The sequence below is a fragment of the Amblyomma maculatum genome, chromosome 3, assembly GCF_055883805.1.
Source record: "Amblyomma maculatum isolate TAMU_Amacu chromosome 3, ASM5588380v1, whole genome shotgun sequence".
Lineage (NCBI taxonomy): Eukaryota > Metazoa > Arthropoda > Arachnida > Ixodida > Ixodidae > Amblyomma > Amblyomma maculatum.
The window spans coordinates 193,727,549-194,015,906 of record NC_139346.1 but is presented as its reverse complement, the minus strand read 5'-3'; the positions used below and the strand labels follow the sequence as shown (position 1 = coordinate 194,015,906).

Sequence of the window (288,358 nt, the reverse complement as noted above, 5' to 3'; positions counted from 1 at the left end):
AATAAAAACGAACGTTTGGCGTTCTTTGAGATGCGCATTGAAATCGCAGCATATAAGGATTTTCACAATGCGCCTCCATCGGCCTAAAATGCCAAGCTTCAATTCCGTGACCTATAAGGTTCAGAAGGAAGAAGTCGTTGAAGGCTGACAACTGCAACGGGCTTGAAGCTCAATGACTTGTAGGACTGTGGCTTCGAATGTAATACAGTGCAGTGCCAACTTGAAAGATCTGAACTTCGCTTTTATTTTGATGTGAGACGTCAGTGCTTGTGAATAAGGAGCACGAAATACCACGAGATGCGACTTGACGGTGCGTAAAAGAAGCATATAAATGAGCTGTTATTCTTAACTAAACTTAGCTTTAAGGTACACCATATTTTTAACCACTTAGGAAGACACAAGTTATGCGCGAGGTAGTTTAGATACCGAGGCGGTAAGCTATAGTCACGTATATCAGTACAGGTAATTTTTCAATAACGAAAAAATAAGCGCAGGGTCAAATCGTTGAAAAATTGCTTGCTTTGGCAGTATGATGGTGAGCTCCTCTAACAACCGTCGTTTTCCCCAATGTATTTATATGCTGTAAAATAAATCAGAAACAATTAAAAAAAAAAAACATTTTTCTTAGTTTAGCATACTAACTGAGCTGTAAACGAGCGGTAGTGCCCTTGTCTCTCGAGGTGCAGCCGACCTGTGTGTCTCACCTGTTGTGATAAAGGGCCCCCGTTGATGCAAGATTCAGTTGAGTATGAGCTGTATCCAGACTGTGTAACTGAGTTCGACGGTGCCAGTGACTGGTGCGACCGATGCCATGCTGATGCATCTGCAGAAACAAGGTAGGTGATGAAAATTCAGAGACATCAGATTAGACGGAAATTTTTAAACATGAAGAAAGGTGACATTAACGGCACTGACGAATTAAGGGCCTAAAATACTTTGCAGGACCGACGCAACGGTATTGCCCTTGTTCGTGACCATCCTGAAAACAACATAGGGCTGCGGGAACAGAAACAACGACTTCCGTTCTTGTTTTTTTTTTTTTTTTTCGCATCACCAAGTGGAATATACGCGAAACCTTGAAGGGAATGACAGAAAGTGTAATTGAAAATGAGCTTTTTTGTAAGAATGCGAGGTTTTCTCCACAAGCGCGAACACTTGTGAGCTGGCTGAGTCCTCTCCTCGGTGCTCTACAAGAGAGCTTTGAGTAACTGTCAACAAGCGATTCTCAGAATTCCCTAAGCAATATGCGTCAGATAACACGTTGAAATACATTGAAAAAAAAAAAAAGAAGAAGAAGAAAATATTCCATATGCAAAGTTGGCTGAGGTAGACCTAACTACACACACTGTCATAGCTTCTAGCCATCTTGGTAACCCTTCGTAAATTTCTAAGGAATAAATAATAATAATTGTTTCACATGGAGGGAAAGGCGCAGTTTCTGTCACACTTGTTTCTGTGGACACCTGAACCGCGCCGTAATAGAAGGAAGGAAGGAGGGAGTGAAAGTAGATACAGAGAAAGAAGAGCCGTAGTGGAGGGCTAGGAGTAATTTCGACCACCTGGGGATATTTAACGTGCACTAACATCGCACAGCACAAATTGCTAAGGACGTTTTCGTTTTCTGCATTTGCCTGTAAATGTGGTTTCACTGCATATACAACAGTGCTGCTAGGAAGCCAAATCAGAAAAAAAAAAAAGCTTTTTTTTTTTTTCTTCTTTTCTTCAGTTGAAGTTTGCAGCAACCTATTTGGAGAATATCTGTGAAGTTCGCTGAACCTCTAATGCGGTATTCGGTTGCACCTGTCCCCAGTCATGGCGATTACCAAATTGGTGCAACCGCGGACCACGACGGAGGCTCGGTGGCTGCTCTATCGTTGCCGGCGGCACCCGCCGCAGCAGAGCGCTCGTTTCCTCCCCGTCTTGCCTTTCTACCATAGGCGTCTTTCCATCGCGCAGCTTTGTGCAGTGTTCACAGTGTTGAATGTCATTTCTGCGGCCAGTGGACGTTTTTTTATGCCTTCTTGTTTCGCTACGTGCGCGTCATTCCCTCTGCTCATGTGCATACCGCCTATTGTGAGGAAGCAGGTGCATGGTGCCTGACCAGTGCGCGAAGAGGCGCCAATGGGTGGGTTGAGCTTTGGGTGCTAGCGCTTGATCCCTCAGCGACAGCTTTTTTCCCCATTTTTTTTTTTTTTTTATAAGGAACCTTAGCAACTGTTCCCGCTCCATTTGTTCCGTATGCACGTGTGCGGAAGAGGAAACAGAGAGGAAGGCAGAGGTTCGGATTGCAATAACTTCAGTGCTGTTTGTATGTTTGCTTGGGACCTCTTCTTTCCAAAGTATTCGATTAGCCGATATCATTTCCGCAATCTTTGGTTAGCTGACTCAAACTTTATTTTCCTTTCCCTAACCATCGATAGATGGGAAGTGTCGCCTAATTTCTTATTGGTTGCCATCCCCGCCAAGAGCGGAGACAGAGGGCTTAAATCTAAGCGCTCTGGGTTAAATCGGGGCTGATTTCGTCTAATCGACGCTTCAGTCATGTAAATAGTTTTCTCCTTGCTTGTTTTTTCTTGTTTTATTTATGTGTAAATATATAGTTAGCCATATGAGCAATGCACCAACTAGCCCAGCAATTAGCCTTACTTAAATAGTCAACCTTTGTTTCTTGCCACATCAAATAATGTGAATGTTTGCTAGTCCGAACCATCAGTCAAGTGTTTTCCCAACATTAGCAAGAGCATTGATATCCTCATCAACAAGTGTTTTCCCAACATTAGCAAGAACATTGATATCCTCATCAACAAGTGTTTTCCCAACATTAGCAAGAACATTGATATCCTCATCAACAAGTGTTTTCTCAACATTAGCAAGAACATGATATCCTCATCAACAAGTGTTTTCCCAACATTAGCAAGAACATTGATATCCTCATCAACAAGTGTTTTCCCAACATTAGCAAGAACATTGATATCCTCATCAACAAGTGTTTTCCCAACATTAGCAAGAACATTGATATCCTCATCAACAAATGTTTTCCCAACATTAGCAAGAACATTGATATCCTCATCAACAAGTGTTTTCCCAACATTAGCAAGAACATTGATATCCTCATCAACAAGTGTTTTCCCAACATTAGCAAGAACATTGATATCCTCATCAACAAGTGTTTTCCCAACATTAGCAAGAACATTGATATCCTCATCAACAAGTGTTTTCCCAACATTAGCAAGAACATTGATATCCTCATCAACAAGTGTTTTCCCAACATTAGCAAAAACATTGATATCCTCATCAACAAGTGTTTTCCCAACATTAGCAAGAACATTGATATCCTCATCAACAAGTGTTTTCCCAACATCGCCACATAAATGGGAAACTCAACTATACATCTCTGAATTTTTCTTGCCGTATCATGTTGGTATAAGATAGCCGCAGCCGGCAGATATGAGTCGTAAACACAGTCAGTGCGCAAAAAGATGTATTTAAGAGAACTTGCGATATTTGCTTCATTAATTCAGAGCGTGTTGTGACGAGCTAATTTTCTTTATTCAAGCTCATTATGCTGAAAAGGCTGCTGCATGAAAGCTAGGTAAGTGAACTAATTCCTGAACTGGAGCTAGGACCAGAAAACGCGCTCAGTGCGAAATTTATATAAAATAAAGTTGTGCAATCAACCTATTGCACGTTATCGACAACGATTCAGTTCTGTTCAGTATAGAAACCGCTGCTTAACTCAAAGAACAACCTTTGGTTACCAACTGCACAAGTTTGATGGTTTCAAACTGTCTTTTTCGTATTATAAGCTTCAATTTTCTCTACGTGACGCTCTAAAACCATTCGCCAGTTGAAGCAATTACCAAATTGTCTTTTGAGCATAAACGCAGGTGTATTTAAAAGCTGGTTCACTGCGAGAAATTTGCATCCCCTAAGTTCAATGAACCTGGAGACAGAAGCATGACGTAATGCCCAATGTGCCAAGCCACACAGACATTGCGAATTTTTCGATGGTGTACGAACCGTGGTGCTGTAGTCCCGTGGAGCCCATTGCGGTGTCCAGGTGGTGGTGGTGATGTGTCTGGGCGGCGCTGACTACGGCGGGAGCCGAGGCTGCGGCAGCCTGTGCGTAGCCCAGCAGTTGACTGCTGTACGCAGGTCCGACAGGCTGGCTGCCCAGCTGCTTGCGCCAGCGGGCCCGCCGGTTGCTGAACCACACCTGCGGACGCGCGCACGGGGGGCTATGAAATGGGGACTATAATGGGCATGCCACTATAAACATTAGTCAGTCAAGCCTTCAACCAAATATGATTAATTAAATGATAGATCCACATTGAAAGCATCACCGTATATTCATAATGAATTCGTACATTAATCAGTCAGCCAGCCGGTCAAGCTTCAACCAAATATGATTAATTAAATTATAGATTCACAGTGAAAGCATCACCGTATATTCATAGTGAATTCGTTATTAATTCACTGAAATTTCATGGTTAACTCGTCAGCCCATCATCATTATGAACTAATTCAGTCAGTAGTCAGCAGCGTGGTCAGTAACTAAACAACAAACATGCAAAAAGACGGAAAAGCGTAAAAACACTCGGGCTGTAGAAAGTACCTCCGTGATGTATAGATTGCAAGTCAGAGGTTTTCTGCTAGCTGTTAGCTGTATTTTTGTAGCTAAAGGAATTCTGAACGCTGTCTGTTGTAAGTAAAACATATGGTAAACGATGTTTTCGACGATAAAATTTTCCTCCTGTTTTTACAGCGCGATTCAAGGGCATTAGAAAACGTAGAAGAGAGAGAGCGGAGCCCTTGCCTGCACCCTGGCCTCGGTGAGCCTGGTCCTTTGGGCGAGCTCCTCACGCGTGTACACGTCTGGGTACTGAGTGCGTTCGAAGGCCCGCTCCAGCGCTTCAAGTTGGTCGGCCGAGAAGGTGGTGCGCGAGCGACGCGTCTTGCGCTTCAGCAGCAGGCCGGGCTCCGAGTCGCAGTCCGAATCCTCGTCCAGACCACTCAGGCGACCTGCAAGTCGGTGTATACGGTTGCGACTCAGCTTGCACTTTCCGCTATCACCGTGGAGGAGTAAGGAAACAATTCAGGGAACAGAAGGGGGATGGGGGGGGGGGGGGGGGGGAATGTGACGAAAGATGAGTAAACAAGGCGAAATGAGAGGCTAAATAAAAGAAGAGAGAAAAAAAGATAAATAAGGAAACAAAGGGTAAGAAAGAGGGAGAGAACGAGCAGATAATATATGCAGTTTGTTCCACGGCTGCAGGTAAGCAAGCTTGGAATACATGTGCAGACAGCAGCCTTCTATGCAAGAGGCGTTAACGGGCCGGTGCAATTCAGGTCAAGGCGCAATCGGCCTGCATTTAAACTTCGGAGTGACCGCTTCATGCATGATGCTATAGAGTATGCTACAGAGTATAGAGTATGCTATAATATGCTATGGAGTACGAACGGAGAAGCGGTCTTCGTCCTCTAATGAAAAACGCATGCGCCGCCATAGGTAAGACCGATCGGTCAAAACGTGCGGTTCACACGTTTAACTGCCGCGGAGCACACTCCCCTTCCTGTCTTCGCAGTACTCTCCCTCTAATGAACTCGACTTCCTCGCCCCACGCCGCCGCCGCTGAGCTTTGTCTAAACGGAGTGGAAGTGCCTTTTCCTTTTCACCACCAACAAGGAGCCCCCGCCGAGCAGTTCGCAGTGGGAGCGGCTTATGCAGTGCGCAAGCTGGGATGGGGGAACCGCGCCTGCAGGGAGTCACGGCAGGGTTCACAGCGTGAGGTTCCCCGCGACAGTGCGGTGTCCCTCCAAGTCCGCCATCGTTCACTTTGTAGTCCAGATGTGGAGGCTTTCAGCACGTCAGTCTTTTTGTGACCAGACGGAGTGGACACGTACAGCACGCGTGCTAAGCGTGTTTAATCCGCTGATGAAAAGCACACATCTATAGACTCCTGTCGATCTTCGCGGAACCCTTCGAAAGTTCACCGCCGGCCGAACCGAGCGCAGACGCTCGTGAATATACGTACTTATGGGTACACAGCGGAAACCTGCAGTGTCGAATGAAGTTTGTGGAACCTGATCAAACTGAGGAAATGGTTTTTCCTGCTGAAGAGCAGGACTTAGCCTCTTATGAACAGCAAAACGCAGAGGAAGGGCTAAATTGAAATATTGCACCGGAAACGGAGCTGGGTGAAGCTTTCTGGTAACCATGCGTTCCAGCTTCCTGCCCGAGGAACCTTGCTTTTATATGCGTTTTTTTACGTCCATGGACCTTCCTCGCCGAGAAGACTGCAAACGGCTTGCTTCGACTCAGGAGGCACGAAATATGGGAAAAAAAGGCTTTAAAAAGATTATGGCTCTCTAAGCCACTGATCCTTGGCCGATATGTGAATGCTGATCTCACCGTATCAACGTTGCGGCATGGACTGTGGAAATCAGCGAAGAAAAAAAAAATTGAAAAGCGTGGTCTTCGAACGTTGACGAAGAAAGACGGGGAATAAACGCGAAAAGGGCAGCGAGTCGTCCATCACCGCTGCTATTGAATAGAACGTCATCATTCAACCTGTCCAGCAGCGCATAATGCGCGCACATTGGCGGTCACGTTGTGAGAAGGAAAGGCACAAATCACGGGGGGGAGGACAGCATGGAATACATGCGACGGTGTACCCACCGTAGGGAGAGAACACAATGCGGAAACCAGGGCGTAAACAGGAAGCACGCTCATTGGCCGGTCGTCCGGAACGCCCCGCCGAGTTCGGACTCGGGCTCGCCTCACTCCCCCTTTCCCTTTGTGGGACGTCCCATATCGCGACATTATACGGCACGCGTGTTGTGTGTGCGCGCGTGTGTGGTCGGGCTGACCGGGATCAAGCTTGCGAGAGCACAATGTACTTATAAACAAGAGCACGGCAGTTTGTTAATCTCGTTTTGCAAAAAATGTAGATTGTATGGTTTAACGTTTCGAAGAGGCGCATGGGGGGAAACGGACGCCATAATGGAGGACTCCGGATTAATATACACTGGCTGGGGTTCTTATAACGTACGCTGACGTCGCACAGTAGACGGGTGGGTTTTTGATGTTTTTTTTTTTTTCGCTTCGCCTCCTGCGAAAAATGCGTGGCTGAATTATGCGTGGATAAAATAACTTAAAAAGTAAAAATTGCTCAAAGTTGTAAGTTCTGTTCATATTTTGAAATCTCCAAAACTATATAGTTCTGCGCGGCTTTCTCCAGTTCCCTTGGTCGTTAAAAATCTCACTTCTGATCTGAATACACCATGATGGGTCGGCAGAAAAACGTCTGAAATATCGATTTGAGTTCAGCCCCCAAAACACAAACATCATTAGGGATTTTTTTTTTTTTTCAGCAGCAGCATCCTGGTGCCTGTCATCCAAAAAAGTATAAGGGAGAGTAGGCAAGAACGATCATTTCACGTATTGGTGGCGGCAATCAGTCCAGCAAGCAACTATACGCACTGAAAAGCGAAATAATAGCTTCGCCTGCGATGTAGAGCGATAGAGAGAAAAAAAAAAAAAATCATGGGCCACGGTACGTCACCAAATACAAATATAGTGTGTCAACCTTTCCAAGGTTAACCAGAAAAGTGACGCGCTTTTCACCGCCATCGGGATTGAAAGGACAGATCTGCCGACAGAGTTTTAAACATGACTCATTGTAATGAGGATAATAAGCTGCGTTTTCGCTAACGGCCCAAGCGGCGCAGAATCGCTCGCACGTGACCAAATTTAACCCGTCCTACTTGGCGACTCATGAATGACAAGGACGTGCGCGAGCGGGTATAAGCATATCTTCGTACGTGGCTGCAGCTCTTTCCGCTCTATAGCGGAAAGAGAAGTTAAGAGATGAAGCGGTGGGGCTATCTGCATAATATTTAACTGTTTTTGTTCTGCTACTTTCTTTCTTTCTTTCTTTCTTTCTTTCTTTCTTTCTTTCTTTCTTTCTTTCTTTCTTTCTTTCTTTCTTTATTTCTTTCTTTCTTTCTTTCTTTCTTTCTTTCTTTCTTTCTTTCTTTCTTTCTTTCTTTCTTTCTTTCTTTCTTTCTTTCTTTCTTTCTTTCTTTCTTGCTTGCTTGCTTGCTTGCTTGCTTGCTTGCTTGCTTGCTTTCTTTCTTTCTTTCTTTCTTTCTTTCTTTCTTTCTTGTTGTGCTATGTTATGTTAGGTCCAGGGCCAAAAGTTACGCCACCAGACCTATAAAATGACAAACTATATACGTTCCGATGCATCTTTATTGTATCCGTGTCGCCACCTCATCCTTCGGGGAGGCATATCTAACTGCCAAATAGATGACCCGAAGAGATAGATGTCTGGCTGTGTGCAGACAGTGGCCTCAGATACAATGAAGAAATATTGACCCGAATATAAGGACATCACGATAATCTGGGTCTGGGGCAGCGGTGTAGCTACGACGGGTTCAGGCGCGGCGACGGGTGCGGGCCCGGCGACGGGTGCGTGCACGGTGACGGGTGCGGGAACACCCAGCGCCTGTTGTACTTCCTCACGGATGATATCGGAAACTGTGGCAACCTGTGGCTGTGGAGGAATCCGCAGGTATTTGGCCACCTCTTCCCGGACTATCGCCCGGATCGTATCACGCAGCGATTCTGACGAAAACTGTCCGGCTTCACCTGCACTCGCGGCGTTCATAGACACTGTAGTGCGCTGGTATTGCCGGGCGCGCATGTCAAGTGCCTTCTCGATGGTAGACGCCTCACTTATGAATTCGGCGACAGTTGGTGGACTTCGCACCAGGCCTGCAAATAACTGCTCTTTAACACCTTGCATCAAAAAGCGCACTTTTTTCTCTTCCGACATGGTTGGGTCCGCGCGTCGAAAGAGTCGCTTCATCTCTTCGGCGTAGGCCGTAACAGTTTCATTCGGATGTTGTATACGGCTATTTAAAAGCAATTGCGCTTTTTCCTTGCGAAGCGTGTTGGTAAACATACGCAAGAATTCTGCCTTGAATGTATCCCACGTTCGGAGTCCGGCTTCTTGATTTTCGAACCATGTCCGCGCAGAATCCTCCAGTGCGAAGTAGACATGGCGAAGCTTCGAGTCAGCGTTCCAGGCGTTGAAGGCAGCCACCCGGTCGAACTGCTCCAGCCAGTCTTCAGCATCCTCATGTGGCAGGCCGTGGAAATGTGGTGGATCCCGCTGGTGGTTGAGCAGGACAGGAGTTGTCAATACCGGGGGATTCATCGCGCTGAGAGAAACGCTCCTTGTTGGTCTGTGGTCAGGGAGAGGACCACACTCGGGAGGCAGACCTTGCAGTCGGCGGCTGCTCTGGTGTACTGGGGTCTCCACCTTAGGGGTGCGTCCTGGGCTTGTAGGGGGCGTCCGGCTCATGAAAATCGTACCCGGCACCTCCACCAGATGTCGCGTAAACGGCGACCTTTACAGTTGCGTCCGAGGTCCAAAGCGTGGCAAAGGTTCTACGAACAGCGTCAGAGTTCAGGCTCGAGGTTAGCACACTTCTTCCTCTCACACTTCTGCGCTTCTTTGTCGTCAACGCATGCTACAATATATAGCTTCTAATGCTATCGGATTTCCAACGCATAAAGTAATTAGGTGTCCCTGTGAATTTTTTTTATGTGGCTATCAGAAAGAATGCCTCCGCTCCCTTTTGTAACGTGTCGCGCCTAAGACCGAGCCGTCTGCCAACAAACACCTTGAGTAATAATCCAGAAATTGACGAAGGTAACCAAAGATAAGGCAAAGTGATATAGCAGCAATCAGCAAGGCATGCAGTTTCAGAAAGAGCATGAAACTTCCCACAAAAATTCAGACAGACAATTACAGTACGTGCTGGCAATGCGATATATAGTATTACAAACTATTATCTTGATGCCATTATAGCGAGTTTCGGTTTATTCTGCCCACAACCAGCCTTTATATGAATTTATTAAATGACGAGACCGCTTAATTATCATGGATGGCATGTCAATGTGCCTTCGCCTTCTTGAAGAGTTAAGGTTACTGACTCAGCGGATCAGCGCACCAGGAGGAGGAGGAATAACTTTATTTGATGCCCGGCAGGGTTTAGCGCGACCGGGCCTAGGTTTCCCGCGTGGGAACGTCGAGATCTTGTCTCTTCGCCACCATGAGGGCCTGCTGGACGGCCCAGAGTTGGTCGTTGAGGCTGGAGCTGCGCAGAGCGGCTGACCACCTGGACGGGGATTAACGCCTTTCAACTGTGCTTTGCACTCCCAGAGTATGTGCTTAAGTGTTGCTATGTTTGTCTTGCAGACCTTGCATGTGTTGGTGTCATATTTCGGGGTAAATGCTGTTGTACTGCAGCGGGTTCGGGTTTTATTGGCCCTCCACCTTTCACAGTGGCCACCCATGCACCCTCGTGATTGGTACCCATGCTATGTCTGGTGTGGGCAACCACGTGACCACCGATCACTGGTAACATTGACATTTGAACTTGACATCATTAATGCCGTCACATGTGACGTCACTACCTCAGGTCCTGTGAGGAGCTCGCTGCGCGCTCGCGCTCACACCGCTCGTATAGCCGTGGATGAGGATAGTGTGGAGCATATACAGAGAGACGAAAGCATCAGACTATGTCTGATCATCCAGTTGACATAGCCCCTCGACATAGCGTTGCCCCGACTAAGAGAACGTAACCGGGCAAAACTTAAGCGCTTTCGCTCGTTAACTATAGGTTCAAGACATGCTTATAAACATCCATCTTTTTTTTTAATATGTAAAGGCGTTTGCCTCTATGGTTAGGGTTAACACCATGGAGGGGCATACAATAATTAATTAAACCGCTTTTGTTATCGGATGTTTACATTATCGCTTTGAATAATCAGAATACGATATAAGAACGCAAACAAAATAGGTGATAGGGTGTCCGCTCGTCCGCCTTCTTTGTAATCGACAACTTTTTTACACTTTCACAGGCAGGCAGTCGTTCCAGTAAAGCGTTTCCTCTGAAAAATTCTTATTGAGTAAACAACACCCACGAATTGAGCAACACTTTAAGTGAATTACACGTAAGTACGTTACGCTATGCGAAAGCATCCCTTAGGTAAGCGTCCTTGTGTCCAAACTGGCTCAAGGATCTAAACTGGGCGAGAAAAAATGCATTGTAAACCGTCTAAACTTCGCTTCGCCAAACGGCGGAACAGCCCGAATGCACTTGCGAATGGCTCGGCTGTTGGTTAAAGAAAGGAATCCATGCAAAGTCGACTGCGGTCAGCGGTGACCATTTTTCACGGATACCAACAACAGCACCGTCAGAGAGCCTAGCAGCGCATGGACCTCACCAGGCGTCGAAAAACGAGCGGAACCCGCGAAGAAAGGGCAAACGGAACACGGTGATTAGCGGTCCCATTACTGGCCCGGGCTCTTCTTTCTTTGGGACGGGGCAGCAGGTACATACGCCCCCTTTGTGGCCTGCCGCCGAACACAGCTCGCACACACACACACACACACAGAGACCGGCGCGGCTCCCCCGCAAACTTTTCCTTGCAGCGCGTCACCACCGCGGCAACGCATGTCCTCTGCACAGGTGAGAGTTGCATCAACTCAGGGAGCAACAGTCACATCATTTTCACATTTTATTTCACATTCCGAGCCCTTGTCTTGTCGTCTCTTCTTGTTCCTCGTCCCCTGTCGCAGCGCCGGTAAAATATCGAAGATGAACCAACTAGCTCAAATCTCTGTGTTACCACATTTGAGGATGCGCACACGGGCCAAGAATTTTGTTGCTTTGTAAGTTACACTAGAGAAACGATTTAACTGCGAATGGCTAAGGTTGAATACACGCTCTTGATGTTTTAGACCGTTGTGCCATACTGGTCTTCAGGTTCTAATGTCTTTGTTCTGATGATGGACGTTGTGTATGCCACGAATTACAGAAAATCGGGGCATAGCCAAGCGTTCAGACGTTGTTCGCTCGTCAGGGTTAAGCAGTTCTTGATTCCGTTAATGGTTTATACCAGATTTAACTCGGCCATAATAGCCTCCTCCACTATGAGGTCTGTTTATGGTTAGAAGCACTTACACAGATAAGTTTCTTGCTCATTTCTGAAAAATTTCCAATGCGTTCATATTCCAGGGAGAGTCCCAAACAGCTCATTAAGCAAAGGAGTCAGCAGTTGCCGTTGCCCAAAACTTTCACCTGTATTTTACGCCACGTGGAAAGCCGCTAGTGCATGCCCTTTGATGGAGAGGCCTGCCAGAACATATTCTGTAGAGAATTACAGGAAGGTTACTTGCACGCGGTGCAGGAAGTGGTTCTCATCGGTGTTTGCATGGCATGCGACACTATGGAATTAGTGTTAGGTTACATTATAGAGCGTGCAGTTGGTCACAAGCTTTGGCACACGTCATACTCATGGAAGCATAGTTTGCCATGTTAGCTTACAATGTACAGGCATATATAGGTATATAGCCACCTCGCTCGTATTTTCACTCAGAAACTCTAGAGTTAGGTCATCTCTATACCTAAACCGACGGGCTCCCGCGCCGATGCACCATTGCAGCCCATCTTCGAGTCCCGATACGAGCAACGGTGTGGTGGTGAGTTAAGCACAACCTCGGCGCATGTTTGTTGTGCGCGGCGGCCGATTCGGAGACACGAACGCGCCAAGAGAAAAGGGCGATCGGATTTTTAGCGTGCCTCTGGCGTGTGTGCGCGCGCGCGCTCATGTGTCGGGCATTGTCGCGGCCGGCACTTCAAAGGGCGCCGCTGCAAACAGGAGCCTCGGGCCACCCGGACACCCGAGAGGACCTCCCAAAGAGGCCGACGCGACGCCCCCTCCTCCGCCCCCCTCCTGTCCTCTCTAGATGCCCGCCGAAGCCGAGAAGGCGACATTGTGCGCGTCCACACCGGGCGGCGCTGACCGCACCACCGCCGCCACGCTTTGAGAGCGCCGGCGGCGAACATCAGAGGCGAGCCCGTGACAATGGGTGCCACGAGTGCGCGCTGAAGGGAGCCCGTTTTGTTGCCACCGCTGAGCAGAAGAGGAGCCATCCTCTTCCACCGTTTTGACTTCTTCCTACCTTCGCGCCTCCGTCGACGCCGCTAGAGTATTTCCTTTTCTGCAGTGTGCGTGCGTTGGTTGTTCGCTCCTGGCTGAACAGGGGCGCGTTGATCATGTTTCTTTTTGTTCGCAATCCCCTTCTCCTTTTCATCCTCTCCTCTTTTCCCCCAACAGTTTTATTTTCTGGATTTTTTCTTCATTCTTTCCTTCTCTGCTCCGTTCGCACCTCTTTTGTAAGTTAACCGAGGGCGTATTTCGCACTTTCTCAAAGGCAGCAAAACGATTGCCGCAGACCATGCAGCCCGCCAGGTAAAAAAAGTGTGTGTGTGTGTGGGGGGGGGGGGGGGGTCGAATAAAAGAGGGGGTGACTTCTTCTAATGACTCCATGCACGTGGCCGCAAGGCCGCCTTTTCCCTTGATCTTTCTCAACCTCGTTTTCCTGACGCAAGCTTGGCATACCGGCAGCGCTGCATGAGAGCAGCTACGAAATGGTTTCGGTGCTTTTAAACGCGTTTGAGCGAAAAAGATTATACGAGCCGTTAAACAAAACTGCCGAGTCGTTATAACTGCGGTATGTGTACTCGCTGGTTTCGCGCATCACTCCAAGACGTGAATGCGCCGCAATGCAAGTTTGTTGACTGTTCTGGAAATCTATGCGCGCCTTCCCGGAGCCTCGTAAAAGAGTCTCCCACGTGTGGGTGCCCGTCGGTGTATCTGGGTGCCGCGATCGTAAAACTGACTGGGTGCTGTGCGGGCGCTGACAGAACGTTTCGGCTCTCCCTCCCGCCTACCGAGCGCCTTCGGATGCAAGCGGATTGCGAGGTCTGTGACGAAGGGAGGACGGCCGGAGGGCAGTAAAAACTGATCTGTTCTCGTTCTCCGTTCATAGTGTGGCTCGGGCACAGTGGGAAGAGGACACCTTGTCAGATGTTATGGCGTTGCGGCTTTTCATCGAATGTTTTTACTGCGTGTAACACGCCTGTTAACGGGTCGTTTTATCGGCCTACGCTCGCCGTGACGAGCGAGCGTCACGGTATGGGCAGTCAGGCGGGCAGTTTTTTTTTTTTTTTTCTTTTTCGCGGCCATTTGTGCAGAAGGGAGAAGTGCAGTTTTGTATTGCTCTTGATTTAGGCCAGTGTTGCCAGGTGAGGGCTAAAAACTTTATAAGGCTGTTTGGCTTATTTGCAAAATAAAGAACGCACGCCTGTGGAATTATGTGCTTCATTGCTGCTTCAGAGGAGTTAATTAATGGTCCACAGTAAAATGCATGCCAAGTGAAAATCGCTTCGGGCGCTTATCTTTTTTTTTACCTGCATTTTTTCAACCGAGTTAAAGTTTAAGAAGAGAGCCTCTCAAACGGAGCGAGACTAGGATTACATGGTTGTACATCTCCTTTTTTTCCTCACCATGTCCCGACGCATACACAACGGCGCGTGAGGATAAAGAGCGGAAACTCAGAGCCGCGAAACCGCGTACGCATGGCTCTCTGAACGACCTTAACCACGACGCGACAGAGCAGGTTGTGAGCACGTATAGATCTCGTAGAAAAATACGTGCCGAGTCCTGACATTTACGCGTTGCCCTGATCCCGTCGAACGATTTCGCAAACGATTTTCTCGGATTACGCGCTGCACCACCGGTCGTTTCTCCTTTGCGTGCATCGTGAAAACCGCGTGTACACAAAGATACCGCGTTCGTGTCTCGGCGACAAACAGTGCGCGCCGGGAGAGCCGAGCGGACCGTAAAAAAGTGACGAAATCCGCATGGACGACTTCCAGGTGCGACCGCGGGTGTGTGGGCGTATACGTGGCCGAGAGAAAGGACATGTGCTCGCTTTGCCTTATGCCGTTGAGACGCGCGGTTGCCCGCAAACAGTGTCAGAGATCCAGTGTGAAAGCCTCCGAGACGAAGCCGTGGCGGCGTTCCGATGGTCGCTCAAGCATAGTGGGAAACTGCTCGTGAATGGCGGAATATACAGCTGACGGCATCATAACGACGGATTAGTTCGCCCTGCAAAGGATGGAAAAAGTAACACTCGGCGCTACGTCGTGCCAGCGAACATATTTGTAATCTCTGGGCACAAGAGAAACCAGGGCGCCGTAAAGCATGGCGTTACGCAGCCGTAGGTCTAAGGTGTCTTAAAAACGTCTTGACAAGTCCCTTTTTTTTTATTTTTTCTTAAATATGTTCGCGCATTTAAAAATAAAAACTGCAAGTAATAGCTGCTCACAGACGGCCTCGCGTAAGTTACACACAGTTAACAAAAGCTGACTGAACTGGAGAACAGCGAAATAGTCGCTCGCCACTTGTTTCCGGATGTATACACATGCAACCGAAGAGTTCCACAAGGTTTGCACGGCCTCATGTATATACACGTATCTTGTCACGTCTGTATGGGTATAAAACTATAGTGCAGCTGGCATGCCGTATATAGTGAACCACTGGCAACCGAAGAATACAGGTGTGCACGAAACCAAGCTGCTATCACTTGGCTTGAGTAAACGGTAAACTTCTAAAAGAAAATAATTAAAATGTTGCGCACGGTCCGCGGCCGTGCAGGGTGGTACGACTGATTGTTGTCGTTCTTTCTCGTAACGGAGCAACAGAACTGGCGCGCATTGCACTGATGATGTTATTCGTAGTCATCTGAGCCTGAAATTCTGAACACATCAGTTCACCGCAGTGTCGAAGATGCCCATTAATAAACTCCTTGTATGAAATGAAGCACCTAGTTTGGCCCTGATGCGACTTGAAGTCCACATGCATGGTTCTCTCTGCTTTAGCTGAAAATTCCCTCAGAGCCAAAATTCCCAACTTTTGATCTCTTTTCCCTGCACAAGCTTAAAACCTCGAACAGTTACGGTTAAAACGGCTAAAATTTTTGCTACCGCGTTAAATTTTCCTCATCAAATTTTGCTCCTCAGAGTTTCTTAAGAAAGAAATTTTCGGGAAAATGGAGAATTCCCCGACTGTAACGTCGCCGCTGGAGCCATCGGGCCCGAAAATCGATTCTATTCAATTATTTGTCAGCTTTTGGCTTCCGCTGACGATATAAAGCACCTGCAAATAGAAGTTTTTGTTGTTGTCGTTAAACTTTCATACATACGTAGGAGAGCTAGCTGCTTGATGGTGCTAGATATACATGCTTCTTTGTTTTTTGTCTCTTTTTACAGTACATGAACGCGTCACCCTATCTCCACATTTAAAACTATATTTTGGGGCCATTTACTAAATTCATCCTAGCCTAACACTGATAGCGCATATACTGATGGCGGCAGAGATCGAGACTAAGCTAGCTCTGTTTCGTGTTCACAACTAACTCGAATCATGGTGCGAAGGCACGTCGTGGCTTCTCATGACTCAGCTGGTATATGATGACGGCACTTTTTGTGCTTGAATGTAATATTCCATAGTCTGTAAGGTATCTGAACTTTCTAGTCCCGACTTCTTCGCTCCTAAACGCTCATTCACTTTGCTCCATCCATTGCAGTGCAGAATTTTTTCATCTGCGTTTTCTGTACGCGATTTCTCTAACATGCAGTCATAAAAACGTGTTTAGCAAAACTGAAGATGAAGCGAAGACTTGGTCATCATAATGTTTCGAAGAAACTTGGGGCTGGCATCGAAGATGTTTCATAATTTTGTCTGCACGCTTGATCACATACTATTTTAATCGAGGAGGTTGGAAATTTGAAGTTATAATGAGAAATTATTAAGCAAAAATTTTAGAGAAACCACAGTTTTTCGAGAAAAAAAAACTACCATACCTTCCAAGGGGGATCCATGAATCCGCCCGTATACATATTATGTGTGAAAGCAGCAAACGGGCAGTCACAGCCCATGCCACGGTTGAAACCATATCTATAAGTCACCGTGCTCGCTAACCTCATCGCCACGGTTACCGCTACAGCTGCTCAGCGCTGCAACTCCCTAACGAGATGGAGGATGAATGTGTAATCTGCATGCTTCAAAATAACCAGCAGTCATCTCGCCGCGCGTGGTCATAGCGTGCATAGATGAGTACATTACGACCCGAGAGGTTCCGCAAACGAGCCAGCAACACTGTATGTACCCCCCATGGGATTCCTTTCATATATCCACTCACCCTGGCGCGTATAGCGTGTGTCAGCGGTGATGCGGCCTCAGGCTATACGCAACAGCTTCCCGCATAACTGCACGGAGACCGACGGAGGCGCCATAATCCCATATCGCGCGGCTCGCTGGCGGAGTATATTTACGAGCTGCAACAGTGCGCGACGACTTCACCTGGTGGCGCGTCTCTCGGCGAATCCCTTTGAAGCCGATGCGCCTAACTTACGACCCATTACCGGCACGGGGGCACGCGAGGATGTATATATGTTGCGCCCAGCGTGAATCCCATGTGGCTCGCGCCGTAAATAACGGAGGAGATACCACAGCAATGCGCACGTGTATCAGTAGCGGCGATCTGCGTTCGCCTCTGTTCTTTCTGGACGCGTTAACTGCTTTCGCCGAGTGTTTTACAACATGGGACTCCTTGTCGAAGCTTTGTAGCGCCATTGATGTTGGGGAAGGTCGCAAATTATTTTGTTTTGAGCGTCGCTGAATGCGCTGTGACACGAACTGCAGGCACCGTTGACCGGCAAAACAAAGTAGAAATGGAAGTCAGTTTCAGTATAGCGTATTGCATGAGGCGATGTTAAGCCGATGTGACAAACTAAATGGGCTGGAATTTCGCATTAACTTTGAGAACATTCAACAAAGAATCGAGAAATAACGGAGAAACCGTCAACCGGGGGATTGGAAACGACGAACAAAAAGAAAACAGACAGCTGTCGAACACCCTCTCCCTGCCTTTCTAGAACGTGGCTCAATCAGCTCGCGTGCCAAATCGCTTCTTCCTCCCTGTTACGCGAGAGTAGCTCGTTCCCCAAACGTGATCCAGAAAAGGAAACAAAGCCGTGCCGTGGATAACCGGTCGCTGTGTGTCGTCTAGCCGTACCCACACCGTTGGTGTGCGGCCAAGCGATCTTACCCACGCCAAGCGACCGTGCCCACTATACGCGCTCAATGACCCTCACACGGATGACGATGCCTGCCGGCTTCGCCAGAGCACGTCCACGGTCTTGTGCCAGACACGGGGGAGTTTGCCACCGTCGCCGTACCCGCCACTTTTGCTACGGAAAGTGAAGCTTTTTCTCCTTTCTCTCTCGGACCAGACGTGGCAAGAAAATTCGGGACTGATTTCTCGTGAAACGTGTCGTCGACAAAGATGGCTGGCGGACAGATCGCGGAGGTGTGGCGTCGATGTTGACTGCTATTCAGCCGCCGCTCGAGCAGACGACATGGCGCAGCTCAACGTTTCAAACAGTGGGCCGCGACCTCCCGTGCGTTAAAGCGTTTATTTTGGGGGGTGGCTCCTTTCATGTAAGCGTCCAGAGCCGATACACAGCACTGCGCCCCGTTCGTTCATATAATCAGGCGGAACGGCCCTCCCTGGTAGCTCCTCTTATTTCGCGCATGCTCTCTTTCCTTCATCTCTTCCCCGTCCTGCCCTCACTTCTTCCCCACGGCGGGACTAGCCACGATTCTTTCCTTCCCTCTTCCTTTCTTCTTCACTCTTTCTCTCCTCTCCCGGCCAACGAACGGACCGGCGCCGCGTTCGTCGTATTCACGCGTTCGCTAGGGAACGCGATTCGCTATAGCCGATTGCGCTCCCGGCCGCCTCTGAATTCAGCGGAGATGGTGTGTGCCGAATCTCGCAGATGTGCCCGGCGCGGCTACATACGTCGCGTCGCCCCCTGTCTCTCCTGTGTCTACCCCCACCACTGCCAGCCGCGTATTCCCAAGCCTGTCTGGCTTCCTCCATGACTTGACTTCATGCCGCTCGGGCCACACCGCCACTCACCAATGACGCTTTCTTTTCTCTTCGTTTCTTTCCTGCCTTTTTATCTCCCCTTTCCCACTACGCTCATCGTTAACGTTCCCTTCTTTTCCCCACGCTTCATTTTTAGTCGTTATACGCGAAGCCGTTCCGTATATGCTACCGTGCCATCCCCACAGGCGTATATAGGGTGTGCGTGCAGCATCTGTTCGCTCCACGACGACCCGGTCCGTACGTTGTTAGAGTCTGATATGAGACGTTCAAGCGCTTCCTGCCTGCACGTCTCCACCTCTCGTTCTTTCATTTTACTTGTTAAATCACGCTGGCTTCGCCACGCGGCCTTTCTGCTATTCAGCGAAGCACATAGAGGTTCCGTGCCTTTCCCTTCAGTAGCGCGACGTTTAAGCGCGTCCAATCTTCTATTTACGGTCGATCCCATCCGAAGCATTTTTCTGTACATGTGCTATGAGCCCCCCACGCGTTCCCTTGCCAGAGCCGGCAAGCTGAGCAGAAACCGTGGCAGAGGCGATGCTTCCTTACTTTTTTTTTTCTTTTTGAGCTGCCACATCGTTTCCAGCGTATTGTCTCCTGGTCTCACCAAGCATCGCCGCTCATAAAAATCTAGCAGCGTATGACCCGCTGGTTGACTCTGAAGTTTCGTCTCGCGTTTTCGTATATTTTATTTTTCTTTTTAGCTTCGCCCTCTAAGCTCGGATCCACGCCGGTTTAGAAGCTCTTTTTATGCTGCGTGCACGCATTAGGCATCGATTTCTCCTTTCCCTCATCTCCCCTGTGAACGATGCTGCTGCGAATCTGGAAGATGCGGCGAAACTTACGGTAAATCTATTTGGAGACGCTTCAAGCGTGATTCGGACACGCGGGGTTTGCGACTATGCCCAACTGGATTTCTTCGCCTCGGAGTTCCGCGCGGTGTTCGTTATGCGCGCGCGCGCGGTTTCAGAGTTGTTCGGCGCGCATCTTTCTCTGCGGTGCGGACGCGCGTTCTACTATAGGACTCTTTCTCTCCGCATGATTTGGAGCTTCCTGCTGCGTGTCGTCACCACGTATTGGTTATGGCTTCTTTCGCGCCCTTCCCAGCTAGCGGCCCTCGATTACACGGAGGGGGTTCTTAGTCGGCGTCAAGACGATGGGTTTTCGATCCCGCCTCCTTTATCTTCTTATCCTTTGTGCGTGAGCCGTTACCCCAAGTGATTAGCTACGTTGAACGCTTCCTCGTTTAGGCATCTTGTACTGCAGGAAACGAAAAGGAGACGCTCTTTCTCAATCGCGCACGATTTTTGAGGCGGATAAAGAACAGATTACGCGGGAACAAAGAACGTATGCCGTCTCCCTCTCGTATTAGCAGATGCTAACAAGCAGCAAATTAATGTGTTTTTGTATTGTACGTGCGTTAGTCAGTAAGTGAGACTTCTTACATGCCTTCAAAGTGAATTTCACTGAACGCGCTCCTTAAATTTGTTTACAATATGCCTGCACTCAGACGTAAACGTAATCCAAGCATTTGGGCGTGGACTGTAAATAGTGTATGTAGCTCGCGAATTTTGCAAATCATAACTTGGGTTATGAATGGTTAGTGGTCAATGAATAGATGGTATCAAGTTTTTCAGCTATCTGCCTTTCGCCGTTATCGTTGCATTTGGCGGATGTTCAGTTAGAATATGTTTTAGGATGTGCTGCAAGATGCAGGATGACTGCGGATGCCACGTGCGCTGCGGATCCAAGCACTGACTATGGCGAGCCACTGAGGACACATTGATGTTTATCCGTATCAATAGACTATAAAGCATTGTAATGACATTAAGACCACTCTAAATCGAAAAAAAAAAGCAGCTGTTATAAGCTTGAAAAGATCTCGAAATTTGGGTGCCATCACTGGGCGGTGTTTCGAGTCAACTGCATGAGTCGACACTCGACAACGAATATTTGTACGGATCAGTCTACAGACCGATTAACTACAAAGCGGCGGCACATGCTCCTTTTCAGTGTGAACGTCAGAAGTTTGAATCAGTGGGCGCTAGTTTGAACAAGGTCACAACGTATACGTAGGAATGGTAAATGAAATATTACTTCGATCGCCAGATTTTCTTTCACAGGCTAAATAGACCTCATTTCTCAGATCAATGATTCACGGGGGACTATCACACATGGTGCGAGAGCGCTGCTACATTTTCGTAACCACGAAGTCTCTCGACAAGCAACTATGTTCTGCAGACACATGTCTTCCGTGACTTCTACAACGGCGTGCACAATTAGCGTCTCAACAGTTGTATACAGACGCCAGTGAGTCCCTTACCTCCGAGTATTCCGTCGATGCTGTGGTCGGCCTTCTTGGCGCACTCTCCGTCGCTGCCTCCTCGCTGCGATGAGTCGTCGGAGCTTCCGCCACACCGGCTTCCCCGCAGCACTCGGCTGATGGAGCTCACGCTAGGCGCCGAGCTCTTGTCGCACACTCCGTCCTGCGGGGTAGCGGGGGGATGGAGCTGGGGCCACGCGCGGACGCGAGATGCAGTGGGAAGCCAGCTGAGTTATTCTCAGCGATTACCATGCTCATGGTGCCTCAATAATGTCATAAATTTTTAATAAATTGTGACAGGTGCAGATGCCCAGACAAAAAATTGTATTTTGTATCCGGGCGACTGAAGGTCTTATCGACCGACTGGCCAACATAGTGAGCGATTTATCGACTGATGGCCTGATCTATATCGGCTGATCTGGTCGATCGACTGATAATAGAATTGTTTGTGACTAATTCGACTCATTCGATCATCGACTGAGAGTCAAACTGTCAAATTTATCGTCTGATTTCTCAAGTGATTTCAAATTAAGACAAGCGGTTACAAAAATTTAGTGCCCACACCGTTACATTTTCTTTATCTATCGATCTATAGCAGTGCATACAGCGATTTTAAACATCTCGCTTCTATAGAACATAAATGGAAATGGCATGAAATAAACAACAGACTCGTAGCATTTGACTGCCACATCGAGACACAACGCTTATGTTTTATTGGCGCTGCGTGCCTTTATTGAAGCTGCAGCAAATGCAGTCCCGCATGACACGAAAAGTACTGTTAGCCTGCATCGTCAAATTTCTTCTGTGCTAAGTTGAACCCGAGGAAGGGCGTACGCAGCACCATTTTGTCAGCGTGAAATAGGTAAATTTAAATAGTTAGTAGTGACTAGTTAAAGGGGCGTTGAGGCGAACTTAATTTCTTTTTTTCAGTAAAAGTTCTCTCTCTCTCTCTCTCTCTCTCTCTCTCTCTCTCTCTCTCTCTCTCTCTCTCTCTCCCTCTCTACTACTCCGATGTCTGTCAGGGAGATAATCATGTAGCCACTGTCGAGAAATTTTCATTTAATATTTTTCTTCCCGCTGCTCGATTCGAACTCATGACAAGAACGAAAAGGACTCCATGATAGCCGTCTTGCATGCCGCATGCGGCAGGCATGCATGTATGCGCGCGTACCTTGATAAGCCTGTCCCGAATCTCCCACGAGAAGATGCTCGGGTTGATCCTCTTGTACTCCTCGATCTTCTGTTCAACGTCAGGGGTCGCCACCCGAGGCTTGCTGCCGCCTATGACGCCCGGTCGGATACTACCAGTCTCCTGTGGACACGGAATTCACAGTCCTCGGTACTTCTTACGAAGACACAGAACATAGAGAAAAACTGGGCTGGTTGCTCGCTGCAGATTTGCTTCAATTTTTTCTCCCAGTTCACGCGAATTAAGAGGAAAGTTGTCTTGTACACACACAATCTAGGGTTTGTAGAACTTGATATTATTGAAAAACAAATATCATTACTGACATTTGCACTCAGTCTGAAACATATGTATAGCTTAATGCTGAGTGCACCACCAAATTTTCAGCCATGCATTCTGGTAGTAAAAAAATTAATTTTTTCCTCGAAGTCGCGTTGACGGCAAGTGCACGTACGCTTACTTTTGTCTTGTTTTCCTGCGGTAGAAAATAATGACCCATGCTGAAGGAGGACCGCCGCGTATCTTTGTGACGCTTAGGCGACAATGTACAGAAGCTGGAAAGTGGGACTAGTTGGTTTTATTGCATCACTAAAGAAAAAAAAAAAAGATTAGCGCTGCAGGTGCTTACAAAGTAAAAAAAGAAACGAAGCAAGATATGTGCGCACTTCATATTTTATTCTTTATTTTCCCTTGTTTATAACGCTATTTTTTATGAGGCAACGCATACGATTACATGTATATAACGTAGTAGCATAATAGCCTCACCCCACACACACACACATACAAAAGAACGGGCGTAGTTAGTTATAAAATTCGCTTACTGGTCGAAACCCCACGTTAATGAAAAAAAAAACGGTTGAGACTGGCCTTGATAGGCACAAAATTCACTGATTGGTCGAGGCACGGTGTTGTTATGCCGCGGCTCCTGCAGAGGTCGACGACCTACAGCCGAGCGGTAGTCGGCGAGCGCCTGATGCCCCTTTACAAGCCCCGGTGCTGTGCTGCATTGCTTTAGTGCACTGAGGAGAAGCCTTAGTGCTGGACACGTCTGGGCATGTTGACCAGAATCGTGACAGTGTCGTCAAAAGATAGTGCGACGTAACTATATCTACAAAATGTTGGGCACATAAGCTCCGCCTTGAGGATATGACATGATAGGGAGCCTGTGCTCCTCTCTAATTGCGCACATACACATGAGTGTGTTGTAATATGCAATCTTTGTCAAAAGTTTAGAGCCCGGAGTCTTATTTTTTGTTTCTATAGACGGTGACAGCGCTCCCTTTGTATTGATCACAGTCGTTCAACTTGGTGATGGCAGGACAAAAAAAAAAAAACACCAAATCTTCAGGATATTTCGAGCACTATATATGAATGCATTACGAGCCACACGATGTGGCTCGGAAGTAAACCCATAGGGCTCTAAAACCATTTGCAAAGACAGTACCTCTTTACGTGAAAGACCAAACGAAATACACGTAAGCTTCTGTTTGTTCCCGACCTGTATATACAAGCGTGCCTTGCGTAGCCTAGTTGGTAATCCGTGCATATGTGGCTGTCACTAAGTTCTTGATGGTACACATGTGGTTTCCGAAAGAAAACTCTTGGGTTTGAATTCCGCCAAAGCATACATTTTTTGCTTAAGCGAAATCAATTACTCTATAAAATTAGATGATTCTACACATGTGGCAACCTTTAATTCGCATTTCATGTGAATTTTTAATCGCTTTGATTTCACGCATGACGTCACATGAGCATGGTGTTCGAAATTTCGCTGCGAGATCATGGGGCTGTGACATCATAAATCCTTTCACCCAGTCATTATTTATCGCTGGCCAACTCGGCGGCGTCGACGATGGTATACACCGGCTTTTCTGGGGCACGGTACCTTTGTAACGCTACAAAATAAACGTACAGCCCTTGTCAGAAATAAACAGCCTGCTTCTAAGTCATAACGGGGCTCGTTGTGCATCTCCAACGTTCACAATCACGTAGGTGACGAAAAGTCTAGTTCTTATCCTTCACGAGCCTATAGATCTTCTGAGAACGAGCCCAGTTCAAGCGAACCATTGGGCTGTACATTTTTTTTTAAAAAAGATTATACTTTATAGCAGCTAGCGGGATTCGAACCCGCGGCAGGGCGATGAGATTAGCTTCTCTGTCCGCAGAATTTGATCAAGCTATATATGCCATGGCCTCAGTCGAGGACATCCGTGCGTTACATTTCTGTTCTCTCGCGCTGCGCGTTGGATTCCGTCGTTTTCATTGACTTTTATCCGTGAGCAAGTCTCCCCACGATCCCGGCTTACCTATAACATCGGATCATTAAATGCGGTATGAAAAGCGCGTCTTACGAAAGCTGGAGCGTCTTACGGAAGCCCGTCTTACGGAAACTCGTCTTACGGAAACTCGTCTCACTGAAGCTGAGGGAAGCATGGTTTTGGGGAAGCTTGCACGATGGAAGCTACGGTCTCAAGAAAGTCGCTATCTGGGGAGTAATTCTTTGAAAAGCATGTTTCAGGAAAACGTGTCTGACGAAAGGGTATTTCAGTGGAGAATGTTTCAATAAATCATAATTCGGGGAAACATGCTTCGGTGAAGCATGCTTTAGGAAAGGCCAATGTCAAAAAGATGGCAGCTGCCAATTAACGCACCTGGTAGCGGTTAAGTATCTTGGAGACACAGCCGTGGGACACTCGGAGCTGCCGGGATATGACGCAGGGCCTCACTCCCGCTGCGGCCATCTCAACAATCTTCAGCCGGATGTGGTTTGGCAGCGGCCGACCATTGATGAACACGCCGCCCAGTTGATTGACGCGACCCTGACCTGCAATGGCGCGGGTGTGAATTGCGCACAGTCATCAAAGAAACAAAGTTGTGAAGCAGCCGAAATTGCTCTAAACTACGTTGCGTTAGTGGGCCAATGAAACAACGAAAACAGTTTCAACTTAAAGTAAACAAAATATTGTTTTCAGACACTGAAGAGTGCCTTAGTTTGATTCAAGAGACATGTCATGCTCATGCGCAATATCAACGTTAGTGCATTCGGTCGTTGTTGCACAACACGCAATGCTGAACGCCTTGTTTTACAAGCCCTTTTTTCTCTATAGCGTTCTGTCATACGCAGTCTCATTTTAAATACTATTGGGAATAATCGAAGTACGTCATTTCGTGTTCATTCGAGACAGCAACATTGGTGCACTCACTCGTTGTTTCACGACACACAATGGTGAATTCGTAAAACAATTAAGCAACGCCTCGTTTTACAAGCTCTTGCCCATATGGCGTTCTCTCGAACATAGCTCCTTTTGCACACTGGTACAAAATAATCAAAGCACGCTAAGTGATCTCACAGCATCTTGCATCGGTACGCATTAATAGAAAAGGGAGCAAACTAAATGAACATGGCGGAGTGAACCGAACGCCTGTCGCAATGCAAACGTCACTCTGACGATGTTAGACCGCAATCTGATGTACCGCCATTGTTGTAAATGATTAATTTTATTATATATGAGGTAGTATTGTCAAGGGTTCTCGTTACGCAGAGCAGTAATGAAGGAGTAATTACTCGTTGACATCCACCCAAGTGCAGCCATACGAAAGAAAAGGTGTAAAGCTTTCTCAGAAACTTACTTACAGAAGAATTTGTCCTTTCCTCGAATCAAACCCTGCAGGACCACAGCCTTTCTGGGACAGTCGCGTCACCAACTGAGCTAACCAGGACGGTCAGCAGATCAAATGTTAGGGCGAGAGCGAATTGACCGATAACTCTAACTGGGAACGCGGTTGGTCGAATATCTATAGGGTAATCCCCCAAAGTGGAGTAGATTTGTAATAAGGATCGAATTACTCCCTTATTACAAATCTAGTCCACCTTGAAAGATTCCCATAGATATTCGGCCAACACTGTTCTCATTTCGATTATTGATCAATTTGCTCTCGCCACCTGATCTGCTGACCGTCCTGGTCAGTTGGTGGAGCGACTGCCCCGTCAATGCGGCGTTCCCGGGCTCGATCCCTGGACCGGGAAGAATTTTTCTTCAACTACGAACTTCTGAAGAAGTTGTATAGTGTTCCTTTGTAGCCGTATGACTACGCTTTGGTGCATGGCAATGAGTAATTACTCTCTACTCCACATCATGGGGGAGTCGCCTATATTATTAGACCTATGCGCCTATGCAGATCAGTGTTTATTGCGAAGCAGTGTACAAGTTTGAATATAATAAAATAAATAATTGTTCCTTTTTGTTTTTCCTCGTTGCTGAAAAGTAATGCTCATATAGCTCAATATTCCAAGGCCTATATATCAACTCCGAAGCCAAATACAATATGTCTTTTTTATTTGATCACCCGGTGCGACTGACTGGGGGAGCACTGGGGACAGAGAAGGACCTGAAGGGTGGTGTTTCGTGTGGCCCTTCGTTTCGACGCACAGCCGGCTCACACATAATGGCGCTCCGGAAAGAGCGACCACGCGCTCGTGTATTCCCCCCAAGAGTAGATTACCGTGTACATGGCCCAATATAGGCATCCGACGCGTTGTACATCAAGTCGCAGACATTCAAGCAGCTTCATTTCGCTTTGACATACGTGCATGTCATTGTCCGGGCAACTGTATACTAGTTCTGTACCACAAACAGACACGCGGCGGACCAGACGTACGGCCGATGCTCCGTATTCGTACGTGGACAGGTGAGATATGATTTTGCAACTTTCGCATCTTTTCATAAACTATTTTACTCCCCCACCCCCCTCCCTTGGACTGGCTCGATTCGGTGAAGCCCTATGATTGCACGTCTCATCCGCTACTGTTTTGGCTTCATTTTACTGCAGACTTCATAGCTGTGAGCTGGCACGAAATGAATTTAGCACAAATAACTGATAGGCTGACAAGAGAAATATCACAGGGAAATATCACCAGTTCTCTGCTTATGTCATATGTAAATTACAGCGTTCTTGTTTTGGCGCACTACCACATTAAGTAACAAGATAAAACTGCCTCGGCTCCAAAATAAAGCTGTCCGCATTATAACCCTCTATGATCCCCCGGTAGTACACTTGCTCAATAGCCTGAAATTACTAAGTGTTAATGATACATACTGGTACCAGCTATGTAGAAATTTGATTCGCGGAAAGCAGCGATAGAATCATTTTCTTATTAACCATGGTGATCTCCAAATCAAAGAACCTACAGGTTATAATACACTGAACCCTTTGTAACGGAAAATACAGTATTATCGCACCAATTATGCAACAAAAAAGTACCGCATACCAACTCTCCTCAACGGTTTCCTTGATCAAAATATTGATATACGTTAGACATCTAAAACGAATACATAACGAACAATTTTTAATGTCCTATTTAAGTTCATGTTCTTATTAACGTATCTGTTCCTATTTTGCCGGTCCTTGTCATTACTTTAGATTCTCAGAGAATAAGATTTTGAACAGTTTGCTTTGAATGGCGTGTTTTTCATTTTGATGTATCTTTAATTGCTGCCGATTGTGTTAACGATGCTTTTTCATTCTCCTTATTGTATCTCGCATCTGTAAAAAGTCGTCCCGGTTGTACTTTTGTTCCTTTTATCCTTCTTTATCGATGAAGCATTTTTCTTTACATGCTTGAATGATGTATACTTGAAAATTTTATTTATTTATTTATTTATTTATTTATTTATTTATTTATTTATTTATTTATTTATTTATTTATTTATTTATTTATTTATTTATTTATTTATTTATTTATTTGTTGTTATTTTTTACTCCTCGTCATTCTTTGTTACTTCTAGTCGGTGTGCTCTGTTACTGCTGTTTGCCATTGAGGGGGTAAGGCCCCAGTCAAAATGTGTCCACAGCTTTTTTTGCCTTACCTCCTTCATCATGTTTGGTGGAAATCACCAGTAAAAAAAAAAAAAACGGTTATATCTTACTTTTGCGCTTGCCTGTTCGTTCTGGACGCACCCAAGATGGCAACATATTCCTATAGATCTATATCCTAGATATGTGTGCTAACTGAGGGCGGAAAACTGGCTGACTTGTGTTTTCTACCCTGCCTGACCGTGTTAATCGCGCTGTTAAACCACGTTTTAGAGGTATTTGTACTAACTGAAATTGCACACTTTAATATGCGGTTCTTGCGCATGCGCGATGGCGCTTGCAAAACTAGCGGGCGCGCACCAACACAAACCCAACAGGCCACGAATCCAAGCAATATCATCGCAGCCGCGAGCGGTCACTGAACCAGTCTCTGGGTCGCGCGCCTTGCGCGCTCCTGCGCTGACACCGCGGCGGTATTTATCAAGCAGCCGCGTTCGCTTTCTCGAGATCATCAATCTGCCGCGGCTTCCACACGGCGCTCTTGCCTTTCGCCTGCCCATATAGATTCGACCGCGACAGTGACACTAACCGACAGTGACAATAACCGGCGACAATAACCGGACTGAGAAACAAAACAGTGACAAAGGCGGGTGTAACTGGCATCAACATCTTCAATGGTTCACGAACACCCTTCCTCTCGGTCGTGTTCCCCGGTGGGGCTCGGCACGTGATTCTGCTTTGCAAAAAAATGTTAGTGCTAGTTCTCTGCAGTGTTCCCCAGGCAGCTGTTTTATATAGAAGAGCGTCGCAGTTTTTTTCTCTCTTTGCCGGGCTGCCATTGAGCTCCCCCGTGGGGTATACGCATTTATCTCGGCGCCGCTCTTTCGTGTACCATCAGCAGCTTTATTTATGGCCACCTCGAAGCTGGCGCGGATCCTTTTAAATTTCCATTTCCGAGGTCCGTCATAAATACGAAATGCTTTCTGGCAGTGTCAGCTTCCTGGTTTGCCTCATCAGCAGAGTGATCGGGTTGCGTTGCATAGTACTTGCTGTCGTTCCCAATCAGGGAAGAACTGATTCCGGGCGCGGACGCGTCTCTTTCTTTTTAACGTTAGTTTCCTCTGTGCCGATGATTAAGTACATACGCAAGTTCTAATTATAATAATTATAGGCTGGAGAACAATAGAAAGTGGCCTCAAGAAGAATTCGCAATCGCGTTTGTGATTGGGTAATTGCGTTCAAAATGACTCCTACATACGTCACAAGAGTTTAAAAAAAAAAAAAAGGAACCTACAGCGGAACTGCCACCGCTACTCGCGTCGTGGAACAAGCTCGCGGCCGTCGCTGTTCTTGCCGGAGGCGCTCTTCCGGCGAGCAGGGGGTTCATCGCTCGGCGGAGGGCCGTGAAATATGGCGGCGCGCGCGCGCGAGCTAGAGGTGGCATCTCAAAGCGCGTGTGCCGCAGCTGCCGCAAGGCCGCGCGTGCGTGTGCTGGCCGGGAGCCTGAAGGGGTCAACCGGACTGCGTCGATTCTCGCACCAGCCGCCCTGTCGGCGGGCTGCCCTCACCCTCCCCTTCGCATCGCACACACACGCTGGCAGCGCGCAGAGACCGCGCACAATGAACCTCCCGCGCACTCGCATCTTCGAGACAGGCCTCGGCAGCAGCACCGAAGAATCCATTCTTTTCGCCGGGACCCCCTGAGGTGGCTGTTCGCTGTTTCTCTTTTCCCTGGGTCTGCGCCGGCGGGACTGTTCATATACCCCCTTTCGACGTTATTCACATTGTTTCAGCCGAAGTTGGCCTCGTGGCGACTCGGTGCAAGGACGTACCGTGTGCTTTACGTGTGAGCCGCCACTTCAGCTCTATGAACGTCGTTCCGTGGAGCAACTTTATCTTCGACAAAATCAACACAAATGGGACGGCGCAGCTTACCTCTTAAAAAAACAAAAGCACTCTTGGCTTGATAGGGTTTCAGAAGCGGTGCAGTTAGCTTTCAGAATTAAACAGTACGACAAACGTCTTCTACTTCGTTATCAGCCTATAACTTTGTCCACAGTAGAACAAAAAAACTCCCTCTCCTGCGCCGGTTGTGGCCACTTATATCCGCAAACTTCCTGATATCATCCGCCCACCTATCTGCCGCCACCCGCTACGTTTTGCCCCCTCTTGGAATCCACTGCATGCCTTGCCATACCCATTTATTGATCTTTACTTCTACTAGGATATCTTCACCAAGCCCATTCCCCCCCCCCCCTCCACACACACGCACACAAACACACACTTTTTTTTTTCTTAACGTTATACCTATCGTTCTCCTCTCCTTAGTTCGCTACGTTGTCCTTGGGTTGAGTTAAACTCTTTTTGTCAGCCTCCAGCTTATTGTCCCATAAACGAGTGCCAGTAAGACAACTTGTGTTACTTCTTCAAATTTGTTCTCGTTAACCGCCAAGTTTCTGCCTCGTAAGTGAAAGCTGACAAGGGGCAGGTACTTTACAGACACGTATCTAAGGACGAGCCCAAATGTACCTGGAATCTGCTCATTACATAACGATAACGTTAAGCAGAACTTCTGCCAGGGAAAACAGCGTCCTTACTACTGCCGCAGTACATCTTTATTATAGAACCTAGCTATTTCCTGCTCCCTTAATTGGCTCAGGCAGGGTGTGTTCTGCAACTGTATAGCTACTGGTCCCAAACGCACTTCGTCTCGCAATATATCTGCAGCACTTAGGAAGGCAGAGGAGCCTTTGGCCCCTGCGCAATATAATAGAGAATTGTGCTCCTACTGTCACCCCCGCCAATTTGGGTGGTGAGAGGCGCGTAAGAGCACAATTGCCTATTGTAGTGCGTGTGATCCTGATTGGACCGGGGTGCCTCTGCCTTTCGCAGTGCTGCAAACATTTTGTGAGACGAAGTACAAGCCGTTGAGAACCCCGCTACAGTCCAATGGTCAGGTAATCGGCTTATTCTGAAGCTAATTAAAGCACCCTATACTAGTTATTTAACGCACTCTTTAAGTGTCTGCCTGTTGTTCACATCAAACGAAGGTGAAAAGACTGGGAGGTTCTTACATGACAACCTGTACAGTCGAGTTCTTGTTCAACGCATTCGCAATTTAAGAGCCCTGTGCCACAGAAAAGCCGATGTCGGCGTTGTGGTTGTAACGTGAAATTCAGAAGAAAGTAAAGAAACCAAAATTTTGTGGAAACCCGCAGAGTCGAACAGAGTTCCTTCGAACTGCGAGGCGAGCACGCAACCACTCCGCCACATAATCGCATCGCTTCAAATAAAGGTGGGCCTAATGTACGCATTGCCTTATGCCTTTTAGCTAATGTTCAGGTGCGTCGTTAGAAAGAAGCTACGGAAGTAATAGTTCAGCGAATAGCAAGGAACATTTCCGATTTGCTTATCTGTAATGCGGCGCTCACTGGAAAATTCTTTCGATCGGCGACATGCCGCAACAAATGGCGCGAGCCGCCGCTCGATTTACATCGTAAAGCTAAGAAAAAAACAGGCTACAGACTTTAGGCGTGTAGAAATAACTATAGTGTGGGCAAATAAAGCAGTGTTGTGTCATGAGAAGCTAGTATGTCGTTGTGATGCTGAAGAGCATGAGAAGACGATGCAAACGGGGCCCGATAACGAAGCGGATCTGCTGACTTGTATTCCCGTGGACTGCTCGTTTCACGACGCACTTTACTGCGGAAGCGGGCGTGGCTCTTATGCGGAAACGAGCATACACTAATCGGAACATGCACCCTCGCAACCTTGGCACCTATATGAGCAGCCGTGACCTCCAAAGCACCGCGTCTTACAAACAGCAGCTGAGTGTTTGGTTCAAAGAAAAATCTCGCTCTTCCTCGCCCTCCTCGTTCGAAAGGAGAACTCCACTTACGATCGGGGGCGGGAAATGCATGGTTACCGGAAAGGGCCCGAAAAAAATAATAACGCTCGCGCCCCCCTTTTTCCGGCTTTGCAGCAGGGGCCAGCGGTTGTCAATTTGTTGGGCGCCGTTGGGATCGAAAGGAAGTGACATCCCGAATTAGGACGCCGCAGGGGAGCGGCGCCGTCTCGCAACAAGTATGTCACACCCGGGACCTGTTAGCACTTAGAGGGCTGCAATTGCGGTTTCCGCGGTTTCGCATCCTTTTCAACCCCCTTTCGCCACGGCAGTAAAAGATAGGCGCCCGTGAAGCGCCTTTTGCGTATGCTAACCTTGACTGTTGCTGAGTGTATTGAAATTGAGAGCTTATTTGTACAGCGTTCGAGCATAAATTCAATTCAATTCTCCCTAAAAATATTCCCGAATAATATTTTGCGTGCGTTGCAAAGAATCGTTGCGTCAGTGCACTGACGTACACGAAATGCGACCACCTGCAGCTATGCGGGCCCGAATCTATATGATTCGTTTCCGTGGCCTGTAGCCCTCGTATAGGAGCTCCCCTATACCATAAACTCGTTAAATTCTTAGTGGAGTGTGCAGGAGCTGCGCAGCCGAACGCTCGTTGCCACTATGTCATCCGACATCACCCAACGAGCCGCTTCTTCACCGTCCGCCGATACCTCGATCCTGCCATCTGGACGACCACGATGTGAATGAATGAGTGTCCTCTTACTAATATGCAATGCTAATAAAAAGCGGAGTGGAAACGAAACTGCAGTGACAGTTCGAGTCGTATTATATCTCACGACCGTTCAAGGATGGCGGCACAATGCGCGAGTCTTCGTCACATCCTGTAGTGAAAAGAGCCCAATTTCTGTTGCTCTATAGTTGGCTTACACCGGAGGGTGAACTCCTAGGTATAGTATAGCGCACAGAGTGGCCACATATATAGTGTTGGTGCTTGTAGAAAGGCCTTAGAATGCCTGCGCTATGAAACGTAAATCAGACGTAACTTACGGAATATTACACCTCGATATGTATATATAGTGCTAGCGCCCGTGCAAGACGCTTGTGTGCTGGGCTTTGGCACGGGTCACTGCGAATTAAGATGATCGAAATTATTCGGAACCTTTGACTACGGCGTAATTCTCATAGATTCGCTTTGGATCGTTAAACAATTCAAACCATACCAAATCGAAATTATACATGTGAAATTTCATCAAGCAATATAATTGTTTCGTGACGCCGTTGTCTATCGATATCATACGTAACTTAGTCAATTAGTTGGATTTTATGGCGTAAAAGCAACAGTGGCTATGATGCACCAAACACAACATACGTAACGTTAAGGAATCTTAGAACCCATATTCCCTCCCCCCAATTGTATGCTGCTTCACGCAAGGCTTTTTCCGTCTGCATTTTCCTGTCAAGTATAATTGTCTTTACGCCATCTATGAACAAAAAAAAAAAAAAAGAAAAAGAAAAAGAAAACTTCAGCATCCTTCAAGAGACATTAACTGCGGGCTCCGAGCTTCTTTGTCGTCGGTGTCAGCTCGCGGACAGCCCGCAGGTGTAATAAATGTGTCGGGGGTGAATTCAATGTCGTTCGTAGCAGTGACGTGCAGCGAGCAAATAGATCGTGCAGCCCACTATGTCTGAAGAGTGCGAAGTCGAACTGCTCCGTTGTGTCCATGCTATAGTGCACGCTCGGAAGCCGAGTCATCTGAATTTCTTTCCACTCCTCCAGAACATTCATCAGAAGTTGTTGCATGGGGCACTCTATATATGCGTGACGCGCTAGTGGCGGCAAGGGTGCAGTGCAGGAGCAGGTGAAAACGTGAATTTCTGGTTCTCAACATTGCCGACTTTAGTACAAAATTAATGTGCGCTGGATCTCAAAATCTAAACTGCGTGCACGCCATAGGTCTCAGGAAAGCATGTGACGCATTCATGGTTATTTTTCAAGGAAATTCAATAGCGTCTGAGGTCTTTGCATGAGCTAAGAAAAGTTTAAGCGACGTATCCGGATATAACAGAATGTCAAGCAATGAGACCGGACTTACATGAGACGTATTATGCAACTTGTGCCTTGAACACTTGAAATTTGAGACCACATTCTTACATTCTTGTATCATGTTAGTTAGGGCACTCGACTATCTTTCCACCCAAAGATGTCCTGCTATTATGATGTCGCTCTTGGTGCACTTAAACATAGTTAATCCGCCATCTGCTGAAAGTCCCCGTCTTGTCACGCGAAAGTTTGCGAGGGGGCTGCACAACTTCTTGACAGTTGATCGATGCCATTGACTGGAGAGCATCCTTCGGAGGACATTCACCGCATTTTTCTTGAGTTGTATCCGAGAAATCACACGAGGCTGCATCCATCCTTAAAGAGATAGAATCATCCTGCTACAAACTGCCACAAAAAAAGGAAAAAAAAAAATGAAGAAAAAACCCGATTAGGTTAGGTAGCACATTGATGGCGATTTCCACTGGTCGCTACGGAGCACGTTTTCTTGCTCCGGGACGACGATTTCGATTTCCACTGGTCGATCAAGATAGGTTGCGCGTATTCCGCTGGTCGTTTGGGGCAGCTCGGGACGCTCCAGCTCGATCCGCCGACCGAAGTCGGATCTCGCCGGAAGTCCTAGTCGCTGACGCGGTCACTTCCGGATGCTGCTGGATTCTTTTGGCTGTTTTTGACCGTTTCAGCGACATCGGCAGTGGACGCTGGATGTCACCGTTTTTTGCGCGAATATGTCGAAGTGCGTATATCGAAAAACGTCTGCAGCGTTAAAAAAATGAGAAAGCAAGTTGTTGAGGACCGCACTCCTGCCTATTTATCTACCGCAAACATTTTGGCGCTGGGATGCGGCTACAACTTTCGAAACCGGCTCAGCTTTACTTCCGCCGCGCGCTCTACACGTTCCGCTGGTCGACCAAGGCTGATTCGCTCTGTAGCGCTCTAGGTCGGCTCGGGCGCCCTGCTCCGATCGACCAGTGGAAATCGCCATGAGTTTCATTTCGATTTGCGGTTTGAGGCTTGATTTTGAAAGTGCACGCAATCATCAGGCAACAATGAAATCTTAGGGCTGCTTAATTCCCTTTAAGAGGGCAATGCGACAGCGGTGCGTTCTGGACCCGTTGCACACGGATGGCTGATAAAGATGACCACTCACACAGCACCGTGTGCAAGAAAATTGCGGTTAAACAAGCGGGACTTTCCGCTGCGACGATACTTAAGCTGGTCTGTTCGCACCACGGCGGGGTCGAAACCCATGCACTCGCACACACAAAAGTGTTTTATTTTATTTTCTTTCGAGGTCACGGAGGACTGCGCGCACACACAACGCAAAACTGGCGGAGTGAGGTCCCCGCTCTTGCGCACTGAACAAAAAGTTGGAGCTAAATCGAGACTCACGAAAATTTAAAATGACAGCTTTAAGATGACATGCACCTACGCAAGTGAACGAATTTGGTCAGCAACCTATTCTTCGCGTACGTAAGACTGTTTAAAAAAAAATATCAAACTGTTGAATTGGACAAAAATAGATAAAAAGCCAGACAGTAAAACATGCATGTTCGCCTCTGATATGTATTTATCTGAAACGGTGTAAAATTAGCGTTAGCATTAGAGTGGCGCCTCCTCCAAAATTACACGCGATTTACCTTCATAATCACTTTGAAGAGGACATTGCATTAGTATACTCGACCACCCTCGGACCGCGCAGACAGTGGTTCGGTGGCTGGCCTACAGTGGCTGATCACCCACCTCGTAAGCGGGAAGCGCGGTTTCGAGCACTGGCACAGTCGCCAATAAATCGGTATTCAAATAGGTGCAAGGATTGGACGTTCGGCCTACTCAGGTTGAAACGCTTGGCTTCCGAACCAGACTCCAGATAGGACATTTATATCGGTGAAGTACGAGCTTCATGATGATCATGTCCTCGTACTATTGGGGGGATAAAAGCTAACGAGCTCACTTCGAAAATGGATACGAGGGAATGGCCCCAAAATACTTACTTCGGCCATCTCTGCGCCCAGATCCTCAGCGAAATACAAATAAGGTCCCCGCCGCCACTACAGATGCATGCATTATCATCTTTTATCACCCGAAATCAGTTATCAGTAAGCGCAACCAAACCTTGGAACTCTTCAGGTGATGTCGAGGACACCATTTTATATAGAGCATATAGCTTTTGCAGTGCACTAGAGCATGACATAAATAAGGAAGTTATATGCCTGCAACCTTTCGTTGTGTTACCTGCATGCACCACAAAACAGCGGCAACTGGGACTTAAGTGCGTACTTCTTGTCAAATGGTTTGGTTTGGATTAGTTTGGTTAGGGTTTAACATCCCAAAGCGACTCAGGCTATGAGAGACGCCGTTGTGGAGGGCTCTGGAAATTCCGACCACCTGGGGTTTTTTGACGTGCACTAACATCGCACAGCACACGAACGCCACCAGAGGGTGTCGCATAGTATATGCTACTTCAGTGTGTCTTGGTAAAGCGTGTACTTGTCATGCTGATCTGATTGTGATGCTGCCGAGCCATCGATGCATGCGTTGCTGTTGCGAAGCGCTGCACTGCATCCATGTATGATACTTGATCTGTTACATCTGTTACTTCTTTCAGATCTCAAAATGGCCGCACTGCTGACACGCCGTTGAAAGGATATAGACATATAGATTTTTGCTTGCGTGTTTTCTTTCTTTAAACAAAATTACATTGAATCACTTAATTACGTTCATTCACGACAGTTACATATAACCGAAGGTATCTGTGACGCGTAGGAAGTGTTCAGTTGCCACAACAGCTACAGGCCTCACCGGTTTCACATATGCCGCGCGCCATTGAAATCTTTATTTGTTGTTTTTCAACAGCCGCCGACACGCGGCCTTGTCACCGTGATTGCGACGCACGAACCGATTTTTGTGCTCTTTGTTTGCTCATGCTCGGTATCATGGAACGTGCCTTTCTCGCTTTCTTTGTATCGCGAGATGCGGCGAGATTAGGCTGGAAGGTTCGCACGGTGTTTCCGTAATGTTCTGGAGTTTTCCAGTATCTCTTGTTTGGTTGATCAGTGGTTTTTCGGGGCTTTAAATTGAGCACTGCCGATTGCAGCGGGCATTCCTAGTCCCACGATCGCCGAGCACGATCGCTGCTGTCGACTCCGACGTGTTTATTAGCTCCTTTGCGGGCGCAAGTTAGCCCAATAAAGAGTTTCCGTCCTACAACTGTCTGTCGTGTAAGGCGCTGTCACCACCATGCATATGATATGTATATATATAGTATAGACATTTGGGACCACGTGACCACCCTGCCCATGTTTCTCAAAAAATCATTTTCATCACATACCGACAAAGTGGAAAGAGGAAAAATTCGTTCCGTAAAAGTCACGAGGACATGAAAGCCTTGTTCTCGTCTTATTATCGGCCCATTTCAGTGAGTTACAGAAATGAATGGAATATGCAAAGGCCTCTCATATCAAGCAACTCTTTTTATCCGTTAATTTTTCTAAGACACGTCAACATGGCTATGTGGCTAAAATTCGGCTTGCAGCTAGCCTTATTTAATAACCGCTTAATTTACAGCAGTAAAATTGGCAATCAAGCTTGTCTGTAGACCTCGAGAAGGCATTTTATAAAGTTGACCGCAAGCAAGTGTTCCTGAAATTTTCACGCTTAAATTTCATTTTTTCTGGCTTTTATTGTGTATAGGAAGAATAGCGAACAAGTTTTCACCTTTCAGGTTCCCCTTTTATTCATTTTTTAATGTATAAATCAAATCACTGTCCTGCGGGTCTTGCCTTCTTAGCAATTAACACAGGTTCTAACATGAGTTTTATTGCATTATTTATCACAGCCTCCTCCATGTTGTGAAATTAACGGCTGATGTATTGAAGCGTTAAAAAATGTCTGAACGTACTGTTCACTCATTCCGCCGAAGTAATTAGCAGGAATATTCAGAGTATATATGCTGCTCCCGTTTCTGATATATCTTCCTCAATAGCGCACAATGTGCCTAGTCAGACGCTATTCAATTGAACGAAGCGGCTTACCCTGCAAAGAAGACCCTCCGGGGTGTCGACTGATTGTCACGACACCGGAGTTAATCCCTCTCACCCTCTATAGCATTGAAAGAAGCTGCCAGATGCGAGGAAATTAAGCAACAAATTAAGTGGATTAACCGCGACGTCACTATAATAAGGTGACTCCCATTGGCTGGCACCTTTGAGGTGGATCTACACCTCGGTTCTTTAGTTGTATCTGACTGCGGGTATTCACCTAAACCACAATATAATCATGTCTCTTCACATAATACAGATTGCTAACTAAGCTAGCCGTGTTCTCGACTGTTTACGTATTCGCTATCTCGGTTTCAGCTGGCTGAGTCCCATGGCTCCACGCGAAAAGAAACTCACTGGCTCGTTGTCACAAGTCTTTCTAACTGGTTCACTGATTAGTGAGAAAACGACGCTCTCAGATAATCAGGATGACTCCATGCAATTTTTATTAGGTAGTAAAAATTAGTTATATTTGATCTCTGATGACTTGTTGCTGCTTGTTTGTCAACAAACATTTAAAATGTAATTATTGCTTCGAAAATTTGGTTTAAAAATAGAAAGGATTCTTTTCTTTCTTTGCTTTTTTGATCGCCACTCGATTCAAGGCTATATGACGTCAAGGACGAAAAAAGGACTCGGTGATCATCGTTCGAAAGTGATAGCCATTTAGCTTGGTCGGAGCATCATCTGCCTAGCATGCAATAGGTGCACGCTTTCCCCGGGAACTCAGCTTCCTTGGGGTGAAATGCTTCAGTAATGGGCCGACCCCGCCTTCTGTAGAGTGCAGACGTATTTTTTTCACGGCGATCGTTGGCCAAAGCTGCGCTTACGCGGTTGAAATTAATCGTCATCCGCGTGACATTTTATGAAGGTTTCATCTCATCGCTGTTTGCTTGTGAAAGCGGCTGGTGCCAGTGATACTAACATTATATTTTGGTTCCTTGTGGGATTCTAAAAGCTCAAAGCGCAAGTAGTTTAGTCATTTAAACGTAACGCAAATGCCAACTTGAAATTTATCTTCAGTGACATAATGCTAGGCCCTTATCCGCCTTCTGGAGGACAGGACAGTACGTGATGCATATATTTGCATTTCATGTAAGTCAGCATACAGCTAAAGCGGCCGAGATTTGGTTCCACAAACTAGATCTCAGCTACTGATTTTCAAAACCACTGAGCCGCCACAGCGAGGTCAATAAAGCATTCTAATTTTCAGCACTGAAGGCGCTGGTTAAATAACACGCCGAGGGGCGTATCATACGCGTTAACACGCGATGTGGTGCTGGGCTAATTAAGTCCCGGGAAACATGGAAGCATTCCGATTTTTCAAGTAGAAAAACTGTCTCCCAGTGGCATGCCAGGCTTCTTGGGAGAGAGGCGACATTTGAGCCTTGATCAAACCTTCAGAGGAATCTGCGGTTCCGGTGAAGCGCATGGCACGCGGTTATAATCGCCCCTCGTACTGAGCAAGAGCGAGCAGTCGAACTCACCTTGAAAAGGGTAACCGGCGAATAGCGGCCTCATATTCAACGTTCCGGCCATTGCTGCATTCATCGTCAACGTCTCCTCCTCCGTGGCAGAGGCGTCTTGCACAGAGCACGGTGCTCACAGTCCTCTCGCGCTGGTCCACGTCCAGCTCGGAGTCTTCGCCTCGAGTGACCGCAGGTCACCACGCGGAAGCAGCCACGCACGCACTCACGCACAAACACGCACACACCTCCTCCAGTCTCCTCGAGGGCAGGCAAAGAGCGCACGACCGTACCACGCGCTTGGGGCTTCATTCAATGAACCGCGTGCTTCTCTAAAACGGTTACCAGGAGGGGGTGGTGTGGTTGCGGAGGGGGGCCGAAAAACTGACTGGCCCCCCACGTCCCCCTTCCTCCCCGCCGTTGTGGGGACGGGGCGGTGGACCCGTTTCCGTGGGGGGGTGCAGCCGGTTCCCCCTCTCTGGCAGCTCGGTCGCGATTCGTCCCGGAACCGGCAACGGGACGTCCCCGGACCGGACCCGTAGGAGGAGCTACCACACATGGCCTATAATGTGGAACCCCCCCTCTATCAGCCGACGCTGCCGCTCACCTCAGCGCGAAGCGTGCGTGCGTGCGTGCGCAATCGCCACCGGCAACGGTTCTTACCGGGACAAATGAACGGTCCTTACCCGAACTCCTGGAATCTACGTCTCGCTGTAGGGTGCCACAGTTTCGCCGCATTACTTGTAGCAGATAAAGTAAGAGAAAAGGAAAGTATGTGATCAAAGGCAGCGTGTGTGCTTCGGCTGAGCGGTGAGGCAGATGCATCTCGCACGGGTTCGCAATGCTTGGACTGCACGCTCGTCAACGAAGCTTTGTAAGAAAGCAGCGCGCTTTTTACAAGGTTCGCGCTGCAGCGTCTCTCACCTGATAAGCTCGCATGCCAACATATGACCCACAACTTCCTTTTTCTCTTTTTCTTTTTTTTCACAGAAACGCAAGAGCAAATGTTTTTTTCTTTTATTTTAGTTTTGTAGTTTTGCAGCATTACCTTCGAGGTATGGTGTTCAAGGAAGCCAGCCACTAAATTAAAAAAAAAAAAGAGAGAGAGCTTTTCCCGAAATGAAAGCGGCTTCTGCGGCACAATTGTACCAGCATTGTCGGACATCAGAGAACAACGGAGTAGTGTGATCTGGTAAGCTCGTTAACCCGCTTGTAATTAACTAGTTAACTCTTACTGCTAAGCGACTAATTCCAGTTAGATACTGGTGGCGGGCCATTAGTAATAGCCACGTCAGTGTTTTAGAATCTTGAAAACGCCATTACCCTCGCAGAAACAAATTTTGTCTATCTCGCGGCAAAAGCGTGATTTCTTCAGCGGCATCAGTCAATGGCGCTACATGCCACGTCAACTTCAAGGTGACATAGTAAGCGACAAATAGCTCTTGCGCCATAGATTGACTGTGCTGAGGGGAACGGTTAGAGCGCGGCCGGGTTTTTCGAAAGCGCGCATCTTTTGTCGCAAGATACTGGCATATAATTCGATCTAGAGCGACTCTCACTGAAGTTCGTCATTAAACAAACTGTATGGGCAATGAGGGACTCGTTGTGAGACAGAAATGAATGAAGTCAACAGCCAGGAAACCTTGGTTGCCAGCTCTGTCTGTCTGTCTCTCTCTCTCTCTCTCTCTCTCTCTCTCTCTCTCTCTCTCTCTCTCTCTCTCTCTCTCTCTCTCTCTCTCTGTGTGTGTGTGTGTGTGTGTGTGTGTGTGTGTGTGTGTGTGTGTGTGTGTGTGTGTGTGTGTGTGTGTGTGTGTGTGTGTGTGTGTGTGTGTGTGTGTGTGTGTGTGTGTGTGTGTGTGTGTGTGTGTGTGTGTGTGTGTGTGTGTGTGTGTGTGTGTGTGTGTGTGTGTGTGTGTGTGTGTGTGTGTGTGTGTGTGTGTGTGTGTGTGTGTGTGTGTGTGTGTGTGTGTGTGTGTGTGTGCGCGCGCGCGCGCGCGTGTGTGTGTGTTCATAAATGTGAAATAATGTAATTGTGTAGATAATTTATTGAAAATTTCAAGAAAAAAATTACCACATGCCGCCTGTGGTCGCCGAACCCACGTTGTTTCGGATCTCATTGCTTTTTCTTCTTTCTATAAATTACCTCGAAGATTACATCTTCATTTACATCGAAAAACGCCCAGAAAAGCTACGCTTTCCGTGGTGTCAGTGAGTGTTGGCTTTCTTTGTATGAAATTCATCATGTGACATTGTGCATGCAAATACGCCAGGAGAGGATTTATGGGTAGCTCATGAAGAGCAGTCTTATATGCAGAATACATCTCTTACACTTTCTTCATCTAAAATTAAAGAATTCATTCCTCATGCTCGCCCCTTCCTTTTCACATTCGGCCTTTTTACTAAAATTGAATGCCATGCATAATCTCAAAATCGCACTAAATTTTCTGTGCGCATGGCAGGAGTTCTGAGAGAGAATTGCCTGTGTTTCGCAGGAAACAATCTTGATTAATAAAGTATATATCTTTGACATGTATCACAGAGCAACGCGAAACCGCCATAGGAACATATCACGAGTTTCAAAACAAAAATAAATCTTAGAGCGGCGCTTATATATTCAGTGATCCTGACGCTTCAAAACTGCAGTCGAAGAAGCTGTACTCATCAGATGCATGTATGTATACCATTACCCTGTCACCATTTGTGGACGCGTGTATACAAACCCATCCCTCATGCCAAGTCCCATATCGGGACCCTTGGGGTATCAATAAATAATAAATAAATAAAATATTAAAGGCCATCTCCAAGAGAGCTATACATTTGCTATGGACGCAGATAAGTGATAAAATATGGCGGCAGTGACAAGATGCTCACTAGATTTCACGATATGTCTATAGAGGAAAAGAGTGGAGCAGAAGATGACGGTGGCCGTTGAGCACTATACGCTTTCCTAGAAAATTCATTTCCCGTGAATAAGTCAGTGCTGACTGCTGAAGCATTCACCAATCAGCTTTCAGGTGGCTCATCGGCAATGATCTCTTGCAATCCGTTGGGGGCTGACGCTCGGCTCTGACTCTGACAAGGCTGGTTGGTCTCAGATTCCTCAAGGGGCATCTGTGCGTTTTTGTCCATGCGCCGTCGAGAGCGCCTAACCATGCAGACATCCCCACCCGTCAGCTGCTTCCACCGACCGGAAGCACACAGCTGTTGCAATCTTCGATTCGTGCGTATATACCCTCCACGCTCACAGCACGCATATGCTGTGCCGAGAGAAGAACGGCCAGAGCCCCTCCACGTATACTCCCGCGCCGTTCGCGTGCCCCTGCTGCGGCCATATACGCACCCGGTTATACCCTCTGTGGCAGCCAGGAAGAGACCACACACCGGCGGGGTCAAAATTCCGCGGGATAGCACAGCCTGTCGGGGACTGGCAAGAGCTGTGCGTGCGTGCGTCAGTTCGCACGTATGCACACGTATACCACGCGAGCACATGCAGACGCACACAAACACACGCCAAGCGCGTCATTTTTCAGCAGCGCCGCGGCAGAAGCGATCGCGGAGCGGCGGCAAAAGATGTGCCGCGCGCTTTCTCCGTTTCTTTCTGGCGCGCGAAGAACTGCGGTATGGTGTCTGGCTGTCGTTATTAATGGTTCTCCCACAACGCCATCGCCGCGGCTGCAGCCGCTGCGTCCTGTGCAGGGCATGTAGTTCTCCAGAGAGCGTGTGTATATGTACTCGCAGATGGACACGGGCACCCCCAGAACAAGAGCCCGAAAGGTGTGGAAACGGCGCATGAAAAGCGGATAAGCCGCGGTCGGATTAACGCACATAGCTTAGGCGCTATCGGCTTCTGGTTGCCGCCGTCGGAGCATCTGAAGAGTTATTGGAAAAGTGCCGCTCCAATCGAGAGCCGTTTGCAAATTAACCACGGAGCTCTCTATATTTCTGGGACTGTGTATATGTCTAAACACTAATAAAGAGTACCTCAGGGATATATTCTTGGGCTCGTGCTATTTTTTACTCTGCATCAACGTTTAAGGGTGTAAAAGTAAAATTGTGGTCCAGTATGTAAATGACACTTTTTTTCTTCCTTGGAGACAACATACATGAATATTTACCGATGTGAATATATATATATATATATATATATATATATATATATATATATATATATATATATATGTGTGTGTGTGTGTGTGTGTGTGTGTGTGTGTGTGTGTGTGTGTGTGTGTGTGTGTGTGTGTGTGTGTGTGTGTGTGTGTGTGTGTGTGTGTGTGTGTGTGTGTGTGTGTGTGTGTGTGTGTGTGTGTGTGTGTGTGTGTGTGTGTGTGTGTGTGTGTGTGTGTGTGTGTGTGTGTGTGTGTGTGTGTGTGTGTGTGTGTGTGTGTGTGTGTGTGTGTGTGTGTGTGTGTGTGTGTGTGTGTGTGTGTGTGTGTGTGTGTGTGTGTGTGTGTGTGTGTGTGTGTGTGTGTGTGTGTGTGTGTGTGTGTGTGTGTGTGTGTGTGTGTGTGTGTGTGTGTGTGTGTGTGTGTGTGTGTGTGTGTGTGTGTGTGTGTGTGTGTGTGTGTGTGTGTGTGTGTGTGTGTGTGTGTGTGTGTGTGTGTGTGTGTGTGTGTGTGTGTGTGTGTGTGTGTGTGTGTGTGTGTGTGTGTGTGTGTGTGTGTGTGTGTGTGTGTGTGTGTGTGTGTGTGTGTGTGTGTGTGTGTGTGTGTGTAGGGTAAAAGAAAGCTTCACACCCGGTTAAAGTCAAATAAGTAACCGAATACAGAAAATACAGATTACTTGTTCAAAGCCAAAGGAACTATATATGTACAAAAATACGAACCGTATAACTTAGCAATTTCAGGAATCATCTCTCCAATAATTAAATTCAATGCGTTTTTCAAGAGTCATGTTTCAAAGAAGCTTTCGTAGCCACATCATGTCGACGCACTTAAAACAGGTGACTGTTGTAATGCCAAATAACTAAAGTGCCTGTTCCCTTCAAAAGCTAAGCGACAAATTTATTCACGTTTCACATGGTGTGGTCAACAACAACCGAGACAAGCCTATATCCACTGACCTGTACGAAAGGGACCACATAGGCAAGAGTTAACGTCCCTTTCACCGAAAACAATTTTTTTTTTTATAATTCGCCAGCTGTAACGTATACTGCAGGTAAAGCAATTATTTCAACAAACACAGTTGTCAATTGAAACCTCAAGAACGTATTCCGAGATTGTCTTCTTGTCAAAACTAGACACTGTAACCTAAATGTTCATTGATTGTTGCACCTATATTCGTTTTAATAAACTGTATTGTGTCTGAATGATGTGAAACGGCATGTCAGTGATTGCGTTTGCTGCAAATGCTATCAGGATGGCATATAACCATGTCAGCCTCTTTTCGAGCCTTTGGTTATGCCTCATGCTGCAATTTGTGCGCATTTGTCTCGAATAGACGATAAAGCAGTGTTTTAATGTTATTTTTTTACAGAAAAGTCTCGCCGGAAAAGAAGGGAGGGGGCCATCCCATTCGACCCCCCTCCCCTCACTTCCCCTCTCCCGGGCCCTTCTGTCTCCGCCTTCTTCAATTCATCACTGGCAGAAGCTTGTAGAGAAAGATAGAAAGGCAAGGAGGTTAACTAGGCGCTGCCCAGATGCCCCTATAGGCTACCTATAGACGTCGGGAGAGCAGCAAAGACAGAAAAAGGAACGAAAGAGCGGCAGTGAAACGATCGAGTTTTTTAAACACCGCAAACTAACACAGAACTGAAAAACATTTCATGCCATTTCCCTTCTGCTCTGCTTCGGGTCGCGTCTCTTCGATAAGGACGACTCCCTTTATTGGTAGTTACTATTTCCTTCCTTTGGGTTGGAAGGGGTGAGAGGGAGGGGAACATTTTGATATTGATGAGGGTGATGGTGGTGTTTTTATAGCGCAATGATAGTTTTGGGTAGCTTCACAAATGATAAGCTCTAATTATACACTCGTGTGCCGTTCCTTGTGCCGCTATACTCACCGAACTGATTAGTGCGAACTCCATGGACGAAATCTTGCTCGCTGAAATTTCTGCTACACACATGAGAATGGCAACTCGTTTCTTTCCCGATTCAAATCTTGAATAAGGAAGATTCATGAGCTCATTTTCGGGTAGATATGGGAGCTTGCGCCGGGTTCCATCGCGTACATCTGGATGCAGAGCAGTAACTGACCTTGGCAACAGCTTAAATAAACTTCAGCAACGATGCAAGATCAAAAAGTTGAATGCTGGCACTCATCATCAAGCAAAACCTACTGAAAAACACGCGACTATTAGCTTTTAAACTGCAAAAATTGCATGGAGCGTCTGCTCCAGTAGCAGTGAGAGGAGTCACGTGATCCCATTTGCTCCCCAAGGTCGACGCTAGCGCCGTTAATCGCTCCAGTGGTGGCCCTCGCGGTCTCCAAAGTCGACCGCTTATGACGTTCATTTTCTAGTTGCGACGAAAAACCATGAGAATCCAATCAATCAGTCTCGACAGTGGCGATTTGACGAATGATGTTTGCCTATCCTCTGCACTGCACCTATACTAAGACGCGCATCTGCGCATAGGCGTATGCGTATGCAGCCTCAGGTTCTGTTGCACATCGCGCTCGCGCACGCTTTTTGGACGGTGCGGAAACAGGCAACAACCATTTACACCTGATGTGACGCGGTTCCTTTGGAGCTAACGCCCCGCCACGCCCACCCACATGCGCGAGCGCTTCACTTTGAAGACGCCCACGGCCTCTCGTAATGGTATAAAAGCGTATTTGCGCGGCCGCGTGTGCCCGCCTGCATGCTTGCTGAGTGTACGTGGCCGCGTTTTGTACGTGTGCCACGGTCATTTTTCAATCAAGTCTCGACTGCGTTTACTCTGTGTCGGTACACTGGATTCCTTGCCCGCCTGAGCGGGTAAAAAAAAAAAGAAAAAAAGAAAAAAAAGAAAAAAAAGGAGTTGGACTGTTCTTTTCCGTCTCTTTCTATAGCCCTTAAGCGCTCCGCCAATAACGGGTCACAGCGGGAATTCCCGTCTCGAAAGCGCCGAAATGAGTGATGATCGACCGAAGTCCCTGATGAAGGGCTACCAGTGTGTTTCTCTGTGGTATTTGTTAGGAACTTGTTTTTGCGCTATGTGGAGCACGAATTTTCGAAGACCTTGTGAAGGAATAACGCAACCACTTAATTAATTAAATTTGTCCGAGAACGCTGATATTAACACCGTCACTTCGCAGATGCGCACACCTCTAAACCCGGCCGTGAACAGAATTCAGTTACAATAAAATTTCGGTGCAACGAGGTCCCTTGTATACTGCTCATTATAGACATCCAGTTTATCTCTAAAAGCATGCTTATTCATCAACACTTCTCTCGCTCATCAGAAATTTCTTTCTAAGCTATGGACGCTAAAGATTTTATAAACGTGCTTCAGTACACAAGCAGCAATTCAGAGCTAAGGCCTCACACTCAAGTTATTTTTTATAGGAGCCTCGCTATATACAAAGAAGCTAACAGCTTAGGATGGCCATGACGTTACCGCGGGCCAAGGACATCTCCCATCGTTCTCACACGTGCTCTGCACTGGGCAAGCTGTGGTCAGGCCGTGCCCCAGCAAATTTGTACACGGTCGAACGCCTTGATAACAAAGTGCTCAGGGACTCCAAAATCCTTCGTCATACGGATTATATCGTTGTAGTTTGTGCACCATACAGCACACATTAAAGCAGCCTCAGCAGTCAGCACGTTGAGCAAAAGAACACCTTTATTTAACACGGATTGAAGAGGCACTTAACGAAAGATTAACTTCCATGGACACTTATTGCGGTGGAATCTGCAAATACAGCTGACCTTCACACCGATGCTCACCTCATGCTGCACATGGAGGGAGTCACAGCTCCGGAGCGTCGATTGCCGGTATTGCCTCGCACAGCCCATAGCACCCGCCGCGGTGGCTCAGTGGTCAAGACGCTCTATCAAATATAGTCTATACTGTCTTGACCGCTGAGTACTGAACTGATATATACTGAACCGCGCTTTCCGTGTTCGAACCCATCACGGCGGCCGCGTTTCGATGGAGGCGAAACGCAAAGGTGTGCGGTGTCGGTCGAAATTATTCCGCAGCCCTCCACTATATGGCACCTCTCTCTCTCACTTATTTCACTTCCACCTTCCTCCCTTCCATTACAGCGCGGTTAATCCAGGCGTCCACGGAGAAGTGTAACAGATACTGCGTCTTCCGTTTCCTATATAAACCGATTGACAACACACAATAATACCTAATGCATGGGAGAAGGGAAGTGCCCCCAAGCGCTCGCTCATTTCGTCAGCTCCCGATTGGATTAGTGCAAAAAGCGCCTGCACCGGGTATGTGTGTATATCTATGCTGCGGAGGGTGTCGCCTGGCGATCTCATTGGCAGATGCGGATGGCAATGGCGGCGCCGCTATATACTTGCATTCGTTGCATAAAACAACTCAGATAGCAGATTAAGGGTCTAAACTCCTTCGTTGTACAGACAGATTCGTTGTAGTAGAGGCGTTCGCAATGCATATGAAAAATGTGAATTTGGCGGAGATACACGAAACCTTTCGTTATAAAGACGATTTCATTGTAGAACTGTAGAGGCGACTGTATTCCAAATTTCAACTTTCTGCCACCCCTCGCTATTGTCAGGCAAAGGGAGCAAGACCTCTACGCCATTATTCCTTGTATACTAAATGTGGTATCCAGATGGTTGGTTACAAGGAAATGGGACTGGAACGGGGCTGGAAGAAACCATGCATGAAAAGACGATGAGGCTTTTTCTCAAACGGCGAAGTTGACATGGTCTAAAGCTCCTCCCCTTTGCAGTAATTAAGTATGCACGTATAATGACATGATTACTAAGACATTCCTAAAAGAATATCTTGCTCATAGAGCAGCGTGGGAAATTGCGTTTGCTTTTTAAAGTAGTAGTATCATTAAGTGTTTTTTTATTCAAATAAACATAAAAACACAAAAAGATGTTTGCCAGCCTCGGTATACTATTATCTAATCATCATAATCATCCGAACTAGGGCGGCGGAAGTAAAGGGATAGTAATTAAGATGAGGGAGAGGAAATCGTAGAGGTGAGTGACAGGAAGAAAGGAGAAGGTATGTTTAAATAAAAAAGGTAAAGTATGTGCACTATGTTAAAGTGCTTTTTAAAGGCGATACTGGTTTTTGGAGACCTAAATGCAATGCTCAACTTACAAAATGGCTTATTAATGAAGAGGGGGGTCGGTCGAGCATCCCAAGAGGAAAAGTTTCCGTGCGAAAACAATGCGACAGTCTATTTTCTTCGAAGTTGAGTGACTCAAAAACGCATTGCGAAAATAGAACCGTTCCTCTCAGCTACTCCCTCCAAGAAGCATCCATAAATTCGCTCCTGAACTCATACTTTATAACAGTGATGTTTAGCGAAAACGAAATAAGGAGTCGATGTGGAGGATACCATGCTAAACAGCGTTCCAATTGAGACGCTTGCCAGGGCAAGGCGTTGATGTAACGTTGATGTAAAATAGTGACACCTGGACATACATATTTCTTCGCGGAGGTACGCTAACGAACTTAATCTCATGTATGCGATATATGACAGAACTGATTTTTTGCGAAATATTTGAAACAGAATGGGAGAGTTATTGGAATTTTGTAACGGCAAATAATAATAAAGGAATGCGTCAATAAGTCAAGCGGTACCTGGATCACATAGTTGCCCTGGTAACCCCTATAGTATCACTTATTCCTCCGACGTTTATCTAAATACGTTCTGAGAAACCCTGACTTCACTGCCCACTTCCCACCATTATACCACTAGCGCGCGCTTCCTGATTGTGTATTACAATCACCTCGTGCATTCGAAAAGCATTTGAAAAGACGCTCGTGTTCTGTGCGATGTCAGTGCACGTTAAAACCTATAGGCGGTCGAAATTTCCTGGGCCCTCCACTACGGCGTCTCTTATAGCCTGAGTCGCTTTGGGACGTTAAACCCTAAACCAAACCAAACTACTAAAGCTAATACATTACTCTTCCGCATCGACAGCATTCAGTCTGTACTTTTATGACTATATATACAAGCCGGCGTAGTCACCCTGTGACGTCATGAAACCTCGTTGCATGGTAGAGCACTGATTGGTCGGCACAGCGTGTGACATCGTGAGACCATGTCCATGTCACATGACTTAGTTGGTAGGTGCGCTGACCGTGCGACATGGCCGAGCACTCTGGTGGCTTGACGTCGGTTGGCACTGCGCTTGGTGGTGTGCAGACGTGTAGAATCAACGCCGCCTGTATCCACCAGTGTAGGTGGTGGTGATGGTGAACTCTTTTATTACGCCCAAGACCAGGGTACCAGTCCAAGGACCGGTTGCACTGGCTGAGAGGAGGTCGGCGGGGATCCATTGGGATGTCGCGGCCTCCACCGCGCGCTGGATAAGCAGGCGTTGGAAATCCCCGCAAGCGAAGGGGACGATGCATGGAAGTATGTCGCTGAAGATGCATGGGGTATCGCGGATGCACTGAGATCCAGAGAAAAAGTAGGCCTAGCGATTCAATACTTACTGCCTTCTCAAAACGTACTGTAATTAAGCGTCCCCTAAATTATTTTCGGGAGGGGCCCTGGGCACCTTTTTAGGGGCACCGCATGTATACTGGATGGAGCTACCCAACGAGAACAGGGTCAAAATAACTGCGAGGGCGGGGACTTCATTTCTGATTTCATTCGCACCTCTCTATAGATGCGTGCCTGAGTTCGTTTTGGTTACTTGGTGGTATTATACTTGGACATGCATTATAAAACGGCATAGTCGTTATAATGGGATGTACTAATTTAACAGTGCCGCAGACTGTAAATGAAACTTACCTTCTCACTGGAAGCCGAATTCTTTGCTTTACTGTTCTTGTTGCCCGGTGCTGAAATGGCACGTATCTAAAAAGGCAGATTGGCCAAGGTCGGTTATGAATTCCCAAGAGACGAAATACTATAGGCCACAAATATGTGGAATGATAATGCGGGAAACGGCAAGAAAGAATTTGGGAAGAATGCTTATGTAAGTCTAAAAGAAAGGGGAAATAATCGAGTTACTTTTAAAAGAAAGCTGACCGCATTTTAAATAAATTACAACTAGGGAATCTGCTGGTGTCAGTGATTAGCTGACAATACATCGCACACTGCAGTGTGAGATTTTTACGCTGACGATGTTGGCGCCGGAAGAGAGAAATGTGTTGTTCCTTATTTCGCACTGCTGGTGATAAGGAATACCTGCCGCAATGACAGGGAAAAAAAAGAAGAAAGAACTCGAAGGGACACTTACCGCTGTGCAATACGTAATTCAACGACAGCCGATTAGGTATTAGGATTTCGCGACATGTTAAGGTAACGTTTTGAAGACTATACGTATGCATGAATGCACAGTTATATACCACTCTTTTTTTTTTTATTTTTCAGACGTATTGTTCAAGTATAGCGCCTCTATGCCAGTCCTTGATGCATATAGCCATGAATTAACGAAGCCTTGTGACATGAGAAGTAGCGCGTCTTCGAGGTGTACCTTATTCTGCAAGATAAGTGTATGCATATATGTTTTGGTTGATCATCATAGCAGTGGAAGGAGTTACTATAAGGAATAGAGCGTCACGCATGACGTCATTCGGTTCGAACCGCTCATCTCGGTTGTCATAGTGCGTTCTAATACAAAGTAACGGGGCTCTTTCCGCAGTAACCGGCCGTTAACACCCTCCCGTTATGCCGACTGCTCTACCACACAACATGCTAGTGCACTGCCCTTTAACCGTTAGTATATGAAATACCTACAGCAATAGGACTCGTTTCCCGAGGTTGTCTGCGCGGCTGCATGCACAACCTTCCCCTTTACCTTTTTCTCCCTCTCTTTTTTACGTAATAGTGGCGACCTCCATTGCGACTGCTGCTTTGAAGGCACACTCACTACCCCCCCCCCCCCCTCCCATTATTCTTTCTCCTCTAATGTTCGAAACATGGCTAACCTTAGACCAGCTCACAGATACGGAGGCAGCCTCGACGGAAGTGCGCAGGGCATCCTGCTGCGTAAGAATAAAGTTTTCGCCGTGTCTCCCTTTTCCTCTGTTTTGCATACACCATTTAGCTCTTTGAAGCCTCAAATATTTTGCTATATGAGACATATTTGCTGGTTGCCTCGTGTTATAAATCAAACCTCACAAAAACAAGGCTCATGCCAAGTATAGTACGTTCATGCCATTATCATACATACGCGTTTCGAAATGAGCCAGGAATTCCTCACCTGCACACAGCCTGTCGGTCCACTCAGGCTCGTCTCGCTCAAGCACTTCGCACTTCATCCATCATGAGTCGCACAGCGCGCTGCATGATTTCTTAATGATTTCTGCCTGCGGCGCCCTCTCGCGGTGGTGGTCGCACATAGTGGAGCGTTCGCGTCAAGCCTGGCGGACAGACAGAAGCTAAGTCAGGTCGAGCCGACAGCAATTGCGCTCGGGTCGACCACACCTGAGCATAAGCGCAGCCCACTGGGGTGGGCCCCTGTCCACCGTCGCCGCTCGGCAGCCGGCTGTCTTCGTGCACGGGGCACGGAACGCCGAGGCCATTAATCATGCGCTTAACACCTATGGAGAAGCGCGCTTCGCAGCTATAGTTTGATGCAGCGCGGCAGAAGTCCACCAGAACGGGGAAGAGGAGTTAGAAACTATGCACTGGTGGAGTGTGGGCTAGACAACTTTAGTGCAAGCATCAGGATCAATTGCGACGATCTGCAAATCTTCTAAGGGCGCTAACGTCGCGCAGTTCACGGATAGTTTTTACATTCAGCGTAGTTCTAAATGCGGCCACCGTGACGACGCTTTTCCATCATGCTATCTTAGACTAGAAGTGGAATTCTGTTATCCCTGTGAAGTAAATAATTAAATTATAAAACCGGACGCCTACTATATTTGAAGCGAAAGAAAGAGCGGGTATAGAAGCAATATTTTTACCTTGGTTGAACTGTTCCTCATATCCACAGTCCATGGTACAGTTGGACACAATATAGCGCGTCGCCGGTGGAGAACTACTTCATGCTACACAATGGGAAGGGGGGGGGGGGGGGCTTATTTTATTCACTTTCGTAATGTAGATGTATTCTTTAAAAATCACTTCTGCAGAACCGCCGCAAAGCTACAGATCCCCTGCGCTTGCTTGTGCTCGAAGGCCGCAGGACTTTTTTCTTGCTTCCCTTGCAGCCTTATTTCCTTATGCCACGTTTGGAGAAATTTTGGAGAAGCATAGTGAAATTTATTTAGTTTGAACTCGCTTAACTCAGACATACCGGTTTATTCGAAACGTCGCGTCAGTCCCGTCAGCATCAGCTGTATAAATGGGTTAATACGTATTCGCCATAAATGGTAAACATTTTTATACGTTTTGAGTTCTCAGATATTGCCGCGGAAATTGCGTAACGGGCGACAGTCCGCTGCTGCAGTCGTGAGACTGCTCTGATGCACGCAACTATGCGGGACTGACTCTGAAAGGAACCACTTCTCTGCTTTCCTTTTCCAGACCTGGAGTCAGCACAGACGACGGTTGCAGTTTCCCAACGCGCCATGTTCTCCGAGCGCAAACAGTGGGTGAGAGCGGAAACGCGCTGTTCAGGAATCGCTGTGTGATGCGCCCGACACGTGTTTCCGAACGGCTTCCGAAACAGGGGCGGGTTCCTCGGGTTCGCATAGCGCGTCTGTCAGGCCACGTTGTTTGTTGTACGTGACCATGGGCCGTAAAATTGGCTTCAGACTTGCTCGTGGGCTTTCGCGCCGGCCTTTCGCTCCGTTTTGAGGTATACCTTCTGGGTATACGCACCAGACCACCGGCACCAGTGGTCATAATAGTGTACAAGTGTGGGAGTGTGAGAAGAATCCCCGTCTGTTTATTTATTCGTTGTTTCTTGTCGAGACTGTAACCAATGCTGTCCCGGTGAGATGTAGATCACTAGCGCGATACGACGAGAATTCGCCCGTTAGCTTTCAAAGGTGATCCACGCACACATATAAGTATCAGCATGAGTGGGGAGAAATAAGTGCGCTTATGAATCAGACCTGCGAACATGCTTTACTGCGAGTTTGTCACTTTAAACTTCATATCTGTTGTTCGGTGCATGATACCAAGGGCATGGAAACCTCTGGCGCGAGTGTTTCTCCTGTGGAATTAATCTACCATATCAACCTGTTATCTTGCCCTTAAATCACATTTTTACATGATACCACTCTCAGAATACTGAAGAGTGCGTCTCGCAAAGGTCCTGGAAAATGACAGAAACTTCCCTGGGAATGGTTGATAGGTTAGCGACCACGCAATTCTCAACGAGTTTCGTGATCGTTTCTGTGACTGTGGGTTCATGCATGTTAAGTGTTAAATGACGAGGGTGCGTATTATTGTGTGTGTTGACCCCGCGTTTATAGCCTCTGTGCCTTTTCCGTTTCTTGCAACGCGAGTACGCATGCCTTCCTTGTGGTCATGAGTGTATATCACGACACTCGATCGCTATTATGCAGCACTAGCCGCCTCAACTCCAGATAGATGCACATGTCCTGTGATATGTTTTGCGCTGGATTGGTTTCGAGTCTCGAGAGTGATGTCCCTTGACGCGACGTGAATGGCGAATCGTCATAGTATTTCGTGCACGACGCAGAAGTTGAAGTCGCCAAAGTAGGCGATCGGCGAAGTGCGGTCGGAATTGACAAGGTAGTATGACGAACTTCGGGGTGATTTTCTCTTATTCATTTGTAAGCGTTTGACGGCGTTTTGCTGCAAACGCGGGCCCCATGCGAGGACGGCGAATGATATAAAACGAGGCGCGAAGCACAGGCTGCATGCACGAGGCTGTCACATGATAGCGTACAAATCTGTGAAGGTGACACTGCCGACACCGACGTCCATGCTACTAAGGGCTGCTGCACAAGGCACCAAATGCGCACTACACGATGTTCAGCTTCCTACACAAACTACACAGCCCACACTCTACCCTAACATATGCCCGAATTGCATTGAGTACGCTTAATTATACCACATCACCTGGACGTAAGGTAGAACGAGAGAAAGAAGATGTAAAAGTGCACTGAACAAGGGTAAAGGCGCGCCCTCAGTTCGCAAGTCGAGCCAACGTTTCGACAAGTGGGCAAATAATGGACTGACGTTGCCTTGAAGGTGCATACTTCTTATTGAACGAAAAAAAAAAAACGGGGAACTTAAGCTCTGCCATTTAGGTTATGACGCAACATCATTATAATGGCTCCCGTCTGCGCGCCGGCTCCTCTTTGCGGACCCTTGTTCGCTCCAACGCACTTTCATCATCATCAGCCGGACTATACCCACTGCAAGGTGAAGGCCTCTCCCATCTACATCCAATTAATCCGGTCCTGTGATAGCTGCATCCACTTGACCCCTGCGAACTTCTTAACCTTATCCGCCCACCTGGCTTTCTGCCTCCTCCTGCTAAGCTTTCCTTCCCTTGGTATCCAATTTGTTACCCTTTTCGACAATCGGTTTTCCTCTCTTCGAACTACATGCCCTGCCCACGCCCATTTCTTCTTCTTGATTTCCGCTAGAATGTAATTAACTCGAGTTATTTCTCTGACCCACTCTGCACGCTTCATATCTTAATCACAAACCCCTTAATTTGTGCCTCTATTATCTTATATGTAGTGATTAGAATACAGTAGTACGATATACCACACTACGTAATTACACCACCACTCAACACGCATATAAAGTCCCGTTTAACCATGCCGTATACGAAAGTGCCTGCATGAAGAAAGACCGCGTGCCTGATTTGGGATCCAAGGGTTCCCGATGGGGTCGATTCCCACGCATGTAACCCTTCTATCTCAAAGTAGTCAACTCTGCCATGTTAGGTGGTTTTGTGAGGTCACACAGCCAGCCGATCAATCAGTGCCCGCGGATGTAAATTCCTGATTTTATTGCGATAGCAATACTGCACCAGGTTTCGAACCGTCGCGTATCCCCGGCGGACGCCATGCTTGACCTTGAACAGCCGAGAAGGAAGAGGAGGAGCAGAAGAAGAAGAAGAAGGCTGGTAACTTACGATCTCGCATCATACTCTTAAAGGATGAGCTTAAGTGTCCCCAATAATGTAGCACCTTACACTAACAGGGCGTGATAGGGGAATAATGTAGCAGGCAAAAGAAACTTCCGCCGTTGCTATCACAATTCAACTATATGGTTAACCAGAGTTAAACCACAACTAATTTTTTCACTTACAACACCGACCACGTCGGACTTTCTGCGCTATCGCATTCATAACTGCTTTTCACCATCATGACACAACGCGAGACAAGTTTGATGCGTGCTGCTCTACCTATACACCCCGCCCATAACAAAAGCAGAAACGTTTGTATCTGTAAAGAAGAAGACGGGCTTACGCTAGAGCCGCATGTTCATCGCTTGGTGCTCGCGCCTAGCCGGTCTCGCAGATGGTGCACCTATACTTGAGTTCTCAAGCTTTTAGAAATAAATCTCCACCTTACATACGATCGATCCTCTCGCCCTGAAACTGCGCAGCCGCACGTTATACCACCTCTTGCGATGCCAGAAGACGTCAAACATCAAGCCATACAAGTGGGCTCCACCGTCATTCGTGCCAGCATTCTCCGTCAGCGAGACCCCGCCATCTTCAGCGGCACTGATGATCATGACGTTGAGCGGGTGAGCGCGTATAACAAAGGGGATGCAGAAACGAAGCTCAACAATCTGTGGTACCGGACCATGAAGCGTATATTCCATCATGCACGGTCCGTGTTCAAAGCCAGCTTTTTCGAAGTTTTCGGCCATCCGGCGATCAGAAAACTCCGCGCTGAACAGCGCTTGCGTGCGCGGTCTCAGCAGGTCGCGAGAAATTTACTCGTTACACTGAGGATGTCGACTTTTGCAAGCGCATCAACACACAGATGCCAGAGACCGATAAGATCAAACACGTTCGTAAAGGAATAGATGACGACGCATTTCATATGTTGCTATAGCGCGAGATCTGCGCACTGTGGCTGAAGTCGTCACACTCTGTCAGTTTTCACGAACTGCGCAAGCAGAGGGCTCTGACTAGCGAGCACGTGCACCATGCACAAACGGCTAGCCTGACAGGTGAGCATTCTTTGATCCTGTCGCAGATAAATAGCTTCATAAGAAGTTGCTCGACAGCTCTCCCTTTTTCCCCGTCATCAAGGGCCTTCACCACACGTGGCCTCCAATCTGCGCCAGATTATTCAAGAACAGGTGGCTGAAGCTCTTCCTGAAGCCCCTCAGCCCATCTCGCGGTTGAAATATTCGGCCGTTGCCACCCGACCACTATGCACCTGCATATACACCGCTATAGACCACCTGCCCATATTCAGCCTCCTGGTCCCGTTCGAGAACCTGATAATTTTATTCGACCGCCTGCTCAACTGGCAAACGCATGGCGCACAAGTGATAATCGTCCCATCTGCTACTTTTGCGGTTTGCCTGGTCATATGCTGCGGAATTGCCGTCGACAAATCGGCGTCTCTCGACCGCCTTCCGAAGACTCCGGCTACTGGAACCAGCGTCAGCACTCCCTTCCTGCTGAAACATCTCAAGGCCATCCACTGTCTCCTGAACGCATCGCTTCTGGTCGCCGTTCACCTTTCCCGCGTCGGCGCTCCATTTCTGCGATGCGACGTCGTCCCTCGGCCACTCAAAAGGAAAACTAGCGCTGTCGTCGAAATTTCGAAGGCATCGTTTGTCTGCAGCTAATCGTGAGTGATGATCCTGTGACGGCGCTTGTCGACACCGGTGCTGCAGTCTCTGATGGAGGCAGCTAGAGCTTTGCGACTCTTTGAGGAAAGTGAAAATGCCTCTTTATGACATATACGTCGTTACGGGCTTCCAGCGCGCATCTCATTCAGCTGTCGGCAGCGTTTACCGCTCGAGTCCTCATCCAAGACATTTTATATACGATCGAGTTCATCGTTTTACCGTCATGTTTACATGCGATCATCTAGGGCTGGGATTTCTTATCGCTCCACGATTGTGCTCGGGCTGAAATAGCGCTATCTGTGCTGCCCAGTCCCGTGCAGTACTCAGAACTTATCGACTCATCTGTTTCTGCCAAAGCTCTTGTTGGTTTGTGGAGTGTAACGTCCCAAAGCGACACAGGCTATGAGAGACGCCGTAGTGGAGGACTCCGGAAATTTCGACCACCTGGGGTTCTTTAACGTGCACTGACATCGCACAGCACACGGACGCCACTCCGTTTCGCCGCCATCGAAACGCAGCCGCCGAGGCCAGGATTCGATTCCGCTTCCTTGGACACGGTAGTCGAGCGCCGTAACCACTGCGCCACCCCGGCGGGGCGCCAAAGCTCTTGTCGCCAACAGTACCGATATTCCTGCGTGTTCATCTGTGATTGTTTCTCTCTCCTGTGACTCTGTTCGTGATGCAAGTGTCGCGTTCATGCCATCGCATGTTTTTCTTCGCCGCCACTGTCTGCATCTACCTTATGCCCTGCTCGCCATATCCGCCGGCCTCATCTCATTATGGGTCTCGAATCCGTTTTCAAGCCCCTTCACTTTGCGCTGCGGCGAATGCATCGGTGCCGTACAGCTCTTCGATGCTGTTTTAAACCCCGGAGGATCATCACCGCTCAACATGGATGCGCTCGCAGCCCACCTACTTCTGCGTCTGTCCCGCTGTCGACAGATCTCTTCCTTTGCAGTATTAATGCATCTCTTCCTCCACCTTAGCGAGCTATGCATCTTGCGCTCCTCAAGGAGTTTCGTTCCTTCTTCGATTGTCATCAACCTGTTTTGGGGCGCACATTGACTGTTGAGAAATGAGCACCATATTGACACCGGCGCCCATACCCCTCTGCGTCAGCGTCCATATTGTGTTTCCTCCGCCGAACACCAAGTTATTGAAAAATAGGCGGACCAAATGCTTCAAAGTGTAGTTATTCAGCCCCCCAACAGCCCAAGGGCCTCATCGGTAGTCCTCGTGAAGAAGGATAACTCCGCTAGATTTTGCGTTGATTACCACCGCATTAGTAAGATCACGAGAAAAGACGCGTCTACCATCTGCCCCGTATTGATGACGCACTGGACTGCCTCCAAGGCGCGGAGTCTTTTCATCGCTCGGCTTGCGATCTGGTTATTGTCAGGTCCCAATGGCAGCTGAATATCGTGAAAAAAAAAAAAAAAAACGCATTTGTGACCCGTGATGACATCTACGAGTTCATCGTCATGCCTTTCGGTTTATGCAACGCTCCGGCAACTTTCGAGCGAATGGTGGACACAGTTTTGCGTGGCCTAAAGTGAAAGACGTGCCTGTGCTATTTGGACGATATCGTTACCAATTTCAAGACGCATCCATGTCACCTGAAGTACATTTTGACACACCTTACCAACGCCGGCCTGCAGCTAAACTTACAAAAAAATGCACTATTGCTGCTCATGAACTCACCATTTTAGGTCACGTTTCGAAAGATGCTGTGCGCCCTGATCCCGCTAAACTTCATGCCGTGACAGCGTTTCCCGAGCCGTCATCCACTAAGGAACTACGAAGTTTCCTCGGGCTTTGCTGTTATTTTTTGGGCGGTTAATTCGCAACTTCGCATCAATTGCTGCCCCTTTGAATCAGCTGCTCGGCAGCGATACCGCTTTTTCGGCTTGGTCACCTGCGTGCGACGACGCATATACAACACCCTGCGTCATCTCCTCACGGCCCCTCCTATTTTGCGCAATTCCGATCCGGCGGCTCCGACTGAAGTTCACACGGACGCCAGCATGGTATTGGTCTAGGTGCAGTACTTATCCGGCTCAAACCTAGCTTCGACGAATATGTAGTTGCGTATGTAAGCCGCGCACTTATCAAAGTTGAGCACAACTACTCTGTAACCGAAAAAGAGTCCCTCGCCATTGTGTAGGCCATAGGCAGATTTCGTCCCTACATGTACGGATCGTCCTTTCGAGGTCTTACGGACTATCATGCACTTCGTTATCTTTCTTCGTTAAATGATCCTTCCGACCACCTAGCCCGGTGGGCGCTGCGTCTCAAAAAATATGACATTCACGTCGTCTACCGGTTGGGCCGCAAGCATCAGGACGCCGATGCCTTGTCTCGCTCACCGTTCGCGGCCGACATTTCCAGCCTCTGCGAAATCGAGGCTCCTGCACCGTCTCCCGCCATCAGTGGCATACCTTCTGAACAGCGTAAGGATCTTTGGATCCTCTTTCTTTGACCCATCGGCGGTTACACCATCGCACGCCCTGCGTCGTCTAGCTTCACATTTTGAAATACGCGACAACCTGCTCTGCCGCCGGAATTACCATCCTTATGGACGAATATGGTTCCCCATCATTTCTCGACACCTACGGGCCTATACATCTGCTCGTTTTCACACTGACTTGCAATGTGGTCATGCGGGCCTTTTCAAGACGCCTGTGCCTTCAGTACTACTGTGTGGCATATACAACTTTGTTTTGAAGTACGTGCGCTTGTGCCTCGACCGCCAACGTCGCAAGACGTCCACTCACCGTACTTCTGGAGAGTTGCAGCCACCTTCTGTGTTTTTCATCTGTTGCTCATGCTCTTTATTTCTTCGTCCTTGTGACCAGCATACTTACTGGTTAGTTTCCTAGTTCTTTTCCTCCATTGTGAGTCAACGCTTTTTAGGTATAGGTACTTAAATACTTTAGCTTTTAAATACTTCAGGACATGTTAAAGACCTCCTGGTGGTTTAAATAACTATCCATTGGTTCATAAAAATCTACCCATAATTATCTGGCAGCATGTTGTCATTCCAAACTGCCGCCGAAAAATCAAGCCCACCCCCCATGGTCCACCCTCCAACTGGATGGTGGCGCCCTCTGTGTAAAGTGAGCTCAAGCCGCGCATGAGCGCACGCGTTTTTAAAGCGAAAGTTTTATTTCTTAACGGCCTTTTTATGAGTATACAGGGACTTGAATATTTGGGGGCTGGGATTTAAAACATTCCTATGCAAAATCTACTACCCCCTTCGAGCTGAAATAACGTTCACAAAGTAGCAAAATATAGTCTACGTTATCTGATAAGTGATTCAACATTGGTACTTGCCTAGATTTCCGAAATCGAGGAAAAACTGCTCTCGGCGGCGTGCACAATTTTCGCAGGAGAGAGTCAAAAAGCTTTTTGACATGATGCGTCATCTGTCGAGCAGTGAGACAAGCTCCATCCCGGCCGTTGGCGCGCTTGCCTCGCTGCCCGACAGATGACGCATCATGCCTCGCTGCCCGACAGATGACGCATCATGTCAAAAAGCTTTTTGACTCTCTCCTGCGAAAATTATGCACGCCGCCGAGAGCAGTTTTTTCTCGATTTCGGAAAATCTAGGCAAGTACCAATGTTGAATCACTTATCAGATAACGTAGACGATATTTTGCTACTTTGTGAACGTTATTTCAGCTCGAATGGGGCAGTAGATTTTGCATAGGAATTTAAATCCCAGCCCCCAAATATTCAAGACACTGTACAATAATTGGTTCACAGGAAAAAAAAAAAAAAGGCGCAGTATGTCACACTTGTTCTGTGGACACCTGAACCGCGACGTAAGAGGAGCAAGGTGGGAGCGAAAGCGGAAAGAAAGGGGTGCCGTAGTGGAGGGCTCTGGAGTAATTTCGACCATCTGGGGATCTTTAACGTGCACTGGCATCACACAGTACACGGACGCCACTTCGTTTTGCCTCCATCGCAATCACGGTGCTCGCAACCATAGAGGAAGGAGAAAATTCCTTCCTCCATGCTCGCAACGCAGCCGCCGGAGGTCGGGATCGAGCCCGCGGGTACTCTGGCACAGTAGTCGGGCGTCTTACCACTGCACCACCCCGGCGGGCCATTCTAGAATCACTTTTATTGCGAATGCAATACTACTATAGGTTTCGAGCCTTCAGCGTAGCGCGGCGGTAGCCACGTCTTACCCACGTGACGCTGTGACGTCACACCCCACGTGACACAAAAGCGAGAGATGGGCTCCCAACTCAAGCGGTCGGCGTGGCGCGGTCGGAGCCGCGGCTCAGTTGGCAGCAGCTGCCAACTTGGGTCTCTCGTTTCACATGGGACGGTTATGTCAGAATCAGCCTGCTAGGACCCCGGCATTCACATTACCCCTATAGGCCACTAAGGCACGTTCATACTGCTTGGTTAAAGCGGGGCTTTATATGCGGGCTGAGGAAGAAGAAAAAGAGAAGAGCGCTTGGTCACCCGCACAGCTAATGCTTTCTCTCAATATTTGGTTCAGCAGCGTTGACTCGTAATTTTTTTTATTGGAGGAGACAACTCGGTCGGTGTGCCAGGCCTTACGGTTGCACAGCAGGGACGCAAAGGAGGAAAAGGATTGATTGATTGATTGAATGTCCTTTATTGAATAGGAAGGCTCATGGTCATGGATTGGAGGGGGGGGGGGGAAGAATCTTCATTGTTTGTACATGTCGTCACTTAAATCATATTGCTCTGACCAGGCCACTAAGGGAGCCATACTTATATCATATATTTGTGTGTTAGCATCAGTTTCTAGAAGGGAACAGTAGTTCAGGCGGTAGGGTTCGATCTCGGAGCGTCTATTAGAAAAAGCGGGGCAATCCCACAGTAGATGAGATATGCCGCCGCGCGTTAGAGAAGAGAAAGCAGTCAGAAATGCATTTGAGGCAACAGCCTGTAGCAAAACACACACAAGAGAAAGATGAGAGCAATGAAGGCAACAGTGCAGAGGAGGAGAAATACAGGGCCACCACCGCACAGCAGTTGGATAGAGTAGAATGAAAGGTTCTCATAGGAACACCGACAGGGCCAGATGACATACCTATGAGGTTGACTAACATAATAAATTTGGAAGCGCTCGGACAGACAAGAACAAGAGAAGTGGACAGGACAAATGCTACTTGTGACTGCGTTTATTCAGAACCTTTGTCTGGTGACTAGACTTCCTGTGCAGGCGCATACGGCAATGACTAGTGCAACGCAATTGCCAAAGATTAAACAATCAGTATCTTATGAAGACGCAGATGCCATGGGAGCGCACTATTAAATGTAAAATGAGGAGCGTGGCCAAACCAACAACTTTCTTTGCACATAAAGAGCAACTTTTTCTGTAGCAATGTCACTCATGTACTGCTGACGCACTTTTCATGCAAGCTGTGAATGAGCGAGGCTTTTAATACTTCCGCCTCCCACAATAGAAGTTTTGTTTGTTTGCTGATGACATTGCGGATGACATTGTACTGGTAGCAGAAAAGTGGAGTGAGTTCAAGGGAACAGTTAGGATCAGTTGAGGGGAAGGCAAAAAGGTGGGGCTGCAATTCAGTAGAAGGAAGTCAAAAATAGTGATATATAATGAAGAGAGGGGAGATCCACCAGAAATATGAGACGCTAAGCCTGACCATGTAGAGAAATAAGATTATCTGAGCATATGGCCATCGGAGTACGCAGAGAGAGAGGGGGGGGGCACCTCATCTTCTAATCCTCTAAGGGGGTGCCAAGTCCGCCTCATACCTTCACACTGTTGGACCTGTGCCGTCATTTCTAAAAGTGCGTGGTTATGGTCATGCACATTTTTCATTATAATGGCGGCCGAGGACCGTGCTGTTGTCTTCCATGCCACCCTGTCCTCGGGAAAGCCGGGGACTCAAAGAACCGCTGTGAGAAGCGCGCCATCGAGTAATTTTCCATTCTGCATCCGCGGCGAAGCTTGTTTTGTTCTTTAAGTACGAATATTTTGTATGTGTTGCTATTCCATCACATCACAATGAATGCTTTATAACCATTCCTCATCTTCACGCTGTGCTTTGACTGTAGGAACCATGGGGGGGGGGGGGGGGGAGGGGGGGCACAGCGGTGAAACTTGGCTCCCCCTAATGAAGAAGCCTGCGCACATCTATGCATATGGCTAAATGAAGGGAAAACTGAGGAACATGAATTGCAATGGACACAGGAAAAATGAATTCAGATATCATGAAGCACGGGGCACTATGGAACTATATATTAAGTATGAGGCAGTTAAAGGTGCATGGAAAGGAATTAAGATAGCAGGCCTCACATTTGAGAATGCAGTCCTGTGCATGAAATAGGAAGTGCAATCAAGTCCGGAAACCAGACAGAGAAGTGTAGGCAGGTTAGCTTTGGGTGCATATGGGAGCACTCCGAATGAGAGACCAGAGGGACAGGGCTGAGCGTTGTTTGAGGTCCCAGAGGCAATAGGCAAATTAAGATATGACCGAAGAATAGACAAAATAGGGGAAACAAGGTGAGCAAGGAAAATATATAAGTACCTGTAAGTGAATAAAAAATAGACAAACAGAACCTCAAAGCTAAGGTTTAAATGCATGTGAAGGATGGAACTCGGCAAAATACTAGCATGATTAAATAGACAGAAAAAAAAGTGGGAAGAATGGAAGGAAAATCAATGGGTACATATGGAACGCTAAAGCAGGACATAAAGAAAAGGTATTGCATAATTACATAGGATGTCTATCAGTGTTCTTTTTTTTCTTCTGGAGAAGTGAAACTATGAAAACGATTGACAAATAAGACATTTGAAAAAAAAAGGAGGAGGGGAATTACAGGCTAGAAGGCGCAAGCGGCCACCCAGTACCCAGGGCATCAATATCATCTGTCCATTCATCCACAGCAGGCATCGCGGGACAATTGGAAACCTGCAGATTAGGGTTTCACTAATATACGAGTATATAGAGAAGGGAAGCACACGAGTAAGATGCCTTCCAGATTTATTCTAGCAGACGATACTGTCATTTTGGAAAATACCGTACAAAAACTTTTGCAGGTCTCACAAATTTGCTGCGAAGATGAGCGTGGGAGGCTTCCTCCCTTGGGCTGGAATTTAATACTGAGAAGATGAATGGATGGCAATGAAGGAAGCTCCGGAGACAAGGAACCACTGCTATAGTTACAGGGCAAAGACCTACAGTGGACTACCATAGCAAACCTGATATCCTAGGTAACCGAAACTGCCTCCGTGGGCTCATGAGGATTGGTAGCACATGAAGGCAGTGAAAAGTGGGCAGAATGCTCTGCACGTTCAACTGTTTGAAGGTAATGAGAGCACTCTGGAAACTGATAGTAGTGCCCAATCTGACCTTTGGCAATGTTGCGATGTAGGTCTCATTGGGCACGAAACAAGCTCACGAGACTTGTCAATGAGAGGTAGGGGGACTGGCTCTGGTAGTCCATGGGGGAGTGCCAAATGAAGTAGTCCAGTGCAACATGAGATGGTTGTCTTTTGAGGCACGAGAGATCATTGCGAAACGCCGAGTGAGTGCAGTACTCAACGGAAAATGGGCCGGCAAAGTGTACAAGTGCACTATTTTGCACTATGCAAACACGATGTGGACACTAGAAACATATGGACACTAGAAAGCCCAATTCAAAAAATTCTGGAACCCATGTGGGACAAGAAGCTGAGGGAGCAAGTAGTAAAGTGGAACAAAACAGGTGCAGTAGCGCAGCATTGAAAAAAACCATAAATGAAGCTGTAGTGCACTGTGAAGATGGATATCAACAAGGAAACTATATACTAGACTAAATGCCCTATGCCCTGGATGCAGTGCGGCAGAAGGGACAATCTAACATCTTGCCATCAACTGCCTCAACATTTAGACAATGCTGTCTAATTAGACGCTGTCCTCACAGGCACCCACCTGCCCACAGCTCCGTGCATGACGCCGACGAAGAGGTTTGCACTGGGACAACTGGGAGGCATGACCAAAGCATATGCACTGGAAACAACAAAGCACCGCCCTGGCAGACTGGACTGCAAGTACAACAGTGGACTGAAACCTCGCGAACCTTTTTCTTTATTTCTTATTTCTTTTGGAAAACATTAATTTAATATTATGTTATACATAGAAACACTTAAACACAAAGAATTTTCATCCTTTTAATTATAATTGCCTGATCAAGTACACTGTAACCTCCCCATTGCGAAGGTTGGTTTGGTTTATAGGGTTTAAACATCCCGAAGCGACCGAGGCTATGAGAGATGCCATAGTGGAAGGCTCTGGAAATTTCAACCATCTGGAGTTCTTTAACGTGCACATACATCGCAACACCTTGCTTTTTGCCTTCATTGAAAAACCGCCACTGTGCCACCACACTGGGCTAATGCAAAGGGGAATGGCGGCGACAGCATAGATATCAGCATCAGTAAACTATCACTGCTCTGCTTCTATTAACCACTGTTCGCACACAAGCAGGATGTGCTCTCAGTACCTATCCAGTGCACATCGACCGACTGTCAGGTCTCTACATTTAACCGCTTAGGATTTATGCTCAGACCATGTAATCATCAGCATCTAAGTTGCAACACCTAACAGGTATAAAATAGCGTGTTCTCGTGCCTTCACTGTATGGTTGCATAAGCCTTTGGGTATACTGATGTACCTGAAAACACTTCTAAATAACTTCTAAAACACTTTCAGTGTTTGTACTGCAAAATTGTGGCTCGTTCAGTTCTGATGTAATATTCGAGCCCACTTATAAAGGCCAAATTTGTAGCGCAGACTTCCTTATTAAAAAACAGAAAATATGCTCTCGTCAGATGTTTTTCACAGAGGTGGCTCAGTGGCCAGCTCAGATAAACTGAAAAGCCCTGATTGCACTTCTTGGTTAATGAGAAGGCTCACCCCTGTCATCACAAAACTGACGCTTTCACATGCGCCTGAAGAGTGTGTCCTAGCCTCATGACACCCTATACCTAAGAAATGTGACAAAAAAAAAGACAATAAAAAGGTGGCATCAAAACAGTAGACAACTGCTGGACAAGCATTTGTCAGAGGTCAACAAAGTCAATCAGTTTGTGACAGCTGGGCAAAGTGTGTAAAGTGGAAGCACGATTTCTGGTTTGGTTTATGCAGTTTAACCTCCCACAGTGACTCCAGCTTTGAAGGATGATGTAGTAAACATCCAGGTGATTTTGATCAACAAGGATTCTTGAACGTGTACGGACATCACACGCTACATAGGCGCCTCGTGTTTCGCCTCCCTCAAAATGCGGCTGCCACAGCTGGGATAGAACACGGGTCTCCTACTTTGACAACCTAACCACTTCACCACCATGACAGGGCAAGAATTCCTGACAGAGCGTCATTGACACAGTTGGCCAAGCCTTACGTCACCTGTACGAGTCCTCCATGGTGGGCTCAGCGTTTAGGGCACTTGGTCGCTGAGCCCAATGACGCGGGCTCAATCTCAGCAGCAGTGGCCACCTTTCAATTATGGCGAAACCAGACACCCGCAGGCTGCTGCAATATGTCACTGCGCATTAAATAACCACACACGGTAGAAATTATTGAGAAGCCCTCTACAGCTATCCTTCTTTCATGCCCTCCTTCATCCCTTCCCTCATAAAGTAGTTGAGATGTTCACTGAGAAGTATAATTTCTGCACGCACAATTTTATTATTCACTTCGCCCGGGATATGATTCCAAAGTTTGCACACTTCTCTACTGTCAGGAATCTAATGGCAATTTCCAGGAGACTGACTTTTCACCAACTGCTGTGAATGCATCAAGTGCAATTACTTTTACGCATTGAAAAACGAGTTTGGCGGCAGCAAGAGTCTTAGCACATAGCAATGACCATGCTGAGGAGCTCGAAAAGTGCCGATAGTGTCTCCAGATGTGCGTAATGGACATCTTACGGAAGTTAAAATCTCTAAAGAAATACACATGCTACGACAGTGACCGCTGCATTTTACATTTCCAATTGTGAAAAGGAATAGCATGCAGATCTCGCAGGAATTATATTCACTGAATTGTCAATGCCTCAAATTATTGACATTTTTTGCAAAAAGGCAATTTTTGCATGAGCATGCAATTGGCAAAAACAAAAATGAAAAATTTGTTTTCTACTAATACTTAGTCTATTATGACAGCATATGCTGGCACACTAAACAATATCTCCCTGCATGTCAAAAGAAAAAAAAAGAAAAGAAACGAATTTGCTGACAACAGACGTTCTAGACATTTTTACGGGGAGACAGCCAAGAGCCAAAACTTGAAACTTCTGAGTCCATGTTTTATATTGCCCTCGCATTAACCAAGTCAACTTCCAGCCGGCTGTTAGCATGAGACAAGCACATGGAATGAATCAAAATACCATCTTTTGCATTCAAGACTGCAACAACTGTCACACGCTCATCGTAGTTTTGATGAATGACAGTTATTCCTCCTTTTGATGGCTTTAACATCCAAAATTTGTAATGAAGTCTTCATCCATTTTCTTTCATTTGTTCGGACACAACAACTCAAAAACCCAAGCGCATTTATTTGGACAAACTATGAAATCGAACTAGCCAAGACCAAGAATTCCAGTGGTAACAAAACTAAAGGGAATAAGTGATAAGCAGTCGTCAGCCGACTTGAGGCAGCCACAGAAGTCACACCTTAACCAGCATGGGTGGAACCAGCTTGTCTGCCGCTGCTTTGTTCTCCAGCTTTTCCACGATGGCCAAGGCAAACTCAAACGTCGTGCCTGGGCCCCGGCTCGTAATCAAGTGGCCGTCAACCACCACTCTATCTTCGCTGTACTTGTAGCCACCTGCAACGCGAGAAAGAGTGAAATATTTCCAGTAGGCATCAGGCACACAAAAGAAGAATTCTGCAAGAGAAACAGCACTGCGTTCAAATAATATACATGCATAGTCTTCACTACCTACCACTAGAAATTTCATCTTTTTTGCTCGGGTGTGATGTGACTTGCTTTCCATGTCCAATGCCATGGCTCTTCAGAGCAATGGGGGCTGCATGAAAACACATGTAAACAAAACGATTGGCTCAATTTACAATCAAGGAAAAATGACAAAAAATGCTTTACTCTCATTTCAGCAATGCAGCAATCAAAAATGGATTCCGAAAAAGGGACAATGTATCACGAGACAGCCAGCAATCAGGTTAAGAGATGAGATTAGGAAGTTTACAATAGGTAGGCCATGGCTGATTTGGGGCGAGGATAACTGGGGAGCATTAGCAGAGGCCTTTGACCTATAGTGGACATGGTGATGTTGGCCATACCTTATATGGTATACCGCTGGTCCTACCACATGGCCAGGCCAGAAGAATTAAGGCTGAGCTACAAGTACGCAAAAACTGGCATGCTGTCGCAAAATACTTAAATTCTTGCAACTGCTATTGGCGAATTCGAGTGGGAGAGCAGGCGCACTTGAGAGCACTTCGAAAGTGCTCTCAGACAAGCGGGCGCCCTCCAGTGGGACAGCAGGAGTAGAATCACTGGCTTCTTATGGTCGAGGAGGAGGGCTTTTTTCCTCCGCTGAGAGCACCCAAGTGCGCTCCCCGCTGCTCCCTCGTCTAAAGCGAGTGTAGAGGAAGTCACATGGCATAAAGCGTCATATCCACGCCTTCTTTTTTTCTTTTTTCTCTCTTGAGTCGGGAACGGTCAAAATGGTGGCTGCAATGCGTCGCCGCTCGGCGAGCGGAAAGCATTGCTCAGGTGCTGTATGCATGTTTGAGAGTCGCTGCTGGCGTCGAAAGGGCCAAAGGAGGCAGATCACCGCGCTGGAAGAACAAAGGCATACAAAAACAAGCGGTTCCACACGGAGCATTGGCCTCTCCTCGGGTTGCAACTGCTATCACTGCAGCAGGCAGAGAATGCCGAGGAGAGAAGTGCGGTCACATGGCCGTGGCGCTCTGCTCTCGAAACACAGAGTGTTCCCGTGGGAGGATAGTTACACCCTCGCTCGGCGTGCTCCTGTACTGCTCTGTACTGCTCGGCGCCTCTGCTCTCGTCCCCCCAAACGAATGCACCATATGACTCTTGTTGCATTTCCAAATAGTTTAGTAGTGTACTATGCCAGCAACACACAGCATTGTCGCCATTTCACGTTGCCGTCGGTTAGCGCTGTCATGAGTATGTATCTTCCCCAGCAGGCGATGGAGCGAATTATGATTGCTTTCGATGCATTGCCTTGTCGCATTGCTCTCTTTTTTTGCTTAACATGCACCTCAGTCTTTAAAATAAGAGAAATACAATGGTGAATGTCTCAAGCCTGTGCTTCTAATACAACCACAATGCCCCAAAGCACAACCAGTATTCCAAATGGCACTTTGTCGCTTCTAGCGTCTTGCAGCTTTCTTGTCTCTGCTCAAGGCCAAGCATATGCGACAAGGGGTCAGTAATGGCATCAAGAAGGATCTCTACAGAACCCAAAGTGAAAAAGGTTGCTACAGTCAATTGTACAAATCTGCATAGTCTATTTTTGTGCATGGTGCGTGACAGATTTAATCGCTTATGAGCTATAAAACCCAACGCAACACAACGCACAGTCTATACCTTACCCCACTTGCATCCACACCCTACAGAAAAAAGAAAAAAAAAAATGCGGTCTTATCAGACAATTCTAAAAGTTGGCATTGCACAACTAACAAAAAAAAAAAAAAAAACTCCTCGAATGGGCTAGTGACAGCACTGTTGGGAAGCTAAACAGAGCATTCAAAACTGAAGCGGGAAGACACATGATAGAGGGATTAGGGATCTGATATGGATCCATTAGATGGCATCCTCGAGGCGCTGCAGATGAAGTTATGTGATGTTAGGAAGATAGTGAGAGACCGGAAAGCGTGGCGTGATATGGTCCATAGGGTCACGAAGAGTCGGACATGACTGAACGACTGAACTGAACTGATGGATCCATACATACCCATTATGCTGAATCCCACTCATAAACCACAAAACTTGAGGGTGGACCCAAACCCCTAAGAACATGCCCTCAGAGAACCACAAAGACAGAAGAAAAGCAAGGACAAGAGCTCCACACAAACACTACTCAAATCTGGCCACGGGCCACTCCTCAGAAATGCAGAGGAGGCTGAAGAGGGTGCACAACTTCAGCTATCAGTGAAAGCATTGCAAAGATCAAATTCAGTGATTCCAAATCTGCAGTTACAAACTTTTTCAGCAGAAAAATTCACAGATGTGCTCTTCAAATTAAACAAATATTCACCATCTGATCACAAGGATCAAATTATCTGGGTCCCAGCCCACTCCTCGCACTCAGGGAGGCTGCCACAACTATGCCCAAGGCTTGGTTAGCCACATGGTGGGTGAGCTTTACCGGGGCTCAGTGAGGGATTGCACGGTAACATTTCATAAAATTACGATAGAATACTATGAGATTAGGCAAAAATAACCCCCCATACAAGTCACCTAATAAATTGCAGCCAGCTAACTGAAGGCAGTTACAAACTCGCTCTTTTTCCAATCTCCGTAAACTTTCACTTATGTTATGCAAAAATGCAAAAACTGCAATACTCCAAAAGCAGGCCTTATGCACATACCAAGTGATTGCCCTGATTAAAGCCTAGAGTGGAAGGCACAACTCTAGCTAAACAACAATTTGGACTGGGAGGCTGCGGTGCACAGCTCGGACCCCGTGGTACAACCACAGACCTGGCTTTAGAGGTTGCCTAGAGCCAAGCGCTCCTATCCACCTCCAAACAGAACAAACCCTGTAATTCCAAAGACTTTTATTTAATGGGCCGAAATAAAGGTTTTCTTTCTCTTTTTTTTTACACTTTAAACAAAAAGCAAGCAAAATGGGAAAACATAAATAAAACTTCTCAAGTGAATGTAATCATATTAAACGAACAGTAAGGCTGGCTGGCTTCACAGGTGACAAGTACAGTGTCCCAATTTTTTTTAGTAATATTTCACGAGCATTGACAATTTACTCAGTCTGCACCTTAATACAGCACGAACCGATGATAGTTAATGTGTGAACAATAAAAGTCAATTTCAACCAGACGTTACAGAGGAAAAATGTTCTGACCACCACTGAGAGCAAAAATGGTTGCCGACTACGCCATCATGCAGTCCCTACAATCGAGCGCAGGCAGTCTCAGATTCCTTTTAAATACTGCAGCAGGGTCTCGGGCACCTGCTGCAAGAATTTTCACGTTCTTTATTAATTTTCTTTTTCAAATTAAATGCATGCATTATTTGTAAAGTGCAGTTGATATACGATATACATACATAAAAATCCCTCGTACAACCCCATGAATGCTTAGCCACTGTCACCACATGACCAAAGAACATAGAGGGTGCTTCACACTGTGGCTTGCAACATTTTACCTCTGTGTACTGTGTCCCCCATACGTAATACTGGGCGAGATAAATAAAACAGCATGATTTCATTTCATTTCTGAAGTGCCTATAGTTTCTGTCTAGGGACCTAGGCATAAGGGAAGCTATGGAGAGAACAGGAACGTGTGTTAGTCGATTCCTCTCGTGGCCCTGATGACTGCCTTGTCTCTATGTTCTTACTCTGACTTGAAAGTGATGATCATGTAAATATTTTGTATAAAGTTTCCTCGCTACCTCACAGCAAGCCAATTTCCAGCTTCCTCATCCCTCGTCTGGTCCGACCACACTCCCAGAGTCTCAAGAGAGCAGACTGACCGAACACGACTACGGTGAAGGGACAGAGCAGGCAGCGCAGATGTGCACTTTTGGACACACACCAAACTTCTACCACTTGACAGCAGTGACATCCCTCTCGTACTCCACTATCAGAGTGAAAGTGGGAGAGAAGAGGGGGGGGACAGTGAAGCCCTAACACTCCCAAAAGCCTCCCCCATTTAAGGGGTGTGCAGGAGAATCACTGCTCTCATTTCTGGCGATGCCACAAACATCCTCGGGTATATTCAAGCTACGGTGAGACGATTCTGTGAGACAATAAAATCCCAGACTAAGTGAGGCATCTAATTAACCGAGGCAATGCCAATTGCTTTGAAATGCCTCCGTGGGTGCTCTGTAGCAAAGATATTTTAATGTGAAAAGCTTTCTCACACAACTAGGTCAGAGAAGAATGTGAATTTCATAATTAGAAAAATGAGTTCATTGGGACCTAAATAAAGATCTTCGATAAGTCTATATCGTCACCCCACGGTGATGTGAACGCACCCACGAGTGCCACACCCACCTAGTAACATCACTGTAACCTTTCTTGCACTGACGCAGTACTCCCCTAAATTGTTCTCAAATATGTGATGCTCATCTAACTGTTTTTTGATACTCACACCAAGGAGGGCAGATTCTCCTTGCACAATGCAAAATCAAACCAAATAATGACTGCTCAAGTAGCTGGTGAAACATACTCCCTTCCATAAGAAAACGGCTCTAACAACATAGGTAACAACTTTTCAAATGAATAAAAAAACTTTGCCACAAGTGTGTAGACATGCCACATGGTGGTTACAAGACACACAAGATGACCGGCCCACTACTAGACAGCTGGCTGTGGGAAAAAATGCCAAATAGCACAGATTTACTCAATAAATATGCAATACTTGTTACCTGCACAAATTGCAGCGACCAGCCGTCCACTCTGCTCCTGCTCCTTCAGTAGCTTTCCAACTGCTGGACTCTATAAAGAAGGAGTTGAAAATTATGCATGCGCCTCCACTGCAAGGGTACAATAAATTTACTGTGATGTTCAACAAAGTCAGCACAATAAGTGCCTTCCAATTCCCTTTCCTGAAGAAACCGACTGTCCAATTAACATACTGTATCCTAAAGCCACATGATCGGTAGTTACAAAAAGCAAGGACATCTCACCGAAATCTGCCAACCCAGACAATACTAACTTGTTTTGCTTAATGTTTCGGGTAATTCGAAAATGCATGTGACGTGTGCATTCTTGTCTGTTGCGCATGTTCGTGTCTTTGCCTGCTACACGTCGTTTAAGCACAGTTCGTGCATGAAAGTACAGAAATGTCACCACTGTAGCAAGACCACTGCCTAGCCATATTTCAGTCTCCATGCCTTTTAATATGTGTCATCTAGAGTCTGTTTACGAATAATGGGCCCGGCTTGAGGACAGCAATATGAGGGGCGGTCATAAAGTTCGTATTATTAGCAAGAAAAAACACAGATAAAACAATGAAACTCTGGGAGGAGCTTATCTACATATTCTTTGTCCAAGACCACGCACTTCTGCCATTGATGGACGAGCTGGCACAGACCATCGTTCTAGACCGCTTCATTATTTGTGTTCTGGCAGAGCATTCACTTAAAAAATCACTTCCTCGTCATCCTGAAGTGTTCTCTCATTGTGTGTTCTTCGTGGGAAGGAAGAGGAAGAAGTTTAGTGCACGGTAAGGTGAATATGGAGGTTTATGCAAAATTTTATAGCCTAAGACGGTTGCACGTGTTATTATCACCTGTGCTAAGTGAAGCGGTGCATTTCATAGAGCAGGCAAAAGGTTTTTGCAAGCGCACAGGAACCTTCGTCATGGGCAGGTTACTGTAAAAAATGGTGGGTACTGAGTGCGCACTCATAGTAACATGTTCCACTATCCCTGCTCTCGTGGCAATTTCTGGTACACCAGCCAGAGACGGCCGGCAACTCCATTCTTTGTCGTCCAGGCTTGTTTAAGTGACCTAAAATCTTCTGCATCATTTAACGACATTATTACTATGCACCGCCATTAACTTGGCAGGAATTTTCTTTGAAAGGTGGCCTTTCAAAAACAAAGAGGACTACTGGGAGTGGTCCTGACTTCCTAAAGGATACTGCTGTATTTAGTTTGATACCCTAGCAGTAGCCTGTGGTGCTATATAGAACAGTTTCAATATTACGCTAAAAGTCGATCATACTGCTGATAATAAGAAACTTTATGAATGCCCCTCGTAGAGTGCCCGTTCTGCCCAACTCTGCGACAGGCAACCAGTTGCTTGCATCGCTTGCTACTGATCTTTTGAAATGCCTGCAACTACAGAAATAGTTTCTTAGGAAGTAACAAATACCATTACGATTAGTTTTATGTCACACCAATCATGTTAGGAGGCATCACAGACTAAGTGAAATTTTACTGCTGGTGGTCTTTAAAGGAAGACTCGTGGCAGGAGAAGCAATCAGGTGGCGAGCAAAATTCTTGCAGCTTTATTGATCAAAAAAAAAAAAAAAAGGCAGCACATGTGTCAGAGAGAGCTCTGTAGCCCTTTGAAGGAATAAAAGGTCTTTTCTTTAATCTTATTTACAAACAACTAATCTTGTCAAAAAAGAACATTTGTCTGATGGTGTCAAGCCTGCAGGACTGCAAAATGGATGTTTTTGTTGTGTTCTTATTGTTCCTATAGAATTATTTTTTTCTGTTATGTTTTTGGACTGCTTTTGCTCCAATGGCATTGCTTTTGGTAATATCACCTGATTAACAATGAAAGCAGCGCATTATATGGACAGGTGAAATGAACAGAGCTGCTTTTTTTCTTTTATTTGTTTAACTCTATATATATATATATATATATATTTAATTTTAACGGTATCTTTTTGCGGGCTTGGTTCAAAGCGACAACGTGGTGCGGTGCGTCATAGCGCGTGTTAAATAACCAGTTGGTAGCGTGCGCATCTGTCGTTCTGTTTATTGTGTCGTGGATTGTTGCGCATTAATGTTAGATAGCTGCCTTCGCGGCAACTGATCTTGCACTTTCAGTAAGGTTAGTCGCAACTATGGCAGAGCTTGTATACGTGTTCCTTCTTCTGTTCCGTTTATTTAAGTTGTATTATTTCAAAATGATATTTCCTAGAAGGACGTCACTCGATCTCGCAGAACAAGTGATAAAAGTTACCGTGGGAAAAAAAGTCCTCACCATAATAACATAGTACACACACAAGTCGAGCCGCAGTTTACGACCGGTTAGGGGCGGCAGCTTACCGCCGCTAGGCTTTCAGCACCCTTGAGCCCACCGGGCAAAACGACGACATCGTAAGGTCCTTGCGACGTAGCCTCCTCCAAGCTCTTGTCAGGCAAAACGACAACATTTCGGCTACATTTCACAGGACTGGTGCCGCGAAGGCCAGCGATTGTTACGTCAATCTGAAGGGAAGAGAAAGACGACGCCACAGTCAAGCGCACGTAAACACGAGCGTAAACCGGGCAGCAAGATTTCAGGAAAGCTGAACTCACACCAGCTCTTCGCAACACGTCAGCTGATATTACTGCTTCCATCTCTTCAGCACCTTCGGTGAGGATCAAGAGAGCTTTCTTGGCCATATTTAAACTCGAAGAAGTGCGATACCGCCGGCCCAACGCACACACCAACCGTGCGTTCATGCACTTTACTCATTAACTTTCGTTTTTTGTAGTGATGATGATATGACTGAGGACGAGCGCGATGCCTTGGCCGGCCAAGCCAAGCCACACACAAAAAACAAAATGTAGCGAAATCAAAATAACAGATGAAAGGGAGCTCAACTAGGGGAGAGATCGAGGTGGTGAAGGGTGGCAGTTCCTGGCCCTACGGGGCTGGGACGGTAGGTCAACGCCGCTTGCGGCGGGGGCTAGCCAGCCACCGAATTTTATTTGTTGTAGGCCGTCACTGTACCCGCCACTGTTACTGTGGTGGACGACGGCTGTTGTTGCGGCGCGCGTCCTTCTCACCCTTCTTCTCTTCTTTTTCCTGTCTTCTCTATTTTCGCTTGTGCCCGCACGAGACAGCGGAGGTGGCCCAGGTACAGAGCCAGTAGCAGGCCCATGCATATTCATTATCCTTCTTCCTACAGCCAAAACAACAGCTATATATATATATTTTTTGCACCGTTTTTGTTTCTGGCATTACGGATCGCAGACTACTGTTGCAACAGGCTACCTTGTTCTTAATGACTAAGTTTCGAATATGATGCACAAAGAACCAGCTCCTCCTTATATTTTGCATTTCCTATAATTTTGCTTTTGCCTCACTTGGTATGTCCCCATAGATCTATTGAATCTAATCTGTAACGTCCCACTGGACAGTGGGCGCGGCCATTAAATACATTTTTAATACAACCTTCCATATGCTACGAAAGCATGCAATTAAAGGGCAATTTATCTTCCAGTTGCTTAGTTGCTTACATACATATGGCATACCAAGTGCAATGTGAGCAGACAGGTCTTAAAAATCACACGCACAGCTTAAAATGTGTTCAACTCGGGAAGCATATGTACGCACAAATCATGCAACTTCTTGAAAGAGCATCAACTGCCTTTTGAGGGCATTCTGCACGCTGAGAAAAATATATCATTAATGTAAAATGGAATCAAATTATATCACTATTATGCAAGTTCAGTGCATCTATGTACTCTAATTATGAATATCGGCTTGAAACTTTGGCGGCTGCATTTTGGTAGCAGTAAAATACGAAAGGTGCCTGTGCACTGCGCGCTAGCTGTCGGAGAAAGAACCCCATGTGCTTTGCTTTTGCATCCAAAACCCTCGCATTCGATGCTCATGGCACATTTGAATGTTCATCTTTATTGGGATTGTTTGTTTCAGAAATCCCAGGCTTTGTGCCGCTAAAATGTCCATCAGTCAGCAATTGGTTTTTGCCTTGGGCTGCATTCAGCTGCTCCAGGTGACCGGCAGTCCAAGTCTGTCAGCGACCTCTTGCGCTCTTGCCGAGGCCCGGGACTGGACGTCATTTTCCTCTTGACACTGTTGACACTAATACTGACACTAGAGCATGAGTGAGGCAGTCATATGTGTACCTTATGTTTTCATCTTCACACTCCTCCTGCTATACTCTATCTTCAAGTACAGCTACTCCAAATTTAGTACTACTGAGAACAGCGGCCATCGGCAGCAGCTGTTACACATTACAGAATACATATTTCACTGAGCAATTTGTATAAAATTTCTATTTGTTCAAGGTACACTACAGCACTTGATGGTATTGGAAGACTGTTAAAGGTTCTTTTTGTGACAAGATCGCTTTTAAGGTGAAGGATCAATTGTGTAAAGAAAATAGGTGAGGCCACCAGTTGTGCACAGAACTGAAGTGCACTCCATAAGAAGTCCAGTGGGCAAAAGATTAAACTAGCAGAAATAAGGATGCCGATATGCTTGAGTGGACCGAGAAGGACAGAGTCTGAAATTAATGAGCACATATATGAGGGAATGACTGGACAGTCAGTGTCTGAGATGATTTGAGAGGCTGCGCATCAGAAACAGAGCATGACGCCATATAAAAAGTGACAGAAATGTAAAGAGACACTCTAACGAGGCTGTTTGTTTCAAGTCCAGTGATGCTAGCAATTGCACATGACCAACCCCAGCCTAAAAGACACTGTGATTTATGGCTCACAATGACTAAGGCCAGTGTATATGTGCCAAACACAAGGTAAATTTCTTTAAAGAACTATTTTGAAGATACCACAATTTGTTTAGAATCCCCGATTCTTTTAGAGAAATAGAAGCAGATGAAGTTTCAAAAAGTAAATTGTCTCCTAGAGGCAAACTGGGCTGGGAAGGGGTTAATTCACTATGGAATCAAGCAAAATATTTTTTCCTTACCTTACGCATGGAAACGAATTGTGGTGGTATGTATGTGAGTTTATCTCCACATTACTCACAGAGGTTTTTTCTGTTGTGTAAGTAAAAAGTTGTCTGTCACATATAATATGTATTCAATATGAAGACAAAATAAAATTGCTTCATTGAAACACTCTTTGTGCATGCGTGACTTCCACCCTCCTACGATGGGTTTTACCAGGGGAATCTTTTTATTTCCTTCATTATATTCCATTTAGTCTATTCCATTATATTCCAGTTTACAATGTTCCACTTTAATGCAGCCTTTGTAGGGGACACATATTTTATTTAATTTCTTCTTTTGAGCTTGTGCGACATGTCAGCTCTTTTGTATATCTACTTCAACATGGCTTGGAACCCGGCACAAAAAATTAGGAGAATGTAAGCTTCATCTCAACAGTAGAAGCGATATCATGGCTTGAGTGTCCGCCATTTTTTAAAGGAAACTGTATGTGAGCAAACGCGAGTAACCCAGGGGTGGAAGCAGGCTCGAGCATTTTGGAGTAGCTTTGGGAGCGCAGTAATAAAGCCATTTCGGAGCAGCTTTGGAGCAACGAAATTAGTGTTTTAGAGCACACTTCTAGGTTCAAATGCCTGTGATAATTGCAGTTTTCTCTTTTCAAAATAAATATGTCCAATCTGATTCCTTTTTATGCAAGTTCAATGCCTTTTCAACTTCACACTCATCTCTGACAAGCCAAGCAACTAAAGCATGTTAAGATGCTGATTTACACACTCACCTTAGCAACAGCTTAAAACAGACTAGCAGCGAACGGAACATTTGGTGCACTTCATAGCTGAGCACTTAGTCTTACCTAAAGATTTTGCCTATTTTGACTTGATAGATTCAATTGTCGACTCTACCACTTCAATGCGCTCAAGCAGCGCCGCTAATTTGGAGTTCACATTGATGGGCACATTTCCGCCCTCTATCTTGTGCAATCCATTTTGATTCTATGCTTGTGCTGATAAATTCCCGAGTACTGGCCAACAATGTCTTCAGAAAAGATAAATGGCACTGAAGGGCAGCCTTTTCATCCTTCAGCTTTTTTACTTCACTGCCTCCTTGCTAACAGTTCATCATTCTTTACTTGAGCAATGCTGGGGCTCAGTTTTAACATCTTTGCGATAGGTCCCGTATGGCTTTCTAACACTCTTGAGAAGCTTCCTAGTGATTGACACCTTTGGCGTACCACCCTAGAACGCTTCAAGTATGGTTTTTTCTGCCGTAGGCCTGACAAGCATGCCATCGACAAAGAGACTCCTGCTTGTTTTCATTGCAGAACCATTAAAATAATTTGAGCAGTTCTTGCAGTCGTACAAGTTTCCTAAAGGCTCACAGTAGATTGCGCTATATCCTTCGCTTGCTGCTCTCGCTTCTCTCTCCACCAATGATTCAAAAGACTGGGAGGAGGTGCTATGTCACACACCCAGTGCATCTTTTTCGCAATTAATTCTCTCCAATCACCCGTGGCGCATACTAATTTACTTGAGAACAAATACTTATTATGCTTCACCCTTCCTTTCCTTAAAAAGATTGTATTTGCATTAGGCCGAGTGCAAGATGCGTTAACTCTTTGCTCCTGCTGTTATGACGTTATTCCCGTGTTTTGCTAAATTTGATGGCAGAACATTGAGGCACCCAGTTTGGAGCAGTTCTGGAGCAATATTGCATTTTGGAGCAGGATGGAGCAGGGAAAGCAGTTTAGAGCAGCACTTCCACCACTGGACTAACCACAAGGGGAGCTGGCGAACAGGAGTCATTAATGCTGTCCCATTTGCACATAAAAGAGAACCTTAAGTGCCCACCCTATTTTTTCAAACCACTGTCTACGCAGAACGAGCTGTATATGCTATCTTGTAATACTTTCGTATGCCCTGGTTTTGTGGCTTTGTTGATGTTGTGCAAGAGTGATTTAGATGGCTGTACACAGGTTTTATCTTCCTAAGAGACGTGTTAGCTGTGCAAGAGCGATTTAGATGGCTATACACAGGCTTTGTCTTCCCAAGAGACGTGTTAGCTGTGCAAGAGTGATTTAGATGGCTGTACACAGGTTTTGTCTTCCCAAGAGACGTGTTAGCTGTGCAAGAGTGATTTAGATGGCTATACACAGGTTTGGTCTTCTAAGAGATGTGTTAGCATAAAAGAGATGACACACAAAGAATACATCATAGGGTAAGCAGTGGCCAGTTTATCACTCGAAGGCATGCGAAACGTGGTACTAGCACGCATAGCTAGCCCAAGTCATCACCCAAAAAGGTATCAAATATTATGTCTACTTCTTACCAGAATATACAGCACTGAGACTGGCTAAACTTATGCAAAAAAAGCAATGGAAATTGCAAAAGCTAGTGCAGTTAAGCCGGAACCGCATGGAGCGTTTTTCGCGAGCGAAAAACGTGACGCGCGGCATACAGCCGCGTTGCCGTCGACGCGCGAGCACCCGCACGAGAAAAATTGAGAGGCGGTGATGGCGATGGCGATATGGTCGTACCCTTTTGAACGGGCGATCACCCAGTGGGATCTGACCAGAAAAAAAAAAAGACACACACACACACACACGCGCCGCGTTTTCCGGGTTGCCAGACCACATAACTCCCAACGAGATGAGTTATCTCTGTTACTGCATATATAATATACCCTTTAAATTACAGGACACTACAATAAAAACAATCATGTAATTATACAGCGACATTTCCTCCAAAGTGTATTTATCAAACTTGCCGTTGTCAGATGGGGAGGGGGATTGACACCCGGAGGTGCCGTGCCCCAGAGTCACACATAACTCATCAGCCCATCATCATCCATTCAACACCTCCGGCAAAGTCCCCCCCAGGGCCAAGTGGGGTCTGGGAGAGTTTTTTAGTAATTTCGAACAGCAACATTGCGTGCGAAACACTACGCGCGAACGAACACGATAGACCTTGCACGATACGTGAAGCACGTGGCTCCTTGGACGCGCGCACCAGCTTTACCGATGCACGGCCGGTCTCGAGGGAGAGAGTGCGCGAGAAGAAAAGCGCTCTCTCCCTCGAGACCGGCTGTGACCGAGGAGTTCCGCCGAAAAGGTTCCGCCGAGATGCGCGGAGAGCAGAGCCATCTGTTGGCGAACCAAAAAACCAAAATGACACGTGACTGCACGCTGATTGGTGGACGGCGGCCGTGACGTCAGTGGACGCGCCACGCGAGGCGTTTTTTTCTACGAAGCGTAGAACCACGCGGCGGCGCGATTTCATAGTGGCAAATAGTGGGAACGCGTCAGAATGACGCGCGCGTCCCACCATCCGCGCGGCAATCGCGCCCGAAATCGCGCCATGCGGGTCCGGCTTTATGGCAAAGCACACCCAATTGAAGCAATCATAAGAGTTACAATGAGAAAAATTACATGAAAAGGAGGATTGCAAGTAAAGCAATACATGTGCTGTGAAAAAAAAAAAAAAAAAAAAACGCAGTATGACAGAAACAACAATATGGGCCCCTCGACATGACGCCATCTGAGACAATAGCAGCACACATTCTGCCGCTTGATGGGCAGGCCAGCAGCTGTGAGAGGAAAAATCAAATGAAAGCTAGGGGCTCATAATAAACCATGGTATATAACAGTATTACGTGTCAGTACAAAGGAAGCATCTACAACCAGATAAGATGTTGGTGAGAGAAAAGGAAGTCACAATCAATTGCTTGCAGACAAATCCTTACTCGCAACTTATTCCAGTACGCAGCTTAGTGCAGCTCCGCTTTGGATAATCAGATTCAGTAAAGCAGATAATATTGCGTTATATATAGTTGATATGCCATTGACTATGAGGCATACCAACTGCCTGAGACGTCAACAATATGCTTTACCTTGAAGTCCAAATTCCACTGTTATTAACTAGACTTCAATCTCTAACTGTGCAGGTAAGAAATGACCCTCTGCCAACATGCATGGTACAACCTCCCTGCTGTATGAGACTTCTAACACACAAAAAACAAACACAACATGAGCACACACTGCAAGAGTTTTCCACGCTCCAGTAAGAATATGATCCCTACACCGAATTTTACATAGATGCCTCGAAAAGAAACACAGGTAGGAATTGCAGTAATTCAAGACGAAAGTAAAAAAAAAAGGTACGCCTGCCACAGTGCGCCTCAATTTTCACGGCCGAGTGTTATCCTGTGTGTGTTCCTGCAGAGCAGATAATCAGAGAAAATAAAGTACAGCGTTATCTACACTGATTCTTTGAGCATGCTCACAGCACTACAAACAAAAAATTCTCAAGAGCCTTTTTTAGATAACATCATTCATAACGTAGTGAAAATCACATCTCGGAAACATCGCAATCAGTTCTGCTGGGTCCCTAGCCATGTTGGCATTATGGCAATGCAACAGCTGATGCATATGCTGCGCAAGCCCTGTTCGGTCAAATGAAAGAAGTGAGCGTGCCGCAGAGTTCGTGTAAAATGATTACATAAAAAATTGAGACATATGTCAGGCTGCATGCAAAGAGCAAGCAAACAATAAATTGCATACCGTAAAACCCTTTTTTAGCAGAATGTAAGTCCAGTAGGCATCAATTGAGAATGTTTTAAGAAGGTGGTTGTAAGTCCTTACGGTGAGAACGCAGCTCTGCGAAAGGTGCGGCGGTACTCACAGCTCACATCTTCCCAGCCTGTAGAGGACTTAGATTGAAGAAAAAAAAAAAATACTTTACATTATAAAACACATCCAATTACATTCCATGCTCCTTTTAGGTAAACAACCATTGGCGATTCTGTTCATTTTTAAATTCCTCAATGACGCCAGCATTCTAAATACACTATCAAGCCATCCATTATCAACCTCTATCAGTTTTTTTACCTTGTTTGGCGCAGCTGGTCACTTTAGCACCATAAATCCGAATAACATACCTTAGGAAATCGCTCTTGCACAGCTCCACTTTTTGCTGTCCACTTCGTTTCATGCCCCACATGTAATGTTTAATGCACTTTTCGGAAAAGGCAGGTAAGGAGAAAAAAAAAAAATTGTATGCCAGTATTGCACTATCAGAATTTGCCAGTGGTTCTAGCTGTACGAAAGTTTGAGCACTCTTTCAAGCTTGTGAAAAACGCGATGATACATTTACTGAGATGTGAAATGAGATTTGAGGAATGGGAGAGTGTGGTAGTGATGGTGGCCCACCCTTATCGGGTCGCCGGTTCGACTTATGGCCAAGTAACGAAAATCTCAATTCACCGCGCCCGCATCACAAATGTTGCTCCTTGCTGCTCGCCACCTAAACTCCAATCGCAGCGTTATGTATAGCTGCCTAGTTTTTATATTCTGAGTATTTTCAGCTATTGACCTTCACATGTGAACCTTCAAGCAGCGCCACGAAATTTGCAGTACGCAGTCAATACAGGTTATCCTTATCCTTGCATTCCTTGGATAGTCATTTTGATCGAACAATCATTTCTGCTTAATGCCAGCGCAAATTTGAAAACTCTTACATCTATACTTCGTGCAAACACTATTCTTACCAGCTTGATCTGTAAAGTTTACGATATCGCATTTATTCACACCGCTTCACGGTACAACCATCCTTGCACAGCAACAACACCCTTTAACAGGGTCGTGCAGTATTGCAAGAACATATTCACAACAGTACTCGTACAGAACTTTTAACATATTTATTCTGCAAAATCGTGAGCAGCAGCCGGCAGGATACCCAGAGGCCACACCACCTGCAAGAATAATCCCTCCCACAAAAAAAAGGGCACCCACCCCCTGAACTCTGCCCGTGTTTGTGAGGTGTGCGTGTCCATGGACAATTTAATTTGGATGGAAAACTTCACCAGTCACCGAATTCCAAGCGAAAGCTTGGTACCAAAATTTCAACAATGACAGGTGAAGCTGACCAATACGGGTGAACCTAACACTAAATACACAATACAACTATTAATATAGTGTAATGTATCGGGGCGAGCAATCAAATGTTTTTGTTCGGGATCCCAGCATTCACACCCCCTCCCCCACCCAAACACACGCACTTGCCCGCCCCGTGTCAAACTCTACACACAAGTACACCACACGCCCCACCAATCCCAATTTATTGCTGTTTGTACAAAGCAGGTACAACACAATACAACACTGCAGTACACCAGTTAAACCCTGAGGCCCTCACGCTAACTTTAAAGAAAAAAAAAAAATACACGGAAGATTTAAGGTAACTGAGTGAAACTCACCGTCGAAGGGGTCTTCTGCGATGGTTGAACCATTGAATGGGGATGAACGCACGCGACGCGAATAAACGCAACCGAGGAAGCGCGTGATGACCGCAGGCTCGAAGTCATCCTCGACGTGGCCTGGACCGACCGCGCGACGAGAACTCCATCTTCTCCAAGGTCCACGGAGCGAACGCGTATCGCGATAAAGCGCCGATGACTGAACGACACAGGACACCGGACAAATGACTGGGCGTCTTCTGAGAAGCCTCCATAACGGAAGCAGTAGACTAAGAATTTACTGCCGACAAAGTGTACAGAGTATGGCGATACAGAAAAGGCAACACACCTAACAACCCTAACCAAGTAAAGAACGCCGGTCTTGGGACAGAGAACAATCGTCTCAGGCAGTTTTGACGCCCTAATGAAGGCAGTTTTAAACCAAGACTGACGTTTCAAGTAAGGCCCGATACAACCGTAGCACCCGCACAGCGCTCGACATTGCAGCCGAAACTGAACCCCGAAGCACTCTCGGGGCTAGGATCGTCGTGGGGCAAAGATGAATGAAAGTAGGAAAGGTGGGGGACAGGGTGGTGGTCAGAGGTCATACGTACCATGAGATGGTGTTGACTGCTGGTAGTTGGACGGGCCGGCGATGGCTGGAACGCCAGACGCGTCCATGACCATAGACGTGGACGCGCCATCCCCGGATAGCGTGGCGGCAGGAGAGGCGGCGACAACAGGCGATATCGTCTGGTCGTCGTAAGGTATTAAACTAGAAGGCGACGGCTTGATGTCTACTGCAATGAAAAAGGCCAGAGTCAACTCCCGACAGCGAAAGAATGCAGACAAGCTGATTACCTTGACTTGTGATGGAAATGTCTGAAGGCAATGAAGGATGAACAGGAACAAGTGCCGAGCTGTCTGATGTGGACCCTGTGTGATGTGACTGCTGTGACTCCTCCCCTAGTACTTGTGATGATGAGGCGACGTCCGGGAACACTGGAACCTAAAAAAAAAAAAAAATATCCTGAACAATGCTGACTACTTTAACGCTGTAAAACTCGAGTCCACCGCACAGACTCTTAAAGGGAAAGCACAGCAGTAAAAAACCTACGTTCTCGGTCGTCATAGATTGTTCCATAACGTTCAAAGGCTCCACATCAAAGTCCGCATCGTCGCCCTCCCCCATGTCATCACCAATAGAGTCCTGAGTATGTTGAGAGGGCGTTGCCTGAACGCTTGAACTAAGCCGAGCGCCTGAAGGCACGAGAGTAGACGTCGTCGCCACAATGGAAGTCCGACTCGGAGACTCGGCGGGAAGATTCGCCACACGATCACTAGACAAACTACCGTCCTCAATAATTTCGGGGCTCTCAGGCCCCTTAATACGCGTCGCCGGTGGTGCGTCTTCAGAATCGCTCTTGTTTGAGTCGCTGGGCGAGCGTCGCCGAGGCCTACCTCTTTTTCGTTTGCTGAGCGGAGGAGATTCGGCACGCGGCGTACCCACAGGCTTAGCGTCCGCAGCACCGTCCACACTTGTTACGAGTCCACCATGTTTGTTCTCATTGGTGACTTCAGCAAGACCTTTCACCTTCAACGTCTCTGCGGTCTTGAGGAGCGCAGTGAGATGATCTTGAGACACGTTCACCTCGCCACGGTACATAAATTCAACTATCGCTTTAAGGTCCATGTATCGCATGTCCTTTAGGATCACAATAGGGTGCTTGCAGGGATTCTCGACGAACAACGCTTGGAAAAACGGGCTGCAGGCGGAGAGGACCATCTTGTGCGCCTTCAGCGAGAGACCTTCGCACGCCAGCGTAACGTCCACCAGCGCTTCGTTGGAGAGCAGCTGCTCGAACACGGCCAGCATGTTCGACTGGTGGTTGTTCCACTTCAGGCAGAATTGTTGGGACCCCATCTTGGCACAGTTGTTGCCGCGGCTGCAAAGAGCAGTAGATGCATGTATCGAATTAGCACATTTAGTAGAAGCATGTAACGAAAACAATTTTAAGAAACATGCAACCCCCCCCCCCCCCCCTGCTGATTAGTTTTCAACGTACTCTAGCATCCGATAATTCTAAATTTCCAAATGTGGTCGGGGCAGATCAATAACGCCGAGGCAAAACCTAACCGGTAACCAAACTTCCGTGGTACACCAAAAAAGCATTTTATAAAATTCGAATTACTTTCCTGAACATCGATTCGAATTTCGAAATTGAGAGGAATAAAGATGAGACTGCAACATCCTCAGAGGAAAATTTAAAAATGCTAGGGGCAAGATTCAAAATGGCGACCGCTGCGTCAAGGCACGCCTTCGCTAACCGCCATTTTGTCGGCTCCCTCCTGCCACCCAAGCCTATCTATCTTCGCGGATAATTTCCTTCCAACACGGACTACTTCCCTCACCTCCGAAAAATGCATTCAGATAAGGAACGATATCGCTATAATATAGCGGTAAGAAAGGAAATTGCTGTGCAATATAACATTTACGATTGCGACCACTGCGAATTTTCACTAACCGCCATTGTACAAGCTCCTGCCCACGCTACAGCGTACTAGTGTAGAACTACAGCCACTCATATCGTATAACTAGTAAAAATCTTTCCGTGGCATAACAGACAATCAAAATCCGGGTTAACTGAATTAGAAATTCGTAGATGGAAATGGACGCCGCCTACACCTAACTACGAACGCGGCGGCCAACAGCTTGCTGTCATATCGAAGGCTCTCTCCGACCAGTTTTCAGCGGCCGGCAATTTTCAATTAAAAAACTGTGCGCAAAAACCTGAGCGCGCCACTAGTACCTTAATTTGCTAAAAAAACGCTCCGTTGTCAAAAATAAAGACGCGCCATTCTTTGCACCGAACGGCGCAAATGTGATAAAACTGCTGAATCGGGAATTACTAGAATCCGCTAAAACCGCATTGCCAGAGCGCACATGAGAACGCCGATCAAATATGGCGGATCCTCCTTCCCAGAACAAAGGAGCAGTAGGCCAAAATGGCGAACACTGCTGCGACAAGGCCTAACCGGGCAGGCTCTCACGAGCGTGTCCTACAAATCTAATAAATTTAGAACTGGCGACACGCTAGCCAAGCGAAAAAACGTTAGCAGTATTATGTTCCTCACCTACAGGGAATATCTCGAAACACTAGCGCAAAAGTCGTCGCCCAGTTGGATTTTAAACGCATACGACGTGAACAAAAAAATCTTAAGAGCCGCGGAAATCTGCCGGACAAAATGTTACCTAGAAACAGCTCGCTCTAAAAATACTAATACGGAGCTCCAGCTTTAAACGAGGAGAAAAAAAGGCCTCCGTAACGATCGAGAACAAAGAACGCTAGGATCGATAAAATGAAAAATCGCTGAAAAGATTTAAAATCTTCTCTAAAACGCGAAGAGCTTGCTAGAGCACTTGTGCCAAGTCTACGGGGGTAATAATCGCTACAAATTAACTACGCCGATTCCTGAAGAAAAATTTACCCCTAGGCCTAACATACTCACCTATACAAGACTAGTCATGCGGCTCACCGCAAGAGCGGCCTCGCGGCTCGGCGTCTTCGAGTGTTCTGACGTCGCAACGGTCGGTCGGCGGCGGGAAGTAAACGCTAGTGGCGCTAGTGGCGCTAGCAAAGCGCCTCGGCCAATCAGTGGCCTGGCTTTGACCTGCGTGGCCCCCTAGTTGCGAAAGCTCGATCAACGCAATAAAAAAAAAAAAAAAAAAAAACTGCATTAAACACATTAAATGTTTTGAAAATAAGTGTATTGCTATTTGGGAGTGATGTTCTACCCTTTGACTTAATTTAGAAATGCGGTTTTATATAGTCATTTTTTGCAGAGAAATCGAGAAATACTGGAATTACCACCTTCATGGTGTAATGTGGATTTTTTTCTTTTTGTGTGTGTATTCACGGATTTGTTTTAGTCAGCGAAATAGTGAAATAAAATGGTGGAAAGGAAGCGCAGAATAACGCAAGGAACAGAGAACTTTTCATGCTTTTCACACCTTTTCATTCCCGGAGCACTCATTGTGAAAACGTTTGACCAATGCTTTGAATTATGATATGATAATCAAATGAAGGTTTCCTAAAATAGCTCAAAACAAAGCAATTATGATGATTATAATGCTGCAACGTACTTACTGCGTGACTGTGCTGAAGCTAGATGCAAATTAGAACAGCTGTTACATGTTTGTGGTTCGCTTCAATGTTGCGCGGTGAAGCTGCACCTGTCTATGCGTAGGTTTTCGCTGCGGTACCGAGAGCTAATCTGGAATTTGCCGCTGAAATAAAGCATAGGAAACGTTCGTGTATAATGATGGTCTTCACTTAAGTTCGGCAGGGACAGGTTACTGCTGTATTATGTCAAGGATAAAAATTGGAGGCAGTGTTCGAGCTTTACAGTACCGGGAAATTGGCATAGGCCAGTCGCCGTATAGGTTCAATCTGAAGGTACTGCGGCAGATGATATGTGATGTGAGTACTCTGTGCTAATCATCTAATTGTTATTTACGACTTCATCTAATGCGAGGTAAATATTGGACGCGTTAAACTTTATCCTTGTATTTATTTTTGTCAGCTGCGACGCTATGCGCATTGCGTTGGCCCAGCTTGATTATAAAACAGCGCAGTGTGGTGGAAAATCGCACGCTAGATGCTGATTTGGGTTGCACTTCTTTTTCTTTTTTTTTTTTTTTCTGAAAGAGAACTAATCATTATTTGCGTTGCTGGACGTCCTCCACTACGCAGAAACGTTCGACGTTCACGAAGATCTGGGAAACGCACTCAAGGTCCCCTATCGCATTCGAAGAGTAAGTTAAATAACTAGTTTTGTTCATTCTGTATGATTTCCACTATTTAACTCCTGTTTCTATTCATGCAGTGGCCACATCTATCTCGACAACTATAGGACTTGCTTGGCTTTGTAAGTTCGATTCTTTTCTTCCTTGGTGGTTTGTATTATAGTGCATAAATCTCTTTAGTTTTTAATTTTACCTACTCTGTCCTTTCTCCCTGTCGCTCACCTCTTTCCTCTACCGCTTCCTCACTATTCCTTTATTTCTGCCGCTCCTGTTCAGGTGCTTCAGATATAAGATAACAGATACCGTGGTTGGCAAACATCTTTTCCTTCCTTTTTGATATATAATAATAAATGACCACAGGCTACTACTACCTTCTTCCTTGGTTATGAGCATTAAGTTTCTGAACTCATTTACCTTCATTTCTGTTCTATGAAATAAGAACCTAACCTAACCTTGTACAATGTGCAGTGAACACTCGCATGCTTTCTTTTATTTTTAATAGGTGTGGAATCAATGCTCTCCCAAGTCCTCTTTACAAGCTTCCGCAGGAGCCAAAAAACAAAAAGATTGAAGATGCTTTGGTATACACAGGGCCACTGGTTAGTACACTAATCTGTGTGTTTGAGCCCGTCATCCTGAAATAATTTGTTTTGTTGCTGTCTGGGCCTAGCAGAGGGCAATTGGGAGAATTCTTCAGTACTATATAAATACAAATTTTCAAAATATCTGTGAACGTTAGGCGTTACTTTGTAGCATTATGCAACTATAGATATAGGCTGTAGAGCAAGGTGCCCATGTGCTGTGCGATGTCAGTGCATGTAAAGAATGCCAGGTGGTCAAAATTTCCAGAGAGCTCCACTATGATGCTTCTCATAGCCTAAGTCACTTTGAGACCTAAAAACCCCATAAAACCAGCCTTAGAATCTGTAATTGAGCATTATTAGTCTTACTAAATTATAACTGTGACTTGATTGCTATTGCAGACATCCTACATTTTTGCGCATAATTTTGGTCATTGTACATTCCTAGATACATACCCTCTTTTATGGTTCATTCAGTGGCTGTTGCATTCAGCACTTGCATAGCTATGGCACTTGCTATGAGATTGCTTGTCCGGTACTTCACCTTGTTAGCTGAATTGAAATGAAAGAACAATGGCCCTATATACATGTACTTGGCAGATTCGAGTCGAGTTTGCTTGTTGGATTGATATATACGCAGTTGGGCCGGCTAAAGTAAGTGGCTGAGTGAGTAGAATTAACTTGCTTGGTGGGGGTGGGCTAACTCACTTAACCCACCTTACGCTCAATAATGGAGTTCACATAGACACATGAAGTGTCGAGTCAGGATGGCCCTGCTTTCCCCAACGCTTAGTCGATCCGCTTCCTTCGGGGTCCTTGCAAATAGTGCTATAGGGACCATTTAGAAGACCACTGAGTGAAGTCTACAGAATAATGCAGTTGGGGATGAATGCCACATAATCATATGTAAGGAAATTTTTATTCAGTCTGAAGATGGGCTCATAAGTGTATTGAGATATCACTGTGCTATCATACCCATTGTGTAGGGTACGGCATCTGTGTCAAGACCAATGTTTTTCCTTTTTTGGGTGCATGACTCAAAGCTCAGATTGGATGCCCTGCAGACTGCGCGACTCAGCTGTAGGACACAGTTAGGCTGTGGCGCCAGTGTTCCTCAGTGTTCCACATTTGAAAATGCATTGCTGCTTGCGCGTATGCAGCACCGGTTGCCGAAATTGGCGAAGGACTGCCGGGCACTGTTCCTGTCACTGACGGCTGACAATTGGGTGTACTGTCATGACAAGATGAATGGCCAAGTTCACCAGGAGATCTACCTTGGTTCTCCCAACCACTACAAATTTAAGCACATTGACTGGGAGACCCATGGCGAAACCATCATATTGCAGTCTCTTCACCACAACCAGTCCCACCTCGCACTGGCGGTAAGAACAGCCTTTTGGCTTTTACTGCATGAGGTCAAGGAACATGACTCCCATGTTTCCAGAAGTGTGGGGTTTATAAAACTGAGACACACTCCTTAGCAAACCTTAAAGAGTATACGAATCAAAAAATTAATTGTGCAACTTTTTTTCTTTGTAATTATTTCTAACGGGCATCAAAATATAGCTGTGTTATTAAAGAACCTGTATGAAACCTTTATGAAAGAATGTTGGACAACCAGACCTTGGTGTTTGTTATTTGCTAAAATAGAGTCTTTCATTAGACTGTTAATCTCGGCAAAAATCAGAAAAAAAATGACGATTTCAAGAAACTGCCCCTAATCTATGCTACAGAGTATAGATGGCTGTACCAAGGTCTTTAATAATCATTTTAGGCTCCAGAACTATGAGGTGTCTCTGTGAGAGCTCTCTTTAGAGAAAATTGACTGGGGATCGTCACCTCCTCTCTCAAATGAGGAATTTTGCATAGAAAAACCAGGCAGAACCTAACTTTCTCCAAGATAATCCAAGAAATATGCACTTCACATTTGACCAACCGCATTTTTAAAGAGTGACTCAAATACACTCCTGCAGTAACATTATGTGAAGACCACCGTGACGCACAATTTTCCATTGCGATGCTTCATTTTGATTCCAAATTTTCAGAAAAGATCAAAGTTGGTTTTTCTTATCTAGCATATTCCACTTGCAGTTTGCCTTTACTGTGAAAGCATATTCTGTCATGTGTGAAGCATAGGCTTAAGGCAAAAGTGTCAAACTAATCACTGGGGGTATCATATTTATTTTAATCTAGGCTAATAGATTTTTTTTAACACAAGTTATGGAACTCCTAGGTCGGCTTAGATTTGAGGATTTCGTTGTTGCACGATAAAACACGACAACTCAGCAGCAGGCAAGAGTCCTGTCATCCAAACATTCCCTCCTCGTCCTGGATCGTTAACGTGGACACCTGACTGACGGAGTAAAAACTGTGCTAATGAAAGCTGGTAATGACATAGCGGTAATACCTTGTGGCATGATGTGCCAGCTACTACCTCTTGACAGCTGCCTATGCAAGCCATTGAAGGATTGGCTATGCAAGTTCTGCGTTGACAGGCTGATGTTTTTCGTCTGGCTTGCATTGGAGGAAAGTTACGTATTCTTCTTGTTTTTTCTGGGCCTTTTACTTTCGGATGCTAGCTTAGAATCGTGGTCAGCCGAGAATCAAGTAAATACGGTAGTTTAACAGCTTGGGGATGATATTCACATCAGATGTCTGATCGTCCTGTAACCTTCTTTTTTATTTTTTTTTTTTACGAGCTCACCCATTTACTGTAAGTGTGGCTTTATTAGCGTGATAGCATTAAAGGCTCCATACTCCAGAAAATGTTTCGTAGGCATTGATGGCGTTGTGAGCGAAAAATCACAAGCACGCCTTTGGAAGGTATTAATTAGCAGTTGACACACCCAGGTACTGACTTGTGGATGGGCTGCTCAACGTCACGAGAGTTGCTGCCAGCCCATGCTGCTCCTTTGAGATGGGAGGGAGAGATGGGAATTGAACCTCCTGTGACCCTTGGATCTCGAGTCGGACACTCTAGCTCTAAGCCACACAGGCACATGCGTAGGGCTTGCATAATGCGGGGCTTCATATCTATACCGGGTGGTTTCGCACATAATGTGATGACTTACGACTGCGGGCTAATTATTATGTGTGAGATAATAGAGGCACAAAATTAGGAGGTTTATGTTTTAACAAGTAATAAAGCACATGTACGCACACAAGGATCCACTACCTAATGCTGTTGCATCATGGAGTTTCGTTTAAAATTGATGCTCATTGTGACTTCCTAATACTGGTAGCAATAGAGTTCTTTTTTCTCGTGGTGACTGAATTCTTGCTGTCCCTGTTTGTTTTTTATCTTTTGGTATATTGCCCTATGATGCCATAAGACATTCTTGTGACTTTTTGGCTTATTGATTCACTTTTTTTTTTAGCTATGCTCTGGTTCTCCTCTTGTCGTGGTTATAACAGATGGATATTTTACTCTTTTTGGAATACTTTTTCTTCCCCCTTTTTTTATGTTCTTTTTGGTATGTGTGTAATTTTTTATGCACATTGTGGCATCCAGGCGTTCTGTTTGTGCACATATTGATGTTTTGATTTTCCATTGCTCTACCTAGGCGGCAAGAAGCAAGCCAAGGGTTCTGATCACAATAGCAATCTTCACCATGTTTCCTCTTCAGTTCAAGGCCATGTTGGAAATTGACAGGGCTGTAAGTTGGACGTCTTTGGTGTTCGTGTTTCTTCCTTCATTGATCGCTTTTGTTAGTTTCAGTCAAATTTTTCACTCCTCTCATTGTGCAGATTTTTGGGAAGGAGTGCAGCCATGCCAATGTTTCAGAGGGCCTTCTTATTATTGGCACGGGCAGCACTCTAACTGGAGCCGTCAGACTGTACAACTTCAGGAACATCCTCGAAGAAGTGAGTTGCTTCTCAATGATGAGAAGACATGACAAAAAAAAAAAAAAAAAGAAAAAAAAAAAAGAAAGAAAACCTTCATTAGTTTAGCTCATATTGGTGATAAAACAGTGGTATTCTGAGAAGGAGTGATGCTGTGCATACTGTGTGAGTAGCAGCAATTTTTAAACATGCTTCCTTGCTGTCTCTCAACCCTAGCTTCATAAGGGCTATATGTGGCTGTATTGTGATGCAATTACAGCGCCCTTTTGCTAAGCCAAAAATCTGCGCTATTCTGATCAAACCTGTGAAAAATGGGCCAACCTGCTCTAAACTCGCTGCTTTCATTCATATTAGGCTGCAACCATGCACTAGCTATTCAGGAATATGTAACCTTTCTTGTCATTACCGTTTCAAAATGCTAACATCCATTGAAGCCCCTCTCCTGGCAAGCTCAGTCCAGCAAAAGTTCAGCGCATTTTTTCAAGCTGCTGCCCTTTTCTTTCTCTGGCTTAAAAGGATGAGTTAAGAGCCAATAACATTAACGAATAACATTAGTGAATCTGCTGGACAGGGCACTAAGGAAGTTGAGCTTTTTTTTTTTTTTTTTTTTTTTTTTTTTCAAATGCTTGTCATCTGTTTAGGCTGCTTAGGCAAGTTATGGGAAGGTGCTATGCAGCTTGCATAGTATCTTTCCTCAAGATCCTTCATTCTTGCAGTACTTAATGATAAATGTTTAGACATTTTGTTTTTGTGTGACGTGGCCTACCAAATTTGTTTGTTCCTATTGTGGGCAGATTAGTATTTTGGACATATTGTTTAAGTCCGGCTTGCTAGCGTGCTGAATGCTTTCAGTACTATACAGAAAACAGCAAGAACCCCCTCTCCAATATTTTCATAGCTAATTCTTAGCTGCATGTGCGTTTCACTCGTCAGGCGTGCATGTTTTCGGCTAGACTCTACGAGCCTTGCCCAGCACTGGATGGCGCCAAAGTGGGGACCTACCCGGCCGGACTCCCTTTAAACTGTAGGCTGAAGGGTGCGTACTATTCTCTGTTAATCTTTTACTAGTGCCTCGTATAATACTACCTTGCTGCACTACGGCAAAATGTGAAGGGATAGCCTCGCCATGGGTTACGATGGTACCAGAGGTTGTGTTTTAGCTTACTAATGGTAGGTCAAAAGTAGACTAAGGATAGTGCCGTGCTAGCTTTTTTTTTTTTTTTTTTTTCCTTAGTAAAAGGTTGATTGTTTGACCCTGTTTGTGTGGTGGCGGTGATGCTGCGTAGCAACGGAAGAAGCATACAACTTTATTTTTCTTCACTCTAATCACTCAGCTGTAACTCTTGATTTTAGAGTCGGAAAGGAGTCTGTGATCACTGCTTGGAAGTGAATGGAACTGTGTCCCAGCCCCGGAGATATGTGTATGAGAAGGGTGTATTGACGTCATCTCTGTCTACTTGCAGATGTGGCTGACAGTAGCTGTACCTGTATCTCATTTCTTGGTCCAATTTTAGAGATCAAATATAAAGTGGGTCAGTAATACAAATAAGGGATTGATTACTCAAGTAATGAGTGAGGGAATGCTGATAAGTAATTACTCCCTGAATTCATTTCTTTTTTTTTTTTTGCTGTATCCTAGCATATAAAAGGCACATTTCAGTAATGGTAACCTCCTTGCCATCAGAGTTCAGTAATGGTGTTGAGGCAGGCGAACTCCAGCTTGCCCTTGGCATCCTTGCAGTAAGTAATAAATGAAAAGTTTGTTCTGGTGCCAGCTGAACTTATATGCTATATAAAACGACAGCTGCTGCTTTTTTTCTTTTTTATTTTTTTTATTGCACTCGTTTCGTGGGCACGCTAACAGAATGCAACCATTTTTCTTTGTTTGCGCCCTTCCTTTTGCAGAGCCACCCCCTGTTCTCTTTGAAGTTAGGTGCTCAGAGTTTATGCTCCACTTTGGTTGCTACCCGTGGCATTACATCTCTAGCCCGCCGTCGAAAGAGGGCATCTTTCAGGTAAGTCCAGTTACTGTTGTGTCATGACTAAAGTGACCATCCATGCCAATTTAGGCAGAACATGTCCCTCTTTTGTAGCTGTGGTCCCGCTGTCCCGCCAGCATGCTGGTGGGACGGCATTTTGTCCCGTCTTCGCTACACTGGCCACATTCGCTCTGCCTGTCGAGTGGCATCTTTTCTCAGTCTATCTAGATCAGATAGCCATAGAAACTTGTGCTGGCGAGCTAGTGAGCCTAAGTTAAGGCCAGGCCCAAAACTCGCTTTCCCACACGCGTTTGCCCACTCTGTTTACTCATGGTTTTAATGTTTCTTCATCATGTCAACGACAATACCTAAATGGAAGTGTGAATTCAGTGGAGAACTATGTAAGGAGATCCCGTTCCTGAAGAAACTGAATTCGGCATGTGATGTTCTCTGCAAATATATGGAGCAGACCTTTCCTCCCACAGGGGACGTACTGACATTTTAAACCCCATATAGGCACCTAGAAGCACAAACGGTATACTTCAGCTACGTACTGCGTTTTCCAGTGCCTGAGTCTTTCAGGGGAGAACGTGCTGATGACAAGGAGTTAAAACTAGCTGCTTCCAGAGGTTTCCTTGCATATCATACGATCACCCACAACCGATGGACTTTCAGTCGATAGACTGCAGCTCAAAACCTCGGAAAATTTTCACCTTCTGGCTTTGAAGCCATTCTTCTTGTTGGCAGAAAAATGCCTCTCTTTGATTAAGTCGTTTTGAAATTTTAGTTGGGGAGCTTTGGCTACTTTTTACAGGGTCAAGCTGGCATGCTTCAAGCGACTAAAAGAGGCTCAAGGACTGCCATGGAAGTTCACAAAGCTCTGAACCAGCTGCAGTCCAAACTTTAAGACAGGCTTCATCAGGCATTTTTGCCGTCACGTGCGCGTTCAGAAGATTGGCAGCAGAAGTTGCGAGAAAGTTCTACCAGACGTCTGCGTTCTACCTCAAGTGATGGTGCAACCAGTTTGATGAGATCAGCAATGTCTTGTCGGCCTCTCCCAAGTCAGCGCTGGCCCTTTTGAGATGTGCAAGTAAAAACTTCAGAGCTCAGTTGCATCCGTCGAATGCTTTATCTGACAAAGCCTATAACGTTTTACGTTATGTCACGACTGAAAAAGGATGAAGGGGAGAGCTAGAAGAAGTCGGTCGAGGAATAGTGGGTGGATATGTGCTTCAGCACTTTGAGATGAATGATATGATTTGTGACAACATGAAGGCAATTATTGAGCATTCTAGGTGCTTGCCAGGAACAAATGCAAGAGTTTTTCTTTGACGAACAAGCTTGAGCCTCCACAGAAGATACTGCTTCAATTGACGACACTTAAAAGCAAGGCTGGTACTCGGAGTGAATGTGCACATGACGTGTTAACAGTACCACGCACACATCTACAAAAATAAAGGGCTGCTGAAGAATATTCATTGAATCCAGAAGTATTAGATGTAGTTTGTGCCAGGTAGGCAAAAGCTGGAGGAAAAGAATGATGCATGATGTACAGTCGCCCAAATCTTTAACTGGCGTGTGTGATGGCCGCATTTTTTGTGATTCTGGGTGTTGCAGAGGAGCTAACCTGCGAAAAGTCCAAGTATAAGCAAGGACTTAGCAAGTCCTCAATTAATTTTGATCTTCCGGCAAGTTTTATCTGCCTCAAGGCGCAGGAGCAGAGAAAAAGCGACCATTGCGTATGCCAGTTGACTGTACATATGAAAGCAAAAAGAGCATGTCTAAACTGCATGTCGTGTAATGCAAATGCCCCTCTCCCCAGGCCCCCCCTCCTTCTCCTCTTTCCACGTCCCGCTTTTAGGTCTGAGGAATATGATCACTTTAGTCGTGAGGGCCATTCTGGTAGTGTTATTATTTCAACTCAGTGCAGCAGTGTTAAATGCCCCATCCTCCTTGAGCATCTGCGTTGTGAGCTAAAAATCACGGACATGCTTCCGTTGGGCGCAGATAACATGGCCGGCAGCTGATTGATTGCTGGTTTGTGTGACATCATGAGACCACATTACATGGCCAAGTTGGAAGAAGCTGCCAACTCGTCGGGCAGAACGACGGGAGGGTTATGTAAGAATTGAACCCACCGGGACCCATGGATCCACAGTCTGACACGCTACTCCTAGTCCACACAAACACGTCCATATGGCTTGTCTGAAATCGGGCTTTATATATACTCGGGGACACTTTTTCTTGGCAATGGAGCCAAAGCTACGGAGACAAAACGCACCATCTTCCTATGCAGCTGAATATAGTCCCTAGTTACATGAGTAGTTTCTGCAAAAACAAATTGAAATCATAGCGCTAGTTATTTACAATATATTTTTTATAACAGAACCGATTTTCTGAAATGAAGCTGTTATGCCTAAAACACTTGTCTTGGTTCCACCAGGTTTTCTTCTGTGATGTCTGTCGCGGGTTTTAGAGACGCCCCGACTTTGCAGACAAGATGGCGACTGCCGCCTGTTCGGGTCGTTTCAGTTCTGTTTCGTTCACTCCGTAACGACTTCAAGCGTTTTCGCCAGACAAGACTCAAGTTCAAGAGACGCTGGCTGTCGAAGCAAATGAAAGAAACAATCTGCAACGTCTATGCAGGCCGAAAGCCGCGCGGTCGAACTACATGGCGGAGCGACACGTTTAAAGGCCCCGCCTCCCTACCTTTGCGCCCATTGCCAAGAAAAAGTGTCCCCGAGTATAGTATCTGTGTAGGGTGGTCTTTTACATGATGCGGTAGCTCATGATCATTTGACCTCTCTGGTGCAGATAAAATCAGTGGAGTCTGACGAGCTGGCTGAAAATGGCCTTCTGGACTTCCCAAACCCAAGCACAGAACCAGACTCCATTGCGTTTCATCCCGATGACTCGGGGAGGATTGTCTACAACTCCTCACACTTTATCAAGTAAGCAATTTTGGCAAATTTACTGAATTTGTGTGATTTCAGAATTTATATTGCTTTGGTCATTAACAGGGCTAATATGGTGTAGCAACTATAAGTTATGTTATGGGACACTGTCACCTGCCCGTAGAACATCATCCTGCATGTACTTGAATTACCATATCCCGCATGATATAGAATGACATAATACAAAGTATGCACTCATGTCATGGTTACTACTTCCCATTCCTTTTCCCTCCTGAAATATGTATGTGGTGTCTAGCACCTATTTATGGCTGTAGCAAAGAGTTAATGTGTCAGAGCGAGATCAGGAGAAACGAAATTGGAAAGGAAAGTCGAATGAACATTTTTCCAGTAGTGCAACCCGCTATTGGCTGCCACGCCAAGCATGTTTGATGAGTTGAGCCTAATTAGGCCTTCATAACTTTCTAACGTTTTTACCGTTAAAATTCCTTACTTAGATGGGGTGGACTTATTTTGTGAGCAGCGCTGGTTTTTCATTTTATCCGGAGCATCCAGGTGGGAGTCATATGTGGACACACTTTTGCTGCATCGTAAGCTCACGCCCAGTGTGCGCTCCGATGTATGAACTGCACGAGTGAAGTGTTGGCATCAGAAGAACATTTATTGCATTTTAAGCGGAGCTTTTAAAGCCAAGAAAAGCTAGGTAAGGGGTAGCGGGGGTTGGGGGGGAAATGCACATTAATGGCACTTAACTGGCTCCTACGCGCCACTACGCGTGACTATAAGCCACTATAGGGCGGCTGTCGGCGACTACAACATTTTTCTTTCCTTATTATTGCAAATGCTGCGGAGGTCTGCGCTGACGCTTCAATCGATGCAGCAGAACTTCGGAGATATTCCTAAGTGTGGTTTCTTGCAGCGGCGTTTGAGCTTCTATCCGCACTGGTGACGAGGTCTGCTGTGATGGCGGCGTGGTCACTCCATGGGGCCCTGGAACCGATTCATCCTGCAGCAGGCTTGACCACCTTGAGCACATCTGATGAATGTGGCGCCGTATGGGTCCACTAGGCGTGTCAGTCGTGACCATTCGAGTGCCGGACACTGACGTTGTTCTTCCTGGCGCTCGTTTCTCTCCCGTACCAAAATTACGGACGGGAACGGTAATTCCAGCGGGCAGAGGGCACTCATTCATTTGCATGGATCCTGCATGAATGGAAGGAAATAATGCATCCGAGCGGGATCAGATATGGTTGCCAAAAAAAAGTTCAGAAGGACATTTTCTAGAACTGTGGGGAGCTCTTCTGTAGTTGGAAAGGAGGTGATCCAGATTGTCCTCTAGTCTGCCACTTCCCGTTTTCTTCAGGCCGTCCTTAATTGTACATATTGCCCGTTCCACTGGCCCATTTGATTGCGAGCAGTATACAGGTGTACGCACATGGGCTGTATTATTCCTCTTCACATGTGTCATCAATACATCGCTGATAAACTGTGTACCATCACCTGTTACCATGGTTCGGGGAATGCCAAATCGGCAAAGTACATTCTGCTAGCAGCTGATCGTCACTGTATTTGCTTTCGTCATGTATTTGCTCGCTTCAATGGTACAACCTCAATACACTTACTGCGAGCGTCGATGGCCATGAGGATCATTCTATCCGAGACTGGCCCTGCAAAGTTGGCGTGCACTCTTTCCCAGCTCTCCTCCATTTTTGGCCAGTTGCGGCATGGTGCAGTTGCAGGCATAGGCAGGTTCTGTATGCAATTTTCACGGGAAGCCGACAGCCATTCAATGTTGCTATCGAGACGCGGCCACCAGAACGAAGACCTGGCGACTGCCTTCATGGCAGATGAACCGTGTGTTTATGCAGGTGGTCCAACAGTCGCACACGCAGTTTTTCTGGAATCGTAGCTCTCCAACCCCAGTACAACAAATTGTGTGCTACAGACAGCTCCAATCGCCAGTTGAAAAATGGCTTCATATCAGAGTACAGTTCACTGTTATTTGCTGGCCAGCCGAACAGCGCGTCTTACAACTTTTGATATGAAAGGGTCCATTGCTGTTTATAGTTTTAACTCCATCGATGAAATAGTCCTGACTGTGCAGTTTCCAGTGCCAAGAGATAATCGGAAGGCTCACGTTCACTCTCCAATTCTGTTTTCTCTTGGGGCAATCAGCCCAGTGTGCATCAGAATTAATGAGCAGTTTGTTGGGGGAGTACTGTAGCCTGTAGCGAACTCCACCCAGATACAAAGCCCAACGATGGATGCGACAGCAGCCAGCGGTGGTGTAGGCCGGCCCTACTTCAGGAGGCCCAGGAGCAGTCGGTTGTCCGTGACTAAGGTGAACTCGTGACCTACAAGGTAGTCCCGAAATTTAGTCAGTCCAAATACCAGAGCAAGGGCCTCTCTATTAAGTCAGGAACATGACACCGCTCCAATGCCATGCGGTCATGCATCGCATTCTAGTTTCAGAGGTTTTGCAGGGTCAAAATGTATGAGCACGTCTGCCTCCAGCAGATGACACTTTGCAGTCACGAATGCCGTCTGGTGCATGGACCCCCACTTCCATCGCAAATGTTTCTCGAGCAACTGGTACAGTGGAGCCAGCAGGGATGACATGCTGGGCACAGGTGTACCTAAAAACGAGCACAATTGGCCCACACTGTGCGGCTTTGCAGCCTTCAAGATTGCTTCCAAATTTTCTCCTGTTGGATGCAGGCCTTCTAGATCAATTTGGTGTCCTAAATATGTGAGTGTTGACGGAACTTGCACTTGTCAAGTCGTAACTTTACGCCGCATTCTCTGAATGAAGCAGCAAACAGCGCAGGGGCCTTGTCGAGCACCTGGACATGTGCAGCAGCAGCGTGCTTTGCATGTTGTGAAGTTAGGCCTAATCAGCCTAGCTCCATTCCCTCTTCGCAACCACGGTGCGAAATGTGTGCAAAATTCAGATTCGCGCGCTCTTCTTTGCCTTAAAGTAGAGATAAGTGCACCATGAAAGCTGCATAGCTGCATCCTTTTATCTGCAACACTGCTTTCTTGAAAAAATTACCAACGTAGATCAGTTATCTCAGTCACTAAAATTAGCCTTTTCTTTGAAAAGTGGTAAATTTTGTCCAAATCGTCCTAGATGCTCATTTATACTTTTCTACAGTCCTTTGTGACTGTAGACCATTTAAAGATAGAAATCCTCTCTCCTAAACAAAAGGCCCACTTTGCTTGGTATATTTAAAACTGCCTGCTGTAAATGAAAAAGGTCTGCAACTTTAAAATTGGCACATGAAAAAGCACAAACAGTGAAAATATAGTATAGGTCTGCCGATAGATAGAAGAAATGGGACTCAGAGAGGTATCTCCCTTTAAAAAAGCCCTCGTGATATGGATGTACAGTCTTTGTCAAAAGTATACGGCCAAGGGGTTTTCCTTCTAAGCCCCGTAACGGGGCTCATATCGCAACTCTGGCGTTCAAAATCTTATAGATGACAAAACTCGTCCTCATTCTGCTCTAGCTTACATTCATATTCCAGTATTGCTACCAGGAGCCGCGTTACAGGGCTTAGAAGCGAAACCTTTGGGCCGTATATTTCTGACAAAGGCTGTACATCTGATATGAAACATTCGTGCTGATCTTATCTTGTTCTTGTCATTAAATATTTGTGCCCGCTACTAAGAGCTGCTCGACAAGAGAAAAAAAAAGAAGGGAAAGAAGCGGAAGTAGGCATGAAGTAAAGATAGATGCTTGCTATAAGGATCAAAGCACCGTGCATGCCCTAGTGTAACGTTTTTCTTAGGCATTAATGAAATGAAGTAAGCATTCACGCGTGCTAACCTATTAATCAAAAGTAATTATTCCTTATGCTTGGTTCATCCAAAGTATCTAAACTATTTGATGCTTCCTTTTTGTCCCAACACACATATAGCTCTCAACAACAGCATGCTGTGGTACCAACAGAGGAAAATATGAGCATGACTATAATGTGTTAAGCAGAAATGTCACGTATCTCTGTAGCTTCTCTTTTTGAAAAAGTGCAATGTGGACTACAGTCGAACCCGGATATATCGAACTGGCAGCACGCCAAGATGCTGCACAGCGATAACGTCATGACGTGTTTATCTTTTAACTATACTTTTCATAGATCCTATGGTGGCAGGGAACGAACCTGGCAGAGTGCCCGCGTGATGGCTTGATTGCACAAGCCTGGTTCGATTTATCATGCCGCGCTTGGGGTGAGGCGGGCCTAGGCCTCTGCTACAAAATCATTGGCAAGCGTGATAGCTGTAAATGCCGTTTGGAGCGAACAATGCTAAAAGCCGGTGGCATGATAGCAGCCGACCGCATGCTTTCGTTGATTCATAGATGCAAGAATGAATGACTCTCGCAAAAAAAAACAACAAAACTGCCGCTTCTTAACGTCCGCAGCCGCCATAGCTTACACGGCACCGCATGTTCAGCCCGACAAGAACAACTCTCGCAAAAGAAAAAAAAATTGCCGCTTCTTAACCTCCGTAGCCACCATAGCATACGTTCAGCACGACGACAATAAACGACTCTTACAAAAAAAAAAAAAAAAACTGACGTTTAGCGTTCGCGGCTGCCGTAGCTTACGCGCGTTCAGCACGACGACACGAGACGCTCATCGCATGCCAGCCGCCCGCGCAGAGCGTTCACAACACACACTGAAGAAGCAACTGCCACGGGCTGAGCTGGCTTGTCCGCGCATGCGTTGTGCATGCTGCTGTGAACGAAGACCGGGAAAGAGAGAGGAAGGGGAGAGATTAAGCTGAGCAGAAGAGTGGGCACACCCTTGCGCTTCGCTCTATCGCGTTTTTCCCCTCTTCCGAACGCCACGGCTTCATTGGTGCCCTCTCGTTCTTTCACCCACATGGCTTGTAAACGTCACGTGCTAGCGCGGCAGCGATCACCGCAGATGCGCGCACCTTTGAGGGAAGTGCGCGGCGCTGCCCTAGACCAGCCGTCGCCGAGCTGTGCCCTCTCATTCATTCCGCACATGGCTTGAAAACGTCACGCGGCAAACGGCCCAGGTGATGCGATCATCTTTGGGGGAGGCGCACCGTCCAATGCGTGGTGCGGAGTTCGATATATCGAACGACCGGTGAAATTGAGTTCGATATACGACGCAGCTTTCCTATACTTTTACATGGGATTTTCAAGGCGATATTTTGTGAGTTTGATATAACCAAATTGGAAATATCCGGGTTCGATATATCCGGGTTCGACTAGTTTGGGTTATTAAATAGAGGAAAAAGAATAGCATGGATGTCTCGTTACTGCTTGACAGCATAGTGTCATCAGAATAAAAAAAATATTTTACACTCACTGACTCTCGAGATTTGTCCACATTATATTTACTTTAATGGTTTTCTTTAGGATTATTTATTTGATTGGATATATTGGATAACAGATAATGGTCACGGCTCAGCGTTTGGAAGCCACACAAAAGTCGGTATAAATAGTGATTTATCTGTTCAGTGTGGAAAAAATATGATGTTTGGAAGCTCGTAATAATTGTTCACTGTAAACACATCAAAAGGACATGATGCTGGGTTAGGTAGCCTGTTCAAAGAGCTCACATATTCATCTTCATTTTCATGTAATGTTGTCGATCGCTTGCTATTCCAGTCTGGTAGTACATCAACATGCATACAGCATGGCTCCGAGATAATTGTCGATGTATGCCGTTTGGCATGTATTTTGACATGAAAAAAAAAAAGTTTTGGGTGTAGCATGGTATTGCTTATAGCACGGGTTGCTTATAACACAGGGTGTTATACACGGTGTGTACTGTGTTTATCACACATTTTGATCCTCTTGAGTCCTTGTTCAGGTTACATCGGACAACCTCTATGGGCAGTCACAGTAGAGGCCAGAAAATCATTTGAGGACTGGTAGAGGGTATGAATGCTTAGTACTCTTTACTCTGCACAATTCATGTATTCCATATCTACCTTTAAAACCATTGAGGTGACTATTTAACCATCTCCTCAGAGTGGTGTCATTAAAGGACTGTAGACACATACGTTTAGTTGCATGTTTTCTCCTTTCAAATGATGCGTTAGATATTAGAAATCTTACTAGATTGCTGCCTGGTATTCGTCTGGGACTACTTAATAATTCATTGTTGCTCTCGACTCTCTTTTTCAGATCAAGTTAATAGACCTTTCCACAAATTGCAGCGCCGTGCCATCCCCTGGCGGATCCGCGCAAAGCATGATGGGAGACCGGAGCGATCAACCCGCGTCGGCTGCTGGCAAACGTGTTAGCGTGCTGTGCCGCTGCTTTCTGCTGTCGTGCGTCTTCTCGTGCGCTTTGTTGGTGCTGTGCTTCCTTGCAAAATGCAGCAAGCCCCGGATTGCTTTGATGGTTAACTGCTAGTCTTTATTCAGTTTTTTCGTGACTTTTGCTTCACTACGCTATGTAAAGCCAAGGCCGCCTTGCATGGCACACGCGCTACAGCGGACCCATCGTAACCATGGCAACGAGCTGCTCCCGTCACCGCTGGGGTGCCCATGGGGTGCCGCTGGGCTCCAGATGCATGCGTTGGCGTGGAGATAGCGGAGAGGAGAAGGGTTGTTTCCGCACTGCGCATGCTCACGCCACCACGGGGAGCTGCAGTGGGCGAATGGCGGACTTTTTTATGTCGGCTGATGACCCGTAGATTTAGAACGCAACCCCTAACTGTACAACATGATGCAAAGGAATGGTGGGCACAGTGTAATTAAAAGAAAACAGTGGGAAGCAGCAGCGCAGCAAGGACGCCGAGATTGCAGAGAAAAGTTCGCCTGAGAACCGGCAGAGTCAGAGAGACGTAAGCGCGGCGGTGCTCCGCTTTTCCAGGGGCTTTGCGCGGCCACTTGGTGGCACGACGGGATATCTGGAAAGGTCTATTATGTGTGGATCACTGAGCCGATAGGTCTCAGTGATCCTGAATCCTGAATTGAATCTGAATGACGTGGAGCAATACATATTCACTGCTGATGTTGATGTTCATATGATGATTCATACAAGAAGGCACCACATATTTTGATGGTTAAGCTTTTGAAGTATAATATATACATAAATGGTCCACTGTTTAGGGGACTCCCACAAGGTGGAGTAGATTGGTATTAAAGGAGTTATCATCCACACAGGTACAGTCACGGCGTTAGTCCCAGTAGACGAACACCATTCTCACTTCAAGTTGTTGATCAGTTTATGCTTGCCCTGCCGTCTGATTGGCTGGTCGACCTGACTTGCTCAGTTCACAGAGTGACTGCTCCAGACAGACGGGGATACTGGGTTCAAACCCCAGACAGGGACAAATTTTTCTTCAACCACGAGGTTGAATCCATCCAAGCACAGCCTTTTGGCTGCACTTTGATGGACGCTTATGAGTAATAGCCTGCATATTATAAAATGTAGATGCTTGATATTTATTCTCAGTGCAGTAATATAATTCCTTGGTAGACTATTCAATGCAGGCTGCATCATTGTGTTAGCTACCGTGCAACACCTTGGTTACAGGATATAACAGGATATATATATATACCCGCAGTAAGTCCAAAAATTTTAATATGTAATATATATATATATATATATATACTATTTTTTTCTTTCTTTTCAGGGTGTTCCGGCTGGTTACTAATAAGAAAGACAAGGCATCACTGAAGGAATGCTTTGAGATCACCTTCCGGGAAAAACCCACTCGGACTCAACAGGAGCACAATAACAACAAGCCTTTACGGCGCAAATGCCAAACAATCTTTGACATGCACAACACTCAGTGTGTGCAGGTAAGGAAGGCTTGGTTTGGTTTGGCGGAGTTTAACGTCCGAAAGCGGCTCAGGCTATGAGAGACGCCATAGTGGAGGACTCCGGAAATTTTGACCACCTGGGGTTCTTTAACATGCGCCGACATCGCACAGTGCACGAGCAGCTTTTCGCCTCCATCGAAAAGTGGCCGTCGCGGCCAGGATTCGATGCCGCATACTTGGGCACAGTTAGCTACAGGTGAGGAAGGAAGTTGTGTTAGTGCACGGTGCAGTCATCAACGATTTCTTTATACATTGTCAAGCGCAGAAAGTCGATAGCTGGCATATTCTCTGGTTCCTCATAAAAGTGGCAGTAAAATAACCGAATCACAATTGTCCTCAGAATATAGAAATGACTCTTCTGTAGTAAAAATGTACCTTTTATGATCTCTTTAGTTGTTTCGTTTCGTTGCTCCTTGCCATGGCCTTATTTAGGCAAGAATAATAAAAAAAGAACTATAAACAGAGGCATTTGTTTATTACCTCTAAAGACTAATATTCCTGAGCATAAAACCTCATCTTAGCACGTTGGCCATGGGTTTTGTCCGTTTGGTACAGTAATTATGCCGTGAATCTTGTGGTTTTTTAACAAGAAATGCCGATCAACATATGGTTTCAAAATAAAGATAAGATATCTAGAATCAGTTAAAGCAATAAAATGCCAGTTTCTGGGCATATAACGAGGCTAGCTGACAGATATTTCTACCTGTTTAGCTATAAAAATAGAGAAACACAGAGGAAGCACTTGAAAACAATTGTATGGCTCTCACTTCCATGTCCTTGTCCTTGCTGATAAATCATAAACCGATGTCATTGAAGGTTGCCGCTGGGCTTCATTTTCTTCTGAAAGAGTATACAGTGAACATGGCTGAAAGCCTATGGCCGCATGGTTACTTTAAATTAGTGGATGAGCTCTTGCATTCTCATTTCAACTATCCAGCCTTGTGTGAAAATGAAGCACATACCACCAACAAATCTACACACCCGGCGTGCTAGACAAATGAAGTCTGAAAGCTTCAGACAGGGGTTAAAACTTACCCCTAGTGCAGGTCAGTTCTGTCTAACCATGAATAGTTTATGAAGCTACATGTGACTTCATCATAGTATTCCCATTGTCCTTAGACTGAATGTTTTCAGTGTCATTTCTAGTGTCGAACAAGGGTTATCAAAGTTGTTGCACATTGTGACCACATGACCACGAATGAGAGAACCACGTGGGGAGATTGGCTGCAGCCATATAAGTGGTACGAAACAGTCACTCAGCTGCAGCAGGAGCCACCTAAGTCTAAGTAGCGACTTTTATGTCAGTAATAGGAGCCGAAGCTAAGAATATACTATAGGACATTGTCATAACTGAGCAAGAAAAGAAGGATGCGAGCGTCATCAAAGCATGTTTGCTGTGCACTTCATGCCGCGCATCAACCATGCACGTGAGAACTGCAAATTAAACCGAGTTGTTCAAAAGGAAGGAGAAACATTAACTGAGTATGTGACAGTTGCATCAGGTTCAACTTTGGAACCCTGACAGAAGAGCTGCTCTGAGACTGCATCATAGTCAGTGTAAAGTGCGACTACTTCAGAGATGGCTCAGAGACTCCACCACGAGCATTGACAAGGCCATACATCTGTGCAAGGCAAACAAACAAGCATCACAACAAATAAAGGACACATCGCAAAGCACCAAAGCTGTTTACGTGGCAGAAGCCAGTTCGCTTCATCAAGGGAGAAAGACAAGTATCAGAAAGGAAGCCGTTCAGCGTACACAAAACAATGCTGCAACTATGGTCGAACTGGGCATTTTGCAACAGTGTGCAGGACAACCTAAAGAAAACAGTGGAGCATGAGGACGATAGTGTCCTGTACGATGGCTTGGGATGCATCAAAGGATTCACCTATGACGTTGATCTCAAACATGATGTGCATAACAGTGAAAACAGATCGCCAAGGAAGATACCATTTGCAATCTGGGGTAACATCAAAAAAGTGCTTGATAGTATGGAGTGGAGTGGGGTCATCAAGAAAATTGACGAGTCAGTCCTATTCTGAAGACAGGTGGTCTTCGTCAAGCATAAAGGAAGGCTCATAATATGCCTGGAGCCTACAAACTTGAACAAGATCCTTTTCAGGAAACTTTCCACCCATAACACTGGAAGAAATCATAGATCAAGCCAACAGTTCCAAATTTTTCGCACTTCTTGGTTTGAAAAAGGGCTTTTAGCTACTAGCAGGGCCCAAGAAGACGGAAGTACCTTTCATTTAACACACCATGGGGCAGGTATACATTTCTGCATGTTGCGTTTAGCATAGCCTTTTAACAACTTACAGTAAAACCTTGTTATAAGAGACACTCAAGGGACCCGAAAAAGGTGTCTGTTGTAGCCAAGGTCTCTTGTAACCACAAATTCTTACCAACTCATATGTGCGGCAGTTTAGATTTCTTTATCTAAATTCTGTTCAGTATCAAAGTCCTGTTTTGTTGCAATATGTCAGGAACCAAGAAGGAGTTTCTCCTTTTGACTCCCCAGTCAAGAGGAGGCATTCCTTCTCGGTTCTTGACGTACAGAAACAAAAAGGACACCTACATGGAACAGAATTTAGGTAAGAGAATCTAAACTGCTGCACATACGAGTTGGTAAGATTCAGCTGCTTTGCACTAACATACCCAGGTTGTGTCTCTTCTAAATATTGAAGAAGTTACTTTAGGGAACTGAAAAAGTTGTCCTTAGTAACAGAGTGTCGCTTGTAACCATGTCTCTTGTATGCAATGTTGTTAACATGGTACACATAGGAAAGCCAACCGAACCATTTTCAAGTGTCTCTTATAACCATGTCTCTTGTAATGAGATTTTACTGTATCACTGAGATCCTAAAAGGCTTCCCCAAAGTAGCATACTCCATGGATGCTATTTTGATCTACACGAAGACGCCAGGAAAACTAAATAAACATACGGAAACAATCTGACAGAGGCTATGAGAGGCTGGTGCCGAGCTGAACCAACAGAAGTATGCTTACAAAAGAATGAGAGTGAAGGTCCTCCTTGGCCATGTCCTAACAGACGAAGGCATAGAAGTAGATGAGGTCAAGGCCCAAGTAATTGAGAAAATCGAAGAATCAGAAAGCAAAGTTAAACGTCAATGTTTTCTTGGTATGCTACAGTATCTGCACAAGTTCATCCCCAGCCTTGCACAAACGGCAATTCCCCTGCACAATCAACTGAAGAAAAACTCAGAATGACTTTAGAAGAATTAGCAGAGTGCTGCACTGCAGGCAATCGAGACAGATCTCAACAAAGTGCCAACACTCAAGTACTATTCCCACATTTATGGCCGACCACTAAACTTTGAGACTAATCATCTCCCCACGGATACCATCAGCAAGAAACCCTTAGGACAAGCGCCACCAAGACATCAGAGGATTTCCTTTGACATACAACACTAGGCTCCAACCATTATGTATAAAATAAGGAAAGACCTGCACATAGCTCACTTACTAAGCCGTGATTGTGCATCAACTAAGCTAAAATCTTATGTAGCACCATATTGCGCCCTTTGATGCAAAGTGCATCAACTGGGAGCACATAAGACACACTCATCGAAAACACGGAAGTTATCGCAGTTTTACTGCGTTGTTTAGAGCTTGTCAGAGAGATGAAACAAGACAAAACACTGCCTAGCATTGTACGGACAGTACAAGATAGCTGGCCAAAACCAGCAAGAATGACAAAAGGACCAAACATTTTTCCCTTCATACATGACGAACTGTCAAGATACGAAGACTTTCTAGGTGACCACATATTCATACCTGACACATTGAAGGCCACTGCGTTAGGCAGACATCCAGCTCTGAGCTCCTACGTACTGCAAACAAGTCAAGGTTTATTAAGAAGAGGCACTTATATGGTTAAGCTGACAAGAGCACGACTAGTCACTGACATGCATCAAGCAGGAACAATTCCAATTCCAGCTGAAGACCTCTCACAAGATTCTGTGGCGTAACGGCATGCCTCCACAACCGAACAGCTTACAGTCACAGCAGAACATGCCGACATCTGTGCTTGCTTCTACCACCGTCACTCGTGTTGGCCACATAGTTAGGCTCAGGGTGTATCAGAAAAGGGGGGAGGATGGAGTGACAGTAGCAAAATTGGACAATGCCATCCAGCCCTGTCAAAAGAGGCATCAGTACGTCGTCGGAAAAACCACGGATCGCCATATCACATGTGACTATGTACGAGCCATCACTAAACTGCTTTGATAAGTCACGTGTGAACATATTACACATATTGTCGACACAAACGAGTGCGCAGGCACAGTTATTGCGACAAACAGTGAGTAGTGTATGTATCGATTAGTTTAACGAAATTGATACTGCATGCTTCAGTTGCCTCATTTGCAAGCTTTGATCATTTTTTCACCGGTAATTGCCGCTTTTCATGTTTCATCGTCCAAAGAAAATTATATATTGAGAAACATCTGCTAGATTTAAAAAATTCACATTGAAAAATGTGCAGTTTAGTAATAATTGCTTGAGTGGCATTGGAGTGGCTTAGTTGGGTGCACAGTCTAACAAAGGGGAACATAAGTTAAAGTAAATTAATGCCCTTTACGCATTTCCTGGTATTTAGCCTTGGTTTGCTTAATGTTAATGGCATTTTTTTGTTTTTTCAAGGCATGGGTTCCCTTTAGTACGGTATGCAATATATGAACCAGAGATAACAGAAGAAAACTGCTACATGCCATGACATTACAACTGAAGCAGCATACTTGGCAAATGCCTGAAGTAAGTAGGGCTGCCAGTTGCATCGTAATAACTTAACCTGTGAATGGTAATATTCATTTGCATTTGAATGGCTGGAAATATTGTAGCTGCTCTATCTAAGGTACAGCTGATTTTAAAACATGGAAGAACAAGTTTTCAGATACTAAAGGGGCAAGAAATGCAGGGGGGTAGTTTGGCGTTACGTATGCAGTTTCTGATTTGCATCGTGTTATTAAGCACATGCCGTTTTGGCAGCTAAGATATCATGGAGTAAGATGCGTTCTGTATTCGGGAAAGCAGAGACCAAACGCAGCTCCATTTTCATGAAGTAAGGAGCTCACTAGAAACGGGGAAAAATGGAGGCGGAACGCAGGGCATCTGTCTACGCACTGTAAAGCACAGTAGGGCTAAGCTAGTTGGTTTTGTAGCCAGTCATAAAGCATTTTGTTTTGGTAACCTGAACCAATCATGTCCCAATAGAAGTAATTGATTGATTGACCTCTGTTTACGAGTTTGGTTAACTGAATGCGCAAGTGTATCACTCATGTGTGCAACCTTATAAACCTGACCATTTAAATTTTACCCCACCGGGGTGGCGCAGTGGTTACGGCATTCGACCACTGTGCCCAAGGATGCGGGAATAAATCCCGGCCTCGATGGATGCTTTTCGATGGAGGCGAAAAGCAAAGCACACGTGTGCTGTGCAATGTAGTGCACGTTAAAAAACCCCAGGTGGTCGAAATTTCCGGACTCTCCACTACGGCGTCTCTCATAGCCTCAGTCGCTTTGAGACATAAAAACCCATAAACGAAACGAAACATTTAAATTTAGGTTTTATATGCATTAACAAATACACCTTTGAACATTTAAAGTTAGAAAAGCAGAAATAAGACATAAGCACGTAAAAAGCAATAACTCGCCCTACCCCCCTTAAAAGAAATTGTTGTAGTGTTGAAATTACCCGGAGCCCTCCACTACAGTGCCCCTTGTTGTCTGAGTTGCTTTTGAAGGTAAATGCCATAAACCAAACCAGAATAACTACTACTGCTTATTTTTGCCCCCTTACAGCAACCAGGGAGCTTTCATTGCAGTGTTGCAGTTAAATGTCAGGTTCTTTTCGTCTTGTTTTCTTGAGATTTCCATTCCTCTCCCGATTAACCTGGACCGGAGTTCACAGAATTTATTTACAGTTATATACTATTGCAGCACAACTTTTTCTTCTGTCAGGGTGCGGCCTCTCATCACGGCACCCGAAACGAGTCTCCTCTTTGCCCCGCAGTGCTCGGACTCCTCGGAGTTTCTCCCGCTCTCTGGATTCTCCTCTTCCCCCATCTTCCGGCGTCACCGTAGCAGCAGTCGCAAGCTCCCGGCGAATTCCTAGAAAACCACTCACTGGCACGGCTGTGGTGGTTGAGGGAGGATCGGGTGTCCTCGGGAGCAACGCTTTTCTACAGCCGACATTGCTGGCCGTCCGTGCGGCGCCAGCACGCAGACCTCCTCCCACGTTCGGACAGTTCAAAGGGAGGCGTCAGCCACGGCCGCTTCGTTTGCACGCACGCACATACAAACAAATGGAAATTCAAAGGAATACACATACACACACACACGTCACAGTCTTTCCAATCGTTTGTTTGTTCTGCCCGCAATCAGGGTGCTTCAAAAGCGCGCTTAACACCTCCACCGTCACTGTGATGCATGACTTCTCAGAACGCGTCACATTTCACACAACACCAGTGCACGGTTGATGTCCTTGATCCCCCTCTGGCGCACCATGACAACAAAAACAAACACAAAAATGGAAACAAAAGGGTCCTTGCTCCCCCTGAGCAATGGAGCTGGTGCACAAGCGTCGGCTGCGCGTCAGACCAGGCACGGGATGCCTCCGACCCCCTGCGGCGGAGGGTGGTCAGTTGGTTTCGTGTCGCCCATACGAATGATCTCCAAGGTTGCGTCGCTTCTGGTAATTTGGTGTTTTCGCGTCTTGCTCTTTGTCCACGCACCGGACTTCGTCCGTTGCTTGCAAAAGCTTTGATCGAAGTGCTTTTTGCCCGCATTTTTTTCTGTCGAGTGGGATATGCGCTTCTTCCCTTGACGAGAATCCCTGTCACCCTTGTGACCAGTCCGCACGTAATCATCCGAGGTCCGCCCCATTTTTGCTCGGTGCGACTGCCGTGGTGTGCGCGACTCACTCTTCTGATCTGCGATTTCATCTCCCTGGTCAAGCAAAATTTCTGCTGCCGCCTCATTGGGAATGCACATGCTCGCATGGTCCTCCATCTCCTTCGACATACTGCTGCCGGATAGCTCATGCATGTGCTCCTTGCAATGAGCAACCCTTTCATGCTGGCAGTTTTCCCTTTCAGCGCTGTCGCTGCCATCCTTCTCTGCGGTGATGACCGTTACAACTGCGCTTGCCTCAGCACACCTCTCACAGTTGTCACAATCCTCATTCCGGGCCATCATCCCTACGCGCACTACGGGTGTTGCTTCTACCCACTCCGGATTTGTGACATCCTCAACAATTGCATCTCCCTCGGATGCCAGCGTGCTCATCGGAGCACCGAGAAGCGCAGTGTGAACCGTGTCTGCGTCTGTTCCTTTTGTTTCGTCAGAGCGCACCTCAACAACTGCCTCCTCCTTCTCAACCTCGGCCTCATTGCCGCCTTCCGAATCTGCCAGTCTGCGATAAAATTTCCGCCCTCTGACCTTCTTCGAAACTCTCCGCGGTGCCCGTCCCTTTGCCTGGACTCACCGCTTCTTTCTTGCTGGCCGCAGCTGCCCTGACAGCTTCCTCATACTAAATTCGCTGCTGCCAATTCCATTTCTGCAATTTTTAGTTTCAATTTCAACCATGCCATCTCGTCGGCATATAACAACCCCGAGCCTCCGCTGACGACCCCAACCTTTACTCTCGCCACCAGCTCCTTCTGCCGATCTCCTGCACCCCGGCCCCATCCTTCCCCGCTGCGACCCCGTACACTATGCCCCACCGTTGTCATAGTGCGCCGCGGTAGAAGGACCTACAAGACGCCAACCCGCGCCGTGCTCCGGAGATGGCTTGGCCCGATGGTCAGCGCCCGAGGTTCACGGCTCAGCTCTGGCTCCTTTGTTGTTCCACCTCCTTCGAATCCGATGGCCATCAAATCGAGAGATCCTGTCGGCTGCGCCAGTTAAATATCAGGTTCTTCTTTTCTTCTTGTTTCCTTCTAATTTCACTTCCTCTCCCGATTACATGGACCAATCAATCTAATTGCAGAATACAGAATTTATTTACAACTATATACACATTGCAGCACTTTTCAGTCAGGGTGCGGCCTCTCATCACGGCACTCGAAACGAGTCTCCTCTTTGCCCCGCCTCTCTTGGACTCCTCGGAGCTTCTTCCCCTCTCCGGATTCTCCTTTTCCCCCGTCTTCCGATGTCACCGTAGCAGCAGTCGCAAGCTCTCAAAAAATTCCTGGAAAACCACTCACTGGCACGGCTGGCGGTGGTTGAGGGAGGATCGGGTGTCCTCAAGAGCAACGCTTTTCTACGGCCGACATCGCTGGCCATCTGTGCAGCGCCAGCCTGCAGATCTCCTCCCACATTCGGACAGTTCAAAGAGAGGTGTCAGCCATGGCCGCTTCGTTTGTACACACGCACACACAAACAAACGAAACGCAAAGGAATACACACTTTCCAATCGTTCCTTTGTACTTACTGCCCGCGATCAGGGCGCTTCAAACACGCACTTAACAGTTGCCATTATGAGATTTCTTTTGACAACCTATAATTTTCTTGATTGGGTCAGCAATTAGTATAACAAATTTAAATTATAAAAAAGCAAAAATACTTCTTTGTTCATTATGTAGCTGCCATCAATACTACTTCATGTTTAGCCTTAGAACTTGTTACATTGAACACTGTACAGGAAGCAGAATAAAAATTAGAGTGCTGTTCTAGTGTCATAGCTCTGTGAAGTGGTTCAAAAACATCACCTGAGGCAATATTTACCGAATTACAGTGTAATGGAATCGATGTGCTGATTGCATTCTTTTAAACCACAGTAACCTTTAAAAATTTTTGTTTAACAACCCATTTCATATTCTGATTACAGAGCTTGCTCTGTGTCCAAAAAGTACAGCTAGCATGATGTCATGTGGAAGGGCCAGCTGTAAGGACTTTTCAACCTCTTTCAGAAGAGCCTCCTGTCGGATGACTATGAGAATGAGCTGGAGCTGTACAGTGTGCTGGGCTTCAACCCAATAGATGAAAGCTGCATGGGAAAAGTGGCCATCTATGACAACGAGTCAGGCCGAGAGATCAAATCCTTCGAGTTGGGCATGAGCCTTGATGAGGTGAGACTGCTTCAGATGGTTCCTTGAACCTGACTCTTAACTATCTGAAAATATAGCGCACAGTGAGCCAGACTTGGAGCCCTCTTGAAAAGCAAGAATCATTTTTATAAAGGCTTACATGAGTGCCACCTGTTGGTGACAGTGTCAAAACTCGCCTCGTCAGCCTAGGCAGTTCCACTCGTTTTGCTGATGGTGAAAACAACACGTTGCTGATGCATTTGTCAGCCCTTGCAGAATTACTCTTTGAGGGGAATAAGATGGTGGTTCTGTCAAAGATTGCTAGCAGGTATGAAGTAGAAGCGGTTTCTAGGCCTCAGAAAAGCTATCCGGTTCGTGTGCAGCAGTGAATGGTCGCAGTGTGGTCTCCAAAGCCCATTCCTGCACCATCAAGTATTAGACTTAACTTGTGGAATTTCCAGTGTCCTTCAGGTAGAAGTTTGTGGGACAAACTGGCCACTGTGTAAACAAAACATTAAACAGATGCATCAGTAGCGGGTCGTTATCGGCAAAAAATAGAAGTGGAATTGCTTAAGTTGATGAGATGAGCTTATTCTGTTGTGTAGATCTACTTGAGTGATTTTACATTTCAGTTTCTTACCTGTTTTCTTTGCCCTTTTAACCTTTCTATATTGTCATCAAATAGGTGGCACTCATGTACACCTTTTTAAATATGATTTCTACATCAGTAACAGGTTGTTATCAGCAAGAAATACAAGTGGATTCGCTTAAATTGACGAAATGAGCTTGTTCTGTTGTGTAGATCTACTTGAGGGATTTTGCATTTCAGTTTCTTACCTGTTTTCTTTGCCCTTTTAACCTTTCCGTATTGTCATCAAATAGGTGGCACTCATGTACACCTTTATAAATATGATTTCTACATCAGTAACAGGTCGTTATCAGCAAGAAATACAAGTGGATTTGCTTAAATTGACGAGATGAGCTTGTTCTGTTGTGTAGATCTACTTGAGTGATTTTACATTTCAGTTTCTTACCTGTTTTCTTTGCCCTTTTAGCCTTTCCATATTGTCATCAAATAGGTGGCACTCATGTACACCTTTATAAATATGATTTCTACATCAGTAACAGGTCATTATCAGCAAGAAATACAAGTGGATTCGCTTAAATTGACGAGATGAGCTTGTTCCGTTGTGTAGATCTACTTGAGTTATTTTACATTTCAGTTTCTTACCTGTTTTCTTTGCCCTTTTAGCCTTTCCATATTGTCATCAAATAGGTGGCACTCATGTATACCTTTATAAATATGATTTCTACATCAGTAACAGGTCATTATCAGCAAGAAATACAAGTGGATTCGCTTAAATTGACGAGATGAGCTTGTTCTGTTGTGTAGATCTACTTGAGTAGTAGTTTTCCATTTCGGTCTCTTAGCTGTTTTCTTTGCCCTTTTAACTTTCCATATTGTCATCAAATAGGCGGCACTCATGTACACCTTTATAAAAATGATTTCTACATCAGTAACAGGTTGTTATCAGCAAGAAACACAAGTGGATTCGCTTAAATTGACGAGATGAGCTTGTTCCGTTGTGTAGATCTACTTGAGTAGTTTTCCATTTCAGTCTCTTACCTGTTTTCTTTGCCCTTTTATCTTTCCATATTGTTATCAAATAGGTGGCACTCATGTACGCCTTTATAAATATGATTTCTACATCAGTAACAGGTCATTATCAGCAAGAAATACAAGTGCCAATTCTTAAGAGCATCTCGGCCTGTGAAGAGGATGTCTGTCCAATTCTACTAAAGGAAGGAGGGAAGAAGGCCTTTGTGGCGACATTGCCACAAGGATGTGGAAGGTAGTGGGGACGGTATGCGTTCCCTCCACTGCACACTTCTCGGAACAGCACACGCATAATATCGCATGATAATTACATGCGGTCATAACAGTGAGACAGGGAATTCTTGTGAACCCCAACACTGTATACCTTAGTGTGCTCATTCATGCCTTCTCCTCCTGGTGGGGCAAATTACTGGTGAAAATGTTCAGTTTGCCCCCCTTTGCTGTATCTCAGGAAAACAGAAATGCTAGTGGTGTCCGTAGGGCCATTTTTTTAGCCTACACCAGCTACACTAGTTTAGCAAAAACCATTGGAGGTATAGGAGATTTTTTGCACTAGTGTAGGTGGTGTAGGTTAAAAAAATGGCCTTTGTGGGAATTTCAGTGTCTTCCATATTTGCAAGGCAGTATGAGTGGCAAACTCGCCCATTTATAGAAGCTAATGTCATGATTTGTACGGCGTTTTTAACCTAGCAAGTTGTCTATTCCTGTCCACATGTATTTTCACGCAGCTTCATGCATTTGGCAGTACTTGAAGTGTGTCATGAATGTTTTTATCAATATACTTTGTCAACCATGTATGTTGAAGGCGATCTTATTTTGTGTGCAAAAAATCATTTAAAAAAAAAAAAAAAAAACTCTTGTATGGTTAACTCTGAGGTGGGACGCAGTGAAAGGCAGTGTTTCAGGCTTACAGTAGTTGGTATTCAAAGGGTGGTAACCTAAAATAAGCCTTCGTTGTGCTGTACTTTACAGGCCGGTACTTACATTTTCGCTTGTTGAATGCATCATGTTGTGTAGAGGCAGGCACAACAAGGTGCAAAAGCAGCACAGTGGTTGTTTGTCACTCAGTGTGAAATCCACTCATTTCTGTGTTCGTCTTCATTGCAGCTCTGTGACTACACTCTCACGCTTGACTTGGACACGATAGTAGTCCTCGTGAGGGATGAACGGCGCAACTTCTCCTGTTACCTATATCGACTGCACTACCCAGGGAACATGGACTCGCCTTGCTCGAAGCGGCACAGATCGAGGTACCACGGAGACACCATCCTGCGAAGATCTCAGCGGAGCAGTACCGTCAGGAATAGCAGCAATAACGGTGTTAGTCATGAAGACAGCATGGCTGCTCCTTCCTCATCTGCGTGCAGCAGAGTGTTGCGATCAAGAAGACACTGAATGCCTGCTTTTAATGGTTTTTGGAGTTGAGTGAGACTGCTGTGAGTGCATCTTCTCGTTGGGTGCATGTGTGTGTGTTGATCTTGTACAGAGAATTAATACGTATTCCCTTGTGCCCTCTGCATTTCTCGTTTTTCCCAATGGGCTCAGGTACTGTTGAATTTGTTGATTGGGCTTTTCACGCAATATTGTGATTGGAGTGGTGTGTTGGCACGTCATGCACACAGCTTGTTTATTGGTGTGATAGTTTTGAAATCATATTTTGGTATGTTTGACCTGCCATTCAGTGCACTGTAGTGTATAGTTGCTTCAAAAAAAAAAAATGCAAGGAAGCAAATGAGTAATGTTAGGTTTGTAAGCATATGTTGTTGAGATGCCGAAGGTTTGTTCTAATTGTTGAAGGTCTCAGTGCCGGTGATGAAGCTTTATAAAGATTATTCGCATTTTCGTATTTCTTTTTGCTGTGCTGATAAGAATTATGTGGCTGTAACTGTAGCAATGAGTAATGTAGCAAACAGAAAGCATTTTTGTCTTGATTTTTATGCGAGCAATTAAAGCATAGTGTTCATTATTTGTATACTGCTAGATTTTATTTTCATAGGGTTGCTGGATTGCTACAGCTAGTAAGGAGCCCGCAAATCTGAAACTAATTTTGCGCTTTTGTTGTGTGTTGCGTACTCTGTCCTTATGATACTAAGTGTCCAGGACGATTCAGCTTTCATTTTTTTTGCTGTCATTGGTAAACGATGCTTTTGTGCTCCACATTTTATTTTCTACATGCTTCTGCTTACTGTATATACACATTTGTTAAGATCATTGCAAATAAATTTGTTTTCAGACTCTGTCCACTGTTGATACCGTTCAATGTTTTCATGTTATAAATTTGTCATTTGGCTTCACTTGTAAGGGAGGAGACAAAGTTAGATTGGCAGAAAAAAAGCAAATGTGAGCTTGCCGTAGTTCATTAGAATACACAGTGAAACACATTTTTTTTATCCGCTCTTACCGTAGTCACTCATTGTACTGTGTCCTCCAAGAGAAAGAGAACTTCTGGCAGCTTATGTATTAAGCTGCAGTAGAGTTTAAGACTGGGTCACTAAGCACCAAGTAGTTGTGTGTGTGACAGTGGTGAATTTAACATATCTCCTTCTGTTATAAATTTCTCAATGGGTGGAAAATTATCTGCTGCTTGCAAGGAGCATGCCAATATTACACGGAAAATGTTACCCCTCTTTCAGGTCACTATATGGAGTTTCTATTGTTTTCTAATGTACACTGTCCCGCAACAGCGACTTAGTGGTTACGGCGCTAGACTGGTGAACCCATGCCCAACCCAGAACCAAATTCCAGTCGCGGTGACCCCTTTTCGATGGAGGCAAAAACCAAATCGCCCACGTACTGTATGATGCCACAGCACATTAAAAAAAACCCAGCTGGTCGAAATTTCCGGAGCCCCCTACTACGCCATCCCTCATAGCCTGAGTTACTTTTCATGTTAAACCCTATACACTATACCAAACCAAACCTCTTGTACTCACATCCTGAAAATTTACATTTGCAGCTAGATTATGGAAGCAGAAACCTTACCCTTTCAAGGGGAAACAATTCAGTTCTAGCTGAATGTGTTCTGATTCCGGCTAGAAAATGCAATTTCCCGCCGGATTATGGAATCGAATGTTTTTCAGCTGAACTGTTTCTTGCTTCCAGCTAGCTACAGCTGGAATTACTTCCAGTTAATTTATCCTGAGCTGGATAGATGCTTTTTCAGCTGGAATAATATATGCGTCTCCATGTTCCCTGAAAGAAATAGACATGTGCGTTGTTGCGTTTGTTATATCCAGATAGTATTTGCTGTAACGACTAGGCATAACAGGTAGGACTTAAATAGACTAAACGAGAGTTTCATGCTGTGTTTTTGCGTAGTGTGCTGGAGTCTCTATCGTGCCGGCCGAGTTTTACAATTGGATTACGCATTCTCACGCACTTCTTATTTCTACCTCCATTAGAAGTAGAAATGCGACCATCACGCACATTGCGATCAACAAGTCAATTGTGTTGTCACCCTAATGCAAACGTATAGCTAACCGTATATTTACAATGCAGAGCTGGACAACACAGGTTCAGTCCCGGCCACAGCAACCACGTTTCAGTTTATGAAGGTGCAGCTAGGGTGCGCCTTCATAAACGCCTTCACACATTTCCTGAAAGGCATCCCCTCTGCAAAAATCTTTAACGGTTTATACCCTTTAACCACCCCAGAATGACTCAGCATACATTAGAGATGCATAGTGAAAGGCCCCAGATAATTTCAATCAGCTACCTGGAGATGCACTGACATTGAAGTCAAGATTGTACAGCCTTTGTCAAAAGTTTAGTGCCCAGGCGGTCTACTTCTGAGCCATACTATATTGCTGGTAATGCATTCCCAGGTTTCCAAACTTGCTGCGGGTAAGATTTTCGTCCTACCCTCTCCAATGGCTAGGACTTTCATGGTTGTTTAATAAGTCGTAATATACAACTTAAAAGTAAGCCCTCTGGGCTTACTTTGAAATTGAAATTATCTGGGGCCTTCCACTACAGTGTCTCTCATATATGCTGAGTTGTTCTGAGGTGTTAAAGAATATGAATCGTTAAAGATTTTCGTGGAGTGGGTGCGTCCGCGACGGATAGCTTTTGCTCCTAGAAAATGTTCTGCATCGTATATGCATATGTTAATCATTGTGAGATAATTAAAATTCCTGGTGAATAACGGGAAATCGGTGAGCTAACGGCCAGATTGTAGCGGCACCGGCACTATATAGCACGCGGTTAAACATATACAAACCCAATCAGGTGAAAATTTTCGCTTGAAAGGTGCCAGAAAAAGTGCCTTTAAGATATATGTAGCTGCCACAGGGGATGGCGAAGTAACTGCAAGTTCTTTTTTTTTTCAGCTAGTACCACGTGATCGAAGGAAGTCGTGATATGCATGTGGCACAGGTGCTAGCGTGAAGAATATGAAAGCCCTTCAGCTTGAGTGATATATAGCATGCCACATATTTTCAAGGCGTGGTTCAGCTCGGGAGAGATTTCTTTTTCTTTTGGTGCATAGCACTTTACTAGCTGCTATCACGGATTTCGCCGATGTCCCAGACAATACACAGGCGTCCCAGGGACATCCTAGGGATTCTGATTATGGGAGATTGGGATGTCCTAGGGAAGTCCCACAAAAATCCTAAAAACACCCCAAGTGAAATAAGTGAAGTAAAATGACTTACTTCCTTTTATAAAATAAGTCACTTCCTCAGGGCATCCCGAACAATACTGCTATGGGACATGTTCGGGGTGTTTTGGGAGCTTATTGGGACATTGTTTAGGAGACTTTCCTTGGCATATTATTATTCTGGACTCTGTCTTTTACAGGGGTCTTCTAAGAAGCATGCATTTATGTCCTCTCAAAATGCTTTGTTTCCAGTTCTCCCTTGCAAAACAACTCTGAGCTCATGTTGGGGTTCTGAGTAGACAGTTCAGTTCAGTCGTTCAGTAGTGTCTGACTCTTCGTGACCCTATGGACCATGTCACGTCACGCTTTCCGGTCTCTCACTATCTTCCTAACATCACATAACTTCATCTGCAGTGCCTCAAGGATGCCATCGAACCATCGCGTTCACTGCCTACCCCTTCTCCGGCGACCCTCAACCTTTCCCAACATCAAATCTTTCTCCAGCGACTCCTCTCTTCTCATCAGATGACCAAAGTAGCTGAGCTTTAACTTTAGAATTTGACCCTCCAATGAGCAGTCAGGGTTTATGGTCGACAATATGGACTAATTTGATCTTCTGGCAGTCCAAGGAACTCTCAAGAGTCTTCGCCAGCACCACAATTCAAACGCGTCAATTCTTCGATGGTCAACCTTTTTCACAGTCCAACTCTCGCATCCATACATCACAACTGGAAAGACCATAGCACAAGTTATACGGATCTTGGTTGGCAGACTAATGTCTCTGCTCTTTACTAGGCGGTCAATGCTAACCATTGCTCTCTTTCTCAGAAGCAGGCGTCTCCTAATTTTATGGCTGCAGTCTCCTTCCGAGGTAATCTTGGATCCTAGGTAGAGAAAATCTGTCACAGCTTCCACTTCTTGTCCCTTGATGCTCCAGGACTTGATAGGGCAAGACGCCATGATCTTTGTCTTTTTAATGTTCAGTTTAAGCCCAAACTTCTCACTCTCTTCTTGTACGCGCATCAGAAGTCTCTTGGGTTCCACTTCACTTTCTGCCATTAAAGTGGTATCATCCGCATATCTAAGGTTGTTGATACGTTTTTCAGCAATCTTCACTCCAGCTGAATACTCGTCCAGACCGGCCTTCCTCATGATGCACTCTGCATATAGATAGGCAGGGCGACAGTATGCAGCCTTGCCTCACTCCTTTCTCAATCGGAAACCAATCAGTAAGACCATGCCCAGTTCTGACTGTGGCCTCTTGCCCTTCATACAGGTTCCTGAGGAGACAGATGAAGTGAATTGGAACTCCCATCTCTTGGAGAGCTTGCCACAATCTGCTGTGATCTACGCAGTCAAATGCTTTTGCATAATCAATAAAGCAGAAGTAGATGGGTTTCTGGAACTCTCTTGCTTTTTCCATGATCCAGCGAAGGTTGGCAATTTGGTCTCTAGTTCCTCTGCCCTTGCGAAACCCAGCTTGCACGTCCGGAAGCTCCCGATCCACATACTGCTGCAGCCTACCTTGCAGGATTTTTAACATCACCTTGCTAGCATGCGAAATAAGCGCGATCGTGCGGTAGTTGGAACAATCTTTGGCACTGCCTTTCTTTGGAATGGGGATGTAAACTGACCTCCTCCAATCCTGTGGCCACTGCAGGGTTGTCCAAATCTTCTGACATAATGTATGCAGAATGTTAACAGCGTCATGGTTGAGGTTTTGAAGCAACTCAGCTGGAATGCCATCAATTCCGCTAGCTTTGCTCTTAGCAAGGCTGGCTAAGGCCCATTCAACTTCACTCATCAGGATGCCCGGCTCGAGATCAGTAATCACAACCGCCTTATGTTGGGTTTGCACATTCGGGTCCTTCTTGTACAGTCGTATTGGCAAGGCAGAGCAAATTTGGACAGAATATTGAGCAGAGTTGAATTTCAATGGAAAAGTGGCCACCGTGCTGTAGTTGACCATTTTCAAGATTATTTCTAATGAATATATTTTGTGTTGAACTCGATGAGCTGAGATGTAGACTGATTCTACACATGTATTTCTTTGGCTGAAAAAAATTGTTACCTATGTGTTCGATTATTGCCTGTGTGTACAAGTAATTTTCAGGGGCATTGAACACTGCATGCTGCAGCCTGTAATTCAACATTACCTACATGCTAGTATGGGGTGTTATTTTAGAAACTCAAGGAATGTTGCATACTATGTATAGCAACATGCACAGCAGAAACACACACACACTCCAAACTCTTATGAACATATAGCATAGGGCAGTCACCGTCAAGGTATTAGTTAGAGCTGTTTTGTATTCTTCAGAGAAGTTGTGCACCAGGATAGTTGGGTGCCATGCTTAACCGTTGCAACATATATTCCTTTTTTTGTGAACATGTAAATCATATTGAATTTCGCCCCTCATGTCGTGGTGGGCTGCATGTAATGCAGCTTATTTCACAGCCTTTTATATATTTTCTAAAGAAGCCAATTTTCATGTTCATTGCTGTTTGTATGCTCTAAAAACCACAATGGATATTGGGAAAGCGCAGCTGAAATTTTAGCAAGTGTTGAGTATTGCATCCGTGACAGCGTCAATTATTTCTAGCTACATTGATGAATAGTAGGCTTTTTGTTTTTGGCATTACTAGCAAAATTGTGCTGCTCTTGTGAGCACGCTTTTGCAGGCTAGTTGGTGCCTAAGCATTCTGTTTTTTTGCGCAAACAACACGACACAAAAGAAACGAGGTAGACTGTGGGATCTGTGCTGATCTGATATGTATGTATGCGAAGTCCCTTCTTTTCTTCTCCTTGTTGATAAGAGCAGCTACTGTATTTAAGCAAATGTTCTGTCAATAAAAACCTGAGTTGTTAGTAAGCGCTTGTCCTGTCTACCTCGTTTCTTTTGTGTCGTGTTGTTTGCGCAAAAAAAACAATGTGCTGCTCTTGTTCACTCGCTTTCGTGCAACATGATGCATAATTCAAGACAACTGTCCGGGAATGTATTCAGCATGGTCTTATAAAGGAGACATAAATAGAATATCCCATGCAGCTCCTCTTTTGGAGGTTCGAACATATCCCAAAAGGGAGCTTGTGGGGATATCCTGCAGATTTCCGTTCGGATGTGGGAGGTAGGGACTTAGATGGGACGTCCCTGGGAGTTGGCGTGCGATCGGGTTGGACCCTGTTTTAACACGAGCATTAAAGGCTCCAGTTCTGCAGAAAATTTGGCATCAGCATTGTCGACATTATTGTCGTTGTGAGAGATAAATCACGGGCTTGGCCCGGGCAGGCGGCAGGTGACATAAGTGGGCACTAAATGGCCATAGGGTTGTGCGACGTTATGCAGCCATGTGACATGGCCGAGTTGGCAGGATCTGCCAACCGTGGCATGGAAAGGTGAGGGGAATTAAATCTTCTACATTCCAAGTCAGACATATGTTACCCTTAGGCCACACAAGTATGTTCGTATGACTTGGTTAAGCAGAACTGTCTGGTAGTCTTACTAATATCTGTATGCTAAAGAGTATCATGTGTGAGATAATCGAGGCAAATATTAAATGTATACAGTGATTAGGCAGACTGCATGTATGTGAACAAGGGTCGATCCGAAAGGAGAGCCACGGATGGTAGCTGTTAACATTGCCACGGCATAACCTCCAAGGTGGAGGGGTGCCCCCATTTTTTTGAAACAGCATAGTTACAGCATTTCCTATTTGAATTTCATGCCTATTATATTGTTTACGAATTTGAAAACTTGCAAATGCATTAGATCTGATTTGGCTAATTTTCAATGTGCACTGTTTGATTAAATAAGGAATCAAATGGGGGATACCCCATTCCTTGTTAGAACATTCGAATATCACACACCCCACTTATGAGAGCTTTATAGAGTAAATTTAGAGGCATTCATATTGAAAACATTTTTCTGCATTCATTTCACATATCTGGCTTGGGATGGTTGAGCACAAATTCGAAAGGGTTTAAAAAAGAATTAGCAGTCATTTATGGCATCTATAATTCATATTCCAGCAGCACCTGCAATAAATTTTAATCTTGATGCGCAAATGGAAACACCATGACTGAAAGCGTGATGCTCAGGGGCAGATTTATGGGTGGCATTCAGAAGGGATGATCCTGTTTCAGCAGTACATTTCTGGAACTTTCCTTGAGGGGAAAAGATTTGGATGGTTCTCCTATAGAAATGTTTTGGCCAGCATGAAAAGTAGTTCAAATATAGGGTAAATATATAAAACCACCACATCAGTTCTACCCTTTTGTTGCCATATGCAGCTGTATTTGCTTTTTCTGTATATTAAAAATTTAATCCTGTCTTCTCACAACAAACTGTGTGTACATATTGTTCTGACACACAAAGATTTTCGTGTTCATATGAATGCATTGCATGGAATTACAACAAGTGACATTACAGCAAAGGAAAAGAGCAACACAGGGTAACTGTGAAAAATTTATTTGTGGCACATCACCAAAGCACAAACAGAGTACCATTGCTGTGCAAGTCTAAGGTCATCAATACTGAAATTTTAGTTATGGTTCTTGCAGTGAAAACACAAACAAAAGAAGTCTTAAATTGTAGCCATCACGTAAAGTAGCAATCGCATTCAGAGTCTGAAACCTATAGACAGCGAAGTAGAATCCATCTTTGAGAGCTGTACAAAGCTGTGAAAAGGGGTCTAAAAAGTCCTGTGCACGAACTACTCTGGCAGGCATTTAACATTTGCATGAACTGAACTAACCACAAGCAAAAATGTATCAACATACAAATCCAGCTTTGGTGCAGAGGAGCACGGAAACAATGCATGTTGTGGACTACATTTTCACAGCAGCTCTTTTCCAACAAGCAGAAGGTTTACTAGCTAGGGTACTATAGCAGCTTTAACGTGACAGAAATCCGAAGTTTTGAAACAGAATTCTCTGAATTTCTTGCTTATGAAAATGAATTTCAATTTCACTTCTAAGCTCCTGAATTTATTGTATTTATGCATATGGAAGTTTATCTTAATAAACAACTACTGAATCAAATTTTGTTAACATTCCTCGCACAAAAATATAAACAATTGGATTCATGCCCCCAGCAAGCCAAAAGATAAAAAGTAGGAAACACAACCTCATTTCCCATGCCAAGCTACATCAGATTCAGAAAGGTCTATGTAACAGCATAGTAGGTTTACTTCTAGTTGCTAACAGAGGCTTTACAAATATGAAGTGCTGATGCCAGCTGGATGCAGACTTGACAGTCTAGACTCTGGTGCAACATAAATTTGAGATGCAGGCAGCATAAAGACCACCTCTAGCGAATATTGTAAGATGATGGTATGAATACTCCTGAAGATTCTACATCAAAGTCTAGCCAGATGACTGATACAACTGATGTCCTACGGTGGTTAGCTAGTGCCCAAAAGTAATTCAAAGAAAGGTGCAAACTTTTTGTTAGGACAAATTTTTTGCCGATTAAAGGATTCTAGTGTTTTTCAATGTTATGGATGAATTTATGGTCCCAGTGAACTTTGCGGCTGACACAAAACAAAAGCAATCTTGACCAGGTTCTCAAATAAAAAGCTTTCCAACCAATCATGATGCCTGCCATTTCATCGACTCCTTTGGTAAACACAGCTCATGTCCCATGCTTAAGCACAAGTGATAGTTGATTTGTGCTTTAGCAGATCTGACCATAAAGGAGGCTATGATTTGACTTAACACAGGCCACCAAACAGTAGCTGCTGCTTGCTAGGCTGTCATATGCTGCCATGATCAAATAAGATGAAGGTGAAATGTAGTCATGATAAACGTCATAACGCAAATTGCTACATCAGTAATAAAGACACACAACTTGGCAGCAAATGTTTCACTAGCACAGAGCCCATCTTCAAATCTGAGTCGATTTTTTCACTTTATGTTCAGCCTGTTTATTGGCACAGTGATGCACAATGTTCACACTGATGCCGAATGTAGCACTATGCTTCTGCTGTGTACTTCAAAGATTCTGGCTTAGAATGCCATGCATTGCTCACAATGTTGTGAGAAACTTTTCAAATGCGCTTTCTATAGCATGGAGTTGAATAAAGACATTCCCTGTCAATATCTGCTATGCAAGCAGGATGAGTGAGACGGATGTGCACTTCCAATTACAACTCACATCATCTGCCAGAAAGTTCCTATGTGCAAACTAATGGTTAAAGGGAAGACAACTTAGATGCAATCCCCAATGGCTCTCTATGCAAGCACACCGCATTTGCACAAATCGCACAGCGATGCCTGTAACTGGCAATGCATTTTCTAGTGCGGGATGCACTCTTTGTTTCACGGTGCAGGATAACGCCACTAGACACTATATATATAGCTCCTGCCACTAAAAATACGTTGTAGATAAAAAGAAAACCAGCCTCCTGCTACATTTCCAGGCCAAGCACTCTTTCGTTCCAGTTTCTCCCATGTGTCTCCACCTCTTCAAACATACAGCAGCAGTCGAAACCAAAGAACCAGACAGTTCGGCTTTCATTTACAAAAAGAAAAATCTGGACGTGTCATAAGGTTCGGCCATTATTCAACACCACAGGGACAGCAGCATACAGTTAGCTGTCCAAGTTATCAGAATTCAGAGATTGCAGGAACTGGGAGATGGCAACTTGGAAGGATTCAGCAAATGACTGCATGAGTCGTCTTCGCTCATCCTCAAGGAGAGCCTTTTGTTGTGAAGACTGCCTGAGCAAGGCCTCCTGAACGGCTAGCGTTATGTCTTCCTTAGTAAGTGAGAGGGCAGCAGGAGGGCTGGAACCATTTGGTTCGAGAACAGCCTCAGTGCGTCCACCAAGACTTGACAGCCTTGAGTACAGTCTGTCTAAGGAAGTTTCAATGGTGGACAACCGGTCTTCAACACTCGATCCATGATGATGCACACTGTGGCTCGTCTTAACACTTGCTTCTTTGACAGCAGCAACCGCCGAGCCACTATCCACACTGGCTTCCAATCTTTCAGTGACAGACCTCGAAGCATGCTCAAGGGTCATCAACGTTTCACGGATGCCATGCAACTCGCTGACGATGAGTTGAAAGTTGCGTTCGTTACGCGCTTCGCGTTCGCGCAAGTCACGTAGCTGGTTTTCAAGGTCACGAACGCGGCTCTCACTCGCCGACAAGCGGCGCGTAAGCGCGGAGTTGGACTCCCGCAGAGCGGCCGCGTCCACGGCGTCGGGGCAGCTGTCTCGGCCACACGAAGGTCGGGCACTGCGGCAAAGTGCAGAGCTTCTCTGGACGTTTGCAGCCATGCTGGCCAAAGTGCCCGGTTGGTCGCCGCCCCGGCGCGATGACGAACCAACGTCGTGGGGCGAGCCGCGCAGAGTAGGGCGCACTTCGGCGATGTGCTCGCGCGCTGCAGGCGACAGGGAGGAGGACACCTGCATGGTGTGCCTCAGTTCAGATTCAGCAGCCATATCTGGTAGCGCGCCTCCGACTCGCTGGTGGGAGCTAGGGATGAAGTTGAGTAGGTTGACGTCGTCGCTCGGCGCACCTTCGCGGGCGTGGAGCGAAACGTCAGGCGGGTTGGGATTCCGCACGCGCGGGCCTGAAGGGTTGTCTCCCTGGCCTTCGGGATGCTGGAGAGAACCTTCGCTACCCATGTTAGCCGTTCCTCCCGGACTGGTGCGGACCCTGATGAGATCCGGGAAAGCAGCCCAGGGCGAAGGCGCTGGGTGTGCCGCGGCGCCGCCGACGGCTCCTTCGAATTCGTTGTCGTCGCTGTCCGCCGCATGCGGACTGTTTGCAGCGTCTGCTGAGTCTCGTCGAGACATCTTAATTCCAGTTAACAGCACCTTTCCTTCGTCGACTACTGTGAGGGGTGGCCACTGTAACAAACAGGGCCAATAGCACGTCGGCAAAGTTGATTACGCAGTTTTGAACTCCACAGTTTCCAAAGCGCGTGCTGCCGAAGTTAGTGCTTGCGAGCTTGCGGAGAGAAGTTCGCCCAATGCTTCATTGACCGTTCTCACGTGGACATCCACGAAGTGCCGGCGCAGTCATTTCATAGACAGCACAGCCGATTTCTTGCATAGCACAAACCTCAACGCACAGCACTACCGTCCCTCAGCTTGTGCGGCTTCTATCGGCTTCAGTGGTGAAGAGATACTTTGACCGGCAAATACCCTCAAATGATGAAGCACACGTTTGCCTTCGTGCAACAATTGCAAATAGCACTATCACCGATGTAATCAGACAACGACTCCAATGTTTCAATGCATTCAAAGCACCACCGGTGTGCAGCTGTGTTGTGAAACATAAATATTGCAGTGACGATCGCAGCGCCTACAGACGGTGGTTGCGGTGATCGTGGAGAGTATTTTCATTATTATTATTATTTTTTTTTTTTAACGGAGCCGCTGCTGCTAGCTGCTACCGCTTGCTGTTTCACCGGGTGCGCGAAGTTGTGTTGTTGAGAACTCGTGTTCTTGATCCGAAGTGCTTAAAATGAGTGCAAGTTGACACACTTCTTTGTTGCGTTCTGCCAGGGTAAAACTCAGCATGGTGATGAGAGTTCCAGGTAAGGTATTTCTACTTGGTGTCACAGTAGCCGGCTGTTGCGAGAATCACGCAACTAAGCCTAACGCAGGAGAGCAGTCGTTCTTTTCGTTCTTTTCGTGATTGGGCGGCTCTTGAGAAGCTTCATGTTACTCCTTTGCGCATGAAAGGTAGCACAAATATTATGAGTAATGTTTCTGTCTCTGGCAAAGCGCTGTCCTTGCCGATTTCTGTCTGCATGGCCTGCCGGTTGTTCTACCTTATATGATTGATTCGAGGCCGGACTTCTTAATTTAAGAGCAGTGGAAACAATCAGAGCCACTCGTAGCAATGATGAGTCATTCGGCGAGGCACGTGCTACGTGATTTACATGTAAAGGAGCCGTGATCTCGAGTCCTGCGATGTGACATTTTTCAGCTGTCAAGCTTCATTCATATTCTGTAGTACCATGGTTAACGGTGAGCATTGTCCGCCGTTATCCAGCCTTAAAGTATGGTGCAGGTTTCGGCGCATCACTGAAGAGGTTATGCACATTTTAGATTTGAAGTCGTGCCACTGTTATTTTTTTTTTTTTTCGAAAAAAAAGTGCGCGACACGCTCGGCGCTCGTTCACTTCTTTCTTTCTTTCTTTTTTTTTTTTTTTTTTTGGCCAAGGCTGGAGACACGCCCGTGGCAGCAGCCACCCCACACACGTTTCTCCTGCTGCCACGCACGGAAATACGTCACACTCACGTGACCCGCGCATGATGACGTCAGTGGATGCGCGTTTCCGTTTAAAATGGCGCTCTGACAGCTTTAAAGGTGTTAATTTTGTTGCGGCGGTGTTAATTATTGCTATTGGTACGCATGAGCTATTTTGTGTTGTGAGTTGTGCGGTAAAGGCGAAGTGTTGCACGCGCGCAGCGAGAAAAAGTCAATTGCTGCGTTCCTGTCTCGTGTAAGCTTATACTACATATTTTGGCGACGATGATGTTAGCTTAATCCAAGACCTCGGCGTAGACTGCTGACCGTCCATCATGAGCTTTTCAGGTCTTCAGCCGCCTCCGCCCTTCCGTGGGAGTAATGGAGGCTGGCGTCTGGTGCCTCCACTAGATACCTCCACATTTTCTATACATTGTCGCCGTCGTCCCCTTCAGCACCTACCGCTGCTGCCTCACACTCCGGTGACGATGCTATCTTTATACTGGCGACGCATTACAAATCTTCCGTAAATGTGATCGCCGCACGCCACCGTTTTCACTGCAGAGTACAAACTGCCCGAGAGATAGCATATGAGTACATCGGTGCTCTTCGCAGCCTTGTCGGCGACTGCGGTTTTGGGAGCTTCGCGGACATCATCAGGGACCAGCTGGTGAAGACCATTAGTTACTATTTCAGTGAACGCCATCTCCTTCTTGACTCTGTCGCGCTAGACAGTGCCAGCAAGCTTCCTGTGAAGCAAAGGAGCTATCAGAAGAGGTCGCACCAGTACAGCGCGTGGGATGCGAGTGCACATCAGAACGGGTCCTTCAGGTCCCTTGCATCAAATGCAGTTGCCACCTATGTAAATCTTCATCTGCACTTCCGGAGTGTTCGCGCTATCGCCGCGGTTCTCCTGCCCACTTGGCGAACGACTCCACATGGCAAGCTCGCAAACGAAAGTGTCGTCGGTGCGGCGAAGTGGGCTATTTGGAATCTGTCTGCAAGTCGTCTGATCGTTCCAGTGAAGTGCAGAAAGTCGAAGATGATTCTTCCAGCAGTGCTGCTATTGTTCAGGTCTCTACTGTTCCTCTGCAACCTGTTGCTTTGCCAGGCAAGCTTTGGGATAAGCCTGCTATTGACATCGTGGGGCGTTTCGACCAAGCTCCTAGTAACTGTCGCTTTGCAATAACACTCATTGACTATTACAGTAAATGGCCAGAGGCTTCTTTCACAACTGCCACAGTTTAAGAATTGCTTCTAGGTACATTTGTTCACGAGGATTACCCTGAGGAAATAGTGTCGGATCACAGACCACAATTCTCATCCTCGGGGTATACGTAACTGCTACTCCTCAGTTTATGACCCTTAACCCAATGGACTTGTAGGACAGTTTAATAGGGTTTTCAGGGCATATGTTCATATGGCTCTTTGCGAGCAACGTGACCTACGTCCGCTATTATAACTCTGTGTCTACCACTGTGCGCCACATTCCACGACAGGAATCGCACTAGCCATCCTAGTTCATGGCCAGATGCCTTGCATAACACTTAACGTTGTGTGCCTGCCCGGATCAGTGCTTCTCGACTGATCATACAAGAGCGCTGAAGCTCTATTGCCAGTGGCTAGAGCAGAAGCAAGCCAAATATAAGCTTTATGCAGACCAGCGGAGTGGAACCAAGCACTATGACTTTCAGATTGGCGACTAAGTGCGAGTTTGCAAGCCGATTGTGTGAGGCAAGCTGGCTGCTCGGTTTCAGAGCCTCGAAGAGTTGTTGAGCGAATTGGACCAGTCTCACACCTGCTGGATGATGGGCGAGTGTGGCACTCGTCCAAATTATGAGCTGTTAGAACAGTTGTTCAGCGCCAACCTCCGCCCTCAGCTCTGATGGCTCTCCCCGCTAACATTTTGTTGCCCACTGACTGCACCCGAGTGTCGACCAGTCCACTACCAGAAACGCAGACCAGAGTCCAACCTCGCATAACCCCAATAACGGAGATGTTAGCCCGGGAACTTCCTCATTTCTGGCTTTGCCCGACACAGAACCGACAGACCCCCCTCAACCAAAGTGTGCCTCAACAGCAGCAACTACTACTCCTCTTCCTTCTCCCCGCAGAGTAAATGTGAAAAGAAGCTTCCCGCAAGGTTTAAAAGACTGTAATGTATTAGAGGATATTTAGCCATTTGCCAGCAAGGTTTTTTTGTTTTTTTTTTTAAGTGCGGTGGAAATGTGATGAAGACGGTGTTGTTGCACATGTGTACGCAAGAAAACTAGGAAGTGAAATACAGAACGGCTGGAGAGTAGTCAATTGCTGCATTGCTGTCTTGTCTACGCTACAAGTTGCATTATGTTTCTTTGGTTCGAACCCGGGTGCTTCAGAACGATAGTTGGTTATGTAAAGTGTTGCTCAATTCAGGTATAGGCATTTGGTAGGAATGAGCTAGTCTTTTGCATATATTACATAGCCCTTCTGGCCTTTTGTGCATATTGTCGCGGTGCAAGATAAAGGGATGTTCCTTACTTTTGCTAACCTTCAAATAGTGTGTCGTGTGGTGGCTGCATGGTGACTAGGACAGTGAATTACGTTGACCAATATTTTTCATCATGTCGCAGTCACGATTTTGTACGAGCAGACAGAAATAGCTAAAGATGTTTGCACGGGGCAAATGACATCTATGTTCTCATTTACCAATTCACTTGACCGGTTAGCTTACGGCATTGTCGAGAGCAAGCCTTTGGCGTAAATCGCTTTCTTTGCCATTCTTCTGTGAGACCAGAACAAGTACACAGCTAATGTAAGCCAGACCACTCAACTTCTACACACAAACGATCGTTATAGGCAGGCACTGCATTGTGTATCCAAGGTGGTGAGGGAACCATATCTGGTAGACTACCGTAGGCCTGTTCCTTGGCTGGAGTTGCAGAGGCGCTCTATTCAGCGCACCTACTGGAGGAATAGTCGAGTCTCCCCATTTTGGGCTGGAACTGACCTGCGACGCTATTTATTAGGACTACTTTCCACCAACAAGGTTATTTGCTTTTACTTCAGGTTTCCATGAAAATAATTAAATAGTGCTCCTTTGTTAAGGCGCTACACTGATCAGCTTCCTTTTTAACAGTGATCGGACGTTCCAAGAGCCTAAATGGGGAATGTTGCATACACATGCAGTTAAGTTACTTAGCATTTAGTAAACATGTTTATTCAGTCATATTTTTTGACCTACTATGTCTAAATATTAAAACATCCTTGCAGCCAATGGAATTACATTTTTTAATCAATAGCTTTATGGGTTGAATTCATGATCGAACCGGACGAAAAGCACAACAGCTGTATACATTCCAGACCAACTTGGGCTATGAGCGACACTGTAGGGGAGGGCTCTGGATCATTTCGATCACCTTTAACTCTTTTAACAGGTACTGACTGTTCACAGTACACGGGTGCTATGCTTTCTGCATCAATTCAAACACGGCTGCCACGGCTCAAACCACTGTACCCTGGTTCAGTGGTTGAGCATCTTAACCACCGAGCCACTGTGGCGGGGTAAAAGTAAAAAAATAGGTATATAAGCCTTGACTTTTTTCTTTGCACACACGATAGTTTATTCCATCCATGTCTCTGCTGTAACACCCTAAGTTTACTTCACTTGACAATAATGAATCAAAAGCCAAGACATTTGTGATAGCCACAGTTGCTTATGAGCCATAAAACCCCTTATAGAATTCTGCGTATGGAGCCGCAACTTTAAACCCAAGCTCTAAGGCCATCTTAGCCCATGCAGTGCTGAGGGCACTGCTGCCACCCAGTCAAGTGATCTTGCAACTTTGGTGACAGGTTGCAAAGCTTGAACAGTTACTGTGCACTCCTAATGCACTGTATGCAATGACTATGGCGAAGGAAGGCGAGAGACGGTGGCAGGCGGGCACCATCTACAAAGCTATCCGATAGCCCCTTTCGGGCCCTGACAGAAAGAACACTTTCATATAATGCCTCCTTCCTGGTAAGCATGTGAAGCTCTCATTGTTACAATTTTGTTTTTTTTTTCTTTTGAATTATGTTTATGAAGAGCAGTACTCTCCCCCATTTTTTTCTTTGTGCCACCCCACCGAGAGTACCATAATGGCAGAACCTGATTCTCTGCAAGAACAAAGAGTAGAGTTGCCTGGCACTTCCTATGATTTTGTTACTCTTCAGAAATGCTTGCTTTTGTCGCAATGCCCCGTCTACTTACTCCCTTGGCTTTGGTATCTGTGACAGCACCTTTTGCATGACATTGTGGCCTATAAGGTTTGACAGCAGTAGTCAGTAAGCCAAGCACAGATTCCTCGTGAACTTTTACTAAAGCTTTCGTAGCACACTTGTTGCATGCAGGTTACCTGCATGGTTGGTCAAAGGACCCCATGCCTTGGGGTGTGCAGTTAAGCTGCACAATGGAGAACTTGTGAAGCTGCCAAAGTTTCTCAGGGAAGCAGACAAGACCATCCTCACCTTACATACATCTTGAGCTTTGGGCTATTTGTGCCTGTGAGTCAAAAGATTGTGACCTATTATATACATTCTGCTTCATAAAGTGCTTTTAAATGGCACCTTCGTTTCTTAACAAAGGTAGGACTTTTCAACAACCAAGATAAAGCAAAAAAATTATGCTGAATTCAAATTTACTGCAAAAGCATGGGGCAAATAAAGATGTGAGGTATGTCTGATGCTGTGGCCTTTGTCTTCAACTATTTGAGGATGCCTCTTGCAGTTGGCAGGTGACATGAACAGGTGACTCCTGTGACGTCACAAGACCGCACGTCACGGTGGAATCGGCAAGTGCTGCTAACTTTAGCTTCGCCATTGAGATGGGAGGGTGAGATCAGAATCGCCTTTTGAGTCCCAGGCTAGACATGCTACCCTAGGTCACACAAGCACATTCATACGGCTTGGTTAAAGTTGGGCTTTATATCTATGTCACTCCCGGCAGCTTGAGCAGCACACATTATGGCCCACCTCACAGCATGCCTCTGGCAGGTGGCATGGCTGGCCACTTTTCGGCTGTTTCTGTGACATCATCTGTCTTAAATTTACCTGCCTTTGTGTTTGCTTACATTAAATATGCGTGTGACATCAGCAGTGACATATGCTCTCATGTGGTTTAACCATGTAAACTGTCCTGATCTTCAATCTGCTTTAAAATAGCAGGCCTGGTCCTTTGTGGCAGTTGTCAAATGCCGAGAAACTTGCGCTAAGCGATACAAGGAACAGCAGGCAAGAAGATACAAAGTCATCTACATACACCTTATATCACGTATATCAAAATAAACTACGCCAAACTAGTGTTCTTGCTTGCTTTATTAAATTTCCCACGTTAAAAATTTTTTTCAGGTGTATATAACAGCAAAAGAGCAGCATTTCTTCGTTACAGTACAGATCTAAGTATGATCATTTTTGCATTAACTACACTTACATTGAATACTTCGGCTCACAAAAAGACTGAGGTAGACCCTAAGTTCCATGCCGCGGCGACCCCTTTTGTGATGGGTAAACCAAGGCACCCTTGTGTTGTGCGATGTCAGCGCACGTTACAAAACCCAGGTGGTTTAAATTTCTGGACCATTCTACTATGCTTTGAGACGTTAAACCGATTAACTAAAGAAGTAAACCCCAAGTGATCTTTCTTTACCCACACAGGAGTAGCACATTATACGGCTGAAAAGAAAGTTAACTGAATCACAGAAAATGTGAGCGCATACAGCTGTAGGTGTAATAATCTACTGGTAGTAAATTTACTGCCAGCTGGTTCTTAAAAGGACATGCATGTGTACACATACTGCTATGACAGGAAGCACACTTCTAAGCAGTAATAATTTTTTTTTAGTGCCTAAAGCTTTGAATAAACATGTGCATGTCTTTTGAGTGTCCTGCATACGCTGACGAGTGTGCATACTACGAACATAGCATAGAAAAGCTCTCCCCAGTGCCTTTAACAATTTAGGTCTCTCAGCCTGCCCTAGGCAACAGAGACTCGCAACAAACTTTTTATTTACGTATTTGAAAGACATTGGACTTTTAGACAAACTAAATTCACCTTGAATGTCACACTGTGGCATTTTTCACGCTGTGAACTCTATAAGCACATTTATCGGACTATGCATTTCATCATTTCATTTTATACCATGACTCCACGATGCACCTTAGAACGCACTTAATGGCTGCATTTTATCTCCCTCTTCATTTCTTTTAATCTCCTCAGGATTCTTTTTCCATCTTTACCTCCCGAATTCCCCTTCCTACACAGAGTAGCATGTCAGAGAAATTTAAACGGCTAAAATCTCTGTTCTTCATTAAAGGGTCTCTCTCTGTGCATGTCTTTTGACCTTGTGGCCAGCAGGCACCACCACAACGCTTTGAACTCGCACAGAGAACATACTTTTGTCGGCATAAAGGAATTTTTCAAGCTCACAAGACTTTTAGAATAAAAACAACCAAAGTAATATATATGTCTCTTTGTGTGCATTCTTGTGACAACGTACCAGGCACATGGACTCTTGTGAAATTGCTGCACGTCCACTGCTGTACATTTAAACACCCAGCACACCAATCCTGTTTTGATCTGTATTTTTTCATGTTTTCGAAATAGCACAAGTGCACTGGTCCACAGTCAAGAGATGTGTAAGAATGCCCTTCCCGGTTGAATTGAGGCCTTTTGTAGTTACAGAGTCAGCACCTGTGACTCAAGTCCCAACATCAACTACAGTTGATGTCATGACACATAAGCCAGGGTGGGGCTCATTTCTAGAAGAGTCAGTATTTTAGTCCACATGGGCATGCCTGCTACGAGCAATGATGAATATGTTTTGAAAATGCCCAAATATTGCAGACAAGAAAAGCATGCTCTGCAAAGTCTGCATTAACCGTGCCCATGACATGGACGAGCAGGGTCATGTTTTTCTAGTGAAAGTAGCAAAGGACAATTAAGCTCGGCTCAGTGACTACTTTTATTTCTTGAAGTACTGGGGAAGGTGGAGAGGTTCTGGGTGAAAACAGAACATATATGAGGCAACACAAGCAGAAGTGCTTTTAAACTGATGAAGAAAGTATACTGAAGTTCTTTTGGACAGCAATAGAAAATGAATTGACTGGTTCTGTTCAGAATTTGTGGTAGTAGCACAGCACAAAAAGGTAAACAAGGATCAATATATTTCTAGCATCATCCTGACATTTCAACAACTCATTTGGCATCCTAGACAGTATGACGAAATATTTACAGCTATATGAGAAAAGTTAACCTTTGTTTATATTTTACGAATTAACAGATAACTAAAATGAACAAGGCAGTACATGAAGTCCCGGCAGCCCATGACATGAACTAAAATACAGTGATGATCATCTGCCCTGGTGCTTCTCTGCAGTGCACAGGTACAGAGGGGCGAAGCATACACAACAAACGGTGTGCTAGCATACAGGCAGGCTGTGCCTAAAACAGCTGAAAGCAACAACGATGCACTTACATATGAAGGCCAGTTCTCGGGAAAGCAACATAAAAAAAAATACTGCAACAGCGAGTAGCTATACGGGTAGCTACCGCACCAAATTAACATGTACTACGTACTACTTTAAGTACAGCACTGCACACTTGAAGAAGACGTGACCGAAGGGGCTGTAAGCAACTCGCACTGTACACAAACCTCGCAAGTACACACACTGTCCCGCTTGTATCCCAACGACGTGAAGGAACCGGGAGCACAAATGATTAAAGTATCTACGCGCAAATTTTACGATAAATGACTGATGCAATAAATCCACTGTGAATTTTTTTTATATAACTTTCAGTAATGCTAAGAGAGCCTTACCAAAACAGTCAATGCGGGAAGTGTTCTCAATGTGGTAATGGTCCCTGGAAAGAGACATGACACTATAGAGGCTAGCACATTTGCTAGAATATCCTCTACAACTACAGTGCGCCGCCATTTGTAATACGTCCCGCAGTGAAAGTAGCTTGCAGCAGTGCCGCACTGTACCATTTGTTGACAAAAAAAGAAAAAGAAAGCAACCGCAAATAAAAATATTGCACTTAAAAATTAAATTTCAGGCTCTATAAAGGTCCACATAGATGGGGTGTTTTAGTTTTCGCCTGCCGATTCTGTTATACCATCCATGGCTGCAGCTGAGATGGCAGACGACGCGGCCTGGGAGACACGAGAACACCATACACGAGATAGTATACAACTTCGAGTGTCTCAGAGAACTGCAGTGAACAGGACATCCGACCAAACGACGCCGAAGCGTAGCTATATATTATCCGTAGAGCTTCCGTGTAAGCAATTCTAGGTTATATGAAATGCGAATCACACTAGGGTCGCGGTAGTGCGCGCGGCCTGTTATCATATGTGCCACATATATTACAAGTGAGACATATGTACCACAGAAAGAACAGGGTGCTCGCATTTGGGCGTAACAGCTGGTTGAATATATTACGAAACGATCTGTGGTGATCATGCAAAATAATAATAAAAAAATAAAATCTAATTATTTAATGCATGCGGGTTGAACTATAGTCACGCGGCACATATTATATCTGCCGAATTTTTCAGCGCTGGAAAATATTTACTTACTGCCCCATCTCAATGATTTTTCAGGTACGCTGTTTTTGAAAGAGAAAAGAAAAAGGAACACTGTAGAATGATGGAATGCAAGGACGTCTTCAGTATACAAACAGGGGGCTTCTCTGCATGTCAACTTATGTTGCTGTAAAGCCCACCCATTATGATATTTTTTTACAAAAAAGTACCCGATATCCTCTTCACTGGCTGTCATGCTGCATAGTGGGCGGAAGCCGGCAAAGCAGTGATAGGAATTGGTTAATGTGATAAAAAAGATCCATGTTGAAAATTTATAACTTTTGCTACAAATATATTCTACAATTTAGCTCAAAGGACGGGATTGCTGCACATATGTTGGTCATGTTAATGTAAAGTGCTTGCTCCGCAGAGTGAACCGCATGCAAAGGTGATGACAAGACCTGTTTCCACTCATAGATACATGCTTCATCTATGCCAATAAACAATGAACAAGAAGCAAATCAGCAATTGCCAAATAATTCTTCAGCTGGTAGCAACATTAGAATAATAAAACTATTGTGTAAGTTGTATTATTGTTTGTGTTACATAAGTAATTATCTGATCTTTTCAATGTTATAATTATTATGTTGTTATAAATTATCAAAGAATATCATTATGTTGTATTATAAACATTATTTAACATTACAAAGCAAAATTCCTTTGATATAGTCTTCTCTACATCGTTATGCACTTTTTCAATAATAACTGTAAAACAACATAATAAAAATATACTTGAAGCAGTGGGTTGCAGAATTTTCTCCCTGTCTCTTACCGCGAAGACATTTTTAACTAACAGTACTTTGCAACTAAATCTCTTAAATTCTGCCTGCAACAGAGCACATGCACAGATATAGTATTTTGTTAGAAAGGTTTGCTTACTACCCATTCATCACTACCCCGTGGGGCACCCTTTATTTTTCTATTTACATAAACAATAAAGCAGAGGGCTCTGGCTACTTATTTTCACCCACTCATATGAATCACCTGGTCTGACATTAAGCATTACGTTAACATATCTACATAATATCACACAAACACAGTCAGTACACTAGCATATAAAACCAAGTACTATATAGCACCTCTTAATTATGGCCTAGTTATTATATGCTTGGCTCCATGCATGGTATCGACGCGAGTGCACCGAGTTGTATATGTTGTTTAGTGCTGTGCAGGATCATATATATGTCACTATATGACTTGTTGGAGTCACTCCAGCTAAAAATTGTTTAGCTGTTTGACTGGAGATGTAAATTTTCTATCTGGAAACAAAAATACTTTTCAGATGGATAGGCAGTTCAATAATCCAGCCTGAAAACTATGTCATTCTGGCAGGAATATATATGGTTTCCAGCTGGAAAGAAGTGATTTCCCGTTCAAAAGCCCAGCTGTAATTCAAATTATTTTAATTCAATTCATCTAATTTATGCTGAACATTTCATTTATGAACTCTCGGACAAAAAACTGCAGAGACAGTTTAGGACGAGGTAAGGGAGGCTGCAGTGACAGAATTATCAAAAGTTCAAACAAGAAGTTTCTAATGAAGAAATTCAGCCTTTTCTGAGTGCATGTAATTAATGAAAGATGAACCAAAGTACCGACAATATGCAACATTACTATTCCTAAAATAACATAGCAAAATGCACACGAAATTCACATTTATAGGTTCAGTGAACAAGGTACCATGCAATGCACAGTAAAATAGAAAACACAGGCCCCTCTAGAAATATTAAACAGAAAACTTTGTCACTCACAAGGTTGATATTGGAAAAATACAATTTATTTAGTAGAACCAGCACTGTACAAGTTAAAAGACTAAAGGAGGTAATTAGTTTGGCAATGTCAAATCATCCCTTTTTCACAAGTACAAAATATTAAAACAATGTTGCCCCTGATTGGGTTATTAAATTGCTGACATTTTTCATCATCAAAGTGCAAATGATAAAAAGATGGTAATAATAAATTATAAAGAAATAATATAGATAGACAATTTGATGCTGAATGGTTAGCTCTGTTGAAGCTTGACAGTACATTGTTTATGAAACAAACGGCTTTTTTTTTTTTCTAGAGGCAGAAGTGCACTGATGTCTTTTTTTTAGTAGTTGCCTTCCATACCAGCATGCAATAGTTAAGGTGGGAACAGAATATGACATGGTAAACTTGATTCTGGGTCTGAAAGAGGGCATACCTACAACAGGAGTTTTTTGGATACCTGCTCAATATATGACTATCCCATGTCAGCTGACTTGAGAATATACACCTAGGATTTTATGCTGTATCACAACGTTTATTTCATGACTTCTTAATTTTAAATTGAGGCTTGGGGAAATATGTTTGTTTTTAGGAGCAAATAAAATTCCTTCGATTTTAGTTTCATCAATTTTTAGGCTGTTTATTTGGTAGTTCAAGTAGTTTTTACAGTGCACTAGCCGTTAGCCATTTCAAACATATCAAGTTTATTAGTTGAGCTAAAAAACAAACTTAAGTTGATGCATGAGATCATTTATGTATAAATTAGATTTAAGAACAGCCCAAGAATGCTGACTTGTGGAACATAGGTGCAAATCCCTCTAACTGGCTTAAGGAACAAATTTCTAGTTCATCCCAGTTGGATAACAATGGATCCCCAACTGTAATTCAACTGCGATTAACTGGAAATTTGTTCCCTAAACCAGTTAGACCAGTTAAGGTTTTCACCTGGCATAGCAAATTAGAATGATAGCCATTGATGTGAATGTACCTAGTTCAGCCGGTTAGATATGATTGCAAAAGAGCATGGACACTATAACAATCTAATTTATTAAGAGTCACATGGCATAATAAATAAAACAAAAATGCCAAAAGTGAATATGTCAGCCTTAATGTTTTAACCATAGAAGGGCGGATCGACCTGCCCTTTCGAAAGCCATGCCAAGATTTTGATAAAATATATCGTGCTTGACTATGTCGAGGTGGCTTAGAATAACCTTTTCAAGGCCCTTGGAAAATATTCTTTCATCTTTTATATATGACCAAAACTTTTCCTTATTTCATGTCATTTAGAAAACTTCCAGATGAAATATAAGCAACTAGAGGTTGAAAATTCTGTAAACATGTAGTGCTAACAAATGTCAACGTCGAAGATAGTGTACCACAAGAAAGTATGATACACTTATGATTCATCTGTGCGATGGCAAAGAGGGAGTTAAAGTGGCCCCAGTAAAAAAAAAAACAAAAAAAAAAACATTGTGGAACCTCCTGGAATGTCAATCGTACTGATGCACTCAATTTTTTTCCAATTGGAATTTTTCTTTCAAGTAGGCAGCCCAATTGGGCTCAATGGGTTCCAGTTGGAATTCATAGGAACCCACTGGAAAGTCTATTTGGAACACTTGATTCCATTTGAAAATCTCATTCCAGTAGGTTCCAATTTGATAGGTCACTTGGATCCTGCAACTACTTGTGCAAAGTAGTCTATAGAGTGCCATCTGTGCATAACTATAGTATTAATCAGTTCATATATGTTCCAAATGATTACTCGGTTAAATGAATCTTTACCAACTGGTTAGCCCACTTTATCAAACCCATATGCACACAGTGAGACAATTACCATCTGAGTCCAATTGGTCTGGCCAACTGCACTGGGTGTATCCATGGGAACATTTCCATATTTCACAAAGAAAACAAACACAATATTCAAAATAACAACAATCAGCAGTTAACTTCTGGAAGACAGAAAACTGGACGAGTTGGTTTGGATATATGACTATCAGTAGCTTAACCTGTAAAACACAATTCTTCCTTTTACTATCGCTGCGCCTACAAAATTAAATGAAATAGCTACACTCGAATGGCAAGACTGACCCCAGCATGAGAGTAGGAATTAAGAAGTATGTTTGCTGGGTGTGTTATATAATGCATCTGTGAAACTGTACAGTATTGCATTTCTTATGCGAGACGTATGCTTGCCTGTACTCCTTGATATCCATCAAGCATGTTTCCATGCAAATTGTAAGTCAGTCTACCTTTTGTCCCATTCGGTATGTTCCGTTGGACCCATTGTACGCAATGAGTGTGACCCATTGTATATACGTACCATTGGCACATCCCATTGGACCCACTGAGTGCAATTGGTCTCACCTATTGGCTGCAATGGGTTAAGTGTCAAAAAACACCATTGGTTCCAGTTGGAAAATTAAATGGTTACAGTTGAAAATATCAATTTGGTCTTTTTTGGCTGAGCTCGTATAATGCAGGCCCTGAAAGCATTAATTCAGGTTGAATAAGTACTAGTAAAACCCCTTTATAGTAAAGTCACTCGGACCAGCAAATTTCTTTACTATATCTGCTTATCAGAGCTGCTGAGCCTAGTGGTAAAGAGTTTAAAAAACTTTGCTTTTTGCTTTTGCGTTTCTATAGGTATATTTTAATTCATGGGAAGTGCGTCGGCGCGGCCAGACGCACTTCAAATTTTTGTCAAAAATGTATTTACTATAAAAGTGAAAAAATTACAGTCGTCTGCAGAAGACGAGCTGGGACTTGAGTTTTCATTAAATGTAACCATGAGCTGTTTGCTGTAGCAAGTTCTATGCTCAATTCAGTTCAATTGGCTAGCCATTTGGTCTGTACATCAGATGTCAGTTTATTTTCAAAGTGAAGTTAGCAAGCAGCTGGAGATATATATGGCTTGTTTCTCTTCATTGGTATTTGAAGCAACCACAGTCCCAACAGTCTTATATTTTAAATAATATTTTCCAAGTGCTGTACTGGAAGCTTCACTTTCAGAAGACTGCAAATATAAATAAAGGAATTGCAGTACTCAAAAGCAGTAGATTACTGCTTCATGTCTCCTTATCCATAAAATGAATGAATGAATGAATGAATGAATGAATGAATGAATGAATGAATGAATGAATGAATGAATGAATGAATATTATATATTTTACACTTGACCACAGCAGCTTGCAGTTGGTAATGTTCACGCCATAAACATTTCCACCTGTCTCTCCTCCCCCTCCCCCCCTTTTCGCCCGTGACGGCAAGTGTAGGCACCACTGTGCCTATAGCTGACACAACAGTGAGTGCTGCTGAGCACTTTCAACTAGTTTTGAATTTCAACCACCTTGCACCATCTGTCCCTTCGACGGACCCTCGACGCCACACGTACCTTAAATTCTGCTCGGAGAATGGTTGTGACTCAGCGACCGCAGACGAAAAAGCTACCACTCTGTAGCTTGAAAGTGAGTGACCCAGTGCAAAAGCAACATAAACAATAAAATGGCATACAAGGGAGCTTGCAAACAAAGCTAACGAATTACACGGCAATATGTATATATATATATATATATAATGGAATAATAATGTTGGTGTACATCAACCATACTCACGACAAAATGCAACTTCAGTGCCCGCAGAGATGGGGAAAAGAAATCATTTACCCTGGAAGTATATTTATTTACCAATTAAATGAGGCAATGAGAACTACTTTAGTGCCTGCAGTGTCTTGCATAATTTATTCTTAAGGGTGGCAGAACCAATTTATCACTGCATCGGGTGAAGATATATTTCTCTTTTGGTTTTAATTTAGCGAGGGACACAAGAAAAGCAGCTGCTGTGGGAGAAGAGAACCTCAGATAATATACTAGTTGGTATTTAGAGAGGACATTAATGCAAATAATCTTATATTTAAGAAAACAAATCTGCTGTTATGAGCTGTATAACTGCCCCCGACAATTAATCTAATTACTTTCTTTTGAAGCATTAGTAACTTATTAATGTTAGTGCTTGATGTAGTGGCCCAGACCAAATGGCAATAGTTAAGATAAGATTCAAATATTGTGTTGTAGATTATCAACTTTAGATTTGGAGAAAATTCTGAGACATCTGCAAAGGACACCAACAGACTGTGGCACTCTTTTTGCAATATATGTAATCTGTTCTGTTCCTTCTGTATGTGCATCAAAAATGACGCCCAGCGATTTAAAGCTGTAGATAATTTCTACTCTGTTATTAATTTTTAAGGTAAATAAAATGGGCATTGATAAAGTTGCTTTAAAGTTTAAAAGTCAAAAGAGATGTCTTACTATTGACAATTTTAACAAGTCCATTTGATCTTAACCGTGACTGAAGAACAATGTTTCCTCCTTTTAATAGGTTACTTATATATGTACGAATCAGTAAGAAAAAGCTTTTATCATCAGCATACAGAACATATAAAACGCTGCAAAACTACACACGCTGCACCTTCACTTCTTGCCACCGCTGCCTCATGCTTTCTGCTGCACAGTGCTGGGAATGTTTGCCCGTTTCTTCCCCTTAACTATTTCTTGGTACACTTTTACTCTCCTTTACTCTCTGAACGGACCGTGCCGCTTCCTTTCCATGTTTGTAGACAGCTTTTTCCTTTTTTATCCTACGCGCTGCGTGCTTTCCCTCACGGCTCCGAGGCCTTTGTAAAGTAGGCTTCTTCTGAATACTGCTAAGTCTGGTGGTAAAGCCAATTCAAAGGACACTCGGTGTTATTTTTGTCTTGAAATACAAATATATATATATATATATATATATATATATATATATATATATATATATATATATATATATATATCTTTTCCCCGTGATTTTAGGTGGTACGCGGGTGGCGATGTCATATCTTGGGAGTCGTCGCCGCGGCCAGGCCCACTTTACTATAACCGATTTTTACCAAAATTATCTTTACATAAAGGGGGGAAAAAGTACAGCTGTCTATGGAAGATGGACTGGGACTTCAGTTTCACTTTACTATATCCGAGTTTATTACAACGGGGTTCTACTGTAGTTATATGCTGCATCAAGTGGTGAACAAAGCTCAGTGTTTCTAAATGCATCCATGAGTTACCAATTAATACTATCAATATTATCATATACATTCTGTCAGAATCAGTAAAACTGTATGCTGCAGAACATGCATGGTACAGCTAGTGAAGTGCAACTGCAGTTCCATTTTGCCGCCTATAGATAACTTGTTTTTTTTTCATTTGATGTGTGTATGTCTATATACAATCCACATGGTAAGTATAAGTATTTAAATAGCGCTCCAACCTGATGGCTCAGTGATTGGGTGCTCGACTGCTCTATTGAAGAATATGGGATCGATTCACGGCTGTGGAGACTGCTTGGAGGTGCCCATGTGCTATGCGATGTCAGTGCACAAGTGGTAAAAATTTATGAAGCCCTCCACTACAGCATGTCGCATAGCTTGAGCTGCTCTAGGATGTTAAAGCTCATCCCAGACGAAAAAAAAACACTCATTTCCTGCTGGATTATGGAACCGTGTACTGAAATTATCCAACTGGAAAACTGCGATTTCCGGCTGGGAAAAAGCAATTCCAGCTGGAATGACATCTATTTCCTGCTAGATTATGGAACCAGAAATCATGCATGCCCAGCTGGAATTTTGAGATTTCCAGCTGGAAAATTTACACCTCCAGTCAAGCCTCTATCTGGAATATCATTTTTTTTCCAGCTGGAAAATATGGCCGTCCAGCTAGAAATTCATCTGGAAATGTGCTTTTCCAGCTGAAATGGGTACGTTTGAACAAAGTCTACTAGGTGTCTATTTTCATGGGGGATAACCGACCTAGACCTAGTTACTAAGGGCAATTTTAGTACACTCAAATTAATGTGCTTGATATGTGCGCCATCTTAAATGTGTGTCAAATTCAGCTGCCTATGAAAACAGCTTGTAATAAATATATGACGGTAAAATGCAGATGTTTTAAACATTAAATATCTCAGTTTCTCTTAGGCATGCAAATGTTCAACACAGCATGCCTCTCCAGGGCATGTAAGTTTCAAGTTACATATCATTAGCATAATCGCATTCACTATACAGCTAGGACAAAGGCATCTATAGTTTTTCTCCAACTAACCCTCTCCAGTGTAAACTGCTTTATCCCTACAAGCTATCTACGTCACCAGCCCACCTGGCTATCTGGGTCCCCTTGTTACATATATCTTTTCCTGGAATTCATTCCTTTACAACTAACTGTTGGATATCTTGCCTTTGAGCTCCTGCTGGTTCACTAATCCACTAGGCTCTCTTCCTACCTTTGCTGCTGTCTTAAATTCAATTTCAAGCCTTTTTGAAGTTTCTATCTCATCAATGGTCACAAGCAAGGTATCATATAGGTATCATATACTCTTGGAGGCATATCGATTACCAGCTGCTAGCCCTGATTTCAGTGGGAATATACTTGCCAGAGGCACTACACTAGCATTACAATAAAGGTGCGATTCACAATAGCCCACATTATTATTTTAGATACATGAAAAGATTATCACTTAAAGTCAGGGGGGTGTCATTGTGTCTGAGAACCCTCATCAGTTTTTACGAGAGGTCTGAGACCCCCCGCACTTGAATATATCCGGTGTCCAGCACTGCACAAATATGAAGCAGGTGCATCCGTTTGGCAAAGGCCTTTATATTGCCTCATCGTTGTCGTCAGCCAAAGTATCACACTTTTGCGGCAGCTCTGATCGGTCGAGACAGGATGACGTCATGGAGGTCTCCACCAATCGCAGAGCACCACCACAGTATGCGCGAATGCGTGGCTTATATGACCATATGGCAATCAATGACTGTTTACTAATCAATTAATGGCTAACTGCAAATAAATGACTTATTATTTATTTCATTACTAATTACACATTAATGCCTAATTCATTCATAATTACTAATTAATGCCACACACCTGGTAAAATCAACCACACAACAGTAAATGTTGGTTGGTTGGTTGGTTTGTGGGGTTTAACGTCCCAAAGCAACTCAGGCTATGAGAGACGCCGTAGTGGAGGACTCCGGAAATTTCGACCACCTGGGGTTCTTTAACGTGCACTGACATCGCACAGCACACGGGCGCCTTGCTTTTCGTGTAAATGTAGAACAACTGCAAAGATACAAGGAGCGCGATCTTGTCACTGCGCTGCCAAGCAGAATGCACTGAATAAATGCACTTGCAGAATGTGAAAGAGTAGTCACTAGCTTTACTTGTAGCAGCACTCATCACTACATGCGCAACAGTCGCGTAGCAGAATGCAGCACTCAGGTTTTCGCCTTTCATCACTTTAGTCGCCAAAGTGTCCTCGAATTTTATTCTTTTCAGTGAAAATCAGAGAATGCTTATGATTGTCAGAAAATTTTGCAGCAAGTTTTTGTAAGAATTATTACTTAATTTTAGTAAGAATTAGAATTTTCTAAAACCTGTGATGAAGAAAACAAAAGTTAGTCCTTTACACAGAGGCTGGAACTAATTAAGGTATTTTCACATGCCATCTCTTCGGTTTTGCCGGTTCGCACTGTGTTTTGGTACTAGCTGAGCAAGTTGTCAATATGCTCACGCAATATTATTCAGATGATGTACTTGTCACCAGACAAACCAAGCTGGTAGCTCTTACAATATTTTTTGCTAATTTTCATTGTGTTCACTTGAAGTGTAAAAATTATAGCATATATATTGTTTACTTAGTTGATTTTACATTTAACGTGCAATTAAGATTGTATTTTCTATATAAAGTGCTTTAAAAAAATATTGCATATATTACAAGTGCTGACACTTTGTTTTTTCACTATAAGCTGCTTTACATCACAGATCATCGATCATGCTGGCAGAGTGCAGGGATCACTTTTTCAGGTGCATGTCATAAAATGATCACAAAAACCTCCTTAATATATATATATATATATATATATATATATAATTTCTCCCATTTAAATAGAAACATGTGCAAAGACCGCCAGCCCTTTCTCTCACCCTCTTAGTTCCTCCTCAACAATTGCGCTCAAATTTCTAGAGTCTCTCTGATAGAACCAGACTTTAAGCACTGAAAGTAAGTCATTCATTTCAAAATTACTTTTACTAAAGTGACTCACTGCTGTTTCTATACTTCATACTATGTGCTCCCGGTACGATGCCAAGAAACCAGTAATGACATGCAGCAAGCCTGTCCCACAGTGATGGATAAGCAAAAAAAGACAGAATTGAGTAGAACTACATGTTCAAGGCCTCAGACCTGCCCTGTGTCTCCGGATCACAACCATTCTCTAAGCAGAAGGTATACATGTAAGGCGTTGAGGGTCCATCGAAGTGACAGATGGTGCAAAATGGTAGAAGGTCAAAACTAGTTGAAAGTGTGCAGTAGCACTCACTGTTGCATACTGGCTATAGGCACAGTGGCGCCTGGTTACACTTGCCATCACGGGCAAACAAGGGGTTTTGGGGAAGAGACAGGCGGAAATGTTCACGGCGTGTTTGACCACGATTGTTTTTGTTGCCATTGTCTTTTTTTTTAATAGCCTGTTCTGTAGGAAAAGGGGAGGGAATAGTCTTACTGGATAGAATTTGGCAGGAAGATGAAAGAATGTGCTCTAGTGTTTGGAGAGGTTTTGTTCACAAGCTTTACTTAGTTTATATACAGTTAAAATCCAGACAGTAATCATAATGAGAAGGAATTTGCTCTGCGGAAGTAACGGTAATGTCATTACTTTTTGGGAGCAGTATTTAGCAATTTCATTATATTTTTAAGGCTTAGCAAGTAATTGGTAATGTAATTTAATTGCTTTTGAACAGTAACTTTGCCAAGTGTGCTGCCAATTTACCCCAGGATAAAAGACACCAAGTGTCTATTAGGAATGAAATAGATTAAGACATGCCAGCTGGACTTGTGAATATGTAATCAGGTAGCTCAAATGGTTTCTCTACTTCTGATTGGCACTTACTTCGGAATATTCAATTGGAAGGCCCTGTTGAACATTCAATAAAAAAATGTTACAACTTAAACTGCTGTGTAGTTTGCATAATTTCTATAACCACATAAGTTGTGATTAAACGAAGTAACTCTGACTCCTGAAGATCTGCCACTGAATGCAAGAGGAGGGTCCAATGTGCGAGGTTAAGCCCCAACAAAGAAAAGATCGTGTCAACTCTTCAGGTATATATAGTGTTCCTATGGTCTATGTGTCATATGAATGCATGCTTGCCTGTCGCCCGCTTGGAGCTGCCATTTCAGGTCAGTGCCAGCAAAATAAGCATTAAAACTGGAAGCCTTAGCTAAACTGCCTAATTGGAATGTTCAATTTATTCAAACTGGTGCTTCGAGTCTGTGCCAAAAGCATATTTAGAAATTTTGCAACTGCAAACCTCAATTGAAAATCATTTTTTTTCTTGACTGGGCCAGTGTCTCGATGAAAAACATACCATACTGCCCATATCGCAACTTTCACATAATAACAAGTCAAAAGACGATGCCACTGCACTGACTTGAACAAATCTCTGAAAGATGGAAACTATAGAAGTATGGGCGGGGAGGCTCCACGAAAACTGCTGAGTTAATTCAGATACAGGGCACACTCAGTACAACTGCACCTTCCAAAAACAGGAGTTTGCATTATGTACCGTTTTTTCTGACTTACAGATTGATCAGCCACACTGCTGAGCCATAATGCAAACCCAGTTCGCGGCCATACATATATAGTTTCATATAGTACCAAAGGCAACCAAAGCAACCTCGAATATTCACCAGCTGTAGCTTCCTGCAGTTTCTTTCTGACAAGCGATATTACCCGGACATACAGCCTGTATTTCCTGTCTCTATCAGATACATTAAACACTGAATTATTAATTGCGAACGCGTAGCCTAGCTGATTGCAAAAAGGATTTCGGAGGTAAATAAATGCAGTGCCATAACGTACAGCCTTAGAGCTATGGAACAGAACACTGCACCAACTGCGTATTTGAAGGCGGAATACTTTCGGCAGAACAACGAGATAAGCAGCCCACGGGGAGCCTAATTCCCTTGCGTCGAATGAAGCGCACAATGCACAGCCGAACCCGAAGCCCAGAGCTAAGCTAGAAATAGCACTACACGAGAAAAACTTCGTCTGCAACTGTACGTCACAATCAAGCGCGTCCAAACTCCGTGCTTGATTGTAGCAACCAAGCGCGGATTTCTCAAATCCTCCTTGCTAATCCAGAGATTAGCAAGGAGATTAGCGAGGAGGATTTGATATATGAGTACGCGAAACGCTTCGACTGAAATAGGCATGGAAATAAGCCATGAGTACAAGTGGTACAAGGGTACAAGTGCGCGACCAACGCCATGACCAACGCGCCAACGCCGCCGATACCTACATAAGTTAAAATGATTAAGAAAATGAACAATAACTTATTTTAAGCCACAATTTTAAGTTATAAATTAGTATTATAAATGTTTCACTTGCTGTTGCGCACATTTTTTTCTTTTGCTTAGTTTATGATGACGTAGGGTGACGTATTTTGTGCGTGGCAGCAGCGTTTTGCTGGTGCCACGGTGCGTGTCACCAGTCTCCGCCTTTTTTTTTTTAACGTACGCTGTGATCTTTAAACGCTGCACACTGCGTCTTTTTACCAAATTATTTTGCATTCGTTTTTGTGCCGGTCCCGATTGCTTCATTCAATAGTATCTGACTACTGGGTATGTCTACGCGGATATAAAATGTGACGTTCCTTTTTTTTTTTTTTTTTTTTTTTTTTTAACAGAATAGAGTTACTTTGTGACCTCGCACCCAGGTTATTTTTGATCGCCATGAGTCTCATCCAAGACCGCATTGGGTGCGTCTGCAAAACACCACATTCAAGTAATCCTCAAAAAGTGTCCAAGGAAGCGAAAGACGCCTGGCGAGGAAAAAAAAAAGTACACGCAAATAAAGTCCCGAGTTTTGAGCTGTGCATAGGTTGAGGTGCGACAGATGCGCATCGTCGAGATGAAGAGGGCCAGATATATATAGCTGCCCTCCCCTCTTCCACTGCCAAAGCACAGCAGAGATAACACATTTGACAGATTGCGTCTCGCTTATGCACAGGGTGAGTTGGTGGCAGGAGCAAAATCTGGGCTATTTGTGTGGCCCCAAGTAAAGCCTCCCCACGAGCAAGTTGCGCCAGGCAGTGCCACCCACGCTCGCGTCACCACTGTTCTGTTGGTGGGCGCGCACAGTGTGTGTTAAGACGTGGCCTACCAATTCACTGCGAGAGCGGTTTCCGAAGACTGCACTGACAAACCACCACTTCCGTGCTGGCTTGCAAGTTGTGATGAGGCTTACTTGCATTTCGCCTGCTCTTATTTCACTTACAATTTGAACCAGGAGTAAGTAGAATCTGTTGCAAGTTCTCCAGGGGCTAAGTCTACCTTTTTGTCTTGGTGGTGCCGCTGCTGTTATTGTTTTCTGAAGTACATGCTGGATTAACAATGGGCTTAAATTGTCGGGGGAAGGGAGCGTCTAAATGATGATGTTCCCTGCCACTTAATGGCAGTCAATGTCTTCTGCAGCTGTTTTGGCAGGGTACCTACTACCTTCTGCGCTTGTGATTCAGAATTTGCCGTTGGGCAGAGTTTGGGGTGAGGGCTTTTTCTATTTCTGCATTGCATTTGTTGTTTCCACCTGCAGTGCAAACAACAAATAGGTTATATCTACTAGAGTTCTCCTCTAGCTGGCATTGCTGTTTTTCTTTTTCAGTTCTGTTGGTGGGTTGCATCAGAGAAGTACTGAAATTGTCATACATGTCTTGCACTTAGTTACTGATATTGTGTTTAAAAAATGTCACTTTATGTGTGCATCTACACTCTGCTATGCTTCCGAAGCTGTCGAGGTGTGGTTCAGGTATATCTTGCCTCATTTACGGTTTCTGTTTGTTCTGCCTTTACATTGGAGGCCTATGTGAATTTGGGACAAAATGAATAGCTCGCGGTATGTACATTGTTAAAAGAAGCGCATTGCAAAGGCACACAGGAACTGATGGGGAGACATGGCAGAAGCGGTTCACAGGATTCCCGACAGGCGGCGTTGCCATCGGCATGAGCATGGTGTATTTTACTAACAATATAGTGCTCTGTACTAAACACTGTATTGGTTAGTGTTGTAGCATAATCTTGATATGATAACATTAATAATTCTGCATTGGTATAATATTGCAGAACAGGATCTGCAAAAGTATTGGAGGGACAATATTGTAATACGCAGTGTGCATTTGCATTTCAGCTTTAGCTCTCACTGCATAGCCGCAGAAAGCTGTCCCCGGGCATAGTTGTCATTGCAAAATTTCAAAAAGTGTACCCTAATCAGAGTGAACCTGTTTTCTGTAATTATGCTTTAGGATACATTTAGCCATTCAAGCACATACAGTACCAGTGATGTTTAGGTAGCTTGTATTGCTGCTTAATAAAAAGCACATTGTGCATCAGTTGGGTGCTCTATTGCTGTGAGGTGGCCTGTTGGTGAGTACTTTTTGTGACACATTTTAACACCTTGGAACCTAGTGCACATGGGATAATTTCATTGAACATAGTGTCACGGCCTGTTGCATAAAAGGGAGTTAGGCTCTGTCTAATCACTCAACTTTCATTATTGGGATTTTCTCTGAATCGAGCATTACTGCGGGAATTTCCGTATTACCAAGGCCATTGAGACAACGGTCTGTGTCTTGGTAGCATTTCATAAACTGTCATTGAATGCCATCATCACCACCAACCTGACTATACACCCACGTGGGGCAAAGGCCTCTACTTCCTTCTTACTTCCTTCCAATTAACCTTGTCCTGTGCCAGTTGCTCCATTTGATCCCTGCAAACTTCCTAATCGGATCTTCCCGCCTAACTTTCTGCCGCCTCCTGCTATGCTTGCCTTTCCTTGGAATCCACTCTATCACTCTTAGGGACCATCGGCTATCTTGCCTTTGACCTGCCCACTCCAATTTCTTTTTCTTGATTTCTACCTGAATGTCATTAACTTGCATCTGTTCTCTGACCCATTTTGCACACTTCCTATCTCTTAATGTTATTTTTGCTCCATAGCGCTCTGCGTGGTCCTCAGCCTAACTCTTTCTGTTACCCTCCACATTTCTGGCCCTTTGGCCGAGTACCGGTAAGATATAGCTCTTACACACTTTCCCCTTGGAGGATACTGGTAAGCTGCCACTCATGATCTTATAGTACCTGCCAAATGCACTCCATCCCCAGTCTGTTTCTTCTAGTTATTCCCCTCCCTCGGCCCGGGTCTGCACACTGCTACCTTTCCTAAGGAGATCTATATGCCTCATTACTTCCAGCGCCTTGCTACCTATCACAAACTGGTGTGCCTTTATGAGGCTGTTGAACATTACTTTAGTCTTCTGAATATCAACCTTTGAGCCTACCGATTCGTTTTCCTGGTTGGTGTCGTTAATCATGTTTTAAAGTTCATCAGAAACCTTGTCAGCGAATCTCAGATTACTGAGGTATTTTTCATTAATCCTTATTCCTAACTCTTTTCAATTGAGCTCTCTGAATACTTTTCTAAACAAGCGGTGAATAGCACTGGAAAGATAGTGTCTCCTTGACGAATACACTTTCTTATCGGAATTTTAGTACTTTTTTTATGGAGGACTATGTTTGCTCAGCAGCCACTATATTTTCACATATGGCAGCAGTACATTTACATATTACTCATCTAGACCCTGATTTTGCAATGCCTGCATGACTATTGAGGTTTCGTTTAAGTAAAATTCATTTTTGTAATCAATGAGTGCAGTGCTTACTTCAGGCTGGTTATTTTTCGAGTATTTTTCTGGCAACCTGTTTGATTGTAAGTCTGTGAAATCTTGCTTGATCCTTTGAAGTCGAAAGTTGTCCCTACTCTATCAGTAATGGGCAGTGAACTGATTTTTCTGCAATTTTTCAAGTCCTTGATCGTCACTCTTCTTATGGATTAAAGAGCCGCTGTCCACCCTCCTGTCGAAAATATTTTCTTCCCCGGTGACTGTGAGGCTTTACCCCCAGAACGCAGGGCCGAAAAAAAAATGTTTTTGAAAATAGATATTAACGCAGTTACAGCCACCACAATTGTCTGATTCTGTCGTGTTTCTCTTCTCCTGTTCCTCGTAAAGGTTTTTCACTCCTGCCTGGTCGCCTAGCCTCCGCAAGCCAAATTCCCCTTCCTCCTCCGCGTTTGGTGGGAGGTGGGGCAGGGCACTTTGCGTGTGCGAAAACGAAACGAGCGAGGGAACGCTCGCCTTGCATTCATTGATTCAGTCTGGCCGTGGTGAGGGAAAAGCCTGCAGCGAGCGATGCGCACAATTAGTCGTGTACGCCCATTCTTCACCAGTCAGTCAGCGAGATGGACTAATTGATGTCGTTGCCTTCTGACGTCAGCCTAGCAGCCCGACGGGCCAGTGTAGAGAACGGGGAAGCTGGTTTCCCGGAGGAGAGGATGAAAGAGCTTTGATTTGTATTTTTGCTGCTTTGCAGCGCATGTATCGCTGTAGCATTTTGCACAGACTAACTCCGGTACCTGATCGGAGCATTGGGCTACTTTGATTAAAAAGTCATACCCTGGACAGTGGCCCTTTAAGATAATGTAGTGTTCATCCAAGATTCTGGTACCGTTAAGGTCACGAGGTATTGTGTATGCAGGGTGACCAGTTTTTCTAGCACAATATTCCCACCATTCTGCAACAAATTTTCAATTACTTGATCCTCTGCAGCTGCTTTCCCTCCTTTTCATAGATTCTAAAGCTTTATTTACGACATGTTTCACTGATGAAACGTCTCATTTCTCTGCACTACTTGGATTTTTATTATAATCCTGATAACTTTGGCTACTGTATAGATCTACGTAGAACTCCTCGGCTACTTTTACTATGTTAACCAAATTAATAATACATTTTCACCTCTTTTTTAGTACACACATCTGATTTTTCCTATGCCTAGTTTCCTCTTGACCACTTTCAGGCTACTGCCATTCGTTAGGGCACAAAGGGGAGTGTTTTGAGCTGGAACACCCCCCAAAATTTTCTAAGCACTGCTTAACACCTCCCTCCCCCCCCCCCCCCCCTTCCAGCTTTTCTTCAACCGGCAGCATATAGCACCCTTTCAAAATTATTGCCAGTTACGCCACTGTTACAGGCTTGCCTAGTTTCCTCTTGACTGCTTTTAGGCTACTATGCTTTAGTTCATTAGAGTGTGCTCGATTCTCTCCATGTTATACTCTTGTGGCAGACATTTTACGCTTGTTGATTAGCTTTATAACTCTGCCAGCTTTATCCTGTCAGTTTGGTTGGAGGCGTTCATGTTTTGGCATGCCTGCTTAGATAATTTGCCGGTATCCTAACTAATCTATTGCCTACTTCTGCTGCACAGTCTGAAATTATTGTTCATTGCTTCTCAATAAGCTAGTTTTCCTCGGTTAACACTGAATATTTTTTTTTTTTGCCCCGAGTTCCTGAATTTCTCTGCTTTCCATGTTACAGCTAATTCATTGATAGGCTCCTTTACTCTTAAAATCTGGTCTAATTGGAGGACTTACCATCCTATGGTCACTGCATCGCTCATGTTCAATTACCGCTACATGCTGCACAGTGCCAGGGTTAGAGCACTATGTAAAATCAATTTCATTTTTAGTCTCCCCATGCAGTCTTTTCTGCTTTCACTTCCGATTATGTCGTTCGCTGAAAAAGTTATTCTTGATTTGTATATTATTCGATAACTCCCCCCTGCTATTTCTAGAGCCAGTGCCATGTTCACGCGTTGCCTGGTCTCCAGAATGTTGGGTTTCAAGTTGGCTGAAATAACAGGTCTGAAGGCATGCCCTAGCAGAGTCAATATATGAGTGTATTATCTGTAAATAGTACTTTATTTTGCTACTATTCAAGCATATATGCATGGTGGAGACAGATTATGTAAGTTCATTTGCTGCATGTCATACCACCTTTGGCAGGTGCTGGCATTCTGGTCTATAGGCACTTATATTTGTAGCCATTGCAGCACAAGAGCATCACATGGTTCTTTCAGTTATTATTATTTTTTTTTTGTGCAATGTGGAAAGATGGTTTGTGCAGTCTAACATAAACAAACATTTTCTTTGCAACTGTGAAACCCGGCCCCTGCTTTCGTTGTTGAGGGAAGCAATCTGGCTTGGACAGTTTGTGACGGCATCACCAACTGTTGCTCTACATGCACGCAGCAGTGGCATTTTGTAGCCATAGTAGAAAGAACTGTGCACGTGTCAATCTTACCAGTCATAGGTCAATCTTACCTGTCATAGAAGATGCTAGGTTCAGCCATAGTAGAAAGAACTGTTTACCTGTCAATCTCACTTGTCATGGAAGGTGCTAGATTCAGCCATAGTAGCAAGAACTGTTCACCTGTCAATCTCGCTTGTCATGGAAGGTGCTAGATTCAGCCATTAGCAAGAACTGTTCACCTGTCAATCTCGCTCATCATGGGATGAGCTCTAGTAGAAAGAACTGTTCACCTCTCAATTTCACCCATTGTGTGTTCCTGCTCTCTTCAGCCTTCCCGCGACCCCCGCGGCCTCCGCGCCCAATGTTTCGAGGAGTGATGCCACCGCCTCCAGGGCCTTACGGCCAGTTCTCACCAGGACCTCCACGTTTCCCACCTGGCGGCGGACCCCCGCACGGTAGTGTGTTTGGCCCCGGTAGGGACTGCATGCCCATGAGGCCACCCCCCATGCGAGTTTTTGGGCCTCCACCACCACCTCCGCCACAATTCCTACGAGGCCCTGGTGCCATACGGTCACGGCCACTTTTCCGGCCACCCAAGTTCAGCCCTTACCCAGCAGGAGGAGGCAAAGCCAAGAATGGCCAGCCCAACCCTGTCAATACCAGCCCTGGCAGCAGCAACAACAGTGCTGGCACTGATACTGCTGCAGCAAAGAAGCCCTCTGCAGATGGTGTGGATTTTGCACAAGGCAAGTAGATGGCACGCGGCATATGTGTCCTGGATTCCTGTGTCGGCTTGAGCTGGCTAAAGCATAGCTATGTGGTCACACATTCGGTGCCCCTCCTATTTAAATGGAGTTCCTGCTAGATTCTAGCAGATGGGTAGCGGATTTTATGCGAGAACCCGTAGATTTTACCTGGAAGGGATGCTGAGGACGAATTGAAGTTGGCCTCAATGTGATGGGTAACCAGTGTACACATAGTGAAGGTAAAAGAGCGCCTGCCGTACGACAGTCACAGCACTAAATGGGGCTGAAGCATGCATCATATTGCAGATTATTTATGCATCAAACGTCGAACTATTCTTCAATATATAGAGCTTTGCATTGGGTGAGGCAGTTATAATAATTCCTCCTGTCTGTAAAATTTAAAGTCGGTTCCACCGCAGCTTCCACCATGCCAGCATGAGGTGCACACAGCATTTCAGTGAACAGTATGGCAGCATCCAGGAAGCCCTCATTGTAAAGGCCTCTGCTATGTTCACCCGTTTTCGCCACCTTGTGGGTTGGGAAAGGTGTACTTCAAGCTTTGGTGTCTACTTTGTGGCAGCAGGGGTGCCTATACTAAAGAGCTTGTTGCAGGAACGTGCAGTTTTATGGTATCACAGTCAGAGGCTGCTATTCGATGGCCGCAGGATGGGAAAAATGGGAGAGCCACTGCATGGGCATATTTGCGGTACAAACTTGCATAGTACAGGAGAATTGCTTTTGTGACCTTCTCTTGCATATCGGATGAATGGCTGCTTAATGTGGCTTACAACATGGTTAGGCCGCTGATCACACAAGGCAGGTGGTTGCATTTTTTGGATGTGGTTACTTTTTTTGGCACTTGCGTAGATGGATGAGATGAAACTTTTAAAAATGATTTCCGAGAATTGGCTGTAGAGTAGCTGTAGTAAGAGCTATGGCTGTGGAATTTGCCAGCAATCTAAACAAATGCAGCTGGCATAAGTGCAGAAAAACTATATTGTTTATACTTGTTTCTCATTTACATTTATCTTGGTGTGCTGAATGCAGGGTTCCAAAATTTTTTAGAATTTAGAAATGGCTGTGTACACAATCATGATTAGAATCAATAGGCAAAAGCACATTTAGTGTTGTGCTTTTCTTCCCCATCGCTGGAATATCATTAAAATACAAGTTGACTTTGCTCATGTTAAAGGGCCTTGCAACATTTGTCCGCTATGCTTTAGATTAATTCTTGTCACACAGATACAGAATCAAAAAGAATTACAAGAATCGGTGCATTAGAGCACGAGTTATTAAGGAATGATTTTTCAAAATACAAGCAAACCAAGAGTTGCCCTCAACTCAATTTTCCCATTTCATTCGCCCAATCACCACATTATGTGGGACCAGTTGAAACAGCCTACATAAGCATTTCACAACAACGTCGCGGAAGATGGCTTCTTATTGTTTCTCGGTCGCTGTAACAAGCTTTTGCTAAAGTTGATGAGCTCTCTTGGCGCCTCGCAGAAATAGAATGAGGAACGAAGAGACCGGGAGCAGGCAGTGGAAGGAAACATTCTTTTGTCACCATGCACCCTTAACTGTTGTGCTTTTTTTGTTAGCCCACTCCTTGACTGCCCCCTTTCTCTGTATCCCCAGACATGCTATAATAGCGAGTAGCGACTGACAAGGTCATTCAATTCTTTCCTGTTTAACTTTGGTACATAGTTGCATAGCCATAGGTCCATGTGTATAGATCATGAAAGTTTTGATGCAGAGTAGTAACCAGCTTGGTGCTTTTTATGTCGCTTGCTTTTCAGTGTCCAAATGTGTTGGAGTCATTGGCTTAATCTAAAATACAGCAACGGACATAACATATTTTTCCTAATGGATACAATTTGCAGTGCATTTGCTGTTTATTCAAATATCAAACGCTTGTCATTTGACGTTATATCTGATGCAATGAACCAGCACTGTGTGCCGACATCGTCAGTAGCATGCATTTTGTTTAAGGAAATTAATAATAAATGCTGAAATATTGTTATGACTGGGGGTAATACCATGGTCGTAAGTGCAACAAACGAGCAAAGCAATGCACTCAAAATATGATGTAGGACCCCTTTAAAGACATTAACATTTGTCAAATATATTATTTGCTTATACTTTATAGGGTGAGAAAAAGGTGCATAAACCTTTAGAAATGCTTTAGAAACAAATTCCATCTTTCTACTAGTCGTTGCCAGGAAAAAGAATTAAGAAAAGCATTTTTGCAATCGCCAGTGCCTAATGCCCTTTTTACACAGCTAGATTAACGTTAACTACGGTTACGCTTCACTCCGGCTACTGTAAAACGCGGTTCGCCATTGTTGCACAGCTTGGCACCACACTCTGTTACGGCAGTGGTGCCCCTTTGGGTGAAGTGAACTGATGCGTTAGTCGACAGACTGAAGAGCCGAATGAATATATGCTAGTTATTCACAATATAGATTTTGCAAAACATATTGTTATGGGAAAAGTGGGAAGGTATGGGTTATAAAATTACTGCCGGACGTAGTTTTAACACGAGCCAGCAGTTTCGGATAGCACTAATTCGGATCTTGTTTTGCTGCTGCATAGCTGTGTCCATGTCAGCATTGTAGCAGCAGCTGAGTGGTTTTGTTTCTTGTGGTATTACTTGTGCTCCAAGGTTCTCCCGTACCTTTTAAAAAGTGGGAAGGTATGGGTTATAAAATTACTGCCGGACGTAGTTTTAACACGAGCCAGCAGTTTCGGATAGCACCAATTCGGATCTTGTTTTGCTGCTGCATAGCTGTGTCCATGGCAGCATTGTAGCAGCAGCTGAGTGGTTTTGTTTCTTGTGGTATTACTTGTGCTCCAAGGTTGTCCCGTACCTTTTGATTGTTGCGGTGATTGGCGCAGGTAGTGCTGCATTAATGGCTTTAAAGAGGTTGAGACACCAAATTATGAGTCCGAAAAAAGCATGTTATAGGCTTCCTCCATATGTAAAGCCATTCAGGGCCAATTATTGGACACAACAAACACTTAGATATATTTTAATTCAGCTGCAAAGAGTCGTTGAATGCTCGCTCTCATGGTAGAGATCCGTTGTTAGCGGGATAATCAATGATGTATAAAGCTGTCAGTGATATCAGTGAATACTAGTGACGCCACAGAAGAGTGGGATGCCATAATATCAACAGCACCGTGATGCATAACATTGGCAGGCACCATTCTTTCTGTACTTTATTTGAACTGAAAATAAGTGAAACGAGGCTACATTTCATATGCTTACACTTCGACACTCAGCGTGACCACCTATCGACTATTTGCTCTGAAGCCTGCCTCCTCTGCAATGAGTAGCCCAAGCAAGTCCTCAGGTTCGTATGCGCGATGTCATCGATTGTGCAGAGAGAGTTTGGAAGCTTTATTCATTTCATTCATTTCATTTATTAATACTGTCAGCCACCATAAGGGGCTGTAACAGGAGTGGAAAATACAAAATGAAAAATGAGTAATATAGAACACGATGAAGATCAATAGTCAATCAAAAATTGTCTCTGAATGCACACACAAACAAAACAAAAATGAATTACACAGAAATCGGAACAGCCATCCTACACAACAGCAATAGAACCTCATCACCCTGTGGTAGTGCCATAGATGAAATTTTCTAAATGGCGTACAAATTCAGATAATGATGATGATCGAACAGCAGAATCAGAGTTCCAGTCCTTACAAGTTAGCGGGAAATAACTAAACTTGAAGCAATTATTTTTTATAGCCGGCAATGGAATGAACCTACTATGACGATGCCTTGATGTCTCATTAGGTTTGATCTCAAAGTAGTCTGATTTATTAATTTTTAGATAATTATTGATAATGAGGTAAAGAGTTTTTAGTCTTTCATACCTGGTTCTGCTTTCTAACATTGGTAGTTGGGCTTGTTGGCAGAGGTCTGTTGAAGAATGGTTACGGCGGTATTTATTATATATAAACCTTGCAGCGAGCCGCTGAATCCTATCTAGCTTGTGAGTGTTAGTTGCTGTGTGAGGATCCCATACTACTTTGGCATATTCAATAATTGGTCTGACTAGGGTTTTGTAAGCCAGGCACTTTACATCCGGGGTAGCACTGTGCATTGCGCGCCGCAGGTACCATAGTGTTTTAAAAGCTTTGGAGATGACATTTTCAATGTGGGTATTCCATCGTAGGTGTGATGTAAAAGTTAAGCCTAGGTATTTATACTGAGGTGGGCGTGATAAAGGACAAACGAGGCAAGGACCTCACTGAAGCCTCAGAGATAAAGAAGAGGTGGCAGGAATACACAGAAGAACTGTACAAGAAGGACCCGGATGTGCAAACCCAATATAGGACGGTTGTGATTACTGATCTCGAGCCGGGCATCCTGAAGAGTGAAGTTGAATGGGCCTTAGCCAGCCTTGCTAAGAACAAAGCTAGCGGAATTGATGGTATTCCAGCTGAGTTGCTCCAAAACCTCAACCACGACGCTGTTAACACACTGCATACATTATGTCAAAAGATTTGGACAACCCTGCAGTGGCCACAGGATTGGAGGAGGTCAGTTTACATCCCCATTCCAAAGAAAGGCAGTGCCAAAGATTGTTCCAACTACCGCACGATCGCGCTTATTTCGCATGCTAGCAAGGTGATGTTAAAAATCCTGCAAGGTAGGCTGCAGCAGTATGTGGATCGGGAGCTTCCGGACGTGCAAGCTGGGTTTCGCAAGGGCAGAGGAACTAGAGACCAAATTGCCAACCTTCGCTGGATCATGGAAAAAGCAAGAGAGTTCCAGAAACCCATTTACTTCTGCTTTATTGATTATGCGAAAGCGTTTGACTGCATAGATCACAGCAGATTGTGGCAAGCTCTCCAAGAGATGGGAGTTCCAATTCACCTCATCTGTCTCCTCAGGAACCTTTATGAAGGGCAAGAGGCCACAGTCAGAACTGGGCATGGTCTTACTGATTGGTTTCCGATTGAGAAAGGGGTGAGGCAAGGCTGCATACTGTCGCCCTGCCTATTTAACCTATATGCAAAGTGCATCATGAGGAAGGCCGGTCTGGACGAGTCTTCAGCTGGAGTGAAGATCGCTGGAAAACGCATCAACAACCTTAGATATGCGGATGATACCACTTTAATGGCAGAAAGTGAAGTGGATCTCAAGAGACTTCTGATGCGCGTACAAGAAGAGAGTGAGAAGTTTGGGCTTAAACTGAACATTAAAAAGACGAAGATCATGGCGTCTTGCCCTATCAAGTCCTGGAGCATCAATGGACAAGAAGTGGAAGCTGTGACAGATTTTCTGTTCTTGGGCGCCAAGATTACCTCGGAAGGAGACTGCAGCCATGAAATTAGGAGACGCCTGCTTCTGGGAAAGAGAGCAATGGTTAGCCTTGACCGCCTAGTAAAGAGCAGAGACATTAGTCTGCCAACCAAGATCTGTATAACCCGTGCTATGGTCTTTCCAGTTGTGATGTATGGAGGCGAGAGTTGGACTGTGAAAAAGGCTGACCGCCGAAGAATTGACGCGTTTGAATTGTGGTGCTGGCGAAGACTCTTAAGAGTTCCTTGGACTGCCAGAAGATCAAATCAGTCGATATTGTCGACCATAAACCCTGACTGCTCATTGGAGGGTCAAATTCTAAAGTTAAAGCTCAGCTACTTTGGTCATCTGATGAGAAGAGAGGAGTCGCTGGAGAAAGATTTGATGTTGGGAAAGGTTGAGGGTCGCCGGAGAAGGGGTAGGCAGCGAACGCGATGGTTAGATGGCATTCTCGAGGCATTGCAGATGAAGCTATGTGATGTTAAGAAGATAGTGAGAGACCGGAAAGCGTGGCGTGACATGGTCCATAGGGTCACGAAGAGTCGGACACGACTGAACGCCTGAACTGAACTGAACTGATTTATACTGATCAACTCTTTCGAGCATGTAACCATTTATTTGATAATTGAAATTAAGAACATTCTTTTTCCTAGTTACTGACATGAACACAGACTTTTTTAAGTTTAACTCCATCTGCCAGTCGTTACACCAATTGACTATTCCTTGTGGGTTTAAATTTAATTTAATCTGATCATCTATCGTATTTACTCTACTGTACATCACGCAGTTGTCAGCAAACAGTCTTATTGGAACATCAATGCTACTTTGCAAATCATTAATGAAGATGAGAAAGAAGAGTGGGCCTAAAACGGTAGCGAATGCAAATGATCATCGGGTGTAGTCTTAACACCAGTGATCTGAAATCGATGATTCTTTGCATCCTAGGACGCACACAGATTGAGCGTAAAGCACAGCTGTCAGGCGCTTGCATGGCACATTATGATCGCAATCAAAAAGCTGTTTGTACTGTCCATAGCATACAGCAGTATTTGCTAAATATGCCTTGGTTCAGTGGTTACTGCACTCGGCTGCTGACCAAAGTACTCAGTTTCTATCCTGGCTGTGATGGCCATGTTAATGTGCACGTTAATGAACCCAAGGCTGTCTAAATTAATTCGAAGCCCTTAGCTATGGCTGCCCTCATAGTTAATTTGTCGTTCCGAAATGCTAAACACCCACATCTCTTATTTCATTCACCTTGCCTAATGCAATAGCTAGTATAGCTTTCGTAGCTAGTATTATAGCTACGAAAGCTTATCCCAGCACGCTCTGCAAGGGTCGATGCATGCAGCCTATTTATTAGTATTATTACTACTGTAGTTAAAACAGCCTTCCATCGTACCTTGGTTCACCTCAGTCAAAGAGCAATCGAGGTAAATAGCTTTGTGCATTGCAAGCTGAAGTTTGTACATTGTTGAATCTGCTCCCGGTAGGCATTATTTCTAAGTATTCTGAACAGCAGCCAGAAAAACATGTCGTACATGCTAAAAGATATATTTTCTACTTATTGGCGCTTTTTATTGAGGTTATCATTCTTTAACCGGACTTGCTTCACTGCAAAGGGCTGCATGCCTGATTCAGATCTCCAGCTTTGGTGTTGACCAGTTGGTGTGTTTGTCGCCTGCGGACACCAGCATGCACCCTACATCCTTGAACGCTATCATCTTCAATTAATGAACTGAGATTGTGAAGCTAGGAGGTTTCCCACGATTGTGGGTTTATATGTCATGTAGCATATGTGAACAGTATGAAAGAGCACTGAACATGTGTAGAGAGGGGAAGCCTCAGTTCACAGGTCGAGCCAACGTTTTGACAAATGGACCCGTCTTCGTCCACTTGTTGAAACGTTGGCTCGACCTGTGAACTGAGGCTTCCCCCCTCTACACTTGTTCTTTCATACCATGTTATCCATCTTCTTCCTCTCGTTCTATTTGGGAACACTAGTTTTACGTAACTATGGTTAACGCTGCTTGTGTAACAAGGGTGTAAGTGTATATCCTTGAAAGCTGAAGAAATGTTCTGTCAGCAGGTTGCCAAACCTGAAAAATAATTTTTTTATTTCGAATAATTAAACAAAAAAGTGCAAATAAGCCATGGGAATTCTACTTCTTTCCCACTAGACATCCCATCCAGTGCTCGTGTGCGCTATGCCAGCTGGTACTTGGCACGTGCTGCAACTTTTTATTTACTTTCTTTTTTTTTGTTTCACTGGAATGTTTCTTTGTTTTGTTTCACCCACAGCCAGTAGCAGCACTTCAGGTGCGACGACAAACGGCACCGCACCGTCCTCCTCCCCATCCACCGTGGCCCCTGCCCCGAGTGCAGTCACCGCAGCTGCAGCTACCAATACAAACACCAGCACCAACAGCAGCAGCAGTAACAGCAGCAGCAGTAACAGCAGCAGCAGTAACAGCAGCAGCAGTAACAGCAGCAGTAGCAACAGCAGCAGCAGCAACAGCAACAGCAATGCAGGCGGCAATGGTCTGGCCGCAGCCATTGAGGCGGCCAAGCGGGACGGCATTCCAGTGGACATGATTCAGGCGCTGTATTGCAAGTTGTGTGACGCCAAGCTCAATGGCAGCCTGCAGGCGACAGCCCACTATGTTGGCAAGAGCCACGCCAAGAAGGTGAAGCAGTACCAGCATGGTCAGGGCCGCATTGGCCAGCTGCGGCTCAATGCTGCTGCCGCATCGGGGCCTGATGCCAAGACAGCGACCGGGGTGAGTGCAGGGCCCTACTGAGGCATTTGAGTGAACAGTGAAAGCTTTGTCTGCTAGGCAGTGCTTTGATAAGGGGACTTGTTTTTGTATTCTGTCAAAATGTTGGCTAGTGGGCTGAAGCTCCCCTCAACCTGTGTTCATTTTATTTTTTGTTGTGCTGTGAAGGATTTCACCTTCCTGCCTTCTCTCGGCCTTGTTATTGAATGGTCACGCAGCCAAAGATGTACTTGCATAAGCGTGCATGGCTTGACTGGGCCCCTCGTTTCCCATGCATTTGTTTGCTGACTGAGTCTCGTTAGTCGGCTAAAACTGGTAGCAAGACTATCGAAGGGTTAAAGCTTTAATATTATTTGAAGACGGCACACAGGTAGCAGCTGAACGAGACAGAATTGAGTTCACAGATTCCTTGTGATTGGTTATTGGGAATGCTGATCTGTAGGCTCTCTGCTAGTGCAACACATAATCGGGAAAGATAGTAGTGTTGTCTCTGCGCTGCTTCAGAAGTTACTCCCCAAGACCAATAGCTGCATACATAGCTCTTGTGTTTGCAAAATGCCATGGTTGACGTCTTTGTGGGTAAGGGTTGGAGTGACTTGAAGGCGTCCTGCAACATAATTTGAGTGCATTGTTTTGCTTGTTTGTTGCAATGCTATTACCACCGATCGTAACATGCATATTTCGATATCTAATATTTTAATTTTGTCATGAACCAAAATCATGGTATTGACGGCATCGACACACAGTGGTCTTTCTTTGCAGCGGATATGACTTCAACTAGTGAGCGTTTGACAATTGGGTAACTAGCAAATGCACTGCAAATTGTGTCCATTAAGAAAAATCTATTATTATTGTTGTATTTTATATTAAGTCAATGAATCCAACATGTTTGCTTTGCAGAAATGTTTGCTGAGCAAGTGACACAGAAAGCACCACAAGGGGGGCTGGTGGCTAATTTGCATGAAAGACTTTCATGAGCTATACATGTGGACAGCTACATGAGGATGGAGAGAAAAGAGTAGTTAAGGAGCGGGGTCACGAAAAAAGCACAATTAGCTGGGCTTCATGGTGACAAAGCAATGTCTTCTTCCCCTGTCTGCTTCCGGTCTCTGTTCCCCATTCTATTTCTGCGAGGCGGTCTTATCCATGAAAGAGAGATCGTCAACTTCAGCAAAAACGTGTTACAGTGACAAGGCAGCCATCAGAAGCCATGTTCCATGACATTGTAGTCACATTCTCATGTAGCATGTTTCGATTGGTTCTGCTGCATGTCGTCATTGGGCAAGTGAAATGGGAAAGCGAAAAACCGGGAAAATTAAGTTGAGGGCATTAACTGTCCTAATTAGGTTGTTTCTTACAGGCTTTCATAGTAATTTCTCGTTTAAAAAGGTCTCTTTTAGGAACATACAGGCATTTCTAAAGGTCCATCACGCATCTTAAAGCTTTCCTTTTTTTAATAATTGTCATATATATTAATAATCAGACCAAACTTTGGGCATTTACTGCCACCTATGTATTTTAATATTGTTAAGGTTTATTTACAAAGTGGTTCTGCTCCTTAGCCTGATGTGCTAACCAAGATATAGCGAGCTTCCTCTTCTTCCACTTCTATTCCGGAGAACATCTTTTTGCACTTCCTTGTTCTCTTCTGTTCGCATGCCTGACATTTCCCCCTTCGCAGACGAAGCCCCTGGGCTGTCAGTCAGAGTCCCGAGCGAGAGTGGCAGCGCTTCATTCTTGCGACATGAACTACCTGTGTTTTCCGAGAGGGGCGACCTTGTGAACATTGGCGAGACACGACGTAGTTCAACTCATTGATGCGTTTGAGCACAATAAATGGGCCTATGTAGTGCGACAACAGCTTCTGGGACAAACCACGCTTGCGGAGAGGTGTCCAGAGCCACACTAAGTCGCCGGGAAGGTAGGAGACATCCTGATGCCGACGATCGTAGCGCTGCTTAGAGTGGTCCTGCGAGGCCAGAGTGCGTAATCGGGTGGGTGACCCGAAGAGCCTCTTCAGCGCGGCAGAGGGTGCTCGAAACAGACGGCTCGGTGTCGAGAGAGAACGGCAAAATGGTGTCAAGAGAACGTCGAGGCGGACGGGCATAGAGGAGGAAAAATGGACTATAGGAAGTTGTCTCATGCTTCGAGGTGTTATAGGCGTAAGTAATGAAAGGAAGCACGTCATCCCAGTTCTTGTGCCGCGAGTCAACATACATCGCAAGCATGTTTGTCAGTGTCCGGTTTGTACGTTCGACGAGGCCATTTGTCTGGGGATGGTACGGCGTAGAGTGACGCAACTGGCAAGTACAATAGCGCAGAAGCTGCTCCACAACATCTGCCGTAAACTGGCGGCCTCGGTCACTGATAATTACACGAGGAGGCCCATGACGGAGGACGACAGTGTGGAGAAGAAAGAACGAGACGTCAGCGGCGGTGGCGGAAGGGATGGCGGCAGTTTCACAGTAACGCGTGAGATGATCAACGCACACGATGACCCAGCGATTGCCTTTGGACGAGCGGGGAAACGGGCCTATGAGGTCAACACCTACTTGCTCATATGGTGTGGTCGGTGGTGTCACCAGATGTAAGTGGCCCGGCGGAGAAGTCGTGGGGAGCTTGAACCGCTGGCACTGCACGCAGGAGTTCACGTAACGCTGAGTCGTTCGACGCATATTTGGCCAGTAGAAACGTTCCTGGGATGCCACTGTAATGCTGGCAAATGTTGATTTTTTCTTGGACTCCACAGCCCTGACATGGTTTGAGAACCATGAAGCGTCCTTAACGAGCTGGGAGCGTTTTGAAGAGGAGATTAGAAATTGTTTCGGGGATACCACAGCAAAACGGAAATGCGCTGAGCAGACTTTATTCCAGCGAGCCCAAGGGCCTGGTGAAATATGCACAATGTACATAGAAGAGGTCCTAAAGCTCTGCAAGGCGGTGAATCCGAGCATGTCTGATGAAGACAGAGTTGGCCACCTCTTAAAGGGCATCGCGGTGGACGTATATAACTTTTTAATTACAAAAGAAAACTTAGATTCTCCCACGGCCGTGATCAAGCACTGTCGTACGTTCAAAACTTTAAAGCTGCGTCGCATAACCCCGAAATTCGGCCGTCTGCCTAACGTGACCACTGTTGCAAGCGTGGATTCTCACGAGCATTCACATGAGCCTCCGCATTTGGCCGACATGATTCGCCAAATTGTCCGTGATGAGCTCTCCCGCCATCAAGATGTCAACTGCAGTGCAATCCCCTGTGACACCTGCTCCCTGCAGGCAGCTCCCATCCAGCGCTCTTCTTGGCGTTCTACCGCTCCTCCTCCCATCCGTGATCACCGAAACGACTCATATGGCCCTGCTCCCCCAGCTCGTACCCACTACAGGGCGCCACCTCCTCCGCAACAACCCCAGCGGCTGGACTTTGCTGATCGCTTCGATCCTGTTACCGAGGACTATTATTTGGACCGTGCTCGTGAACCACCCGTCTGTTACCGCTGTGGTATGCTTGGCCACATATCCAGATTCTGCCGCCACCGGAACCTGCCACCACGCTACCAGCGCCAATGGTGGAATCGCCGTTCTACCGTGAGTCCAGAAGTCCGTGACCCGACCTATCCCCCTCCTTCGGGCTCCTACCACTACGTACCACCACGCAACGACTCACCAGTTTCTGTTCGCATGCCTGACAATATTTATTTATGAAGAAAATAACATTATAGAAATTTCCTTAGATTTAGTATGTGCAGTGGACCTTTTTGAAATGTGTGTATGTTCATAAAAAGAGGTCTTTTTTAATGAGAAATTACCATGATGGCCTGTAAGAAATGGCTGTGTTATTTTGCCATATCTTCTCTTCCCGGTGAGATATTTGAAATGTACATGCATATTTGAAATCTGCATTCGGTTTTGCTATGTTTCAACAAGACATGTTAAAAAATAAAGAGAACGTTTTCAAGGCCCTCATATCCCCCTGTAATTTTTTGATTCCTAATTATAATTGACTCCTGTAATTCATTTTTATTCGGTATCTGCGTGACATAAAGAACTCATCTAAAGTAAGCCTTGCAGAGCCCCTTCAGTGCCATATGCCTCACTGCAGGATGGTGGCAAGCGGCCTGTACCTGAAACACTGGAGAAATTCTGCAAGCTGTGTGATGTGGCGTTCACCTCAGAGATTCAGGCGAAGCAGCACTACGATGGACGTAACCACCAACGGCGCATGCGCGGAGAGCCGCCTCTTCCCAAAGGGTTCTACAACCCGGCTACCGGGCGCTGGCAAAGGCAGTAAGTGTTGCAGCTCTTTCCCTCTTTAAAAACATAGCCTTCTTGATGCTTGAAGGCGGCCTTCTGGAGGTCCTGAGGAGTGTGTGTGATGCTTGCAAACGCATCGAACATTGCATTTCTTGCTTGCTTTGTGGATTTCGTTCCGTGTGTGTACGAGTGCGCAGTGCCTTTCACGATGTGTGTTCACATCTGCATTGAATGAAAAGAACAATGTGTCAAAGCATTGGCTGACTGATCACGTTAGTCACTTCACGGCAAGGTATTGAACGTGGTAAGTTCAGTCTGGCTAGGTATTGAAAGGTATATTGTGCTGCGAAGTCGATTACGGCTAGGCTTCTATTATTGCCAGATGAAGCGCAGAGCATGGATAACCGGGATCGGTTCCTGTACATCGCGCTGCATGTCTCGAGCCTGTATTTCTACCTATATTTAAGCAGAGAGCAGGACTTTTGCGGAGATTTACGTATTGTGTAGCATGTGGTCGGGGAGTTCTGAAGGCACTGCCAATCAAATGAGCATTTTTGCTGTTCACATAATGTGTGTAATGTATGTCTGCAGACACAAGGGGCCATTGTCAAGGAAGTGCATGGCTTCCCTCATCATTGGTAGTGTGCAAAAGTTTATGGCTTTTCAAACATGCTTACAATTACTGCTCCTGGTTGCCTTTCTAACCTCATGCTTTTTTGAGTCCAGTTCACTAAGCAGGAAAAGATGGGAGTGAAGCACCTACGCTTGCACAGGCTTTCATTATTCACAAAGCTGTAACGATTGAGGACTGTTGCTGTAAATGGCTGAATTTTCATGGAAACCTTTTTTTTTCGTGTGTGTGTCTTCTAGGAATGGTGCTCAAATCACAGAAATTTGTCCCATGAATAATTTGAGCAGAATTTGGCAGAAGAGATGCTGCTATGGTTAGTAATTTTATTTCCATTTGCAACTGGAAGTGAAAAACATGGCGATTGTCCCTGTGAATGAGTTCCCTCTCGGAAGAGGATGTGCGGTCACTTTGATAAACAGCTGTCCTTGTTCTTCACTGCCGATTCATTCAGTGGGTGCTGTTATGTAAGTTATATCTGTTATATCAGGGCAATCTTTGTGTCTATTTAGCCAGGTTTTCATTTATTTACTGGAACCTGGTGACAAACATGGAAGACACGAGAGGTTTTGACAGTCTTCAGGGTCAACCGCTGCATACTATATTGTCTTTTATCTTACATTCTGCACAATTCGAGCTTCGGTTTGCGCTGTTAAAGCTGGGCATGAAATACTCTGAATCTGGGGAGTTTGCAAACTGAAAAGTAATCTAGTAACGTTGGTGGCGGGGGTAGGTGATAAATCCGTAAGCCCTGTTCCCTCTCTTGAGCATTGTGTACGTGCGTGTGCAGGCCTCCTCCGGGGATGGCCATCAAGCCTGCACAACCACGGAAGCCGTCGTCTGTAGGCAACCCTTTCTTTTGTGAGCCGTGCAACACTTCACTGACCTCGGAGCAGCAGCTGCAGTCGCACCTGCAGGGGGCTAAGCACAAGGCACGCGTGGGTGGCCTGGCCGCTGCGGTCACGGCGCAGGTGGTGACGGCCAATGAAGCCGTGGCTATGGGTGCAGTGGCCGCTGCTAGAGGCCACCAGCCATTTGTGGCATTTGTGCCCGGGCCCGCTATGACTCGTGTGTCTCCTTGTGGTGAGTTTTTTCCCTCCCTCTTCTGGTGGTTGGGGGCTTGATCGTTAGAGCTGGCGCATTGATTGAGCCCTACTTTTGGTGCGCGAGCACTAGGCGTATCGCCTTGAAAAAAGCCAGGCTGTACGGCCATGAAGCCTGCGAGTGGCGCTAGTAAACTAGTCACTTCTGAAACAAGAACTATTGGGGCTGGTCCTTGGTCATCATAGCTCCTCAGGATAGGAGTGCCACGTCCAGGTCACCAAATCATGGCTAGTACAGACTTGCGTACTAACACCATACGAGATCTCTGCAGGGTCACCTAGCGCAGTCTGGATTGCTTGTGCAGCTCACCAGGAGTGGTGTCAGGGGCACAGTACATGGCGAGTGTATGGTTTGATCGCGTGCCAGTCGCATACCTGTCAGCATTGATGCTAGTTTCTTCTGCTGTCCCTAGATGGTGCAGCATGCAACTGTGTGGGCAATTCAAATGTACTTTAGGTGCGGGCGATTCAAACAATAAAAAATATTGCATCTCTTGGAAGTTCTTTCCTGCTCGTTTACTCATCTTGAGCCATGTGAACTTAAATTTTTTTTTTTTAACCAGCCGTGCTAGTCTACATTTTTATGAACTGCCATTAACTACCATTATACCTCATTCAACACTAGCATTTTTGAAAAATAGACAAGTAGGATAGCGTTCTTTTTTTTCTAAAAGAAAATTAAATTAACCAGGTTTTACCAACCACTACAAGGCCTGTTTGTCTCGGGTGTGTAGCACTAATGTTTAGGCATTAATTGTGGTAGGAAAGCAGAGTTTTTCAGAAACAAACTGTGCTACTGTTAACCGTGCAGTGTTATGGCACAGTGTCAAGTTCGCGGAGCAAGTCTTCGCAGTTTGGCATGCTGCCAAGATCACCCATTGTATACTTGCAGACCACTTTTTTGTGGCTGTGTAATGGTGTTGCTACCCCAAGTAGTTCTGGCAACAGCGTGTAGCTAGGTTTGAATACCAATGCGTAAACTATAGCTGCTATCGCTGCCAGCCAGCGTTCTCAGATAGAGACAGTTGGAAAATTGTGCTGGCGTGCCGCGCTCCGAAGTGGGCCCAAACAATCGCTGGTCCGGCGTGAGTTGATCGCAAAGTGACCGGAGCGCCCCTACCCCCAGCTGCGATAGATGGGTGAGGCCATAAGCTAAAATATACTCGGGCAGAGATTTTAAATGCTACTAACACTCTTCTTTCAACAGTGGAACGAAAAATAAAACTGTTTAAAAACACAAACACAGTTTTATTTTCCGTCGTGTTGCTGAAAGAAGAGGGTTAGTAGCATTTAAAATTACCGCCTTACCCATGCACAGCAGTGGAGGGGGAGGGGCGCCGTAGTCGCTTTGAGATTGGCTGGCGATCGTTTCGACCACTCCGAAGTGACAGGTTGTCTGTAGTGTGGAGTGCTGTTTGAACCTTTACATGGACCCACTCTGGATCGAGTCCGAGTCAACCAGTTGGAAGGCCCAAATTTTCAACTTGCGCCCCGCTGCAAACCTGGCGCATACCACCTCAGCTGCTGCCTTTGAGCGCCTGAAGCTTGTTCGCAGTCTCGCCTTCCGGGTAGGCTGTGACCCTCAGTACGTTCTGAGCAGGGATAGGCTATACTCCGTCTCATACATCAAGTGCAACACCGCCAATGCTACAGGTCTTGTTTGCTTTCTTCGCATCCGCGATGAAAAATAGTGCCTGCTCTTGACAAGAGGAAATAATAGTTATTTTGTCTGCAAGCTTAATACATCCTACATTTGCCATCAACTTCATAAAGAGCACCTTTTTTAGGGAGAAAAGATCGGATTCGGTGAATTTGTATGCTTTTTATGTCGTTTTCATCGGTGTCGCGTTTTCGCTGCCCCGCAACCTTGCCAGCTGTGCCACTAGATAGTGCTGGCGGTGCCCTCTGTGCTGCGCGTCTCATTTTGAGAAAATGGTTCTTCGGTGCGCATTTTTTCTATAAGATCCGCACTGCGAAGATGTCTAGGCATGCGAAGCAAGTTATTGCAAACGTGTATGCTCAGAATAGAGCCCGTTTCCGCAGGAACCACTCGGCTACAAAACGAGCGCGTAGTGATACACTCATTTTTTTTTTCTTGCAGACTACTTGCGTAGGTTTCGCTGCGTTGCACCTGATGTATGAAACGGAGTATAGTCAGCTATAGAAAGAAGGGTAGAATACCCACCGACGCATAGGGCACTAAATAAGAGCCAAGAAAGCATCTGGAGGCGCTTACAAACAAGGCCTTTTCCGAATCCAGCTACACTTAGCCATTGATAGCCATATCAGTTCTCAGGTAGACGTAAACTATGTCAGGATAAGGCAGATCTGGTATCTGGTGTATAGAAAATATAGATCAAGAGACAAAAACAGAACTTTGGGAGACACTGCTGTTAAAGCTCCCTGGATCCAAGGACTCCAGGCCACCATGTAGGGGAATAGGAGACTTCTTTATCTGTTGGATATTAAAGTTTTTACCAGCACCACATGAAGCATTGAAGCAAGCCAAAAAGCTTTAACTGCAAGTATGGTGTGGCTTAAGAGGATTAAATGCATTGAAAATACAGTAAAATCTCGGTGATACGAATTTCGGGGTGATACGAATTCGCAAAATTCCCCGGCCAGAGTGCATTGTGTACAATGTGCAAAATTTTGGATGGTTCGAACGCGCGAACTGCGACCGCAATCTCGAGCACTACGCACTGCCCGCACATCGTTGACTTCGCGATGGCCAGCCGCCCTGTATGTACGCATCACGAGCAGTTTGCGGTGAAGCGTGGTCCGCACCTCGCCGACGTCGCAATTTTCTGTCGGGCTCACGCTGCGAAAAGCTTTCAGCGGCACGTGGCCGACAAACCGCAGACGTCGCAGTCACCGTAGCTGGTGGCGGCGTACGCGGCAGGTGCTCACGGACCGGACAATCGCTGGCGCCGCGATCGTGATCCGCGAGCAGTTTGCGGCGTCGTGCGGCCCGCCTGTCGCCATCTCCAGTCGTGCTGTACGCGCCGCGAGAAGTACGCGAAGGCGGGCGGATCGCACATCACTGGCATCGCTATCGTTTTCCACGCCGCAAAAGGTTTGCAGCAGCACGTAGCTGTGAGTAGTAGTCGGCAGCGCACGTGGCGGCGGTACTGGAGTACTGTAGCGGCGGGCGTGTACGGGCCGCAGATTGTAGACTTCGCGACCGCTAGGCGCGCTGTACGCATTGCAAGCAGTCTGCGGCGCCGCGCGGCTGGCACGTCGCTATCTCTTGTCGTACTGTACGCGCCACGAGAAGTCCGCGGAGGCACGCGTCCCGCGCGTCGCCGACATTGCGATCGCCCGTCGCGCTGTGTGCACCGCGAATGGCAAGCTGTGACCGCGCGACTGTAGTAAACCTTCTCGGACGTAAACAGATTTGCGCGACTGCCTTTCCCATTCTTCTGTATTACTTTCGTTCGTTTTTATGATACAAATTTTTGGATGATACGAGTTTTTTCGCGACCCCGTGAGATTCATATCACCGAGGTTCTACTGTATAGCCAACCAACCAAAATTCTGAAATATGTTTGAATTGTTCGAGCTGAATATCGCAAGTCTACTCTACGTGACCGTGGCTACGTAACACTATTCATACGACGCTATTGAAACAGCAAAACCATACCCTCTCAGTTAAGGTTTCTTTCGCGGTAATAGATTTCTTTGCCCAGTGGTATTGCAGCTGCTGCTACATTTGAATAAATTCTGTATATTAACTTTTGTGCACAGTTAAAGTTGCGTAATTTTGTCTTGGATTTTTATTTTTTATTTCTAATTTATTCAAGGAGTGCAAGTTTCACACGTGACTCTAATCTTGTTTGTAGTGGCTGGTTGACGATGTGTATCTAGCAATGTCATCTTTTATCTGTAATTACAAGACTGTAAGCCACACATCAGCTATGTCAGTGAGGGTTGGGGGCTGATGGGCCGCTTGCTGCAGCTTTTCCCGTTAGCCTCCCCGTTTCCTGCAAATAAAGATTTTGTGAAATATTTAACCATTTAACTGTCAGTCTCACTTTGAAAAAATGTAGTTTGGCATTTCTCGGAACAAGGTCTGAATAGTTTTTTTCACCATTTGCAGAATTCATTTGGAATCTGTGTTGCCTTTAGCACGAAAGAAACTTCAAACCATACGGTCTGTAGACAGCCATGGAATAATTAACAGTCTTCTTCTTTTTTCTGGGTACTTCGTATTTTTGTACCTTAGCGCGAGGAGGAAGCAACAGCGGCTTTTACCCAAATACATGAGCGTTTCGAAGCCTTCGAACTGATACTGATTCCAGATTTGTGCCTCTGTTACTTCACATACATACAAACATAGTTGTGAAAGACCGCCTAACATAGATATTGTTATGTGGCACACCGTGAAAGACCGGTGCGTTGAGCCAATCGAAGACGTGAAGCGACTTGATCGGCCCGACGAAGTCTGCGCTGAGGATGTTGAGAAAAGGAGCGGCCATCGAACCTGAACTAGTATGTGCGACACTACTGTGGGAATTCCACCCGTGTATCGCCTTTTGATGGAGATGACATATTCAATCTCGTGCCACAGCCTGGATGTGGCCGCCATGTTGGTAACTCCGCCTAGTCGACAGACGCCAACCCTTCTATGGTTGCCGCACCAGCTGACGTCATGGCTCAACCCTGTGACCTGGGAACCTTCTGCGGGGCTGATGATGATGGTGTGGAGGACTGGCTGGCATTCTACGAGTAAGTCGGCAAGCACCACAGGTGGGACGCAACGCTCATGCTTGCAAATGTCATCTTTTATTTTGACCGGCACTGTGAGACTCTGGTTTGAGACTCTCGAAGACAAGCTGACTTTATGGGACGTGGGCAAGCAAAAGCTTCATGACCTCTTCAGCAAACCGATCGGACACTGACTTGTCGCCAAGAAAGACCTCGCATCTTGCGCCCAAACTTCATCAGACTTGCCCATCACTTTGCATTCAGGATGCTGACCTCTTCCTGTGCTGGGAAGTTTACCAAGCCATGTCCAAGGGCGACTAAGTGGGCCACGTAATGAAAGGTACTGCCGCAACGGCGCCTTCAGCCTTCTCTTTGCAAGGGCTGCTCTACTGTGGAGTGTTCTTCAGATGCGCTGGCATTTCGAGTAGGCCTCATATAAAAATATAAACCCTCACTTTCATTAAGCCATATGAATGTGCCTGCCTGCATGATCTATAAATAGCGCGTCTGACTAGGGACCCAGGGGTCCCTGAGGGTTTGATTGATTCCCATCTCACTGGCTTTCACCTCAAAGGAGCTGCTTGGCCATGTCATGTCGTCTCTCGTGACAACACACACACTGCTGATCATTCATTGCCCAGCCATGTCACCTGCCAGAAGAGTGCTTGAGATTTTTCACTCGTATGCTGACAAAGCAGATTATCTGGAAAATGGGGCCTGTAACGCTGTTGCACAGATAGTTCAGTATATTGTCAATTAAAAATGTAAAGCATGGCAGTGAATGGGGCTATATGCAGCATAGAATTAAAGGTATACTCAACAAATATCCAAGAATATTGAGAAAGCACCACAGTTGCATTCTTAAGACAAGATTACACTAGTAGTACAGACACATAATTAGGGTTAGTTTTGAGCCGATGGCTTTATTTTTGACGTTTTCTGAGTGGCCGCAGGGTCAGAGGCAGCAGCGCGCTCCTGACTGTGACGTCACGTTTACCCTCGGCAACGTCATGGCTATGCAGCCCTGCCGCCTTTGCCCCCGCACCTGAGTTGGTTGACTGGCTACGCGCAGTGTCGGTTCCCCCGCATTGCGCCGTGCACAATGCTGCGGAGCGTGGAATGCTGCAGACAAGGGAGGTCAAGGGGGATGCATACGGTGGGCACGTATTGTGGGCAATTGTGCGCTGGGAGGGAAGGATGAGTTGAGTGCAGTGTGGTTTAAAGCTGCTGCGCGCCGAGTCTGCTCTCCCGTAGGAACACGAGCAGCAGTTTTAGGGCGCATTGCACTTTATTAAAGAAAAAAAAACACGTCTGTCCGCGCGCTTCGTGAGTGCCACGGAGGAAGGGAAAAATGAGCAGGTGTGATCACTCACGATGGGGGTGGCTAGACAAGCATGAGGGAGGCAGGTAAAAGTGACATGATATCCGGTTTTCGCAGAGCTTTCACAGGAGGCCACTAGGTGCGACGATTTGAGAAATATTCATTAGAATACTTACTTTCCGCTCATTTCTGTTCATAAAGTGTGTTGTTTTGGTCACTCTCAATGCAATAGCTACCATCTGCACTAAAAATTTGGGCGGCAATTTTTTTGTTCAGTATCCCTTTAAGAATATGGTGCCTTGTGCTAGGGACGTGCATTCTGCAACGACTTGATGTCCGCTGGTATATTGTTGGGGTGCGCTCAGTGTGTGTCGCTAGGCCCCTTGCCTACCTTGAATTGAAGCAGTCCGCAGGTGATGCCTTGTAACTAGCTGCTGCCTAGCATAAGGGGCCTGTACTCCATCTAAGAATCTGCTTTCAGCACTGAGAAAGGCAGGGGCCACCTGTTCCAATCAGGATTAAGCGCACTATAAAAGGGCTCTTATAGTGAGTATAAAAGCTGAGGACAACGCAGAGAGCTATGGAATGGAACATGGTAGTTATAATGTTAAGAGGTAGGAAGCGTGCAGAGTGGGTCAGAGAAATAACCGAAATTAATTGGATTCTAGTCGAACTTGGGAAAAAAAAATGAGCGTGGGCAGGACTTGCAGTGCGAAGAGAAGATAGCAGATGATTGCTGAGGAAAACAAGTTTGATTCCAAGGGAAGGAAAGCGTAGCAGGGGGCGCCAGAGTCGGATGGGTGGCTGAGGTTAGGAAGTTTGCAGGGGTCAAGTGGGACAGCTAGCACGGGACTGTGTTTCAGAGGAATATCGGAGAGGCGTTTGCCCTGCAGTGAGTATAGTCAGGCTGAGGATGACAATGAATAGGTAATCGTGCTCCTGCGCGCCTCTCGTTCCCTGAATTGGCTGGGCCGACAGCAGAAGTACAATTATCTATTATAGCACACGGGGGCGAAAGGCACCAGGATTGGGCTACGATATGGTGAGTAGGTGCTCAGGGAGAAGCGCTACATGCATGGAAGTGGCTATATATCGGATGATTTGTTTACGAGAAAGGGAAATGCATGCAGTGTCACTTAATTTTTGCATAGGACTTTGAAGGGGATTCTGCAACTGTTCAATATATGCAGTAATTCGATATGTGAGGGTTGGATATATCGAAGGTTGACTGCGATATTTTTTTTTGCGTCTTGTGGTGACTTTGGTGAATTCTACTACCACGCTCATTAGTTGCAAAAAGCCTGCTCTTTAATGGCCAAGGGGTCGTGCAGGCAGAATGGGCTGCACATGCCGCAGGATGTTGAAGAGGGTTAAAAAGGTCACAAGCTGTAAAAGTGGTGTGGAGGCAGTGAAAGAGCTTTGTGGAGCAGGGAAGTAGTACTCAAAGGCCTAGGGCAGAATATGATGACTGTGTAGCCATAAGCCACTGCCCCCCCCCCCCCCCCCCCCCTTCCCCCCCCTCCCCCGTTGTGGTGCAGTGGTTAAAGCGCTCGACTACTGTGCCCAAGGAAGTGGGATCGAATCCTGGCAGCGGCAGCCGGTTTTCGATGGAGGCGAAAAGCAGGGCACTCGTGTGCTGTGCAACGTCAGTGCACGTTAAAGAACACCAGATGGTCGAAATTTCCGGATCTCTCCACAATAGCGTCTCTCATAGGCTGAGTCGTTTTGGGACACTAAACCCCACTAACCAAACCAAACTATAACAAGCCACTGGGAAATGTCCAGTGTGTCTCCAAAATTGAGCGCTACATCATCAGGTCAAGCCTAATCAACCTTTCTTCCTTGACCTCTGGCAATATGGGGAAAGCTCTGTCCTTGTAAAATGTTACTGTAAAAGCCTGCATGCTGCATGGACCCGTGTAAATGTCAGGTGTAATTTGTTGGTAGCAGAAATGCAAAAAGCAGTTCTAGGAAATCTCAGCAAATAGTGATCCTTTTTATCAGGTGCACCCTCTTCCTCGAGTCCCATGTTAGTAGAGAGTTATAGCTAAGCGGATTTGCGTTCCACTCCGCTCAAAGTTTTGAAAACCTGCTCAGCTATAACTCTCTTGTAATGTCTTTCCATAGAAAGTTGCCTTCGGTACCGTTGAATTTTTGACATGTCACATTTCTTGAAAGCCTAACCGACAAACTCTTCAGCGATGTTTGATCTTGTGACCCAACTGTAGAAATGGTTGGAGCAGTGCATTTTGGGTGTCTGGTATCCTTAGTTGCATACTCTCTCCACCTCATCCAATCCATGCGTCAGCCTTTATCGTGATGCCAATGCTTTTAGCAGTTGTCGCATTTAGAGCAGCCGAACACTGCTGTTGTTGCCCTGGCATCATGTGTGGTGTGATTGTATTGTGAACAAGGGTGCTGTGGTGTTGATGTGTTTGACATCATCAGAGGGACACTACTAATAGTCATGAAGAGAGCAAATTAAGTACAGATGCAAGAAAGGCTAAAGATATGCAGACATGCGTTTGTGCATTTACTGAAATGGTGAACTTCTATGTTTCTTTCCGCTTGACGCATGTGGCATTATCGGTTACAGACGATAAGATCTGGTAATTCAGGTGAAAGTGTGGGACTGCAAGGAAGTTTAACAAGTGCTAGGCAAAGAGTGGTTATGCTTCCTGAGGCTGGTTGATGCATTTTCATGGCAGAAATCCTACATCAGCAATATCACACGAGCCATCTTGCATTCTGGTGGCGCTTGACCTTTTTTTTTTTTTTTTTCTTTCTTTTTTTTTTTTTTTTTTTCCGGACTGTTTTGCAGGGACCTGTTGAATCTGGAGGCCGTGTGTTGTTCCTTGGCAATCTTGGTGACTGCCTGCTCCTGAAGTCATCACCTCCACACTCAACCAGCCCCCTTGGAAGTCTGCACGATTATCCATGTTCTTCATTGCCTTTTCTTTTTTTTTTTGTTTTGTCGATTTCTTGATTATGGCATCGTAGAAGTTGCATTGGTACTCACTGACTGATGAAACTGAGTAAGAGTAATAATTATGCAGAGCCTCATACCTTTCCAGGCAGGCTTTGGCTTCAATATTATTTATTTTCTTTTTTTTTTTGTACGATTTCTTTTTCACTTCTTGCGGGTATGGCCTTGTGTTTGGCGGATTCAGGAGCCTTTTAATCATATTGACAACCTGCTTTCATTGAAAGCATGAACTTTGGGTTCAGGAGAGGAGTTTTTAGTTTTGACATTTGCCGTAAGCTTTTTTATTGAGGCAAGTCAGTTCCAGAGCTTTGTCACGGTCGTTATTAGAATGGTGTGATGTATTGTTGCCCAAAGACTTATAATTGCCCGAGGCAATGACTCCTGTGTGGTGATGACCCCCCCCCGCATATTTGCATCTTGGCCTTAATGGCTACTTCGTGGGTACAAGAATCACTACAGGTTTCACTGCATTGTTGGTGTACATTTTGTGTTATCACACATAATTTCAAGAGCCAATGTCTTTTTTTTTTCCTCTTCCACAACTTGGGGGCAGCCATACAGTTGATTGTAATCACTAATGCCTTTGCATACATTTTCAGTATCACTATTCATAATTTGGCCATTGCAACATTTAAACCTTTGTTCATAGATCACACTGCTTGTATATGTGGACATTCTTTATTTTTGTCATTCAAATTGCCATATCATTTTATTGAGACCTTTACAGTTTATTCTGATTGCCGCCAGTGTCATGTCTTCTCTTTAAAGTGTACTGTCTATGGAGCTTATTTTTTTATAATATGAGTGTGAATGAGTTTGTGTGGGCACCATGTTTTTGGCTTCCCAAAGAGCTGCCTGCATTTTCTTGATTATTACATCTGTCATATCTTGTACTAGCAGGACCTCTTGGGTCAGACTTGTTGAGATTTTTGTCTCAGTAGCTTAGTGTCGTGCTTTGAAGAGTGGGACCTGTTGGTTTGAGAATTTTTGATCAGTTTTATGTCTGTCCCTGACATAGTGCATTAAATGTACTCTATAATAGCCTGATTGATTGCCTGTTGAAATGCAGCCGTGGTTCTTCTGAGCTTTCACTTGGTTGTTTGTTGATCTGACATGTGCACTTTGTCCTGCTCCTGGCAGTTGTATTTTCACCGGGACGAAATCTTCTGGTCATATTTGGTGTGAAAAAGTGTGTGTGTTGCTGCGCAACACGTTTTGAGGCATTAGTTTTTGTTTATCTCTGCCTTTCTTGAGTCATAAAGTGCAAGGTTGTGGTGGTTTTGTGATGTTTGATTTCCCTGGTCAGGTCGGGTTGGAGTGTCAGAGCTTCTATTTTGTCTGCCATTTGCTTTTTTCTGTTTTGTTTTAAGGAAGGTTTGGTTGGTTGGTTTGCTGTTCTGTGATAAGATGGACTCTGGCTCTTGCTTGTGCTGCGGACAGGGCTTCTGATTGCAAGCTTTTCCTACACATATGTTGACAAGCTCTTTGGCTGGCTGGGGTAACAGCATGAATGAATTTTGGCATATCATACTGAACTATTTCTTGACCTTGAATTGAATTGACCTTGAATTTGACCTTGTTCTATTACATGGTCGTAGATAATCTATCTTTGCATGCGTAATGGGGTGAGTCATATGCCCGTATACTTAGTTACTATGTGTATATGTGCCAGTTAGTTATACATCGTTCTGTGCTATAGTGCATTTACAGCCTCGGCAATGACTGCGCTGCCTGATTTTTGGTAGTGAAAGAAGGCCGATCAGGTATGATTGCAGTGGGGTGGTGACAACTTTATAATGAATGTCACCTGGCTCTAGGGTGTTGAGTTGCCATCATTCTCCTGCAGTTTTACGGTTACGAGAGCATAAAGCCAGCTTATTGCCCGACACGTAATGCTGCAAAGAAGCCCTGTTTGTCAAATGAGCTCAGGGTATGGGAGGCTCGTTTTGTGATATAGGTTAACCCAAGACCTTTTATGACAATTGGCCTTTTTTTGGCCTTTGCTTGCCGCTGGTTCTGTTTGCGAGAGCAGCGTTCTGTTTTCTTTTGAGGCATGCTAGTATTACTGTTAGTGTAACTATTGTGCTTTCTACATGCATGTTATCCTTAGCTTACTGTTTTTTGGCCTGTGCACTTCCCGTGTGTGTTGTTGTAGGGTGTGGTGGATCGCTTCATATTATGGACAAAGCTGAAAAGCATTGTAATCCTGTTAGTGGGAAATAGCGCATGTATATACTGCACAGGGAGTAGGGCAGTAAATGTTTTGTTTGTTACTGCTACAACTGTAAGAACTGTTTCTCTTTGCTTGCGAAATATGGGGGAAGAAATCACAGCGATGAGTTTGGTGCTGCTATATATTGTACTCCTGGTAGCTGCCATGTTTGTTGCTTTGCCTGAGCCCCTGTTGTTGATTAGAAAGTTAAGCTTACATAGAGTGAGGTTGCACGAAAAGTTGCCACATAGATTCAAGCAGGGCTTTTAGGTTTTTCTAAGGCAAACAGCTCACTTGGAGTTGTGAGGACGATGAGCTTCTGTGTTTAATTCAATATGCCCCACTTATTTGATGATGAGCTCGTTGCAGTTGTACTCGTTACATAAGACTGTTTCATTTTCTTTTTTCCTTTGCGATTATGCCTGACCTCACAATACTGTCATGGTGATATTGTTTTCTTGTCTTCCTAGCAGTTCAACGCTTTCAAGGCACAGTGATGTGGTGTTCTTGATTTTGCCAAATTTGGATCACTGTTTTACAGAAAAAAGTTCTTAGCAGAGGCAGCAGCAGCATTTAAGTGTCAGCTATCCGCGCAGTGGTTACAGCGCTCGACTATTGTTCCCAAGGACGCGGGATCGAATCCCGGCCTCGGCGGCCGCTTTTCGCTAGAGGCGAAATGCAAGGCGCCCATGTGCTGTGCGATGTCAGCGCTCGTTAAAGAACCCCAGGTGGTCGAAATTTTGAGAGGGTTTAGGAGTCCTCCACTACGGTGTTTCTCATAGCCTGAGTCGTTTTGGGACGTTTAACCCCACCTTCTGGAAAAGTGCTTGCAAGTCCTTATAGTTCATTATATTTTTATCTAAATGAAGTTCATTGAGGAGCAGGGAGAGTTGTTGCACCGTGGTTCAGTAGTTTCTTGGAACTTTTGCCTACTACATTTAGCACTGGTGAATTTGCCTCAGCACTTCGGAAAAGTTGGCCATCAAGGCATGTTCATACCTACCGACCATTTGACAGAGCGCTTTAGGATGGCCGAGATAATCAGCGTAGCTCCTGTAATGTGAGAAGAGTTTGAATTTCTTATGTGTGTAGCACCAAGTATTGTTCGCTCCTCTGCATTTTGCTTTCTAGAATAGAGGTATAAGGAGACGCTGTGCATGATTTGGCCTGTAGTTGTTATCTGGGATAAACCAGCTTGATTTGCTTTATGGGGATGACTTAGCTGGCTGTGGCAACATATGTTTGGAATAGATTATGGAGCTTATATATGGGGACAATCAGAGCCAACTGCTGTCAGCTTTTGCTCTGTGTGCAATGGCAAATTGTTCAATCTACAAATATGGTTTGCAGGTGAATTGTAGTCATAATTTCAGAAGTTTTTGCCTTCATTCTGCTGTGTGGCTGTTTTAAAAAAGGAGAGGGTTTAGGATTTCACGAAAATATCGGCTTTTTGTACTGTAGATTTTGAGGTGTGCAGATAAAAGTTGAGCATTTCTCAGTACTGGATTTTTGAGAGATTTTGTGCTGGTTTTGGCAGTGCTATACATCATTCCATTGCATCAGAGCTAGCAGATTCTGTGTGATGTGAACATCTGGAAGAATTTTATCGCGTCTTAGATTCATGAACCATGTTTATTGTGCACAATTTAAGGCATTCGTGTGAGCAAGAGAAAGGGCGTTTAATTAACTTGTCTAATACTTTTTCGAAATGGTCGTTATGACAAGAGTCTGCCATTAAATAGCCTCTCATTGCTTGGTATCCCATGTTGTGCATTAAAACTGCCTTGTTTATACCAGATTTTACTGTCCTGTAACATTCAGAGTATGAGCATCTTCAGCAGGTATGAAAGAAGCTTGCTCTGTGAAATGCATTTTATGATTAGCAGATAAGCTGAACTGTGCTTGCTCAAATCTGAGTTCCGACATTCGGATTGGAGCATTCCACATAGTTGTCGTTATGGGCGATACACAAATAGTACAAGTCGAACTACGCATCCTGTATTGTAAAGTTAGGAAGGTTGCATGAGTGGCTTGTGAAAGCTGTGAATTATTTTCACTGTTTCACTGTATGTCAGCCATTTTCTGAAATTTTAAGCATTTGAAGGCCATGAGGGCAGTGTTAACCTGATTAATTGATTTCGTGTGCCCTACCGGACTTTTAAGGGCACTCCTACGGGCGTGTGTAACACAGGCAGCAGCACCCAAGTGATTCCAGTTTGGTGTTGCTCACATATTTTTGAGACCGTTAAAAGCCTTGAGTCTTTGATGCTAGGGTCACCTCGTTGGGAGTTGCATTGAGTCGTAGAAGCGCGAGCTTTTGTTGGAGTCTGCAGGGTGACAAACTACTCTTGTACGCTTCTTGGCATTGCCAATAGTAATATTTTAGGGGTTAATGCCAGAAACATGTCTAAACCTGGTGACTTGGTTCAAGGGCTTCTCTCTCGTGGCTTCCAAAGGAGCACAGTATAGCTGCCCGTGTGCTGCACATGCCCGTGGTAATGTCACTGCGTGTATTTTGGCGTGGCAGTTGCAAGCTGTATAGGATATATTACACCAGAGGACCAGAACCACTATTTCAAGTATACGTGTAATGGCCACTTTTATTGCGCCTCTGGACGTGTGTGGAAGCAGGTATTCTCTGGCTCTCGCAGAAAAGTATTTTTCCAACCTATCCGGGCAGGACTCATGCTCGTAGTGCGTTTTTCACTTGCAACCCGCCACAAGAGTTTTCAAAGTATACTGACATCGTCAATGTTTCTGCAATCTATATATTCTAGAGGCTAGCGAAATACTCTTTTTCCTCGACTCGTCCGCTCTTTGGGGAGCTGTGCTAAAGAAATGCGGCTTTGTGCCATTGAAGGCGACCTAGAATAGGCTTAGTTCCAAAAGGGCTTTTTTTGACCGAACTGTCTAATATAAGGCCGTCGGGCTCGAAGTGTATTCCACTCTGTTCGCACTTTCTGCATGTCCATGAGCCGTTATTCACCCATGGTATGTCATCCCACTGTGTTTTCTTGTTGCCTTTCCATGCTGGCTGTTTTCACCGTTACTGATGTTGACAGGTCATGTTCCACTCTTTATTGTAAGTGGCATCACCTCGACCGTGGTGTGTGGCAAGAATGCGCTGTGGGTATAAAATGGAAGCAATCAGTTAGGTTGTTGTAGCATATCGTTTACAGCATCTGCCAGTGCACATACAGTGATGGCTTCACTGTGCTTTCTGCACATGCACATTGGTGGTATACACTAATTCTAACATAGCTGCCTATAGTAGTGGCTGTTTCAGGAAATCCTGCCGCTAACATGTAAGAAAAAAAGGCTGTTTGACATAATGGGACTTTGCGGGACATTAATACCAGTGTTGGCAGAGATAAGAAAACAGGTGAACGTGAACTATGTAAATAGTTAACTGGGTTTCAGTAAACTTTGCAGATGTGCGCCTAGTCGTAATTAGAGATGTGTAGCTGGTCATTAATATTAAATAGTTCACGAGCACAGATTATCAAGCAATTTGGTGCACTGCAGTCATGTACTAGCGTGCAGGAACAAGGACAGAGAAAGATATAAACAACACGAGCACTTACTGGCCAACTAAACATTTATTGGTACAGTCTCAGTTATTGTACTTTGCTTCATGATGTCATCCGAAAGAAATGCCGACATCAGGTGGCCACATACAAAAACCTTCATTCTTTGACAGTCAGTGAACTGATGGTGCGCTGACACAGGATGCACCCACTTTTCTAATCAAATTTGTCTCGATTATTTTTCTCATGTTTATATTTATTTCTCTAACATTAGGGGGGGGTCACTAACCTGATGTTTGCATTTCTGCCAGATGATGTGAAGCAGGGCGTATTTATTGTGCGACTGTATCAATATGTTCAGTTGGAAGCTCAATTTGTCCACGTCTTTCTTTGTCCTTGTTCTTGTGTGTTTGTAGGTGATTAGCAATAGTCATGTTTCATTATTTTAAAAAATCATTTATGCCTACTCAGACCATGTCCATCAACAACATCACTTCGTGGTGCATGTGCTACATGACCTTCCCTGCCACGCATGAGCCAGAGGGGCGGTCGTAGCCTGGGTTATAGCTAGGCGTTGCAAAGGTAGTCCGCCATCATTTGGCGCATTTTGGTAGGCATCGTTCAGAGCACGATTTTCACAAAGCGCGGGAAATTGATATAACTGGCCGAGCCACAGTACGAAGGCTGACTTGATTTTGAAATTCTAAATACTGGAATGGATGTTGATATTGATCAGCTACAAACTTCCGAATTCCAACCAGGCGTTTATAACCTGATAGTTACAAAGGGTACTGTTAATGTTAACTGGCTGTATATTAAAATATTGTTTCTAATGCCTAAAACAAAGCTATTTTTTGGTAAATAATGGGGGGCTTCCCTGAAATGCTCTGCATATATAGCCGCCTTTGATGCTACCCAAATTCTCTTGTAAGATCTACTTTGTAAAGGCGTTTGCTCACCACGCTCGAACGTTGCTTCATGACCGCTTTGAGCCGGATTTTTTCTTGCGACGCCCTTGGCTAAAGGAACACAGGACAAATCGAAGCTTGCCTGTATCTATAAAATGTTGCATTTGTAAGGTAGAAAAGGCAGATTACAAATGCAGGTGTCACGAAGATATTTTATTCAGTCAGACGACGCCATCAACATCAGGTCGGTTTTACGGATTTGTGTTGGCAGTAAATAAGAAAAATTGGATTTTTTATCATCGGAGCCTGAAAAAGTGATTCGGTGATTCGTAAGAGCATGGCGTTCAGTTTTCTGCGTGCAAAGGGTGGTGACTTCCAGTGTGTTAGCTTCGCGTGGTATTGCTGGAGTAAGCCAGGCTTTACTTCTGCAGTCACTGCGCGAAGCAGGAACCCCTGTGAGCCGTAGCTCGCTCTTCTATAGGTAACAGGTCCGACCACATTACTTGGATGCTATATGCCACACCGTTCATCAGTGTGCTGATGCTGGCCATAGTGCATTTGGCAGAACGATGTTGGCTCCCATGTTGTACTGTTTTTCTGCGTTCAGAAAAATAAAAGCTTCTTGGCACTTTTTTGTATTGCTGTGTTCTTTCCTACTAGTGGCATTTTATTTCATCGAGCCACTGTACACAAACGAGAACCAGCGGCTTGGAGTAAAGCTGTGCATGGGCACGGTCCGGGCCAGGGTATGTTTGTCTCTGGTGGGCTAGACTGGACAACCCGATCACAAGCACATGAGCTTTTGTGAAAGCGCGAACATGGCCATGGTGCGATAGGCGTCTTCCCGCGTCCTCACTGCGTTGGTGGAGTTCTTTCCTGGTATCGACCCGTCTTTCCTCTATGCCTTCTCAGAAGGAAAATAGAATGCGCGGGCCTGCTACCGGCCCTGAAGTTGAGCCGGAAATGAAAGTGGAAAGAGAAAGATGCCGTAGTGGAGGGTTATGCAGTAATTTCAACCACCTGGGGATAATTAACGTGCTCTGACATCGCACAGCACACAGACACCAATAATAAATTGCTGACGATTACGTTACTCAACGCGAAATTTGAGCATAGCTCAGCATGTTACAGGTTTTCGATAGATTGAGGCGAAGATTTCGAGTAAGACATGTATGTACAATTGCACATTTTATTTTTCGCGCATATCGATACCAACTAGTTCCTTTCCTGTAGAGCACTTAACTGGCCCTAAGTTTCGATAGAGGCGAAACGGATGTAGCTGTGTGAAGAAAGACAAGAAATGCACGGGCCTGCTACTGGCTCTGTAGACGAGCCACCTCCGCTGCCTCGTGCGGACAGAACAGAGGGAGCGAAAGACTCCCGTCGTCCACCATCGAAGCAATGGCGGGTGCAATGATTGCCTACAACAGATAAAAATATGTGGCTGGCTAGCCCCGCCGCAAACAGCGTTGACTTACCGTCGAGCCCCTTAGGGCCAGGAAAAGCCACCCTTCACCGCCTCCCCCCCTCGCGAAACGGATGCGTCCGTGTGCTGTGCGATGTCAGGGCGCGTTAGAGATCTCCAGGTGGTCGAAATTACTACGGAGCCTTCCACAGCAGCTACCCTTTCACTCCGCTTTTACTCCCATTTTCCTTTACGGCGCAGTTAAGATGAAAGTACTCCGTAGCCCTCCACTACGACTCCTCTTTCTCTCTTTCCACTTTTACTCCCACCTTCCTCCCTTCCCTTGCGGTGCGGTTGAGGTGTCCACAGAAAACAAGTGAGACAGTTACCGCGCCTTTCCCTTCCTATAAATCAACCAGTTCAGCGCACGTTAATCCCCAGGTGGTCGAAATTACTCCGTAGCCCTCCACTACGCCTCCCCTTTCTCTCTTTCCACTTTCACTCTCATCTTCCTCCCTTCCCTTACGGCGCGGTTGCGGTGTCCACAGAAATCAAGTGAGACAGTTATCGCGCCTTTCCCTTCCTATAAATAAATCAGTTAAATCATCGCAGAACAGGGCCCCGCCGGGGTGGTGCAGTGGTAAGATGGCCTACTACTGTGCCGGAGTACCCGGGTTCGAACCCGACCTCCGCGGCTGCCTTTCGATGGAGGCGAAACGAAGAGGCGTCGTGTGCTGTGCGATGTCAGCGCACGTTAAAGATCCCCAGGTGGTCGAAATTACTCCGTAGCCCTCCACTACGGCTCCTTTCTCTCTTTCCACTTTCACTCCCATCTTCCTCCCTTCCCTTACGGCGCGGTTGCGGTGTCCACAGAAAAAACAAGTGAGACAGTTACCGCGCCTTTCCCTTCCTATAAATAAATCATCATTCAGCAGCAGCAGCAGCAGCAGCAGCAGCAGCAGCGGCGGCGGCGGCGGCGGCGGCGGCAGCAGCGGCGGCAGCGGCGGCGGCGGCAGCGGTCGTCTCGCTCATGGCTCAGAAAGAACTGGCAGATAATTTCGCAGTGGCGAACGGCAGCGGCAATTTCGGCTCGGGCGGTGCACATATACAGATCCGCCGCCACCGATCTGGCTCTCTGCCACCGCACAGGGGTTGCATTGGAAGAGGAGCGAAGAAAGGAATTAAGTTCGAGCCGGCGCTTTGACAACCGGAGACTCGCAGGAAGAGGGGTGAGGGGGGCGGCGTGTACACCCAGCGGCAAACGATGGGGGCAGAAGCGCGCGCAGCAAGCAGACAACGCGATAAAGGGAGGAGGGAAGAGATAGCAGCGACTGACTGATGCTGCTGACGCCGATAGTGAGTCAACCCCAGCTGCGGAGTTGGTTTCAGGGACAATGCCGCCGATGCCGACGCAAACAATATGATACCCTCTCTTCCGTAGCGCCAAGTACCAGGTTTAGCCGTGGGAAGGTGGTCACGTATTCGTCGACGTGCCGGGGCCTACGTGAAATAACCGGCGCGTCGGCAACTGAAGAGCACCCTATCCGCCACACAGGAACCCTCCCCTCCTCTCTCTGCATGGCGGCGAGGATGTTCTATGCAGTCACGTTATCTTGACTCTCTAGCGGCGTCAGCGGCATCCAGCGGTATCAGTCGGTCGCTGCTAGCGCTGGGGGGATGAACGGGGGGCGGAGCTGGTTACGAGGCCGACGCCGATGCGAAACCCAGGAACGGACGCCAAAGAGCTGCGCTCTAAAACGTGCGTCGCAACAGCCGTCGTCGGCGGTGGGTGCAATGACAGCCTACAACAGGTACTACAACTGCCGGTGGCAAGCGAGCCCCCGCCGCTAACGTCGGGGGCCTACCATTCAAAGCCCCGTAGCGCTAGGAGCAGCCACCTCCTTCCGCTCTTGTTCCCCATTACTTTTGTTGCGAAGGTGAAGGGTGGCTCTTCCTGGCCCTACGGGGCTGGGGACTGCAGTTCAACACCGCTTGCGGCGGGGGTTTGCCTGCCACCGAATTTTTATCTGTTGTAGGCAGTCATTGCACCCGCCACCGCTTTACCTCCCTCTTCTTTTTCTTCTCTACTTTCTCCTGTTCACACGAGGCAGCGGAGATGGCTCAACTACTCAACTACAGAGCCAGTAGCAGGCCCGTGCGTTTTCTTTTCCTTCTTCCTACAGCCACAACAAGCAACACTACGACAGCCAAAGCGAGACCTCTGGTGGCCGCAGCTACGTCGTGAAGAGGCGTAGCTACGAGAAGAGGAACGCTCGGTCACCCGCAGCTAATGCTTTCGCTCGACATACGGTTCAGCAGCGTTGAACCCTTCTCATTTTCTGATAAACCAACCATTTCTCTTTCACAGCACCGACAGTCATGCACACATTTCCTTGGTCTATCCTATGCCCCACGGGGTGGTGTAGTGGTAAGACGCCCGACTACTGTGCCGGAGTACCCGGGTTCGAACCAGACCTCGGCGGCTACGTTTCGATGGAGGCGAAACGAAGAGGCGTCCGTATGCTGTGCGATGTCAGCGCACGTTAAAGATCCCCAGGCGGTCGAAATTACTCCGCAGCCCTCCACTACGGCTCCTCTTTCTCTCTTTCCAATTTCACTCCCACCTTCCTCCCTTTCCTTAAGTCGTCCACAGAAAACAAGTGGGACAAGTTACCGCGCGCCTTTTCCTTCCTATAGGGGAGAAAACCTGGGCCAGGGGGCGCTGCGCCGCTCTGTGCGTCAGCGCCCTCCATGGAGACCCCGTCAAAATCTACGCGCAGCCCAGCCGCGTCGTCTGCTAGCCGCCGCATAGAAAAGCATGTTGTCGTCTGCTCCGCGCTGCTTTCTAGCACGTGTTTGCGCGCGCGTGCTCGGTTGTTTCTCTCCTCCTCCGACCGCATTGTGGCCACCGTCGCGCTCTAACAATGAGGGGGGAAGAAGAAAGAAAAGAGCTAGAATGAAAAAAAAATGACGGCGCACTTTTTTCGCGAAGTTTGTGTGGAAACGGTAACGGAATGGTTGTGGGCCTTTCTTTCTTTGTTTTTTTTTTTTTTGGGGGGGGGGGATATCTCGTACCGTTCGTGTGTCGTACTTCTCTAACTGGCGGTGCCGAAGCAGCCATCGTGGAACCGAGTCGGCCTCAAGAAACAGATATTCGTCATTAATGCGATCACTTTGCGTCAATCATCCTATCCTCATACGCGATCCTTCTTCGGGAGCTCAAAACTGCGCGTTCGCTATAGGAGATAACTGAACTAGGAATTGCGCAGCGTAACAGTGGAATTAAGAAGACAAAGGTTTCCGTGGAGAGATGTCCCCGTCTGCATGGAAAGTCGTCAGACATTTCCTCGCTGTTTGTCTCGTGGAGAGGAAACTGCCGCAAAAATGGCATGCCTCGGCTTCTGGGGAATGACCCAAGTCGTTAGGAACCCCCCATCGTTAAAGGTAGATAGGTCATTGATTTCGAATGGCAGCGCCGCAGCAGCGAACTTCCCCCGGCCGGTGTCGGCAGGAACCAAAGGGTAAGGCGGCATGCTTTGTGCCTTTGTACGGAACGCATCCTAAACGCGCCGAAAACAGGCCCTACGGCGCCGGCAGCACTGCCTAAAACATTTGTCCCCGAAGAGCTGAATAGGCCCCTTTCAAGTGACCAGTCACAAAGGGAAAGGAAGGAGCACTCGTCGCTGTGTACAAGCCTATCGGTTATTCTCAACCAGAAGGCTGGACCTTTCATTCTGTGCACATGGATAGAGGCATCAAGAGGTGCCGCCTCAAGTCCTTCAAGGTACCTGTCGTTTGCCTCCCGCCTTCAAGTAGCGAATTCGTGTTCATTTCTTTTTATGTCTGAGCCTGCCAACAAGCGCTCTTTGAAAACAATGTCCGGCGATCAATTAATCATAATTTCTTGCTTTCGAAAGCACCGATAAAAAACATGCCTCCAGCCAGCCACTATGTCAGCCGGGGCACAGAAAAAAGCAAAATTAAGAAATCCCACTGGCAAAGAGCGCCGGCTTTGCGCGCGAAGACGCGCCACCAACCTCCCTCGTCCTCACTCTCCTTCTCCCGCTCCGCGTGCACGCGCGGCTGAACGTAGCACGCGCTCCCGAGCGAGCAGGCTGCGCAGACTCCGCAGACAGCCGCGCGCAGCGCGGGCGCGAATGCGCGTAGGTTTTGTAGTTCCTCTCCGCTCCGCTGGAAACCGAGCGCTGGCGTCGCGGAGCAAACTCCAGCTTTGGCTCCCTATAAATAAACCAGTTTTTTGGTCTATCCTACGGTACCATTCTTTTTTTCGGAGCTGGTTACGAGGAACGGCGACGTCGGCGATTACTAGTTGGTTACTAGTTCCTGGCGCCGACAACTCCACACGTGATGACTTGGTGACGTCATCGACCATGACGCTCATAATTTTCTTTTTCTTGTCTATACCATGAGGTAGATATTTAAAAATAAATAAATGTTGTCTCCGCTTGGAATCGAGAAGGGGCTTCGACAAGGGCGTCATCTTGCAGCGGATTTTGCAAACGAGCGGCAGAGAGTAGTTCCGCTCTCTCTTACAGATGGCGCCAATTGGACGGCCGTCATTTCTGGCCTTCGGAACGCATCGGCGCGCAGTACGGACTGCTGCTGTGCAGCTTGTGTAAGAATGCCGGCTGACATTTAAACGCTGCTTTACTCGAATGAAACAGTGCGGAACTTTGGTGCATTGGTTAGTACGCTCCCTGGTGGTCCTGTCAAAAAAAAAAAAAAAGGAGGACTTGGACTTGTTCACTTGTTTCTGCGACCAGTTGTGTTGCGGTTTGTTTATCTACGACATCAAAAGGATCAATTTCCCCGCACAGTCATGCCAGTACAATTACGCAGACTGTTTCCAGAATTTGTTGTGATAAGGGAGTAATTATTCATTGACGTCCACCCAAGCGCAGCCATGCGGTTACACAGGAAAACTATACAGCTTTCCTTCGTAGCCGTATGGCTGCGCTTGGCTGGATGTCAATGAGTAATTACTCCGTTATTAAAATATACTTTGCCTTGGGGAATTCCCCTAAAGTATTTTACTAACACTGTTTACACTTCGAGTCATTGATCAATTCGCTCTCGACCTATCATGTAATCTGCTGACCGTCCTGGTTTGCGCAGTTGGTAGAGCGACTGCCCTAAAAGGCGGTGGTCGAGGGTTCGATACCCGGACCAGGATGAATTTTTCTTTAACTACAAAGTTTCTGAGAAAGCTGTATAGCTTTCCTCTGTAGCCTTATGACGGCGCTTGGGTGGATGTTGATGAGTAATTAATTACTCCCTTATTACATATCTACTCCACCTCGGGGAATTCCCCTAAAATATTTGGCCAGAATTTGTTGTGGTGTCATGCGAAATGTATGGAGCAGTGACAGGTTACCAGTTGCACTTTCTTACAAGATGCTGAAGGCGTGGTTTTCGTCACAGTATCTGAGCAATGTTAGTAAGAAAAGATCTTTACTGGGACCTCATTGATACAATGCTTCTTCCTGTGCCAATTTGTACCGTTTACTACACCGTGAAGGCCCAGGACGTACAGAATGTACTTAAGCGAGTAAAGAAAATGTCAGTATTATCATCGGTTAAAACGCTCCTTAAACTCCATACAGACACACTCCTCGTTCCCGCTAAGGCCTGGCTTCACGACAAGGCATATTGATACTATGGACAGCAAACTGTTTTATTTGCAAGAAACCTGATACAATAGAACACGTATTCCTGAGCTGCTGCGGCCCAATATTCAGCGTAGCGCTGCTGGTAGCCACGACTTACCCACGTGACGCTGCGACGTAACACCCCACGTGACACTAGGGTGATAGCTGGGCTGCCAACTCAAGCGGACGACAGGAGCTGTCAACTTGGGTCTTTCGTTTCACATGGGATGGCTATGTCAGAATCAGCCTGCTAGGACCCTGGCATTCACGTTACCCCTATAGGCCACTAAGGCACGTTTATATCGGTTGGTTAAAGCGGGGCTTTATATGTGGGCTGAGGAAGAAGAAAAAAAGAAGAAGGACGCTCGGTCACCCGCAGCTAATGCTTACGCTCAATATTTGGTTAGCGTTGAACCCGTGTAATTTTTTTTTCTCGGATGTACTATACTGCGCACGTTAAAGAAATAACTTCCTCTAGACCTACGCTATGGCATACGTTTCTTGTCGGTAGATTCGTCGGATCAATTATGGTCCTGGGCTGCCATGCTTTGTGGAAAAGGAAAATGCAGTTTGAACATGCTGAGTTTGCTCACCCCTACGCGAACACTTCGTTGAAAGTGTTGTCTGTCTTTGAGAGGTGTATCGAGCGTTGTCAGATCTGCCTCAATGGACGGCTGTAATTGATATTTGGCGTCACTCAAAATATTTTAATGTTGTGCTGCCGGTTGGACGATGTCTGTTGCCGACGAGCGTCTTTCGCTCCCTTTTCTTTTCCTTTCTTTCTTCTCTATTTTCCTTTCTGTCCGCACGAGGCAGCGGAGATGGCTCAGCTACAGAGCCAGTAGCAGAACCGTGCATTTTCTTTTTTTTCTTCCTACATTCACAACAACAACAACAACAAGTGCTGCCAGCACATTTTATGAACTATATTGACAGGTGGAAAAAATTAGAGGGTCTCTTAGGTGTCTCTTAAAAGGAGAATGGCGAAAGTCTACCCTTCCCTCTCCTATTATTTACCTCTCATTGTTTGCCTCTTATCAGTGTTCGTTGCAGTGCTACATATAACTGTAATTGGTTTACAGGAAAGGAAAGGCGCAGTATCTGTCACTTTCTCAGGCAAGCCTGTTTGGACAACTTTATGGTTTGGACGATTGTTGTTGTTGTGGCTGTAGGAAGGAGGAAAAGAAAATACACGGGCCTGCTAATGGCTCTGTAGTTGAGCCACCTCCGCTGCCTCGTGCGGACAGAAGAGATAACGTAGAGAAGAAAGAAAAAGAAGAAGGAGACAACTATTATTTCCCTCTTTTCCTACAGCACGTACGTCACTAGAAAAATAAGACAACGGCAATTAAACCACAAGAACAGAAGCATGTTTACTGTTTTCGTGGTCCCAAGAACCGACATCTGCACCTTGCGCCCAGTAATGCTCACACTATGGACCCTTCCGGCTCAGGCTTGCCGCACGTCGTTCCGGCTTTCGCGCCACTTTACAGTGTCGTCTATAGAAAGAGAAGTGGTGTCATGTGTGAAAGTAATTTCGAAAGGAATTAATTACTTTTGCTGCGAAATTACCGTCAAGAGTAATTTATCACATTACTAAATTACCAGACCGGAAAAGTAATTCATTACATTAGAAATTACCAGGAATTGAATTACAGTAATTCCATTACTGTAATATATATATATATATATATATATATATATATATATATATATATATATATATATATATATATATATATATATATATATATATACTGTAATATATTACAGTGATTTCATTACTGTAATTCAATACTGGCATGTATGCTACTCGGGGCTGTCTTCAGTATTTGAAGTCTCCAAACCTGATTATACATCGCCTCCGTGGATGAATCGAGCTCGACAGGTTGCGCTCGTTAATGTTCGCGTTATAAGCCTTTTTGCATGTTCCCTCTCGCGCCTATTGTGGCACTGAACGTCAATGCGCACCAATGTGCCCATAGCAAGCCGTAACCATAGGAGTATCTCTGCGCGCTCCTGACTTGTTTTGAATTTATATAGTTTCGTATGACTTACGCCACCTGCTCCTTCTGCGCCCCAAGCACTGATATATATAGGGCAGGCTCGCATTTTGCGGCTTGAGGGATGATCACGACACGTACACTCCTGGCTACACGTCGAAAGGACACGCAGGAAGCGACCTGACAACAGAGGACAACGGCCGTTTCTGCTTTCGAGACACCTAACCGGGCGTATGAAAGACCAAAACTTTTCGACACAAAAAACCGTGGTGCTTGTTATTAAATGTGATTTGAGAAGTCATTATTTTGGTTGCGAAATTAGTACCACAAGGTTATTCATTACGTTATAAAAGTACTAGTCCAGGAAATAAAAAAGAAGAACTGAACAAGGGTAAATAGGGTACGCCTCAGGTCGCAGATGAGCCAACGTTTCGACAAGTGGACTTGTCGACTGAACAAGGGTAAATAGGGTACGCCTCAGGTCGCAGATGAGCCAACGTTTCGACAAGTGGACTTGTCGACTGAGCAAAGGTAAATAGGGTACGGCTCAGGTCGCAGATGAGCCAACGTTTCGACAAGTGGACTTGTCGACTGAACAAGGGTAAATAGGGTACGCCTCAGGTCGCAGATGAGCCAACGTTTCGACAAGTGGACTTGTCGACTGAACAAGGGTAAATAGGGTACGGCTCAGGTTGCAGATGAGCCAACGTTTCGACAAGTGGACTTGTCGACTGAACAAGGGTAAATAGGGTACGCCTCAGGTCGCAGATGAGCCAACGTTTGGACAAGTGGACTTGTCGACTGAACAAGGGTAAATAGGGTACTGCTCAGGTCGCAGATGAGCCAACGTTTCGACAAGTGGACTTGTCGACTGAACAAGGGTAAATAGGGTACGCCTCAGGTCGCAGATGAGCCAACGTTTCGACAAGTGGACTTGTCAACTGAACAAGGGTAAATAGGGTACGCCTCAGGTCGCAGATGAGCCAACGTTTCGACAAGTGGACTTGTCGACTGAACAAGGGTAAATAGGGTGCGGCTCAGGTCGCAGATGAGCCAACGTTTCGACAAGTGGACTTGTCGACAAGTCCACTTGTCGAAACGTTGGCTCATCTGCGACCTGAGGCGTACCCTATTTACCCTTGTTCAGTTCTTTTTTATACCGTGCAAACCATCTTCTTCCTTTCGTTCTACCTAGTCCAGGAAAGTAATGTAAGACGTTACATGTTCCGGAAGACAGTAAATAATTTCCTGCGGTTTCGTTACAGTAATTCAATTACTGCCATGTCTTATGCTACATGCCCCCCCCCCCCCCCCCTCCCTTTTTTTTTTTTTGCTCACAATATGCCCAATGTTGAGTAGCCACACGCGAACAGCATTTCTTGGCCACAAGTCGGAAGTCTTCTTCGAAACGACGTGCCTTCTAGCAGGTACGCTCTTTTCTTCTTTTTTTTTTCGTTCCTTATTTTCTTTGCGTTGCTCGTTCGTTTTCCCGACTTTCTAGCTGGCTTGTGTGCATTTACGTCTCGCGCTACTTTCCCTGACACGACAGCTTTATCGCGTCCCTCTGATCTACGGCTTGGCACCTGTGCGCAAGCCTGACACGAGAGCCAGAGGCATTCCTTTTTTATGTTCTCCCAAGGCGCCGGTGCGCGGTCGTATTATATATTTCTTCGCCTTGAGCTGTACGCGGTCCTCTCGCGACAATAGCCTCGGGGAGACGGACATGCCACAACGACCTCCTGTTTGTGTTTTCTCGTGTTTCCACATGAAAGAGGAAGCTTGTTTATGCGAGGCGAGTGCGCCTATTCTTTCTCTGGATTGTGTAGCGAAAGAAAGAAAGAAAGAAGGAGAGAAACAAAAGAAAAGAAGAATGAAGAGCTAAGAAAGGAGCGCCAACGAAAACGGTTGTGAGTAGCTGCAGGAAGCCGAACAAAGTGACGCTTGGAAAAGAAAAATAAGAAGCAAGAAAACAAAAACCGATGCGGGTGAGCGCAAGAGCCGCGGAGTCTTCTGATTCGTCTCCCTATTTCATCCAGCGCGCCCACGCATTCGCCTTTGCTTCCTAAGCTACCTGGTCTTACTCTTCTTTCAAGAACGGTGCATGACTTTCTAGGATCAAGCACACGCGTGCCCCGGGCCATTTCCTTCGCGTTGTTGCGTGCCATCTTGTTTTTTAATTCTTTATTCCTCGAAGAGGTAAGGCTGCTGTTTGTGTCGGACAGTGAGTGTGATGGGAATATGATGCGCTGAGGCAAAAAATACTTCTCTCTCTCTCGGTTGTCCTGCACGCATGTACAAATTGTTGACTGCGAGGGCGAGGTGAGAAAATTAAGGCTCTACCAACTAACGTAATATTGTGCAACAGCACGACATTACGGTGCTGGCACCTTAAAGGCCAATATGATATAGCTGTGTGTCTTTTATAATCAATCAATCAATCAATCAATCAATCAATCAATCAATCAATCAATCAATCAATCAATCAATCAATCAATCAATCAATCAATCAATCAATCAATCAATCAATCAATCAATCAATCAATCAATCAATCAATCAATCAATAAACCAATCAATCAATCAATCTTTATTTATTGTGCGCAGGAACAACCATGTGGTCGTGCTTCAGCACAAATAAAAAAAATGAAAATGCACACACAAGTTTTACACACACAGATAGAACACAAAAGAAGAAATAAATAACACATAAAATGAAACTCGGCTTTCACCTCTCCTGTGATTGCTACCAATTATTTGTTCGGCATTTCGAAACAGGAGAATGATATATATAATGATTCGGATTTTTTCACAGCATTCTTATGACGCTAAAAATAAAGCTCGCAAATTTTCTATGTATTATCAGCAACTAATGATAAGCGAACCAGAAAATTGAGAAAGAACATGCCGTAATTTAGAGAGTGAAACTTCTTACCGGAAGGATGTGTGCAATTTCCTGCAAGCAGTACGAAAGAGTTCAAAAAATTATCGAGAAGTAAAAATTGGATTGATTTAACTTTATGAGACACAGTCGAATAATTGGCCAATTTCTGCTTGCGTGGAAAGTACATACCTCAATTATGGACACTATAAACGTTGACCGGGCCGGTCAAATATGCCTAGCTTATCTGAACGCAATGAAACCATGACATCTTCCGACTCTTTCCGCCTTTGAAAGTGCTTACCAGGAAAGGCTTATAGATGAAAGAAGGCTGCTCCGTCGGAGTCTGCTTTCGGTATCATCCGCACTGGTTTTAAGTGAGGCTTTTTTGTACGACAATTTGATTCCTATAATCAGTTCAATTCATTAACTTTCCGACTGGTATTCGAATATAGTTTCATAAAAGGGCTACGTACAGAAGCCTGGGGTTTTGAGGAAACGAAAATGGCGCACTAACTCTCTCACTGTTACTGCGAACACCTCAACCGCGTCGGCAGGAACGGCATGAATGAGGACATGAAAGGAGGCAGAGATAAAGAGGGACCGATGTGGAGGGGTTCAGAAGGATTTCGACCGTATGAGGTTTTCTGACGAGTACTGACACCTCACCACACCGTATACACGAGTGCCTCTTGCATTTCGGCTCCACCGAAACTCAGCCGCCGCCGCCGCCAGAATTTAGCCCGTGTCCTTTGCGCGGTGTGTGCGCCCTAGAGCCACCTGGTTAGATTGCGTCATAGTCATAGTCAGCAGTACTGTTAACTTCGGCAAAAATCCTCCGGAGGATGCGCGTGAAAACCGCGTTCGGTGCAAAATCCATGGCCACATAAAAGGCGTTGCACGCCGTGCACGGAATGCCGTCTCCAGGCGCTTTTGCGTTTTCTTTTCGGGCTTCCACCTCGTTGTCGCTGCTGCTGTACAGCTGACGTGCGCTGCGATGCCGACCCGAAACGGTAGATCGAGCCTCGGGGAAGAAAAGGAAGAACACGGGAACCTGTGGGGTTTCATTTCTTTTTGTGCTCGTTTTCCTCCTATTCTTCAGAAGGTGGGCTGCCGGGCCAGGCGGCGTTGTTCGGAAGCTCCGCCATTTCCTACCGAGGGGCCGGTCGGTCGTTTCACATTTTCTCGTCTTCGCCTTATCGAGTTCCTCCATTTATAACAAGATCTCGTCGACGTTCGCGTCAAGGATCAAAGAAGAGAGAGAGAAGGCGCGAAAAGACCTAAGGATCAACAAGCCAGAACTGAAAACATATAGAACTACGGTGGATAGAACGCAGCTTCGGTCCGTCATGATGGTTCTCGCGCAGCTTGTTTTGTGAGAGAAGCGTTTTCCTTGGGGGCGGTCTCTCGAGTCGTTTTTATTGTTGCTGTTATTTACTCCCCTCGGTGTGTTCTTGTTCTTACAGCATGTATGTATACGCTCGCCACGCCACAATTCGCGTAGAGCAGAGTGAAAATCCGCCGGCCGGCGTACGATATATTTACGCGGCTCGCTGGCGGCGAGCTTTGGCGGTGAGCAACGGTTTCCTCTTAAGCCACACCGCTGTGTGTGCGTGCGCGCAGCACGACAAGAAGCTGCCGTTGCGGTCGCTATTTCGCCGGCGGCATTTGGTCCTGCGGCTACAGCTTCACTGCTGTCTTTAACACGCTCTGCCCTTACGCAGTCTTTGGGCGCCTGTACGTATCGCTTCCTTTTCCTGTTCTTCGCATTCCTTCCTACCTTTATCTTATCGCTTTTCGTCGTAAGCTTCTGCAGGCGGTCAGCGCGGACATCCGTTTCGTTGGGAAATTTATTGGGCCCCCTTTCAATGGCCTTTCGCGATGGAAGCACCACCACGCTGTCTGTGTTCTTCCTTGGCCATTCGCTTGTTTGCGTGCAACACTGGAGATATCTTGTTAGCCCATCCCCCGAGCCATCGTTTTTCGCGCTTCTCCTTCTTTCACGTTCATTTGTGTTTTTGTTTTTCTTCAGCTTTTTGTTTCTCGCGCTATGTGCGCTACCGTATGGCCCGCGGGCGGACAAAAAGTTGTGGGCTCGCCGACAGGCCGCGGTCTATAGCTCATTTGCACTAAGGAGCTTTGCAGCGCGTTGGAGCTTTTGCAGTTTTTTTTTGTTATTAATGTGGGCTTCTCGGTTTTTACGCCGATACTGAAGGCGAGGTGTTTTGCCGCATCATTTTTTATTCGTACTTTATATCCAAGAACCGGTTTTGTTAGCCAACCCTCTGGCCAATTTCTGTCGTCCGATTTAAATCGTCTGATTTTCATTATCGTACATTCACTCTGTAGTGTATATTGCTGTGAAAAAATAGTGTTTCTTGTCGGAAGATGTATGGGAACAGGTTCGCCTAGGAACCTTACTCGGCTCTGTTGTTGACGTTGAAGGGAGAAACAAATTTTGCTCTGTTATAAATTGTATTGAACTGCTCTAAATGCGTGAAATGGACTCGGGCCAAGTTCGAACCCGACCACGGCGGCTGCGTTTCGATGGAGGCGAAACGAAGTGGCGTCCGTGTGCTGTGCGATGTTAGCGCACGTTAAAGATCCCCAGGTGGGCGAAATTACTCCGAAGCCCTCCACTACGGCTCCCCTTTCTCTCTTTCCACTTTCACTCCCGCCTTCATACCTTCCCTTACGGCGCGGTTCAGGTGTCCACATAGTAAGTGTGACCGATACTGCGCCTTTCCTTCCTGTAAACCAATTAAAAAAAAAAAGACTCGGGCCAACAGAATCAACAACAAAAAGCCCTCTTGAGGTTGCTATTTCAGTGTCCTTACACTAATAAGTATAAACTGATAGGCCGAGATGTCGCAGACACTCGACGCCGCTGGCGTCAACAGGGACTTTCGTTGTGTAAGCAAAGGCCAGGATCGTCCGCATTTGGTGCATGTTTTCGAGACTGATTCGCGATATACTGATAAGTCGCAGTCCGAATGGTTGCATCGCAAGGTACAAGAAAGGAACCGGCATTTTACTAAAATTAAGCGACGGGACGCCGCCACGGAGCGGGACAAGTGGATTCCTTCGGCAACGTTTCGGCTTCGTGACTAGCGTCGTATTTCTCCATGAAAACTTGAGCAGATAGTTTGCGGCTTTTCATCCGCATACTTGCCTGACAGTCGCGCGATGAACGGTGTCAGAATGCCGGCAGCTTTCTCAAGTTTTGCCGTACTCTCAACAATTTAATGTTTAGAGACAATGTTACGTGTGCCTATATTGAAGGGTCCATTGAAACGATATTTACTAAAACATCAAAACTCTCAGGAACAATCGGAACAAACTTTTATGTTAGCCTGATGTTCTCCCTCACAATGTCAAAAGGTAGAAACTTCTATGAATATACGAAGTATCACCCTAACTGGTTGTCAACGAGCGTGAGGAGTAATAAAAAAAAAATAGTTGTGGTTTAGCTCAGGAGTTGAATTGCGAAAGCAATGGTGGAAGCTTCTTTTGCTTGCTACATTATTCCCCTATCACACACTATTAATGTAAGCTGCTACATTATCACCTGATTCTGATGTCACCCTCCCATATGAAAGGAGCGACCCGAGTTGGCAGCTCCTGCCAGTGGCATAGGGGTAACGTGAATTCAAATGTCATGACAGGCTGATTTTTTTTATGAGGAGACCATAGCTACGCCTCTTCACGGCGTAGCTGCGGCCACCCGAGGTCTCGCTTGGGCTGTCGGAGTGTTGCTCTCGCATAATAATTTGTAATTTTTTGGGTTCATGCAGATATTTCATTTCTGACTGCAATATATACTCAAAAAGACCACCTCTACGGATTTTGTATAAGATTATGACAAAAAAAAAAATATTATGCGAATTTCTTAACCTCATCCGTCCACCTAACTTTCGGCCTCCCCTCCCCGTTCCATTGGAACCCAAATTGTTTTCTGTGGTTAAGAGAGCGTTAGATCTTGCTGTTTACATTTGCCGGTTTCTCGTCTGTTTCTCCGTCGTTCTGACATTCAAGATGGCGGCCAATTCACATGACCATAGCACAGCATTGTTGCAAAAAATTCCTTAGCTACCACTGGTGGCAACATTGTGGTCTGCTGATTTGGGATATAAAGTTCTAAGTGATGTCAAACAAACTGGAACCATATGACGTACAGAATTGTTTTCGGGCTGAATCCTAACACCTGCGAGGGATTCACACATACCACCTTTGTTCCTTGAAACCGTTATGGAGTGCGAGTGTCCCACTGTCCCAACTCCAGCAAGTGTGAGCTTGGACAGTACACCATCGCTCCTGTCGGGTGGCGTTCCTTGGCGCGCGTTCAAGTGTGGCATTGCAGATGGCAGGGACGCATCCCTCCTCGGCCAATCAGAACGCCGCAAAAGCGGGACACACTTCGTCCGCGATAGCATGAGCCATTAAAGGCTTTCGCCTTAATATGATAATTGGTTCACAGGGAAGGAAATAATAATAATTGATTCACAGGAAGGGAAAGGCGCAGTATCTGACACTTGTTTCTGTGGACACCTGAACCACGCTGTAAGGGAAGAGAGGAAGGTGGGAGTGAAAGCGGAAAGAGAGAAAGGGGTGTTGTAGTGGAGGTCTCCGGAGTAATTTCGACCACCTGGAGATCTTTAACGTGCACTAACATCTCCAGGTGGTCGAAATTACTCCGGAGACCTCTACTACAACACACTACCTGGAGATACTATTTAACGTGCACTAACATCGAAAGAGGGAACTCCCCTGATGGGGCTGGGACAGGTAGGTCACCGCTACTTGCGGCGGGGGCTAGCCTGTCACCGAATTTTTATCTGTTGTAGGCCGTCATTGCACCTGCCACCGCTTCGGTGGTGGACGACGGCTGTTGTTGCGGCGCGCATCTTTCTCTCCCTCTTCCTTTTATTCTCTTTTTTCTGCTCCTCTTTCTCTCTTTCCACTTTCACTCCCACCTTCCTCCCTTCCCTTACGGCGCGGTTGCGGTGTCCACAGAAAACAAGTGAGACAGTTACCGCGCCTTTCCCTTCCTATAAATAAATCAAATCTGTCTGCACGAGGCATCATTGCGCAGAGGCAGGGTCGTATCCTATGAAGTCTTGAGGCAGCGGAGGTGGCTCAGCTACAGAGCCAGTAGCAGGCCCGTGCATTTTCTTTTCCTTCTTCCTACAGCCACAACAACAACAGCACTAACATCGCACAGCACACGGACGCCGCTTCGTTTCTGACAGTTGATGGCAGCCGAAGTGTTGCGCTCAAGCAAGCGGTACTTTTAGAGAGAGGCGTGGGTCTAGCACAGTGCTTGAACCCGGGTACTCCGGAACAGTATTCGGGCATCCTAACCACTGCGCCATCGCGACGGGGCTTTTATAGTGTCACTGCAATTATAATTAGGAAATGTTTCTCTCATGCTGAGCAGCAAGCTTAGTATTGGAAAAACTAAAATATCTAAAGAACTAAAACAAGAATAGAATTGAATGAAAATAATGTTGTGTTGGGTTCAAGGGTGCATGAGCAATTAACATCATCAACATCATCATCATGCGCAAGCACAGGACTAAGCAGTGAAACTAATGATTACGAAATTTCCGCTCTAGGGGAGTGAAAAAGTGTCAGTATATCCAGCCGGTTGATCAGGCAAGCTTTCGAGCAAGCGGTTAGCAGACGCTAGTGTGAGATCAGTACTTAATGCTATATTACCCTCAAAGTGCAGTTTTTTTTATGTGACCCGTATTTCTGCTAATTTTTGTTTAAAGTACAGTAAGCAGAGGTGGGCATTTGACCTCAAAAAGTGCAACCTCACCTCAACCTCAATAAAAATTTCCTGACCTCGCTCAACCTCAACCTCACGCTTTGAGGTTGAGGTTTGATCAGGTGACCTCACCTCAATTTTTCTGATGCCACCACCGACCTCACTCAACCTCACCTCAAACTCAAACTGTGAGTTTGAGGTCGGTCCCTCGACCTAAAAAAAAAAAGAAGAAAAAAAAAAGGTTTTTCCACTTGAGAACGCTAACTATAAAACGTCGTGGCACAAGTCCTGTGCGGTGACACGCCAGAATGACGACATAAATTTTAAACAACATTGAATATGATGAGGCTTACTTGTAAAGTAAAAAAATTGAAATGAACATTTGCCAGCGGGGCTACTGATTCATAGCAAGCTGACCTAATAACGGCAGTTCAAATTGGTCAGTTTCAACTGTTCAAATTTTATTTTTATTTGTTTTCATATGGTGACGTTTGACCTAATTCCCGCTGTAATGCTTGTGTGTCCTTGGCATTGCTGGATGCGAACCCCCGAAGGTCTGCAGTGAAACGTCGCACATATCTGTGACCGTCAAATAGTGTTTCCTCATGACAAGCAAGTCATAATTTCTTGGTGAAGACATTTTCCTGCGATTTGAAATCGAATCGGATGATAAAAGCACAAGCAATCTAATGTTTCTTCAGTGTTACGTCTCTGTTACAAAAAAAAAAAAAGTAGATCGACCACTTACGTATATATGGAAGTTGTAGTACCATAACATTCTTTTATCAAATGGACTTCTGACGTGGAACGTATCACAAGAGGCGGACAGAACAAAATGTTGCGATATGCAGAGACGCGTAGTTACAAAAAGGTAAAGTGTGCTTGACTTTTAACATTGCGCTACTTTCAATAATCCTGACGAGTGGGTTGTGCTGTATAGAACAAACGCCGTGACAAATTATTGGAAAGATTACCCTCCCTTCTAATTATAATAACTAACGGTGAATTTGCAGCCCCAAAACATTCCTTTTATCACTGATGTAAGTTGAAGAAATAATACGTTGGATTAGGGATAATTCGCACATTACCTTGAGATGCCGAGAGAAGCTCAAAAGCTGGTTTCCTTGTCACACAGTTTTTTGTCGCAGTGAATGCATTCCAAGTTTACAGTGCTTTTCGTCTCTTTTGCGTGGCTATTGTAACGGAAATGGCCTTTGATGTCTCTGTCAATTCGACAACTGCGCGCGCGCACATCATCGTCGGTATATTTAGATTTTTGCGCTATATCTGCCATAACCACACCTGCCATAACCGCAACCATTTCATGCACCCTCGACGCCGAACGCAACAATGCGATAGACCTCGAAGAAGAAGGGCAGACCTCAGCTGGAAAGGGAGGAAGCTTCCGTCATAAATTACAGCAAGTCGCCGATCACGGCATGGCTGCGTGTCTTCGCTTGAAAAAGACGGCCACGGTAAATGGCGAAGAACACATCATGTTGTTTAGATGCTGCCTTTTTTTTTTTTTTTGCCGATTTCGGGCGGCTCACCGACGCCGTTTAAGGGCGACTTCCAAGCAGACGTTCCAGGAACGATTGGTGTCGATGAGAACGTGGGGCTAAGACACCAGCTTCTAGTCGCGACGAGAGAACCACGCCCACTGGGAGAATGAAGCGCGAACACTTAACCCATGCTACGGGAGTTGTTTCGTTTTTCTTCGACTGCACAATATTCGTCAAGAGAGGAAGACTAGCGGGTGGTGAGCAGGGTGGCAACGCGTCTACAGGGAGGAAGAGCAGAGTTTGAACATTGACTAGCGTTTCCCTCCTGCGAAACGATGAGATGCCTGCATGGTCGACAAGTGACAGAAGTTCGCGCAGCCGCCGTCGTGTTCCGAGAAGCGAGAAGGGCCTGACTTTATATTCTTTAGACCAACAGGAATACGCCAGTCGGAGGTATAGCGCACAACCAAAAGCTAAAGAAGCAAAAAAAAAAGAAAAGAAAAGAATGTTGCGAGAGGAAGAATCTGAGAATTGTATCTTCTGATTTTTCTTTTTTTTTTTTTTCCTTAGGCGGAAGGGGAGGGGGAAGGGTGACGATTGGCCGTACCACAGAAAAGCGGCCGGTTGTGAGTATAAACGCTGGTGCACAAACGCGAGAGGGGGTACTGGTAAGTGACCACACAAAACGAAAATAAGAAGTGAGGAAAAATAGGGGTGGTGCAAGTGTACTGAAAAACTAAAGAGAAGAGGAGACGCAGATCTTCACTCGCGCATTCACACGCTCGAGCACCGCGCACACATCTCGCTCTCTCGCCCACACTACCACTGTCCTTGTAACTCTCGGCCCCGTTGACAGAAACGCACTTAAAAATACCTAAAACTCACAAACTCCCAGAGGCGCGCGTATGTGCAGTGGCTTACTTTCCAAGAAATGCCGAGGGGTTCCCGGGTCCGCGCTTTGTCCGCTAGCTGAGATCGGACACCGGCTGCGGAGCCGAAAGAGCAGAAGCCAGCTTACGAACAAAAGGCGCGCCCGCCACTTTGGCTGCAAACTGTAAAACGGAGGGGAGGACCTCGATAAACAAACAAGTAAATGAAAAACGCGCAAGCTCATGTAGGGTATGAGAAAGGAATGATTGCAAGCAGTCGTCAGTCACCTGTCTGTTCTTCAATTATTCTTCGAGAAGGGCACATTAAATTTATCTTTTTATGTAAGGGTATATTTAATGTCTAGTGACTAATAATAATAATAATAATAATAATAATAATAATAATAATAATAATAATAATAATAATAATAATAATAATAATAATAATAATAATAATAATAATAATAATAATAATAATAATAATAATAATAATAATAATAAAATAGTGGATTGCACTGACACAACTACGAACTACCGTCCTATTGCTTTCTTTCGTTTTAACTCGTACCATATACAACAGCAAAAGAAGATTTTATTTACTAAAATACAGTCTTCGTGGAGCCATTTATCTCTCGTCTCTTCTGCATCCTTGTTCTTTCCATATACCTCTCTGAAACCTCCTCTCTCGTGCCATCCTCCCCAAGCATTTCCTTGGTTGCTGGATCTTGTGCTTCCCCCTTTTCTACGATTCTAGCTTCCCCCCCCCCCCCCCCCCCCCCCCGAGAAGCCGACACACCCACGTAGGTCTGGAAACCCTTAGAGTTTGCGCAGACTTTCTTTACTTCCCAAACTCGCTCGGCATGGTGGCGGGATCTTGTTCCCCTTCTTTCGAGTCTGCAGCCGTCGTCCGACCCCACTTGTTTGCCGCGCTGCACTTTACGCCCCCCCCCCCCCCCCCCCGCCTCCTTTTTTTTTTTCCTGTCGAACGCGAACGCAAACGCACAGACGCAAACTGTTCGTTACGTGCGCGTTGGTAGCCAAAAGAGTGTACACGACAGGCATTTATGAAAGGTGTTTTGCCGGCTATTTTATCGCTGTGGGAAACAATAATTTCGACCTCACAAGCCGACCTCACTAAGTTACGACCTCACTCAACCTCAAACTCACGCATGAGGTTGAGGTCCCATTTGCTGACCTCACTCAAAAATATTTCAGGTGTTGCCGACCTCACCTCAACCTCACCTCACTCCGTGAGGTTGAGGTCATTTTGAGGTTGAGGTTGCCCACCTCTGACAGTAAGCAATGTATAAGGTTGCCCTAAATTATTTCCGCCTAGATTTATAATACTTATTTGTTCACGCTCAAAGCCACGACATGAGGCTTTATGTAACTTGTTTCCAACGAGAGATGCTACCAGGATTATCTGGAGTGTTTGTTGACGCTCGCAGATGGTATCGTGTTATCCGAGAATGTCATAGAGGACTGTAACCACGCGCCTTATTTCCAAGGTCCTTCGACAGTTTTAAACTGATCATGGTCAAGCCGGAGGCGATGCTTTTCAGTGATTGCCGAGCACGCTTGTTACCACCGCCGCCGATGACGACGACTTTCAGTTCTTTGGAGGTGCGAGACAGCGCATCTAGGAGTTTGGACTCCGCGCCACCTGTTCATATTTTGTCCACGGCGTTGTCGCGACTTTTCGACAATACCCTTGAAAAAGGCAAGACTTCCTTTCTGTTCTAATTACTTTGCTGCGTCCATTGCCATATTCTGTGCTGCATATGTCCGCCCGATTTGCAATTTCGTATAGTGAAAATTCTCATAATACACGGCGGCGGCTATTTCAGACTCCCCAAATCTTCGGAGCAAGATTTAGTATCACATCATTTGGGAATGCGATAGAAACAAAGCTTTCCACAAACTGGAAAATCCGAGTGCGGAACTGTGGGGGAGTATGCTCGCCAGCGGCAACCCAATCCTCCAAAGAGCAGTGGTTGCTGTTGTGGCTGTAGGAAGAAGGAAAAGAAAATGCACGGGCCTGCTGCTGGCTCTGTAGCTGAGCCACCTCCGCTGCCTGATTAATTTACAGGAAGGGAAAGGCGCTGTAACTGTCTCACTTGTATTCTGTGGACACCTCAACCGCGCGGTAAGGGAAGGGTGGAAGGGGGGGGGGGGAGTGAAAGTGGAAAGAGAGTAAGAGGAGCCGTAGTGGAGGGCTACGGAGTAATTTCGACCACCTGGGGATCTTTAACGCGCGCTGACATCACACAGCACACGGACGCCTCTTTGTTTCGCCTCCATCGAAACGCCTCCGTTGCCTCGTGCGGACAGAAGAGAACTGATTGATTTATAGGAAGGGAAAAGCGCGGTAACTGTCTCACTTGTTTTCCGTGGACACCTCAACCACGCCGTAAGGGAAGGGAGGAAGGTGGGAGTGAAAGTCGAAAGAGAGAAAGAGGAGCCGTTGTGGAGGGCTACGGAGTAATTCCGACCACCTGGGGATCCTTAACGTGCGCTGACATCGCACAGCACACGGACGCCTCTTCGCTTCGCCTCCATCGAAGCGCAGCCGCCGTGGTCGGGTTCAAACCCGGGCACTCCGGCACAGTAGTCGGGCGCCTTACCACTGCACCAACCCGGCGGGGCGACAGAAGAGAAAACAGAGAGAAGGATGAAAAAGAAGAGGGAGAGAAAGACGCGCGCCGCAACAACAGCCGTCGTCCACCACCGAAGCAGTGGCGGGTGCAATGACGGCCTACAACAGATAAAATTCGGTGGCAGGCTAGCCCCTGCCGCAAGCGGCGGTGACCTACCTGTCCCAGCCCCATCAGGGCTAGGATTAGCCACCCTTCACCGAGCAGCAAAACTGAGTGGTGCCCTGGAATAGGGGCGCCAACCCTGTGAGACGGAGCCACGCCATCGACGCAAAGAAGATGGAGGAACTGTGTCGGCAATATCTCTAAATTAGAGCAATAAAGTTTGGTTTGGTTTGCGGGGTTTAACGTCCCAAAGCAACTCAGGCTATGAGAGACGCCGTAGTGGAGGACTCCGGAAATTTCGACCCCCTGGGGTTCTTTAACGGGCACTGACATCGCACAGCACACGGGCGCCATGCTTCTCGCCTCCATCGAAAAGCTGCCGCCGAGGCCGGGATTCGATCCCGCGTCCTTGGGAACAGTAGTCGAGCGCCGTAACCACTGCGCCACCCCGGCGGGGTGCAATATCCTATCTTAAATAGGATAATGCATGATACAATAATGTCACTAAGACGTACGCCCATCAGTGCATATTTTGACCTCTAACCTCTAAAACGTACTTTTCTAACTTTTCCTTAAATTAATTATAGGGTCATAAATGACAAGTGTTAAAAAGAGACTTAAAATAATCAGCCAACTGAAAACATTCCGCTGGAATATGCCCAGGATATCCGCAAATTTTGTACGGTATGTCAGATCTGTGTAATAGAAAATTCTGTTCTTTTGAAGGCGCGGTTTTTGGAGAAATCGATATCAACAAAATTTGTTTGTGATGCAAGTATGCGCTAAAAGGTCTGACCCGTGAAAACGGCTGAAAGCATCGACCATGTGCGCCACTGCATCCAGTTGGGTATCGTAGCCTTTTATAACAAACAGTTCCTTACTTGTAGATGCAACGGTAAGCCGGAAGAAAAACACACACACACATAAAACAAAAAAAACAAAAAAGAAAACAAAACAAAACGAAGTGACAAGACGGAGTGTAGACGAATAAAACGCGAACAACGACAAAGTGAGGAGATATCCCAGAGAGGCCTTGCGGCGCAAAGCTAACTTGTGTGCTTCGCGTATACTGTTGTGCCCAGTTTATACGGGTCTCGAACGGGCTCTCCTTCCGAGCCATTGCCTGTCGACGTCTATCTCACGATGCCGTGGAGTCTAGGCCGCATGCAGCGGTCTCGTATTTTTATCCTCGGCCCCCGTCTCTCCTTCGCTGTTTCTTTTGTAGTTTATTGTTTGTTTATTTGCCTTTTCGTACCCGCACGAAGCTTCTCGGATCTCTCGCTAGGGTTCGCTGTCGAGAACGCGAAACGGCTTCCTGCGGTACTGGTGGTATGTTTTCCCGAGCACCGCAGTGGCGCACCACTATATGCATTGACTAATGCACACCGTGCCGCGCAGTGAGGAGTTTCCTATTCTGCTTGGCTTCGTGCATTTCTTGCTTCATTTATTTTCTGTGCTTGAAGGAAGGAGGTTAGAGATGAAGCTTCGTGTTTTTCACGCTGTTTAGCGGTGTGCACGGTATACATTGTTCTTTTTTTCAGCTACGAATCTTTCTCTGCCTTTCACTCCAGTCTTCTTTGTTAATGCCGAGTTGCCTGTGATTGGGCAAGAGCTCTCGCGAGCACACCAGCGCCACTCCGGACGCGTGGGAAGAGAAGGAGGCGCTGCCGGGCACTTTTCCAAATTGGAATGAGCGTTAGCATAACATATACACAGCGGGAGAGCAGTGCACGCACGCACTGCGTTTCCTGCTTTCTTCTCTCTCTCTTCTTCTTCTTCCTTCCCCCTGTTCTCTTTCTCTTTCCTCCCTAGAGTATAGAATGTTCCCAAAAGACTTCCGGAGCCAGTGCATTTCGCGCACGATGCGCCGTCTTCTCTATTAGTGTGGTGGAGGAGTGCTTTATTTATTCTCTTCTTTGTCCCTTCTCCCTCCTTGGCTCCTTTCTGGAGCAGCGCCGTGAAGGGATCCGACCAAGGAAAACAAGCGCGGGGCAGGCCGGCGGGTTTTCCGCCTAGCGAATGCACAAGGATGGCATGAATCTGCTGCACTATGTGTGCGAGGCTAATCGTGCCTTCTAAGCTCTGTGTTTCGCGTGTCCCTTTTGTGGACACGTCCAGATAAGGCAAATGACACACTTCCGCCCGGACTGCGCGGCGACTTCCGAAGAGCGCGCTATGCTTCCCGCTCTTAGCATCGCCTCTTCCTTTCCGAGACCGTCCGTGTCTTCGTCTTTGAGACTGGCAGCAAAAGCTTGCTCGGCTGACTAAGTTTCCTAAAGATCGAAGTTTTCGTGTCTGGCGTTAGCGAAGGCGCTCAATGAAGGAAAGGAGATCAGAAGGAAGAGTAAGTGATGATCAGAACGTGTATCCCTAATACGTTTTGCATTTCTTCGTTCTGTTCGTGCTCGGGTGCTGCTTCTGCTGCAATTTCTGTACATGCAACCTCGAGGGGACCACAGGCCTCACTGGCGCCGGCGTCTTTTAGTACGCTGCCCATTAGTTAAGTAGGAGAGGAAATTATTTATTATTTTTGCTACTGTTGTTTTGGCGTCGTGGTTTATCTTCTTACAGCGTAGCTCATTTATTCCTGGTGGATAGCTATCCTGCCCCGATCGGCGTCTTCAGTAGAAACACTTACGTGAAATGGTGCCAACTATAAGCGGATAAAGTGTAGCTTCTCCTTCAAGAAATTCCTTCATGAATTTTTGTTAGGTGACTGCGAGGTTGAAGTTTCCCGACTATACGCTGTCCAGTTTTTGACTTCACGTTCTCTTATGTTCTCTTATTAATATTCCCAGATCTGCTTTCAATGAGTACAGGCCTTTTCACAAAGGCATGAAGTGTGCTGCCATATTAGGCACTGGACTGCTCTCGTAGCACAGGAAAGAGCCCAGTGAAACCAGTTTCTCCGGCGGTCGCGAGAAAAGGTGTATCAGCAACATTCACGTTGCGGTAATTTTTGATCATCCAACCTGAAGCACCTGCCCGACTGATTTCAAAGCCACGAAAGGAAAATAAAACAGGAAAAGACACCTATGCTAGGAAGGGTAACTGGTAAAGTAACCATGATAGTCCCCCGGGAGATGTCTTAGGCCGGAGTTTGCTATTTGTAGTAGTTATCTCGTTTCTTTTCACTGTCAGGCACGTGAAAAACTGACGCACAAAACAGTAAATCAATAAATCCGACAACCGGCTGTGTATTTCGGACATCATATTTGCAGAGAGCATTGCACGAAGCAGCCAGCCATCATTATTTTATAATGCCTTGTCTAGAAACACACTTGAACGAAGTGCTTCAGAAGACTGCGCGGGTGTTTTATTCCGCGCTGAATCGAAAGTTGCCGCTTCTATTGACTGAATTAATTTTCGGCAGATAAGGATTTTGTACCGTTAGTTAGAAACGTACTAATATGTATATATATATATATATATATATATATATATATATATATATATATATATATATATATATATATATATATATATATATATATATATATATATATATATATATATATATTTAAAACGGAATCGAATACGAATAATATAGATAAAATCCAAATGTAATTCGAATAAGATATTGGTGTGATTAGTCGTCAGACGCAGGGTATCCAGGTCCTGAGGAATCGAAGTCCCGCTGCCTGAGTTTGATACTTGCCTAATCACTAAACCCTTAACTTGTGTCTCTATGATCTGGCACATACCCATTGGCGTATAGTCATAACCTACACACATTATGTGAAGGACTACACGAATATGCATGTATAAGACCGCACTTTAAGGAAGCCATGTGACTGCTTGACTGCGTGGCCTATAGTGGTATAGTGTCTGGCTCAGGATCGTAGGGCCCCAGAGATTGCGATTCTTGTCTCACCCTCCCATGTCTCCCACACGTCTCCGCATAAGAGAGGGACGAGATCCGTCAACCGTGACCTCCGATTTCGGTCATAAAGGCAGATGCAGAGTGAACCAGGCTGAACCCTGCCTCGTCGCTGAATGTTGATTCTCTTATGTATTTTATCACGAAAGTCACACGAGTGTCCACTTCACGGCGCTGAACATGCCTCCTTGCAAACACCGATAGCGGTAGCATGCTTTGCGACAGTGGAGTGCACCTTTTTAATGCAGGGATGCATTTAAAGGCTTATTGTCCGTCACAATTACGTCCACTAAGGCGGATAGACATCCCGACGTGGAACGGTTACTATGAGATGAATTTCAGAAATTTTCGTTAACACGTGCCGCTACTCGCTGTCCTGCGCGACAGTGCAGTCCTCATAATCTGTACTTCGATTTGCCAACAAGACATGAACCAGCACGCTGCAGTTGAAAAATCTAGGCGTAACATGGATTAGACCGCCATTTTTTAATATAGTCGTGGAGGAGAACTACATGTGATAGCATTAGCATAGAGAGCGTCACACCAAATTCTCTGACTGGTTAAGGCAGTGATGACGTCATAGAAGTCAAGTGACCATGAAGCATTGATCACACAGTAACACCAACAGGAATCAAAGATGGCTCCTAACTCTCTGACTAGTCGCAACAGTGGTGACGTCACAGAGGTCACGAGACCGCGGGGAACCAATCAGAAAGCCCACCCACAGTAATCAAATTTCAAAATTGCGGCCCCTATTCCCACACGGAAAAATTGCGTTCCTGTATACCTTCTCGTTATACCAAAACGGGTCGAAGTTCTTCGATTGTCGACACAGTGGCGACGTCGTAAAGATCGAATCCATCTTAGAGCACAGCCCACTGCAGTCGAATTCCGAATTCCCTTTGGCCCAGCCGAAAAAATTCCGGACACTACCTCAAACACCGATCGATGTCGGATAATGTGCTGACGAATGCATCAACGAAACTGACGCAAAGACCCGCGCTTAGCTTTGAACTTGCAGCTTAGAACTTGAATGCTATAGCATTCACTCTTAAGGACCTTCATAGTGGCCTCATCGTTTTAACGAAACGTCATAAAAATCTCGTTGTCCAAAAAATCCGGCGTTTTAACGTCAGCGTTGTTAGCGTTGGAAGCCAGTGAATGATCGAATAAAGCCTTTACTAGGACAGAAGGGATGGCTCTCGGCCGCTGTTTAGGGAACCTGAAGAACCAACAGAACCTACACCGTGCCCCTCCTAGTTTGCTTTTGGAGCGAAAACTCACGGACATGCCTATGACGGGTGCTTATAGTTGGCAGGGGCCATGGCCGGCAAAAGATTGGTCGGCGGTTTGTGTGACGCCAAGCTGTGCTTATTTTTTTTTTTTTTCATTGAGGCGGAAGCTTAAAGGTGCACCGAGTATAAAATTTCTTGCATACTCAACATTTATTGGGTAGGCGGTAGGAAGTAGGCGGTAGGATAGTTAGAGAGGATACCGGTAAGCTGTCTAAGGAGACGAAAGATTTGATTAAGAAACGCCAGAGTATGAAAGCTTCCAATCCAACAGACCAGATCGAATTGACCAAGATATCAAAGCTAATCAATAAGCGCAAGGTGGCCGATATAAGGAAGTATACCATGGAGAAAATTGAGCATGCTGTAAAGAACGGGGGAAGCCTTAAAGCGGTAAAGAAGAAATTGGGCATAGGCAAAAACCAGATGTATGCGATAAGGGACAAGGCGGGCAACGTCATCATGCATATGGATAAGATAGTCAAAGTAGCTGAGGAGTTCTATACAAATCTCTACAGTAGCCAAAGTAGTCAGGACCGTAATGAGATTGGCGGTAGGGACAAACATTCAGACGTTCCACCAGTGACGAAGGACGAGGTCAAGAAAGCATTAGAAACTATGAAAAGGGGGAAATCAGCTGGAGAGGATCAGATAACTACAGATTTGCTGAAGGATGGGGGGGATATCGTGCTAGAAAAACTGGCCACCCTGTATACGCAGTGCCTGGTGTCATCGACGGTACCGGAACCATGGAAGAATGCAAACATTATCCTCATTCACAAGAAAGGGGACTCTAAGGACCTCAAAAATTACAGACCAATCAGCTTACTGTCTGTTACGTATAAGGTATTTACTAAGGTAATCGCTAATAGAATCAGGACCACCTTAGACTGCAATCAAGCAAAGGATCAAGCAGGGTTTCGGAAACGGTACTCTACTATTGATCATATCCATACCATCAATCAGGTGATAGAAAAATGCTCGGAATATAACCAGCCCTTATACATAGCATTCATTGATTACGAAAAAGCATTTGACTCAGTTGAAACCTCGGCGGTGATGCAGGCATTGCGAAATCAGGGGGTAGACGAGCCGTACGTGAAAGTGCTGGAAGATATATATAATGGCTGCACAGCAACCATAGTTCTGCATAAAGAAAGTAACAAAATTCCCATAAAGAAAGGTGTTAGGCAAGGAGACACAATCTCCCCAGTACTATTCACAGCTTGTTTAGAGGAAGTATTCAGAGACTTGGAATGGGAGCAGTTAGGGATAAGAGTAGATGGAGAATACCTCAGTAATCTGCGATTTGCTGATGACATCGCCTTGCTAAGCAACTCGGGGGATGAACTGCAAATAATGATTGATGACCTAGACAGAAAAAGTAGAAAGGTAGGCTTGAAAATCCATATGCAGAAGACTAAGGTAATGTTCAACAGCCTCGGGAAGAAACAGCAGTTTACATTAGGTAGCGAAATACTGGCAGTAGTAGGCGAATATGTCTACTTAGGACAGGTAGTAACCGCAGATCCGGACCATGAAAAGGAAATAACAAGAAGAATAAGATTGGGATGGAGCGCATTTGGCAAGCACTCGCAGATTATGACTAGCAGCTTACCGGTATCGCTCAAGAGGAAAGTATACAACAGTTGCATCTTGCCTGTACTCACCTATGGGGCTGAAACGTGGAGGCTAACCAAGAGAGTTCTACTTAAGCTGAGGACAACCCAGAGGGCTATGGAACGAAAAATGGTAGGGGTAGCATTAAGAGATAGAAAACGTGCAGAGTGGGTCAGAGAAATAACTCAAGTTACCGACATTCTAGTGGAAATTAAGAAGAAGAAATGGACATGGGCAGGACATGTAGTGCGAAGAGAGGATAACCGATGGTCGCTGAGGGTAACAAACTGGATTTCAAGGGAAGGAAAGCGTAGCAGGGGGCGGCAGAAAGTTAGGTGGGCGGATGAGATTAAGTGGATGCAGCTAGCACAGAACCGGGTTAAGTGGAAAAATATGGGAGAGGCCTTCGCCCTGCAGTGGGTATAATCAGGCTGATGATGATGATGATGATGATGAAATTAGAGCTCGCTTTGGTTCTATGGGATCTATTTATAAAGAGTGATATATACCAGATATAGATGGCGCAAAGGAAAGCTGTTTATTTATAACAAATGCAAGAGATTAGACTCACCCTCGACACTAACGAAAGCCAACCATATCCCACTACTTGAAGTACGCAGAAAAATGTCCCGTTTATTGTTTATACATAATCTTTTGACACGTAACATAAACATACCTCGACCCACAATTCTCAAAGGGCTGTCGCGGTGAACACACCATTCACGAAGTCAATTGTTCGAATGCATTTTTGCAAGGACTGACACTTTCAAGCGCAGTTTCTTTCCGTGGACCGTTGTCGATTAGAACTGTCTTCCCGAGGTCCAGTCTCCCAATTTTAGTAAAGCTCTAGAGGAGCATTTTGTTGAGTAAATCAGTGTTGTATTTGTTGTTTTCGCTTATTGACTGTAACCACATAAACTAGGCGTCTCTCATAGCCCGAGTCGCTTTGGGACGTTAAACCCCACAAACCAACCAAACCACATAAACTACTTTTTTTTTTTTCTGTCAACCTTTGAATGTCTTGAATTGTCCCTCCTGCACGGGCCAAAATAATGGCCTGCAGTATTAAAATAAAAATAAATAAATAAGACTGCGTAACATAGCCGAGTTTAAAAGGGTGAAGGTTTGGCTAGTGGGTATACTTGATGTTTCATTGCGCAACACGGAGTCTCCCTCTTGTACCCCTCTTTTGTTGCGCTATGGAACATCATGACTGAGTTTGCGGGAGTATCAAACTGTGGCAGCTCCTTTGAGGTGGGAGCGTGAGATGGAATTCGAACCCACCGGGACTCTTGGGTCCCCAGTCAGACACCCTATACTATTTGGTCATACAGGCAAAGCAGGGCTTTAATCTACTTCGGTTGCTCGTGCGCGTAATATGGCATCGTACGACTGTATGCTAATGATTATGTGCGAGATAAAAATTAAAGAACACTGCAGAATCTGCATTAGAGTAATGCGAAAGCATGGATGCTGCTGTTGGTTGCTTCTGGTTGCTTCTAGTTGCTTAATTCACTTCTTGTTTACCTATTTTAGTCTTTGGTACTTTCAAATTGCACACCAACCCCTTCATATGCCCTTTTTCGGCTCTACTTCCGGTTGTGTGACGTTTCTTTGTCGTTTACCCTAATTTACTGACTTAACTAGCTATTTTAGTCTTGCTACTTTCAAATTGAGTGCCAATCCCTTCCTATGCCCTTTTTTTGCTCGACTTCATGTTGCGTGACGTCACATCCTTGACGTCACCTTAATTGATTAATTTAATTAACTATTTAATATTTGATACATCTTGACGTTACCCTAATTGACTGGCTTAATTAACGATTTTAGTATTTGATACATTCAAATGTGGCGCCAAGCCATTGGCTAATGAGACCATTTTCGCCTTTACTTATACATTTTTCTTGCCTGTAATTAATTACCTAGTTAGCTTATTGGCCTAATTATTTTTTGGACACAACATTACGTCACCTTCTGTCGATTGACACCACTCATTAACCTCTCCCACTTCTCAATTACTCACAACTGCTGTGGACATGATTTTGCGGACGCGGCCTGCGGACGCGGTCTGTGGACATACATTTATGAACATAGTGCAGTAATGCATTAATACAGGCACAAATTAATAGATTGGTTATTAAGCGAGTAGCAAAGTGCCTCTACGCGCACGAGGATCTGAAAGTGGGGCCGCAGATGGGAGCCATTAACACTATCCGCGTCATACCGTTAAACGCGGAGCTTAAGTGACCCCATAATTTCTGATCAAAAAGTGAGATCAATATTGATTTGTGGCGAATAATTCTGAGCTTGCAGCATTTGGTTCGTTATTTGATCAGTTATTTGAAAGCAGGCTGTTAGATTCGCTATTCAAAAATTTCAGTTATTCGCAAGTGCTAGTGAAACTGCGCGCATATGCATTACCGCCCCCCCCCCCCACTCTCTCTCTCTCTCTCTCTCTCTCACACACACACACACACACACACACACACACACACACACACACACACACACACACACACACACACACACACACACACACACACACACACACACACACACACACACACACACACACACACACACACACACACACACACACACACACACACACACACACACACACACACACACGCGCGCGCGCGCGCGCGCGCGCACGAACGAACGAACGAACTCAAAACGTACGTTTCAAGCACCCGTCTTTCGGAACGACGCTGGACAGGACGCTAGACGCTAGGATGCTAGGAAAGAAAAGCTATACTGAATTTTTCGCTTGCGTGTACACACTGATAATAAACTTTTGCCAAATAGAGATATATAAAAGACGGAGACAAAGTGTATGAACGAGTACGCGTACAGAAAAGGACATGTGCAGCGCAAAGCAAGGGGGAGTGAGGTCGGCAGAGGATGTTGGTGTGTATACGCGCGCGGAGAGTAATGAAGATGGAGCTTCGCCTTTGGCTTTTGTCCTCGGCATCGAACCGCTGCCCGAACAAGTCTCGGTCGTTTAGACGCGCTGGCGAGCGGCGGCCGGCCATCTCTAATGTAGTATTTCTGTTCAGCCGTAAGAGGATTTATGGCCGCGACGTCTTTTGGGTGCGCGCTCTGCGCATGGGTCGCTGCCTCGATTTCGTCTCCGTCGCTCTTCACTGTGCTCTTTGGACTTCTTTTCGGCACGAACCATTCCTGTAGGCGAGTACTTTTGGTGCTGATCGAAGCTGTGCTTTGATATTCCGCGAAATTTGGAAAATCGTCCTGAACGAGCCTTCTTCTCGGCGCCCGCACTGATTTCAGTAAACATCTTCGATGAGTCACCGATGGCTTTTTATTCGGACAGCATTCGTGGAAAGGAGCTCGCGTTCCTTCTTTAAATTTTTCTTTTCGCTTTCAATCCGTCTTTGCCCTAAATGCATTTCCTATTTTCGCTATGCCATTGTCATTTGTTTGCCACAGTATTGCTGCCGTAACGTATATTTATTTTTTCATTTATTTTACCCTCACGGTGCGGGGTACATTAGAGAGGGGAGGGGTCCCAATACAATACAAAATATCAGAAATAACTCGTAAGAGTGAATGATGCAAATGAAAAATAATGCAAAAGATCGATTTACAACTGATGATCATAAGCACAAGAAAACAAGATACAGAGCGCACGATGGTAAGTTTACATATCAAATGATCGAATAAGCAGTTCAACAGTTTTTTGAAACTTTTTGCTAAAATGATGAGATCGCAAGCAAAAATTTTAAACAAAAATAGAACATTCGAATTACATAAAAAAAAAAACATTTCCAAGCGCGATTCTAAACCTTTACAGGATTATATAGAGTTGCTAACAAAGGCGATAGCCCCGCCGGGGTGGCGCAGCGGTTGCGGCACCGACTGCTGTTCCCAAGGATGCGGGATCGAATCCCGGCCTCGGCGGCCGCTTTTCGATGGAGGCAAAAAGCAAGGCGCCCGTGTACTGTGCGATGTCAATGCACGTTAAACAACTCCAGGTGGTCGAAATTTCCGGAGTCCTCCACTACGGCGCCTCTCATAGCCTGAGTCGCTTTGGGACGTTAAACCCCACAAAACAAACAAACAAACAAACAAACAAACAAAGCCGATAACATAATATTATTTAAGCTAATAGCGAATGAGATTACCTTTCCAGTAATCACCTATAGGGCGGAAACTAGTAAGCTGACGAAAAGGCTTGAAACCGAATTGTGGACAACACAGCGATTTATGGAACGGAAAATGACTGGGGTCGTAGCTAAGAGACAAATTTTAAGATAAGGCCGAAACAGGGGGAAAAGAAATGAAAGATTAGACCTTTGCCATTGAGAATAGCTGGCCTGCTTTTAGAGACGGTTAGGGAGCGCAATGGATTAGCGAACGAGCGTTAGGTAGTGGATATGAAAAGGCATCGTGACGGCACCTCGGACTAATGTAGTGAATTGGGAGAGGACATAAACGCAGCAGATAGGGAGGTTTGCAAAGGTAAGGTATCAGGAGTCGACGCAGGAGAAGTTTAATCGAAGAAAATAACAGGCCTCAGTGAATATAGTTTGGTTAACGGTAGGGACAATGGTTCAATCGTAAGGATGCATGCAACTCTATCAAAAAAAAAAAAAAAATGCAGCGTTGCATAGTAGGAGCTTCTGTATTATATTTAATCAAAATGTGCTAACCACACAAATTAAAACTGAAAGCTAAAAAAGAATGTCGTGTTTAACTTAATGTCACCGCAATTCATAGCAGAAAAAAAAAAAAAAAGAAACCTCTCCTCTTTAAATAAAGAAAACCGCAAAACGAAAATGTAAATTTATGAAAAAAATGGGGCTTGGTTGTATTTGTTATGACTGATGAAAGGAATTACAAGGAGAAGTAAGTTACATATTAGTTACAACAGTGTCACAAGCTTAAAGCTCACAGGTCCAGTAAACGCTCTGCTCGCGTTTGGCAGGCTTGAAGGGCGTACTGAATATTCTCATCTGCGCTTCCACCTCGTAATTTATTTATTATTGACAGTTCTCGAGCCCATATATTTTTGTTTTTCTGAAGTTGAAGCTTGGCCTGCGTTCCAATTTGCTCCTTTTGGACGTATTCCTTCTTGCGTTAGGATATCAGCCTTTGTTGAAGTAGATAAATCGATTGTGCTTGTTCGCGTTAATTGATTTTTTTGAGGGAAGCAGGGTGGTGAGGAAAGGCTAAAACTCTCAGGACAGTCAACACTCCTTCAACGCCAGCAAAAATAGAAGGCATGACATGGAAACATTGTGCGGCCAAACAAAAAAGAGAAGGCAGAACGTCGAGGCGGGACAAAAGAGAACCAAGAAAAAAGAAATACAGCGAACAGCTGCTGCCAGCAAAGTGTCAATCAGAAAGTGCCCGAACCATCTGCTTCGTCGTCGTCTGCACCGCTATCGCCACGGCGTCTGGTGGCAGCTTTTGCCACTGCGCTTCTGGGTGCGCTGGCATGACAGGCCTTGTATCCCACCAGCTTCTTCTTTTTGTTACCGAGCGTCTTGAAGTTTAGCTCGTTCGTCTGCGCGCACTTGAGTCTTCTGTTTTGTTCGCTCCATGCCGTCTACCACGATGGATACTGGCGTGCTGTATACAGAAGGGTGAACATCGTATTTCTTGTCACATAAGGGGCTTGGCTATGACGCCTGACATTGAGCCGAGCATGGTTTGCTTTTGCTCGCAGCCAAAAATATGGTTTTTGCCCGGTTCTTTCGACTGCTCCCCCATTGTTTTCTTTTTATATTTAAAACACTATGGGAAGTGGTGGCGATAAGCTAGCTGCCTAGAATAGGAAAATTTCCAATTTCACGAAATAGGTATTTCCCCTTGGAAAAAGAAGGTTCAAGGAAGCCCAGAATATATGTAATATATGACGCTGCAAGCGAAGTTTCATAATGCGTGTGCACACTTATAATACGGTCGCTGTGCAGCTGTTTTCGCGAACAAGTTATGTTCCGGAGAGCGCCAAGACAAGGATTACTAAAAAAAAAACACAAACAAACAAACAAACAAACAAAAAAAAAAAGACAAACTTTCTTTTGGAGCCAGTGTATGTTCCAATACACGGGACTCAAATGTATCAGCGTTGGCAGAAAGTGTTTGTCACTTGTCTTATCAACTTTGCAGTTGAAACGGGATGCTCGCTCAGTGGCCTACTATTTGTTCTGCTGAGGTGAAACGACTGACACTGCATTAAATTATCTGTAGACATCGAAGTCTGATACCATAACAAAGCGCAGCAGAGGTTGGAAGGTCGTAGAACTAGCTGAGATATCGAAGATTGAGGGGCGGTGGGGAGCTTGCATGAAGCGATGCATGCTGGGTAATCCGCCATGATGTAGTCGTTGGCAGCAGACGATGCAGAATGGCACGGTCAGACAGCCTCGTCTATACATGATTGCGTAATGCGCGCACACGATTCTGGTGCTATCGGACAGGCCGAATGCGAGTTCTTCACGATTCCAAAACTACGTCTGCACGAGTGCGAGAAGGCAAATGATCCCCCTGAGCGACGCCGACATGAATGGCTCGCACGAGCCAACAGATGAGAGATCGACGCCGATCCAGGCAAGTACTAAACGAGTATGAATGCCGGTCGGAGACTGTCGACGGGCGGCCACAAGTCCAGACGCATTGTGCAGACAGTCTTCCGCGCGTAACCTGTACAGGTACGTGCCGCACTGCTTTGCATCTCTTCATAGCGTGCGCGACCTTTCGGGCACAGCGTCCACTCACGCGTTCCTTAGGAATCTGCCGACGTCTTACACGCACGTAAGGGCAGCGCACAAACAGCCGCGTACCTGCCCAGTGGAACACCGAAACACTGCGCTGCCCGCCGTATGCTGTCAATAACAACATGGCGGATCACCCAGCATGCATCACTTCATGCAAGTTCCCTATATATACGCATTACAGTAAGTTTTATTTTTCAGCGGTAACTTTACATTTTTTTTTTATCGAAATAGCATTAAGGGCTCCATGTCGCAAAAAAGCCGGTGTCGGCGTGTGGTTGTAACGCGAAAATCAGAAGAAAGTAAAGAAACAATAAAATTTTTGCGGAAGCCCGTGGAGCCGCACACGATTCATTCGCAGTGCGAGGCGAACATGCAACCATTTCGCCACAGACTGACGCATTGCTTCTCTTCGAATAAAGGTGGACCTATTGTGTGCATTGCCTTATGACTGTTAGCTAATGTTTAGGCGCGTAATTAGAAAGAAACTAATTACGCAAGTAACAGCTAAGCAAGTAGCAAACAACTTTGCGGCTTTGCTTACCTGCGTTGCGGCACTCACTGGAAAATTCCTTCGATCGTACGGCGCTACCGCAACAGATGGCGCGAGCCGCCGTTCAATTCAAAGCCTTATACACCCATCCATCGCCCTCAAAGCATTGAGGTTTAACCGATTTAACGCTATCGCGTTGAACTCTTAAAGGCGAAGCTTAAGCGTCCTCCATTATTTTTAAATCTTGAGCGAGCCGTGAGAAGGAGCTATCCATTCCTCAGGTCTCATGCTGGAGCCAAATCTCATCAGAGCATTTTCTCCTTGAAAGAATATGCCTTTGTGGCCTGACTCTCTGCTTGAAACCAGTTACAAAACTCCAAATAAAAACCCGTGCTTGACTCGCCACCAGAACTTCGGGGTTAGCAGAGGGCAGTGCCACCAACGGCATGCACTGTCAGCTGCAGATTTTTCTTTTACACGTTGTGAGCGCTACTCAGATGTTGATTTTACTACCGCGAGTGGTGTTGCAATATGATGACCTGTATTGAGATGGTTGCGACATTTCCCCTTTCCTGTCGGCTTACACCCCAAATCTCCTAGACACTGTTGTATTAGAACGCCCCTAAAAAGGACAGAACTTTCTTAGCGAAAATGGAAAGATGCAAAGTTTTACCACTGTTTTGCTCCTCGATTACATCAGCTCTCGACGTAAAACCATACAGATCAGACAATCATGCGTGTAATGGCTCGTGCAATCGGCTGCGCTGAGTCAATGCATGTGGATGCGCTGAACCGCTTACTCTTCTGTGGTGAAAAATAAAATAGCCATTTACTGTGCTATGCATCACGTGGGTACACTGGACCAATCACGGGCGCGGAAAAGAAAGAAAATAGTAAGTGTAAAAGCGACGGGAACATGAAAGAACAGCTCTGCTTTCTCAATACTTATTGACCTTATTGACCTCCGATGGACTTATTGACATCCGAATCACAAAGTACGGCACTTCGGTAGATAGGCCCTGTGGGAAGTTTTGTAACCGGCGTAATCAAAGGTCCTGTCTGGGTGCGTGCGACGTATCCTGTAGACGCGAAAAGGCGAGACGCGTTGTTGTTCCCTTTCGTGTTGCGGAACGAGCGTTAGGGACCGGGGCGACATCTCGCGGGGTCATTCCCCAGAAATGAGAACTCGTCTCCGAGAGCGCGATCGTTGTTGCGCCTTTTGCGTGGCGCCGTTGCCCCTTTCCCCATTGCTTCTTCTTTCCCAGTACTCGGGCGCTGCTGTGCTGTTATTGTCGTTGTTGACCGGCCTGATTGTTTCCGCCTCGGAACGACCTTTTCGATCCACGCGACACCGCCTGGCTGCTTGCCTGGCTGCCATGCTACTCTCGTTTCGTGTCTGGAGAGCCCATGGGTGCAATGTACGCAAGCCGGAGCTCGGGTGATTTGGACAGGACGTCGCTTGAACTGCGGCGAGATTCTCCATTCCACTAAACCTACAGGGAGAACTTCCAGTTGCTTGTTTTTAATAACTTTCCTTCGGTGCTACTTGGCTCTATAGCCTAGGCTTATATACACCGCGGGTCTCTTTGTAGAAGAGGAGTCAGTATGCCTGGCACGGCCATGCAATGGTAGACGGGTGCTCCTACACCGAAACCTCGCTCTAAGCAAGCTGTGCCTTGCAAGGTAAAGACTATAACAAAAATATCTTAGTGCTATGAGGAACGTCTAGAGCGAATTTGCGACTTGCCGTAGAGTGCCAAGGAGGAAAATTTTGCTACGGGGCCGTAATCTGAAAACGAAGGTGGTGCAAGTTGGCAGTGAATAATTCTGGAACATTAAAATACTGGAATTGCAGGGGAAAGAAACCTATTAGAACCCCTTATTCTATCTCTCATCTCTTTTATTTCCTTTCTCGTGTTGTTTCACATTCATTTTAAGGAGTGGGCAAATCGCTTAATTCACTCGGGTTGCTTTTGACAACACTGCCGGGCGCTTGGCAGTACTTAAGACAGCTTTCGTAGCATTTGAGGAAGAGTGTGTACGGAGAAGAGGGTCCCATTTTTATCGCTCAGAATGAACCATGCTATGAAGGTTACCGAGCCGTGAGTGAGTTGGAAGTAGGATGTTGGGAAAGGCAATGGGTGTCACAGGGTATACCAGGAGGCTAGGCCGTTGGGATTTTCTTAATTTCAACTGGACGGTTTTATTAGTTTTCTGCAAGCACTTCCAAATGCCGAATTCATAACTAAATTACGTTTACAAAGGGTTTTTGCTGTGGTTTGTAATGCAAGCTGTTCTTTTTTAGCCCCTTGTCGTGTCAAGTGTCATCAGCGGGCCCTTCAAGACAGACTACGCTTTATTAAATGACTAACAATGATTCATCTCATGTTGCTTGAAGCTGATGTGTTGGAGTGCGAGGTAGCAAAACTCGCCGTAAATCGAAAGTGTCGAATCGAACGAAGTTCTTAATATCACGTAAATATTCACTCGTGTCGCGTGTTTGGGGAAATTAAGCTCTAATTTGGCGTTATCAGGAAAAGTAGCAAGGAAGAAAAAAGAAAAAAGAAAAGAAAACTCGTACTACCACGTTGCCAAAGTGGGGTCAGCCTGCCGGAGGAATACACGTAATTAAAGGTTATTCATAGATTTTGGTTCCATATGGGAGTTACTGCTATCGTCATTGTGAGCTGGCACTTGTAGAGGAAGTTGGTAAGAACAAGATTATAATTACAAGAAGAGAATATTGTCACGTCTCGATATAACGCCAAGGAGGACCCAAAGATAGGACGGGTTTAATAATCAACCTGGACGAGTCTTGCGCTCCAACTTCCTTCTCTTCCAGGCTCGCGCTTGTGGGGCCAGTCATCATCTTTGGCGTCGTCTTCTATGCGGCAATATTAAAAAAATGGCATCACTAACATGACATAACATGACACAACTTCGTAAAATATACAACGACATAACATAAGATATCGCAATGAAAGCAAAAATAGATTGACAAGGTGTTTATTTGTTGTCTTCTGTTTCTGCGTTGCCCATAAACATGTTCTTTATTTTATTCACCACTTCGTGCTGTTCTGCTTAGTCGGAATCGCAGTAAATCAGTCAGAAGTTAAACGCGCAAGAACAGTTTCTCTCTCGACAAATGGTGTCCTGTCATCAAACGTACTGAGAAAAGCTGGGCTGCAGAAGGTGCAGCCTCTCTGGCTGAACAGCTGACGAATTGAGGATACGCCAGTTGTTATGAGGGGGCAGGCCATGCTGTTCGACAGAACATGATCTTTTTTTAGGAAAAATGGTACATTGTTTTATTATGAAGCGCAGGGACTGAATACACCTTCCTTGAATAACCCTGTTCATAAGTTGAACAAGACACGAATACTTTCTTGAAAGGCCTATATACGTGTAATGAGTCAAAGTAGTACCGCAACGTTATCATGACGTTATTTATTCGTTTGAGTAAAAAATTACTGCAAGTTTCATAATGTACTTTTTTGTTACGCTTCTGAAATTCTATGCACACACATAATTATAATGTTGTTATAAAATTATATTATATTGATATAACAATTTCACAACTTTACAATAACGCTAAAATAGCTACATTAAAGGACCATACACCAACAGCAATAGCATATAGCACAAAATAGCACAACTGTAAGGTATGTCTCAAGCACTCAGCCGGTGCCGCTAATCTGGGTTCATGCTTATATGGGCCATCCCTGAGCAGTGCCCTCAAAGGTGCTAGTGGTGTATTGTAAATAGTTTTAAAACAATTCTTGATGTATATGTATTAAATGTGGCAGACACAGAGCCAAGAGGTCAAGTTACATAGTTGTTTGTTGAAATTTATTATTACTGCCAAAACAGAATGATCCGGAACATTTTTTTTAACGTTGTAGTAGCGTCTTCATACTGTTATAAGTTAGTGCTCAGTAAACATTACCGAAGAAATCTTGCGATGTTGATGAAAAGCTTTCTGTTGACTTCCTGTAAATCGGTCACTGTTTTGCCCTGTGTTGTCGTCTTGCCCATGTCCTGTCGTTTCTGGAGTTTTCTTCCCTACCAACTGGCCTACAACCACTCTCTATTAGTTACCCTGTTTTCACACTGAGCATGAATTGTTGATGGCTCAACAAGCTTCGTATTTTATGTCCCTGAATGCTACATGTTTGCATGTTTCTTGTACTAAGTTCCAGTTTCAACCAGGACATTGCATAAATGTTTCGAACATTAAAAAAAATATTACTCGCTAAGTTATAATATGTTATAGAATTGTTTCATTGTTAACGTTTGTAGTTTTATCAGACCTTGTGCAAACGTTTGAAAGAGAACAGATAAAATTATTTCAACGTTCATAACAGATAAATAACGTTATTATAATGTTTTATGCTAGCCGGATATGTCGGGAGGAGTGTGATTACATATGGAAAATAAGGGCTCACATCCTCGTTCTCGGTAGCTTGACTTAATTGCCAACGACGCTTTGTTAATTCATCCGACAGCTCGAATATTCTCCAACTACGCTAGTTAACAAACACTGTGCCTTGATATTTCGACTAGAAAATATATTTTTTCTCATCGGGAGGGGGAGAGGGGGGGGGGAGAAAAAAAAAAGGTGAGTAGGCTAACAAAAAACTTCACAAGCAGATGACCGGCAGAATCGGCTTTAATAATTAGGAGAAACGTCTACCTAAATGGAAAATAATTTTACAGTGAAAAATGGCCATAATATAAAGCTGTTTGTCCTCATTTCCCATTTACCCAAGCCTATTCCAACAACGATATTAATGGCCGCCAAAAGAAAAGCGCAACCAAAGCAGTCGGGATCCTTGGAGCAGGAAGAAAATGGAGCTAGGGTCACAACGGGAATAATTCCCGCTGCTTATTCTTTTTTCTTTTTTTACTGAAAGGGAAAAGAAAACGGAAGTGCAGTTCTTTCCCTCCCCTCTCCCGGAACCCTCTCGATTGCATCGGCAGCGTGGTAATGGCGCCATAAAAATATGAATGATACTCTGCGTAAGACCTGTGAAAAGGGGACAAAAAAAAAAAAAAAACGAAATAAAAACGGGTGAGCATCATCGAGAGAAGGAAAAGCACTCTGCAGGTTTGCGCACTAATAGCCGCTCCCCCTCTTCCACCCTCTCATTGTTGCTCGTAAATTACGCCTACATAGCGGGGTTGTAAAGGCACGACCAGCCGAGAATAGGCTTCCGAGCACTAACACACCATCTATAGCACGCGAGGCCTATACACCGTGCGAAGATAACGCCAGCGCTTCGCAGCGCTCTTGCTGCCTTTATGGAGGGGGCTCTGGAACGTCTTCGCACCTCGCGTTAAGCAGGGCGCACGGCAAGCGAGGAAGCGCAGCTAGTCCTAGCTCGCTTGTATGTTGTTCAGTTTGGATCTCTTCAGGCTAAGATTACAACTTCTTCATGGCTTAGCCTTGTGTTTATCGAAACACACATAATGAGTTGGTGATATAAGTGTTATTGTGAGGGAGCTGTAAGGCACCACAGTGTAATCACGTGTAACATTCCAAATTTGTATCTGGCGTACCTTTTTGGTCTCTGTAAAGTAACGTTGGGTACGGGATAAAGTGTTTCCATTTTCTTTTTATTCTATGAACAAGTCTTATCACTAAGTATTCGAGGAGCCCCCCATTAAGAAATACATATGCACTTCATTCGTTATTCGTTTGACCCAAGTCGCTTTTCCTCTATACTGTGGGACCGTTGGACTCAAATACCGCCAAGAAAAAGGCAAACAACTTTGTGCAGTTGAAGCTCAGGGATGGAGAATATGACGGAATGAAAAAAAATGTGAGGGTGTGCGATTTTACTTGAAGCCGTTTTGCCGGCTACTAGTCGAACAATCGTGAGGGCATACCTCGGTCACTTTAGGTCGGACCATGCTAACAGAGCTTCAGCAGTTAATATATATATATGATATATATATATATATATATATATATATATATATATATATATATATATATATATATATATATATATATATATATATATATATATATATATATATATATATATATTGTGAAGAAGAAGATGAGCCCTTTTGGCTGGACGCTGATGAAGAGGAAGCAGTCTGTGGAATTGTGATCGCGCAGATCATCGTGCTGGTTTGATCATATATATATATATATAAAAGTGAAAAATTGCTTCATACTGTTTCCAAGTTTATTTGTAGTCGACGTTTCGGCAGGAGCCCTGCCTTTCTCAAGTCTTGAGAAAGGCAGGGCTCCTGCCGAAACGTCGACTACAAATAAACTTGGAAACAGTATGAAGCAATTTTTCACTTTTATATATATATATATATATATATATATATATATATATATATATCCTGCTTGAACTGCTAGGTGATCTCCTCAGAACTCCCCCAAGGCGTTGTTGCCATTCTTTGCTTTGATACGCGAAGCAACGCTCTGGCAGTCAGCAGCAGCGAAAAGGAATGTATGCTGCTGAAGGCTTATCAGAGTGGCGGCATGAGCCATTGCTGCCGCGATAAGAATACCAGGCCTGTATTCCAGCCTCCACTGCTTCAGTGACAACAAAAAAAAAAAGAGCTGCCGGGGAAAATTGAGCCACATCTATGGAACGATCACACGACCTAGCGATCTAGCTTGCCAATATTTTTCTGCAGTGGGCAATGTCGTTTTGTGCTCGTTAGCTCTTCTTCAATGCTTTTCTACGGCGGAAAGCTTTGGCCGCCGAAACTGTGCTTGTCATGGACGAATGAGTACTGGCAGTGCCTCTATCGGGATTACCAACTCGATTATTTCGGTCCCCATTTCCTCACAGCAAGTGACGAAGCAACTGAGTGATCAGGATTTAGGCCTAATTCATACCGACGGTATGCAGTTTTGGGCTTTTTGCGAGTGAGTGGTTACGAAAGCGAAGAAATGAAGATGGAGATATGCTCTGGTGCATGACCCGCCTTCCTGGCCAAAAGCACGTCACTTTCGACAAGTGGTATCCGCGCAGTTTACACGTAGTAAAGAGGAGCAGTCTACCTGAACCAGCGTCTACCCTCCGTCCTCTTCTATAGTGGACCACGTAACTCCCTGTAATATTCGAAATTGAAGGGTATCCACGAGTTACTGACTTGTGAATTATGTACAGGTATGTACATTGTGTGTTGTGCTTGAGGATTCGGAATCGCCCTGGGTTATTTAACTATGCGACGAAATTCAACAGCGTTCGCCGCACTGATCCGCATCGCATCATTATGTGCTCTTGCTGTGTGTTTCGTTGGAACAACCAAACCCGTGAGTACATTTCCTCTCAACTCTTTCAGAACTTGCGAAATGTTCTTTTTTTTTTGCCTTATTTGTTATTTAGACGGTACGTGTGAAAGAATTATCGCTGCGATAATTAAAACACTTATTTGCTCGAATTTATTCCTTTGTAGTCCGAGTAACGCAATGCTAAGCACTCATAACATTTGATTACATTTTAGTTTGTGGGTATTTGTCTTTAATATTTTCTTGCGCTCGCGACTTCTTTTGCAGTAGGCATGTGCAAAAGTGACATGCACAGTGGAAATAACAAAAATGATCTTCCTTGATAATCTATGAATTAGTGCTTTATTTGAAAAGCTCCGATAGCTTTTATATTATTAACCCTGCGAAACGTTTCTACCTGCCTTCTAATGACACTTCAACTTGTCGTGCATATAGTTAGTTGCAAAACTTCAGGTGGCAAGCACGCTTTTTGGATTATTAAAAAATGCGCAAGAGCGTGTCTAATCTACCATTTTTGGGCTATGTCGCTTTGTTGTGTCTCAAATAGGAGACATGCGCGAGCTGGTTTCAAACTTTAGATTTCGTTGTAAACGTCCCTGATATGTAGACTTCGTGAGCGTAGACGTTAGCAAAAGACTAAAACTGCCGTCTTACTCTTTAGTAGATGACAGAACAAGTTGGTTCTGTAGACGGTGAAGTGTGCGATTGAACGCACAAGCAGGGCAATGACTTTCTGCACCCGTTTACGGGTTAACCTCCCTGCCTTTCCTCCTCATCTTCCTCCTCCTCCTCCTTAGTGAGAACAGCATAGTGCTCACTATCAAGCTACAGCTTGATATTCTTGGAAGCCAGTATCGTTGAACCTTCATAGCCTTAGGGTTTCTCTTTGTGTGCCCTTGTGCCTAAAAAAAAAAAAAAAGAAAAAAAAAAACCTTGCTTATTTTATTTTGTGAGAGACCCGGCCTTTGCCTGTTCCTGTATCTGTGTTAGAGCGCCATATATGTCTATTTGGGATAAAAAAAAAATGCCTTTAGCTTTAACGTATGCTTGTATTACTGGTGATGATGCGTGATTGTCAATGTATAGGTGTACCTCACTGCTTTATTTTGTGTTTTTGTTTTCGTGTGTTTTTCTTTTTCACATAAAAGGGGCTGGCGTGTACTTATGACAGGTGATTCGAACGAACCGTGACATAGAAATCAGTGCCCGATTGCATCCTTTGTTTCTCATTGCTTCGCGTCCCGCTGTGATTTTTCACCTGTCTTCAGTTTGTGGTCGTCAGGATGATCGCCTGGCAAGAACACGACAGTCACATGATATTCTCCGGCGTCTTTCAGCCACTTCACGAGAAACGTGTCAGAGAAAACTGTTGTGGTCGGCGAGAGTCACAGGCTCCTCAGTAAGCCAGATAGCTTTTGCTCCGAATCTGGCGACAGAACGAGCATTGTTGCATTTGTTTTTCTTCTTTAGATCCGCGACGAATAATTGTGAAGACAAATGCATTTAGCATGTAAAGTTGCAACAAGCTGCTAATGCCAATTTTAGCTTCTGTTACACGATACCCAACCGCAAGATTAATCATTTGAGAGTTCGGCTCACACTAGAGCCGCAACTACTGCTATAGGGTAACAACTTACAATAAAGTACAGCTTTGGTGCCTAGTGCGGAAAAAGGGAAGGAAAGAAAAAAAAGTTAGACGTTCTTCCTTATGTACACCGCCTGTCATACAGTCATAAAAATGTGGCAGAAAGATATGGCATAGGGGTTGCTTTTCTGCACCTGAGAAACTTAAAAGTGTTTGTGCTATTTTGGAATGGAAGGCTTGTCTCTTGCGCTGTTTTCTATTCAATATATGTTCCACCAACTCGCCCATTTGGCTATATGTTTCATACCAGGAGCATGTTTCGGTTTGCAGATTTCAACAAATTTTTAATCTCTCATTTCCGTCTCCATAGCAAGCGCATTTGTGGCCGAATTATTTCGATGGCATTTGCTAGTTCCTCATTGCTTGCTGTGATCGATGACGTCACACCCGTCTCAGCCAATGGGAACTGAGTGACATCACCGGCTACATTTTTGTTCCGGCGATGAATGAGCACTATTGGGTTGAAAGCACCGCTACTTGCCTGCGGCGGTGGACTTATGAGCTGAGGTTGTCGTTTGCCACAAGCTGGGTCAGCCTTGCGCTAAATGGATCGGCAATTAGAAATCATGGTACAATTCATCCTCCAAAAGACAACTGCACTACTAAGGAATAATGATGCCGACAGTGACGCGCTGTCTTCACAGATAAGCGGTGCGTTGTCACAAACGCGAGCGGAACCACGAAGCAGGTCCCTTCAGCGTCTCGCGTGTTAAATGTAGACAGAGCTCATTCGAAATGCTTGTAGCGCGACAAAGAACGTTTCACCGTGTACTTAAAAGCTCGGACTCTGCCACGAGAAGAAGTCTCCTTCTCGGAGTGCAGTCCTTTCTTATTTAAGAACTTCGGGCCTGTAAGCTGACTGGCGAGAGCTCAGCCAATCGTGTAAGTTTGAATAGCAGATCGAGACTGTGCAAGACGTGATACGTGCTTTAGAACGTGAATTTATGATGAAAATCTTAAAGCTTCGTTGTTAAAACACGGGGTCATCGACAGAAGGAGGGAGATGATTGAGTGTTATTGGGTTCTTCATATTTTAGTACTTCAAAAAAGGAAGCTTCTGGTGAGGCTCGAAACTAACAATACTGCGCACTCAGTGAACTCATGCAGAATGTACAGGTGCCCAGCGCGTCTCAAACAGAATGTTGTCCATTAAAAGGTCAGAATAAAGTAATGGTGCTTCGGCAGAACTGAACAAGGGCGAGGAGGTCGCATGGACGCCTTTGTGGCATAATTAGAGGAGCCAGCTAGTGCTTGTAGGAGGCCTCTCTCGAATCCTAGCGGAGCGTGCGAAATATCTTAGCACCGTCGACGCAGCTGTCTGTTCCAGGCCGGCGAGTTTCCCTGAGCGGACGCGCGTCCTCGTCGTTTTCTCTGGGAGAGGGAAGAGAGCTTGAGAAAGGAGGTCAGTCGGGATGAGGGTAAGGGGACACGTAGACACGTGCACACTAGCAAGCGAAAGGACACGCTGAATATTTAACAAGCCTGGCAAGAGACACTCTCGGAAATTCCTCGCGAAGTATCGAGAGGCGACGACACGCTTTTACGAGCACCGGGGGCTCAAACGGAGCACGTCGCTTTGTACTCAGCTGTGGTCCCGTGCCGGTGGTGCGGAAGGTTTGAGCTGGTTAGGTTTGTTCCGGCTTGGCTCTCACTTGGCCTGGCTAGGAGCTTTGGGGCCGAAATTCGGGCCTATACTTTGGTGCCATACAAGGGTATAGTCTGTTCCTAGTACTATAACATGGCTCAGTCGTTATGGGCGAACTCGGGTGGTCGAAATAGCCTTAGAATTAGTAATGCATGTACATGTTATATGCGTATTATTGGATCTACGCGTAGATGTTTGCGAGGGAAGCTGTGAGAGAATATAGGCCACCGTTGGTATGCATAAAAAAAACAAAAAAAAAACAAAAAAAACGAAAGGATCTTTATGGCAGCAGTGATACTCCCCTTACAAAAATGAATTTCTGATGTCACTAGAATGTAATCATGATGAGTTCCAGCTGGTTGAGGATTAACAACTGCCCGAACTCTGCACAACTTTATTACATATTCTTAGTTAAAAATAATTACAACTTACTCCTTCGAAATATGCCAAAAAAATTGTGGGGTTACCTCCAACGTATTAATCTAATATCACCGCATCTAGAGGTTGATCGAATCGGCCTCGTCCTCATCTGCTGGTCTATCTGGATAATGCAGTACGTATAATAGCTGCTTAATATTGGCGGTGGTATTAGGCTCGTGGTTGGCAGCAAATCGCCTGCATAAAATTCTCCAGCAAACAATGCCATTCTTATGTTTGAAGGAAATCATACACTTACAGAAGTCACCAGGGCACTGTCTCATTAAGGAGACTTAATATCTATTTCTTGTTTAGTGGTTTATTCACGTTCCACAACGCTGAACACTGATCATCAACACGGCACCATTCTTAGGTCTTTTGAAAGGTTGCAATTAATACACCGATGCCTACGTACAGTCGACTCTAAATAATGCAGGTTTCACAAGGACCGAAAATGGGTTCGAATTTCACGAATGTTCTAATATAAGGGAGTCATTTGAATGCACTCTCTGCTGACGGGCGCAAAGCTTCAATTCGAATAAAGGGGAAGTTCGATACAGGCAAATTCCAATTAACTCTATAGTTCACTATAGTAGCTGCAACGAACAAGCGCATCGCGAAGCGGCGGTCGAGAAATATCGCCCGAAGCCTTCGTACTGCAGTAGACCTGCGAGCGGCTTTCTGGAAGGAACTCGCATCTTCCTTCCCCCGTCGTCTCAGAAAACGGCGGCCGTTCGGAGCGGGCCGCCACTCTGCGGCAGTGTTGCCGAGGGCCGGCCGCCGCACTACTCCCACGGGGGATGCGAAACCGCCGTTCGCCCGAGGCTCTGCATCCATCGGTGCGCTCTCTTGCAAATTTGATTTACGGCCAGGCAGCCCGACGCGAAGCTCGCAGACGCACATAATGCAGTCGTCTCTGCTGCGTTTACGGCCGTATCGTCTTGTGCTCGCGGAGAGACGGCCGATTGCTGTGCGCCGCCGCTTGATGGTCGGGGTGGAAGAACTGTCTCGGGGTTTTCCGGCAGCTACAGCCCAGTTCATGATTCGCGGCGCAGCGCGTGCACTTTGCTTGTTGTGTATACAGCTACGGCACAGTATACGCATCACTGTGACTGCACATGTCGCTTACTTATGTGCGGCTACTTTCGTTCACCTATTTTCTTCCTTGTTACTTTAATAAGAAACGAAGCGCTAACTAAACTTTTTGAAACACGGAAGAATCTAGATTTGAAATAAGAGTTCTTCTGCGGGCTTAGTAGGAAGCAGGCCACATAATGCTCATAGACTAAGTGGACAACTATTGTGTGGCAAGGACTGCGTGGACTGATGAGGGTTTGTGAGCATGACTTGTGATCATTGGACATTAAAATTGGAAATAGAAGACCACGACACCATGCGCAAAAAGAGATAAGGCATTGAGCGGAATGTGCTCTTGCGACTTCTATATTTTATAGCTTCTAGAATATTTGATTATTTTGTGCTTTAGCGGAGACTTCAAAATGATTCCATACCTCTGGTTCCTTTGATTGAATTTCGTCTCCGTTTCGGCAAGTGCTGACTTCTTTGTTCCGGGTATTCTTAAAGTGAGTTTAGTGTGGAGTTGTTTTTAACTCATTTAAGGCTATGAGCGCAGTTGGCTAACTAGCTGTACAAAATGGTTCGCATAAAAAAGTAGCAAACAGTGAACATGTCTATATTGTGGTTCATTTCAAACGCTTGGCACTCTACAAGCGGAAGCTTGAAAGTCTCCCCTTCTTCTGCGTTGTGCTTCAACATTAATCCAGAAAAATTGTTTTCAAGCTCTAATAATTCGAGGCCGCTTAAGCTTCGCCTTTAAGAGTTCAATGCGATAGCGTTATCGGGCCCCGTTCGCATCGCCTTCTCATGCTCTTCGCCGAGCAGGAACAGCACTCGCAGAAGAAGACGGCTCATATATACGAGCGCCCTGAAACTCTAAACGGAGCGTCAAATACTCATCACAGAAGTTCCTCCATCCAATGGCGTCGACCGGTTCGCGTGACGTAATGGTTAACCACGTATAATGAAATCGTAGTGAATACTGTATTCGAGGAGAACGCTCTGTGGTTCCGCTGAGATGGCCCGGCAGGAAAGAGGTGGCGACGGGCTTTTATATCCGTCCCTTGGACAATGGGCCCTATTGACCATCCTCCCTTCACAGCACCGCATCTTTACTCTGAGCAATACGCGCCACGGCACGGTAACAAAGGCGTGTCTTATTCCCTTTTCTGCCTAGCTTCCCCTGCAACGCTACAGAATAAGCTGCCTGCGAGATTAACCGCAACAATCGCGGTCGACGCCATAGGATGGAGGGCCTCCTTTGATGGGTATTTGCCACTCTGTTCTTCTGTTGTATCCGAGTATAGTAGAGTTGCTCTTCCCAGGTCCCGCTGGTGTCGGGGGGAGGGAGGTTGGTTTGGTTTGGTTTGGTTTGTGGGGTTTAACGTCCCAAAGCATCTCAGACTATGAGAGACGCCGTAGTGGAGGACTCCGCAAATTTCGACCACCTGGGGTTCTTTAACGTGCACTGACATCGCACAGCACACGGGCGCCTTGCTTTTCGCCTCCATCAGGTTCGATGTGCAGCCCCATGTCACATAGGCCAGGGTGGCGGGGCTGGTGCAAAAAGGGCAGGTGCGGATACATCGAGTTGGATAAAAAAAAAACATGAAAACGCACCAGACATGAGGAAGTATTTGCCTAAAGGTTGCGCCAGTCAGTAGACTCCTGGCGCGTGAGGGGAGGATGAGGAGGGTGATAAAGAAACAGAGCGGCTTGGAAGTAAGCAAGTGTGTCAACGTATGTGGGTGGGACAGGGATGGGAGTGGGATCCGGATCATAAGAGGAGGAGGTCGGCGTTGCCCGGTATAATATTCTCGCGGGATAGAGCGTGCGCTCTGTTGTTGCAGGCCACCAACTCGTGACCCGAGGTCCACACGAGGTCGACAATGTGGGAAGGGGGGAGAGTGGACAGAGTAAGAAGTGAAAGCGTGGAAATTCGGCCATCACAAGCGACGGAGGGCAACCTGCGAGTCCGAGAGGTTGATGGAGCGCTCCGAGGTTGAAGTGGTTATTGCAAGGGCAAATGGCAAACTATTCAGCACTTGCAGTGTTTTTTGTGCGGTTCTGTGGCGAAATGGTTGCGGGCTCGCCTCGCACTGTGAAGGAACCGTGTTAGACTCAGCGGGTCTCCGCTAAAGGTTTATTGCTTCTTTACATTCCTTTAATTTTCGCGTTACAACCACAGCGCCGACACCGGCTTTTCTGCGACACGGAGTCCTTAAACGCTATCGCGTTAATAGAGAACAGCTGGTGGTAGCGAAGTAGTTTAATGTAGGTTCTGGGAAATACAATACAGCTATAATAAAAAAAAAAAGAGGTTTGGGGGTATAAGTTTCCCAGGTTTTATAAAGAAAGTATTAAAACCACCCTAATACGTTGTTAGACTCAGCGGGTCTCCGCTAAAGGTTTATTGCTTCTTTACATTCCTTTAATTTTCGCGTTACAACCACAACGCCGACACCGGCTTTTCTGCGACACGGAGTCCTTAAACGCTATCGCGTTAATAGAGAACAGCTGGTGGTAGCGAAGTAGTTTAATGTAGGTTCTGGGAAATACAATACAGCTATAATAAAAAAAAAAAAGAGGTTCGGGGGTATAAGTTTCCCAGGTTTTATAAAGAAAGTATTAAAACCACCCTAATACGTAACTTTGAGCAAATCATCTTCTTAAAAGAAAAGGGCGAAGCGTAAAACGCACATAATCTCTTCTGACGGGCCTCAAAGTTTCCCAGAGGTCACAACAGCCTTGCCTTATGCTAGTACACGTGTAGCCTCGTCGCATACACTGATAGAGGAATATCTACGAAGCAACTTTCTTTTTTCCTTCTTTAGGTACGCCAGTCCTTTTAACAGGACGCCTTGAAGCCGCGGAGGGCCTGTCTTCAAGACTCTAATGATGACTCAAAGGCAAGAAATATAGAAAAAGAAATCGTACTTGTACGTGCCAAATTATGCAAGCTCTAGAGGAAAGCGTTGATGGAAATCACTTGGGAGGTTCTGGCGTGCCTAAGCACACGTTCCTGTCTACGACACGCTTCATGGGGGAAACAGAGGCAAAATAGGAAGCAGGTTAACGCTTTCAGTCTTGTTATGTCGACGCCTGCGCCTGACGATGACTCTCCAGGATGGAAGACCTTAAGAGATCCCCGACGCAATAACGTGACACTGCGTCGCCTTCGTATCTTTGAGTGCGCTTAAAATTTGTCAGGTCAAGTCGGAAGCAGAAACAGTACATGGCGTTGCTGTCTGGTACACAGCTAAAGGCGCCGCAATGAACGTTTCTGTGTATCGGGTGATAATCATCGTCAGCTTTTACTCGTCAGCCCTCGTCTCTAACAGCAAGGAACGAAAAAAAAAAAAATACAGATGAAGCTTTGAAGCCGCGCGCGCGGTGAATGTCTCTCGACTACGCTTTAAAGGATTCATTTGCGGTACCAAGGTGGGAGGCCTCATTATTACAGCAACGAGAATGGGGGAAAGAAAAGGAGGGAAAAGGCGTACTCGCGTCGAGAGGTGGCGAGCACATAGCGCGGTATCCATTATTTTCGCGCTGAAAAGTGCCACCTTTTTTCCCCTATCTGTTGTATGACAAAAAAAAAAAAAAAAAAAACACAAACTAGAAACTTCGAATTAATTCCGCCGGAGGATTATAGAGAATCGTAATATGAGTTGCCGCGCAGAGCGAGACATGTAATCTAGCAAGTAAATGTGTTAATTTCTTTTCTGCACATATTTATGTGTACACATATATCGTGCAGTGTTGAAGAGCATGTGTTTTCAGTAGCAACGCATGATAAGCGCGGTTTGTACAATACACGTAAATTAACAGGTTGCCACAGGTAACTTAGGCCAAAATTTCAAAAACGAAAGGCACTTCGAACGCGCGAATCGAATTGAATGCGTGGTGTTGACACTGGCCTATAGGTGCTCACGCCATTTGTTCCCCTTAAATAAAGGATTAATTATGTTTAATTGCTGAACTTTTTAAATATTGATCACAGATCCTAAGTGTGATAGGAAGAGTTGTAGAATACATTCAGAAACCACTTATGAAATTGTTTCCTAGACGATATGCCGCACGTCGTCCTGTTTAACGCGTTGTAAAGAGAGCCCGTGAAATATGAACGAAGGAGGGCTATGTGATGTGGCGCTGCGTGGTGATATGTATTGTCCTGCTTTCAGGCGTGCGATAGATGAACAAAGTCGGCTGCAACATCACACACCAGGATGTTATGGTGGCTGTTGGTATCATAATCTGCTTTTGTTGCGTGACGAAACAAATAAAAAACAAAATCAAAAAGCCAGTTTATTTTATTTCGCAGTCTTGGGCGTTTTATTGCTTCGACGATGCTCGGCCAGTAGCATGCATCTGCGCCGTCGTGTGACGTAAGGCGGGGGACCAAACATATATAGCGGTCATGACGTCCTGTCACTTCGCGGTGTCCACAATCACACCGTAGCCTACCTTATTTATTCATTGCATAACACTAGCACGCAATTGCTCAGTCGGATGGGTTTTTTACTACTTTGTGAACCATCTTCGGTGTGCGAAAAACAAACTGCGTGAGACCTCTCAAGCAGAAAAGAAGGGGTTTCTGAAGGTGCTCTTGCTTGTATTACGCTTGGAGTCTGCAGACAACATTTAAAAAAGTGTCTATTAAACATAATTGCTCAACAAGCAAATGAAAAGAAAAAGCCTCTGTCACTCTAGGCTAAGATTAGCATCATGCATCCGGTTCAATTCCGTCCACAGTGCCTTTCATTTTTGGAATCTTGGCTCAAGTTACGTAGGACAATCTTACCGGGTCACCCGATTTTAAGGAGGTCACGCGAAAGCTTGGCTGCAAGTCGCTTGTCGCGGAGCACCCTTTGTCCGCCCCGGCTGCACATCGAGGCACGGGAGTAGGTGTCAAATGACCTGAAGAGGGTTCGTGGTCTCTGCCACTTTGCTGTACTAGACTCCTGTAATTCGAACCATTATTTATTGTGATAGCAATATTGCGCCAGGTTTCGAGCCGTTGAGTGGTCCCGGTGGAGGCCATGCTTGACCTTGAACAGCCGAGAAGAAGAAGAAGAAGAAGAAGAAGAAGAAGAAGAAGAAGAAGAAGAAGAAGAAGAAGAAGAAGAAGAAGAAGAAGAAGAAGAAGAGTAGGAAGAAGAAGAGGAAGCAGAGGAAGAAGTAGAGGAGGAGGAAGAAGAAGAGGAAGCAGAGGAAGAAGTAGAGGAAGAGGAAGGAGAATGGTAACTTACGCTCTCGCGTCACACTCTTTAAGGATGAGCTTAAGTCTCCCCAATAATATAGCACCTTACAATGATAGGGCGTGATAGCGGAATAATGTAGCAGGCAAAAGAAGCTTCCGCCGTTGCTTTCGCAATTTAACTAGGGTTAACCAGATCTAAACCACGACTAAATTTTTTTATCATAGGTTCGGTATGTATATCCATTAATGCCTGTTGCCATCAAATCTGCCGAATCATAAGTCGACTTTATTTCTGACCGAAATGAATGCGTAGCCATTTTAAGATGACAACGAGTTCTCCGATACCACGTTAGGCATGCCGGCTTCAAGGTGGTTTTGTGCTCTCTTCGATTGTTTTCTCCTCGAGGGTCTCTCTCCTTAGTGTAGAATTTTCGGCTTTAACATTCTTATGATTGTCGTCCGCTTGGAAGAAATGAGGGAGAGGGTAAAATGACAGCCACTGATGACTCATGAGTGTGGCATAGGGAGGCAGTAGGGACACGCAGAAGCAGGCAGATCACAATTTATGTTTATTGAGTAAGTGCACTTTTAATGGGCTCAATTCACTTTCTGGGTGTTGGGCGTGGCGGTCGGATCGGCTCGTTTGATTATTTCGAAATCAATCCAGAGCCCTCCACTAAGGCGTTCTTCATAGCGAACGTCCAGCTTCTGGATGTCAAGCCGAACACAGCGCATACACCACCTACAGCAGGGGCCAATCGTAAGCTGCGTTTTTTTTTTTTTTCGCAGGCATTGATCTCTAGCCATGAAGTAACATGTATATCTTGGGGGAGTATAACATTCCCGTGCCTCATACACGCCTGAAAGCATGTGCTGCTAAAAAAAAAAAAAAAAAAACAAAACAAAACGTAGCAAAAGACGCGGCGCCAGTGCCAAGCTTCTTTAAAGTTAAACGCATAAAAGGAAGGAAAGGAAAGCCGTGTCTTCGTTTGGTCTCTCCGCTGCTCGAAATCTGCCAGACCCTGCATCTGATGTCGAGGTCGTGCGCGTGAATGCATTACGGCGGGTTCGGGGAACTCGGTGAACATTTGTTTCCGAGCGGTTTTGCCCATTTCGAAAGCCAATAATAAGAAAGGGTGCGCAGAACGAAACTCCGAGTTTACACAGCAGGGCAAACAAGGGGAGCGGTACGGATAGCAACAGGGTTGCCAGCCCCACAGGAGAGCAACGGTTCCACTCTGAGCTGTTGGTCTTGCCTAAAGCGAAGCGTCATACAACTCACGTAGCTTGCATAGAACGTTGTCCGACTTTCCGGCGCAGGCAACCATTACCCTCGTTGAAGTCATGGGACATGAGACGATGAATGGCATAAAGCGATAGACTAACAGGCGGGGATGATATTTAAGAACACAAATAGGGTATTTCGTAGTACTTCCATCCCCTAGCCGCTTTTTATTCTGAAGTTCGGATAGTGTATTGTTGTGTGTTGTTCACTTGCGGGACTTATTATGTTAAAAAAAAAAAAAAAATGTTAGAGGAAGGCTGCTACTGAGCAAGTTTTATCTTTGTTTGACCTTTATATTTTCGCTGCACTGAACTGATGCTAAGCTGAACATTTTTTTTTTTTTGTGCTAGGGTTATGAACGCATTAGTCAGTCTGGGAGATGGGAAAATAGCTGGGAGTCATGTTCTTTTCAAGAGGCTCATTGGAACCGTATACGTAACAGTAATAACAAGTCCAAGACCGAATGGGGGACGGTGCGGCGTTGCTTGAAGTCAAGTTTTTCTTTGTGAGCGAATTAAATGATGAGATAGATGTGACACTCTTTGATGTGGACGTATTGTTTGCTTTAATTTGATTTGTTTGCGTTCGGGGCCCCAGTATGACCTCTCCTTCAATAAAAGCGCATCGTCTCCCAGACAGCTTTTCTAACACCGCCTGCGCGTGCCGCAGAATACATTATGCCCCCGATGAGGAAAAGTCCCCTGCTGGTACTACGTACACATCCTAACGCGCACTGTCTTTGGGAGAGCATGCTAAGTAACTGTAACTGAATCCGTATGTGCCCAAAGCAGGTTAAACCGTGATGATGTGTCTCGTGAAGCAATCATTGCTTTAAAGAATATTACGACAGCAGCGAGGCATGCTGCTTATACAGGCGTTACCTGGAGACGGAATGAAAGCCGCGTGAAGACTGCAGAAGAAGCGAAGTTCAAATCTTTATATAAACCATGCTTCAAGGTATTCAATTAGTAAAGAAGATGATATAATCACAAACATTTTCGCCTTTAAGGAAATATTTTAGACGAGTTAAGCTGCTATTTTCTGTACTTACAATATTTCTTTTTTTTATTTTTTTATTTTTTTTTTTTTTTTACGGAACCAATTATGGCACAAACTAGGCTTCAACGACAAGGAAACTTTGCACACGGGAGGTGAGGTTTTTGTTGTGTGACACTCGTTTTGTATGAACAACCTTGATTATAGAACGTATTGTTTCGTTTCATTCATTAGGTCCTTCTTTCCTTCGCCGGGTAAAGTCCTGAATTCAAATTCTTTCCTCGCCAAGGCAGGCACAAGCCACCCAAAGGCGATAACGCTTCAAGCCTGTGCTGAAAGGAGCGAATACATATAAAAACAACGTCACAAGAGCTACTTCCTTTCATGTAGTGCACATGCTCTCCTTCCGATTGCCCCGTCCTGTCTTGCCTGCCTGCTTACTTATTGTGTTTTACGCGCCGAGCTTCAAAAAGAAAGGAGGAGTCGTCCGCACATGGACGACGCATCTGCGCCCATCTCGTTGAATCAGGAGCAGCGCACGCGCGACGTGCATCTCGAACAGACGTCGTATAGAGAGCGAGCGATAACAGCCTTGCGGAGGCAAGCGAGCGAAACCGTGAAATACGCATTCCTTTTGTCACCTCATCGGCGCGACGCATACATCTCCATTTTTTCCCCGACGCACTCAGCGCCGCCACCGCCGAAGACAGGACAAACCGCATTCGTCTTCATTGCGAAGCCCTTTCCCGTCGGCTCCGTCGCAGTCAAAGCCGGATCGGGAGCCAGATAGGAGGACGCCATTGTTTCTGTTTTCTCCACAACGCGCGGCAAGCTTTCTCTCGCTGCTTTGAGCGCATCTCTCTCGTTCCTAATCGGCCCCGTGATGCCAGGCAGGAGACGTGTGCCTGCATTAACGCTCGCATAGGCGTGACACACTGGCGGCGAGGCGCTGGGAAGTCGCAGGAGTGACACGACGCGTTCTTCTGGCGTTGGAAGGATGCTCGGTCTGGCTCCGCCACGACGGCTAAGTGCGGGCGCGTGTCGCAGCGTCTTCAGTGTTGACATCGCGTGTGGACGCTGGACAGCCGTTGTTTCTCCCGATTCTGCTCCTTCCGTCAGGCAGTGGGAGCGAGCACGTGGTTTTCCGTCTTCCCGCTGTCTTCTGTTCGTCCCGGTTTGTACGAGCAAATCTCCGTTGCCCGCAAGAGCTTGGCTGACGCTACCCTTCTTTGGACAGCAGTGGTAGATGGTCACGTGAAGATGTGTCTCGCAGCGTCGGGTTGAGGAAGAAAAATTCGATTGTCTTGGGAAAAGGAATGGGCTCGAGAAAACTTTTCTTTTGCAGTGTACTTGTACCTAGTAGTTTCATCCTTCTTTTTAGCTTGCAAATCAGGTAGTGGAAAGAACAAAACAAAAATGAAATTGAGGAAAAAAGAGGGGGGGGGGGGCGATAGACACTCAAGCTCCGCCTATAAGGGCATGACGCGACACCTTTAATTGCTACTGTCAGCGGTTCCCTTGGTGGATCCTCTTCGCGTACATAAACTTTACCACTCGCTTAACCCATTATTATCTCACATGATCATAAGCATAGAGTCGCAAGCTACCCCACTACATGTAAGACTATCCGGCATATGTAAATATAAAGCCCCATTTAACTATAGTTACGGCTTATAAGCCGTATGAACATCTCTGTGTGGCCTACGGGTAATGTGTCTGATTCTAAATGCCTCGGTGTATTCAATTCCAATCTCAACTTGCCCGAGTTGGCAGTGCCTGAAAATTCGCTATGGCGTGTGGTCGCATATGACGTCACACAACCTGCCGACCAATCAATGCTCGCCTATGTCACCTGCCAACTACCACCTGCCAGCCAATTTCGCCACCTGCCAATTTCGGTTAGCCGACGCTGGATTTTCCTTTTCTGGGAAAGGGGGCTGTAATGATATCGCGTTAATGCGAAATACATTGGCCGCTTTGGAAGTATGTAACAAACTTTGAAAAAGCAGAAGAGGCTATTTTTGCAGAAATGAAAGCAGTAAAGACTGGTTTTGAGCGCTTGCCTTAAGTAAGTAGCGCAATGAAATGTATTATCTATATCACAACTAATCCTATTCCAAGATATAGGCACCTATGAGCTGAAAGAACCCTAAACAAATGGACTTCAATCTATCGACACTAAGGAAAAGTGAGTGGCTGAGGAGCGGAACAGCAGTTTTGAAAATGAGAGTTCACTACCGACGTTGCTCGCAAGTCTTCCTCTTTGATTTTCCTGGAACAAAGCACTCCGACAAACTGGGATAATAAACTAGCTAAAGATTATCCACTACTTCCTTTGTACTAGCAGTATGTTGCCATTTTCGAAGTCTTGCCTCCGGCATGTAAGTAAACTTCGTATAGTACGGCTGTAGCTTACGTTAAATAAACCGGGGGTTTTTGGCGACAGAGAGGAAAAGAAGGGCAATAAAGAAGACCTGGTCAAAGAGAGCCCGATGCTAAGTTATGGGCTGCCTCGCTTTGACGACGTCCGAGTGTATGAGAAGTGTCCGCGTGGAGCCGGGCCAGCCCCACCATATACTGTAACTGATTGCTCGGAGCGCGTTCGGAGGGACACGGCTTTGCTTTCAAGAGCGTCGCGGGTTACGTCCGGCGCCGGTTCGTTCCTTGTGCGAGGGGTCAGTGTGCCCTTTGAAAGAAGAGACATTCGTCCGGCCTTGCAGAGGACGACGGGTATGTACACCGTTCGCGTCCGGTGGCGTGCTGGGAGCGGAAAAGCCCTAGCTCTGTCGATTAGGGCTTCTTGCTTTTTGGAGTCCGCGTTTGGATATGAAAACAACATTAAAAAAAAAAAAAACAAAAAAAAAAACGAAGTACCAGACGTATCGTTTTCGGCTGGCTTAAGTACTGAGAGCAAGAGATGAACTGCACCGCATATCCTAATCCCCCTATTTCAAGATTACTTACATGTCCTTTATAGGATACATTGAAAAAGTACGCTTTAAAGTTCTCGCAGTTAAATGACATCAACACCATCAAACCCCTTCTCACATTCACATTTTCTACTGGTATAGTTAAACAATGCAAACGCTGGTACTCCATAAAATGTAAAATATCGCGTGAAACTCATGGCACGCAATCATTCAAGTCGCAAGCCCCACGTTTGCATTCGCACAATGTAAAACCGAGTATGCATTTGGACATTAGCAAGGATGAGATGTTTTTGAGCTGCGAAAAAGAAAAAAAAAAAAACATCGGCACTGCACTGATTCTTCACTTGAAGGCGCTGGTCAAACGAGCAATGGCGGCAGCGGAAGCCACTGGGATCCCGTACTAGGGACTCCACATAATGTTTGTGAGGGGAAGGGCACTAATCCTGACCCCAGAGGAACCTCTATGTAACTCTCTCTTTTTAATAAACGTTTTCACCCCACCACCTTTCATTACGGCGCAACTCAGCAACTACCAAGACAAGCGCTCGGAACGAATATTCTTTCGCAGTTCGAAGGAGGGCGCCCTATCTTTAGTTTTGATGACATAAATTTGGCGCGAAGAGAGGTTTACGCTGAAAAACTTGAACGCTACTTTGTACGTGAGCGTTTCGCTGCAGTGGCTACTCTTGGACACACGCTCTATCGTGCTAGAGTGCGTCATCTCCGCTGTCTTCAAAGTTAAGGGAGACATCAGTGGACTCACGAGACGTAGCAAGAACATACTCCCTTTTCTAGCGTACTGGCAAAGATAGCAAGTCACATGTGAGCGTCACATGAGATGTATGTTCAGTCGCCTCCGTCACTAACAGGGGCACGGGATATCGATTGGAGAGGCGTCCGTGTGCTGTGCAATGTCAGCGCACGTTAAAAATTCCCAGGTGGCCATATCAAATGAAGCACACGTGGGTCTCAAGGGCAATGAGGGAGCACATGAGCTAGCTCGAGGGCTCACTTTCCGAGCAGATTATCATCCCGTCCCCAACATGCCCGCCTCGGTCAGGAAGGACACCATAATCACTTCACGCGACCTGCTCCAACACTATCGTCCTTCTCGCAAACTCTATCCAGGTCCGCACCAATAACAAAGACAGATGCCATCATATGGCGCCAATTCCAGACGAACACTTTCCCCAATCCCAAAAATTCCATAATATATTTCCTGAACGGTACATGCCGATGTGTAAACACTGCAATATCCAGGCAGACCTCCTTCATATGGTCTGGACTTGACCACGACAACACACGCCAACACCCACACAACATACTTGGGAGGCTCATCTATGCATCTCTACCCTGGACGACCAACGTGCGCTCATCAGTCTCGCTCTAGAGGCTGCCAGATTCCAAGGAGTCCTGGCCGACCCCTAGATTTGGGCCTTCGGCCCCTTGACTGTTTTAATGAATGTTTACCAACCAACCCAGGTGGACGAAATCACTGTGCAGCCCTCCACTACGGCTCCTCTTTCTCCACTATCACTCCCACCTTCCTCCCATCCTACGGCGCGGTTCAGGTGTCCGTGTGTGACAGATGCTGCGCCTTTCCTTACCCGTGAACCAATAATAATAATAATAATAATAATAATAATAATAATAATAATAATAATAATAATAATAATAATAATAATAATAATAATAATAATAATAATAATAATAATAATAATAATAATAATAATAATAATATTATTATTATTATTATTATTATTATTATTATTATTATTATTATTATTATTATTATTATTATGCTGGATGATTGGAGCATTTTGAAACTAAATCTTTGCTTCCACAGTGCCTAAATACAGAAACATCTTCAGCAACGCGCCTACAAAATGAGTCATTATTCACTTCCTCCAATAAAGAACTTAATAGGAGGAACATTTATCACACACAGAAAAAAATATATGTTCCTCTGTTTACTTTGCATTGAGAAAGTGGGCCGGTGATCGGCAAAGAATTCCATTTGGTACCTGCTTACGATTAAGAGCCCGTTAATTTCCTTTTTTGTTTCGCCTTTTGAAGCTTATTAGAAAAAAAAAAAGTGGGACTTTCTGCGCGGAGTCAGTTAATCTCTGAGGAATAAACGCGCCTCTAATTAAGAAAGACTGACGTCGTTTTTAATTCAAGAGAACGGAGGCCTTGGCGATGATCGATTCGTGACTACCGAGTCGGAAATTGCAATTCTGGCGAATGCTTAATCACTGGGACTGTTTTGACAGTTATCAAAAACCTATTCTTTTTATAAAAGAAGAGACTGGCGGCCATTTTTGATTTCTCATGGAGGCTTTCCTTCGCGAACTTAGTCGATGCTCTGCTAGGAGCGTAAGTTACTGATTCTTTAAGTGAATGTTTTTTTTTTAATTTTACATTTTGCTGCATCGTAGTGGATGGATGACATATATCAGACATCAAGGTGTTAATAATAATAATCAATTCACAGGAAGGGAAACTTTGCAGTATCTGTCACACTTGCTCTCTGGACACCTGAACCACGCCGTAAGGGAAGGGATGAAGGGAGGAGTGAAAGTGGAAAGAGAGAAAGGGGAGCCGTAGTGGAGGGCTGCGGAGTCATTTCGACCACATGGGGATCTTTAGCGTGTGCTGTGAAATGATAGTTCTGCCTATAGATCTGCCTTTCACTTTTTCTCACTCCCTTCTCCTGCCTAAGTCTGTATGTTTTCCTCTAGAGTAACAATATAACAATTTGCCCTTTTACGCCAACGCGCGCTTTACCCAGTCTAGATATTACTGATTTCATATTTCCATCGATGATCCAGCGTTTCCTGCAATAATCCATTACGGATGACGAGAACGCGACCTATGAAGTCGATTTTTCGGGGTCCTCATTTTCTAGGCAAACTAATGAAAGAAGCGAAGCGCCGATTGCCATCAATGAAAATGTTTGTTTCATTCATATAATGGTATGGCGCTGGGCGGAAAATGCTTCCACAATCAGGTTATCGGCTTCCTCTTTGAGTACGAAAGCAAGAGGCATGCCAAAAAAGAGCTATATAAGGGTAAGTAATAACGATGCATTGTCTTCGTTCTTAGCGAAAAAATATATTTCACTTCGCTGCAGCTGCAGTTAACGTGGATAGTACTCTTTTCGCAACGAGATAGGGCGATTCCCCCGGCATTTGTTTTTATTTACCTCAAACGAAGCCCTAATCATATATTGTAGCCTTTGCTCGTTGTAGGCTCTTTCTCTCATCAGACGTCTGAAGGGAAATACTTTTAAGGAATGAAGTTCAGAGTTTTATGCTATTCGGCTTTTTACCACGTTCCTGCGTCCCTCGTTCTTGTTTGGGAAGAAAGCGAAGCGCTTGTTTACGACTGGAAACAGCGATGCCCGTCGGCCTTCTTACGAGCGAGATAAATCCCGCGCCATAAAAATAGCTCTGTTCTGACGCTGCCTTTTTCTATCGATTTGCGAAACAATTTTGAATATGCGACGTTGGAGCCACCGTTTCTGCGGCGATCTCTCCAATCCTCTTCTAACTTCTTTCCATTGGAAGGTCCGCATCTTTGCGTGATTCCCAAGACTAAGCTGCTCTTTTAGGTTGGACTGCGAAAAAAAAAAAAAAAAGAAAAAAAAGAAGAAAATGTGAAAAAGAAGAATTTTTTTTTTTTTACCTCAGGAATGAAGTAAACATGAAAAACAGAACCGTCTCTATGCTGTTCTAACATTTCTGGAAACGGTACTACACTCTCGCTCTTCTTGCATCTGCCTCAAGCCGTCGTAAACACGGACTCGTAATGGTATTAAGTCTGACCGAGCCTCTGGCGATTGCCTTGGTTTCCTCTCGTAAGCATAGAAATATCTCTCGCTAGAGTTGTGACTTAGACGATGCGTGGCTCGATTTTCGGAATCGCCCGCGGGCTGTCTTTAAACTGCGGCGGTGAAATAGAGAGGTAGGCTGCAAGCACTCCACCAAATACTTGAATCTGGAGGGTTGGTTCTGTAAAGCGTGCTTCGCTGCAAGCGTACACGTTGAAAGAAAAGGCCAACTTTACACTCGGCTATAAAATGGCACATGTGTTTCTTGCTTGCACCGATTTTTATGATTGAAGAAACTATCGAGTATTAGATGAGGTATCGCGTTTCGAACACAGATATGTAGACCACAAAAAGTAACCTTTTGCTCCTGATGAAAATATATATATATATATATATATATATATATATATATATATATATATATATATATATATATATATATATATATATAAAGATAGATACAGATGTTCCGGATGTTCCAGCGTCTTCCCTGCATAGAAAGCCGCTGACTATGTGAGGTGCACTGACTACGAAACAACACTGCAAGCTGAAATATATCCTGTGAGAACTATATCTGCTGGCAGCATTTCGTTACTTCAGTAAAGCACCGGTCCTCTTGGCAGTGAAACATCTGGCAAGGTACTTTGCAGCTTAGTCTGTAACATAAACCAAGAACAAATTTTCTACCACCAAAGTTTTCGCAAAGTGTCACGCAGAGCTATTGATCCACTACAGTAACAAACTTAAATTTGCATTTCTTGTATAAATTTCAGCTTTGCACCCTCAAAAAAAAAAAAAAAGGGGGAGGGGGGGGGGTGTCGGTGGTTTTGCTGTTTTTGTTGTTTTTTTAACGTGAAAACAGTAGAAACTAGGCTCCCTCAATTATTATGATATCTTCCGTCAGCGGCACGGCGTAGCAATGTCTTTTGTGTTGTTTTTGAAAGGGACGGAAACTTGCCAAGAAATATATATTTTTTCTGTATTTTTCAGTGAAACTAAAGATTTGAACGACGCGGTGGAAGGAGGTTACATCATAATAATTGCATCACTGTTAAGCAGCTGTTGTGCACGGTTATTACAAGTGTTTTGAGCACAGATGTTTTTAATAAACTTCTTTGTGTCTCTCGCAGTATTCCGTGGCACCATGTTTGAATCAAATGCTTCTTTTCCTGCTAATAGAAAATCGACAACCGGCAAAGCTAGAAGGTGCACTGACTCGGCTGGTAGACAAATTTTCTAGATTGTTTTTGCAAAAGCTTAAAACACACGTCTATTTGTGCAGTCTATCAATACCTGCAATGTCAAAAGTTTTCTCAAGATTTTCGAGACACCTGGTGGCCTGCATATAGTAGTTTTTATATAAATTTATGCGCAATTTCTAGTAAGACAGCCTGCATCAGTATCGACTTAAAACATTGTTACTAGTAACTTACTTGTCGAGCTTTTCGAGCCCTGTTTTCGAGCTATAGTCGCAACGTTTACTTTAGTTCTGAATAAATGAATCAGAATAGAAAACTTTAACGACTTTCGAAGTACTTAGTAAAATAAGAAGCAGTAAACGCAATACACTTAACATGAAGTAGAAGGCCACCTTGCGTCATCGTTTCTCCAGTGCTGGAAACGATAAGGGGGGTTCTCTCAGCTATCCTAGCCAGCTAGCGCAGTTCTTCCTCATATAAATGCTTTTGCTTCTATCGCTTCAATTCCGCCCACACTCACGTGCGATTCCAATACTGGCTCATTTCCTGGCGAGTCTATCCTTTGTTGCGCGATGCCTTTATCTCGATCACTGCTACCCCCCCTCCCCCCCCCCCCCTCCGCGCCCCCCTTCAACCGGGTGTTGGGGCGCTTTTCCTTGCGCTACACGTCCGGATAGTCTACTTACGTGTTGCGTGTGCGAGCTCCAGTCATTCACGGACCGCTAGTTTGAGGCTGACTCACAACGGAGAGCAGATAGCGAGTGAGGCTAGCGAGGCTGCGGAGCTGGGGGAGGGGTGGAAAAGGAAATAATAGAAACGGCCATTGCGGAGGGGCGCGGCACAGCGGGCGCGGACTCTTTCATTGTGTTGAGAGGCACACCTCACTTAGCCTTATCTCTGCAGGAGTATTTATTTCAATGGGAAGTTGGAGCAAAAGGTGAGAAAAAAGGAGGAGATAGAGAAGGCATTGGGCGGCGAAGAGGAATACCTTTTATGTTCGTTTTTGACGTACTTTAGCGTCGCAGATAGCCGCTCTCTCTAACTGTGCTTTGGGGGGGGGGGGGGGGGGGGATACGTGAAACGGAGTTGTTCTTGCGCAAAACTTGCGACCGTAATGTGGTAACTTTGAAGATAGGAGGCAAAAGAGCGCGAGATTAAGTGCCATACTGCAAGCATCGGCTTGAGGTGTGAGTAAACGATAAAAAAGGCTCCAGAAAGTAGCTTCTAGGAGACAGCTTGAAAGAAGCACTTGGGGAAGTTAGCCCCAACCTCACTAAACTTGCGTAGTAAAACGCCGAAGTGATCGCAGTATTTGAACGCGAAATGGCTCTACGATGTTTTTGTGACCAGTAAAAATGGCGCAAGCATTTTGTTTGAGCTGGGAACAAAAACAGTGCCTCACTTGTATAGACAGAACTATATATAGCTCATCTCTGTCCAGCTAAAAAAAAAGCAAGGCGAATAAAAAACATGCACGTTATTTTGTACTCCGCCTTTATAATGTACTCCGCCTGTACTCCGCCTGGGCAATGCCATCATTGCTGAGAGATTTCATCGAAGCATCAAGAAGCCTAAAGCATTGAGCAGCTAGAAAATAAAAGACAAGAAAAACAAGTTCACTTCAGAAATGCCGAGGCTTCAAAGAAAGAGCGTCGGTTTCTCTGCAGTTCCTGTTCATTGTCGCCCCTGCTGGAATCTGCACATTGTGCCCTTTATTTTACTGTTATCGCCATTTGCCCCCTTCGTCCCCGAGCGAGCCCGGCGTTCACTGGTGGTCGTCGCCGCCTTTCATTTTGCCGCGGTCTTCAGCCCGTCCGGCCCTGTTTGTAAATCCCCTCGGGGTCTCGGGCGCACGTCGGGGCGCGGGCTTTGATTGGAGAGGGACGTGCCCAATTCTTTTTCTTTTCTCCCTCTGTCCTCACTTCTTTCTAGGGGCTTGTTTCGACAATGAGGGGACTTCGATGAAGCTCCGATATCATCGCTGCTGAAACTTTTCGGTGGCGCGAGGGTAGCGAGAATAATAACAATAACAAAAAAAGAAGGTATGCAGCCGAGAGGTACTTGGGCGTTGGCGTGCAGGGAGGAGACGGGCGGAAGCAATTGAAACTGGTCTGCTGCTAGGAGCTTGTGGGGTCAAAGGAGCCGGCACGGGGCACCAGTCAAATGAGGAGGAAGGGAAACAGGAATGCATAAAGAGAATAAAAGCGGTGCAACACCACACACATTCATACTAAACGCATTCGCAATATGCATATAGAAGCAGTCTGTATAGTGCAAAGAAGCACGTAGATCTGTTCTGTCTTGGATTAAAAAAAGTGTTCTGTTTGAAGGAAGGAAACTTGCCAGTGAACCCGATTTCATGTCTTTGCAGTTTATTTCGCAGCTCTGTTAACAGTGTGACTTTTCTTAATTGTACGATTTATGGAAACTAGCGTGGACATTTGCTTTAGAGTATTTGGTGTTCTTACGAGAAAGGGGTGTTAGTTTCCTATGAAGGTAAGCTTTAAGAGGTGCGAAAACAAAGCGAGCAAAATCAATAATCAAGAAAGATGGTTTTATTTGAAGTAAATAATGTTCTGTAGCTTCATTTTGGGAATAAAAGATGATACACGGAGCAAACTCGGAGACCTAACGAGAACATGTTTTGATAATCATAACGGTAAATACCACTGAAATGTAAGATCAAATCAAGTCGCATCGGTGTTGAGTGACCTTTGGTATACTCGTAGTCTGGCATTATTTTGCTGAAACCTCTCTAAAGCAACGTTTAGTTTATTTTGGCGAAAACTAAGTTTCAAGAGAGAAAAATGTAATTCAGCAAGCTGCTGACTTCGTCATTGGATTAACCTTCACTTTTCTGGAAATATTTCGAGTGTTGGTGACAGGTTTATGAGTGGCATCGCTACCAACGTTGGGCTCTACGATGTCCTATATATGTATGCCACACTTCGTAATATTTTTCCGTCTGTTCATTTTAGCTGTTTTTTTTTTTTTTTTTACTTACCGACAAGGAGCGTTTGTTTCTTTCCACCTTTCCGCTTGATCGCTTCATACCGAACAGAGAAGTACGATGTGGAACTGGTAAGTCTGGAGATGGAGAGATGGGCGTTCTGACATAGAAAGAAGTCAGAAAGCGAAATTTTGCAAGGCTTGAACGAAGGGACAGAGAGGGGAGGGAGAGAAAAAGAGAAAGAGTGATGTCGAGCGCTTTGCCACCGGGATAAATCCTGCGAGCGTGAATCGCCTTCTGGCACCGTCGCTGGCACTGAAGCCGATCGCGCCAGCGGCGAAGGTCCGCGGCGGCAATATATATACGATTTCAAGCACGATTGAGCGTCCTAAATCTCGCGGCAAGCCCCCGCGTTATGGCTTCGAAGCAGAAGGTGAGCAGGGAAAAGGAAAGGTTAGGAGAAGGAGGGTGGGGGGTATCGAAGTCATGGCGTCACCGCTGGCGACCGGCACAAGCAGCGGTGGCGACAGCGCGTCTGAGCGGGCCGCGCTCCTCCCCGCCGCTGAGGCGGAAGAGCGCGCGGCGATGGACCGGCGGGGCTCGCTTGCGCCAATGGCGTCGTAAAGGTGTCAAAAACGTCGGAGATGTTAACGCTGCCGCGAGCCCTGCCGACGACGGCAGGACGAGGAGGGAACGATTGCCCAGCTGTTCTTAGCTTTTATTTGTTCTGTTGCTTTCCCTTTGTGGCGATCGTTTTATTTTTATTCTAGTGCGCCGAGGAAGCGTCATCAGTGAAAGCCCGCGGTGTTTCCAAGAACAAATGCACGCAGGCGAAATGAAACCACAAGAGGATATAAAAGAAGCAAGGAAGCGAGAAAGGAAGACCAATAAAAGTAGCTTGGCGTCTTCCACATTGTGCTCACGAATTTAAAAAAAAAAATAAATTGGAAAAGGGAAGTAAAGAATGAAACCTGAGAGAATATGGGCAGCATCCTGAGGCATGGCATGCTGAGAGACACTGAGAGATATGGTCGAGGGCGACATGGTAGTGTCGCGCTCTCCGAAAATTGCGTGGCAATTTCCCGAACCAAACGAAGCGTTAATGAACATTGGCTGGGCAGTATTCGTGTTGCCTTTCTACCATCCCTCTCTCTTTTATTTTTACTCCGGATAACTTGATTTATGACAGCTTTTCTTTTTCTTTTTTTTTCGCAGTCATTATTAACTACAGGAAAGTTTGTACATAACGAATGCACGTGTCGTAAATTGTTGAGTTTGCGATGTTCACCACAGCTCAAAATTCTTGAATCGAGGCTACTGAAAACGATATTTCAGTTTAAATGTTTGTTCTTTCTTACATATTATAGTTCTTTCACAGAACGCTTGTTATGAGATAAAATCATACAGCATACGTTTGCGATCCGCAGTGAGTGCTCCATTCAGACTGACGATAAAGGGTTTCGTGCACCTCCGTGTTATCAGCGAATTTTTTTCATCCTACCCTTGATACAAAGGATAGTGCCTTCCTGCTTAGTACACTTTGTATTTTTACTGTGAAAAGTTAAGGCCGACATCAATGCAACCACGGTATCGTTAAAACAACAACAAAAGTTTCGGGCACACTCAAGTTGCGCCGACAGCGCTTGTGGATTCCGTCTGTGGCTTCGCTTGCGGATATCCTCGTTCCCGTGCATGCTCTTTGCTGCTCGCAGTTTGTGCCTGCATTACCTCGCACTAACTCATTAGCATACAGACGTATACTATGGACTACCACTTTATATGAAAGTCCACCCGACATAGTTATAAAACCTGTTTTAACTAGTCTATAAAAATTTGTAGAGATGAGTGCTTAGATGTGATAATGCAAAAGCATAAACACGACTGTAAAGACCACACGAGCCTCTTCACATTGCAACCTACAGCGTTGGCTCGGTCGCCAATCCTGTGCTCATGTAAGCACTCTCACGCTGGAATATATAAGAACGCAATCAATAATTTTCTTATCACTGATTTTCTTAACATTACTTTTCTTATCGCTAATTTTCTTATCACTAATTCATTGTCACTGATCATGCTATCACCGCATGTCATGGATTGATGACGTCACATATCACCGTTAATTAGCCACGCAAATTAGCGTAATTACCTAATAATTGTCAATAATTTATTTCCGGTGGTAATTCAATAATATCCAGTTAATTACTGTTAATTATGGATATTATTTATTTTCTATTATGATTGTTAGGTAAACTTATTAATGACAAAACTGATCAAGAATTATGACTGATGACCATGACTGTATTGATTAATAGCTGCCTTTACCGACTTCACACTACTCTATGGATCATGACTGGTGACGCCACCAAGTGATGACTTCACATCCGGTGAGATTTTGCAGACGCTTTTTGCCGCCTAGTAAGGCTTTCGCCTTAAGCAGATTGCATGCTGTGAAGCTATAGCTTTAGGCTAGTAGACGAAGCTTGGTGACATGATAGAACTTTTTGGTCTGCGCAAGATAGTGCAGCGATCCCTCAATATGTGGGACTGTGCTACTTAATGTAGTTTTTTCCTTTTTTCCCTTTTTTATTATTTTGCCTGGGTGCTAGTTTCATCAGTACGGTCATATAACCACGCATAAAAATTTGCTGCTTGATGTGCAAACGATAATGGATTTAGAGATATGGCGTCAAAAGGCCTGAGTGGGTGTAAAATGCGTCCAAAATATCAAGTGTCTGTAGAAGTGCAGCAATATCTCAAGATGGTAGGAATGTGCTACTTAATGCAGTTGTCCCTCTGTGTCATTGCACTTGTAGCTTCTACACTTTAATTGGCGTTCGTGACCGTCTGTAACCTCAATACCCAGAATTTGGCGCAGATCTCGATGATACTTAACCTTCCCGGCTGAGCCCCTCGCCGTGATTTCTCAGCGGCTAGGAAGCTCGACTACTGATTTGGGAAACCCGGGTTCAAACCCGGCTGCGATAGCCGCTTTGAAAAACAAGCCGCCCAGGTGCTGTGCGATTTCCGTGCTTTCATCAGCGTCAGGGTTTTTCGGCTAAAACTGCATTAAAAATCGATATACGTTATGTTTTTATTTCTTTGTTTAAACCGAAAATCGCAACCCCCTAGGTATAACCTAGGTATAATTAACTGCCAACCAGAGGCTTCAGGGAGGACGAGGACAGCATATGGAACTTTGAGCAAAATACACATCAGTATAATATGGAAGCGTAGGACTGTGACACTATTGAAGTGTGTGTGCGTGTGGGGGGAAAAGAGGAGGGTTGACTCTTCGAGAAATAAGCGCAGAAAAAAAAAAAAGAGAACAAATCGTTGAATTCTTTTGAAAGAAGCCGATGAGAACGGTACGCTCACTGAGTAGAATAACAGCGGGTAAACGGTTCGCAATTTCGGCCAGAATAGAAAGTACGGTACAGCGAGCACCGAGAGAAGGGGAGAGAGAGAGAGGGGAGCAGTATCGGAGGCGATGTCCAAAAGAGGGAATATTGTTTCGTCGAAAGCCTCCTCCTTCTTCGTTTTCGCTGGAGGAGGCAGAACATGTGCGATGCTTCGGTTCTTGTGAATCCGCAAACAAAAGTAAGCTTCTCGCAGACAAAAATAATCAATCAATAAATAAATGTCCACACTGGAACAGCGACGGGCTCAGAGACTCGGTCCACAACCCCCTCGCTTCGACAACGCTTCTTCTCACAGCTTCATCGATATATCTTTTACACTTCCTTGCGTGATATTTCCCTCTTTTGTTCGGTGGCTAAATGTGTTTTTGATGCCGTTCGTGGGGACCAGTCTCTGCACAAAAATACACCTCTCAAACGCACACACATACTCAAAAACAACGAAAGCAAAAGCCCAGTTTGACGTCTGCCGCCGTTTGACGTTTGTCGTCAGGGCGACTTCAAATATAAGAACCTTGCCGGAGCCGTTTTCCTCTATTCCATCCTTCCTTTCTTCTTTGTCACGACCGCAGTCGTTGCTTCTGCCCCGACGGTTCGGTTCATTCATAGTTCCTGCCACGATTCCTCGGTTCGTCCGTCTCTCAATCTCTGTTGTTTTTCTCTTTTTTTTTTTAACTTATTCCTTTTTCTGTTTCTTAGAAGCTCACAGTTCCGTCTTGTTGGAGCAAAGCGCATGGAGGGCGATGATTTAGAACCGCTTCGTGTCCCTCTACGTTCGTGTGTATATTTCCTTCCCCACGACAGGCCTTATGGTGAATGTGTGCGTCGAACGTGATAAACTTTTTGAGGATATGAGTCAATGGAGCCTGAACGGCGGATCCCTTGCCTTGAGGCGCCCGTCTGTCGCCCTGTGCTTCTGAGGAACACAGGCCGATTCTTTTTTTTTTTTTCTTTTTTAAATCTCACTGTTTGCTTCGAGTCTGGATTATCAAAAATCTTTGTTTGCAGCTGCAGAGACGAGCATTCATGTACTTTTTGTTTCGCTTTTCTTTGCTGGATAAGAATCTATACTCAGACGACACTGAGTAGGATGTACAGTCGTTGACCTCTGCACAATATTACCCTTGTTTTTGAAATATGTCTATCGAACGATCTTTAAGAGCCAGTTTTTCTTTAGCGCCCACTTGTAATTGGTTTGCAAAATCAATTTAGCTTAAAGGGTGAGATAAGAAGGCGCAAATTCTCGAAAATCATTTCGAAGATCTTGTAGTTTTTCTTTCATGAATATTCTGTGTGCATATTTTCATTTTACCGCCAATGTTATAACCGCCTGCCAATTAACTCCCTGAATCTGCGACAGTAGCACTACAAAACAAAGCACGTATCACATCATTTCATGCCGAGGGAGTGCCAATGGGAGGGGAGGGGGGCGGCAATCCTAGGAGGCTCCGACTTCTTACAGCGGCAGCAAATATTGCAGAGGGAAAGCATGGACGCACGTGTTTCAGCGTGACAGTATCCGGAATTCGGGAAGCGAAAAGGAGTGAAAAGAGAATATAGAAGAATCGACGATAAAAAAAAGACGTAGTAAATATCCAACTCTTCCACTGCTTCCTGAGAGACAAGTGAAAAATTAGAAAAGAAATTGATTTCCTAAGAAAAGACTTACTCTCACACCTCTCTTGAACAACTCGTCCGCACCTATTGAAAAAAAAAAAATAATGGCGGGTGCTTGAACTTTATACGACTGTCTAGGCGAAATCCTGGTTGGCCGTTCCCAGAGCACCTGCGTCGGATTAAGGCCGCATGTTGCTCTTGTATCGAACAAGATATGCACTCGCAGTGCACCAGCCACGTCCCGCACCGACCTCTGCCGATGACCCCGACAGGTGCCTGCATTGATCAGAGCTACGAACGAGCACAGCTTCGTCAATAAACGTTTATTCTGTTCTGGCATGTCTTCACTGTAACAGTCCTCGTTCATAGCCGCTTCCTCCAGATGGCGGGAGATGAGCGGCATTTCGTGCTGCTCTAGCCTCTTACGCCTTGTAGTACTTTTTGGTCCTTACGCTCCCGCGACTCGTTCCTGGTGCGTCGTCGTCCATAGCGATATGAAATGAAGCTCTGAGCCCACGCGTCGATGTATACAAGGTGGGAAAGCGCGCCGCGAGCGTGCTGTCGCTATTTCCAGAACGTTCTACGGGCGGCACCGTCGACTATTCTCTCCTCCTCTCCATCGCCGTCGTTTCCCTTCCACCTAGAACTTTCCGACAGCCTCTGAAATTTCCCTGACTCTCCTACTGCTCTCCGTCGCCCTTTCTTAGGACTCTCCTCCGGAGCTGCTGCTTCCTTTCTACGGCGCGCTTCGTTTTTCTGTACCTCACAAGGCGACCTTGAAAGATAGAGATCTCGGACTTTTGCCTTAAAAGAAAAAAGAAACAGTTCTAGAACATAGGATCAGGGGTCATAACGGAAGGCTCAGTAACAGTTTTAATCAGTGAGAATTCATTACGATGCTCTGACGCAACAGAGAATAACAACACCTGTAGTAGTTCGCTTCCATCGAAATGCGGCCGCTGCGGCTGCGCTCGATGGATGCGGCCAGTGTCAGCAGTCGGACGCTGCAGGTCAGAAGGTCGTATTCCATGCCGCGTCGTGTCCTAGAAGGCACCTCAGCGTCGATAGCGAGTTTGGACAGCACATACATAAAGCTGAAGCAAAGGAAATGCGAAAAGTAGCACAGTGCTGCTTTTGGAGCTTGCGAAGTCCTGCTGTCGGCTGCCTAAATTGCAAACCCTACTGCAAAGCGGGAAATATCGTGGCTGTTGTTGTTGTTCTGGGGTACGACAGGAAGGCAGGAATTTTACCACGACTGCGCTGGCCCTCAACTTAGAAAGCAACTGAAGAGGCTTAAGAAATTGGTGCGCATAAAGGGGACGAACGTGCGAAACGTTCAGATAAAATTTACTCATTAAAAAATGCTGCCGATTTACCTATGGTGGCCAAATGCGAACTCTGCGTTAACAAGCTGTTTCTCAATTTGCTTCCGATTTGAGGCTTGGGTTTCTAGTTTAGGCTTTAAGGAATTACCACCGAAATCTAACTTGGGACATTAGTAGTAGCGCACTGCAATGCTTTGGGACCATTTAGCGCACCTTGACGGGGCAATGCGGTTGCGGTGGGTTTGGACTCGTTACGTACGGGCGGGAGTTGATGAAGGCAGCCACATGCAATGCGCGGGGCTACAGAATGACAGTTAAACACGCGAGGTGACCGGCTACGGTGATGGCCACGTGTGGCACAGCTGACGATGACCACGCACACACAGCCCGGTCTAGGGGTTAACTTTGGCGTCTGATGCTAGAACATTTAAAAGTGAAGTAATCGTTGCGTAAAGCCTTGCTCAAGCTTAACCGCAGTACACAACGGCCGGGCAGAAAAGCGGCAGTGAGAGTGCAACATACAAAATGCTTTTTGTCGGCATCGGAAGACACGCGGTAGCAAGTATGCGAAGCCAGCAGAAATAAAAAAAATTTGGCAATGGGGACGTCGTTACTAGTCTCTCCGTACTCCTCCAATGCAATGCGAAAAAGTCCTTTTAATCCGCGATTACGTAAGCAGTTAACTATTAGCCCAAAACTACTTGACATGCTTTACCTAGAAGCTTTATACATTTAAATTCCCGAAACACTTAATTTTTTCAGATTCCTTTTAGCTTAATCAGAAAGTTGTCGCGATGAGCATATTCACATGAAAAAAAAAAAAAAAAACACGCTATAGGATTGTATTCTATAATGCAATTCATTTATATTTCACTTCTTTCGGTGAGCGCCGCCGTGTTGATGGAGTGGTTAGAGCGCTCGACTACTGTACCCAAGGATGCTGAATTGAACCCCGGCCGCGGCGACCACTTTTCGATCGAGGCGAAAAGCAGGGAGTCCGTGTACTGTACGGTGCCAGTGCATGTTAAAGAACCCCAGGAGGTCGAAATTTTCGGAGCCCTTCACTACGGAGTCTCTCATAGCCTGAGTTGCTTTGGGTCTTTAAACCCCCAAATCAAACAAACCAAACTTCTTTCGACGAATCGTGACAAAAGAAAGGGGGATGGACAAGAGTCGATGTATGGAAAGCATGTGCATGAAAAAGAAAGAAAAAAATCTACAACAAAATTTCTTGCCGAGACAGGATTATCCCCGACTGACTTCGTCAATTTTCTTAAATGTGTCTTGTGGGCCACTATTTGTTCCCTCCGACAACGCTCCACCAGGGCAGCATGTGTGTGCGTGTCCTACATCACCGGAAACAGCAATTTCAAGAGATGGAATGAAAATGAAAACAAAAATGAACTCAAACATTACAAACACGACTCCAGGACACGCTCTGTCACTAAGCAGTGATATCACTCAAACGTGTAGATCGAAGATAACCTGGGAAGAAGTGAAGTTATTTCTCGAAAATTACCTGCCAGAGGCTTCAAAACACGGTTGAGCTTTACTGTCGTCTGTGCGCTCCTATCTTCCCGTGTATCCGTTCATTCCCCTGCGATGTGTTCTCTGGTATAATAGGTGCCGAATGTTGCAAGCGCGGCGTCACCCCGCCTCGAAGACATTCTTCCGCGGTAGCGAATTCGGCTTCAAAAGCTTGTGCTTTACGGACTTGCCGCTTCGAACAGCCGGGTCGGTCGAAGCTCCTCCGAATGCACCCAGGGGCGCCAATGGTGTATGCAGTGGCACTGGCCAGCGCGGCTCCGTCAATATATATCGCCGTTGTCACGGGCCTCACTGCATAGTACACACCTGCAAGGCTCGTACCGTGCACACGTAGATGGCGGCGCCCATTTCCACGAAGCCACGGCCTGAAGGATGCGGAGCGGCGCAGATGAGAAGGGATGGCGCGGAACCACCGCGCAGAAGGGGGGGCTTGAAAAATGAGCAGCGAGAGTGGCTGGAGCGTAGCCCTGCTCTGTGTACATAGAAGATGTTGGAAAGCGCAACGTTTGTGCACTCCCTTGTGTGTGCGTCTCTGCCTGTGTCCGTATAAACGACGAGTCCCCATTGATAGCGTTCTCTGAATGTGCTGTAAGCGTATCCCGGTGAGCCTATTCGCTATACGGAGATCTCGCGGGCTCTGCGGGGAAGCGAATAAGCCCGGGGCGTTTCGGGGCAGCGTCGGCAGCCGTAACTGATATGGCTGCTCTCGCGGGGCAGAGGAAAGTGGGGAAGTCATGGGGGTGCATAAAAACTTATTTGCAAGATTAAGGGCCTTCTTCTCGCGGCGCTTCTTGCGCGGCATGCTGATAACGCGGGAGAGAAAAATATCTCGGATTTGCCGTTGCGCATGGACCTTGTGTGTCAGTGTCCAAGTAGGCACAGCTTCACGGCTTAATGCGTTAATTCCTGTCGCATGACTGGCGCTGTTTTGCTTTGTATTATGGGAGCTGTGGACCGTTGATGGCGGATACATACATGACTGTACAAGAAGCCTATCTCGTGTTGCTCCACAGCCAAAATAGCTACAGTTGGCGGTTCGGTATATGAAAATGGCAGTTTAAGACTGACCTATTCTATGGTGTCCGCCTTTTCACTTTAGGAAGCTTCTAACCGATTCGGTTAGTATCTTCAAAAACAAAAATTTATGCGGGGATATTATTATAGTTGTTTTACGATGTGGCTGGATACATAGAATGTTTCTTTAGGCATCTAAAAGAGGTCTTTACGTGCTAACATAAAGCAAGCACAACCTCAATGGTTCGCTGAAGTGTGTAATGAGTTGTAGAATCCTGTAGATCACGTGGTCTGCGGCTGGTCACAGGTAGCCTGAAAAAAAAAAAAAAGATCTCGAGTCGCAAACTGTCTTGGTAAAGAATAATCATTGCTATTACTATCATTAGTTATCACATAATATACATTATAAGTCTTTAATGGAAAAATAACAGGATCCGTATTTCATTAAATTTAGGAGCATCGAAACAAACGCCTAAGGACGAGGATATGAAAAAAAAATCTTTATTTCTTTATTATTAACTATATTAGCGCATGGCAATTTATGTCGGCCAAAACGAAATGTACATCCACCCTTTCCAAGCTGGAAATCACTTGGTCATGATGTGAAATGTATGAATACTGCACATAATCTCTCTTCAGAAAAACCGAGGCAAAGTTCGCTTCTTTACCCTGACCTGGTGCGCGAGAGGTGTTGTTCCGGGCATTTTCCACTGAAGGTTATAATTTGCGGAAGGCGAAAATAGATATATTGATAACGTTTGATTAATTAATTGCATCAACTTTATGTTTCTAGGCATGATGGTTCAATGCGAAAAGAATCTTGGCCTTATACTTCCGCGGAAGTTAGTTCTTTCATGCATGCTCACCGTTTCACAGAGCTCGTTTTGTTAGTAAAAATAATAATAAAAAGATGCTATTATTAGACAAACAAAATTGTAACAAAAAGTCGTCCTTGTCGATGCGATTATTTAGCAGGTGCGCCGCTATGCTGAGCTTGCGTTAGCACCATGTCTCCGCCTGCTGTTCGCGGCAGCAGAGACGCACGTACGGTGAGTGGATCGGCAGCTGCAAGGACGCACGTACGGTGAGTGGGTGACAGATCGACGTATAGCCGCCGAGAAAGGGTATTCATGGCAATCGCCTTCCTTTTTTCTTACCCCATCAGCTACCTTTTTTCCCCCTTCTGTCCCTGCTCGTACACTCGCACAGGGTGGCACCAATATCCCAGGCGCTTTCTGGGCACGAAGCAGTAGGGATTCGGGATCCCGATATCGGAGCGATGCCGACGCGTCTCACTTTGCTGCCTTATTTCAGTTTTGACGTTGCTTATTGGACGCGCTGAGTCTTTCGCGTGATCTCGGTACGCGCCAGCACCGCTCTAGTGATGCTGCACAAGATGGCAGATGGCGGAGGGGCACGGGTGATTCGTAGCCAGACCTCTCTGTGGGAGACGCAGGGGGGAAAGATGGGGGGAATAGGATGGAAGAAGGAGGAAAGAAAGACGGGTGGGGCTCAGTGCGATGCCGGCCTCTGCTTGACGTATTCTGACGCTGTTACTCTTTCAGCTTCGTCGCCTGCCTCAGACTCAGCATTATGGCGACGGCCCGGGCGCTGCGGCCTATCTCTCTCGCCTTCGCTTTCATCTTTCTACATCCATTCGAACCTTTCAGTTTTCCCTTTTTTTTTGTTACTACCTGCACGGATGACTGCCTTGACTCGGCTTCACTTGAGGTCTTCTGCCCTTCACTTCCCTTTCTCTCAGGTTCCTCTTTCCAGGCAATGTTCCTCTCTCTTTTGGCTCTTTGTCTTCTAGCTTCGGTTTCCTCTGTTCTTCGTTGCGCATTTCGTGGCAATGTTTGCTTGACGCCCTCTCCACCGGACCCTGTCGTGGACTCGCGCGCGCGCACTCCAAGGCAACGTCTTTCACGCTCCTTCGCCTTCGGTTTTCGCGCGGTCACACGCGCGGAAAACGCAAGACAGATCGCTCGCGAAGTCGTTCAGTCGAGAAATTGCTGCTGACGCGCGCACGCTTGCCCGCCGACCGCCGCCGCCATTTTCTTTTTCTCATCCTCACTCTCGCTCTTTTTCTTTATTTCCTCCACCTATCCCTCCTTCCTTCCGTCTGTTCCTTGCAAACCTAACGCCTACGCACACGCAGATGCGTGCGCACACCACTCTGAACCCTCCTCCGCAGCGTAGGAGTCTTGTTTTACGTTATCTTAATGAAGTCATTGTGGATCGTCTCTCTATCACTATTTTTTTTTAATCCAGCTTCTCTGCGAAATTGCATCGCATATTTCTGCTTATTTTGTGCTTTTTTTCCAAGATTGCACGTTCCTCTCTACGAAGTATCCATACAAATTTTATGCTTCTTAAATCACCTTCAGGAGGCCCTATACTCTCGCCCTTTCGGTTAAAAGAGATTGTAACAAAAAATAAAACAAAAGCTCCTGCTCACAGATTTGTGTTCGTCATGGGATACAGACACCATCGGAAGTGACCCGCAAGATAATTGCACGGTGTTAGTTGTGCCCGCGACCACCTCCGTACGTGGATCTTTCTGTGCTGAGCAAGTTGACAGTGTTTTTCGCCGCGTCGCCCAGCGCGGCTGCCGAGTGCCAGCAGTGGTGAACTTTGCTCTGTTTAGTAATTACTAAAAAAAAAAAAATAATAATAATAATAAGCTGCCCAGGTCGACGCTTTTTTTTTTTTTTGCATTCTAACAGTTGTTACTAACCAATGTAAGAAAACGGAAGAGCTCACAACAAGAAGGAGAGCGGAAGGGTTTGGGTGCGTTTGCTTGTTATATATATATATATATATATATATATATATATATATATATATATATATATATATATATATATATATACGTCGACAAGCACCCTGGCACATACGGTTCTTGCACCCACCCGCTCTTCAGAAAAGTACGTGCGTTCATAGATTTATAAGCTTTAAACTGATATCGCGTCACAAAACTTGTTCCGTACACAATATAGACTTTTATGTCGGTGTATTCAACTCGCAGCAGCAGTCCCACGTCCTGCACCACGTTGGAACCACCGTAGTCATAAGGGTCGATGTCGTCGCACAGCCGAACCTTTTCAAAATACCGGTGCTTCTCTGCTCCATGTATAGATCACGCGCGTATCCGCTGAGCAGCATATTTACGCCGACACGTGCAAAACAATCGCACTGCATATCGCGGTCGCGTTACCGCGCGGCTGCTACGGCGTCTGCTATGACGACCATGGCAATGGCGGGCTGCCCAGTAGCCGCCAGCGCCCCTTGCGGATGACGTCAAGTGAAACTCCCGTATATATTAAAAAGTGGGAAAAATATCAACGTTTTGACAAATCGTATATTTTATGAAATGATAGATTTTTCTTAATGGTAAGTAGTTGCAAATTACAGCTATTTACAGTGATCTATTAACTACAAAGTGTTCAATCTTTCATGCCTTTTTTTCTTTTTCCTTTTTTTTTTACAGGTGCTCACCTGTAACCGTAATAATGATCATGTTTTTTCTGAAAACAAGCATTTAAAGCCCCGGCATTATTCATTGCAAATCTGTTTAAATGCTCTTTTTAGTGCTGTAAAAGATGATTTCGTTGAATTTAAATAGTGTTTGTAGAATATAATGCAACTGATGTATTTGACCACATTGAATGGATTTGATTTCTTTAAATTCATCATTGCATGTAAATCTGTTCACATCGTTTCAATTTTATTCAATCGTGGGGTTCAAGTTCTAACAATCCTTTTTTTTTTTTTTTTTTTTTTTGCTGCAGGATACCCTTATGCCATCGCCATCTTAGAATTGTATTGCACGTGTATCCTCACTCGTTTCATCACGACGATATTGCTAGGCAAAGATCGGACGGAAAGACTTTAAAAGTTGGTCGACTCCACTCTGGCAAAACGTACTGGTTTCTATGTGTAAGGTTACCTGGTCGCCAACACTGTGACAAATCTGGTAAAGGTGGTATCCCATGTCCCACCTCTATGGATAGCGTTATCCGCTACGATATGCAGCCGACACTGCGGTCAAGCTGCGAAAATATCATTTCCGCCATCATTCGAAATCTCTGGAAGGCAAAAGGAGCTTCTATCCTCATCTTCCCAAAGGTTAGAACCAAAGACCGTATGCTTTGCTTTTTTTTTGTTTTATAATGCCTGCGCTTATAGTCTCTGCAGTTCTGCAGTTTTATGCTTTCGGCATTAAAAAAAAGAAAAACAACGTTAAAAGAGGTGAGAAATGGCCCCTCTGCGTCTAAATCAGCGTAAAAGCTTGTTTGTCTTTTCTTTCTTTTTGGTGGCGACATCTCTTGCTAGTGCTTTTTATCCTTTCTGATTGCCTAGTGTTTAGTTGCGTGCGGTTCCTTCAGCCGTCGTTTAGCCTGCCCTGCGCCGGATCGTCGTATTCTGCGCCGCTTTCTTTTCAGTACTAGCGGAGACCTCGCGAACTAATAGGAGAAAAACGCTTTAAGGCAAAGGGGTGCGGTAAAAGCGGTGGACGAGGAAGTATTCCCAGCACGTCATGCGACTCACTTCTTTTCGCGACCACCGGTCGCCAGGAAGGTGCCGTGCGCTCAGCTCACGTACGAGATAGGAAAGAGAGGATGGGCGTCACTAAACTTTTCTGGTGTCCCAAGACACGCAATCTCACCTTCCGGAAATCTACTGAATATCCCACCGCCCCTCACACCGGAAAGCCTCGCAGCTTTCTCGCCAGTATACGAGGTGCATTACGTGGTTACCATTCCTGTGCTGCGCTCGTGCGCTTTGATGTGGTCTTCCGGAAGGAAACGACTTGGGTCGTGTAGTCACTGCCTGGGCAGTTTTATGTAGTTCTCTCACTATTTAAAACAAAACAGAACGGCAGTTGGAAAGGTCATCGCAAGGATGTCACGATTCCAGTCACGACTCAAGAGTATACACCACTACCTTTCTAGGGTTTAATAAAACTTTACTCGACTCGTTTGTGTCCGCGAACCGCACGAGCGTCGTAGCGAGATCAAATTGACGTTCCTTCTGTGTGAGGGAAGCGGACTCTATTTGCCAGCACGTGTTAAAGGAAGCAAAGCAATTCTTTAAATGAGCTGCTTTTTACTGCTAGATCACACTGGCTTGTTGACCTCAAGCATAACATCATCAATGTGCCTCGCAAATTATTTGGATACTTTTCTCAGTAACATTCATATATTGTGAGGCAGAAGGACACGCCAGCAAATTCTTCTTTCTATTGCATTTAGGCCGAAGCAGCAGCTACCGACTAGCCGATGCTCATCAACACTGTATTCTTCCCACGACACGATGATCGATGATGATTACGCTCAGATGAAAATGAAGTTCACTCACAGTGCTTACAATATTATTGCTATGTACATACCAGCCAGCAAAGTTGCGCTGCCTATGCGACCTCCATACTTCTTTCTGCTTGCCTGTAAACACTTCATTGAAGCCTACTACGGCGTTCTTGCAGCATCAAGGATATATTACTTTCTTAGCAAGAGCTCCTAGAAATTGCGAAGCATCCCCAACCCTTTTGGCTTGGCTCAGCAGATTCAGCCATTGTAGGTTGCGTAGAATCGATTCTGGTTCCTCAGTGAAGCATGTAACTTCTTTCTATGAGCAGTAGAAAAAAAAATTAAAAAAAAGTCACTTTCTCGCTTTTCGTTCGAGGAGCACTTGCGCAAGGAACTACCCGTGACAGTCTTTCCTTCGTTCCCGAGGTAACACAGCTGGATCCCCAGTTTCTCCCTTTCCCTAAACTCGATCCTTTGCTTTCTTTTTCACTTATGTTTCATCTCAACCTTCTCCCCTCTTTCGTCTCACAGGCACCGCATTCCTACCGCTTCCCTAATTGGTGCAGCTTTCTCTCCCACTAGTTTATTTTTACTCCTTTTTTTTTTCGTGCACTTAGCGGCAGGGAGTCCCCAGCGCAGCTTCGTGGCCAATTATACTGTTCTCCTTTGAGTCCGTCCTCTGCGCGGAAATGCGATGCCCATTGTTTCCAAATGGCGGGTACTTCACGGATCCCGACCCGCCAGGCGTACTAGGCGCGTGCTGTGTGGACAGACCAGATGGAAAAAGCTGCGCAAGGCGGTCTGAGTGGCCGGCGTTCGACCATTTCTTCGCACTCCCCTTGATGGCCCCGTTGCCATACATTGGCTGAACGGTAGAGTACAGCTCTGAAAAGAGGTGTTGTTTGAAAGGAGTTGCCTCTGGGGAAATGGTAAGAAGCATGTGAAACAGAAGGTTACTTAGAAATGGCTTTACGTTTACGAATACAGGCAGAAAGAGACAGATGAGTAGTGAGCGTGGTATAGGGAGTCTCGCTATTGTGGCGTCGAGAAATTAGCCAGAAGTGGATCGTTATGCCAAACACTCCCTCAGTCTCGGGTTACTAATCGCTCGCGTTTATAGTGAGTTTGAGTAAGGTTGCCAGCTAGGCGTCTTAAAAGTGCCTTCCAGAAGAGATTATCTTGAGGTTGAGCGCATAATCGCAGGACTACATGTTCCTCATCTTCCAGGGATCGTGACTGAGGGTATCGCATCGGCCTTAAAGGAGTATAAAATTTGACGAGGGGAATGGCGGAATGCTCTGTAACCGCTTTATGCCCACAAAGACGCCTACTGGGGAAACTATTTATTTGTGCAACCACTGCTCCTTAAGGCAATTTGTATAATACATCGAGTTGTCAAAGCATCAGATAATAAATTCATTATTAGCAGAACGAACCTACATATGGGTTGCTAGGCTTTACTGACGAAACTTTTATAGCAGAGATGAAAAATGCACAAATTTAAAGGCAACTTAGACTTTGGTTGAAAAAAAAAAAAGCTAAATAAAGCAGTTTCGCTTGCATCATCAAAGAGGATTAATTGTAATACTTCTCATAATGTGAAGAAGAAAGGGGGGGGGGGGGGGATGTGCATGATGCGAGGAATCACGTCCCTTTGAAGAGGCGATAGATGCCCATTTTTAAGTGGTTTCTTAAACTAACCGTTAAAGTTTATTACATAAACCCTCGCGACTGTGTGGACTTGGACGAAGCGCGTATATATTTTCTCTTGGGGTTTGAAACAGACTTTTGTACATCCACGTGTGCACAGGATATGTAATTTGACACTCTGTAATTTTTCACTGAAGGATTTTTGTACCTGTGGCTAGTAAAGGAGGCATCAAATTCTCGAGTATCCCCTCCTGATTCCAATGGCCAAACCCATTGAGAGAGGGTAGACATTTTTCAAGCGTACCAGATGCTCCGCAAAGTTCGGTCACGCCCTTCTTGTTTAGCCCTTACAGCTTTTATATCAAAGTATATAACCGGGTTAAGTGGAAAAATATGGGAGAGGCCTTCGCCATGCAGTGGGTATAGTCAGGCTGATGATGATGATGCTGATATCACGATTTATGATCATGTTACTAGCTCGGCTTCCCACAAATCCTGTAGAAAAGCTGTTTTTGATTCTAGGTAGCGCATATATTTCTTAATTTGCATTGAATTAGTAAACACTACCGGTGTCCCTTTCATTTTTAGAGAGAAATGCTTTTTTATAAATGCAGTTTCTGAAGCCTATATTGTAGAAGCATACCAATGCGCGCACCCTGAAAAACACAGTGTAAAACGGCATACTCTAAAATGTTCTTTCTCTCATTCTGTAATTATACAGCTTTACAGTCATTTTGGTTCCACATATCTTTTGTTCAGGTTATAATTTGGTTTAGTTTATAGGATTCGACATCCCAATGCGACTCATTATGCCTTCGGAAATTTCGATCACTGGAGATTCTTTGAAATGCACTGGCATCCGCACAATACACGGACATCTTGCTTTTCGCCTGCGCCCAAAAGCGGACGCAGCGGCGGGGATTCAATCGCGCTTCAGTTGGTTTGAGCAGTCTAGCGGTCTAACCACTCAGCCACCGTGACGGGGAAAACTTCTATTTTGAAAAATGCATCAAAGTTTCTTATGAAAAAAGAAAGAAAAAGAAAGGATGAAGTGATGCGGGAGCCTTGCGTTTAAACGCGTCGAAGACAGCGCCTGTAAACGTTAAAAAGGTCGAAAACGATTACAATTGGAATTGAACGGAAAGTGGTGCACAATCTAACATGATACTGAAATGAAATAACATGAAATAAAATTCAACATGAAATAAAACATGAACATGAAATAAAATTCAAGCAAACAAAGAATGATTTTTTTTTCGAAGGAACACATTGAACATCAAGCGTTAAGCCATAAAATGAACAGAAAACAGGAAGCGCGTGGCAATTTGGGTCGCAAATCATAGATCTATCTATGACAAACAAGATAACCTTAATATCGTTTTTAACAATCATACAGGGACATTGGAAGGAAAGCGTTCACTTGACATTGCCCATGCTCAGTAATTTGCGTCGGAATAAATATTTTTTAAATGTATTCCTATGTCACTTGCTATAAGCGCTTCCTAAATCCTTGCTCTGTCGTTCTTCTCCTTCCTTGCCTTTGTGGTGCCACAAGAACATGGATTCCTAAAGCTGCTGATTTCTTCATTTCGACCTTCCAGCCTTTGGCGAACAAAGAGAGAGAGAGAGAGAGAGTGAGAGAGAAACAAAACGACAGGAGGGTTAACTAGGCGATGCCCAGTAGGCTACCTTGCATTTGGGTAGGGGAGCAAATTGAGAAAAGGAAAGAAATACCGGAAATGGGGAAGTGAGCTTTTCACGTATATATATACCACTATGGTATGGGAGCAGATGGCGCACACTCAAAGTTTATAGGTCTAATTTATGAGGTTTAACGTCCGAAAGCGACTCCGTCTATGAGAGACGCAGTAATAGAGGGCTTCGGAAATTTCACCTGGGGTTCTTTAGCTTGCACTGTACTGACACCGCACAGCACACGGGTGCCTTGCTTTTCGCCTTCTTCAAAGAGCGGCCGCTGCGGAAGAGATTCAATCCCGCATCGTTGGGAGAAGCAATCGAGCGTCTGAACCACTGCACCACCTCGGCGGATCACTTAAAGTCCATAATCGGGAACTTAAATCTAAGTGCTTTGAAGATTTCCCGACCGCCTTCACCGCCTTTCTTTGTGATGCGCTTTTGGCTGCTACACTCCGTTGCTTGGACTCTGATCCTCATACACAAGCCTTGACGAACATGATTTTTTAAATACTACTCTGCTGAGTTCGATTTGAGACACCTACTGTGGTACGCTCATCGCAGACGAGAACAATTATGCCAACGGCATCGAAACCATGAAAAGTGTGAAATAAATGCGCCAGGCACAAATTCCGCAGTAAACGGGCGCCTGCTGCAGCAATCGGACGCTCCCATCTGGTTGCTGGAGGCAAACGGGAGGGGGGATCATATCCAACTGCTTATAGGTATATGTTGAGGGACGCGAGGGACGGACGGCGGCCATTAGAGGGTCATGTGGGCTTCCCCTGCAAGCTAGGCTGCGGACTATTGCAGTAAAAGGCCATTCTTTCTCTTTACGTCGCAGAGGGGAGGACCGCCTATTCTTGTTTTACAAACTTGTTCCTTTTCTACGTGCTCAGGGAACGGAGAACAAACCTGTCGATTCTCCTCGGTAATAGACGGCGCTGCGTGTGGTGCCGATTCAGAACAAAAAAAAAAAAAAAAAAGGGAGGTGGGGGGGGGGGGGGGGGGGGGTTGAACCGTATTTTACCGTCAGACTGCTGCACATTGCGTTCGGTGGGGTGCGGTAACTAATATCTCGCCATTTGTGTGCCTCATAGAGTGCCTTATTGAAACATTGATTTTAGGGCCCGGGAATCGACCATCGTGGAAGCTGTGATTGCGAGAATCTGCGTCAAATTCTTTTCATTGATCGTATAAACCAACCAAAACAAATTCTGTTCACCAGCATGATACGCTATTACGCTGTTTATTTATTTAAGAAATACTGCAGGCATATTACATGCTCAAGCAGGAGAGGTCGTTTACATCAGATGTCATCTAGTTCGAAAACACTAAAACAAAGAATGTTACACAGCAATAAACTGATAACACAAAGAATACAATGCACAGTAGAAAATATGACACTTCAATTGGGAGGGGATAGAAACGGCGAGTCAATCGGTAGGGCGTTTCAGTCTGCGATTGTTTGTGGAAATAACGAGAATTTCTAAATATTAGTTCGGGCAAATATAGGTGATAAGGCAAGACAGTGCTTATGGTGAGAGGGTCTGGAGGAATCTTTTTTCAGGTAGGTTTCAGGTTTAATGCCAAGTGTGGAAAAATATAACAATATAGCTTTAGCCTATAGGACAATTAAATTGCCAACAGTTCTGTACTCATATGGGTGTTCTAATAAGACCCAGCTGAAAGGGAGCGGCGCTGCTTGTACTGTCATGAACACGGGTAACGAACATAAACACGAAAAGTTCAGTGTCATTCAATTTTCCTTCGTTACACGTGTTCATGCCACTCTGTAAACAGCGCAGCACTCGTAAAGAAATATGTTCCACGTACCTAGCCCAAATATAAGTATTTCCTAGAAGAAAGAAAGCTCCGTGTAGTAGCTTCATTTAGTAATGAGAATAACATGAAACACACAGACACATAGAAGGTTCATGATAGCTGTGTGTAGTGTGTCTTCGCAATACAACACACCATTAAGGCGCATAAATTTTAAATGAATGAAGCTTGATCATAGTTTTGTTTGCGGGGTTTAACACCCCAAAGTAGCTCAAGCTATGAAGGAGGCCATATAAGGACGTTTTCTGGAAACTTCTACCACCTGGGCTTCTTTGATGTACACTGACATCGCACAGCGCCCGGGTGTCATGCCTTTCGATTCCATCAAAAATATTAGTTGTGGTTTAACTCTGGTTAACCCTAATTGAATTGCGATAGCAACGGCGGAAACTTCTTTTGTCTGCTATGTTATTGCCCCTATCACGCCCTATCAGTGTAAGCTGCTACATTATTGGGGACACTTAAGCTCATCCTTTAAGAGTATCAAACGAGAGCGTAAGCTGCCAGCCCACATATAAATGAGAAGGGTTCAATGCTGCTGAACCGAATGTGAAGCGAAAGCATTAGCTGAAGGTGACTGAGTGTTCTTCGTCTTCGTATTCTTCGTCGTCTTCGTCTTCTTAGTCTTCACCTTCTTCGTCTTAGTATTCTTCGACTTCGTCTTCTTTTTCGTCGTCTTCTTCGTCTTCGTCTACGTCTTCGTCTCCTTCGCGGCTGTTCAAGTTCAAACGTGGCCCTTCCCGGGACTACGCGACGGGTCGAATCCTGGCGTAGTATTGCTATCGCAATAAAATGGCCGCCGCGGTCGGAATTTGATCCCCTGTCCTTGGGTTCAGGAGTCGACCACCTTAACCACTGAACCACTGCAGTGGGGCGTATGCACGAATGAGCAGTGTAGTTACATCTCCTGCTGGTGTTCAGAGAGGCCGTAGATTGTTTTGAAAACGCGAGAAATGCTGCACATAAAAGTTACTCCTCCTGATTTTGCAATACTTTTTTTTTTTTTACCTTTTGGAGGCATGAAAATCGTTTAATTAGCGCGTACGTTTTCATCAAAAAGTTACCATACGTCGTTGAAGCATTTTGACACGTCAAGACAAAGGCATGTTCAAAGTGCGTACCGTTTAAAAGGTTGAAACCTCTTTGTCGAAGCACATATTAAGCGTAGGGCGTATTGCATGCATGAATTGCCACCTTGCAAGTCTTCATATATATATATATATATATATATATATATATATATATATATATATATATATATATATATATATATATATATATATATATATATATATATATATATATATATATAGTTAAAATCATCTGCGAAATCAGCTGAATAGTTGAAGGGAACGAGAACTGCAGACACTTCCCAAGTGTTTCTATACAAACTTGAAGCCAACACATTTATGCCGAAAGATGTGGTGAAAGGCGCGAGAAACCGCACTGTCTAAACAATCGAACTAAATATTTTCTGGAAAGAGTGCCGTGGAGTGGCAATAGCCACAAGGCTACTGGGTGGTGGTGGTGGTGGAAAGAATTTATTGCAAATGGAGAGATTGCTTGGAGAGACACCCCTAGTGGGCCGCTCCCCTTACAATACTAGGTGGAGTCCCTTATTCCGGGACTCCATTGGTCTGGGCCGCCACACGAGGCTACTGGGAGCAACGGGCTTGAGCGGCTGAAGCGAATTTTGAGCTACTAAATTGAGTAGGAGGATACATCTTGGAAAACTGCGTCATTTCTCGTTTTGCGCCTAATTGACGAGACACTGGCTATTTTATGTCTTCTTTCAGTGCCTGCCTTATGCGGATGTTATCAAATCAGACGATCGCTTAGAGATGGGAAAAGTGAACACTGGAAAAAACATCCTGGGGGTCGGCCAAAGTTTCTCGAAACCACGAACAGTCATTAATAACGCTCAACTGTAGCTGAGCTGTTCCCTATCGTCGTCCGCGAAGCGCTGGCTTTGAGCGCTAACGCGAGTTATTTCAGCTAATAACAGTCCTACCGTTTTTTTTTCTTCTCGAACGGAAACTATCCCGTATGAATAATCCTTAAAAAAAAAAAAAAATCCTTCGCGTTTCCTTTTTCATTATCACATCACGTTTGGGTAAGACCGTATGAACCTAGGCACCTAGGCTGACATAAATTACAAGTAACTACACGGACGCGTTAAACAAAGAGAGCGTAATTATACTTTACAACGGGAAAGACACGAGCCGCCATTTTGCGCCGTGGTGATGAGACTTATAATGTGTGCCCGGTTATGCGGAGCGCGAATTAAGCTTTCACCGAGAAGGGAGGTCTCTCACAAGCTCTCGTTTCTTGGACGCGGGAAAATTTGGCGCTCGCACGGTATCTGTAATAATTATACCGGACGTATGTCGAGCACGGATGGAGTCAGGCTGTAAGATATGCTGCGAACATTGCAATAGCCTTAACTAAATTAGTGGGAAACTTACCCGGCATTGCGAGCACTTCCGGACTATGAAACTACACCTGCCGGAAGTTGTGTGCAAATATATTTTACCCTTGCTTCTAACACAAGGCACTCCTGCACATTTAGCTTGGGCGGCGTTGATGACGTGCACTTGAGCTGATCAACAAGCTCCCTGAGCCCCTACGCCGAAAACTTTGGAAGCGCAGCCTAAGTGCATTTTCTGGCTTATTACATCCGTGGCCAGTAATATTGCCTGAGATGCCAGTTTTCTGTCCCGCCACATCATGTTGTCGTACAGTAAGAAACGGGGTGCATCTATGCGCGCGCTGGTGCTCGGGCTAATGGTCCTCTACGGCCTCTGTCACCCACAGTGCGCTCCCTTTCAGTTGTCAGGCTTGATTTAATGCGTTTTTTTTTTTCGAATTCCCGCTAAGTTCCTACGCTTTCTCTGTGGTTCCAGCGAGCGTTTTTGTCGTCATCGCTCGTGATGCACCGCTCGCGCGTTTGTCACTTAATTCTAAACGCGCTGTAGGCATAGGAAATGTTCGTACCAAAGCAAGAGAGATTTTGCGGAGCCTTTAGCCTAATCTCTCTCGCAAGAGTTCCCGCGCACTCTTCCGATTTTCAGGAACAACTTTCAATGTTCCGTACACCACAATTCGGCGCTTTGTTTCGTTTCTTTATTTTGTTTCTTTTAGTTTTTTTTTTTTGTTTTTTTTTTTTTTTTTTGCTTCAGCAAATGAAGCCGGAATACAACAGTAGGTAGACATGCTTCGGATACGTGCAGCTCAATCGTGTATATAAGAGCGTCTTGAAAGCGAATCACTTACCTTGCTTCGTGAACAGCGTGTTTCCTTGAACGTTTAAACAAGATATCGAAACTCTCACCGACAGTAGATCTTGCCACCCTTTCGAGAACCTCCCGCGTGAGTATCCCATATTTCAGGAGGACACTTCATCCCGAGTAAACAGAAGTTGATCGATCACCCTCAAAAAGGGGTCACACTGCATGCCTCATTTAATTTTGGCGCTCAAGCACCTGCAATAAACAAAAGCAAAATAGTAGTACGAAAAAGGAGTGATGAGGCGGGAATCTAAAGCTGGAGGATTAATTACAAAGTCGGGCCAACGGAGAAGTTGGACGTAACTCTAGGGCCGCGAAGAGCGATTGAGCGTGACTCAAGCGCGTGTTGAGCGATGAGCCAACAGAGAGGTTAGGGTTATCCCCGCGGGAAAAGAAAAAAATTGTGAAGCCTCGCGCTTTGACAGACGCGTTGAAGGGTGGTCGAGTGGATTACACCGCGCAAGGCCGCCTTGCAGAGGTTAGAACGACGGAGAATTTTTCTCTTATCCCCCTCGCCTTCCCCTAATCCTCGCTCAGAAAAGTAGGGAAAAAGGGGGGGGGGGGGGTAGGCGGGGGCTTAAGTGTCTGGCTCTCGTTGACGAACTGAGCCTTCGAGTGAGTCAATGGCTCGGCAAAGTAAAAAAAGGAGTCTAATTAGGCCTGGCCGGAAAACAATAAATAAAATGAATACCACAGACGGGGACCTCTGACAGGTGGTGCATAACAGTGAGACCGTGAAACCCCAATATCAAGTTTTTCTTGGCAAGCTAGCGCCGCATAAGGGATGTACGTGTTGATTACACCTTACGCCCAATTAAGAGAGCTTATCTTGTATATACTTTTTTCCGGACACCTCAAATACAATCAGAGAGCAACTTTGCTGACGTGTTGCTTTTCAAGAACTGCGAATATATCGCAAAGTTTTTTGATGTTAGCAGCATGAGGACAATTAGTATCCAAGTTTATGAAATATTTAGTGACATAAATAGAACTGGCAATTCGCTGTGTTTACTGGTTTATTTTTGAATGTGCCGTGAAAGAACTTTTTTTCACGGAGCCTCACTTATTCATGACGAGTACGTTGCGTTGTTCGCGTTTGCCAGCTATAGTGTGGCGTATGGTAGGCACTCGTTTAGAACTGGAGATAAGGTAAACAAGGATGTGGCAAAAAAAAAAAAAAGCGCGTTCATTAACAGAGCGAACAGTTACAAGAAAGCTGATGACATCTTTCGAAATGGTTCGTGCTCACGAACGGAGTACCGTTCGAGTATTTGTGCCGCCATCACAACGTACAGTTGCGCTAACAAAATAGAGAAGAGGCGACAAAAGAGGACAAACACAATGCTTGCTGTCGGACTGCCGTGATTAGTTTGATCCTTCTTTCCAATGGCTTCTTTGCCGTGAAAGTAGAGCATAAACGACTGGCTGTATTTAAATTTAGGTTTGTCCGCCGTCGTAAGCATTGTCTCTACGTTTTCGTGCATCCAGCCAGATAAGTCAGCTTCAAGTCTCGCCTTTAGAGAAGATATCTTAGTGCTCATTCATTTATTGGTTTCATCATCATCATCATCATCATCATCATCATCATCATCATCATCATCATCATCATCATCATCATCATCATCATCATCATCATCATCATCATCATAATCATCATCATCATCAGCCTGACTATACCCATTGCAGGGCGAAGGCCTCTCCCATACTTCTCCACTTAACCCGGTTCTGTGCTAGCTGCATCCACTTGACCCCTGCGAACTTCTTAATCTCATCCGCCCACCTAACTTTCTGCCGCCCCCTGCTACGCTTTCTTTCCCTTGGAATCCAGTTTGTTACGCTAAGCGACCATCGGTTATCCTCTCTTCGCACTACATGTCCTGCCCATGTCCATTTCTTCTTCTTAATTTCCACTAGAATGTCGGTAACTTGAGTTATTTCTCTGACCCACTCTGCACGCTTCCTATCTCTTAATGTTACTCCTACCATTTTTCGTTCCATAGCCCTCTGGGTTGTCCTCAACTTAAGTAGAACTCTCTTGGTTAGCCTTCACTAAATATACGTTTAAAAAATATTGCCCATATTGTCGCGCCCGAATACATAACAACATGGTGTTCAGTCCAGTTCAGTTCAGTCGTTCAGTCGTGTCCGACTCTTCGTGACCCTATTGACCATGTCACGCCACGCTTTCCGGTCTCTCACTATCTTCCTAACATCACATAACTTCATCTGCAGTGCCTCGAGGATGCCATCTAACCATCGCGTTCGCTGCCTACCCCTTCTGCGGCGACCCTCAACCTTTCCCAACATCAAATCTTTCTCCAGCGACTCCTCTCTTCTCATCAGATGACCAAAGTACCTGAGCTTTAACTTTATAATTTGACCCTCCAATGAGCAGTCAGGGTTTATGGTCGACAATATTGACTGATTTGATCTTCTGGCAGTCCAAGGAACTCTCAAGAGTCTTCGCCAGCACCACAATTCAAACGCGTCAATTCTTCGGCGGTCAGCCTTTTTCACAGTGCAACTCTCGCATCCATACATCACAACTGGAAAGACCATAGCACGAGTTATACGGATCTTGGTTGGCAGACTAATGTGTTTGCTTTTTTACTAGGCGGTCAAGGCTAACCATTGCTCTCTTTCCCAGAAGCAGGCGTCTCCTAATTTCATGGCTGCAATCTCCTTCCGAGGTAATCTTGGAGCCCAAGATTACCTCGAGCCCAAGATCAGTGTTCAACACTGAGACAAAATTGCTCCGTACCTTGCAACTACAAATTTAACATTATATGTTTGTTGTACACTTTCAACAAATCAAAACTCATGGCATCTTCATCCGTTCCTTTTTTGTTTTGTTTTGTTTTTGCTGAAGCGGGGTGTAAAATCGAGGTAAGAAGCTAGGTTTTTACGAGTTTTTGTCAGTTAACCCGGAAATTTTGTTCATCTCGAGACAGGCCGCACTAACTTCTGCAGTAAACATCTTGCAACAAGACCCAAAATCTCGTCTCCGTAATCCAACGTTAGGACACGCGATCGATCACGAATGTCAAATCCTATAGAGTCGAGCCCACCCGAAATCAGACCACAGCCGCTCTGTTCTTATTAAGGCAGTTAGATAAAAGTATTCCTGACGAGAGCGAAGATCACGCAACTGGCGGTGAAAAAGCGCGCGAAGCGTGGTGCATCCTCGACGGAGCAACAAATTCGCGTTTACTCCTTGGAGACTTCGCAGCTCCCGACAGTCGCTGTGTGTCGCCTCCTCCCGGCGTTCTCATCTCGGCATTTGGCGTTGCATTAATTCGATGAAAGCCCGTCGGCAACAACGTGACTTTCGAAGTTCTTCGAGATCTAGACCGGAAACGCCTCGCAGAAAGAGCTTCGACACGTTTCCGTGAGCCTCTCGAGAAATTCGAAAGAAAGGAAAGGTTTGCTCATTTATCCACCTCAGAGGGGAGGGAGAGTTTGAAAAGCGAAAAGGCGGATGTAAGGCGCTCTGAAGTTAACTCGAGCGCTTAACGTGGGCTGTGCTGTCGAGACACAGTCTTGATCGTTAAGCTTATTTGCTTCAGAAGTTTTCTGCGAAAACGAACTCAGACAAGTGTGTTTAAGACTTTGCAGCGGGCGGCTTATAGAAGCAATTGCGTGATCTTCAGTCTCACTTGTTCTTTGACGTCAGATCGACAGACAGGAAAGCTAAAAACATTTTTCAATTATTTTTTGAGTTTGTCACTACTTTCGCTGGCTGGTAATGCTGATAACCACTTTGGCCATTAGAGAGTACGTGAAACTCGTAACTTTAAAAGGAAGTTAATAAACGCTTCGGCACTGTGCATATGCCTACACTTCGTGTAAAGTTTACACCAAGCAAATTTCATTACTCTCCCCGCCACAGGGAGCTTTATTTCGCCATCAATACTTATCATTGACCATATATTTGTAGCAATTGTGTGTGCCAGTATCCGCTGCTAAAATTGGCACCAAAATCTCATATCTCAAAATCTCTTATAACTATCTAAAAATATGCATTGTTCGCTAAAATCGTGTCGTTCCTGTATACAGGAAAAGAAAAATGCCAATAATTCACCATTGTTGACAAAAATTATCCGGGGTTTAGCCCCGTTAGACTGACGTTTCCGTGAACCAGAACTGCTAGAATTACCCGCGCCAGGACACCTGGTCTGTGGTGTCGCTGTCTGGCAGGCACAACGACGGTTGGCAAGATTTTCTCTCTGCTGTGGTGTCCGACTACTTCCGCACTTATGTAAGAACTCCCCTTTTGTCTACTACCACACCTAAGTGTATACGACTTGAGCTTGCGCCAAGTGAACCGCGAAAGTATTCACAGGAAGTTCGTTTTCCGCCGCTAAAAATGCTGCTTCTTTCTGACGCCGAATTCGCCAGAGTAGCTCGGAATAACCTAAGCACTTAACGTAATTAACTGTAATACAGCAGGCGTCTTCACTTAACGCTGGCCGGGACGCTCAACGCCTACTTCCCCTTTTAGGGCCTCTTCCGCACTTCTCTTTCCGCCACATTGTGTCCCTCGTTGCTCTCCCTTATCTCTGGATGCTGCGCGTTTCCTGCGCGGCCGCTAAGCTCTGCAGAAAGCTCCGCTGTCCCCACTCCAAAACGGACCATCTCTTCCCCTCCGCGCTATTGTTTACAGGCTTTCCATTGTTAGCTGCACGCGGCTACTACTGTTCCCCCTCTCTTTCCTATTTTTCTTCTTTCCTTTTCACGCGCGCTCTCTCTAACCAACATCCCAGGCTCCTTTCTCGCGCCTTCCCATTGCGTCTCGCAAATAAACCTAATTTGAAACCGATTTTTTTTTTACTATTGCTTCTTTCTATAGCTACACATTTGTCTCTAGGTTATTTAGGTTCTGCTTCAAGCAAGGTATGCGTTGAGTGGAGAGACCGTCTTTCCATTGTCACATTCTTTTTGAAATTGTTTCGGTTTGGTTTGGTTTTTGGGGTTTAACGTCCGAAAGCGACTCAGTCTATGAAAGACACCGTAGTGGAGGTTTTTAGGCACGCTTGATTTAACCGCCGGAAAAGACTAAACGCTTAGCATCTGCTCTATCAGTTTTGCAAGTGTTCGTGCAATTGATTGCAAACATTTTAGGCGTTACGCTGCCAACTTCTTCTAAACTCGGCTCGGAGTTCAATCTTTTTAATCGCTTTATTGGGTCCATAGAGCTGGAATTCAATTAGACATAAGAATGACGTTAGAGTAGTGAAAACGTGTATAATTTAATTTCAGCAGCTCGTCCTTGTCCTAGGGCGTATAACCGTGCTCAGTGGATATTTTCGCGCACCAGTCTCTAGAGAGCTTGCTTCGTATAAAAGCGTTATTTGCTTTGTATGGAAGGCGACGGCAAGAAATCTGTTGTCAAGGCCAGGGACAGCATGAAAGTGGGCTCCAAGTTGTGAACTCCGAGATGGGCGGTTAGTAGGTTCTCCCCTCCCCCACTAAAGTGCGGGAAGAAGAGATCCCTGCTGCCTTGTAATTTGAGCTCATTGCCTTTTACGCTGTCTTAGACAAGCGATGGAATACTTCCTGCAAGCGTACAGATGGCAACTTCTGTTCTGGCGCCTCGCCGGTCCGACCCTCTGCAACCCACCCAAAAGCAACGCAACGACAGCAGGAACAGAATATGATGGGTACACCTGTTCCCTCACCACGCCATTTGCAACTCCGAGTTGCGCTGAATATATATACACTAGTGGCTCTTCCCTGTTTATATCACTCATTCCTCCCTACACCACCTCTATCTCCCGGTCTATCCCTTCCGCTGCCCTTGCTTCTTCCCCACCGACCCCAAGGGCACACCAACCCGTCTGCTAGGCCGACTCGGGGTGGGGTTGACCACCGTTGCCAACTGGATTGTGCCGAACTAAGCCAACTCACGACATACAGATAGTGCGAGAGTGAAAGGAGGCCGGTGTTATAGCTTCCTAGTAGCGCACCGTACAGTCATCGAGCGGTGAAGGTGGAGACCCACAGGCCAGCGGCGCTGACGGCCCGCCGACGGGGACCCTTCGCTTGCTCTCCGAGTTCTCTGTTCGACGCATCCAGGCTTCCCGGTCTGCATGCATGGCGTGGTACCTACCGGCTCGAACCTCAGGCAGCCGGGGCTGCCTCAACCTTTAATCGAATCAGCCTGCGTCGCTCTTCTTTCTTTTACCTTCCCCCCTCCCCCCTATATTCCTGTGAATCCCGCACCTTAATTTTACCTTTTCTTTTCGTCATTTTGCTTGCTTGTCTGCTCCTTCCTTTCCTTCCATCTTTTTACCTCCCCTGAGCTTTTCCCCACTTTCGCGAGGGTGGCATTCTTCTGTGTTGCTCCCCGGCTTCGGGAGGGTGCGTCCATGGGAGGCAGTTACAAGCGCGTGCCGCGTAGGTTTGTGCCTGTGTGTTTTCTACCCAGCCGTCTGAATCACGCCGGGCAGTGTGTAGCAATGTGTGCGCCCAGCGGATACAGCCGTAGAAAGCGGTGTAAAGGTTAGGAAAACGGGTCGACCGTGTGTATAGCGGCACTCTGAGGGAAATACTCGCAGAGAGAGAGAGAGGGAGAGGGAGAGGGAGGGGGGGGGGGGGGGGGGGGTCTAGCGAGAGAAATAGAAGTAATGCGACGGTTGGGAAGCTGGGTAGAAGATGGTGAGGAGACGATGGATGATGTCGAGGGATAGCACTGAAGGAGGGGAAATAAAAGGAGCGGAAGGGACTTTCATTTGTTGGCCCCAAGCCTGTATTTTCGGTGGGAACTTAACGCAGTTCACTCTCCGCCCACATCACCTCGCTCGCTCATTGTTTCCTGCGTTGTCGGTCTTTTTTTTTTTTCTTCGTGTATTTGATTGGGTCCCAAACACAGGGTGAGGGCGATGTGGGTATACTGCTCTAGGTTGGCACAGTCTCCACCATTGCAGCCTGCCTGAATTGCCGACCGGTCAGTGCGTAGGCGCCATCATTTCGCCTGGTGCTTTTGTCCATTCCTACATCAACGCTGCGTGCCCAACATCTCGCCTTCCTTTTTGTTGTACTCCCATCAGTAATATTGAAAGTAAAAGCCTGCTCGAAAAGAAAAATGTTATTTTTGTCGCTTCGAAATGATTTATAGCGCCAGCGACATTTGTTTTTAAGGTGACAGAAATAGTAGGGCCATGTAGGCGAAAATAGATTTGTGTCGACATCCGACGTCGGCGACGTCAGACTTTTTTTGAAGCCTCCCACTGGCAGGTGGGATATGAGATTTAATAGTATTTTCCTCTTTCTACCTGGCAACTGGCAGGTAGAAAAGATGAAATCCTCTTTTCTACCCAGGAGGAAGGAGACCGAAACGCCAGACTCCGTCTTCAGTCACTCAGGAGAGTGACCCTTCAAAAATGAAAATGGCTCGGGATGACGAAGAAAAAATTAGACCAAATGAAGTGGTTGTCAATTTAAATGGAATAGTGTAATCAAAATTGGAACAGAATCAGAAATAACGTAGAAACTGAAATAGAATCACAGATTGAAGGAATTGTTGTGTGAAAGAAAACTGCTGTTGCGTACTTTTTTCAAGTTTGTACAATTTGTCGCCTACAACGTTTTTTTTTCTTTGGCTGTTTCCTACAGTTCTGCATCAACTTCACTACATTTCGGATCCTCCATTACCTGTGAGGCATAGAATTAATCCTGTAGGCTGCAATATTTAGCAAGGTAATCAGACAGTCAGTAAATTTCAGTGTACATTGAGAAATCATTTTCATACCTCTACGAACTCATCGTGCGAGATTACTACATCGTATAGTCGTAGTAAAATAACAAATAACAAGACTGAAATTAGAGCTAAGCTTGTGAATTTGCGTTTCGAAACCAAAGCGGCGCATGAAACTGAACCTCCTCCGCTCTTCTTCTTTGGCGTGAAAGTGCTTTGTTCAGCGCTTCTTTTGTTCCCAGGGCATTGAAATGGAAAAAAAGTTGTGAACGATTTCTTGATTGGCGAATCTCTTTCTTCTGACGGCCACGAGTTGCTGACGGAGTCAAGTCAGAAGTCCATGGTTGTCTAGCTTTTATTTTCGGCGCTTGACTCGCTGCTGTTAAACCTCGTTTTTACCGATCCGAGTTCAGTCAAAGAGACCTAATCCGGCCCCGCCTGACATGTCTAGGCAGTCTTGCGGCTTGCGACATCCCAGTCGGCCCACGCAACAGCCATCGGACTTCGTCATACAAGCTTATTGAAGCTGTTAGCATGATGGCTCTATCCAGACAAAGTTCGCCCCAAGCAGCGAATCTAGTCTGGCGACGCAGACTTGCTGAGAGCTCCTAACAGAAGCAGACAAAAAAGTACAGAAAAAGTGCGATGAAGTGGGGGAGGAGAGAATGAACGCGATAACATTCTTCTAGGAACCCGAAGGGCAGCAGCGTTGGCAGTTTGTTAAGCAGGCTGCCCCTCGATGGGCTCAGCGAAAGAGCCGGCGTGCGTTGATTGGACAATGAGAGGCGCAAACATTTGACCCGCGCTGCGGAGTTTTCGCAACATGTTCCCTTCTTTCAGCGGTGTGGCCTTTCCGCATACTGAGCGCTTCTCTTTTCGGGTCTGCGAGGGGAGCAGCGGGCCCAAGTCAGCTCCTGTTTGTACTTACTAACGAGCTTAGGCTTTCGTTTTCTGCAGTGGTCTGCAGGGGGCGTTTGTCAATGGCGCAAGCGCTCGCGGGGCACCCGGGGCTGCTTAAGCCTTACCAGGGATGCAAACCTTGTTTTGCGGCTGTGTGGAGCCTCTAGAGCTTTTCGTACAAGTTTTTAACCTTACGTGACTTGAACGATGATTGGTATATAATGAGTTCACAAGCTGTGCTGCGATTATCACAGTATAGCGGCAAATTTATTTCAGCAGCAATGCATTTACTGCGAACCCTATACTCAGCGGTTCAAGACGTCAAACCGCACGTAAAGCTAACTGAGCTTCATCATGAAGCCCTCTGTTCGAAGTCAAAGTAAACGAAACCATGCAGTTAACAGCTCATTTTTTAGCCCATAAACAAACGACCACTCGTTCTAAGATTGCCCCTTTTTACGTGTAATCGCTAACTAGGTTGTTGTATGGATTCAGAAGCATTGCGAGATAACTGGGCCAAACGTTTTGCAACAGGGGTTCAACACAGGAAGATTTAAAATATGTTGTCTTTACTTTATATGTTGTTTTTGACTGATGACATCAACGAAGTGCTCAATATTTTCCTTGAATATATAAAAGAAATTCCAAGCAATGATACGCAAATCTTCTGACGAAGTTCGGCATGTACGACACCCGATAAGACTTGAAGGTTTTGTGTTTCCGTGACCTCTTTATTAAAAAAAAAAAAGAAAAGGAAAAAGAGGCACAGCTTATTTCCAGGTAGTATTGTATCGGGAGCGTTAGTTTTAATACAGTAGCGTTAACGGTCAAATTCGGCTGCGCATGTGATGTCAGGAAATCCGCACTGGGCGACATGCGAAGCTGCAGCACTTCGAGTTATTAAAACAATAAATAAATTGTAATTGTGAAGTCGATAACGCACATAAAAACGTGAGAGAAATTAACTTTGCTTTAAAGAAAATTTGGTCATCAGTTGGTGGAACTGAATATTCGACCTTTTTATGGCGAGTGTTCTCGTCTACGTTTTGCACTGTTAACTAAAGAGGGCAAGTTCGTTCGACTTGGCTAAATTGAGGCCTTGTAGGAAAGTATTTCTCACATCGCGGGGCCTGCTTTGCATAATGATTGGATAATTATGAGCGGCAATTCGAAAGTTAGCTAATTTGTGCGTCCAAGCTACGACAAGGGTCTCCACAAGCGGGTGTCGAGACCCTTTAAAGCTATCGTGTCATGCATTAGGCTTAACTTAAACTCTTTCCACGTTCTTTCGTATTGAACTTAGTGACACTATCAGAGACATATCATTTCTAATTCTTTTTGGCTAGTCCCGTCATAGCGCACTCACATTCAGAGAGCACTACTTTTGCACTGGATAGAAATTACTGCCGGTGATCATTTCCTGATTTCTAAAGGCGAGCAAATGTCTCTTTGCTCATCCCTGTCCTCCTCGTTTGATGAGATAGCAAAGAAATAATGAAAGAGAGAGAGATAGAGGAACGCGTTGTGCGGCAAAGCGAAATAAGAAATAAGTCCGGAAAGCGATCCTTCGCTTATCCTCCGCTAATCCGAAGATGAAGCGAGCACCATTCGTGTTTCGCTGCTCAAGCTGCCTTTCATTGCATCCCTTCTTTCTTCCTCCGCCGTGAATCGGATCTCCTATCTGCTCAGCCGTTAGTGCACCTACAGACTGCGAGCAATGCTTGTCGCGTTGTTCCTTTCCCCAGTCTTCGATTTCTTTTCGCTCGCGTTTGGAGACGCGGTGGTCGTTCTTAGCAGCGGCCCCGATCTAAATGCTTCTCACCAGGCTGGCTGTTATCTGTATCTTTACTTTTGTGACTATCCTGGCTTTTCTTTTTTTTTTCCGCTATACAGGTTACCGGAAGCAAAATATTTCACCTTAAGAGGGTGCGGAACGACAAGAGAGCTGTCACTGGGCGTTCCTGGACGTAATGTGCTCGGCATTTTTACATTTATTGTATGAATATGCATTGTAGTTGCCTTCTATGACATCCAAGCCGCTTGATTAGGGCCACTTTCTTTTGTTGATAGCG

General features: G+C 45.4%; 6 protein-coding genes and 1 long non-coding RNA gene across 11 annotated transcripts in view; 2 read left to right on the top strand and 5 right to left on the bottom strand.

The window, feature by feature from the left end:
* LOC146197317 (uncharacterized) overlaps positions 1–50,040 on the bottom strand; it is a 54,173-nt gene extending 4,133 nt beyond the window's left edge. Inside the window, exons 1-9 of the mRNA XM_084597163.1 lie at positions 49,842–50,040; positions 39,644–39,803; positions 26,344–26,402; positions 25,039–25,211; positions 22,373–22,513; positions 21,202–21,364; positions 4,817–5,022; positions 4,021–4,216; positions 705–823 (exon numbers count right to left, since the gene is read on the bottom strand). Coding sequence (XP_084453289.1) covers positions 705–823; positions 4,021–4,216; positions 4,817–5,022; positions 21,202–21,364; positions 22,373–22,513; positions 25,039–25,211; positions 26,344–26,402; positions 39,644–39,803; positions 49,842–50,040 — 1,416 coding nt within the window. The remainder of the gene's footprint in view (positions 1–704; positions 824–4,020; positions 4,217–4,816; positions 5,023–21,201; positions 21,365–22,372; positions 22,514–25,038; positions 25,212–26,343; positions 26,403–39,643; positions 39,804–49,841) is intronic.
* Positions 50,041–67,940: 17,900 nt separating this feature from the next.
* LOC146197316 (Parkinson disease protein 7 homolog) lies at positions 67,941–75,796 on the bottom strand. Its single transcript, XM_084599144.1, has 5 exons — positions 75,616–75,796; positions 75,364–75,525; positions 73,004–73,073; positions 68,352–68,435; positions 67,941–68,233 (listed from the first exon to the last, which is right to left on the bottom strand). The coding sequence occupies exons 1-5, from the start codon at positions 75,760–75,762 to the stop codon at positions 68,073–68,075; spliced, it is 624 nt and encodes a 207-aa protein (XP_084455270.1). The 5' UTR covers positions 75,763–75,796; the 3' UTR covers positions 67,941–68,072.
* A 7,840-nt stretch (positions 75,797–83,636) lies between these two features.
* Positions 83,637–87,853, bottom strand: LOC146197315 (uncharacterized). Of its 2 annotated transcripts, none has more exons than XM_084599143.1 (4): positions 87,696–87,853; positions 85,303–86,131; positions 85,047–85,194; positions 83,637–84,982 (listed from the first exon to the last, which is right to left on the bottom strand). In XM_084599143.1, the coding sequence occupies exons 2-4, from the start codon at positions 86,107–86,109 to the stop codon at positions 84,783–84,785; spliced, it is 1,155 nt and encodes a 384-aa protein (XP_084455269.1). In that variant the 5' UTR covers positions 86,110–86,131; positions 87,696–87,853; the 3' UTR covers positions 83,637–84,782. The 2 variants fall into 2 exon arrangements, with proteins under 2 accessions (XP_084455269.1, XP_084455268.1); XM_084599142.1 differs by having other exon boundaries at positions 83,637–84,985; positions 87,696–87,852.
* A 97-nt stretch (positions 87,854–87,950) lies between these two features.
* LOC146197314 (DDB1- and CUL4-associated factor 17-like) lies at positions 87,951–119,025 on the top strand. 3 transcript variants are annotated; one of them, XM_084599140.1, is made up of 13 exons: positions 87,951–88,066; positions 88,940–89,001; positions 89,073–89,114; positions 89,495–89,591; positions 90,734–90,955; positions 93,137–93,229; positions 93,321–93,437; positions 94,350–94,452; positions 95,322–95,431; positions 98,210–98,346; positions 105,930–106,098; positions 115,054–115,212; positions 117,896–119,025. In XM_084599140.1, exons 1-13 carry the CDS (start codon positions 88,001–88,003, stop codon positions 118,181–118,183), a joined length of 1,665 nt encoding a protein of 554 aa, XP_084455266.1. In that variant the 5' UTR covers positions 87,951–88,000; the 3' UTR covers positions 118,184–119,025. The 3 variants fall into 3 exon arrangements, with proteins under 3 accessions (XP_084455266.1, XP_084455265.1, XP_084455267.1); XM_084599139.1 differs by lacking the exon at positions 87,951–88,066 and adding an exon at positions 88,109–88,666; XM_084599141.1 differs by lacking the exon at positions 87,951–88,066 and adding an exon at positions 88,116–88,229.
* Positions 119,026–125,807: 6,782 nt separating this feature from the next.
* LOC146197313 (uncharacterized) lies at positions 125,808–129,699 on the bottom strand. Its single transcript, XM_084599138.1, has one exon. The coding sequence runs from the start codon at positions 129,186–129,188 to the stop codon at positions 127,974–127,976; it is 1,215 nt and encodes a 404-aa protein (XP_084455264.1). The 5' UTR covers positions 129,189–129,699; the 3' UTR covers positions 125,808–127,973.
* Positions 129,700–129,769: 70 nt separating this feature from the next.
* On the top strand, positions 129,770–185,029 carry LOC146197311 (uncharacterized). Of its 2 annotated transcripts, none has more exons than XM_084599136.1 (6): positions 129,770–129,934; positions 157,507–157,923; positions 165,548–166,026; positions 170,123–170,307; positions 171,693–171,985; positions 180,855–185,029. In XM_084599136.1, the coding sequence occupies exons 1-6, from the start codon at positions 129,916–129,918 to the stop codon at positions 180,863–180,865; spliced, it is 1,404 nt and encodes a 467-aa protein (XP_084455262.1). In that variant the 5' UTR covers positions 129,770–129,915; the 3' UTR covers positions 180,866–185,029. The 2 variants fall into 2 exon arrangements, with proteins under 2 accessions (XP_084455262.1, XP_084455263.1); XM_084599137.1 differs by having other exon boundaries at positions 157,507–157,927; positions 165,552–166,026.
* LOC146197312 (uncharacterized) lies at positions 142,457–148,815 on the bottom strand. Its single transcript, XR_014706189.1, has 3 exons — positions 147,902–148,815; positions 144,560–144,611; positions 142,457–143,961 (listed from the first exon to the last, which is right to left on the bottom strand). It is a non-coding gene; the product is annotated as an uncharacterized LOC146197312 (long non-coding RNA).
* Positions 185,030–288,358: the final 103,329 nt, after the last annotated feature.

Excerpts from the sequence above, each read along its gene's own strand:
- LOC146197316 (XM_084599144.1), bottom strand. The coding sequence starts at position 75,762 with ATGAACGCACGGTTGGTGTGTGCGTTGGGCCGGCGGTATCGCACTTCT. Across the intron at positions 73,074-75,363 it reads GTGCTGAAAGCCTAGCGGCG|AGTCCAGCAGTTGGAAAGCT; the intron begins GTAAGCTGCCGC and ends CCTTCTTTATAG. Across the intron at positions 68,436-73,003 it reads GGTCGCTGCAATTTGTGCAG|CCCCCATTGCTCTGAAGAGC; the intron begins GTAACAAGTATT and ends GTTTTCATGCAG.
- LOC146197315 (XM_084599142.1), bottom strand. The coding sequence starts at position 86,109 with ATGGGGTCCCAACAATTCTGCCTGAAGTGGAACAACCACCAGTCGAAC. Across the intron at positions 85,195-85,302 it reads AATCTATGACGACCGAGAAC|GTTCCAGTGTTCCCGGACGT; the intron begins GTAGGTTTTTTA and ends TTTTTTTTTTAG. Across the intron at positions 84,986-85,046 it reads CATTTCCATCACAAGTCAAG|TAGACATCAAGCCGTCGCCT; the intron begins GTAATCAGCTTG and ends TTTTCATTGCAG.
- LOC146197314 (XM_084599139.1), top strand. The coding sequence starts at position 88,553 with ATGTCAAGGATAAAAATTGGAGGCAGTGTTCGAGCTTTACAGTACCGG. Across the intron at positions 89,592-90,733 it reads TGGTATACACAGGGCCACTG|CACCGGTTGCCGAAATTGGC; the intron begins GTTAGTACACTA and ends GCGCGTATGCAG. Across the intron at positions 90,956-93,136 it reads AGTCCCACCTCGCACTGGCG|GCGGCAAGAAGCAAGCCAAG; the intron begins GTAAGAACAGCC and ends TGCTCTACCTAG.
- LOC146197313 (XM_084599138.1), bottom strand. The coding sequence starts at position 129,188 with ATGTCTCGACGAGACTCAGCAGACGCTGCAAACAGTCCGCATGCGGCG.
- LOC146197311 (XM_084599136.1), top strand. Across the intron at positions 157,924-165,547 it reads TGGTGTGGATTTTGCACAAG|CCAGTAGCAGCACTTCAGGT; the intron begins GCAAGTAGATGG and ends TTTCACCCACAG. Across the intron at positions 166,027-170,122 it reads ATGCCAAGACAGCGACCGGG|GATGGTGGCAAGCGGCCTGT; the intron begins GTGAGTGCAGGG and ends GCCTCACTGCAG.